This window comes from Dendrobates tinctorius, unplaced genomic scaffold (assembly GCF_039654945.1).
Source record: "Dendrobates tinctorius isolate UK_male_01 unplaced genomic scaffold, ASM3965494v1 ptg000143l, whole genome shotgun sequence".
Classification (NCBI taxonomy): domain Eukaryota; kingdom Metazoa; phylum Chordata; class Amphibia; order Anura; family Dendrobatidae; genus Dendrobates; species Dendrobates tinctorius.
In genome coordinates this window covers 986,020-1,260,914 of record NW_027361810.1, presented here as the reverse complement: position 1 = coordinate 1,260,914, position 274,895 = coordinate 986,020, and the positions used below count along the sequence as shown (strand labels likewise).

The window sequence follows — 274,895 nt, the reverse complement described above, 5'->3', positions numbered from 1 at the left end:
CTGGCTTTTGGTAGAATGGTAAGTCCTTTAGTGGGTGTTACAGACACTAGCGGCCACTTTTGATGTTCTATTTATGACCATAGCCTGTGGTTCGCCACTGCTGTCCTAGATAAAGCCACAGACTGGTGACTCTCTGCCATGTATGCCTTGTGGAGAAGCATTAATTACATTGACTGGGTGTTGAATATGTCTACAAGTTTTCCAACCTTTTATCAAGTTGATCTCATTTGGAAAAACTAAACTGCAGAATGGATGGTTGTCCTTGTGTTGACCAGCTATGACCTACCTAGTGACTTCATCATGGGACCATCCATGCAGGTGAGAGTAATAGGTGTGGGGTTTGGAGCACTGAACTCCTAAGAATCTCTGATGTGCTGGAGACATGGCGTCTATGAAGGAAGTGCAAGGTCAGTATTAAAGTACATACGTATTAAATTCCATTATTAAACTGTTGAAGTTATTTTTTTTATAAGTACAAGTTTATATAGATGTCTTTTCTAGTAAGTTGGGGTTTATTAGTATGTGCTCTTGCCACCAATAAATAAAGTTGATTGTGGAAAAGGTAGGAATGTTTCTTATTGAATCTTACAGAAGCTGCGCCCTTTTTGGAAGTTGAACAAACACTAATCAGAAAAAAATCCATAAAAAATCATTTGAAAGGTAACTCACCAAACCCTGACTGATGCACTGGCAGGACGCAGCAGAACCCCATTGATAAAGGTTTAGGCAGTTGGGAGGGATATCCACGTACTGGTGGGGCCATCGAATAGGTGTCGTAAAATCATTTTAAAGTGTAATCTAGTAAATGTATTAAATGAGAAAATCCAATTGGTTAATAATTTGCCATTTTAATCAGTTTGCAGCAATTAAAGACTTGATATGAAATGTCAAAGCTTCACCTCCGTTGTGGCTCAGAGTGGCCAAAGGTGCTGCTAACCGATGCAGATTGGTCATTTAGGTTTTCAGTGGGATTACGGTATGTGAACTCAGTGTTTAATTCACAGCTATTGCACAACCCTTCTGTAACTGCTATTGTGCCCCAGATAGAATTTTATAATATTACATCCCTCTTGGAGCAGTGCTGCAATTCCCGCTGCTCCCGTGAGGTCGGTGCTGTAGTTCCTGCTGATCATGAGACAAATAGCTACAGCCTTTCGCTAATCAGTGCAGTAGCTTGTGCGGCGTTGGCCTGGAACGTATGTATACTTTAATTTTATGTGGGGCACACTGGCAGTGTTGTCCAATTGTGGATAGTCCCTTTAATAGAAAGAGATGTTATCAACTCCCAAAACTTACCAGATTAGTATTTTCTGTTAACATTAGGCACTGCTAGTGTGATGGGTTTATTAAGTATTTTCCTCGTACATGCATACAACCGATCACAACCATTGAATTTAACTTCACTTAAAGGGAACCTGTCATGTCATTTTTAGCAACTAAACTGTCCCCAATATATAGCCTACAAGAGACATGAAGTGCGACGTCCAAAGTATAGTAAAATAAAAATGACAATTTTATTACAAATCACATAAAACAATAGCAATAGATTTTATACAAAAAGTAGAGGCAATGGCGCACAGTGACAAAAATAATTCACATATCTACAGGAAAAATATATCAGGCATGGGATACAAGATGCAGGAGTAATGAATCCTAGTAATAAAAGAATCTAAGTAACAGACTCAAAACATGCGTTGTTAAATGCCTACAGGTCTGATGACAAAAGTCAAAAGATGGAGGAATACCCCCCCCCCCTCCAGTGAAGAGAATTAATATGCCATGGTATATAGTAAGGCAATCACAGCAGTAATCTTTACAGTTCATAGGGGTAACAAATTATAATCTGGTGAAGACTGACCAAGGTGAACTCAGAGAAAAGGCATCTTGCCCGTGGTAAACCAAGCGCGTGTTTCACGTGGGCTTCCTCTGGGGACCATCCCCAATGTGTTGTTAGTCATGCAATGTACATCAATAAGGCCGGTTTCACACGTCCTTATATCGAAAAAAAAACTACTGGAGATGTCCGTGTGTGTAATACTTGTGCCCGTGACTTGTGCCAGGGAAAAATGGACATGTGCATGGACCCACTCACATGAATGGATCTACATGTGTCAGTTTCTCTGGTACATGTGAAAACTCACCACGTGTACTGGACACACTGACGTGTGTAAAAGGCATAACACGTTTTCAATCAAAACTGCTGTAATCGTGTCCAAACATCACTGCGTATACTTGTATAGCGCCTTCTCTTTCAGTCATCGGAGTGGCGCTTCACTTTCTATCAGTCACGGGTTTGTCATTGTCGACGCTCACGCACTGACATGTTCCGTGTGCGCTGATGTCATGGGAATCTGCTCTAAAATCTCGCATTTGCACAATGTGGAGCCGGTCCCTGCACATGCGCAGTGACAAGGGCTGTTGCCGAACCCATGACACGCAACATCCGCATGCGCACACACTATGAAGCTGTTCACATGCAGTGTGCAAGCGCAGGGAGCCACTCGACACTGCACAATGCTGGATTTTAGAGCGGATTTCCGTGACGTCTGTGCACCCCAGAACATCAGTCAGTGCGTGAGCGTCAACAATATGTCGGATCCGTGACTGAAAGAAGATAAAGCGCCACCTGGAAGAGAAGGTGCTATATAAATATACAAAGTGAACGTGTTAGCGATACACGTTGCATCACTAACAACGCACTGGAGACAGTTTAGTTGCTCAAAATGTGACCGATTCCCTTTTAACATTTTCAACACAATTTTCAAGTCCCATAGAAATAACGCGGTTGGTGTGAAGGAATGCAGTATTGCGCATTAGTGACTGATGGCGGCATTGAGCAGCCCCTTATCTGACTCGCAGAATTACTTTACTTTTCGCGGGTACCTGTATATGGGAGAAGCGGTTTGGTTACATTCTCTACTTCAATTCTGCACAAAATGGGAATTTGATGGTACTGAGCCATGACTTGAGGAGAACTTAATAGGCTAGAAAGCTTTTTAATTTAAAGCTGTAGATGTAATTTGATTTGCTTCTCTGAATTCAAAATGTATATTAAAAAGGAACCGCAGTATGTATGTGATGGATGATGTGAAGGATTTGGAGGGGGATAAATTATTAACTCTTCTCTTGCAGGCAGTATGTTGCGGATGCAATATATTCAGTGAATTTATTCTATTGACATGCTAAATTCTCTTTTGCCAAATCATTAGGTTGTATTCACAAATATCTCAGCAGACATTGAAAATGTTATTGTAGGCACTTACTTTAACCAATAGTAGAAAAAAATGCATTTGAAAAGTTCGCGCCTTTAGCCCATGTGTGTTGTGCAGCACGTTAGAGTTGTGTTCCTTTTTTGCACAAATGAATGTAGACAAATGTACTAATTAAAAGAAATATCTATCTGTGTGACCCACTGAACATTTTTTTTGTAAAACTTCTACCAAAAAAAGTGGCATGGATTTAAAGAAAACATGTTCCAAACTTATAGTTGATGTGTACAAAATAAAAACTGGGCGGTTTTGTTACGTTTTATGCTAATTTTCTGCTGCATTTTACAGTACCAGCTATGCCTGAGATTTCAGAAATCTTACGCAAACATTTATTGTCATCAGTATTTTGTGCTTTGCATGTTTTTTGGACATAGAGCATGTCACTTCTTTCAGCTTTTTTCCACCCACTGAATTGAATGGGAAAAAGCAGCGGTTTTGCTGCAGGAAAAAACTCAGTGTGAACTTATCCTTAAGCTATGTGCACATGTTGGGCTGTGTGCACATGCTGCGGATCCGCAGCGGATTTGGCTGCTGCGGATCCGCAGCAGTTTTTGCTGCGGTGTACAGTAGCATAATTAATATCCTATGGGGAAAAAAAGCTGTGCAGATGCTGCAGAATTTTCCGCACGGATTTGCTGCGGTTTCAAAACCGCAGAAAGAATTGACATGTCAATTCTTTCTGCGGATTCTGCTGCGGTTTGCCATCTCCATTGTGGAGATTGAAAACCGCAGGTCTTTTGACCTGCAGACTTACCTGCGGATTTTACAAAATCTGCGCGGCCAAATCCGCAGAGCATTCCGCAGCGTGTGCACATACCCTTGCAGATTTGCCGCTGCAGATCCACAAGTGATTTACAGCACAATGTTATTCTATGGGGGGGAAAAAAAACTGCACATGCTTCGGAAAAATCCATGTGGAAATGTAGCGGTTTATTTTCCGCAGCATGTCAATTTGTGCCGATTCCACAGCGTTTTACACCCATTCCATTATAGGAATCCGCAGGTGTAAAAACGCAAACGAAATCCGCATAAAAACCACGCAGATTTTGACCTGTGGATTCTGCCAAAAGATGCAAATTACACACAGAAATCAGCAACGTGTGCACATACCCTAAGGCTTAAGTAAGGGAAAGTGTCTAACTTCTGTCACAGCAGCATGAGGGTATGTGCACACGTGGCAGATTAACCTGCGGAATTTTCTGCACAAAATCCGCACCTCTTGGCAGAAAACGCAAGTGCGTTTTTGATGTGGTTTTTCATGCAGATTGTATGTGTTTTTGTAAGCTAAATAAAGATATGTTATTTAACAAAAAAAAAGATTTGTGATGTAATTTCTGTCCAACCTCTTACATTTGTCCAACCCACACTCCATTACACAGACAGATGATAATAGATAGATCGATAGATATTATCTATAGATCTATAGCTGTCTCTCATTCCATCTATATATCTATAGATAGAGAGATGGGAGATAAATAATAGCAAGGCAGATGTTTATATGTTTAATAATAAACTATATGTTTAATTTAAAAAAAAAAAAGGGAAAGAAAATGGCGTGGGCTCCTGTGCAATTTTCTGCGCCAGAGGGGGAAAGCCGATAGCTGGGGGGTCAATATTTGTAGCCTGGGAAGGGGTTAATACCCATAGATCTTCCTAGGCTATGACTATCAGCCCACAGCTGTCTGCATAGCCTTTACTGGCTATTAAAATAGGGAGACCCCCCCCCCCCAAAAAAAAAAAAAAAAAAAAATACGTGAGGTCCCCCTATATTTTATAGCCAGAAAAGCTACGCAGACAGCTGTGGGCTGATATTCACAGCCTAGGAAGGGCCATGGATATTTGCCCCAACCCTCCCTCCCCCGGCTACAAATACCAGCCCACAGCCACCCCAGAAATGGTGCATCTGTACGATGTGCAAATTCTGGCACTTGGCCCCTCTCTTCCCACTGCCGTGTAGCGGTTGCATTTGGGGTAATAAGGGGTTAATGTTACCTTGCTATTTTACGGTGACATTATTACTTAGATTAATAATGGATAGGAGTCTTATTGACGCCTCTCCATTATTAACCGGGCTTAAAAAATGAAAAAACCAAGAATAAAGTATTTTAATTAATAACTTTTTTAAAATTTTTATTACACGCCTATCCATTTGAAGCCCTCAATCACCTGCAAAAAAAATAAACCAACAATATACTCCCTGTCCAACGTAATCCCATTAATATTCATGCTGTAGGGCCGCAAAGTGCCAGGTGAACTCCGGTGACCTGTCGGCCACTGAGTGATACAATGACGGAGATAATCCTCCGCATTGTATCACCGGAGCCCCTGGGGAGCAATTGCATCAGCTGATGGGACCGCTCTCCACGGGAGATCGTCGTGGGACAATCATTGGATTACGTCGGACAGGGAGTATAGTGTTTATTTTTTGTTCAGGTGATCGATGGCTTCGGGGATTAGCAGTATATGGTAAGTATGAACTATGTGTTTTTTTTTCACATTCAACACATTGGCCGGATGATGGGGCTACTACTGTCCCATCATTGGCTAATGTGTCAATCACTGTCACTGTAGCAGGCACAGCCCGATAGGTCTTGTAGTCCCATTGGACGATGCCTGCATACACACACAGATTGATATGTAAGCTGTTTTTTGGTATGCACCTGTTCAGACTAGTTCTAGATGTGCCGTCAGTTTTCTGTAATTTACATACACGCACAGCCCTGGCAGACCCCCGCACACAGTCACTGTCCACACTCTTGCCTCCCGATCTGCAGCGTTTCATCCGCAGCAAAGCCGCAGATTTTTAGACCTGCGGAAATGCCTGACTCAATGCAAGTCAATAGGTGCAGGAACGCTGCAGATCCGCACAAAGAATTGACACGTGTTTTTTTCCACAGCGTTTTTGGATTTCCCACTGATTTACATTGTGTGCACAACGCACTGCGGATTTGATGCAATTCCGCGCAGCGGAAACGCATCAAAAACCACAACGTGTGCACATACCCTGAATGTGATAAATTTGATGTATCGTCTGACTGCCTGAACACAGTCATACTACTAATCTCTTCTAATCTCCATCATCAATGTGGCAGAGTATGCTACACTATATATCTGAGAAGATATAAATCTTTTGAGCAGAGCAGGTGTAGCAAGAATGCGGCAAGGTATGAATTAATAAAAAATAAGTGTTAAAATGCAAATAAATATTTCATAAAAATGAATGTCCAAAAGAGAAATCTAAAAATCAATATTTTGTATGATCTTTCTTTCATCAGTTATTGTAGCTACACTTACACAAATTCTTTGATTTTGTAAGAGATAATGGTCATTTTTCATATGTAGGTTAAAGGAGTAATGCATAAAAACAGCTGTGTAGGAGGCTTCAAACTGGAGGAGCAGCCAAACTTACAAAAGTGGGGTTGTGGAATACAGTTTCATGTTATGGGTCATACAGAAGGGCAAGACGAGCGCAGCAACAAGACACAAGGTAGTTCTATTGTATCAGCACGGTCTTTCTCAGGCAAAAAATTCAAGGGAGACTGAGGTTCAAGATATGTTGGTCAAGCTCTTTTAACACCTTCACAACATGCACCGTACATGTACTACATGTCAGGTCTCCCTCTTTGATGTGGGTGCGGTGCTGAGCCCACATCTTTTTCGGTACATGTCAGCTGATTTGAGCAGCTGGCATGTGCCCCTAACAACTGCGAGTGGAATTGCAATCCCCCCGTGGCTATTAACCTGTTAAATGCCACTTTCAATCTTTGACAGTGATATTTAACATGACTGCGCTGGAAGTGGGTCACTAATCCCACCCATTGTGTCACATGATTGCGGGTCGACTATGGCTTGGCATGTCAACCTGAGGTCTGATAGACATAACGACGGGTGGTTATCAAACATTGATGGAGATGACGAGCGGTCACCAGATACTGATGGGGATGTACATTTCTCTTTTGTTCATTCACTTAGTGTATTTTTATCGTTTAACAAAATGCAATTGTCTTATTTTTTCTAAAGCATTTTTCCCCAACTGTCTAAAATTTAATAAAAAAAAAAAACTGTATAAAACTAATTTCTATAAAATATTCCAAAAACTCCAAAGTATTAATAGGCAGGTATAACAATTATCCTATAGCCAATAGATTTTAAATCTTGCAGAATGAGAATAGAAAGGGTGCAGATGGTTTTTCTTTTACCCTTAAAATGCAGGTGAGTGGATGAATGATAAAATATCCTCATTGCATAATGTCAGCAATCAATTAATTTTCTACCTAGAAAATAACAGGATTTGCTTTCTACGTACATGTTAGAGATACTGGAGAGATTTACTTAGAATTGTGGCACACTTGAATATCTATTCAATGTCATATACAATAAATACCACATTAAAGGGGTTGTCCGGGCTTTTCACATAATCTCTACATATCTGAGCTGCAGAATTATGATAATAATTTACTTTCTGTCACTAGTTTGCATGGTTTTCTAGATATTCTGAACAGAATGTCCAAGGGGGGGTGTGTTATGGCATTGAAATGAGAACTAGTCGTAACCTCCTACTCTACTCCAAACATGCCATCTATAGCAACACTCCCCACCCTCCATAGCTACAGGCCCTCCCTGTCCACATGAAGCAGCCCTCATCACACAGTAGCGAATTCTTCCCCTCCAGTAGCCTCAGTGCAGAGAGCAGCTGCTCCTTCCCCAGACACACACTGAACAGTGATCTATGGAAAGTGAAACTAGTGAGGAGTGAAAATTGTCCTGTATTCTGGGCCACTCCATGATTAAGGTACTGTCACACTTAGCGATGCACCAGCGATCCCGACCAGCGATATGACACTGTCAGGATCGCTGGTGCATCACTAAGTGGTCGCTAGTGAGCTGCCACACAGGTAGATCTCACCAGCGGCATCGCTGGGGACGGGGGTCGCTACTTACCTGTCACACTAGGCGATCCTGCGTCCTCCCGCCCGGCTCCACGCTCGTCTCCACAGGAAGCCCCAGCAGGAAGCTGACTATGAGAAATGGTCCAGCCTGTTCTCGCGGGGGAGCCGGTCGGAGGTATCACACCGCGATATCGCTAGCAATATTGCTTAATGTGACAGGCCCTTTACAATACATAACTCATCAGTAATTCCTTCCCTCACTGTCCCAGGCTGCTCGCAGCAGTGAGAAAAGGCTGTGTGTTGGCCAGTGATGGGGGTCTGCAGCTTCTAATCTGCACAGGGGATGGCAGTCACTGATGTCATCTGCAGTGTGACAAAGCCTCTGCTGTGTGAATGAGACAGCTCTGTGTCACTGATGTCTTCACACAGCAGCAGATTTGGTGCCATGTATGTGTGAGCACTGTCCCTAATGACACAAATACTGATGGGAGCAGCCTGTCCAATAAGCAGCTGTAACAGTGTTATGGGGTTTTTGGGGGTGTATGTATGTATTCTGCTGCTTTCACAAATACAGGATCACTGCTGTGTTCTTTCCAATGCTGGAATGATGATAAAGATGAGTGCTGATGCAGTTTACTGCCAGCCAATTAGTGGGCAGTGGGTGGTGCTGGTCACTGGAGATTGGTGGAGCTTCGCACATACACTGCACCAAATCTGCTGCTGTGTGAAGACATCAGTGACAGAGCTGTCTCATTCACACAGCAGAGGCTTTGTTACACAACAGATTACATCAGTGACTGCCATCCCCTGTGCAGATTAGAAGCTGCAGACCCCCATCACTGGCCATCACACAGTCTGTTCTCACTGCTGCCAGCAGCCAGGGACAGTGAGGGAAGGAATTACGGATAATGAGTTATGTATTGTAATCAAGGAGTGGCCCAGAATACAGGACAATTTTCCCTCCTCACTAGATTCACTTTCCATAGATCACTGTTCAGTGTGTGTCTGGGGAGAAGCAGCTGCTCTCTGCACTGAGGCTGCTAGAGGGGGAGAATTTGTTACTGTGTGATGAGGGCTTTATGTGGACGGGGAGGGCCTTTAGCTATGGAGGGTGGGATTGCTGCTATAGAGGGCATGTTTGGAGTAGAGTAGGAGGTTACGACTATTTCTCATTTCAATGCCATAACGCTCCCCCCAACCCCCCCCTTTGGACGTTCTGTTCAGAATATCTAGAAAACCGTGCAAAATAGTGACAGAAAGTAAATTACTTATTGTCATAATTCTGCAGCTCAGATATGTACTGAGATTATGTGAAAAGTCCGGACAACCCCTTTAAACTTTTTTTTTTCTAAGGCTGGGTTCAGATTGCGTTATGGCAGTCCGTCTAATGGACTGCGTTACACGTGGCATTAATGCGATGTAATGCAGCAGTTAACGCTGCCATAGACTGCTATAATGCGGTGCATCACTAACACATGTCCTAATCTGCATGCATTAGCGATGTGCCGTTATTCTGTGACGGACCATTGGACGCGGTCTGCAGTGCCCGAGGGTCCATCACTGCTAGCGCACATGAAGCATCTGCCCTAGCGGGATCACATAATGCAATCACGTTTGACAGTAGTGTTAACGCAATCCATCAATGCTATGCATTGAACAGACTGCATTAAGCAATGTGAACCTAGCCTTAAAGCCACGTTCACACAATGTGTTCACAATTGTATTTTTTTCCCCTGCAAATTTTTTTTTTTTTTAAAATCAGTAATAGTGATTTTACTGCTTTTGGGAAATTGTGGCGTAAGAATGAATTGTGTGAACACTGCTTTACACACTCTTTAAATCTCCCTTTGTGTGTGTGAATGTGGCCCAGTGGAAAGGGAAACTGGTTTGTTGAAGAAATACAGTCCAAAATATGTCTCTGTGCTCCAAAATTTGGGAGCAAATGACTGGTATAAAGTAACATAACTACTGTGTTGTGGAAAGTGTGACAAATTGATCTAAAGCTGCACCATATTTGTCAGCACCAGTTACTATGATAGAATAGACTGTCTTAAAGGCCGGAGTCAGACTTGCAAGTGTGATGCAAGAAACTCACATCAATACCCGGCACTGCTGCCCGACGGCACTGAGGAACGGAGTGTGTGGCTGCATGGAAATACTTGCAGTTGCACATTCCGGTCCCGAGTCCCGGCGGCTGTGACGGGTATTGATGCGAGAGACTCTGACCCCGACCAATGTGGCAAAATTACTTTGATTAAAAATAAGATGATTTTAATAAATCTTCCCTTTTTTTTACCTCTTAGATAAGGAGCACATAATGACCTATCAAATATACAAGCCAATAAAGAGATAACAATTGTCTTACATTTTCCACTCAGGCAGTATTCACTAGCATCTGTTCGGCTGGGGCTACACGCTAACTTTGACTGCAGCATGGATTATGTGCCCAAAGATCGCTTTGTGCTGATGCTACATTTCAGCATAATGAAGGTAAATGGGGGTGCACTGTGAAGAGAATGATACGGAGACTGCAATAAGCAAGTTGCAAAAAGACAACTAGGTGGCTGTCTTGCAATTTGTTGAAGTGGTAGTATCATGTGTTGCAATGCAACCTCATTAGCATTCAGTATAGTGCTGCAATAGCATAGAATGATCTTTTGGCTACATAGCTCCAGCTTTATAGAAACATTTCAGAATTGCACGAAATGGAAAAAAAATCAAAAGCTTTCTGCTTTATTATGCAATAGTCCTCTGTTCTACTAGGATTACCTGGATATTTGAGATGGTAGGTTTAATTATCCTGTTACTTCCTCTTAAAATTAAGCAACAGCACGTGTGAAAAACACTTGAATATACTAATAGATCACATACTACACAAGAGTCAACAGTGTGATGCAGCAGCAAGAAAGGCACACAGTTCTAGGATGTATTAAGTGAAGCATAGAGTCTAGATCACATGAAGTAATTATCCCCCTCTACTCCTCCTTGGTTAGGCCTCATCTGGATGCTGAGTCCAGTTCTGGGCGTCGCATTGTAAAAAAGATAATGAAAAACGGGAGCTAGTTCAGAGAAGAGCTACCAGGATGGTGAGCGGACTGCAAAGTATGTCCTACAAGAATGGTTAAAGGATCTGGGAATGATTAGCTTGGAAACAAGGAGGCTGAGGATACTTAATAGCTGTCTACAAATATCTGAAGGGTCATCACAGTGTAGAGGGAACATCATTCTTATTTGCACATGGAGCCACAATTGAATTAAACTGAAAGGGAGAAGATACAGATTAGATATTAGAAAAAACATTGACAGTGAGGGTGATCAAGGAGTGTAACAGGTGGCCACAAGAAGTAGTGAGTTCTCCTGCAATGGAAGTCTTCACACAGAGGCTGGACAGACATCTGTCTGACTGTTTAGTGAATCCCTGCATTGAGCAGGGGGTTGGACATGTTGACCCTGGAGGTCTCATCCATCTATATCATTCTAGGATTCTACGAAAATAAGTTTTTACAATCCTCGGGTTGGTCATAGTTCTCCAGCACTGTACAAGCCATATTATCTCAGGTGGAGATGAATCATTGCAGCTACATCAGTGGGGGTTAATCCCAATTGTTCACTCTTTCCATCTTTATAATCAGAATCACTTGTAGCAAGTCTCAGACAATTTCCCTTTAATTAGTGCTGAGCGTTAGATGCAGCAATCAGAAGACAGCGCTGCTCACTACACATGAAATCTGTTGTTTTTCCTGTTAGATTTAACACCTTTTTTGCTTTTCAAAAAATCTCCAATCAAATTGTTGTTACAGCTCTCCAATGTGTATTTACCTGGGCCTGGAGACTGAATATAGGAAATGTAATAGTGGTCAAATATCTGCAGAAGAAATGCATAGACTATGGCTTAGTAACATAGGCATGTCAGTTATCTCCAAAACTCATGCACCTAAAGGGAAAAGATCTTTATTTAAATTAGTATCATTATCGCAAGTTCAGGACTCATCTTGTCAATCTAGCCATGTGTAAAATTCTTAGGAACAGGTAGAAAAATATTCAGAATTGAGAGTCCTCAGTGGTTGATACCTTTTAATGGCTGACTGAAAAATGGTAACAAATTGCAAGCTTTTGAGACTACTCAGGTCTCTTCATCAGGCATTGACTAATACAAAATCTGAAGAATTACATATTTATGCACAACACCACACAGAAAAAATGCAGTCGATAAGACAAGTGACGTGAAGCATAACTATCATTATGGGGGAGAGATAGACAGTTATGGCCATAAATATAGGACCAGTTCATAGATAAGCTGTGAAGGTTTTATTGTCCTGTGACTGCGGTTTCGTAATGTGTTGTGATGTCCCCACAAGGTCCTAAGGCCCCGTTACACATAACGATGTCCCAGCGATCCCACCGATCCGACATGGATGAGATCGCTGGGACATCATTAGGCTGATCGCTGGTGAGCTGCCACATAGACAGCCCCTCCATCGATCAGGACCAGCGAGCAAGCTGGTTTCTAATGTAAAAAAAAATCGGTATCCAGGAGCAGTGTTGCTGATCGCTGGTCTCTCGCTGCCACGCGCAGCGATGCGTGCTGGCCAGCGGGAGACCAGCAATCAAAAAATGGCCCAGGCTGATCGAGAACGATCAGCGATACCCGGCAGGGGGGCCGGTCGCTGATCCCCATCACACACGGCGATCTCGCTGGCGAGATCACTGTGGCGTCACAAAATCAGCGATCTCGCTAGTGAGATCGCTGTGTGTGATGGGGCCTTTAGGAGAAAATTCCTTAATTGATGTTGAAAGACAAATCCATGCGCCACATTCATTCCTGCATTGAAAGTGTCAAAGGTAGTCATGAGCTTGTACTCCCAAACTTTTCGGAGATGAAAGGTAACTTCACAATACAAGAAATTTCATGTCCATGGTGCTGTGATCAGGCATACAAAAATGTTTTGCCACAGGTAGATCCATTCTTTTTTCTTTGTGTGGCGATGAGAATTCATCCTTGTTCTCAGTTTTTGCCCGGTCTCTCCCCCACATACAGACCCCCAGTTGGATATTTAGTACAAATAAGTACACCACATTCGATGTACTTAATGATTTGTACTAAATGTCCAACTGGGGGTCTGTATGTGGGGGAGAGACCGGGCAAAAACTGAGAACAAGGATGAATTCTCATCTCCACACACTAAAAGAAACAAGAATGGATCTACCTGTGGCAAAACATTTTTGTATGCCTGATCACAGCACCATGGACATGAAATTACTGGTATTGAAAGGTAAGGACGGTTTCACATTCGCGCTTTTGAGCGCAGCGACGGCCTGCGCACGGCCGCCGCTAAGCCCCGCCCCGCCTCCACCGGTATCTCCGCCTCCGGGCGCATGACGCTGCATGCGTCGTGCGTCCCCTATCTTCATCACAGAGGGCGCAGGCCGTGCGCAGGCTGCGCACAGTCTGCGTTTGGCGGCACATGCGTCCTTTTGACGGTGCGCCGAGCACAACCAAAATGCAACAGGTTGCGTTTGGCGCTGCTTGGCGCACCGTCAAAAGGACGCATGCGCCGCCAAACGCAGACTGCGCACGGCCTGCGCCCTCTGTGATGAAGATAGGGGACGCATGCAGCGTCATGCGCCCGGAGGCGGAGATACTGGTGGAGGCGGGGCAGGGGGCGGGGCTTAGCGGCGGCCGTGCACAGGCCGTCGCTGCGCTCAAAAGCGCGAATGTGAAACCGGCCTAACTTCACATCTCAGAGAGACAGAAAAGTTTGGGAGTACAAGCTCATGACGACCTTTGACACTTTCAGTGCAGGAATGAATGTGTCGCATGGATTTAGGTCTTTTTACATCAAGGAATTTGCTCCTAAGACCTTGTGGGGGCATCAAAACACATTACCAGACCGGCAATCACAGGACAATAAAACCTTTACTGCTTATCTATGAACTGGTCCAATATTTATGGCCATAACTGTCTATCACTCCCCCATAATGATAGTTATGCTTCACATCACTTGTCTTATCGCATTTTTTCTGTGCTGTGCATAAATATGTAATTCTTCAGATTTTGTAATAGTCAATGCCTGATGCAAAAATGCAATAGATGAGACAAGTAATGTGAAGCAGAATTATGATTATGGGAGAGGGAGAAACAAATATTGGACCAGTTCATAGATAAGGAGTCTATTAGTCTATGCCTGATGAAGAGACCTGAGTAGGCTCAAAAGCTGCAATTTGTTACCATCTTTTCAGTTAGCCATTAAAAGGTATCAATCACTGAAGACTCTCAATTCTGAATATTTTTCTATCTACTGGCTAACACGGTACAAAGATATACATCTTTCCTGTAGGATCAGGTAGTTTTTGAAAACTATATATACCATGGATATATAAAGTTAAAGTGACATAAAAATGGTCTGAGTTTTCTGGATGAAACTGACATATATTAAATATATGTATAATGCTGGTATAGTGTAATGGTTAAGTGCATAGCCTACGACATGGGAGACTGGGGGTTCCCTGTTGGACATAATATACCAGTAGTGGTCTTTGGGCAAGACTACTAACACTATAGTGCCTACCTCAATAAACATGTGTCACAACCAAAGTCATGCCGTCCTGGACATCACCCAGATTAACAAGGTCCGTGTCAGATGTCGAGGAACCAGGACAATCTGATGATAAATGGGCTACTGGAACAAACCATTCATGGACATGGCAAGAGAACCTGGATCTGATAAAATGCTACTATAACAGCAGACCAAATGAGAGGATATATGAAACGTATGAGGAAACTCTGGATGTAAACAAGACCTGCATGTCCACTGACTGAGAAACAACTAGTCACCCAACATTTCAATATCAAAGTTATCACAACTTGAGATGGATCAACTGCCCTGCAGATCCGCCCCACATGAAGACCTGGAAGAATGACGTGCAGCCCCCTGAAAATCCTGACCCAATTAGCTGCAGCTGATCTGAAATGGAAGATCTTAGATAAACTAAATACCATTAATACCAGAGATCGACTGCCAAGGCTCAGCAAAGAAACGCCACCAGACAATTGTGGAAATGCTTGGCTATACAACCAGCAAGAACAACAGAAGTATATGCTTCCTTGGAAAAGAAGACTGGAGAAAAAGATCAAGGTGACACAAAGGGAAGTCAGCCAACTAACAAAAGTAAAGATCAAGATACCAGTTATCGGATACCAAGCTGGACAAGTATAAAAGCCTGACCCCAACTGAAGCCCTAGAGACAGCTAAACAAAGGCTCACAGCACTCGCTGCAAGACTAGGGAGATGCACTAGAGAAGTTGAGGCCAAGAAGATAAATGCCTGATCTCCAGAGAACCATCCAAGGTGTAATCCCAACTACAGAGTAACAGCACAAAGGCAGCAACTCCACCAATAGAGACTGAACAATACTGGAGGAACTTATGGGAGAAGAAAACACACAACACCAGTGCAATGTGGCTGCAAGATCTGAGAATGAAACAGCAACCACCTAGAGCAAGAACCAGTCACCATTATAGATGCAAACATCCAACAGCAGGTCAAGAACATGAAGAGCTGGACAGCACCTGGCCCAGACATGATCCACACCTACTGGCTAAAGAAATTAACAGCAGTACATGAACGCATGGCAAAGCAGATGAACCAACTGCTAGAAGCAGGCTATTACCCAGCCTGGCCAACACAAGCAAGAACAATATTCAGAATTGAGAGTCCTCAGTGGTTGATACCTTTTAATGGCTAACTGAAAAGATGGTAACACATTGCAAGCTTTCGAGACTACTCATGTCTCTTCATCAGGCATAGACTAATACAAAATCTGAAGAGTCACATTTATGCACAATACAGCACAGAAAAAATGCAATAGATGAGACAAGTGACATGAAGCAGAATTATGATTATTGGAGAGGGAGAAACATAAATTTTGGACCAGTTCTTAGATAGGGAGTCTATTAGTCTATTAGTGTATTAGTCTATGCCTGATGAAGAGACCTGAGTAGTCTTGAAAGCTTGCAATGTGTTACCATCTTTTCAGTTAGCTATTAAAAGGTTCAACCACTGAGGACTCTCAATTCTGAATATTTTTCTATCTACTGGCTAACACGGTACAAAGATATACATCTTTCCTGTAACAAGCAAGAACAGTGATGATCATGAAGGATCCTCACTCCTAGCAAAGGAACAGTTCACAATAACCTGCCTTAGAACAGCATGGAAACTCCTGTCAAGCATCATAGCCACCAAGCCACAGAACCATATGAACCAGTACATGAATCTAGCTCAGAAAGGCATTGAGACTGACACCAGAGGCTCTAAACACCAGATCAAGACTCAAGATCCAGACAGACCAATCTCAGCACAACCTGGATTGACTACAGGAAAGCCTATGACTCAATGCCACACACATGGATTTGAGAATGCTTGGCTGTCTACAATGTCAACAGGAAATTAACCTTCTTCAGAAAGGCAATAGAGAACAATATTGGAAGTCAACTCAAGACAACTAGCACAAGTGACCATCAAATGCGGCATATATCAAGGTGATGAACTGTCTCCATTGCTATTTTGCATAGGCTTGAACCCCCCTCAGTCAGATAATTACAGAATCTGGCTATGGATACATGTTCAAGAGTTGAAGCACCATCAGCCACCTCTACATGGATGACATGAAGCTGTATGCAAAAAACGAACGAGGCATCAATTAACTGATCCACCTGACAAGGATTTACAGTGAAGACATTGGGATGTGCTTCAGACTGGGGAAGTGCGGCCGGTTGGTAATAAAGAGAGGCAAGGTAGTCCAGACTGATGGAGTGGAATTACAGCAGGACATATAGCAGATGTAAAGACATCCTACAAGTATCTCAGCATCCCACAGGGATATGGTAACCATGATGAGGAAGCAAGGAAAGCAGTAACCTCCAAACTCCAACAAAGGGTAAGACAGGTCCTTAAGGACCAGCTCAATGGGAAGAATAAAATCCACGCCATCAATATATATGCCCTGCCAGTTAACAGATACCCTGCTAGCATAGTGTGTTGGCCAAAAGAAGAAATGGAAGCTGCAGATGTGAAGACACAAAAGCTCCTCACAAAGCATGGAGGTCTCCACCTTAAGTCTAGCACCTAAAGATTGTATACCATCAGAAAGGAGGGTGGTCGAGGCTTGATAAGTATCCAAGCCACCGTCACGGATGAAACAAGGAGTATCCAGGAATACCTCAGAAAAATGGCACCAAAAGATGAGATGCTGAGAGAAAGCCTAAAGCCGCAACAACAGATCAGGAAGGAAGAACAGGAACATGAAGCGCCATGGCAAGACAAGCCCCTGCCTGGGATGTACCATCGACACATGGCTGACATGGAGAAATCCTACCAATTGCTGGAGAAAGCTGAACTCAAGACAGCACAGAGGCACTAATCATAGCAGCACAAGAGTAAGCACTAAGTACCAGATCTGTAGGAGTGGGAATCTACCACACAAGACAAGACCCAAGGTGCAGACTATGCAAACAAACCTCAGAAACAGTCCAAAACATAGTGGCAAGATACAAAATGCAATCAGGAACAGCATATACCGAATGCCACAAACATGTACTGAGAATTGTATACAGGAACATCTGCACAGTATATGGGCTAAGCTCCCCAAGTCCAGGCGGGAGACCCCAGAAAAAGTAGTGGAGAATGAAAGGGCTAAAATCCTGTGGGACTTCAAGATCCAGATAAGCAGGTGATGGCTAACCAACCAGACATTGTGATAGTAGACAAGGATCAGAAGACAGCAATGATAAAAGATGTGGAAGTGGCAAGTGATAGCAACATCAGAAAGAAGGAATGTGAGAACCTGGAGAAATACCAGGGCCTCAAAGGAGAACTGGAGATGTGGAAGGTGATGGCAACAGTGATTCCAGTGGTGATATGGGTCACTGCTCCAAGTGCTCCTAAGTTGGAAGAATGGCTACAACAGATCCCAGGAGCAACATCTGAGCTCTCTGTCCAGAAAAGCGCAATGCTGGGAACAACTAAGATCCTGCGCAGAACCCGCAAGCTCCCAGGCCTCTAGTAGAGGACCCGAGAATGAGGAAGGACAAAAAAGACCAGTGGGGGGAGAGAAGGAAGGTTTTTTTTTTATGGTTGCATGAGCCTGAGCCTCATTCAGACGTTCATGATCAAATGGTATCGATGTAATCAGTGTTGAGTCGGTGTGTCCGTTTTTACCATTAGTGTTTTTCATCTATTTACATAATTGCCTTGCAATGTTTTCATTTCCAGTTCTATCCAGTTGTCACCGCATCCCAGAATTCCAAGCGGAGGAATTTCACCGACCGCCATATTGGGACACCCAGTTGATGGGTGTCTCAATGTGGAAACTGCTGCTGGTACCAAACTATTGCACGGTACCACCAGCGGAACACCGTCGCATCACACACACTACGCCGTACGTACCTCACACTCAGACTCACGCAGCCTCTTGCGCGGTACCACCAGCGGAACACTGTTGCACTGTGCCTGCGTGAATTTTGCGCAGGCGCAGTTAATCATTCAGCTGATCCCGGCGGCAGAGGCGCAACGTGTCTACAGGCAGAGGAAGCCGGTCACATTAAAGGGGTTTTCCCACGAATGAAAGTTCATTTTAAAAATTGTCTGTGTCTGACTGTACGGAGCAAACCACATCTCCTGAGCAGGGGAGGCAGCAAAAGACTATACTGACATTACAGCAGGAGATCGCAGAGGATACATTTTGTGAGGTAAAATATTTCACTGACTTACCTCACAAAATGTATCCTCTGCGATCTCCTGCTGTAATGTCAGTATTGTCTTTTGCTTCCTCCCCTGCCCAGGAGATGTGGTCTGTTCTGTACACGGTCAGACACAGGGGGTAAGAGACAGCACAGGGGGGAGACAGCTCAAACGGGACAGCACATGAGGGAAGAACACAGCACAGGAAGGAGAGAGACAGCAGACAAGGGGGAGAGCACATGGGGTACACAGGTCAAAGAAGAGAGCGCAGACGGGAGAAGTCAGCACATGGGGAAAGAGAGAGTGGATAGGTGGGTGAGCACATGGGGGGAGATTCTCAACGCTGCAAAGCCAGCCCCCATCGTGACATTACCGCCCTCCTGATGCGATAGCATCCGGCCTCCATCTAGTGGATCAATAAATTACAAAGCTTCTCTTTTCCAATGTTAAGTACGGACAGTACACGGATCCGATCCATGTGTTGTATTTTTCATTGTGAAACTGGCATGTTTCATCTGTGATACAACAAACAGTAGCCAGATTTCTTGACTTGTTTTTTTTTTTGCTTTCCTTTCAAATAAAAAATGAAAAACAATTTAAAAAGAAAGGAACCTGAATTTATTGCCACTGAAAAAAACATCTTTCCCCAGTAAACAACAAGTTCAAGTGAAAACTGTGAAATAAAGTTATGGTTGTTGGAATGTGAAAACAAGTGCCTGAGTGAGTAATAAAAAGTATTAGCATTTGCAAAGCCCTCAAAAATTACAATTTTATCAATTTATCTATGAATTTTTTTCAAACTTCTTTTACTAGAAAACTTATAAAAACTCAGAGCATTGCAAAATATTTGTTTCCTAAACAGATTGCAATATGACACATCATAATGTTTCAGTCCAACTGTGTGATTGCAATCATTTTTAAAGCCTGCCTATCATGCCCATGAGATGAAGCCAGATTTCTATTTTCTTTATTTTGGGGTTGGAGGCTGCTATTGGCTGAAGGAGACTGAAATAAATTGTCAGAGGTCTTCAGAAGTCTTGTACAGTTCGGTTACGGCTCCTGTGGTTCAGGTAATATGTAATAACTGGTTATGACCCAGACACTCAAACAAAAGAAGAATCAGTCATCCCTTTCATAGATTTTGAGTGCTAATGATTTAATGATTGTGAATGAGGATCCAGAAGCCCATGATCTGTTGTGGTTATGAGTCCTTGAACAGCTGCTGTTTTCTTTTATAAGTTTTAATTGGAAATTCTGACTCTTCCAAATAATAATCCTCATTCTCCACAGACGGCAGCCCCTGGTCTAAATAACATTTGTCAGTGGGTGTCAGCAGCAGATAGGGGCTCTTGCCTTGTTAACCAGAGGAACGTGGGTGTTTTGTGCATGGAATACATTTCTGGGGAGGCTAGTAGCAAGGTGCTGCTGTTCAGGTCTCCTGTACGTTGTGTTCACTCCGTGTAATGACATTTCTATGGTTTGCAATGCAGCACAATGTTCCGTTATTTCTTAGGTAAAGTACTTTTACCATCTCATTAAATATTTGAAAATGTTTCCCCTTTCATGTGCGATGATTGTATTCAACTTTTATTCTAAAAAGATGTGCTAAAGGCCTAAGTATTAATAACAATTGTTATTTATCTTAAATTTATTGCTTTGTTAAAAAATTAATCACAGCAGAAAAGATTTGTACAGAGTCATCGCAGTATGAAAAACTCATTATGGCTTTGGATTTTCTATGACACTGAGGTTTGGAATCTTATTATTCCTGGCATGTTCTGTCAGATCTGAATGCACAGAGGTATTCTCCCTATCTATAATATAACGTCATATGCTTTGTTTGTTAAGTGACAAAAAATTAAGGGGGTAAGCTAGTGCTGCACTGGAGTGACTCTGATAATGCTGATCTGCGCACACCTGCTCATTAGAATACAACCAGTGCATGATATCTGCTGACCTTGCATGTGTCCCAACAGGTATGGGCAAATGTAACAATCAGTCCCATGCAACTCCTGGTAGGGAAACCAAGAAAAAAATCCAAGTGCGGTGCGATATATGCTGACACCGGCAGTGGAGGAGATGGAGAAATTACTTACTCCGCCTCCTTTGCAGCTGTGCGAGAGAATCGGAGCACACTCGCAGCAGAGTAGAAGCCAATGGTCAGTAGCATATCGCATCCATACGCTAGTGTTACTTCAGCCATATGTTGACTCACAGTGTCCTTTTACTCCCCAGTACCATAAAAATAAAATCCCAAAATATGGAATTGTGGGTTTTTTTTTTAACTTTATCACTTGTTTTTCAGTATGTTATATGAAATAATGCTATTTAAAAGAAAAAATAAAGACGCTGGTCAAAAGAAGCTGTAACATGGCTGTGTTGCCCAAAAAATGAAGTTATGGCTCTCGAAAGTTAGAAGCGAACAAATGAAAAATGGCTGAAGAGGTTTCCACGTGGCGTAACACATCAGGATTTGCAGCGGATTGAATACTGCGTACAGCCGCGTTTAATCCGCAGCGTCCTGATGTTACAGCATAGTGGAGGGGATTTTATGAAATCCTGTCTCCACTATGCGTGCAAACACGCGGGTGACACATCCACGAAACCAGACATGTGGCGCATCTTTATAGACGGCACAATGTCTATCTTGTGGAGACGCTCCGTCTCTACAATATAAATAGCCCAGTCTATGGATAGGATGCGGTGATTCTGCATGTATTCAATGAACACATGCGTTATCACCGCGCGTAAAAAAAATGGGGCGGCGGAGTGTGCTTTCCGCTGCATCCAAAGCGCTGCTACTACGCAGCGTGGAAACACCCTTAGATTCCAGACCTGCCTTAGATTTGACTTTAGGCAGTGCTCTATGTCTAGAATCCCACAAATGTTTCTAGTCCAAATTTTTAAATGTATGATAAGGCAGAGTATAAAAAAGTCCCATTTTTTCCAGAAAAAATGGATGATTTTTATCCTTGTTGCATCCATTTTTATATATCAACAATTAAAAAGATTTACAAAAACAAAGTTTCCAAAGTTAATTGCAATCTATTAGTAAAAACCAAGTGAAATACACATCATCTATATGGAATTCGTTTTCTTTTGTGCACTCATAGACCTAAATTGTCGAGTCTCATTCTAAGTACTGAAGAAACCAATTCATGCTGTGATTTTTCCTTTACACTCAGTTATCACATCACCCTGTACAATATCATTGGTCTGTGCACTAACCACTTATCACACGGACAACACAAGTATGTAGACTTAGCAATGAAAAGTCACCACAAGCCATTCTTATTCTTTCTGTTCTGGTGTTTTTTCTTAAAACATTTCATTTATTTTTGAAGGCTTGTTTTTACATTGTACAATATATAAAAAATACAGAGTACCAAAAAAAGGAATTCACAGTGTCTAAAGGCAGTGATTACAATCTGTCACATAGTTCTAGAGTACCATGGCAAGTTCAATTGCATAGGAAGGTAATGAGCCTTCAGCACAGAGCCCACTAATTAACAGCAAGCTTTGCATAATGGTGCGAAGCCACCGGCATAAGAGCGTCTGGGAGAGTAAAAACACATCTTTCAATTTCGACTTCTGGTTCCCAAACTGCCCATTTCCCATCCAAACCTTGCTGCAGATTCAGCTGTGTCTGCAGTACACAACACCTGAAACAATGGCACAATTTCAAAAACGGCAACAGAAGTTTTGTCCTTGCCCTCACGAGCGCACAATCTAGTCTGATTCAGTTGATTCACAAAGAGAAAATTCAAGGGTTAAAATATAAGGCATTTAGGACATAGTGATGGGTCATGGAAACACAAGTGCTGCTCTTTCACTGCTAGCCACCAGGAGATACATTGTCGATGCAGTAATTTGGACCCCCCAACTCATCCCTGCCTGGATCAGATGTACAACTCTGGCAAAAATTAAGAGACCCCTGCAAAATGTTCAGTTTGTCTGATTTTTCTCTTTATATTTTTGAGTAAAATGTAAATTGTTCTTTTATTCTATAAACTTCTGACGACGTCTCCGAATTTCCAGAGCAATAAATTTTGTATTTTTTTCTGACAAAGGAAAAATGGTCAAAATTAAAAAAAAAAAATCAACCCCCAGTGCTTTCAGACCTCAAATAATGCTAAGAAAACAAGTTCATAATCATTTAGAAACAACAATACTAATGTTTTACCTCAGGAAGAGTTCAGAGATCAGTATTCTGTGGAATCCCCATGATTGTTAACCCCAGCTTTCCTGCGTCTTGGCTGCTTTCCTCCAGTCTCTCACTCTGCTTTTGGGTGACCTTATGCCGCTCCTGGTACACGTCAGCAGTTCTTCTTTGTCTGATGGCTTGTGACTCTCCATCTTCCTCCTGATTACATTCCAGAGGTTTTCAGTGGGGTTCAGGTCTGGAGATTGGGCGGCCATGACAGGGATTGGATGTGGTGGTCTCTTCATTTTTGCCAGGCTGTATATCTGTACTGATATTGAGCTCAGGATCTCTGGCATGCATGTATAACTTGGCTCAATATCCAAATCCTAAGAACACGTCTACCCATGGCACATGCTACAATTCATGTAAAAGCCTAATTACACAATTAAACCTATGTTGAAGGCTGCAGTCTTGGTTTGTATAAGGCATTTTCAGAGCATATGATAACATTTTCTTTACCGATCAATAAAATTGCTAAACTAGACTTATGGAACTACAAAGCTCGGTGCGCCCCAGAATTCCAAAAGTGAAGATTTTGTTTTTAAACATTGATAACATGAATAACACAATGGGTGTGTATAATCCGCTTTGGTAGGCAAGTCCAGCCATACTGTATGCCATGTGAGAAACCTGCGCAGTGATGAATATTTCCACAGTACTTAAAAGATTCCAGAATTACATTGTCGCCTATCCACACGCTAAACGCCTGATCAATTCACTGACCTGTAATGTCTGATCACTAGTTGGCCCATAACTTGCACCCTCACGGAAAATCAGTTTAAATAAAGCAATCGTCCAATATGCACATTGCCTCCAAATTCTATGGGACTGAAAAGAAATGAACACCCATTTAATACAAACATCAGTCTGCTTAGGGTATGTGCACACGGAGTTTTTCGGATCTGCGGATTTTGTAGTAAAATCCACAGATAAATCCGCAGGACTAAAGTCCTGCGGATTTGCCCTGCAGTTTTACACCTCATAATGGATGCAGTGTGAAACCGCAGCGGTTCTGCACAAAAGAATTGACATGCTGCAGATTATAAACCGCAGCAAAACCGTGCGGAAAAATCCGCAGCATGTGCACAGCGTTTTTTTTCTTTACATAGGAAATAAAGGTACTGTACAACACAGCAAAATCTGCTGCGGACCCGCAGAGCCAAAACCGCTGCGGATCCACAGAATCCGCAGCGTGCGCACATACCCGTAAAGGGGTGTCTCCTTTCACAGAACCTCAGTTTCTGGCTTTACTCACTGAGCCTCCGTTGATGCTCCTGGTGTCTGTTATTGGCTGAAGTCACGTTAATGCCATATCAGCCAATCGGTGAGCTTAGTGGCTCTCGGCAGGACTTTGTCTACACAGGCAGAGCCACTGAGCTCAGTGACTGGCTGATGTGCTGTCTACGTGACAATAGCGCTGCAGCCAATATCAGACACCGTAGCACCAGAGATTCCACAGTGGACACACGGACAGGAAGTAAAACTTTATTTGGATTTTTATAATCCACCTGGGGACCTGGATTTTTTTTTTTTTGGAAAGGGGACAACGCCTTTAATTCATTCGGGTATGTGCACACACTGCGGATTCTGCTGCGGATCCGCAGCGGTTTTGGCTCTGCGAGCCTGCAGCACATTCTGCTGCGTTGTACATTACCTTTATTTCCTATGGAAAAAAAAAACGCAGTGCACATGCTGCGGATTTTCTGCGGGTTACAATCTGCAGCATGTCAATTCTTCGTGCGGTTTCACACCTTATCATTATGAAGTGTAAAACCGCAGGCTAATCCACAGATAAACCGCAGCTAATCCACAGATAAACCGCAGCTAATCCACAGATAAACCGCAGGACTTTTGTCCTGCGGATTTCCCAACAAAATCCGCACGACCTATAAACTACGTGTGCACTTACCCTTAAGGTTGATAGAATTCTGGTTTTGGAAAGACTCGATCTTCAAGTATAAAGTCACCTTCGATTAGATACTTGTGTAGATGTGGCCACTGGTCAGACAGGAAATTCATCATGATGGCCCCTTCTTTCTATAGGCATTCCTAGTATCAGCGCCATATAAGAGCGTGTGGACATGGGGGGGTTAATATTGTACAGATTTCTGATATTTCAATAGGAAAGCAGCAAGTTGGATGAGATTTTGGAAAAATTTAACTACATACTATTGGGAAAAAAACTTTTTGCAATCCATTCATAATTTCATTACCAATGTTAGATCCACATCATGCAGACCGGGGTAAAATCTCCAAGAAAATTCATATGTAAAATATGTAAATGTTGCTGCAAATTCTTATGTCAATTACTTTTTTTCCTTTTGCAATTTTTCCTATTTGATTGTACCCCAGATTCAGAAGTCGTCATAGATTTTAATTAATATGCTTTATCAGGAACATGAAAAAGTGATCTCTTATTCTACATTGAAGGAAAAAATGTATTTTGTACTGTCCCCGATAGTTAAAAGCGAAGAACCTGGATTATCTGTGTGCCATTGCCATTAGCATTGTAAAGCCACTTTTCTGCACATTCATGCCTATTAATATCATGTTTGCCATTGCTGATGGCGGCAGTGTAGCAGGTACCGATCTAGCCACAAACCGAAATGTTACACATCTAGAATGCGGTAACATTAATAATGTCATCTCGGCCATCATTTGTTCGTTTGCATTTGTAAGGTTGAGCATCATTGCCTGAATGTATGTGATCTGCTTTTTAAAGACCCTGTATAATTCACAGCTGTTCTACTTGACTGGAGGATGACAAAATTGTCTTTGGAATGTAAAACCATTATTTTGGCCTAAATTAGTGACAAATTTTACCAGGCCCCTGAAGCATTCATTTAAGGCCTCCTTTGCAACTTTTTTTTTTCCATTTTTAAAGATATTATGAATTTCAAGTGTTCTTTTTAATAGCTAGGTTTATAAGCATTTCTGGTGGTGCTTTTTTTTTATTAAGTTACATGTATAATTCTTTTTTTGATGCCAAAAAAGCCTTTACAAAACCCACCAGAACGCCTGTCATACTGCCCCTTTGGACGCTAATGTTTGTGTGCAAAAAAAAAAAAAAAAGTTTAAAAAGCTATAAAAAAAAAGTGTTTTTTTTCATTGTTTTCTTTTTGGGCCAAATGTTACAATAAAGTCTATAGGGCATTATCAAATGGGCGGCATGCATTGCGACAGGTGTTGTAAGACAAACTGGCACAAAACTGGTGTATATGCCCCTCGCTAGGAAAGAGTTGGGGTTCAGCAACGTCCTGAAATGCAACAAATGTTATGATTGTCAAGATACTGTTCTAGAGTCGGCCAGCTAGGAATTGGTGGAATGTATCAAGATGCACCAAACCACAGCGTGCCGTGCCAATAAACAGAAACAGCCTTAGGCCGCATTCAGACTGAACACGTAACCACAATGATCTACAGAGCTCTATGTCCGTTTTTTATCCCAGTCGCTGATACGAGTCTACAGGTCCGTTAGAATCACAGATTGGATCAGTTTGCTGTCAGCAACAAAAACTGCAATATGTACAGCAGGGTAGCCCAATACTTTATACAAGACAAATGGCAATGGCCTAAGATTAGGGCCTGCCATAATCATGAGTGGTTCTACTCCATAAATATCTGTATAAACCAGGAGAAACGGAGTACTTGAATCCAAAATTGTGTATAAAAATATCAAATTTTATTAACACCAAAATACAGAGAAAAAGCATACAATAGTCATAGCATAGTTGCATGTAAAATATGACACCAAGAACCAGGAAAAGAGACATGTGGGGGTCACACATTGAGCACCATCTCGCTAAGCCCACCCATAATAGATAAGCCCTAAAATTAGTGCAGACAGAATGACACTGCCTATATGAGAAAACATATAATGGTTATAACCATAACAGGCATCAAAATGGCAGGGGCAAGCTGCGCATAGCAGAGAGACAAAATGGGTGGTCGTAGTCCCAGAACCGCCAGCAGTACCATGGTAATAAACCGTAAACTAGCAATGGGAACGTTTGCCTAAAAAAGCTCAAATGCCCCAGGTTGTGAAAAGATCTCCATATGGGAGTCACAAATAGGGTGCCACCGCACTAAGCCCACCTACAATGGGTGAGCCCTAACAGAGTGCGGGCAAACAACTGCTGCCTGCGTATGAAAATGAGAACATCATAACCAGAGTAAATGTCACATGGCAGGAGTATGTAGAGCATAACAGGAAGAAATAAGCAATTTCTCAAGGAGATCTCCTTGAGAAAGCGCTATCTGTAAGCGCGAAACGCGCGTCGGAGATGTTTTCACAGCCTGGGGTACTTGAGCACCATTAGGTAAGTGTCCCTACCGCCAGACCACTCTCTGCGACCATGGCATTGTTAGCGTTTTTGGGACCGTGATTGCTTATTTCTTCCTGTTATGCTCTACATACTCCTGCCATGTGACATTTACTCTGGTTATGATGTTCTCATTTTCATACGCAGGCAGCAGTTGTTTGCCTGCACTCTGTTAGGGCTCACCCATTGTAGGTGGGCTTAGTGCGGTGGCACCCTATTTGTGACTCCCATATGGAGATCTTTTCACAACCTGGGGCATTTGAGCTTTTTTAGGCAAACGTTCCCATTGCTAGTTTACGGTTTATTACCATGGTACTGCTGGCGGTTCTGGGACTACGACCACCCATTTTGTCTCTCTGCTATGCGCAGCTTGCCCCTGCCATTTTGATGCCTGTTATGGTTATAACCATTATATGTTTTCTCATATAGGCAGTGTCATTCTGTCTGCACTAATTTTAGGGCTTATCTATTATGGGTGGGCTTAGCGAGATGGTGCTCAATGTGTGACCCCCACATGTCTCTTTTCCTGGCTCTTGGTGTCATATTTTACATGCAACTATGCTATGACTATTGTATGCTTTTTCTCTGTATTTTGGTGTTAATAAAATTTGATATTTTTATACACAATTTTGGATTCAAGTACTCCGTTTCTCCTGGTTTATACAAAAACTGCAATATGTAGAGAAACTTTGCAATTTACTTATTTTTTTCATATGTGGAAATAACTGATGAAACAAATCAAAAACACAGATGAAACTCTGACCATTTTTTTTTCTCTTTTTTTGAATACCAGAAAATTCAAAGACATCGAAATGAGGCCTTATCCTCCAAATATTTAGTCTGGAAGTGTAAAAATCAAGCAAGTATAATAAACATGATCTCATTAAACTCTGATCTTAATAATGGCCATGGCTCTGACAACCTTACCTATCCACGAAATAGAGCGTTGTCAGATTGCTAAATGGCTTTACACATCCATTTTCATACGGCCGTCTAGGATTTAGTTTTCTGTATCTGTTTTGAAAGCCAAGATAAGGAATTGATGCAAAACAGAGATGTGTAAGGGCTTGTTCACATATAGCACTTTGTTATTTTAAATGTTTTATTATGCAAAAAAGCACAATATTTTACAGTAACAGCCAAATGAATGCATTTCTAAATTTTCATTCATATGGTGCATTTAAAAAAAAAATGCAGTGTATCAATTCTTCAGCATTTACTGCAGTTTTTACCAGCTGAAATAAAAGGGTTTAGCATTCAAAAATAGATATAAAATGCACCAAAAAGTGCTTATTTTCTGCTGCAGTTTTCTGGCTATAGCTTACGTTTCTATGCAGAACAAAATGCATAAAGCTGTGTGTGAACAGACTCTAATGTTTCCCAAGAGCTTTGTGTTTACAATCAAGAACTGTGATTAAGGCCCAATTCTTCATTGCTTTATGGGTTTTGTACAAGTCACTAAATTATGATGTAAGTGCAAAAGATTCTCATGTTCCATAGTGAGAAAATTAAGGCCATGACTCCGTTTTCCCCAGAATTCTACTGTGAAAGTGAATTGGTGCAATGTCTTTGTGTAACTTGTAGTTCACAAAACAATTGTGAGTTTTGGCATTTTGCGTCATCTATGGCAACTTTTTTGAAAGCTTCACAGGGAGGGACAGAGCCAAAATCTGCCCACAAATTCATAACTTATGTCTGAAAAGTGGTGTAAATTACAATAAGAAGGTACAGATGCCGTGGTTTTTTTTTTTGTTTTTTTTTTCAGGTTATAAAATGCTGCACTTTATATATGGCACAGTAAAAAACAAAATTGCGCATATTCTATGCAATGTTTTTCCTGTCAAAACACTGAATTTTGGGGCAGGAAAATCTGCAAATATTCAATGTGTGCACACGTTGCGGATTCACAGCCGATTCTACGCATGAAATCGCTGCAGATCCACAAGTATAACAATATTATTTAAAGAGAAAAAAAAATTGCTGTGCACATGCTGCGGAAAATTCCGCAAGGAATCCACAGCGGTTTATTTTCCGCAGCATGTCAATTTGTGCGGATTCCGAAGCATTTTACACCCAGTGAATTAATGAAATCCGCAGGTGTAAAAACGCATGCCAATCCGCATCAAATCCGCAAAAAAGCACGGGTTTCTATATGTATTTTCTGGCAAGAGATGCAGAATCCTCTCCGGAAATTCCTGAGCCCAATCTGCAACGTGTGCACATACCCTTAAAGTTCTGCTCCAGAAAGCAAATGCTAGTTTACTGCTGTTGGAGAGAATAGTTTCTCAGTGTTTAGACTATTGGCGGTGTAGGGAATCTTGTATGTCTGGTAATACTCTGGGGGTAAAATAATATAATAAAGCCTATACTCTCCTCACGTGCTGGCGCCATTCCTGTGGTGTCGTCACTCGCTCTTCCTGGGGCTGTGATGCGGTGTTGTCACACGTGACGCTGTCATCCAATCAGCACTGGTGTCACTGTCCCCAAACTCTTCATGTTCCTGTTTAATTTGTCTGAAAGCCGGGACAGTGACGCCGGGGCGGATTGGGAGCCGGGGGCACATGTCTCAACATCTGCATGAAAGCCCCTTAACTGCGAGTGCTGACATCTCGGGAATGGTGCCGGCCCGGGAGGTGAGTAGTTTTTTTGTTTTTTTTTTGTATTTTTAATCGGGGCAAAACCTTTAGATGAAGAAGGGGTTGTCCTAGTAGTGGACAACCCCTTTAAGGAAGAAGAATCTCTGTTGCCACCCATTAGAGGTAGCTGCTTTGTGACTGATTTCTGACATTATATAACAGCCTTTTATAGAAGGTCAATACAAGTAACCTTCTTCTAATTAAAAAATAAGTCACTCGCATCAGTTGTCTCCCCAGCTGCCAAGGCGAGGCCTAGTGAAAATCTGCTTAAAAGCATTTTTTAAGGAAAGCAAAGTAACTAGAAAAATAGCAAGCGAGTATGAGATGTGATCAGTCCTGATGTGGCGTCATGGGGCCGACCAGTTCAGACTGACTGAGCTGCAAAAGAATTAAAAGTAGACATCATTCGAAGGAAGAGATTTCATAGTGTGTGGAGGGACATGTTTTTGCAGGTGTGGACAGAACCCTAAGGCCTCATTCACACGTTCGTATGAGTGCTCTCTGCTTTTTCCCGGGCTAGCACTTACCTATGACAGTCTATGGGGTTGTTCACATGCCAGATTTTTTTCTTGGACTGAGTGGTCCATATAAAATCACAGAGATATGTCTGATACTGATCTGAGTGTCTGATCAAAATTGGCAATGAAAGTCTATAGGATGGTGATAAGATCTGACAGCAGTTGGATGACAGAAGCTAGAGAAACGCATTTTCTTTCTCATCAGTAAAAAAAAAAAAAAAAAAATCGATGGAACTCTGATCAAACGCTGATGAAATGAAATGAGCCCATATTTCTTGTACATAAAAAACCCGACATCTGAATGAAGCCTAACAAAAATCGTGCGTGGGCGCCGCTAACTTTAGTATCACAACCTGGTCTCCAGAACAGGGACCAGCAAGTTTCTCAACTCTGGGGACTACGAAAACCTTCAGGAAAATCTTCAAGGGGAAACATTTCTCTGAAACATATTTAACCTGATATTCAAAACTAAAATGAGTCAATGTTTCCCTCGATGCTCCACACATTTGTCTGCAGAAATTAAACTCTCCCTCCCTCCTAAAGGTTATCAGCAATATTTGTGCTGTAGATTTAATGCTTGGTTATCTGTGACCGGCCGCTTGAGTCTCTACCGCGCGTCACACGGAGATGTAAATATACAAAGTGACGGTTTGTTCACAGCTGGAAAATGGAATTTATGTCTGTACAATTTCCTGAATTTAATACATAAAATGGATTTATCAAAGTCATTAGTCTTCCAGGGGTCTAGGAGGAACGTGCTGCAGGGAGGTTACAAGCTTTACTGGGTACTGCTGAGATATTCAGCAAGATGGGGCTACAACCGAACCCATAAAATCCAGCAGATTACTGCAGTACTCGGAGTAAGGCCGGGGTCCGACCTGCGACAGAAATGCATGCAGCCACACACTCCGGTCCCGAGTGCCGGGTATTGATGTGAGAGACTTGCTCGAGTTTCTCGCAAGTGTGACCCCGGCCTAGTAGGATAAGGCTGTGTTCACACGTAGCGGTTTTTTTCACTTTTTTCGAGGTTTTACCAAATAAACCGCGTCAAAAACGCTTAAAAGAAGCTTACCATTCATTTAAATGAATTCCGCAATTTTTGTGCAGCTGTATGCGTTTTTTACCACGAAAAAAAATTTTTCTATGGGTCTGGAACCGCGCGGAAATAAACCGTAAAAAAAGAAAAGAAAAAAAACGCGTGTTTTCTGGGAAGGATTCAGGATTTCATGCAGAAATTTTCTGCATACATGTCACATAGCCCAAGTCTAAGCGTTAGTGCTCATTCAGACTACAGGGATTTTTCATAAGTGTTTATTTGCCAAAACCAGTAGTAAAACAGAGAAAAACCTATAGCTGAAAGATTGGCAACAGACTCCTGATTTTGGCAACAAATACTGCTGAAAAATCACTGATATCTGCTTTTTTTTTTTTTTTTAAGTGCGTTGGTCTACCAAGAAAGAGGATTGTTTTAGATTGTTCGTTCACGTTTCTGAAAATGTGTAATGCACAAAAATATTAGATATATTTTCTAGTAATTTAACAATGAACTAGCTGGAATAAGTATCTGCGCATTAACATTCTGGTATATCCTGTGGCTATGTGATGAATAGTCTAATAGGGAACAGGCGTTAAAAGTCTGCAACCAACGTTATCATAGCGGCATCAAGGATGGAAAGGCTGCAGCTCTCCATCGCAGCGGACAGGAGGTATGTAAAAAGGCTAGATTGGAAGAAATGCCTATCATACATTACATAAATCTGTGGTTGTAATTGAAAAAACCCTTTAATACATACAGAAGAGCAGACACAGGTAGAAAAAGCCACAAGAACAATATATGGGCCCATTGTAGTCCAAATGCTCACTAGAATGTTCAATTCCACATGCTTTGGTGGTAAAGGGCCCCCTGACCTCTTGGGCCCCTGTGCTGCACAAGTTGCACCAATGGTCTGTCTGCCCCTGTATATATGAGATTTATACACGTTCTGAAATTAAGGATAAAGAACATGGATTGTGAGCCAATTGCAGATATGTCATGGGCATGGAGAAAGGTCTGCCCTTCCCCTTATGCATAATGTTCTAGATCTGCTGTGAAGTGTTTTTATATTAGTTTACAGTATTTATATGAAATGAATGCTTTCAATTTGTCTGTCTGGCTAATTATCAAGACAAGTAGAAAAATGGCAAACGTGACAGCCATACTTGCATGTGTTCACTATATCCTTGGAAATTCCACCTCACAAGTGCTGCCTCTGATTTATACTGTATTCTTCATTTCTTGTTCACTGTTGATCTAGAACAGTTTTCTGCATCACAATCACCTTTGCGCATTTATGTAATTATCCACAAATGTAACAGCCTCTCACTAAAGAGACGACTTTAGTAAATGTTGACATCGGGTGACAATTGCTAATATTGAGGGGTGAGTGGACGCGGCTGAAGACACTCGTCACCCATAGAAGCTCGGGTTGTGGGATAGAGCTCCGCGACGTGTCCGCTGCTCCTTACCTCACTGCTTCCTGCAGCATTCATAAGACTCGCCTTCATGTGAACCTGTAACTTGGGTCTTAAAGTTAAATACTATAAAACAGAACAGGCACTGAATGGGTTTGCATGGCAATCACTCTAAACTAAGGCAGAAACTAAACTCCACTTAAAACTACAATCGCTCTGCTAGTCTCCAAATTATTTCCTTTCCACAAAACGTTCTAGATACCAATGCTAAAATCTGCACACACATCAGGCAAAAAGTCTACGAAACCTAATGGCAACTCTCAGAAATCTTCTCAAAAAGACTTCACTTTCAAATATGCCCCTTCCATGGGAGCTGTGATGTCTGCTTTCAGTATCGATGCAGAATTACTTGTGGCTGCCATCTTGCGGTCAAACTGATGTGATCTATCAACTTAATAGATTTTTAAAACCCTTTCACTGCCAACCACAATTTTCTGAAACACTTGTTGGCAGCTAAGACTGATGTATATAACATTTTCTGGACATTGTGGAAGACAAGATGCTTTAGACATTCTTTGTCCTGTTATTTTTATATATAAAAAAACCTAAAAAAACCCCAACATTCTGAGTTGTAGTAACCATGAAAAGAGACAAAATTGTTCACTTATCAGTTTCTTCTTCTGTACATCAAAACGAGTTATTACATCAGAAAGTGCAGCCAACCAATGCGTGAGCTCAAACTGGTCCTGCCTTTTACTAAGAGACTTCGACTGGTCATCATGGACACATCTGATCCACCTCAAAACTTGCAGACTGTTCCATGGTGCAGAGCATGCGAGGACCAGGTCAAGGAAAGTCAACTATAAATCTTCTTGCTTTCTAATAAACCCTGATTTTAACAAATTATAGATCTATGTAACAAAGACCTCAAAACAGAATAAAACCTGTTATTGCGTCTCTGGAGAACACTTTATCACAAAGCTTTTGTAGGTCAGATTAGGAATGATGTGGTCCACAGGGACCTTGAGGTGGACCTGGGTCATCTGTAGACACGATGTGATCGGTCTCGATCCTCGTGTGTTAAAGGATCAACTATATATCAAAAAGAAAAATTTCAACACTTGTTAGAGGCTGAAAAGAATAGTCTATTAGGAAAGCATCCCACTTCTAGCAACATGTCACTTCAAAAAGTTCAGTTGCAATCAGCAGCGTGACTGATGCAAAGGTTTGAGGCGGTTGATACAATCCAAATACTGTCAAACAGGAACTGAGTGAGAGTCACGCTGGGACGATGTAGGAGCCGGTCATGCAAGCGACAAAGCCATTCAGTGTAACGTGGTATTTTCTTTGCTTATAAGAAAAAAAGAGAAATCCCTCGTGAGTGAACACGTCAAACGCTTCCGAAAAACTCCAGGAAATTTTCTTTAAAAATAAAAAACATGTTCAAGGATCTCAACGGAAGTAGCTTGTTCATCTTCAGGTATACGGAAACCTTGGACAAAACATGAAGATACCGCTCTAGCCATGTCAAAAGGGCTAACTCCAGTGTGATGTCCACAATAGTTCACAGGGAAGAATCAGTAGGTCCAGTCTGGCGTTTGCCCAAGTTATATCCGAGAATGAGCTGAGCCACATTTATGGAGCATGACGGGGGAAGGAGATGGAACCTCAGTGTGACGACGTGAATTCCATTCCGGGCTATATCTCAGCTGTTGGTGAAAGTTCTGCCCGGAGAAGAATCTGGTCTGTAGTCGTATTTGCCTAAAGTACTCGGGTAGTAAGTGGTTGTGTACACATTCGTTTGTTGCAAAGGATAAAAGTTGGTTCGGTCATCTGGAAGCAAATTGTTTTTATTGAGTGTCTGTAAAATAAAAAGGATGAAAATAGTTAAAGCATTGAGTCGGACCAAGAATGAATGAATGACAACATTTTTCAGGTGTTATGAAATCTTATCTCATTGATGGAGGTAGAAGACAATGATGTGGCCTGTAAGCAATGTCTGGAGGGAGCGGCGCGCTCTCGGCAGTATTGTACAATCACGAGCGGCATAAACAGGAAGAATAACTCAGTTGGGACGGTTTATCACATTCTGTCTGCTGTGAAACAATGCGCCGTTCATTAAATCCAGATGCAGTCTGAGCTGTGACTTTGATTTGCTGCCAGATGTGAATGATATTTTGGGTCTATGCATCAATCTTTTGGAGATCCAGTGTATCAAAAGTTTTTGTGTCCGGAGTAATTAGGTCAAATATCAGCGGACGACGTTCATTGAAATGTTGCCTCCCAGGGCAGCGAGGATGATCTGCACTGTGAATCTTGGGTTATTTTCTAGCTGAGCGAAGGCGAAGGCGTGCCGTGTTATTCGATTCAGGGTATAATTCGATTGCCGCTTCAGATGCAGAAATGAAATTTTCCCTCACATGAGATAAATTGGAAATTTATATAATGAGTTTATTTTCCTCTTTCCTTCAGTGCACACAGGCTGGGGCCGGGCAGGAGGCTGACACCAGATTTCATGGGACATTATGTTTTATTTCAAGCCAATGACTAAGAAGCTACAGAATTACAGAGAACAGGCGGGAGGAGAGGAGGAACACCGCTGGCACATTTGATGCTGAAGATTTTTTTTTTGTTATGTGCATTTCAGTTTTCCACCTTTTGTGAAAACGAAAAATTACAGTTCAAGCCAAAACCTGACTGACCAAAGAGACTCACTAGGAATAGATTGGGCAGCACAAGCCGCCTTTACAGACCTGTGGGGCAATAACTCACTTTTTTATATTAGTTATAAATTATTTTCCATCATCTTTGCAATTTTATAATTGTTTTGTTTAACGGTTTCAAAGTGTTTATTTCCTTCCTTGTAGGATAATTATATGAAAGGGGGTCCATGATCTACGCCTGATCCATATGCATCAAGTGCCAACTGTGTTATACAGCCGACAACCAACTGCAAATCCTGGGATCAGAGATACCGCTCAGCATCTTACCCTCCATCAACCCTCTTTTTCAATTTCCCAGGATGTCACCTCTGATCTCTAGTGATATCACTGCTGATCTCTGGTGATGGATATGAGACATTCTCATTTGTCACCACTGATCTCTGGTGATGGATAGGAGGCATTCTCAGTGATGTCACCTCTGATCTCTAGTGATGGATAGGAGGCATTCTCAGTGATGTCACCGCTGATCTCTAGTGATGGATAGGAGACATTCTCAGTGATGTCACCGCTGATCTCTAGAGATGGATAGGAGGTATTCTCAGTGATGTCACTTCTGATCTCTGGTGATGGATAGGAGGCATTCTCAGTGATGTCACCGCCGATCTCTGATGATGGATAGGAGGCATTCTCAGTGATGTCACCGCTGATCTCTGGTGATGGATAGGAGGCATTCTCAGTGATGTCACCTCTGATCTCTGGTGATGGATAGGAGACATTCTCAGTGATGTCACCTCTGATCTCTAGTGATGGATAGGAGACATTCTCAGTGATGTCACCTCTGATCTCTGGTGATGGATAGGAGACATTCTCAGTGATGTCACCTCTGATCTCTAGTGATGGATAGGAGACATTCTCAGTGATCTCACCTCTGATCTCTAGTGATGGATAGGAGACATTCTCAGTGATGTCACCTCTGATCTCTGGTGATGGATAGGAGACATTCTCAGTGATGTCACCTCTGATCTCTAGTGATGGATAGGAGGTATTCTCAGTGATGTCACCTCTGATCTCTAGTGATGGATAGGAGACATTCTCAGTGATGTCACCTCTGATCTCTGGTGATGGATAGGAGACATTCTCAGTGATGTCACCTCTGATCTCTGGTGATGGATAGTAGACATTCTCAGTGATGTCACCACTGATCTCTGGTGATGGATAGGAGGAATTCTCAGTGATGTCACCGCTGATCTCTAGTGATGGATAGGAGGCATTCTCAGTGATGTCACCTCTGATCTCTGGTGATGGATAGGAGACATTCTCAGTGATTTCACCTCTGATCTCTGGTGATGGACAGGAGGTATTCTCAGTGATGTCACCTCTGATCTCTGGTGATGGATAGGAGACATTCTCAGTGATGTCACCTCTGATCTCTGGTGATGGATAGGAGACATTCTCAGTGATGTCACCACTGATCTCTGGTGATGGATAGGAGGAATTCTCAGTGATGTCACCTCTGATCTCTGGTGATGGATAGGAGGCATTCTCAGTGATGTCACCTCTGATCTCTGGTGATGGATAGGAGACATTCTCAGTGATTTCACCTCTGATCTCTGGTGATGGACAGGAGGTATTCTCAGTGATGTCACCTCTGACCTCTGGTGATGGATAGGAGACATTCTCAGTGATGTCACCTCTGATCTCTGGTGATGGATAGGAGACATTCTCAGTGATGTCACCTCTGATCTCTAGTGATGGATAGGAGACATTCTCAGTGATGTCACCTCTGATCTCTACACTGTTGTTTATGTAAAATCTCCAAAATGTAACTACTAAATATGTGATCTGTTCAGTTTTATCCAACATCTACAGAGAAATATTTGTGAGGTTATCTTTTTGGGGACAGAGTTTACCTGCTCTCCAGCTCCACTGGCACATCTCAAGGACTGGTGTCCCCGTTATTAAGTGCGTCACCTCTGTCAGCTACAAGCAACATTTCACAGTCACTGTTCTGGGCACTGACTACACAGTGAGATGAGAATTATGTGAGGAGATGATAATGTGACAAGGACATTGGTACAATCAAATTGCACAGATAAACTGCCAGGAACAAAAATTTAAATTTTGTACATAATGTAATGGAGGCAACCAAAATATTCGCGCAAGTTTATCTGTTTCCTCCGGTGACACAAAAACAGCTGCCAGCACATTCATCTCGAGTCATTGAGAGGCTTTCACTTTTAGATTGCCAAACCTGGAGGTGGCACCTTCCCTGCTTCAAACGTACACCTTTAATATTCTGTATCATCAGTAATCCCATTAGTTCAGAATTTGGGAGATCAGTCCATGTGGCTCACAGTGATTGAACCATTAGATAAGTGTGAACCTGGCAGTGTTCTGTGCTGGAGGATAATCTACAATCATGGAGATGCAACGTACTGAACCCGTAACATGCAGCCATGCACAGGCCATGCGAGATGCTGAGACCAGCTCTCCCTAGCACTTAAACGACCCTGGACTAAGGTTCTTTTTTTGTCCAACATAAGCTATATCTATAACTAATATGATCTATCGTATAATGGACACTTGCAGAATTTGATACTTGCAAACTGTAAATTTCGTTACCTGACCTTTATCAAGATTTGTCCTAGAAAGTTACAGGCGGAGATTCATTTACACAAGGCTGGACAAGCCCTTTAAGTTTACATTGATAACATTCTTAAATTGCTTTTTTTGGAATAGAAATCTCTGTTGTAAAAACCCATTCACTTCAATAATCAAAATGTGTCTCCATCTCATGAAGCTTATTCTACGTGTCTATACATCATGTGTTAGTGCCATCGTGTCTCAGTGCTAGACTCTCCCTTTACTCCCAGTTCACAATGGATTAGGCCTTCATCAGATCTGGAACAGTCCGTGTTGGTTTCAGCCTCTGAGGAGTTCAGCTTCACTGTAGAAAGTGGCTTCTTAAACAACAAGACTCCATAAAAATTAATCAATGCCACTCGATCAATACATCTAACAGGAAGCAGTGGGGCTGATTTATTTCTTTAGCAGGTTAGCAAAAACCAAACATTAATTCTTGTCAACTCTTCCAAGAAGTTAAGAGGAGCTGACATTGGAAGCAGAGCGTCACCAGGATGGGATCACAGTCGCCCTCCTTACTACCACTTGGAAGACAAAATCCAGAACAATGCTACAATTCAGAGGATTAATGAGTCAATAATACACAAGACTCTAGTAAGACGACTAACGGAAATGATTGCATTTTCTCGCACATTTAGATGCTTGAGGTGAAAGAGGCTTCATCTTCTAATCCTTGAGCAGCTAACAAGCATATATGAGACATGGATAGATGTTCACAGCAATCAATCATCCAAAATCTCGTTGTGCTACGAGATAGGATGCTTCAGAATGCTCCCACTAGTTCCTTACCCCCACATCAACCTCCATCTCATGTATCATGACATCATGTCCACATCTCATGAGTCGTGACATTATGTCCCCATCTCATGCATTAGGACATCATGTCCCCGTCTCATGCATTAGGACATCACGTCCCCATCTCATGAGTCATGACATCATGTCCCCACCTCATGCATTAGGACATCACGTCCCCATCTCATGAGTCATGACATCATGTCCCCACCTCATGCATTAGGACATCACGTCCCCATCTCATGAGTCATGACATCATGTCCCCACCTCATGCATTAGGACATCACGTCCCCATCTCATGAGTCATGACATCACGTCCCCATCTCATGAGTCATGACATCATGTCCCCACCTCATGCATTAGGACATCATGTCCCCGTCTCATGCATTATGACATACATCTCTTATCCCAACCCATGGCTCCTACCTTAAACTCCATTGGAGTATATTTTTCATTTTTGGGCGTGGAGTTGCCCTTGTAGTGGAGATGGTTAGGGGTTGCAGGGTGAATCACAGTGGACTCCTGGGACTGTCTCTGGCACCGTTGGCAATAAACGTAGATTACAAATGTCAGGAGGCTGGAGCCAAAGAAACAAGACACGCCGGTGGCGATCAGATGAATAAGGCTGAAACCTGTAAAGATTGGAAATTAGATGAAGCTAGTTAGGATCCAACAATGGTGAGAAGCCCATGTGCTACTCTGATATCGCCCAATATGCACCAGCATTAGGCCCTCACACAAGACGACATGATGCCAGCCATTATAAAAGTTCTCGGGTTTCTCTCACCTCCACACTCTTTATTTTCATCAATACTTGATGCCGGCAAAATGACTGTAAATCAAAAGAGGGGAAAACTGCTGTGAATGCATAAAAACACAAGGTCTACAAGAAAAAGATGGGAACTTAAGAGGACAGCTTTTCTTGCATCATGATGGCATCAGAACAGAATGACATTCGACTACTGATCCCAGCAGTGCTCAAATTATGAACAGAGGTGCAGATGTGGGACGGTTTGTCAGGCGTACCAGGAATCTCATTGTAGATACAGTCTCTGTACTGAGTGTTGTTTCCGAGACACTGAGTGGGTCCAGGATTGTGAACATCACAGTAGCGGCTTCGGTATTGTGTTCCATCTTCATGACACATGCTCCACTCTGACCACTCCGCCCAACCACCTGCAGCAAAACATCCAAACAAGTCATTGCATCCCCCGAATTCTACTCCTCTAGAGCAACAACTGTTTATCTCCAGTTCTCAGTTTGATTCACTAAAGTCACTTTGTTTATATCTTGACACAATAGGAGTAGAAGAAAAAATAAAACATTGCAAGTTACCAGCCTGATTAGTTCTTGTTATGGGCACACTATTATTCCCATGTTAAAGGGAACCTGTCACCCCCCCAGGGCGGTTTTCAGTCAGCACCTTCAGCAGCACTAAGGCTGAATACATCATAACACACTGCGGGGCGGGATCTGGGGCAATAGCCTGATGTCGGTTCTCGGGCAGCGCGAACGGCGCATGCCCGAGAACTTTTGTCACAGCGCAGGCGCTGGCATTCAAAACAGGAGGAGGCAGCGACACACAGGGGCATCATGATGGACGGATGGTGGGCGGCGCCGAAACACAGAACAGAGGCATGATGGACGGATGGTAGGCGGCTGATACAGGGGGACACATCATACCTATGGGACGCATTACAGGTATGAGGACCTATTTATAAAAGTCGATATTTCAGCGTTACTAGGGGTCAGACACAGAAGAGCCACCTTCACAGAATGCAGCCTTGGTCCTGCTGACGGTGGCTCTTTACCTGAAAAACGCCCTGGGGGCGTGACAGGTTCCCTTTAAAGGACCCGTCGCCTACGCAGTCAGTGTAAGGCCATAGCTCAAGCTTGTCTTGCCCTCCATCTCTATGGGGCATGGGAAGAATAATCAGAGGGACACCTGACACTTTCCTGTAAGAGATGAGCAAGGAGTCGGGGAGCAGTGATGTGCTGTCTGTGGATGGTGATGCCGGGGTGTCATAGGAATAGATCTCGCAGCAAGAACAGGACTTGGATTTTCGCATTAGAGGCCCTTTTGCTTTACATGCCTCCAACAACGTATCTACAGGCATCTCCATCTGCTTCTCTGGGGACACATCATAACTCAGGAGAGGAAATGCAGATGTCAGGTTAGAGGACGCTTCATTATGCTCCCTGCATGTAAATCACCCTTCTCTCACCCCAGAGACGTCGCCGCAGCTCCCCGACACCCTGAATCCAATTAACAGAACTTGTAGCACTGAGATCATCGCAGAGTCAGGCGCAGGCGAATAATTTAAGCCAATGGCTTCTAAAATCAGAATTTATTACTAACCTGGAAAATAAATAAAAATACATCACATAAAATAAATTACAAATGAAGTTTTGGCCCTCCCTACATTGTGGGTACCGTATATCGGGTAGTCGGCATGGAGGAGAGGACGTTTCTGTCTGGGGGGGGGGAAATATGCTGAGAAATGCAGCGAGCCCAATATATCACAGAAGTGATATAAGACCTGACGTAAGATTCTCACACCCGGTTATGGACCCTTCATGTGGGAGGGAGCAGATTGTCTGTCACCTGGTGTCTTCAGATCCATCTCCAGGTAGTCATGTCTGTGTTACCTCTACGTGGGCTGCAGCTGAATCTCACGGAAACTGACAGTAACCGGCATGTTATTAGGCACTAATCACACGCTGCCGAGCACAGGGCGCTGCGGCACAAACCTCAGCTTTACCAGCACAACGTCACTCGGCCCCAGAGAGAGCATCAATTATTCATGGTCCACGGTCACATTGGGTCTACTCCACATCATTTCACATCCTCATCGACTTCCAAACCAAGTGTTTGCTAACCAAGTTTCTACCCAGTGGAGAAACATCCTCTTTATGCCACAATCTCATGGCTGGTCGCCACGTTAAATATATCCCTTTGTGTGCTTATAGCCTTTCTATGGAAATCAGCACACAGGCAATTACCAGTGACCTGAGCCGTACGCCGAGCTCGCTATTCATGAGCTGGGGAAGGCTTGTTGGCAGCGACGCTCGATTCCAGCGCTTCCTCTATCTCCCTCTCCTCATTAGAAAAATGTTACATTCTCCGCTCTGCATCTTCCCAAAACAGGAATGCAAAAGATCCATAAACTCATCCGCGCAGGGAGCAATCGTGGGGTCCTATAAAAGTTACCGTAGGGCCCGCCACAAAAAATCAGGATAGAACTGGAGTTAATCAAGGCCTGTGATGGCAATTAGGAAGCAACAGCCGAGGCTCAGGGCAGGAGCCGGGGCGCCTGTTACAGTGGAGATGGAAAGGTTGTCAGCCCTCCAGAATGGTCCATATTTCCACATGTACTAAAAGTGGATAAAGAACTAAACCAGAAAAATTAGTAAAAATATTAAATGTTGTCATTTATTTATCAGAGATAATGATAAAAAAAAAATCACAGGCCTGTGAATGGCAAAAGTATGTGCACCTTCAGGGTTAGCAAATAAATGTGTGTGTGTGTGTGTATATATATATATATGTATATATATATATATGTGTAGTCCATCAAGAAAGAAAGCAGCACACCATAGTAGTTTTCAACAGGGCTGTGGAGTCTGAGTCGTGGAGTCGGAGTTGGAGTCGGTATAAAATGGACCGACTCCGACTCCTAAAATAATAAGTTGGGTACAGTAGTTCAATGCCAGGGGAAGAGTCTTGAGGAGATCATTTGCATATTCCCAGTGCCTTCTGGGATAAGTGAAGAGTCTCCGCGAGCTCAACGATCACTGGGTTTTGGCCGTTGCAGCTGAAAAGAGGAAATCGGAGAAACCAGGGGAAGAGTCTTGAGGAGATCATTTGCATATTCCCAGTGCCTTCTGGGATAAGTGAAGAGTCTCCGCGAGCTCAACGATCACTGGGTTTTGGCCGTTGCAGCTGAAAAGAGGAAATCGGAGAAACCAGGGGAAGAGTCTTGAGGAGATCATTTGCATATTCCCAGTGCCTTCTGGGATAAGTGAAGAGTCTCCGCGAGCTCAACGATCACTGGGTTTTGGCCGTGGCAGCTGAAAAGAGGAAATCGGGAGAAACCAGGGGAAGAGTCTTGAGGAGATCATTTGCATATTCCCAGTGCCTTCTGGGATAAGTGAAGAGTCTCCGCGAGCTCAACGATCACTGGGTTTTGGCCGTTGCAGCTGAAAAGAGGAAATCGGAGAAACCAGGGGAAGAGTCTTGAGGAGATCATTTGCATATTCCCAGTGCCTTCTGGGATAAGTGAAGAGTCTCCGCGAGCTCAACGATCACTGGGTTTTGGCCGTTGCAGCTGAAAAGAGGAAATCGGAGAAACCAGGGGAAGAGTCTTGAGGAGATCATTTGCATATTCCCAGTGCCTTCTGGGATAAGTGAAGAGTCTCCGCGAGCTCAACGATCACTGGGTTTTGGCCGTTGCAGCTGAAAAGAGGAAATCGGAGAAACCAGGGGAAGAGTCTTGAGGAGATCATTTGCATATTCCCAGTGCCTTCTGGGATAAGTGAAGAGTCTCCGCGAGCTCAACGATCACTGGGTTTTGGCCGTTGCAGCTGAAAAGAGGAAATCGGAGAAACCGCGCGCCTTTTGGCGTGCGAATTTTGGCTCATCTTTCATCTTTTTAAGAAATCTCAAGATGGAAGAGGCCAGGAGCCATTTGGTGAGCTGCATTTCTTGCTACATGTTCACAGATTTACCAGTGGAAAAGCCAAACTTCACATGCCACAAATGCAAGCTTGTGTCCCTGTTGGAGGAAAAGTTGCAAAATCTCGAAGAGAGGTTGGCTACGTTGAAGATCATTAAGGAAGGTGAAGAGTTCTTAGAGCAGAATTATCTCTTCATGTTACAGAAAGAGAAGAAATTCGAAGTGCACCTGAAGAAACAGAGGAATGGAGACATATGACCCAGAGAAGCAGGAGGATCAGGAGGCAGTCAGCACCCATACTGCTCAGAAACCAGTACCAGGCTCTCATGCAGGAAAACGATGAAGAAATACATCAGGATAAGACTTTGCCAACAAACAGCAACCTTGTACGCCTTCAGAGTCCTCCTGGATGGAGAAAGAAAAATGTTGTGAAGAAGAAACGGAGAGTGGTGGTCATGGGGGATTCCCTGCTGAGAGGAACAGAGGCCGCTATCTGCAGACCGGATATAACTTCAAGAGAAATGTGCTGTCTTCCAGGTGCAAAAATTAAAGATGTGTCTGACAGGATATCAGGACTCTTCAGACCTACAGATGACTACCCATTCCTGCTACTACATGTGGGGACAAATGACACCGCAAGAAACGACCTGGAAACCATCTGCAGAGACTTTGAAGACTTAGGCAAGAAAGTGAAAGAACTGGGAGCGCAGGTGGTCTTCTCTTCCATCCTCCCAGTGGATGGCCATGGAACAAGGAGGTGGAATAAGATTCTGCAGGTGAACAACTGGCTACGTCGATGGTGCCGTCAGCAACGATTTGAATTTCTGGATCACGGAGTGAACTACTTATACGATGGACTACTTGCTAGAGATGGGGTGCACCTTACGAAGACTGGAAAGCAGGTATTTGGAAGTCGCCTTGCTACACTTGTAAGGAGAGCTTTAAACTAGAACAACATGGGAAGGGAAGCAAAAGACCAGAAAAAGCCATACACCTGACAAATGCTACTGAGAACTCTGCTATTAGAAGTGGAAAGGAAGAACAAAGACGAAAGAATCTAATTAAAAATAATATTGGAGAAAGAGAAACCAATCACAAACTAAAATGTTTCTATACTAATGCACAGAGCATGGGCAACAAACAAGGAGAATTGGAACTACTAACACAGGAACAGAAATATGATGTCATTGGAATCACTGAAACTTGGTGGGACAATACACATGATTGGAATACAAGACTAGAAGGATACAACTTATTTGCAAGAAACAGACTTGATAAACGAGGAGGGGGTGTCGTATTGTATGTTAGAAATGCGTATATCTGCACAGAGATTGAAGCTTCAGAGACTGGGAGTTCTGTGGAAACTGTTTGGGTAAGAATACAAGGACAGAACAATGGAAAGGACACCATTGTAGGCATTTACTACAGGCCGCCTGTGCAAGCTGAAGATATGGATGAACTCTATACCAGGAAAGATCTTTGAACAAATTATTAAACAACATGTATGTCAATACCTGGATAAGAATGAAGTGATTAAACAGAGTCAGCATGGGTTTCTAACTAATAAGTCATGTCAGACTAATTTAATTTCCTTCTATGATGGTATTACTGATTGGGTGGATCAAGGAAATGCTGTAGATATAGTATATCTTGACTTCAGCAAAGCATTTGACAAAGTCTCTCATACAATCCTTATTGAAAAAATGACTAAGTATGGAATGGACAAGGCAACTGTTAGGTGGATTCATAACTGGCTTAGTGATCGGACCCAAAGAGTGGTCGTAAATGGCTGCACATCCAGTTGGAAGAATGTCTCAAGTGGGGTACCACAGGGCTCTGTCCTGGGCCCTGTATTGTTCAACATCTTTATCAACGATTTAGATGAAGGAATTGAGGGTAAACTGATTAAATTTGCTGATGACACAAAGCTAGGAGGGATAGCTAATACTAGAGAAGAGAGAGAGAGGATTCAAAAAGATTTAAATAAACTGGAGAAGTGGGCAGCAACTAACAGAATGGTTTTTAACAGGGAGAAATGCAAAGTACTACATCTGGGCAATAAAAATGAAAAAAGCATATATAGAATGGGAGGAATAGGGCTAAGTGACAGCACATGTGAAAAAGACTTGGGTATACTAATAGATCACAGACTGAATATGAGTCAACAGTGTGATGCAGCAGCAAAAAAGGCAAATGCAATTCTAGGATGTATTAACAGAAGCATACAGTCTAGATCACGTGAAGTAATTATTTCCCTCTACTCCTCTTTGGTCAGACCTCATCTGGAATATTGTGTCCAATTTTGGGCACCACATTTTAAAAAAGACATCAACAAACTGGAGCAAGTTCAGAAAAGAGCGACCAGAATGGTGACCGGTCTGCAAACCCTGTCTTATGAGGAAAGGTTGCAGGATTTGGGAATGTTTAGTTTGCAAAAGAGAAGACTGAGAGGAGACTTAATAGCTGTCTACAAATATCTAAAGGGCTGTCACATTGTAGAAGGATCAACTTTATTCTCATTTGCACAAGGAAAGACTAGAAGCAATGGGATGAAGCTGAATAGGAGGAGACACAGATTAGATATTAGAAAAAACTTTTTGACAGTTAGAGTGATCAATGAGTGGAACAAGCTGCCACGAGAAGTGGTGAGTTCTCCTTCAATGGAAGTCTTCAAACAGAGGCTGGACAGACATCTAACTGGGATGATTTAGCGAATCCTGCTTTGAGCAGGGGGTTGGACCAGATGGCCCAGGAGGTCCCTTCCAACTCTACGATTCTATGATTCTATGACTGCAGAATGTGCTGAATATTTTTCCATAGGAATTTGGGAAAGTTATGAAATGTCCTATAAATGGCTGTTCTATTCCTGATCTAAGGCTACATTCACACACAGCGTTTTTCCTGCGTTTTTTGAGGATACGTTTTTCAGCTGCAAAAGCCGATCAGATTTTTAAAAAACCGCATCACCTCAAAGGTTTTTGAGCTCATAGATAATGTTTTCAATAGCAAAAGCAGATTAGAAATCTGCTCTATCTATCCATTTATCCATATCTGTCTATCCATATCGTATCTGTACCAAAAAGAATGAAAGCCGGATAGCACACAGACTAACACTTCCGCCAGGCAAAGGAGGAGGAAAGAGCGTCTCAAACATCATTAACAAGATATTTTGTAAGTGATAAAGTTACTGTAACAATGACAGCAGATATGTCTAACAGACGGCTCCTCCAGCTTGATGTGAAGGACGGTGTACCATTAACATTATTATCTAAGCACACAAATCTCCAAAGGTGCCCAAACTTTAGCATCAGACCATTTTTCTTTTTGTAATTTTTAAAATGTGAAAAAATTACAATGTGTATTACATTTTAGCCTAAAATACAAAACAAATGTGTCATCTTTAACTTTAGGCCTTTTAGAGATCATTTTATCTTCCACTTGCTTAACTGTTCACAATAACAATTATATAAATTATATAATATGCATTATATAATTTTGCGGCGCAAATATATATGTGCTGAATCAGCAGCGAGTATCAACAATCCCCTACCACAATGGGGTATTATTCCTAAAAAATGTGTGAATATATAAATAAATAAATATACTCGCGCTTTGATTCAGTCAACAAAACATTACTGATAGTATTCACCCCAAAAAAATAGTACCTGATTTTTATTTTTGTTTGTTGAAAGATGTTCAATAGTGGATGAAGAGAGAGGTGGCTACTTAGCAAATGCCTGCAATAACCAAATGAATATTAAAAATGGTCTATCCCCCAAGTTTGACTCTAAACCATAAGGATACACTTTTAAATATAGGTTAAAAGTATCTATATGAAAACTCAAAATTTCCTTGATCTACGGTAGAAGTATTTGGGCACTGTTAAGCAGACACGTGCCTAGTTATTGCAAACAAATTTTCTCCCAAATTAGATTCTCATAATGTGAAGGTACATTCTTGAACATATAAAACTAGCGCTATGGATTAAAAAAAGCGTCTTTTTACAAAAGCGCTGTCAGTGCTAGAAGCATACAAACTCAGGAGTTCCTAAGCGGTAGGAGTATTCTGGCACTATTAAGCGGACATGTGCCCAATTAGTTCAAGTGAGTTTACTCACAAATTCAACTCTCATACCATGAGGGTGCATTTCTAGATATACAAAATTGTAGCGCTATAGATTAATATAAACGTCTCTATGTAAAAGCGCTGCAAGTGCTAGGGTTAAATGAACGGGCAGAGTCCGATACATTATCTTATACAGATGACTGGATTCAATGTTTGACTTGTGCTCGCTACTGATGAAGGAATCCGCAGTGATTCTGAAACGCGTAGGAAAAGAACAATTGGCTCCTTTTGCATACCATAGTCTCTGGGTGAAGACCACGTGACATTGCCAGTCACGGTATCTGAACACGTCACACAGGTCCTAACTATAGAACCTGCCGACGCTCAGCTCTCCCTCTGCGGCTATTATTCACTTCAACACTTCACCCAGCAAGCTCATCTTCGGCTGGGACACAACTTCAGGATTTATTGCTCAGTAGCGAGCACAAGACAAACAATAGTGCTTAACAGTGCCAAAATACTGCTACCGTAGATCAAGGAAATTTTGAGTTTTCATATAGATACTTTTAACCTATATTTAGAAGTGTATCCTTATGGTATTAGAGTCAAACTTGGGGGATAGACCATTTTTAATATTCATTTGGTTATTGCAGGCATTTGCTAAATAGCCACGTCTCTCTTCATCCACTATTGAACATCTGTCAACAAACAAAAATAAAAAGCAGGTACTATTTTTTTTTGGGTGAATACTATCAGTAATGTTTTGTTGACTGAATCAAAGCGCGAGTATATTAATATGTTCACAATAACAGTAATCTTGACCAGGGGTGCCTAAACTTTTGCATGCCACTATATATATATATATATATATATATATATATATATATATATATATATATATATATATATAGCAAAACAACACATAGACCAGCTAACCTCCGAGCTCTGGTAATACCTGTTTCCTCTGTGTTGCACGGACCAAGACTGGGAACAAGCCCAACAATGTAGAAATCAAGGCAGAATAGTCCAGCAAGCGGAAACTTCAGGTAGTATAATAAAATCCAAGAATTTTTATTGCAGAAAATTTAAAAAAAAAAATAAAAAAAAAATTATATATACACACACACACACGTAAAAATATATGCGTGTATCGACATATATAGTTATATATAAATACCGTACATACGGTGACATGTGAACGTTTGTGCACCCCTGGTCAAAATTACTGTTATTGTGAACAGTGAAAGATGAAGATGAAATGATCTAAAAGGCCTAAAGTCACAGATGACACATTTGTTTTGCGTTTTAAAAATGATAAAAAAAAAGGGAAAATGACTCCTTTTGGATAAATATTTAGGCTTATCCAAAAGGAGTTATATTGGCGGTCACGGTTGTGAACCTCGGGCGTGCAGCAGGCTGACATTGATTTACATGCTTTTATTCGTTCTGGGAAAGGTGAGTAGATTCCATTTGAATTTATTCTATCTTCCACTCAGATAAGACCCTATTGCGCTCTTTCCTTCCTAGTTTTATCCCAAAAAGGGAAAATGGGAAGATGCAAAAGTTTTGGCACCCTGCATGGTTAATAATTATAAATAAATACCAAGGGCACAAAGTAAATATGCGAATTAGCACAAAAACGTAGACTAAAACCTATAAATGACAAGAGCAAGGCAATAGTATAGGCAATGAAGAATAGGTTTTATTAGATATAGTTAAAAAGTTTAAAACAGGATAATCAAAGCTGGTGAGGATAACAATATGTATATAGCAGTATATAGACACAGACTTAATACCAAGCAATGAATACCATATCTACTATATAATCGTCTAATTCTCTCTGTCTGTAACGGAAATTCCGGCCGGCCGCGACCAATCAGCGACAGGCCGCAGTGCCACATAGTTCCGTCCCGTTAACTGAACAAGTTTTACCTGGAAAATCCGGTGTATTCATTGCATTATTCTTCAATCTTCATAAACTACATACATATTCTAGAATACCTGATGCGTTAGAATCGGCCACCATCAGGAATATACATATAATAATATAAGGTATATGTTGGATAGTGGGGATCAGTGTGCAGATACCGAAAAAAGTAGATACAAATATAAAAGCAAACATAACCCCAGTATTACCAACGGATACCAGTTCAGCATAAAGTAATACAGGTAATAAGCTGACAAAAGTCAGTTTAACAGGGTGTCGCAGGGTTCGGTGATGTAGCTCCCACGGATGGGAATAAGTACAAATGCTCAGTGGCACAGAGGGAACTCACCAGATAATGGGAGAACCACACTTGACGCGCATTTTGCACCTAGCGTCGTCAAGGGGTAGTGGTAGATAGCATAACTTAAAGTAGCATAGACCAATCAGAGATAGATTGTAACACATGTGGAAAAAGGTGTAACGTTACCTAGAGGGCGGAAGTGATGCCAGATGCCATCTGCAGATGGCAGACCCACTTATCAAAGGATACGAAAAGTAGAAAAATGGACAACACAAAGATCATTACTTAAGTATTTAACCCCTTAACGACCAGGGGTATTTTTGGTTTTACATTTTCATTTTTCCCTCCCCTTCTTTCCAGAGCCATAACTTTTTTATTTTTCCGTCTATATGGCCGTGTGAGGGCTTATTTTTTGCGGGACGAGTTGTACTTTTAAATGACATCATTGGTTTTACCATATCGTGTACTCGAAAACGGGAAAAAAATTCAAAGTGCGGTGAAATTGCAAAAAAAGTGCAATCCCACACTTGTTTTTTGCTTGGCTTTTTTGTTAGGTTCACTAGATGCTAAATCTGACCTGCCATTATGATTCTCCAGGTCATTACGAGTTCATAGACACCAAACATGTCTATGTCCTCTTTTATCTAAGTGGTGGAAAAAAATTCCAAAGTTTGCTTAAAAAAAAAAAAAAAAAAAAAAAAAAAAAATTGCGCAATTTTCCGAGACCCGTGGCGTCTCCATTTTTCATGATCTGGGGTCGGGTGAGGGCTTATTTTTTCCGTGCCGGGCTGACGTTTTTAATGTTACCACGTTTGTGCAGATACCTTATTTTGGTCGCCCGTTATTGCATTTTAATGCAATGTCTTGGTGACCAAAAAAACGTAATTCTGGCGTTTTGAATTTTTTTCTCGCTACGCCGTTTAGCGATCGGGTTAATGCTTTCTTTTATTGATAGATCGGGCGATTCTGAACGCGGCGATACCTAATATGTGTATGTGGGATTTTTTTTTTACTGTTTTATTTTGATTGGGGCGAATGGGGGGTGATTTGAACTTTTAGGTTTTTTTAATTTTTTTTATTTGTAAACATTTTTTTTTTTTTTTACTTTTGGCATGCTTCAATAGCCTCCATAGGAGGCTAGAAGCTTGCGCAACCCGATCGGCTCTGCTACATATGGGCGATGAGCAGATCGCCTATATGTAGCCGATTTACTGCTGTGCTTTCAGCGCCGACCACCGGGTGGCGCTGAAAGCCATATGGCTGGAACAACCATAGAGGTCTCATAGAGACCTCTGGTTGTCCAGGCAACATGACGCCGACCCCCGATCACATGACGGGGTCGGCGATGACGTCATTTCCGGCCCGGCGGCCGGAAATGCTATTTAATTGCCCGCTGTCAGCTTTGACAGCGGCATTTAACTAGTTAATAGGCGCAGGCGGACGGCGATTCCGCTCGCGCCTATTGCGGGCACATGTCAGCTGTTCATAACAGCTGACATGTCCTGGCTTTGATGCGGGCTCAGCGCCGGAGCCCTCATCAAAGCAGGGGAAATGTCTGATGACGGACTGTGTCCGTCATTGGAAATTAAAGGGTTAAAGGGAAATGGCATGCGATCATGATGTGATGCATAAATAGTCACAAAAGTGTCAATCACGTTATTACATATATATATATACACACACATGACTGATAGTGAGCCAGCCATGTGACCATGACAGCGGTGATGTGAATAGAATACAGTATGTTTATTGGAAGTTCAGGATTAAGAACACCATGTGACAAATAACGCGCCTGCCACATGGAAGGACGCGAAACAGTCGCATGACTGCAACAAGTAACAGTCATCAGTGCACTTCCTGGATGAAGAGGACATGTGACCAATGATGCAGCCAGTTTAGAGAAGACAAGAGAAAAGGATTCAGAAGGATGTAGATAAGCTGGAACAATGGGCAGCGACTAATAGAATGGTATTTAACAGGGAGAAATGCAAGATTCTACATCTGGGCTAGAAAAACAAAAATTACATCTAGAGAATGGGAGGACTAGAACTAGGCAACAGCAAGTGTGAAAAAGACTTGAGTATACTAATAGATCACAGACTGCATGAGTCACCAGTGTGAAGCAGCAAAAAAAAAAAAAAAAAAGGGCAAACAGTTCTAGGATGTATTAAGAGAAGCATAGAGTCTAGATCACGTGAAGTCATTATCTCCCTCTACTCCTCTTTCGTCAGGCCTCATCTGGAATACTGGGTCCAGTTCTGGGCACCACATTGTAAAAACGACATTAATAAACTGGAGCACGTTCAGAGAAGAGCGGCCAGGATGGTGAGCAGACTGCAAAGTATGTCCTACGAGGAACGGTTAGAGCAGGGGTCCCCAACCGCCGGTCCGCGGCCCAGCACCGGGCCGCTGCAGTGCCCTTGCCGGTCCGCGGACACAAGGGGAGCCAGGGGCGGTCAGTGGCGTAGCGGGGGCTGGGGCGGCGCGCAGCAGTTCTAGCGGCGGCCAGGGAGCGATCCAAGCAGCTCCGCTGCCTGCAAGAGGTAATAGCACGAGCGGAGCTGCAAGGACCCGTCCACTGCGTCCAGCTTCCTGCCCGCCGCCCGCGCTTCCTGTCTCTGACTGACACAGAGAGGAGCGCGGCCGCTGTGTCAGAGCGAGGTAGCGTGGGCGGCGGGCAGGTGAGAGGAGAGAGGTGGTGTCTGTGTGTATGTATAATGTGTGTGTGTGTGTTGTGTATGTCTGTCTGTGTGTGTGTGTGTGTATGTATGTGTGTGTTGGTCTGTGTTTGTGTAGCCTGGCCCTGGAGGAGATGGGGACATGAGGAGAAGGCCATGAGGGGAGTGATGGAGAGACGGCAGTGATGGGGAGAGGGGAGTGATGGGGTGAAGGCAATGATGGAGAGATGGCAGTGATGGGGTGAAGGCAATGATGGGGAGAGGGGAGTGATGGGGTGAAGGCAATGATGGGGAGAAGGGAGTGATGGGGTGAAGGCAATGATGGGGAGAGGGGAGTGATGGGGTGAAGGCAATGATGGGGAGAAGGGAGTGATGGGGTGAAGGCAATGATGGGGAGAAGGGGGTGAAGGCAATGATGGAGAGATGGCAGTGATGGGGTGAAGGCAATGATGGGGAGAAGGGAGTGATGGGGTGAAGGCAATGATGGGGAGAAGGGGGTGAAGGCAATGATGGGGAGAAGGGAGTGATGGAGTGAAGGCAATGATGGGGAGAAGGGAGTGATGGGGTGAAGGCAATGATGGGGAGAAGGGAGTGATGGGGTGAAGGCAATGATGGAGAGATGGCAGTGATGGGGTGAAGGCAATGATGGGGAGAAGGGAGTGATGGGGTGAAGGCAATGATGGGGAGAAGGGAGTGATGGGGTGAAGGCAATGATGGGGAGAAGGGAGTGATGGGGTGAAGGCAATGATGGAGAGATGGCAGTGATGGGGTGAAGGCAATGATGGGGAGAAGGGAGTGATGGGGTCAAGGCAATGATGGGGAGAAGGGAGTGATGGGGTCAAGGCAATGATGGGGAGAAGGGAGTGATGGGGTCAAGGCAATGATGGGGAGAAGGGAGTGATGGGGTGAAGGCAATGATGGGGAGAAGGGAGTGATGGGGTGAAGGCAATGATGGGGAGAAGGGAGTGATGGGGTCAAGGCAATGATGGGGAGAAGGGAGTGATGGGGTGAAGGCAATGATGGGGAGAAGGGAGTGATGGGGTGAAGGCAATGATGGGGAGAAGGGGGTGATGGAGCACTTATTCAAAACCTATGGTGAGTTGAGTCACATTATAAATGTTATTTAATTATAAGTATGCACTGCTACACTACAACCGTGTCCATAGCCCCGCCCCCTTATGACCAAAGCCCCGCCCCTGACACACCTCCATCCCCGCCCTGCTGGGCCATGGAAGAATGGTCTTGCTTGAAACCGGTCCCTGGTGCAAAAAAGGTTGGGGACCACTGGGTTAGAGGATTTGGGAATGTTTAGCTACAAAAAAGAAGACTGAGAGGAGACTTAATAGCTGTCTACAAATATCTGAAGGGCTGTCACAGTGTAGAGAGATTATCATTATTCTCATCTGCACAAAGAAAGACTAGAAGCAATGGGATGAAACTGAATGGGAGAAGATACAGATTAGATATTAGAAAAAACTTTTTGACAGTGAGGATGATCAATGAGTGGAACAGGCTGCCACGAGAGGTGGTGAGTTCTCCTTCAATGGAAGTCATCTATCTGAGATGGTTCAGTGACTCCAGCAATGAGCAGGGGGTTGGACACGATGACCCGGAGATCCCTTGCAACACTAACATTCTAGGATTCTATGTATCTGGACCAGATCGCCTTTCTATCATTGATGGAACAATGAATTTTTTTTCTTTGTCCTTCAGAAACTGTTGATAAAATCTCAGGATATCTGTCCAAGAACTGAAGCCAAAAACTCAAACACACAAAGCTGTTTTACAGCAGAATTGTTAAAGAAGAATAAAGGTAAAGTTTTGGAATGGCCGAGTCACAGTCCTGAACTTTATACTAAAAAAAAAATGTTGTGTAAGAACATGAAAAAGAGAGAAGCTGATAGAAAACAGATTCTCTTTAATGTTGGTGAGTTTTCGCCTAAGGAGGAAGAGTCTAAAATCCTTCATGCGATGTGCAGGACAGATCAGTGCCGGAGATATTTAGATGCAATGATCGCTGCACAAGGCGTCACACCAGATGCTGAGAGCTCACATCTAATTGTCACTAAAAACCGGTGATCATTTTTCCCCTTTAAAAAATGACAGTCTAATATTTTTGACTCGTTTGATTTAGTTCTTTATCTACTTTTAGGACTTGTATGGAAATCTGATGTGCTTATAGGGTAAAATTTACGCAGAAATTTGGAAAATTCTCCAGGGTTCACAAACTTTCAGGTACCACTGTATGCGCTAACCTCTCACAAACAATGACTGATTGGAAGAGAAGACCCAGAGAACAGACAGTCTCAAATATACATGGGGTGGTCTCCTGAAGGAGAGGTCTGGAGAGGAGAGGCGAGTATGTCACCGTCAGTGCTATGTCCAAATTTAGACCTTCTAACCCAATGTATCTCCAGTCCTCAAAACTTACCTTTCGTTCCTTTACATTAAAAATACACAGCAAACAAACGACCGAAGCTATAAGAATATGGCTAACCCGGCTACGCACACCGGTCAGAAAAATGGTTCTGATGGTATAGTAGGGGCCAGGCCTTAACTGATGCACCCCTACCTAAGGCTCGGCTCACACAGCGTTATGGCAGTCCGCTTAACGCATTGTGTTACACCACGGCATTACCGCAATGTAACGCATCTGTTACCGCTGCCACAGACTGCCATAACCTGGCTCATCGCTAACGCATGTCAAAATCGGCATGCGTTGGCGATGTGCCGTCATGCTGTGACCCGGTCTGCAGCGTTCGAGGGTCCGTCACTGCCAGAGTGATCACAACGCCATCAAAAAAATAAGTAGCATTAGCACAGTCCATTTAACGCATGCGCTGAACAGACTGTTCTAATGCAATGTGAACCTAGCCGAACTGCGGAAGTTGGCACCTGCAAATTGGCGCCCCCGCTCAACGGCGGCTAGCCCTAGAGTCACCCTGTTGTTCCCCATCTATATAAGGAGGTACCAATACATTTTTGGGAAAGCCAGAAACAGTGTCTGCTCATTCCCACAGAACAAAATCCACCAGGATGTCTGTATATACCCAGATACAGTGTAAAAAGGGGGACAACTAATAGGGGAACAAGAGGAGGGAGGGTGAAGATAGTAGAGGGTGGGGTTATGTCAAAAGCACTAAGAGACAAAACTCAGAGAGAGGACCTCCGTCCAAAAGTATTTTGGTAAAATTCATCTCCTATAAACCATATGACCAACAGGCAGATCACTGCCAACAAAAGAGATCTACTGAGCAGTAAGGTAAACCGTTCACTCCTGGGATTAGCGGAGGGCGTAACAATTGTCCCGACCTTGCTGCGGAGGTTGGCACCGTAGCTTGTATGCACTGTGGCGCCCCCGCTCAATGTTGGCTCACCCTCGCTTCCCCTATAATCTCTCCCTTTAACTATCCGTGTGTTCCAAGGTTGGGAGTGGGGGAAAGGCCACAGACCGGGGTGAGAGAGACAAAAAGACACGGAATGTGTCTGGGCACGACCCTGGCACACTTCACTTACGGTAGCCATGGGCGTAAGAGCCGACGGTCGGACACCGACCGCATCTCTTGCATTGAGGCCGCTCCTCCCGCCTCTCACCTGTGACCTGGGCACGCACCCCTGGGCTGTCCAGGTCACAGCTGTGTGAGGAGATAGAAGCCATTTTGTTGTAGCCCGCAATGTATGCTGTGGGCTTTAATTTCCCCCGTCATTGCACACACTGCTTAGTGCGTGTGATGACAGCAGCTGCCGGTCAGACCCCCCAGTCAGAGCACTGCGGGATCATGCTGTCCGATGTCTGCGTGACCCTGCAGCTGTGACTGTCACCCAAGGTAACGCTACTGTCAGTCTCAGCACTGTGGGATCATGCTGGCAGATGTCAGCGTGATCCCGAGACCTGCGGTAAAATGGCATCTACCACTCCTACAGACCACCACCCTCCAGACCAATCTGACTCCCTCAATCCCATCGTTCATCCTCCTGACACTGCAGACCCTTTAATCATCCTCTAGATCCCTCTGTATTCCTCCTTTCAGACCCCTCTGATACTCTAAAATCCTTTTGTTCTCCTCCATGGCCCTCAGACGTTCCCGAGATCCCTCTGTTCTTGTCTAAACCTTTCTGACCTCCCAGGTCCTTCTAGATCCAGATCTCGCTGACCTCGTCCCCTCCAGACCCATCTGACTTCCCCAGATCTCGCTGACCACTCAGACCCTCGTGATCTGCTACAGAAAACAGTGTACACCTCCCGCAGACCCCCAGAGTCCCCGGTCCCCCTACAGAACCCTCTGACCCTTGTCCAGACCACTTTGTTCTTCAGATACTTGTCCCCTCCTGACTTCCCTGTCCACGCTCCATACAAGTTGTGAGAGCCCCCTAGATCTCACGCACCCAGTGTGTGTTTATGTCACCGTTACAGAGAAATGATCTGGTGTGACGCCTCCATACCTTCACAGGGGTAAGTGTTACAGAGCGCCTCCTCCGTGTGCAGGCCGATGCAGATGTCACCACCGTTGGAGGGGACAGGGTTGGTGCAGGTGCGTGTGCGCTGGTAATGTCCACCTCCACATGTAGCCGAACACTGTGTCCAAGACGACCAACAGGACCACGAACCTTTCACTTTACCGTAAAAAAGAAAATAGAATAATAAAATCTGAGAATAAAAGTCAATTATCCTTAAAAACTGCCAGAAGAGAAAATGTAAAATGTCAAACTCTCCAGAATTCACAAACAATAGACTGCAGATGTGAAACGTTACTGACAGATACAAGACTCCTCTCTATGTGGAAATGCCACAAGGTTACCAGCAATATAGTGTACATACAAAAGTCTACACACCCCTGCTAAAAGTCCTGTTTTCTATTATGTAAAACAATCATACCAAAAAAAAAAAAAAAATAAAGTAGTAAAATAATGTGGTTGCATAAATCTGCACGCCCCTACACTAATACTTTGTTGCGGTGCCCTGTGAATTTCTGATAGCGTTCAGTCAGAGCAGCACATCTAGAATTGTCAATCTTTGCCGGCTACTCCTTGCAGTAAACTCCATGTCGGTCGACATGACCCAGTCGACGGGTTTCGACTGCACTAAGCAGTCTTACTCATGACAGTATCATGGGCAGTATTATAGTAGTTATATTCTTGTACATAGGGGGCAGTATTATAGTAGTTATATTCTTGTACATAGGGGCAGTATTATAGTAGTTATATTCTTGTACATAGAGGCAGTATTATAGTAGTTATATTCTTGTACATAGGGGCAGTATTATAGTAGTTATATTCCTGTACATAGGAGCAGTATTATAGTAGTTATATTCTTGTACATAGGGAGCAGTATTATAGTAGTTATATTCTTGTACATAGAGGCAGTATTATAGTAGTTATATTCTTGTACATAGGGGCAGTATTATAATAGTTATATTCCTGTACATAGGAGCAGTATTATAGTAGTTATATTCTTGTACATAGGGAGCAGTATTATAGTAGTTATATTCTTGTACATAGGGACAGTATTATAGTAGTTATATTCTTGTACATAGAGGCAGTATTATAGTAGTTATATTCTTGAACATAGGGGCAGTATTATAGTAGTTATATTCTTGAACATAAAGGGCAGTATTATAGTAGTTATATTCTTGAACATAAAGGGCAGTATTATAGTAGTTATATTCTTGTACATAGGGGCAGTATTATAGTAGTTATATTCTTGAACATAAAGGGCAGTATTATAGTAGTTATATTCTTGTACATAGGGGCAGTATTATAGTAGTTATATTCTTGTACATAGGGGCAGCATTATAGTAGTTATATTCTTGTACATAGGGGCAGTATTATAGTAGTTATATTCTTGTACATAGGGGCAGTATTATAGTAGTTATATTCTTGTACATAGGGGGCAGTATTATAGTAGTTATATTCTTGTACATAGGGGGCAGTATTATAGTAGTTATATTCTTGTACATAGGGGCAGTATTATAGTAGTTATATTCTTGTACATAGGGGGCAGTATTATAGTAGTTATATTCTTGTACATAGGGGCAGTATTATAGTAGTTATATTCTTGTACATAGGGGACAGTATTATAGTAGTTATATTCTTGAACATAGAGGGCAGTATTATAGTAGTTATATTCTTGAACATAGAGGGCAGTATTATAGTAGTTATATTCTTGAACATAGAGGGCAGTATTATAGTAGTTATATTCTTGTACATAGGGGCAGTATTATAGTAGTTATATTCTTGTACATAGGGGCAGCATTATAGTAGTTATATTCTTGTACACCGGGGCAGTATTATAGTAGTTATATTCTTGAACATAGAGGGCAGTATTATAGTAGTTATATTCTTGTACATAGGGGCAGTATTATAGTAGTTATATTCTTGTACATAGGGCCAGTATTATAGTAGTTATATTCTTGAACATAGAGGGCAGTATTATAGTAGTTATATTCTTGTACATAGAGGCAGTATTATAGTAGTTATATTCCTGTACATAGGAGCAGTATTATAGTAGTTATATTCTTGTACATAGGGAGCAGTATTATAGTAGTCATATTCTTGTACATAGGGACAGTATTATAGTAGTTATATTCTTGTACATAGAGGCAGTATTATAGTAGTTATATTCTTGTACATAGGGGCAGTATTATAGTAGTTATATTCTTGAACATAGGGGGCAGTATTATAGTAGTTATATTCTTGTACATAGGGGCAGTATTATAGTAGTTATATTCTTGTACATAGAGGCAGTATTATAGTAGTTATATTCTTGTACATAGGAGCAGTATTATAGATAGTAGTTATATTCTTGTACATAGGGAGCAGTATTATAGTAGTTATATTCTTGTACATAGGGAGCAGTATTATAGTAGTTATATTCTTGTACATAGGGACAGTATTATAGTAGTTATATTCTTGTACATAGAGGCAGTATTATAGTAGTTATATTCTTGTACATAGGGGCAGTATTATAGTAGTTATATTCTTGAACATAGAGGGCAGTATTATAGTAGTTATATTCTTGAACATAGAGGGCAGTATTATAGTAGTTATATTCTTGTACATAGGGGCAGTATTATAGTAGTTATATTCTTGTACATAGGGGGCAGTATTATAGTATATTCTTGTACATAGGAGCAGTATTATAGTAGTTATATTCTTGTACATAGGAGCAGTATTATAGTAGTTATATTCTTGTACATAGGAGCAGTATTATAGTAGTTATATTCTTGTACATAGGAGCAGTATTATAGATAGTAGTTATATTCTTGTACATAGGGAGCAGTATTATAGTAGTTATATTCTTGTACATAGGGGGCAGTATTATAGTAGTTATATTCTTGTACATAGGGACAGTATTATAGTAGTTATATTCTTGTACATAGAGGCAGTATTATAGTAGTTATATTCTTGTACATAGGGGCAGTATTATAGTAGTTATATTCTTGAACATAGAGGGCAGTATTATAGTAGTTATATTCTTGAACATAGAGGGCAGTATTATAGTAGTTATATTCTTGTACATAGGGGCAGTATTATAGTAGTTATATTCTTGTACATAGGGGCAGCATTATAGTAGTTATATTCTTGTACATAGGGGCAGTATTATAGTAGTTATATTCTTGTACATAGGGGCAGTATTATAGTAGTTATATTCTTGTACATAGAGGCAGTATTATAGTAGTTATATTCTTGTACATAGGGGCAGTATTATAGTAGTTATATTCTTGAACATAGAGGGCAGTATTATAGTAGTTATATTCTTGTACATAGGGGCAGTATTATAGTAGTTATATTCTTGTACATAGGGGCAGTATTATAGTAGTTATATTCTTGAACATAGAGGGCAGTATTATAGTAGTTATATTCTTGTACATAGAGGCAGTATTATAGTAGTTATATTCTTGTACATAGGGGCAGTATTATAGTAGTTATATTCTTGTACATAGAGGCAGTATTATAGTAGATATATTCTTGTATATAGGGGCAGTATTATAGTAGTTATATTCTTGAACATAGAGGGCAGTATTATATTAGTTATATTCTTGTACATAGGGGCAGTATTATAGTAGTTATATTCTTGTACATAGGGGCAGTATTATAGTAGTTATATTCTTGTACATAGAGGCAGTATTATAGTAGTTATATTCTTGTACATAGGGGCAGTATTATAGTAGTTATATTCTTGTACATAGGGACAGTATTACAGTAGTTATATTCTTGTACATAGAGGCAGTATTATAGTAGTTATATTCTTGTACATAGGGGCAGTATTATAGCAGTTATATTCTTGAACATAGAGGGCAGTATTATAGCAGTTATATTCTTGTACATAGGGGCAGTATTATAGTAGTTATATTCTTGTACATAGAGGCAGTATTATAGTAGTTATATTCTTGTACATAGGGGCAGTATTATAGTAGTTATATTCTTGAACATAGAGGCAGTATTATAGTAGTTATATTCTTGTACATAGGGACAGTATTATAGTAGTTATATTCTTGTACATAGGGACAGTATTATAGTAGTTATATTCTTGTACATAGAGGCAGTATTATAGTAGTTATATTCTTGTACATAGGGGCAGTATTATAGTAGTTATATTCTTGTACATAGGGGCAGTATTATAGTAGTTATATTCTTGTACATAGGGGCAGTATTATAGTAGTTATATTCTTGTACATAGGGGAAGTATTATAGTAGTTATATTCTTGTACATAGAGGCAGTATTATAGTAGTTATATTCTTGAACATAGAGGGCAGTATTATAGTAGTTATATTCTTGTACATAGGAGCAGTATTATAGTAGTTATATTCTTGTACATAGGGGCAGTATTATAGTAGTTATATTCTTGAACATAGAGGGCAGTATTATAGTAGATTCTTGTATATAGGGGCAGTATTATAGTAGTTATATTCTTGTACATAGGGGCAGTATTATAGTAGTTATATTCTTGTACACGGGGGGCAGTATTATAGTAGTTATATTCTTGTACATAGGAGCAGTATTATAGTAGTTATATTCTTGTATATAGGGGGCAGTATTATAGTAGATATATTCTTGTACATAGGAGCAGTATTATAGTAGATATATTCTTGTATATAGGGGGCAGTATTATAGTAGTTATATTCTTGTACATAGGAGCAGTATTATAGTAGTTATATTCTTGTACATAGGGGCAGTATTATAGTAGTTATATTCTTGTACATAGGAGCAGTATTATAGTAGATATATTCTTGTACATAGGGGCAGTATTATAGTAGTTATATTCTTGTACATAGGGGCAGTATTATAGTAGTTATATTCTTGTACATAGGAGCAGTATTATAGTAGATATATTCTTGTATATAGGGGGCAGTATTATAGTAGTTATATTCTTGTACATAGGAGCAGTATTATAGTAGTTATATTCTTGTACATAGGGGCAGTATTATAGTAGTTATATTCTTGTACATAGGAGCAGTATTATAGTAGTTATATTCTTGTACATAGGGGCAGTATTATAGTAGTTATATTCTTGTACATAGGAGCAGTATTATAGTAGATATATTCTTGTATATAGGGGGCAGTATTATAGTAGTTATATTCTTGTACATAGGAGCAGTATTATAGTAGTTATATTCTTGTACATAGGAGCAGTATTATAGTAGTTATATTCTTGTACATAGGGGCAGTATTATAGTAGTTATATTCTTGTACATAGGAGCAGTATTATAGTAGATATATTCTTGTATATAGGGGGCAGTATTATAGTAGTTATATTCTTGTACATAGGAGCAGTATTATAGTAGTTATATTCTTGTACATAGGGGCAGTATTATAGTAGTTATATTCTTGTACATAGGAGCAGTATTATAGTAGTTATATTCTTGTACATAGGGGCAGTATTATAGTAGTTATATTCTTGTACATAGGAGCAGTATTATAGTAGATATATTCTTGTATATAGGGGGCAGTATTATAGTAGTTATATTCTTGTACATAGGAGCAGTATTATAGTAGTTATATTCTTGTACATAGGAGCAGTATTATAGTAGTTATATTCTTGTACATAGGGGCAGTATTATAGTAGTTATATTCTTGTACATAGGAGCAGTATTATAGTAGATATATTCTTGTATATAGGGGGCAGTATTATAGTAGTTATATTCTTGTACATAGGAGCAGTATTATAGTAGTTATATTCTTGTACATAGGGGCAGTATTATAGTAGTTATATTCTTGTACATAGGAGCAGTATTATAGTAGTTATATTCTTGTACATAGGGGCAGTATTATAGTAGTTATATTCTTGTACATAGGGGGCAGTATTATAGTAGTTATATTCTTGTACATAGGAGCAGTATTATGGTAGTTATATTCTTGTACATAGGGGTAGTATTATAGTAGTTATATTCTTGTACATAGGGGCAGTATTATAGTAGTTATATTCTTGTACATAGGAAGCAGTATTATAGTTGTCGTATTTTTGTACATAGGGCACCATACGTACAGTATATTGTAAATGTTTTTCCTGACGTGATCTGTTGGGGGATATTTAGGAACCCCCCCATACTAATATGATACTTAATGGGATGAAGTAGAGTGTTAGTTACTGCTTCTCATGTAAAACAATCTTCTGGTCTCTTGCGACTTTAATCATTTTATTTACAACTACTTAGAGTACAAGCAGGGCTGTAAAATAAAGGTTTATTTATGGAATGCATTTTCGATCCTGTATGAGGATCTTCATCAGGTTCTAGACGCACAGGAGTAGTAGTCCACGTTCTCTGCTTAAACGCAGTTTTGCCGTTGGAAACGGCGCTGTGACCATGAAAATCATCCCCCCCCTCCCTTCCTGTGCTGCTTGTTCACCTGCCATTAAAGATTTTTAGGAACGCTAAGTGACAAGCACCGTAGTGGCAAGAGGACGTGGTGACGGTCACAAGCCACTGGTAATGGGAGATTTTACAATGGAGGATAAGGGAAGGAGGAAACTCTCCATCTAGTTACACATTCCAGGCAATATAGAAAACTCCATTCTGTGAAAATTCACAGAAGTCAAGATTTTTCTTCCAAATCTTCACCAGTAGATGGCGCCTTTCCGCATACATCAGTGAGCGGTCGACCGCGGGCAGCAGCGCGGGGTACGAGGAAGGCGAGATGCTCACTGTACAAGTTAAGTAAACTTTAGCCCAAGCACCTGTATAAAGCGGATTTATTGCGGCCCTGGTGCAGTGTTTATTATTCATTACCGGACCCGGCGTAGTTTACGGAGGAATAAAGCCCAATATTATGACGGCACGAAAGCAATTACCCAATAAAGCCGCCGCCGCCGCGCAGCAGAAAGCACCTTGTTGTTTTCAATTAAGATGTAATTGTGTTTTCCTCACATTCGGGTGGAATCTGACTCCTCGTAAAGATTATACTAGCAGCGACGATGGGAGTCGCCATGATACAAAGCGGAGCCGGGAGAGTTTGTATCCGCTAATGAGCAGAGCGAGAGCGCCGAGCAGCGACAGAGATCAATGTCATGTACAGAACGCAATCATGTCCCCAGAGATGGAGTTCAGCGAGCGCCTCTGCAACCACATCCGTCTGCTACCTGACAAGCCCTTCCCGAAGCTGCTAAGTGATCCAGGGAGCCATAGCCATTAAGCCTTTATTAGCTCCACATGAATTAAATGCCATTTTAGTTTCAGCAGCTTTTAAAGGGTTAATGTGAACTGTAAATTCATGAATAACATGTAAAACCCTGGCAGTCCTGCAGGGGGCGCCACACAGTGACACATAGATCAGGATATATTCATGAGGTTAGAATCAAGCAGCGCCCCCAGTGGACAAATATAAAATGGCATCCATTCCTTTGGCTCCGACCAACAGTTTACCAGAAGACAATCCTACGCCCCCCACTCATCTGGGTAAGGGCGTTGTTCTCACCTGGGCAGAGCTGTGGGTTGCAATCCTGGAACTCCGTGGCAGACCCCATGCAGGGTTGACCGCCATTCCGAGGTTCTGGATTACTGCAAGTTCTTTTCCTGGATCGGAATCCCATTTCACAGTCCCGGGAGCAGGCGGACCACAATCCCCATGGACTCCAGCCCCCGCTGATGATACGAGCTGGCGTCTTACCGCTCCGCATCATGTCATCTACAAGAGCTGTAGAAAAATATGATATTTAGTGCAGGTTATTGTGCATAGAAGTGCCGCCTATCAGCGAACTACAACCGCCAGCATGCAGCCGTACGGAGGAGGATCTATTGCTACAAAGGTCAGACAATAAAACGTCCGCAACCGCTGCATCACTGCAAGGTCTACAACTTTCTGCACACAATCCTCTGTGTGCGAAATACAGCAGCGCAAGACTGTCTCCTGTCCGGAGATTGTAGAAGCAGCAGAGGCCGGACAAAGGATGGACAGAGGCCGCACAGAGGATGGACAGAGGCCGGACAATGGATGGACAGAGGCCGGTCAGAGGCCGGACAAAGGATGGACAGAGGCCGGACAAAGGATGGACAGAGGCCGGACAAAGGATGGACAGAGGCCGGACAAAGGATGGACAGAGGCCGGTCAGAGGCCGGACAAAGCATTGACAGAGGTCGGACAAAGGATGGACAGAGGCCGGACAAAGCATTGACAGAGGTCGGACAAAGGATGGACAGAGGCCGGACAAAGGATGGACAGAGGCCGGACAAAGGATGGACAGAGGCCGGACAAAGGATGGACAGAGGCCGGACAAAGCATGGACAGAGGCCGGACAAAGCATGGACAGAGGCCGGACAAAGCATTGACAGAGGCCGGACAAAGGATGGACAGAGGCCGGACAAAGGATGGACAGAGGCCGGACAAAGGATGGACAGAGGCCGGACAAAGGATGGACAGAGGCCGGACAAAGCATGGACAGAGGCCGGACAAAGCATGGACAGAGGCCGGACAAAGCATGGACAGAGGCCGGACAAAGCATGGACAGAGGCCGGACAAAGCATGGACAGAGGCCGGACAAAGCATGGACAGAGGCCGGACAAAGCATGGACAGAGGCCGGACAAAGCATGGACAGAGGCCGGACAAAGCATGGACAGAGGCCGGACAAAGCATGGACAGAAGCCGGACAAAGCATGGACAGAGGCCGGACAAAGCATGGACAGAGGCCGGACAAAGCATGGACAGAGGCCGGACAAAGGATGGACAGAGGCCGGACAAAGGATGGACAGAGGCCGGACAAAGGATGGACAGAGGCCGGACAAAGCATGGACAGAGGCCGGACAAAGCATTGACAGAGGCCGGACAAAGCATTGACAGAGGCCGGACAAAGCATTGACAGAGGCCGGACAAAGCATTGACAGAGGCCGGACAAAGCATGGACAGAGGCCGGACAAAGGATGGACAGAGGCCGGACAAAGGATGGACAGAGGCTGGACAAAGGATGGACAAAGGCCGAACAGAGGCCGGACAGAGGATGGACAGAGGCCGGACAGAGGATGGACAGAGGATGGACAGAGGATGGACAGAGGCCGGACAGAGGATGGACAGAGGCCGGACAGAGGATGGACAGAGGCCGGACAGAGGCTAGACAGAGCCCAGACAGAGGCTGCACAGAGGATGCACAGAGGCCAGACAAACACTGCACAGAGGAAGGACAGAGGCCACGCAGAGGATGGACAGAGGCCACACAGAGGCTGAACAAAGGGTGGACAGCGGCCGGACAATGGATGGACAGAGGCCGGACAATGGATGGACAGAGGCCGGACAATGGATGGACAGAGGCCGGACAATGGATGGACAGAGGCCGGACAAAGGATGGACGGAGGCCGGACAGAGGCCAGACAAAGGATGGACAGAAGATGGACAGAGGCTGGACAGAAGATGGACAGAGGACGAACACAGGATGGACAGAGGCCGGACAAAGGATGGACAGAGGCTGCACAGAAGATAGACAGAGGATGGACAGAGGCCACACAGTCATCTGTCTGAGATGGTTCAGTGACTCCGGCATGGAGCAAGGATTTGGACACGAGGACCCCGGGGGTCCCTTCCAACTCTAACATTCTAGGATTCTATCAGTGCAGAAAGGATCAGTCTGAAGCTGGAGAATTACCGGGACAAAGTGGGTCTAACCCTGATTTTAAAAATAGTGAAAGATTGAAACAACGTATATTGGAAAGTTGTAGAATTGTTGCTATTGTTCTGACCTTTCTGCCCAGGGCTCTGGATGAGCAGCATGTGAAGTGCTGATACCCGCAGTCAGAGGGATCGTTTATTAGACGCATAGCTGGAGATTATCATGTCACATAATAATGTCGAGTTTTCATGTATGGAAATGTGCACTGATGTCTTCCTATTAGTTCTTCCTTTCTGGGTTCAGTTTTACCTGATTTACTATTTGTTTTGTAGAACACTTCATGTATACAGCGATTGTGCGGTGAGGTTTCGCCTGTCCTGTTACATTCCTACTGGGATGCATCTATACAATCATAGTATGATAATAGATTAATATTTCGTGTACATCGCCCCGGACGCGGCTCTCATCTCGGGCTCCGCAGATCTCCTGCGGTGCGCTATGTGCGGATACTCACAGTCGGTCTCGCAGGCCGCCGATCCGTCATTTGGGCAGAATCGAGTCTCTGTTTTCTTTCTACCAAACTGAAGCTCGTGCGGGTCGGAGAGTTGAGCGCGACAAGTGTAGCGGAACCGCTGCTCCTGGCGAGCTCCGCCCTGTGTGATATTAACGGTCATCCATGGCGTCCAAGGAGTATTTCGGCGCACCTCAGGACACGCCTCCGAGTTACAGATCCGGAATTCCTGCAGGAAGAGGAACAAGGTACTGCGCATGATGTGACTGCGCCCCTCGAGCCACCACGCACCGTCCAGGATGCCGCAGTACAACCTATCGCAGTGCTAGGAACTGGCGCCATCGCTGCACGGAGAATCCTACTAATCCACCACGTCAGAGCTAAGCGAGTTCACTCCGTGACCGCCGCCATTACCTGAGCGCAGCCGGGGCAGGTGTTCCCGTTCTCACAGGTGCGCTGTCTGGAGTGAACACCTCCTCCACAGTCTGCGCTGCATTTGCTCCATGAACCCCATGAAGACCAGAATATTGGGACGGGGCAGGGACTGTTCTCATTGCAGAACCTGAGAGAGGAGACGAGAAGGAGGTGAATCCATGGAACGGAAAGAACAAAAGAAAACGACTCTGCGCTAAACCGATGAGATGGAAAACCGCCACCTGACTCCATCTCTACTGAGCATTATACCACATGCAGCATAACAGCCTGTTCTTAGTGAAATAATACATTTAATGGGTGCCAAGACTCTCCAGACAACGTTCGGCGACTTTCTGATTTATGTTTCACTCCGGCACCATTTGGAAGAACACGGCCTGCTGTAAGTGAATGCAAAAACACGTTCACTATCAGACAGCTGACTTCTTCCTGTTCTCATAGGAGCTCGTTACAATGTATCAGTGTACACTGTGTTCCAAATTATTATGCAAATGATATTTTTCTATGATTTTCCTAAATAGTCAGTACAAATGACAGTCAGTCTAATAAAAGTCATCACCGGTTAGAGTATACATCACATTTTATTGAAGAAACCTCCCAATGATAGCAGTATAATCTCCAAAATGAATAAAAACTCAAATTGCACTGTTCCAAATTATTAGGCACAGTAGAATTTCTAAACATTTGATCTGTTTTAAAGAACTGAAAATGCTCATTTGTGGAATGTGCAGCATTAGGAGGTCACATTCACTGAACAAAAAAGCTATTTAACTCCAAAACATCCTAACAGGCCAAGTTACATGCTATCATAGGAACCCTTCTGTGACATCACCATCACATTTCTTGCATCCATTGAACTTGGGAGTTTTTGGAGAGTTTCTGCTTGTATTTCTTTGCATGAAGTCAGAATCGCCCCCAGAGCTGCTGTTCTGATGTGACCGGCCTCCCACCCTCATAGATCTTTTGCTTGATGATACTCCAAAGGTTCTCTATAGGGTTGAGGTCAGTGGAAGATGGTGGCCACACTATGAGTTTATCTCCTTTTATGCCCATAGCAGTCAATGACTCGGAGGTATTCTTTGCAGCATGAGATAGTGCGTGGTCATGCATGAAGATGATTTTGCTCCTGAAGACACGTTTCTGCTTTTTATACCATGGAAGACAGCTGTCAGTCAGAAACTCTATATACTTTGCAGAGGTCATTTTCACACCTTCAGGAACCTTAAAGAGCCCTACCAGCTGTTTCCCCATGATTCCGGCCCAAAACATGACTCCTCCACCTCCTTGCTGAAGTCGCAGCCTTGTTGGGACATAGTGGCCATCCACCAACCATCCATCTGGACCATCCAGGGTTGCTCGACACTCATCAGTAAACAAGACTGTATGAAAAATAGTCGTCATGTATGTCTGGACCCACTGCTACAATTTCTGCTTGTGAACACTTTTTAGGGGTGGCCGAATAGTAGGTTTATGCACCACAGCAAGCCTCTGAAGGATCCTACACCATGAGGTTCGAGGGACTCCAGAGGCACCAGCAGCTTTAAATATCTGTTTGCTGGTTTGTAATGGCTTTTTAGCAGCTGCTCTCTTAATCCGATGAACTTGCCTGGCAGAAACCTTCCTCATTCTGCCTTTATCAGCACAAACATGTCTGTGCTCAGAATCAACCACAAATCTCTTCAGGGTATGTGCACACATAGTTTTTTGTCTCTGCGGATTTTGTAGAGAAAACCGCAGGAAATCCGCAGGACAAAGTGCTGCGGTTTTTCTGCGGTTTATCTGCGTTTTTTCTGCGGATTTGCCCTGCGGTTTTACACCTCATAATGGATGAGGTGTAAAACTGCAGCGTTTCTGCACCAAACAATTGACATGCTGCGTTTTGAAAACCGCAGCAAAACCGCGCGGAAAAATCCACAGCATGTGCACAGCTTTTTTTTATTTCCATAGGAAATAAAGGTACTGTACAACGCAGCAGAATCTGCTGCATTTCTGCAGAGCCAAAAACGCTGCGGAAACGCAGCAGAAACCGCAAAGTGTGCACATACCCTAACAGTCTGATGGTCACGTTTAAATTTTTGGGAAATATCTAATGTTTTCATCTCTTGACCAAGGCATTGCACTATTTGATGCTTTTCAGCAGCAGAGAGATCCTTTTTCTTTCCTAAATTCCTTGAAACCTGTGCCCTGCTTAATAATGTGGAACATCATTCTTAAGTAGTTTTCTTTTAATTGGGCTCACCTGGTAAACTAATTATCACAGGAATTTGAGATTGATTTCAGTGATCCAAAGAGCCCTGATACACAATACCATCTATGAGTTTATTTGAAAAACAAAAAATTACATCTTTATGACACTTAAATCCAATTTGCATAATAATTTGGAACGCAGTGTAGACAATCCTCTGTGAGCAGCAGTGCAATCTCTTACCTACAGTGGCATGTCAAAGTCTGTGCACCCCTGGTCAAAATTACTGCTGTGCACAATTAAGCAAATTGAAGATGAAATGATGACACATTTCCTTTGTATTTTAGGCAAAATATATATATTTTTTCATCTTTAATGTATTAAAAATTACAAAAAGGAAGATGAGCCAATGCCAAAGTTTTGGCAACCTTAGAGATTTGTGCGCTCAGATAACTTTGACCAAGGTTTCAGACCGTCATTAGCCTGTTAGGGTTATGGTTTGTTCACCGTCATCGTTAGGAAAGGCCAGGGGATGCAAATTTCTCAGCTTTATAAAAACCTCTACCCTGTGCTAAAAACCAGCAGCCATGGGATCTTCAAAGTAGCTGCCAAGCACTCTGAGAATGGTGGAGGCCACAAAGCAGGAGAAGGCCATAAGAAGAGAGCAAAGCATTTTTAAGTTGTCCTTTCCTCAGTTTGAAATATAATTAAGAAATGGCCGTTACCAGGAACAGTGGAGGTCAAAAAAAGGTCTGGAAGACCAAGCAAAATTTCAGTGAGAGCAGTTTGTAGGATTGCTAGATAGGAAAATCAGAACCCCTGTCTGACTGCAAAAGACCTTCAGAAAGATTTGTTAGACTCTGGAGTTGTGGTACATTGTCCAGATACCTGCACAGATAAGGCAACCTCTCCTGCATCCTCACCATAAAATTCAGCAACAGAAGTATGCAAAAGATCATTTAAAGAAGCCTGATGCATTTTGGAAACAAGACCTGTGGACCAATGAGGTTAAAATAGATCTCTGTGGCCACAAAGAACAAAGGTATGTGTGGAGAAAAAGGGCACAGACTTTCAGGAAAAGAACATCTCACCAACCATAAAGCATGGGGGCGGATCACTCACGCTTTGGGTTTGTGTTACAGCTAAATGGCACGGGGAACATTTCACAGGTAGAGGGAAGAATGGATTCAATGAAATTTTCACAAACTGTTGATGCAAACATAACACAATCTGTAAAAACCTGAAGGCAAAAAAAGGGAGAGGAAGAGGATGGCTGCTACAAATGGATAATGATCCTAAACACACGTCACAATCCACAGTAGACGACCGCAAGAAAAAGGTTTTACAATGGCCCTCACAGTCTCCTGATCTGAACATCACTGAAACATGGATTTTTGTGATAACGCACCGTAAAATCCTTTTCTCGGAGACGCTCATTGGGGGACACAGGTACTGTGGGTGTATGCTACTGCTGCCTGGAGGCTGGCACTAAGTGAAAAAAAGAGGTTAGCTCCTCCTCCGCCGTAAACACCCTCGCCCCGATTGCAGGCGGAAACCAGTTTGGTGCAAAAGCAGTAGGAGATCAAACAAAAATCAGACAACATCAACCTTAATGCAGGTAACATGTCTAGAAAATAACCACCCTAATCTCATACAGAGAGCATATTAATTAAATAAACAGAAGCCAATTTGGCTAATAGGGTGGGTGCTGTGTCCCCCAATGAGCGTCTCGGAGAAAGGGATTTTACGGTGAGTTATCACAAAAATCCATGTTTCTCCTTCGCTTCATTGGGGGACACAGATACTCTGGGACGTCCTAAAGCAGTCCCTGGGTGGGAAGTTGACTCACCGATCCAAGCTACATGCACCTCTTGTCTAAAGGTGCGCCACCGCTGCTTGGAGAATCCTCCTACTCAGGCTCACATCCGCTGAAGCCTGAGTATGGATATTGTAATGTTTAGTAAACGTGTGCAGGCTGGACCAGGTTGCTGCCTTGCAAACCTGTTCCGTCGAAGCCTGGTGCCGGAGCGCCCAAGAGGCGCCCACTGCCGAGCAGAGTGTGCTCTGATCCCTGCTGGAATCGGCACGCCTCTGATGCGGTAGGACTCATGAATAGCTAAACGAATCCATCTGGCTATGGTCGATATTGAGGCAGCGATTCCCTTCGTGCGACCTTCAGGGAGCCGTCCGTGACACTTATCTCCTGAGTGCTCTCACCAGGTCTAACGTACGCAAGGCCTTTTCCACATGGTGTACCGGTGCTGGACAAAAAGAGGGCAAGACAATATCCTCATTAATATGAAACGAGGAAACAACTTTTGGCAAAAAAGGAGGAGCTAGTCTAAGAACCACCTTGTCTTTGTGAAAGGTCAGAAACGGGTCTCGGCAAGATAGCGCTGCCAGCTCAGAGACCCACCTGATTGATGTTATAGCTACCAGGAACACCACCTTCCAGGAAAGGTATGACAGAGACATCCTGTAGCGGCTCAAATGGAGCTTCCTGCAGAACATTTAGGACTAGGTTAAGGTCCCAGGCGTCCATAGGTGCCTTATAGGGAGGTACCAAGTTGGTGACCCCCTGGATGAAAGCCTTTACCTGCAAGTTGGTAGCAATCCTGCGCTGAAAAAGTTAAGATAAAGCCGATATCTGTCTCCTGAGAGAACTGGGGGCCAAGCTCGAGTCTATGCCAGACTGGAGAAAAGCCAAGATATTAGGGATGGAGAATCTCAGTGGAGAACAACGGTTACCTCGACACCATGCAAAGAAAACCTTCCAGGTGTGGTGGTAAATTCGTGCTGAGGCAGGCTTCAGGGCGCTAACCATCGTAGCAACCACTTTGCACCCAAACCCCGCCTGCGTCAGAATCAAAGATTCAACGGCCAAGCCATCAAACACAGGGCCCCTGAGTTCGGGTGGCAGATCGGCCCCTGAGAAAGTAGATCTGGGTGCTCTGGCAGTCTCCATGGCACGTCGACGAGCAGCTGCACTAGATCTGCGTACCACGCCCGACGAGGCCAGTCTGGGACCAGCAGAATCACTGGCACCCCTTCTGCCTTGATCTTCTTGATGACCCCCGGAAGGAGTGGCAGCGGGGGAAATAGGTATGGGAGGCGAAAATGATTCCATGGCAGAACCAGCGCATCCATGGCGATTACCTGCGGGTCCCGGGACCGAGCGACAAATACGGACACCTTGGCGTTCACCCTGGAGGCCATCAGATCCACATCCGGTGTTCTCCACCGTTGGCAAATCTGCTGAAAGACCTCTGGATGTAGTGACCATTCCCCGGACGCAAGCCCCTGCCGTCTGAGGAAGTCTGCCGCCCAGTTCTCTACCCCCGGGATGTGGACCGCCGATATCACCGAGTGGTTCCTTTCGGCCCAGCGAAGCACGTGCCCTCCCTCGCGCATGGTTGCCCTGCTGCGGGTGCCCCCTTAGTGATTTATGTAAGCCACCGCCGTGACGTTGTCCGACTGAATCTGGACGGGGCGGCCTGCTAGAAGGTGATGAAATTGCTGCAGAGTCAGCCGGATCACCCGTATCTCCAACAAGTCTGATCTGCAAATAAAGTCCGTGGAGCCTCATTTAAGAGTCTCAAACACGGGACTAGCCAGATCTTCCTCTAGGGAAGGACACAGCCAAGGGGTGGCTCCTTTCGGAAACCACCATTACCACCATATTAAGTGGCCCTTTAAGTCAATATCCAGCTCTTTACGAGTTTACAGATATGACAAGGGAAATACCAAGGCCAGGTATCCATCCACAGACAGCTGTTTCAGGGTGTTGCCCCTCATCAGTGTGGAGTAGGATTCTGGCTAGGTGGGATCAATGCCTAGTACACCAACATCACGAAACAATCACTGACCTCAGGGAGACCAGTCAAAGAAAACACTGCGGTAGCCGGCAAAGGCGCTCAGTGAAATCCTAGGTGCAATGCTCCTTGGGAAATACGCATTGGCGGATTATAATGAGGTCAATTTGGGCAGTTGCCCCGGGCCCAGTGGGGTTAAGGGGCCCACAGCCCAGGCCAGTAAATTGCCCCATTATAATCCGCCACCGCACAGGGCCGGATTATAGGCAGGGCAGGCGGGGCTTCAGCCCCGGGGCCCCCACCACAAGAGCTTCTAAGGGGGCCCCCACCACATTCCTGCTGGCTGCTGCAATGGCACTCCATCTTCTCCCCACCTAAAAGTGAGTGACCGTGGGGGGCGGCATTATGTGCTCTGCTACCAGCAGCATCTACAAGTAGCGTGAACGCTGGTGCTGCTGGTAGCAGAGCAAAGGCTTGTGATGAGATCACAGGAGGTAAGGTGTCAGGGCCCCGATCATGTGACCCCTGTCTCCTCCCCTCCTGTGACCTCTATGTGGAGTGGGGCTCTGCGGGTGGAGGTCGGTGCTGGAGGCCCCATTATTCTCTATGTGGAGTGTGGCTCTGCGGGTGGAGGTCGGTGCTGGAGGCCCCATTATTCTCTATGTGGAGTGCGGCTCTGCGGGTGGAGGTCGGTGCTGGAGGCTCCATTATTCTCTATGTAGAGTGCGGCTCTGCGGGTGGAGGTCGGTGCTGGAGGCCCCATTATTCTCTATGTGGAGTGTGGCTCTGCGGGTGGAGGTCGGTGCTGGAGGCCCCATTATTCTCTATGTGGAGTGCGGCTCTGCGGGTGGAGGTCGGTGCTGGAGGCCCCATTATTCTCTATGTAGAGTGTGGCTCTGCGGGTGGAGGTCGGTGCTGGAGGCTCCATTATTCTCTATGTGGAGTGGGGCTCTGCGGGTGGAGGTCGGTGCTGGAGGCCCCATTATTCTCTATGTAGAGTGTGGCTCTGCGGGTGGAGGTCGGTGCTGGAGGCCCCATTATTCTCTATGTAGAGTGTGGCTCTGCGGGTGGAGGTCGGTGCTGGAGGCCCCATTATTCTCTATGTAGAGTGTGGCTCTGCGGGTGGAGGTCGGTGCTGGAGGCCCCATTATTCTCTATGTAGAGTGTGGCTCTGCGGGTGGAGGTCGGTGCTGGAGGCCCCATTATTCTCTATGTAGAGTGTGGCTCTGCGGGTGGAGGTCGGTGCTGGAGGCCCCATTATTCTCTATGTAGAGTGTGGCTCTACGATTCGTGACCCCCGTCACGTGACGAGGGGGGCCCACAGAGTCTGAACTGCCCCAGGCCCTGGCTACCCTTAATCCACCCCTGGAAATACGAATATGCAAATAATAACAAGTTGATCGGGAGACGTGCCTCCTGTGGTGACCACCGTCCCTGGGTCGTGTGGTGGCGAAAAAACGCTCCCCAGCCGAGGAGGCTGGCGTCTGTTGTGACCAACAGTCACTGATCTGGGGGAAAGGGTTTCCCCTGAAGGGAGGAACTGACCGTCCACCACTCTAGTGACGGTCTGACCTGAGAGGACAATCGGCACCGATGATCGAGCGTGAACGGGTTCTTGTCCCAGGATGACAAGAGGGTGTGCTGCAGGGGGCAAAGATGGAACTGGGCAAACGGGATCGCTTCCATCGAGGCCACCATTTTTCCTAGAATTCTCATGCAGAAACGGATGGTGTGAGGGACTGGTTGGCACAGTACTCGCACTCCCTGCCGGAGGGCCAGGGCATTGTCTCGAGGGAGAATTACCAACCCTCGGCAAGTGTCGAAGGTCATCCCTAAAAAGGAAATTCTCTGAGCTGGAACAAGAGATGACTTCTTTACATTGACCAACCACCCTAAGCAGGCAAGAGTATCTAGCGTGATGCTGACACTTTCCTTGCATGCCCGCCTTGAAAAGCCCTTGATCAAGAGGTCGTCTAAGTAGGGGAATACGACTATGCCCCGGGAGTGCAGAATGGCCATGGGGACTGCCATGACCTTTGTGAACACTCTGGGGGCAGTGGCTAGCCCGAAGGGCAGCGCTGCAAACTGAAAAGGTAGACCGTTGATGGGGAAGCGTAGAAACCTTTGATGCTGAGGGAAAATGGGGATATGTAGATAGGTGTCCTGGAAATCGATAGAGGCCAAGTACTCTCCCTGCCCCACTGCCGAAATGACTGAACGGAGAGACTCCATCCGGAAATGTCTGATCCTGATAAATTTGCTCAGGAGCTTTAGATCCAAAACGGGCCTGACAGTCCCGTCCTTTCTGGGGACTGCAAACAGATTGGAATAGAAGCCCTGAGTCTTCTCGTTTTCCGGTACCAGAATGATGACTCCGTTGTGGCTGAGTGAATCGATGGCTCCTAGTAGAGCCTTTGCCTGGAAATCCACTTTGGGAAGACGGGAAAGAAAAAATCGTCTTGGGGGTACCTGACAAATTCTATCTTGTACCCTGGACACCAGCTCTCTCACCCATGTGTCAAGTGCGACATTGAGCCAGGCGTGGTGAAACCGGAGTAGGCGGCCGCCTACCTTGCTGACACCGCCTGACAAATGCCCCGAGTCATTTGGCTGAAGATCTTTGGGACCTGGATCCTCTTGACCTGGACTGGTTAGTACGCATCCTCCCCAATGGGTTGGCTCTATATGAGATCTGTCGGTCCCTATTCTGGTTGGGGCGCCCTGACGCGGCGGAATTAGCTGCCGTAGTCCACCCGGGGTTGCGAAGCGCCTGAAACCGGTGACGAAACCTTTTGTTGAGGAAGAAAACCGCTCTTGCCTCCTGTGGAGTCGGAGATGAGCTGATCTAACTTCTCTTCGAACAGGCAGCCACAGTGGTATGGTAGCGCTGTCAAGGACTTTTTTGAGGCTGAATCGGCGCGCCATGTCCTTAACCATAGTGCTCTCCTAATGGAGATTGCATTTGCGGCCGCAAGTGTCACGCAGTTGGCCGCATCTAAAGATGCATTGATCAAGTAGTCCCCCGCCATAGCTATCTGATTTGTGATGTCCGATACTTCCGCTGGTAGGTCTATGTCCTGCAAGGCTCTATTCAATGATTCTGACCAAGAGACCATGGCCTTGGCTACCCACGTTGCTGCGAACGAGGGAGAGAGGGCTGATCCTGATGCCTCAAACACTGAGCGAGCCAAGTTCTCTATGAGACGATCAGTGGGATCCTTAATAGAAGAACCACTAGGCACGGATAGTAGACTCTTTGTAGCCAAGCGCGACACAGGTGGATCCACCGTTGGGGATTCCGTCCACTTTTTACGGAGATCCGGGGCAAAGGGATACTTTGCCTCGAGTGCCTTCTGGTCCGAGAAACGCCTGTCCGGCCGTTCTCTGTGTCGTTGCACTATGTCCTCAAATTCAGGGTGAGTGCAAAATACCCTATGGGGACGCTTGACTCACTTAAATGACACCTTATGGCCCAAAGCCAGAGTGGAATCATCCTCAATCCCCAAAGTCTGGTTGACGGCATCTATGAGACTGTCAACCGTTTCCTGACCACCCAGCGTATCTAGGTCAAGGGGTTCATACGAGTCGTAGTTCGAGCCTTGCTCGCTATCGACTGCTGGTGACAGGGAGTGAGAAGCAGAGCTCACGGATGCCAAGGCACAGGATGGACCGGGAGACGCCGTGTGGGTTTGTTTCCCCAGAGTCTGCCTAGAGTGAGCGGGGCCCCTGCAGGCCAGAGGCTCCTGTGAGGTTTGAGGACCCCTCTGAGACAGGCGAGCCACTGTTCCTGCCCCTATCTGGGGACCGAAGGGACTCGATTGCTCTCGTTAGTGACGCCATAGATGGCGACAGTGATAACGCCCATTCCGGGGGACTTCGTACACTGGGCTCGGTCGCAGGGCAGGGCTCCTGAGCGCCTTCAGACTCGCAGACTTCACATACTCGCTTGGTCTGCGCCCGCGGAAAAGCCGACCGGCAGGAGATGCATGCATCCCATAAGAACATATGCGTCTTAGGTTTTCCTGACATGCTGTACCTCAGGCATCCGTGCTGAAAATACCGCCGGGGGAGGGCGCTCTTTGCTTCTGTTAGCGTGGCCTCTCTGTGGGGCTGGGGGGCAGCACTTACTCCAGTCCTGTGTCCCCTGTGTCCTCAGCGTGCGAGGCGTCGCTTCAATCTGTGCGCTACCACTGCGGGCAGGCCCCCGGAAGAAGAAAGGGATCCTGGGAGCGGTACTTCCGTTTGCGGCCTACCTTCGCTTGAAGCCGGGGCCTAAATTTCTTCTGCATCCGCCCAGGTCATGAGGGCGGGGCCGCCGTGACGAGACCCTGGGGACTTCTGGCCGTGGCCTAGCGCCGGCCTTGATTTTAACCACCCGCCCGGGGGGGGGGGGGGAATGTGGAACCGCTGGACCCCAGAACCGCCGCTGCCGGACGCCCGTCTCTGCTGCTGCCCGGGAGAAGCTGAGGGCTCCAGCCCTGCGCCGCTGCAGGAGCCCTCCCTGGCCATCCAACTCCGTCCAGCTCAGGTAGAGGGGGGGGGGGCATATGAAAGAAGGATGGTGCAGGCACCCTAGCTGCAGCTAACCCCTTCAAGGGGTGAGGAGAGGGACCGTCCGCCACCTTGCCCCACCGCAGTCTTTATCATTAGTGGGGCAGTGGGGGCCGCACGGACTACGTTCTTTCAAAACCCTAGGGTGGACAGGGCTAAGTCCGGCATCATGTCCCACGGTGCGGGAGAGGATACATGGAGGGACACTCACACGTGCTCGCCAGTTGTTGGTTTGGGGAGATCGGACCCCTTCAAAAAAAATCAGTCTTGAGACAGACCGATGTGTGCCTCCAACAGACACTAAAGCTGGAGTCACACATAGCGACTTACCAGCGATCCCGACAGCGATATCAATGTGTCAGGATCGCTGGTAAGTCGCTATGTGATCGCTGGGGAGCTGTCACATAGGCAGCTTCACCAACGATCAGCGCGGCGACGCCGAGCACGCGGCGACGCTGTGTTCGTTAGTTACCAGTGCGCTGATGCAGGGAGCGTCCCTTGGATACGTTAGTTACCAGCTGATCGCTGGTCTCCCGCCTGTCACACGCAGCGATGCGTGCTGGCCAGCGGGAGATCAGCGACGAAAGAAATGTCCAGAGGTTTCTTGCAGCGATCAGCGATACCGGCAGGGGGGCTGCTCGCTGTCACACACAGCGATCTTGCTGGTGAGATCGCTGTGGTGTCACAAAACTTGTGACTCAGCAGCGATCTCGCTAGCGAGATCGCTATGTGTGACAGGGCCTTAAGCCAAAAATTGGTTTCCGCCCGCAATCGGGGCGAGGGTGTATACGGCGGAGGAGGAGATAACCTCTTTTTTTCACTTCGTGTCAGCCTCCAGGTGGCAGTAGCATACACCCACAGTATCTGTGTCCCCCAATGAGGCGAAGGAGAAAATCTGTGGCGAGACCTCAAAATAGCAGAGGAAGCGAGACGCCCCAGGAATCTCACAGAACGGGAAGAATTCTCCAAGGAAGAATCGAGGAAAATCCCTCAAACAAGAATTGAAAGACTCTTGTCAAGCTACAAAAAGAGTTTACAAGCTGTGATACTTGCAAAAGGGGAGATACTGGGTACTAGCCAAGCAGGGTGCACAAACTTTTGTATCGGCCCATTTTCATTTTATAATGTTTAAAATGTAATGTAAATAATTAAATAAATTTTTTGCCCTAAAATACAAAGGAAATGTGTCACCTGTAACTAAGGCCCTATTAGATCATTTCATCACAATAACAGTGATTTTGTCCAGGGGTGCACAGACTTTTCCATGCACTCTATACTGATACATTGTAACAAGCCCGTTATCTGGGGGGAGGGGGGGATAATTAAGCAGGAATCGAAGTCTGACCACAGGAACATTCAGGGCCTGGATGGGTCATTGTTCGGCCCGATCAGTGCAGGAGGTAGTAACAAGTGGCACGTCCATCCATAAACCGCGCGTTACTCACAGGTGGCGCCGGACTGAACATCACTGGGATTATAATAATGGGATGTGCGCAACGCCCCAAATAACGGCACGAAGGAGACGCGTCCCGCCATTACCCGCTAATGTAACACGGCTCCAGGACAAGGTCTAATGAGAAAGGGCAGAGAGGAGGCCCCCTGGGAGCAGCCAATTAGCACAATTAACAGAATATTGATGAACCCGACGCTCTCTCTGGTTTCCATGTGAAAAGGTCAGACTGGCTGCACCGCCCGCGCAGGGTTAAACGCCCAGAAAATGTCCAATTAGGAAAATAGATTCAACAGCAGAAGAAAATTAATTGTGTCCATTACCAAATGTGAGGAGCAAGCGGCGGCCAGACGGGGTGACATTAGCATTTTATATCAATATTCCAGGACACCGCGCCAACGTCCTGATCACCACCTGAGCAAGAGCGACACGAACCGCGAGACCGTGTGACAGTCACACATACATCACACAGCGTTACAGTGTACCAGCAGAGGAACGGCCTCGCCACACAGCAGGCAGACCTACCGCCGATACCATGTCTGAACACAGAAATGTCCAGCAGAACAGCGAGTGCAGCTCCGGAGCATAATACAGGAGGAAACTCAGGATCAGTAATGTAATGTATGTACACAGTGACTGCACCAGCAGAATAGTGAGTGCAGCTCTGGAGTATAATACAGGATGTAACTCATGATCAGTAATGTAATGTATGTACACAGTGACTGCACCAGCAGAATAGTGAGTGCAGCTCTGGGGTATAATACAGGATGTAACTCAGGATCAGTAATGTATGTACACAGTGACTGCACCAGCAGAATAGTGAGTGCAGCTGTGGAGTATAATACAGGATGTAACTCAGGATCAGTAATGTAATGTATGTACACAGTGACTGCACCAGCAGAATAGTGAGTGCAGCTGTGGAGTATAATACAGGATGTAACTCAGGATCAGTAATGTAATGTATGTACACAGTGACTGCACCAGCAGAATAGTGAGTGCAGCTCTGGAGTATAATACAGGATGTAACTCAGGATCAGTAATGTAATGTATGTACACAGTGACTGCACCAGCAGAATAGTGAGTGCAGCTCAGGAGTATAATACAGGATGTAACTAAGGATCAGTAATGTAATGTATGTACACAGTGACTGCACCAGCAGAATAGTGAGTGCAGCTCTGGAGTATAATACAGGATGTAACTCAGGATCAGTAATGTAATGTATGTACACAGTGACTGCACCAGCAGAATAGTGAGTGCAGCTCTGGGGTATAAAACAGGATGTAACTCAGGATCAGTAATGTAATGTATGTACATAGTGACTGCACCAGCAGAATAGTGAGTGCAGCTCTGGAGTATAATACAGGATGTAACTCAGGATCAGTAATGTAATGTATGTACATAGTGACTGCACCAGCAGAATAGTGAGTGCAGCTCTGGAGTATAATACAGGATGTAACTCATGATCAGTAATGTATGTACACAGTGACTGCACCAGCAGAATAGTGAGTGCAGCTCTGGGGTATAAAACAGGATGTAACTCAGGATCAGTAATGTAATGTATGTACTGTTGTGAGTTCATTTTTCCCTTCACCATTGAGGTCTGATGAACTCCCTCCTCTGGTGAAGGTAGTGAGACTGATTACCAAACACCTGGGCAGCTAGATGATAACTGGGTGGCTGGAATTGAGGACTGGATATAAGGCTGCCGACGCCCTTCTTCCTGGCTGGTGATTTTCCTGCTGGATTCTTGGAGACCAGTCTGATTCCTGCGTCTCAAAGCTAAGTTTTTCTGCTCTGCATTGTACTCTTCAGTTTTGTTTTGCCTTGTTTTTTGGGAGTTCTGCCATCCCCGGTCGGGGGTGAGCTGAATTCCATTTTTGTCTCTGATCTGTTGATCTCTGGCTCTGTCTTCAGAATATACCTGAGTGCTGATTTAGTCTTTTGAAGCCTAGCGACTTCAGGGCCTGTTTTTCCTATCAGCCGGTTGGCTCATTTTGATAGGGTTTTTGCGGATGGCAGACAGCAGCTTTCCTATCCTGTCCTATCTAGTTAGCTTGGGCCCCATCATTTGCTCAACCTATCTTTCTATCTGTGTTAGTGTTTTCATCTTGCTTCACCGTCATTATATGTTGGGGGCTGCCTATTGCTTTGGGGTCTGCTCTGGGGAAGTTTAGTTTTTCCCCTTTCTGTCTTTAGGCTATGTAGCTCTCCGGCTGTGATCGAGGGGTCTAGGGCACCGTAGGAACCCCCACGGCTACTGCTAGTTGTTGTGGATAGGTTCAGGGGTCTGCAATCCGATAGCTGCCAACCTCTCTGGTTTTTCTGGACTTAGCTGGTATTTTGTTTTTTCCTCCTTCAGTGACTCATTCATAACAATGTACATAGTGACTGCACCAGCAGAACAGTGAGTGCAGCTCTGGGGTATAATACAGGATGTAACTCAGGATCAGTAATGTAATGTATGTACATAGTGACTGCACCAGCAGAATAGTGAGTGCAGCTCTGAGGTATAATACAGGATGTAACTCAGGATCCGTAATGTATGTACACAGTGACTGCACCAGCAGAATAGTGAGCGCAGCTCTGGAGTATATAATACATAAAAATGTGAAGTTAAAATGCCAAACCTGGATCTTTCTCCTAGAAATTAGGCCCAGGGGAGACTTTCTGCTCTATTGTTGCACCTCTTTTGCCAGATTCATGATTAAATACTCTTCCACTATCGATCTGCTATTTCAGGGGGATCATTAATGAAATAAAATATTAATGAACTGCTGCTCGTTTACTAAGTGAAATCCGGGGAGCAGATATGATCTCGTTGCTATAAGAAAACACGGTGAGATGGCGGTAATGATACAATCTCTGCTCGGTGCAGCGGATCCTGAATAATTAATGTTACAGGCCGTTATTTGAGCGGCTGCAGGAGCTACAAAGTGACAGACAATTATTTGAACTGCGCAGATCTCACCCTGGCATTAACCGTCTACCTGCCGCGATCTGGCTCATGATTTAGGGGTACGAGATGATACACGGAGATTCTCACCGTTCCTCTCTGCTCTGTCCCACGCACACTCTTCCTCCAAACCGTGGAGCCGGGTTACTACACGTCCTCTGCCGCACCTGGAAGCCGATCCCACAGGACGTGCTGCACTGCGCCCAGGAAGACCACGGGGTCCAGCCGCCATTCCTGCAGGGAACGAAGCAGATGTCAGTGTCCGTCATGTATGATTGACAGGTCACATGACCAATCCCTGCGCTGCGCACAAACTTCTCTCTCTATATAAAAGAGTTTCAAATTTTATCAATCAGCAAGAAAAACTCCACGAAAAGCGAAACTGGGCAGGAACCCGCCGGCCTCACCGACACCTTCATCCTCCCATCAATTATCTTTTGCAAGGAGAAATCTCGGCTTCTCTTTCAGGAGTTTTTACTCTTTCAACATTTTTTTATAGTAACTTTAATAAGGTGAATATGAAGGGGGAGGAGCCAAAAAAAGCAGAAATGACAATGGGGAGGAGCTTCTTCATATACAGTGCCTTGCGAAAGTATTCGGCCCCCTGGAACTTTTCACCCTTTTCCCACATATCATGCTTCAAACATAAAGATACCAAATGTAAATTTCTGGTGAAGAATCAACAACAAGTGGGACACAATTGTGAAGTTGAACGAAATTTATTGGTTATTTTAAATTTTTGTGGAAATTCAAAAACTGAAAAGTGGGGCGTGCAATATTATTCGGCCCCTGTAACTTAATACTTTGTTGCGCCACCTTTTGCTGTGATTACAGCTGCAGTCTCTTGGGGTATGTCTCTGTCAGTTTTGTACATCGAGAGACTGAAATTCTCGCCAAACCATGAGGTTGGATGGCGATCGTTTGTGAACAGCAGTTTTCAGCTCTTTCCACAGATTCTCGATTGGATTCAGGTCTGGACTGTGACTTGGCCATTCTAACACCTGGATACGTTTATTTGGGAACCATTCCATTGTAGATTTTGCTTTATGTTTGGGATCATTGTCTTGTTGGAAGACAAATCTCCGTCCCAGTCTCAGGTCTTTTGCAGACTCCAACAGGTTTTCTTCAAGAATGGTCCTGTATTTGGCTCCATCCATCTTCCCATCAATTTTAACCATCTTCCCTGTCCCTGCTGAAGAAAAGAAGGCCTAAACCATGATGCTGCCTCCACCATGTTTGACAGTGGGGATGGTGTGTTCAGGGTCATGAGCTGTGTTGCCTTTACGCCAAACATATCGTTTGGCATTGTTGCCAAAAAGTTCGATTTTGGTTTCATCTGACCAGAGCACCTTCTTCCACATGTTTGGTGTCTCCCAGGTGGCTTGTTGCAAACTTTAAACAACACTTTTTATGGATATCTTTGAGAAATCGCTTTCTTCAAACCACTCTTCCATAAAGGCCAGATTTGTGCAGTGTACGACTGATTGTTGTCCTATGGACAGACTGTCCCACCTCAGCTGTAGATCTCTGCAGCTCATCCAGAGTGATCATGGGCCTCTTGGCTGCATCTCTGATCAGTCTTCTCCTTGTTTGAGGTGAAAGTTTAGAGGGACGGCCGCGGTCTTGGTAGATTTGCAGTGGTAAGATACTCCTTCCATTTCAATATGATCGCTTGCACAGTGCTCCTTGGGATGGTTAGTTTTAGAAATCATTTTGTATCCAAATCCGGCTTTAAACTTCTCCACAACAGTATCACAGACCTGCCTGTTGTGTTCCTTGGTCTTCATGATGCTCTCTGTGCTTCAAACAGAACCCTGAGGCTATCACAGAGCAGGTGCATTTATGCGGAGTCTTGATTACACACAGGTGGATTATATTTGTCATCATTAGTCATTTAGGACAACATTGGATCATTCAGAGATCCACAATGAACTTCTGGAGTGAGTTTGCTGCACTGAAAGTAAAGGGGCCGAATAATATTGCACGCCCCACTTTTCAGTTTTTGAATTTCCACAAAAATTTAAAATAACCAATAAATTTCGATCAACTTCACAATTGTGTCCCACTTGTTGTTGATTTTTCACCAAAAATTTACAGTTGGTATCTTTATGTTCGAAGCATGATATGTGGGAAAAGGTTGAATAGTTCCAGAGGGCCGAATACTTTCGCAAGTTACTGTATATCCCATAACAACATTCCTCAATCAAGACTGACATAGACGACACGAGCATCAGCCGTCAAGAAGGAAATGGCGCCAGTGCGTTATACAGAGCGATGTGACGGACGCCTGACAGACGCATTCACTGTCCGGCACGTTCCATCAGCCGTGGATCCGTCTCTGAGCAGAATGTAGAATTGTCGTCACTTTTCTAAATAAACGATTCCCAACTATCGGGGAAAGGTGGAATTCATGCAGCGACAAATGGGGGAGGGGGACGTGAAAAGTTGACGACAGACTCATTAACACTGAATTAGCATGTAATTATCATAACGTGAGCGCAGTAAGCAAACGCGCAGAAGTGACAGCCCCCGACCCCGCGACGGCTCACAGAGCATGTGATGAGCGCCGAACAGCGTTACTATGTGTTACATTATAATTACAGACTGCTAGAAACTGGAGAAATGAAGTTCAGAGTCGGAGCCGGCACCTGTGTGTGGGACGATGATGGCAAAAGGCATCACACCGAGCTGGGTGATGGCAAATAGCATCACACTGAGCTGGATGATGGCAAAAGGCATCACACCGAGCTGGAGGACGGCAAATGGCATCACACCGAGCTGGAGGACGGCAAATGGCATCACACCGAGCTGGAGGATGGCAAATAGCATCACACCGAGCTGGAGGATGGCAAATAGCATCACACCGAGCTGGAGGATGGCAAATAGCATCACACCGAGCTGGAGGATGGCAAATAGCATCACACCGAGCTGGAGGATGGCAAATAGCATCACACCGAGCTGGAGGATGGCAAATAGCATCACACCGAGCTGGAGGATGGCAAATAGCATCACACCGAGCTGGAGGATGGCAAATAGCATCACACCGAGCTGGAGGATGGCAAATAGCATCACACCGAGCTGGATGATGGCAAAAGGCATCACACCGAGCTGGAGGATGGCAAATAGCATCACACCGAGCTGGAGGATGGCAAATAGCATCACACCGAGCTGGAGGATGGCAAATAGCATCACACCGAGCTGGAGGATGGCAAATAGCATCACACTGAGCTGGATGATGGCAAAAGGCATCACACCGAGCTGGAGGATGGCAAATAGCATCACACCGAGCTGGAGGATGGCAAATAGCATCACACCGAGCTGGAGGATGGCAAATAGCATCACACCGAGCTGGAGGATGGCAAATAGCATCAAACTGAGCTGGATGATGGCAAATAGCATCACACCGAGCTGGATGATGGCAAATAGCGTCACACGGAGCTGGATGATGGCAAATAGCATCAAACTGAGCTTGATGATGGCAAATAGCATCACACGGAGCTTGATGATGGCAAATAGCATCACACGGAGCTTGATGATGGCAAATAGCATCACACGGAGCTTGATGATGGCAAATAGCATCAAACTGAGCTGGATGATGGCAAATAGCATCAAACTGAGCTGGATGATGGCAAATAGCATCAAACCGAGCTGGATGATGGCAAATAGCATCAAACCGAGCTGGATGATGGCAAATAGCATCACATTGAGCTGGATGATGGCAAATAGCATCACACTGAGCTGGATGATGGGAAATGGCATCACACCGAGCTGGATGATGGCAAATAGCATCACACCGAGCTGGATGATGGCAAATAGCATCACACCGAGCTGGATGATGGCAAATAGCATCACACGGAGCTGGATGATGGGAGTGCTCCAAGCTGGAAGATGGGATTGTGCAGAGTTGTGTCAGTCATCTGGATGTCCATGTAATTCCCACCACTGCAGCAAGAGGGCGCACCTCTCATGTGGATGAATGCTGGGAAGCAGCAGTCTGCAGCCTCCTCCCGCCACCATCAGCTTCTCCTCCAGTTCAGGGTGTAAAGTCTGTGCATTGTGTATCACTCCTCCTCCTCACACCTGATTATTAGCCATAGCACTGTGTATTCTGCAGTAGGCAGACATGGCCCCCGCCCCGTGCACACAGCTGCGGCAGATTGGGGTGTTACACTGTGCAACACACAGGTTCCCTCAGTGTATCCCCAATAACAAGAGTGTAAGCTCCTGTGCACAAGTCCGAGGAGCACAGCCAGGTCTGCAGGGGCTCTCAGCACCAGATCCAGAGAAGAAAACTCCAGAGGGTCTCTACTGTGAGAAGTCAGAGAACAAACAAGGAAAACTCATTTCCTGAGCCGCAGATTCTAACAACCTCCATATGGAAGAGCAGCCGCCACAGATGTGTACAACCCACTGCACCAGAAACTCAGCAGTGACCGGTCAGGAGACAGAATCCACCATCAGCCGCCCCTCATATAACGCTCCAGTGCTGATATAACCTCCAGACATTACACCATATGTGACTGATATCAGCCCCTCTTATAACGCTCCAGTACTGATATAACCCCCAGACATTACACCATATGTGACTGATATCAGCCCCTCTTATAACGCTCCAGTACGGATATAACCTCCAGACATTACATCATATGTGACTGATATCAGCCCCTCTTATAACGCTCCAGTACTGATATAACCCCCAGACATTACATCATATGTGACTGATATCAGCCCCTCTTATAACGCTCCAGTACTGATATAACCTCCAGATATTACACCATATGTGACTGATATCAGCCCCTCTTATAACGCTCCAGTACTGATATAACCCCCAGACATTACATCATATGTGACTGATATCAGCCCCTCTTATAACGCTCCAGTACTGATATAACCTCCAGACATTACACCATATGTGACTGATATCAGCCCCTCTTATAATGCTCCAGTACTGATATAACCTCCAGACATTACATCATATGTGACTGATATCAGCCCCTCTTATAACGCTCCAGTACTGATATAACCTCCAGATATTACACCATATGTGACTGATATCAGCCCCTCTTATAACGCTCCAGTACTGATATAACCTCCAGACATTACACCATATGTGACTGATATCAGCCTCTCTTATAACGCTCCAGTACTGATATAACCTCCAGATATTACACCATATGTGACTGATATCAGCCCCTCTTATAACGCTCCAGTACGGATATAACCTCCAGACATTACATCATATGTGACTGATATCAGCCCCTCTTATATTGCTCCAGTACTGATATAACCTCCAGACATTACACCATATGTGACTGATAACAGCCCCTCTTATAACGCTCCAGTACGGATATAACCTCCAGACATTACATCATATGTGACTGATATCAGCCCCTCTTATAATGCTCCAGTACTGATATAACCTCCAGACATTACACCATATGTGACTGATAACAGCCCCTCTTATAACGCTCCAGTCCTGATATAACCTCCAGACATTACACCATATGTGACTGATATCAGCCCCTCTTATTACGCTCCAGTACTGATATAACCCCAGACATTACACCATATGTGACTGATAACAGCCCCTCTTATAACGCTCCAGTCCTGATATAACCTCCAGACATTACACCATATGTGACTGATATCAGCCCCTCTTATAACGCTCCAGTCCTGATATAACCCCCAGACATTACACCATATGTGACTGATATCAGCCCCTCTTATAACGCTCCAGTACTGATATAACCCCCAGACATTACACCATATGTGACTGATATCAGCCCCTCTTATAACGCTCCAGTACTGATATAACCCCCAGACATTACACCATATGTGACTGATATCAGCCCCTCTTATAACGCTCCAGTACTGATATAAACCCCAGACATTACACCATATGTGACTGATATCAGCCCCTCTTATAACGCTCCAGTACTGATATAACCCCAGACATTACACCATATGTGACTGATATCAGCCCCTCTTATAACGCTCCAGTACTGATATAATCAGTAATGTAATGTATGTACACAGTGACTGCACCAGCAGAACAGTGAGTGCAGCTCTGGAGTATAATACCGGAGGTAACTCAGGATCAGTAATGTAATGTATGTACACAGTGACTGCACCAGCAGAATAGTGAGTGCAGCTCTGGAGTATAATACAAGATGTAACTCAGGATCAGTAATGTAATGCATGTACACCGTGTCAGCACCAGCAGAATAGTGAGTGCAGCTCTGGAATATAATACAGGATGTAACTCAGTATCAGTAATGTAATGTATGTACACAGTGACTGCACCAGCAGAATAGAGAGTGCAGCTCTGAGGTATAATACAGGATGTAACTCAGGATCAGTAATGTAATGTATGTACACAGTGACTGCGCCAGCAGAATAGTGAGTGCAGCTCTGGAGTATAATACAGGAGGTCACTCAGGATCAGTAATGTAATGTATGTACACAGTGACTGCACCAGCAGAATAGTGAGTGCAGCTCTGGAGTATAATACAGGAGGTCACTCAGGATCAGTAAAGTAATGTATGTACACAGTGACTGCACCAGCAGAATAGTGAGTGCAGCTCTGGGGTACAATACAGGAGGTAACTCAGATTCAGTAATTTAATGTATGTACACAGTGGCTGCACCAGCAGAATAGTGAGTGCAGCTCTGGGGTATAATACAGGAGGTAACTCAGGATCAGTAATGTAATGTATGTACACAGTGACTGCACCAGCAGAATAGTGACTGCAGCTCTGGGGTATAATACAGGATGTAACTCAGGATCAGTAATGTAATGTATGTACACAGTGACTGCACCAGCAGAATAGTGACTGCAGCTCTGGAGTATAATACAGGAGGTCACTCAGGATCAGTAATGTAATGTATGTACACAGTGACTGCACCAGAATAGTGAGTGCAGCTCTGGGGTATAATACAGGATGTAACTCAGGATCAGTAATGTAATGTATGTACACAGTGACTGCACCAGCAGAATAGTGACTGCAGCTCTGGAGTATAATACAGGAGGTCACTCAGGATCAGTAATGTAATGTATGTACACAGTGACTGCACCAGCAGAATAGTGAGTGCAGCTCTGGGGTATAATACAGGAGGTAACTCAGATTCAGTAATGTAATGTATGTACACAGTGGCTGCACCAGCAGAATAGTGAGCGCAGCTCTGGGGTATAATACAGGAGGTAACTCAGGATCAGTAATGTAATGTATGTACACAGTGACTGCACCAGCAGAATAGTGAGTTCAGCTCTGGAGTATAATACAGGAGGTAACTCAGGATCAGTAATGTATGTACACAGTGACTGCACCAGCAGAATAGTGAGTGCAGCTCTGGAGTATAATACAGGATGTAACTCAGAAATCATTATCTGTGATGACAGTTCTATCATGTAAAATAAAGGCCGTATCTCAGCACAATCCAAAAATGGTGCCATGTTCTGCGAGCCAAAGATCATTTGTATTGGACGGAGGAAAACTGGTAAACTGTTTTGTGGTCAGATGAATCAGAACGTGGAGACATTTAAGAAGCCTGGGACACAGTGTTCTTCAGACTCAGGAGGCGAGAGACTATCCACCTTGTTCAGAGCGCACAGTTCACATCTCTGATGTATAGGGAACATTCGTGCCTATAGCAGGGACACATGAAAGGCGCCATCAATACTGAGCATTATGTAGAGGTGATAGAACAGCATCTGCTCCATCCAGACAGCGTCTATTTCAGGGAAGACTTTTTGTATTTTAGCAGGGCAATGGTAAAACCCCAACCTGCGAACACCACACAGCACAGCTCCACAGAAGAAGAGACCAGTGATGAATCAACCGCCTGCAGCCGGACCTTCCACCAATAGAAAACATGTGGAGCAGTATGAAACTAGAAATACAGCAAAGACCCCGAACTGAGGGGCAGCAAGAACCAGACGTCAGACAACAAGGGGCAACGTTCCTCTCCCAAAACACGCACAGGGCAAAGTGGGGGACGGAGCCTAGGCAACATGGGGTATGTGTCGCTGCCATTAATTTATCAAATGAAATAGGAAAGCGTCCAGCGTCTGATCTGTTCTGTGTGATAAACTATATTTTATCATTCTGGCTTCCTTTACATTTTTGCACGGCCTTTTTGGAATTGGAGTTGTATGTAACCTACTCATTCACTACAGACTTTGTGACCTTTGACCTCTGTATTTCGGGCTCTGGGTCCATTATTTTTGTTCAGTCCATGAATTCTTCATGAATAAACTTCTACTCACCGCGAGCAGTTGGCTATCTCTATACGGGACCCCTCACACTCACGGCCCCCGCAGCGCGGAGCGGGATTGTTACAGGCTCTGGAGCGGCACAGACACGTGGAGTCTCCATCCGAGTGCTGACATGGCTGCCAGGCTGCCCACACCCCGAGGCCTCCGTTAATTGTCAAGTTGCGAACCTGCAAGAAGAGTAAGAGTGGCGATAATAACGTGGAGGCGCACGTAGTCTAGGCCTGGGCTGAAGGGTCCACACCTCATCGTATTAAGTGCCCCCCACCCCGCGAGCCGCGGCAGCACCAGAATCAGACATAGAAATCCTCCCCGACACTTCGTATAGGAGCTCAACCTCCAGCTGGGAGCGTGAAAGCCGCACTTTTTACAGTAATAATCCCTGTTAACGTCATCTACCTGCTGACTGATGAGCTGCGGAGAGGATGGAGAGCTGAGCGCCCCAAAAACGCGCTGCGACCAACGCCGATTGTAGAGGGAAATGGAACGTTACAGAGACAGGACGGATGTAAAAGTCGTGGCGCCGTGGGTCCGCGCCTTCACTCTCTGACAATGGCCTGCGTACAGTATCTAAAGATATAGAACTGAGCCGCAATATCCAACACAACCATGGACACGAGGGGCGCTGTGCATGGAAGGAAGCAGCCATGTTTCTCTAATATAACACAACCCCTTTATATTATAAAAGACACTGACGCATTTTGAGACATCGCACGATGATACAATTCCAGCTTTAGAATATAATGACATCGCCAGTCAGCGATAATGAAAACTCCGCTCTTTTACATGGACCCAGGGATCGCACAGAAGAAGGTGTTAGGGAGATGGGATCCTTTCCTCTGATTGGTTAGTGCTGCTCTCCAATCATAGGATGAGATTTAAATTAGGTAATTCCTTTCATGAGCATGTGACTCGCGCACTCCGCCCCCGGCTGTCACGTAGTAGGCGGAGCCAGCGCCACTCACCGGGCAGTCCGTGATGTTCTGGAACCACAGGCTCATGTTGGAGCTGTCCTCCAGGGTGGTGCAGCGCTTCTTCTTACTGTCCCACCCGCAGTACGGGTCCCTGGCGCCAAGACACGTCCTGGAGAGAGAGAAAGGAGCCAAGGGTTAATCTGGACACTAAGCACTGGGGGGGGTTGTGGTAACAGGACAGCGGGAAGGGTCGGGGTAATAAAGAGACAGCGGAGGAGGGTGGAGGTGCAGTAATTACAGGGACAGTGGGGAGGGGTAATAGAGGGCAAGTGCAAGGGGGTCAAGGTAACAGAAGGACAGCGGGAGGGTCGGGTGAATAGACGAATAGGGAGAAAGGCGGGAGTTGGGGGAAATACAGGGACATTGGTGGTTTGGGTTGGGTTAACAGTCGGACAGTCTGGGGGGGCAGAGTAGTGGAAGGACAGCGGGAGGGGTTGGGGTAATAGACGAGCAGTGGGAGGTGGGGTAAATACAGGGACATTAGCGGTTTGGGTTGGTGTAGCAGTCGCAGTCCGGGGGGGGGAGCAGAGTAGCGGAACAACAGCGGGATTGGTCGGGGTAATAGACGAGCAGTGGGGAGGTGGGGTAAATACAGGGACATTAGCGGTTTGGGGTAACAGTTGGACAGTCCGGGGGGGGGGGGGGTCAGGGTAAAGGAACGGCAGCGGGAGGGGTCGGGGTAATAGACGAGCAGTGGGAGGTGGGGTAAATACAGGGACATTGGCGGTTTGGGGTAACAGTTGGACAGTCCGGGGGGGGGGGGGGGTCAGGGTAAAGGAACGGCAGCGGGAGGGGTCGGGGTAATAGACGAGCAGTGGGAGGTGGGGTAAATACAGGGACATTAGCGGTTTGGGGTAACAGTTGGACAGTCCGGGGGGGGGGGGGGTCAGGGTAAAGGAACGGCAGCGGGAGGGGTCGGGGTAATAGACGAGCAGTGGGAGGTGGGGTAAATACAGGGACATTGGCGGGTTGGGTTGTAGTAACAGAAGGACAGCGGGAGGGGCAATAGATGACCATTGGGAGGGTAATTACAGGGACAGTGGGGGGAGGGTTGGGGCAATAGACAATGTCAGGGGAAGGGTGTTAAAGGTAAAATGCGGGTGTTTCACTGTAATGAACTATTGAGGGGTCTGGGTAATAGAAAGACAGTGGAGGGTTGGGGTAACAGTTGGACAGTCCGGGAGGGGCAATAGATGACCATTGGGAGGGTAATTACAGGGACAGTGGAGGGTTGGGGTATTGAAGGGATAGTGAGGTCCTTCGTCTCCTCCTTCCTTTTGCCTGGTCTCGTTCATTTCTCGCATCCTGTACACGGGGGCGCACTGTATATAAGTAATGGCGCCCCACACAGACATCCACACTTCACACTTGAGATTCATCATGTTCAAACTAAGGAGAAGACAGAAAAGCTGCAGAATTCAGGAGAAGCCGATGCAGGCGGGGGGCGAGGGGCCGCGGTGGCCATCACTCCTGCTGTACGGCGACGTCTCACCGCTCACCCGTCTCTGCTGCCCATAGCAACTAATCAGAGTGCGGCTTCCATTCTGCATTCTGCTCTGGTAAAATGAGAGCTGGGCTGTGATTGGTTGCTATGGGCAACAGAGACCTTCAGTGTCATCAATCTGCCCCACGTATCTCCTGCTCACACGGTGTAGGGAGGTTGAACTGAAGGACAGATCCGCCTGTAGCGAGAGGCCGAGGGATAGCGCAGCGTAGTTGTGAAAGCGCCGAGATAAAGAAAAAGGGTGCCGTATTATAGTTTGACCATTAGAGGGCAGTGGAGAGTGTAAGAGTGGGACTGCATAACTGCCATTGGTCAAGGAAACGGTCAGGTGATAGTGGGCGGAGCCACCAGGACTGGGAGTATAAAAGGTTGAGGGAAGGTTCTGGAAGGTCCAGTCAGTGAGAGGAGCACAAGAGGCAGGAAGTTCTGCTGTAGAGAGAGAGACAGTAGAAAGGCTCCAGAGAGGACTGACAGTTGAGGCGGTCACAGGGGGTGACCCAGGGGACGGCAGCCGCAGACGGTCTGGGGGTATTGGACGGACGGTGTACTCAGATGGGCCTAGGGCAGCCACAGTGAGAAGAGCCACAGAGGACGCCACGGTTATAATAACAAAGGAAAGGTACCGGGGCCTGTGCACAGAGGAGTGGAAGCTGCGGTGATGAGCTGCGGTGGTCGTCAGGAGGACGGCCAATAAAACGGACCTGTTGAATACAAACCCTGTCTCAGTCTCGTGTCTGTCTGCGGGTCACCCCCATCCCTGTTGGTTAAACTTCTCCTCCATCCTACAACGGACCCCCAGGTTATGTGACGTCGTGTGACGCTCTGGGCATAACTGTCTGCTGCCACCTGTAGCTGCTGCCATCTAATGTGGCCCCTGAGGTGTCGGGGCCGAGAAGTCACTCCCGTCATGGTGACATAGTGATTTCTGTGTGGCAGTGGGACGAGCAGCGTCTATATGTCACTGAGGTCTCCCCAATGTGACGTGCGCCATATTGTCACCGAGTCCGGTAGCTGCGCCATTTCTACAGACGCAGCTGTTGTGTGAACACGCGCCAGCAGCGGGAGGCGCCGTAGAGTCGGGGTTCCCCCATATCTCCACCACTGACCTAACTGCACAGCAATGTGCGGCGGCCATCACCACGATGGCGGCTTAATCCGACGGGTATTAATAGCTGCTGGATTCTTGGCAGATGGAGGCCTTACTTCATGTCCCTCTCCAACGCCCCGAGCCCACGTTCAAAGGCGGTCTGACATTAAACACGCGGGCGTACACAAAGCGGCGACTCATCCGCCGCACACTGCGACGCTTCACGAGAATCTCTGTGGCCCGGACAACAAAGCGAGAAGACGGGATGCAAATAAACAGCCGGCGCGGCCCCTGTAAATGGAGCATTATGGAAGGGGGGGAACCATTCGCAAAGTTGCGCAGAGATGCCCCCGGGCTTTCCGCTGCGGGTTTATCAGGCCAAATGTTACACAAAGCTTTCCCTGTTCGTGCGCCGCTGTCTGTCTGTCTGTCTACACAGTTTTCACAGGCAGCGGTAGACGGCGGACAAGCGCGGACCGTGTTTTGTTAGAAAACTTGGAACAATGGCCCCTTTCAGAGCGGAGATCCCGGAGCCTGGGCACAGAGGAAGCCGGGCAGGATATTATCCGGGCCCCTCGGGATGTAGGGGAATCTCACCTACACACATGCAACCTGCAACACTTCACCGGGACTACCCAAAATAGCCCGCGGCCGGGGCCACCCAGAATGCAGCAGGGCCCCGAGGCACAAAAGTCACGGAGGTAATTAGTGGCAATGTCACCTGTGGATGTGGAGCTACTGAGGTCACTGTAATGGCTGATGTGTGCCCCTGGGGCACTGAAGGGTTAATCAGGCCTTTGATCTGAGCTGCTCCAGCAGCGGGGGGGTTAATGCCGTGACTGTCACTGCCTTCTTGGTCTGAATGGCGAGCAATCAGCGCGGTCTGAGCGGCGGCGGCCGCCGAGTCTGTGGAGAGCGGCACTTTGCATCTACTTTGTTCTATCGTAATGTGATTTAGCCAAGTGTGAAAAAAACACTCGTGGTAAAGTGGCGCCATTTCTCAGGGTAGAGATTACGCCTCAGATGTGATTAGGAAACAAGAACAGAATGTCAAACACCGGAGCCAAAGAAAAAAAGCAGAGCAGGAAACCGCGCAAGACGACGAGGTGGAAAAATGGAGGACTTCACCAGAGACGAGGGAAAATCCAGCGGCTCCGGCACAACGCGGCGATGAATTCATAATCTGTGGCACAGAAAACTCCGGTGCCCAACACTGCACCTGCGCACATGACCGCTGGAGCAGAATGTGGTGCCAAGCAGTGATGATAGAGGGACGAGACATACACGTGCCGTACGGTGGAACTGTGGCTACAGATATGGCGGCACATGGTAACGGGCACAAGACGGTTCGTGAGTGGTCAAGGAGTAATAGAGACTATATCTAAAGCCCAAAAATGGCCGGTACTATATCCGGCGCCCAGTAATGGCCGGTACTATATCCGGCGCCCAGTAATGGCCGGTACTATATCCGGCGCCCAGTAATGGCCGGTACTATATCCGGCGCCCAGTAATGACCGGTACTATATCCGGCGCCCAGTAATGGCCGGTACTATATCCGGCGCCCAGTAATGGCCGGTACTATATCCGGCGCCCAGTAATGGCCGGTACTATATCCGGCGCCCAGTAATGGCCGGTACTATATCCGGCGCCCAGTAATGGCCGGTACTATATCCGGCGCCCAGTAATGGCCGGTACTATATCCGGCGCCCAGTAAGGACCGGTACTATATCCGGCGCCCAGTAAGGACCGGTACTATATCCGGCGCCCAGTAAGGACCGATACTATATCCGGCTCCCAGTAAGGACCGGTACTATATCCGGCTCCCAGTAAGGACCGGTACTATATCCGGCGCCCAGTAAGGACCGGTACTATATCCGGCTCCCAGTAATGACCGGTACTATATCCGGCTCCCAGTAAGGACCGGTACTATATCCGGCGCCCAGTAATGACCGGTACTATATCCGGCGCCCAGTAATGACCGGTACTATATCCGGCGCCCAGTAATGACCGGTACTATATCCGGCGCCCAGTAATGACCGGTACTATAGTAGCTATTTGCCATGTGGCAATAGGCTAGTGCAGTGACTGTTGGCACCATGGCATTGGCAGACAATGGTATAGTGAGCGCTGATGGCACCATGGCACAGGCAGACACTGGTATAGTGAGCGCTGATGGCACCATGGCATTGGCAGGCACTGGTATAGTGATGGCACCATTGCAGCGGCATGTTGTATGCACACAGTATAATGGCACCCCTATGCAGCATTACTTGTGGCAGACGCCAGGGGGCATTCGGTGGTCACAGACAGTGGATGGAGCATAGGAGGATTATTGATAGATGAAAATACGAGTATCACCCTCACCGTCCCCTGATCCTGATGCTACAGCCTCTGCCTCACGTCCTACAATGGATGTCGCCTGCAGCAGGATGAGGAATAGTTGGCATGCGCCTGAGCAGAAAGCGTCTACTCCACCCTCACAGGTGGCATCGCCCCCGGCTCAGGTGGAATTTCCAAAATTCCAGGGATGATATAAAGTCCATTTATGGAGAAAACTGTGTGGGACAAATAATGGAGATCCTCCAGACAAGAGGTATATCGAGTGTTGTGTGCCAGGAGCAGTCGTACCGCCGGAGCGGGCACCGAGGCTGGCGAGGCGCAGGGGCGAGTCACACAACTAAGTCATCAGCTCGGTGCTCGGCATGGCGGCACGGGCTACAGATATAACTGTATGCTCCATTAACTACAGCAATCCCCACCGTGACAGGCCAATAATCCCAACCACGAGAGCTCGTAACCATAAATTACCCGTGTAAACGCCATAAATAATCGATTACCCCATAAAACATCCATATACAAACACTTTCCTGCCGCCGCCGCGCTCGTAGCTTGTAAGCAGTAGCGAGAAGTGATATAAAGAAGGACTGATGAGGGACACGTGCCCGACAGGAGCATCAGGAGAATCCACACCACCTGGAAACGGCGCGGCGCAATGGCTGTACGGCAACTAATCCAAAACTACTACTACGGCAAATGGTGGGGCATGCTGGAGGTGAAGTGCTGTCAGAGTGGACAAGAGTAGAAAAACCATGGAACCAAATAAGACAAAACTTAGTAGCCAAGCTGCCACCTCCTCGTCAAGGGGCAGCAGCCCATCACTGGAAGATGGCAGCCACCCTGGGAATGGAGAGCAAGGGTTAAAGGCGGCGCTGCGATCGGCTAGAACAATGCAGCTGCACTGATGAGGACCCCGGCTCGGGGCTTTCAGGAGCCCATTTAGCTCAGCTCCGGCGGATCGAGGAGACTCAATCTGCAGAATAACCTTGGATGACTTTCCAAGGTTGGAATCCGTTGTCCTGAGCTGCTCCATAGACAAAACATGGAGGCCTCCAGACAGCCGTGCTGATGTGATTGTCCCCTGGAGAGCTGTATTGTGGCGGCACATAAGTGACAACGCCGCAGTCACGAAATTAAGAGCAAATCCCCCGAATGAGTCCAGGGTGGAGCGAGCGGCAGAGTCAGTCCTATTAGCCTTTAATCAGCGGCTAATTACCAGCCGCTCCCTGACGCTTTCTTCATCGTGCAACCGCCAGGGTCTCATTCATCATAATCTACTAACGTGAACAGTGCCGAACACACCGGGGGATATCGGGATAATCCCACAAACACAGCCAGGAGGGTCCCAGGGTAATCCCATACACATCTTCAGAGGAGCGTGGGGACCTCGGAAAAAGGAGCTGGGACCTCAGAAAAAGGAGCTGGGACCTCAGAAAAAGGAGCTGGGACCTCAGAAAAAGGAGCTGGGACCTCAGAAATAGGAGCTGGGACCTCAGAAATAGGAGCTGGGACCTCAGAAATAGGAGCTGGGACCTCAGAAATAGGAGCTGGGACCTCAGAAAAAGGAGCTGGGACCTCAGAAATAGGAGCTGGGACCTCAGAAATAGGAACTGGGACCTCAGAAATAGGAGCTGGGACCTCAGAAATAGGAGCTGGGACCTCAGAAAAAGGAGCTGGGACCTCAGAAAAAGGAGCTGGGACCTCAGAAATAGGAGCTGGGACCTCAGAAAAAGGAGCTGGGACCTCAGAAAAAGGAGCTGGGACCTCAGAAATAGGAGCTGGGACCTCAGAAATAGGAGCTGGGACCTCAGAAATAGGAGCTGGGACCTCAGAAATAGGAGCTGGGACCTCAGAAATAGGAGCTGGGACCTCAGAAATAGGAGCTGGGACCTCAGAAATAGGAGCTGGGACCTCAGAAAAAGGAGCTGGGACCTCAGAAATAGGAGCTGGGACCTCAGAAAAAGGAGCTGGGACCTCAGAAAAAGGAGCTCGGAGCTCAGACAAAGGAGCTCGAACCTCACAAAAAGGAGCTCGGACCTCAGAATAAAGAGCTCGGACCTCAGAAAAAAAGGAGCTCAGATTAGAATAGTTTTCTTCTAAAAATAAAAAAGGAATAAAAGTAAAATAAGGAGGCTGAGATTAGGTACAGGCCCGGCACTTACACAAAGTATCTACATTTATATATTATTATTATATATCACTTCTATTATGTGGGGTGCAGAGAGCCGCTGACTGCTTGGGTTAGAAGATCCCTCTGATCGCATACAACACGGCTCTGAAGTGCGCAACTCCTGTGCAGCACGGAGCACAGGCACAAACTGTATGGGTGCAAGTACGGCCCCATAGACTTACTTACAACCCGCAGGAGCTGCCACCTAAGAGCGATGAGGACACACACCGCAAAGAATTAGTAACATTTTGCAGCCTTTATGTGTAAAACATTTTGCAAATGCTGGGCAGCCCTACAAAGAGCAGTAACCCTAAAAATAATAGCAAGATAAATGGCAAATGAGCTTTAATGGGGATAAATGTAAGGTCATGCACTTGGGTAGAACGAACAAGTTGTATAATTATGTGCTTAATTGTAAAACACTGGGCAAAACAGTCACTGAAAAAGACCTGGGTGTATGGGTGGACGACAAACTCACATTTAGTGGCCAGTGTCAGGCAGCTGCTGCAAAGGCAAATAAAATAATGGGATGCATTAAAAGAGGCATAGATGCTCATGAGGAGAACATAATTTTACCTCTATATAAGTCACTAGTGCGACCACACTTAGAATACTGTGTACAGTTCTGGTCTCCGGTGTATAAGAAAGACATAGCTGAACTGGAGCGGGTGCAGAGAAGAGCGACCAAGGTTATTAGGGAACTAGGGGGTCTGCAATACCAAGACAGGTTATTACACTTGGGGTTATTTAGTTTGGAGAATCGAAGGCTTAGGGGTGATCTTATTACAATGTATAAATATATGCGGGGACAATACAAAGACCTTTCTAATGATCTTTTTACTCTTAGACCTGTGACGGGGACAAGGGGGCATCCTCTACGTCTGGAGGAAAGAAGGTTTAAGCATACTCACAGACGCGGATTCTTTACTGTAAGAGCAGTGAGACTATGGAACTCTCTGCCATATGATGTTGTAATGAGTGATTCCCTACTAAAATTTAAGAAGGGACTGGATGCCTTTCTTGAAAAGTATAATATTACAGGGTATATACACTAGTCTCCTTAATATTGCGTTGATCCAGGGAGCTAGTCTGATTGCCGTATGTGGAGTCGGGAAGGAATTTTTTTCCCCAATGTGAAGCTTACTGTTTGCCACATGGGGTTTTTTTTTGCCTTCCTCTGGATCAACATGTTAGGGCAAGTTAGGATAGGATATGGGTTGAACTAGATGGACTTAAAGTCTCCCTTCAACCTTAATAACTATGTTATAACTAAGAGGAGCGATGGGTTACAGTCACTTACTGAATATGGAGGCGAGATCCCAAGAAACCTCAATCATTACCACATTTATGGTCTTCCAGCAAGAAGAGCCCAAACCACACAAACCCTGTCTCTGAGCACACACAGTCTCCGCACACAGATTCTGAGCACACAGTGTCTCCGCACTCACACACACAGTGTCCGCACTCACACACACAGTGTCCGCACTCACACACACAGTGTCCGCACTCACACACACAGTGTCCGCACTCACACACACAGTGTCCGCACACAGATTCTGATCACACACACAGTCCACGCGCACACACACACAAAGTATCAACACATAAAACATCAAGAAAAATAAATGAAAATTTGTGTCTTTTGATAAATAGAAGCAAAATCTGAATGTCCATTTCCGGAGGTTTCCATCCTCATTTTGATCTGATATGAGCAGATAAAGTCTCTGACTCTACAGGATAATGACAGAAGAGATGAGGCCAGGAATGGAAGGAACCAATAACCCCCACACTTCGGCTGTTACAGGACTACTAGTCCCAGCATGCTACCTCCTGCAAAAACCATAACTTGCACAGATGTGAACCTGGATCTTATTAAGCAGAAGATCTTCTGTCCACAGTCCTCTGCAGGGTGACAGCAGAGCTAGAAGCACAACGTCACCTTCCACGGCTGTAGCGATGTACAGAATATCTCATGAGATTCCTGCAGGATGCGACGCTGCATGTGATGAATCCATGTGTGATGCCGAATGCGGGGATACGGCCATCACCAGAGACTGCAGAACTCTGTTGTACCCCCAAAGATCCCAGACCCCCCGGTACCTCCGCACCGCAGGTGGCACCGTCTGTGACCATAAATACAGAGCGCAATCACCCAGCACCGCAGCCATTACCGTGGGTGACAAATAATGCAATCCAGGCGGAGGACGACGCATTCACTAACCGGCCAGGTAATTGCTTTGTTCTCTACTCGGCGGCACAAAGAGGAACATTACGGCTGAGAAATAGCGAGTGCGGGATTATATGGCGCCACGTTCCAGTGACTTCACATTCACCCCAAAATAGTCCTAAGGCCAAGATAGTAAATTGTCTCAATGTTCCCAATTATCTCACAGACCCGGGTCGCTCCTGAGACGGATCGGACATTTTCATGACTAATTTGGGTTTTGCAACCAATGAAAAGGCATCTGCGGAACCACGGACCAGGAAATGGCAAGGAAGGACCTGGCCTGACCCGGACCCCCGGTTCTGTACACGCTGCCAGCAGACTGTGGACGGGCGGGACCCTAAAGATTCTATCACTTATGAGGATCCCAGGATCAGGTGAAGCCACATCAATCCTTGCACTAAAATCCTCCCCGGGCCCGACAATCGATGGCCCAGGACTAGCTGCTTACTGTCAGGGCATGCTGAGACTTGTGGTTCCACAATAGCTAATGAGAAACGGACCAACATAAGTGAAAGAAAAATCGCGGCGCCGCATCCTAAATGTCAGGATTGTGGCGGACGGCAGGAAAGTATTAACAGCGGAGAACGGACACAGGCGGCGATCAGGTGAGGATTATATGACGCGTGCGGTGTGAAATCTGTACTAGATCTTTATAATCCCGCCGTAGGCAGAGAGCGGTCACTTACAATCAGCTCGTATTTTCCTGTAATGAGGGTACGGCGCGGCGGGGGAAGGGTGGGCGCCTCGTACACATTTTCAGGTTTTAATTGCGGCAGGTTCGTCTCAGCGGCAAATAAAATAACTGTAAAAGCTCCGGAGAGCCGAGGACGAGTCACAGCGATTCAGAGTAACGTGCGCTCTAGGGGGCAAAACAGACAAAGTGGGCATCCGCATCCCTCCGATCCATCGATCGCATCCCTCCGGCCCATCCCCTCCCTGTACAGGCAATGGCGGCTTCTTGCTTCACCCTTACATTTCCGCAGATCTCTCATGAAGCTGCGGACAGTTCCCTGCAGAGATGAGCGCAGCTCCGGGGTCTTAACGAGCTCATGTAACAAGGACTGGGGTCTATAGCAGCTTTGAAGATGAAATCAGAGGAGACGGCGACCTGTAGACTCCAAGTACCGCAATGAGGAGAGTCACAGACAGAGACTGCCGGGGAGATGAGCGCGCGAATTACCGGAGAGTGCGGAGCGCTCCTGCCGCTCATCACTGATACGGATCCATGGCAGCTGCAGCGAGGCGAACGGTGGAACGAAACGGGGAGAGGAACAGCCAAGTATCCGACCTGACCGGGGCCAGTGGAGCCAGAGGGATAAACTCTACATATGGCGGTGAAACTGAAAAGATGGCTCCGAAAACTGAAGCTATTAATGCTGCCAAACTGTGCAAAATAATACCACCGAGCAATGCCTACAAACAGCCAATGCAGACATAATACTGCCATAAAATGCTCAACGTCCAAATAATACCACCAAACAGTGCAGAAATAATACCACCATACTGTGTGCTAACAGTAACACCACTAATGCACTAATAATGCTGCCATACCGCGCTCAAATAATGGTGCTTCACAGTGATAATCACAACCAAAGGAGGCGTCTGATCGGCTCCAGATTTATTCTACAGCCGGAAGATGACCCCCAACACCCAGCCAGTGTCAGATAAGCCCCCTTTACATTTAGCGATGCACCAAATGGGGTACAATTGCTGTGATTATATTAATGTAGCATTTTTATGGATAATTTTAAATGAAATAAATAAAAAATAAGTTTTATATAATATGGTTCTCATCTTTTGGTAATGGTGTTTTATAGCCATGTATTGTAAATGTTTGTAACAATGTAACAAGTTTTGGTCTCCAGTTTCCTGTTCCATGTCTCGGCTGCCGAGGTTGCACTCAATGCCAGGCTGCGGACACGTGGCATGTAGCCGGGCACCCAGGCTGGCATTAGGGGCCAGTGTACCTGGCAGCCGCAGACCACCACACGTTCCCAGGCAGATTTCTCCATGGTAACAAGACCCCAACATTATGGGTCCCAGCCAGGACCACTCACTCCCCCGGCATCGCTGCCAATGCCACTCATTGAGCGCCAGTGACGGGTAAATGATACCACACAATGTGCCACAGGGTGAGGGCAGGCGTTCCCGAGACGGGTGGGTGACACAGGAACACTGTGACGCAAACTGCAGCAGCGCAACATACAGCACAACGACATCACAGGGAGCAGGTATGAGAAGGGTTAATGGGCTGCCGCCTGCTCTCCTCCAGAGACAGCGCCACTCCTGTCCACAGGATGTGTCTGCTACTGCAGGTATGGGGGGTTTTATGCAGCTTTGGAGGTGACTAGAGTATGAGATGAAATGAGGCCTAGATCAGAGTATTAGACGCGGACCCTCACACTGCGCCCCCTTTACAGCTTCACAATGGATTTTTGCTCCTTACAGAAATTGCACCTATATAAATGAGGAATAACGTGTAGACGTGAGCGCTGCTGTGAAGCTGCTTAATGCTGCTCCCGGTGCCCCTGCCCTCTCACCCATGTCAGCAATGGAAGGATCTCATTAATCAAAATTCAGCACTTGACAAAGATCGTTATCTGGGGACAGCGAGGTCTCGCAGGGCGAGAAATGGATTTTCACCTCTCGAAGTCATCATGAGCCGTAATAAGACAGTCAGGACTCGAGAGGTGACAAGCGGCACAAGCTGCAGCCAATCCCAGCGCCCGCTGCTCCGCACGCGCCACTTACTACAATGTCTAGGACCATCGCTGTCCGATGACCAGAGAGGCCCCCGCTCTGCCAAAAGCGGGAAGAAAAGACATGAAAACGCTGAAAAAAAAAAATCACATCCTTCATCTAATGGCACAAAAGAGCAAAAGAACGGATTTAACCCATTGCCAACTGTCAAATCCATAAGTGTATGTGGATCTGGAGCCGAAAAACAGACAGTCCCTCACGCCTTATATCGAGTCCCTATGTGCACTCACTGTGTGCGTGCGGTGTGAAATCTGTACTAGATCTTTATAATCCCGCCGTAGGCAGAGAGCGGTCACTTACAATCAGCTCGTATTTTCCTGTAATGAGGGTACGGCGCGGCGGGGGAAGGGTGGGCGCCTCGTACACATTTTCAGGTTTTAATTGCGGCAGGTTCGTCTCAGCGGCAAATAAAATAACTGTAAAAGCTCCGGAGAGCCGAGGACGAGTCACAGCGATTCAGAGTAACGTGCGCTCTAGGGGGCAAAACAGACAAAGTGGGCATCCGCATCCCTCCGATCCATCGATCGCATCCCTCCGGCCCATCCCCTCCCTGTACAGGCAATGGTGGCTTCTTGCTTCACCCTTACATTTCCGCAGATCTCTCATGAAGCTGCGGACAGTTCCCTGCAGAGATGAGCGCAGCTCCGGGGTCTTAACGAGCTCATGTAACAAGGACTGGGGTCTATAGCAGCTTTGAAGATGAAATCAGAGGAGACGGCGACCTGTAGACTCCAAGTACCGCAATGAGGAGAGTCACAGACAGAGACTGCCGGGGAGATGAGCGCGCGAATTACCGGAGAGTGCGGAGCACTCCTGCCGCTCATCACTGATACGGATCCATGGCAGCTGCAGCGAGGCGAACGGTGGAACGAAACGGGGAGAGGAACAGCCAAGTATCCGACCTGACCGGGGCCAGTGGAGCCAGAGGGATAAACTCTACATATGGCGGTGAAACTGAAAAGATGGCTCCGAAAACTGAAGCTATTAATGCTGCCAAACTGTGCAAAATAATACCACCGAGCAATGCCTACAAACAGCCAATGCAGACATAATACTGCCATAAAATGCTCAACGTCCAAATAATACCACCAAACAGTGCAGAAATAATACCACCATACTGTGTGCTAACAGTAACACCACTAATGCACTAATAATGCTGCCATACCGCGCTCAAATAATGGTGCTTCACAGTGATAATCACAACCAAAGGAGGCGTCTGATCGGCTCCAGATTTATTCTACAGCCGGAAGATGACCCCCAACACCCAGCCAGTGTCAGATAAGCCCCCTTTACATTTAGCGATGCACCAAATGGGGTACAATTGCTGTGATTATATTAATGTAGCATTTTTATGGATAATTTTAAATGAAATAAATAAAAAATAAGTTTTATATAATATGGTTCTCATCTTTTGGTAATGGTGTTTTATAGCCATGTATTGTAAATGTTTGTAACAATGTAACAAGTTTTGGTCTCCAGTTTCCTGTTCCATGTCTCGGCTGCCGAGGTTGCACTCAATGCCAGGCTGCGGACACGAGGCTGTGTGCAGCCTCTTTCTCCTCTGCGGTCACTGTGCGCAGCCTCTTTCTCCTCTGCGGTCACTGTGCGCAGCCTCTTTCTCCTCTGCGGTCACTGTGCGCAGCCTCTTTCTCCTCTGCGGTCACTGTGCGCAGCCTCTTTCTCCTCTGCGGTCACTGTGCGCAGCCTCTTTCTCCTCTGCGGTCACTGTGCGCAGCCTCTTTCTCCTCTGCGGTCACTGTGCGCAGCCTCTTTCTCCTCTGCGGTCACTGTGCGCAGCCTCTTTCTCCTCTGCGGTCACTGTGCGCAGCCTCTTTCTCCTCTGCGGTCACTGTGCGCAGCCTCTTTCTCCTCTGCGGTCACTGTGCGCAGCCTCTTTCTCCTCTGCGGTCACTGTGCGCAGCCTCTTTCTCCTCTGCGGTCACTGTGCGCAGCCTCTTTCTCCTCTGCGGTCACTGTGCGCAGCCTCTTTCTCCTCTGCGGTCACTGTGCGCAGCCTCTTTCTCCTCTGCGGTCACTGTGCGCAGCCTCTTTCTCCTCTGCGGTCACTGTGCGCAGCCTCTTTCTCCTCTGCGGTCACTGTGCGCAGCCTCTTTCTCCTCTGCGGTCACTGTGCGCAGCCTCTTTCTCCTCTGCGGTCACTGTGCGCAGCCTCTTTCTCCTCTGCGGTCACTGTGCGCAGCCTCTTTCTTCTCTGCGGTCACTGTGTGCAGCCTCTTTCTTCTCTGCGGTCACTGTGTGCAGCCTCTTTCTTCTCTGCGGTCACTGTGTGCAGCCTCTTTCCTCTCTGCGGTCACTGTGTGCAGCCTCTTTCTCCTCTGCGGTCACTGTGTGCAGCCTCTTTCTCCTCTGCGGTCACTGTGTGCAGCCTCTTTGTCCTCTGCGGTCACTGTGTGCAGGCTCTTTGTCCTCTGTGGTCACTGTGTGCAGCCTCTTCTCTGCGGTCACTGTGTGCAGCCTCTTTCTTCTCTGCGGTCACTGTGTGCAGCCTCTTTCTTCTCTGCGGTCACTGTGTGCAGCCTCTTTCTCCTCTGCGGTCACTGTGTGCAGTCTCTTCTATGCGGTAACTGTGTGCAACCTCAATGTCCTCTGCGGTGACTGTGTGCAGCCTCTTTCTTCTCTGCGGTCAGTGTGTGCAGCCTCTTTCTCCTCTGCAGTCTATGTGCAGCCTCTTTCTCCTCTGCGGTCACTGTGTGCAGCCTCTTTCTCCTCTGCGGTTACTGTGTGCAGCCTCTTTCTCCTCTGCGGTCACTGTGTGCAGCCTCTTCTATGCGGTAACTGTGTGCAACCTCAATGTCCTCTGCGGTGACTGTGTGCAGCCTCTTTCTTCTCTGCGGTCAGTGTGTGCAGCCTCTTTCTCCTCTGCAGTCTATGTGCAGCCTCTTTCTCCTCTGCGGTCACTGTGTGCAGCCTCTTTCTCCTCTGCGGTTACTGTGTGCAGCCTCTTTCTCCTCTGCGGTCACTGTGTGCAGCCTCTTCTATGCGGTCACTGTGTGCAGCCTCTTCTATGCGGTCACTGTGTGCAGCCTCTTCTATGCGGTCACTGTGTGCAGCCTCTTCTATGCGGTCACTGTGTGCAGCCTCTTCTATGCGGTCACTGTGTGCAGCCTCTTCTATGCGGTCACTGTGTGCAGCCTCTTTCTTCTCTGCGGTCAGTGTGTGCAGCCTCTTTCTCCTCAGCGGTCAGTGTGTGCAGCCTCTTTCTCCTCTGCGGTCAGTGTGTGAAGCCTCTTTCTCCTCTGCGGTCAGTGTGCAGCCTCTTTCTCCTCTGCGGTCAGTGTGCAGCCTCTTTCTTCTCTGCGGTCACTGTTTGCAGCCTCTTTCTCCTCTGCGGTCACTGTGTGCAGCCTCTTTCTCCTCTGCGGTCACTGTGTGCAGCCTCTTTCTCCTCTGCGGTCAGTGTGCAGCCTCTTTCTCCTCTGCGGTCAGTGTGCAGCCTCTTTCTTCTCTGCGGTCACTGTTTGCAGCCTCTTTCTTCTCTGCGTTTACTGTGTGCAGCCTCTTTCTCCTCTGCGGTCACTGTGTGCAGCCTCTTTCTCCTCTGCGGTGACTGGGTGCAGTGGATGCCGCAGTAACAGTGCGCAATGTCAGCCATGTTTGGCCCCTGCAGCCGGCGCTCTGCCTCCATGGTTCCCCAGGAATGTGTTAATCCTCCGGCATCATGGTAATATGCAGCGCAAACCAGGCGGCGCAATAAAGCAGAATGTTGTCACTCTCCAGCGGAGCGTCGCTCGTTGGTCCTGCACCAACTTCACCAGCACCCCCTCCTCCGTGACGAGTGCGCCGTTTGCCGGTTGATGGACTGATGCATTAAGTGCTTCTCACAGAAGAGGCCATTTTATCACTTTAATGACACGAGAGAAAACATCCCGAGACTGCGAGCGCTCCACAAAACTGCGTCCGTAAATCAGGGCGCGACGTCTCCCTGCTGCGCGGTACAAAGTGCCAGGACGGCCAGGGATGGAAACGCCAAAATATCATAAACCAGGGAGCGGCCGCTTTATATCCGCCGTCAAACGTTTACAAGCAGAAGTGATGGCAATATAAAGACAATGCCGAGAGCAAGGTCAGCGGCGTCAGCCCGAGAGCAGCGGCATCCGCCGGGACAGCACCCTACAAATCATACTACATGTACAAGGAAGCACAATGACCCCCATCACCCAGCGGGCAGAACAACACCACCGGATCCACCAAAGAATCATCAGACACCACTAAGTCTGCGACAATTCTTCTCTGCACCTTCATTGCGGTGATTTGCGGCTTCACTGCGCAGTTCGAGATTTATACAGAAAATTTACACTACCATTCAAAAGTTTAGGGTCACTTAGAAATTTCCTTATTTTTGAAAGAAAAGCAGTTTTTTTCCAATGAAGTTAACAATAAATGATTCAGAAATACACTCTATACATTGTGAATGGGGTAAATGACTATTCTAGCTGCAAACGTCTGGTTTGTAATGCAATACCTTCATAGGTGTATAGAGGCCCATTTCCAACAACCATCACTCAAGTATTCTTATGTTACTTTGTGTTTGCTAACTGTGTGAGAAGGCTAATGGATGGTTAGATACCCTTGAAAACCATTGTGCAAGTATGTTAGCACAGCTGAAAACAGTTTGGCTGATTAGAGAAGCTATAAACCTGACCTTCCTTTGAGCTAGTTGAGAATCTGGAACATTACATTTGTTGGTTCCATTAAACTCTCAAAATGGCCAGAAAACAAGAACTTTCATGTGAAACTCGACAGTCCATTCTTCTTCTTAGAAATTAAGGCTATTCCATGTGAGAAATTGCCAAGAAACTGAAGATTTCCTACAACGGTGCGAACTACTCCCTTCAGAGGAGAGCACAAACAGGCTCTAACCAGAGTAGAAAAAGAAGTGTGAGGCCGCGCTGCACAACTGAGCAACAAGACAAGGACATTAGAGTCTGTAGTTTGAGAAATCAATGCCTCACAGGTCCTCAACTGGCAGCTTCATTAAATAGTACACGCAAAACACCAGTGTCAATGTCTAGAGTGAAGAGGCGACTCCGGGATGCTGGCCTTCAGGGCAGAGTGGTAAAGAAAAAGCCATATCTGAGACTGGCTAATAAAAGGAAAAGATTAATATGGGCAAAAGAACACAGACATTGGGCAGAGGAAGATTGGAAGAAACTGTTATGGACAGACGAATCCAAGTCTGAGGTGTTTGGATCACACAGAAGAACATTTGTGAGACACAGAACAACTGAAAAGATGCTGGAAGAGTGCCTGACGCCATCTGTCAAGCATGGTGGAGGTAATGTGATGGCCTGGGGTTGCTTTGGTGCTGGTAAAGTGGGAGATTTGTACAAGGTAAAAGGGATTTTGAATAAGGAAGGCTATAACTCCATTTTGCATCGCCATGCCGTACCCTGTGGACAGCGCTTGATTGGAGCCAATTTCATCCTACAACAGGACAATGACCCAAAGCACACCTCCAAATTATGCCAGAACTATTTAGGGAAGAAGCCGGCAGCAGGTATTCTATCTGTAATGGAGTGGCCAGCGCAGTCACCAGATCTCAACCCCCATTGAGCTGTAGTGGGAGCAGCTTGACCGTACAGTACGCAAAAAGTGCCACCAAGCCAAACCGACATGTGGGAGGGGCTTCTGGAAGCATGGGGGGAAAGTTCTCCAGATTACCTCAGCAAATTAACTGCTAGAATGCCAAAGGTCTGCAATGCTGGAATTGCTGCAAAGGAGCATTCTGTGCCGAAAGCAAAGTCTGAAGGAGAAAATTATTATTTCACATAAAAATCTTTTTTTCGAACCTTGTCAATGTCTGGACGAGATTTTACACTCATTTGGCAACTCATCTGATTAATAAAATTATGAGATTTCATGGAAAACGCTAAATTGTCTGGGTGACCCCAAACTCTGGAACGGTAGTGTACATATTTGTACATCCAAAAAGGAAATGAAAAATCTCCCAGTAAATCCGGATCCCTGCGACGCCGCAGAGCAGCCCCCAATATTGGGGGACATCGTGTGCCGCTATGATGAGTAATGACCCCTGTCCGCAGAACACTCAGTGTGACCCTGCCGCAGCCTGAGGGTACAGCGGGCACTACCACGCGCTGTCACTGGCAGGCTCTCAGCTCCGGGCAGTTCCTACACTACAGTCATCTTCTCCCCGGCCTGAAATGGCTGATAACAGGGAGCAACGGACACAAGTGTACCAGGAGGGAGAGGACGCGAAGTTCAATGCTTGACGTCGGAGCCGACGATCTCAGCTTTTCCCTCCATTTTTGCTTTTATATTCATCTGTGTGTCTGTTTTGGTGTCCATTAAGTATCTTTTCATGGTTTGGACATTTCTACTGATATCGCCAGATATACAGACACCCAGCACCCATCCTCCCCCATTACAAGCCCTCAGGCTCAGACCGGACTACAGGGTAGTAGGGGAATCCCCCGGCGGGCCCCTGTGCGGATCTGGGACCCCAACACCACTGGACGGGCAGCACTCGGCATAATTCACTTTGCACAGAAAAAAGCCGCATCTCCTCATTCAGTAACCAAACTGCCCAGTGTCTTATTATAGAGAGTATAGAGGTAAATTTGTGACCGAGGGTCGGGTAATAATTGTGTACAGGTGAAAAGTGGACCCTCTCCCCCAAACCTTATCTGAGGGACTGCCAGGAAAGGATTTTAATAACGTGATTGTGTTACACTGCCACCTGCAGGGATCTGACAGTGCTACTGGCCCCCACCCATCCCTCCTGGCCCCCACCCATCCCTCCAGGCCTCCATCCGCTCCTCCTGATCCCCGTCCGCCCTCCCCTCCTGGCCCCCATCCGCTTCTAATTCCCGTCCACCCCTCCTGGCCCCCACCTGCTCCTCCTGATCCCCATCCGCCCCTCCTGGTCCTGTATCACCAGGTGACAGCGCCGTATCTCTCGCTGCCTGTATGTGGCGCTCTGCACGAAGTGTCGCTCCCTGTAAGTCGCTGTGGACTGGCCGTCTCGGACTCGGCAGCGCCACACTTTGCACCAGAGATGGATTGTCGATAGCTGCAGAAAAGGTGATAAAATTCTCTGAAATCTGAGGAGACAAAGGAGGATTCATACTCTGCGGTGCGGGGTGGAGGTAACACACATTGCGACTGACCGCTGCCATGGGGACACTGATGTCAGATGAGGGGAGTAATGAAGCAGCGGACCCCCGCAACCAGGGTAATGCAGGGTGAACGCTCTCATCCGCTGCGCCCTCCTGCAACCTGCGCAGCACTCCTTACACCGAACAGCCGACGCCTGCTGTGCACCCGCCTCAAGTAGACCCACATTACACCCAACGCGGCTCCGCTGTGCCCATGTGGCGCAGTACAACCAGCCCAGGCGGCATCCACACCGTCAGCAATGGCTGCATAGTCACCCAGCGGGGCAGGAAAAAGAGATCATCACTCACACAACTGCCCCCAGAAGACACTCCTACCCCCCCAGCAGACACTCCTACCCCCCCAGCAGACACATTCACCCCATCACTTACCCCTCGGCCCGGTACATGGAGCATCGCTCCAGGGGAACCTTCAGGACGCCATTGTTCAGTCCCACGAATAGGGAGCGGTTACTGTGCAGGATCTGCAGGTTGAGGATCGGCTGCTGTTGGCCACTCGGGAGGATGTGCATCTCCTCCAGGTAACAGCTCCGCAGGCTGCGATTGGCGGTGGACAGCGCCTTGAGGATGGTGCCGCGTTCTGCCGAGCAAAAGGAGACACTCAACAAATCAACAGAGGCCAAAGGAACCCAGAAATAAGACAGTAGCCCCACATACCTGACACCAGTACTGTAATCTGCAGCACTCCAGACCCATATATCTGATGGTAGCCTGTAATCTGCAGCACTCCAGACCCACATATCTGACAGTAGCCTGTAATCTGCAGCACTCCAGACCAACATATCTGACAGTAGCCTGTAATCTACAGTACTCTAGACCAACATACCTGATGGCAGCCTGCACTCTGCAGCACTCTAGACCCATATACCTGACGCCAGCCTGTAATCTGAAGCACTCGAGACCCACATACCTGACACCAGTCTGTAATCTGCAGCACTCCAGACCCACATATCTGATGGTAGCCTGTAATCTACGGTACTCTAGACCAACATACCTGATGGCAGCCTGCACTCTGCAGCACTCTAGACCCATATACCTGACGCCAGCCTGTAATCTGAAGCACTCGAGACCCACATACCTGACACCAGTCTGTAATCTGCAGCACTCCAGACCCACATATCTGATGGTAGCCTGTAATCTGCAGTGCTCTGTGCACATATATTTACCCTCCCTCTTACTTTGGGGGTGTTACTAGATGAGCCGTTATGATCATCAGCAGTGACGTACCGGTCCCAATATACATGACGTGATACAGCGTGTCCTTCCCCTGCACAATATCCACCACCAGCTTAGAGAAGCGCACGCTGTCCTGCGTCACCAGAGGGTCCACGGAGACCGGCTGCACCACGTCGTTCATCAGGAAGAGGCGCTGAGCGTCCTGCAGGCTGCGCTCCGTCAGGTTCTCATTGGGGCTGTCATCATTCAGGATCCCACACTACGAGACACGGAGGATTAGATACATGGCTCAGCAGTCAGTATCACACAGAATAGGATTAGATACACGGCTCAGCAGTCAGTATCACACAGGAGGGGATTAGATACAAGGCTCAGCAGTCAGTATAACACAGGATAGGATTAGATACACGGCTCAGCAGTCAGTATTACACAGGATAGGATTAGATACACAGCTCAGCAGTCAGTATCACACAGGATAGGATTAGATACACGGCTCAGCAGTCAGTATTACACAGGATAGGATTAGATACTCAGCTCAGCAGTCAGTATCACACAGGATAGGATTAGATACACGGCTCAGCAGTCACTATCACACAGGATAGGATTAGATACACGGCTCAGCAGTCAGTATCACACAGGATGGGATTAGATATACGGCTCAGCAGAAGGTATCACACAGGATAGGATTAGATACACAGCTCAGCAGTCAGTATCACACAGAATAGGATTAGATACACGGCTCAGCAGTCAGTATCACACAGGAGAGGATTAGATACACGACTCAGCAGTCAGTATCACACAGGACAGGGTTAGATACCCAGCTCAGAAGTCAGTATCACACAGGATAGGATTAGATACACGGCTCAGCAGACAGTATCACACAGGATAGGATTAAATAAACGACTCAGCAGTCAGTATCACACAGGATAGGATTAGATACACGGCTCAGCAGACAGTATCACACAGGATAGGATTAGATACACAGCTCAGCAGACAGTATCACACAGGATAGGGTTAGATACACAGCTCAGCAGTCAATATCACACAGGATAGGATTAGATACACAGCTCAGCAGACAGTATCACACAGGATAGGATTAGATACACAGCTCAGCAGTCAGTATTACACAGGATAGGATTAGACACACAGCTCAGCAGTCAGTATCACACAGGATAGGATTAGATACACGGCTCAGCAGTCAGTATCACAGGATAGGATTAGATACACGGCTCAGCAGACAGTATCACACATGATAGGATTAGATACGTGGCTCAGCAGACAGTATCACACAGGAGAGGATTAGATACACAGCTCAGCAGTCAGTATCACACACGGCTTAGATACACAGCTCCGGAGTCGGTATCACACACGGATTAGATACACAGCTCCGGAGTCAGTATCACACACGGCTTAGATACACGGCTCCACAGTCAGTATCACACATGGCTTAGATACACAGCTTTGCAGTCATTATCACACATGGCTTAGATACATGCCATCTGGGGCACATCACGTCTGATTGGACGGGATCATCGAGTCTCTAGGCTCCGCCCACTGGCTCACCTGGAAGTTGGGTATGGGGTTGAGTGTCGGCAGCCAGGCAGAGCGCGGGTTCTCCTGGTACCTGAAGGGGCCGTTGAAGGCCTGAGTGATGGCGCTGAGGTTGAAGGCGCACACCGCGGAGGCTGCAATGCTGTTTCTGGAAACCGAGAGAAAATAAAACTGCAATCACTGGAAATAATTCTGCTCCGATCATCACCGGTAGTGAACAGGTAATGGCAGCGACCGAAGGAATCCCAGCAGCATCCAGCAGAATTAAGAGTGCAGCTCTGGCTGTGACTGGAGCGTAACACAAGGTGAGTCGGGATTACGGCCTCGTACCGCAGTTTATGTCCTTTGAGCTTCACTTTGAGTGGTCTCCTGAGCTGAAGATCAAGAACGAAGGACGACTCTCGGACTGAGCAGAAAATGGAGGATTTATTGGCCGCTACAACCGCGACGTGGCAGCCGACCTCGTGCAACACCAAGCTCAGGGGGATGAGCGACAGCTCTGAGGCTTCGTGATCACCCCTGCAGCAGACACTGCACAAAGTGTCGCTCGCTGCCTGCATCATGTGACTGCGCCAGCGAAAAACGTACAATACAATGTGAACGCGGGCGAGGAGGATGACGGTGCGGTCACTGTACACCAGGGCAGGGCGCACAAACTTATCTACAAGTGGACAACCCCTGACTGGATGAGCGGCACCAACAACGGACAGATCGGCGGTGCAGCCTAATGAGCGCCGCTCCACACCGTAAACCTTTACGCATCCATTACAGCCCCTGGCACAATCTGGATCACTTTCTTGTGCCGCTCGGAATAAGTTTCCAGCTCGGGATTCTCAGATTTACATTCACAGAACAGAGAAGACGCAACCGTGGAGCGAAACCGCGAGAAACGCCGGAGAAACCACAGTCCCGGCATCGAAAGCGAGAGCAACACTGTGTCCACTGTAACACGGCTGCCATTACAAAGCATCTCAGACTCATCCCATCACTCCCTGCAGGATATCCTGGGACTTGTAGTGCGCAGCGGCCATTACTCACACATTGGTGGTGAAGACCCCGTAGATGAGGTCCTGCTCCTGGAGGAGGAAGGTGCTCTGCAGCTCGTTGTAGTAGAAGGGGACCTCTCCGGAGCGCGAGCAGTTCAGTCTCGCCTTCATGAACGTCGTCCATGTGTCCTCCAGTAAAAAGCGGCCCCCAAAGTCGTTCTTGCAGACCCGCGCCACTCGCGAGTACACCGTCTTCCCGCACTCGTGCTCCACCGCGTTCTCCCGGAAGAAGAAAAACGTAAACAGGCCAATGTCATAGGCAGCCACAAAATTGGGTTCTGGGAAAGAAGAAAGACCCGGTTGCGAGAGTGACTGACACATTGTAACAAAACTGCTGCAGTGTTTTATAAGAGCACATACAACATATCATACACAGATGTGGCAGAGCCCAGTTCTGTTACATAGGACTGCATGTATCATCTACTTTATCTGCACTGACATGTGACAACCTCAGCTCTGCTACATCTGTGCTGTGTGCTACACACTGCACCAAACCCGCTCCGCTGCTCACCGTTCAGCCACTTGGAGTTGTACTGTGCGGTGCGGAGAGGAGGGATACTGCCCAGGCTCCGGTAGATGGCCGGGTCACGACCGGAGAAGTCTATGACGGTGGCAGCATACAGTTCGCCGCGGGCGGTAATGACGGCGGTGGAGTTGTGACGCGGGTCGTAGGGGCAGCGAGCGACTCCATTGATCTTCTCGATGACTCGGCTGATGTTCCCCACCTGAAATACAAAGTGAATAACTCCTCAGACAAGGATGGTGCTACAGCAGCAGTGAAGAGGTTAAATAGATCGGAGGCTGCGCAGCGAGATCCCGGGGACCTCCGACCATCGCCCATAGGGCCGTGCAGTCGTATGAAGCCCGGGGGACTCTGCGACTAAACGCTGCACGTGCCCCCCCGGCCACGGAGCTCTTCTGATCCGGGGTCCGAGATTTCACAGTCAATGTCCTGAATGATTGACACAAGTCATCGCCCCCTCACATTGACCCATCAGTGCCCCCCGGGGTCAGCGCCACAAGGCCAGGACAACAATAAAAATAATCCCCTTCATTAAGAACCTGAGACCTGCACACACTGTGGGGGGCTCCTGAGGACTCGGGTGTCTCAGAGGGTCTCATCTCTGCTGCCGCCTCATTACTGATCTGTTTATAGAACACGAAGAGAATAAATGGAAGCAGATGTGAGGGGGTTCCACAGATATCACTGGTCCCAGTGCTGGGGGCTCCGCAGACGTCACTGGTCACAGTGCTGGGGGCTCCGCAGACGTCACTGGTCACAGTGCTGGGGGCTCCGCAGACGTCACTGGTCACAGTGCTGGGGGCTCCGCAGACGTCACTGGTCACAGTGCTGGGGGGCTCCGCAGACGTCACTGGTCACAGTGCTGGGGGGCTTCGCAGACGTCACTGGTCACAGTGCTGGGGGCTCCGCAGACGTCACTGGTCACAGTGCTGGGGGCTCCGCAGACGTCCCAGTGCTGGGGGCTCCGCAGACGTCACTGGTCCCAGTGCTGGTGGCTCCACAGACGTCACTGGTCCCAGTGCTGGCGGCTCCACAGACGTCACTGGTCCCAGTGCTGGGAGCTCCGCAGACGTCACTGGTCACAGTGCTAAGGGTTCCGCAGACGTCACTGATCCCATGGCTGGGGGCTCCGCAGACTTGAATGGTCCCAGTGCTGGGGGGCTCCGCAGACTTGACTGGTCACAGTGCTGGGAGCTCCGCAGACTTGACTGGTCCCAGTGCTGGGAGCTCCGCAGACTTGACTGGTCCCAGTGCTGGGGGGCCCGCAGACTTGACTGGTCCCAGTGCTGGGGGGCTCCGCAGACTTCACTGGTCCCAGTGCTGGGGGCTCCGCAGACGTCACTGGTCACAGTGCTGGGGGCTCCGCAGACGTCCCAGTGCTGGGGGCTCCACAGACGTCACTGGTCCCAGTGCTGGGGGCTCCGCAGACGTCACTGGTCCCAGTGCTGGGGGCTCCGCAGACGTCACTGGTCCCAGTGCTGGGGGCTCCGCAGACGTCACTGGTCCCAGTGCTGGGAGCTCCGCAGACTTCAATGGTCCCAATGCTGGATGCTGCGCAGACTTCACTGGTCCCAATGCTGGGTGCTCCGCAGACTTCACTGGTCCCAGTGCTGGGTGCTCCGCAGACTTGACTGGTCCCAGTGCTGGGGGGCCCGCAGACTTCACTGGTCCCAGTGCTGGGAGCTCCGCAGACTTCACTGGTCCCAGTGCTAAGGGTTCCGCAGACGTCACTGATCCCAGGGCTGGGGGCTCCGCAGACTTCACTGGTCCAAGTGCTGGGGGCTCCACAGACGTCACTGGTCCCAGTGCTGGGAGCTCCGCAGACTTCACTGGTCCCAGTGCTGGGAGCTCCGCAGACGTCACTGGTCCCAGTGCTGGGAGCTCCGCAGACTTCACTGGTCACAGTGCTAAGGGTTCCGCAGACGTCACTGATCCCAGGGCTGGGGGCTCCGCAGACTTGACTGGTCCCAGTGCTGGGGAGCTCCACAGACTTGACTGGTCCCAGTGCTGGGAGCTCCACAGACTTCACTGGTCCCAGGGCTGGGAGCTCCACAGACTTCACTGGTCCCAGTGCTGGCGGCTCTCCGCAGACGTCACTGGTCCCAGTGCTGGGAGCTCCGCAGACGTCACTGGTCCCAGTGCTGGGAGCTCCGCAGACTTCACTGGTCCCAGTGCTGGCGGCTCCGCAGACTTCACCGGTCCCAGTGCTGGCGGCTCTCCGCAGACTTCACCGGTCCCAGTGCTGGCGGCTATCCGCAGACTTCACCGGTCCCAGTGCTGGCGGCTCTGCAGACTTCACTGGTCCCAGTGCTGGTGGCTCTGCAGACTTCACTGGTCCCAGGGCTGGGAGCTCCGCAGACTTCACTGGTCCCAACGTTTCGGCATAAAGCCTTTCTCAAGGTAGTTGCATTACTGGTTAGAGCAGGAAAACGCGGGTCTCACAGGACAACCGGGTATTTTCAAATAGAGGTAAGGTTCCATACATTTCGCAGAGTGTGCCTGTTCCGGACCTCTACTGCAGGCGTCCATCCACCATCCACCCACCTAGCATAGTGACCTGATCACTCTTCCCCCCTCGCACACTCTGCGAAATGTATGGAACCTTACCTCTATTTGAAAATACCCGGTTGTCCTATGAGACCCGCGTTTTCCTGCTCTAACCAGTAATGCAACTACCTTGAGAAAGGCTTTATGCCGAAACGTTGGTGCTGTTGCTCTGGTTAGGTTCCCTTTGCAGTGTGTCAATAAATTCACTTTGCTTTATTACTTGTATATAGTTTTTTACCCCCAGAGCACCTTCAACGGGTGGTAGAGCCTGGAATTTCTATACTCTTTCACTGGTCCCAAGGCTGGGGAGCTCCGCAGACGTCACTGGTCCCAGGGCTGGGAGCTCCGCACACTTCACTGGTCCCAATGCTGGGGGCTCCGCAGACTTCACTGGTCCCAGTGCACAGTGAACTCAGTGCTGGAGTTTTGCCCCAGATGGGCCGCAGGGAGAAGAAGAGTCAGCACAAGTGAAGTAAAACACGTAAGATCCCTGTGTGATTTGTATTGGGGGCCACACGGGGGGGGGGGGGGGGGGGTCACCGGCCATCACAGTGCACATATCACCTACCTGGCGGCTCGTGCAGACGGGGGAAAAGGCGTTAGTCCCACAGGTGAAAACACGTTTCCCGGTGACAATCAGGACACGGACGTAATTCTGGCATTCCTCCTGCAACACAAAGACCCCGAACGTGAGACGGTGAGAAGAGTGGTACGTCAACGGGGGACCCTTAGCACCCGCCTCACGTGACTGATATCAGCCCCTCTTATAATGCTCCAGTACTGATATAACCCCCAGACATTACACCATATGTGACTGATATCAGCCCCTCTTATAACACTCCAGTACTGATATAACCCAGACATTACACCATATGTGACTGATATCAGCCCCTCTTATAACGCTCCAGTACTGATATAACCTCCAGACATTACATCATATGTGACTGATATCAGCCCCTCTTATAACGCTCCAGTACTGATATAACCCAGACATTACACCATATGTGACTGATATCAGCCCCTCTTATAACGCTCCAGTACTGATATAACCCCCAGACATTACACCATATGTGACTGATATCAGCCCCTCTTATAACGCTCCAGTACTGATATAACCCAGACATTACACCATATGTGACTGATATCAGCCCCTCTTATAACGCTCCAGTACTGATATAACCCCCAGACATTACACCATATGTGACTGATATCAGCCCCTCTTATAACACTCCAGTACTGATATAACCCAGACATTACACCATATGTGACTGATATCAGCCCCTCTTATAACACTCCAGTACTGATATAACCCAGACATTACACCATATGTGGCTGATATCAGCCCCTCTTATAACGCTCCAGTACTGATATAACCCCCAGACATTGCACCATATGTGACTGATATCAGCCCCTCTTATAACGCTCCAGTACTGATATAACCCCCAGACATTACACCATATGTGACTGATATCAGCCCCTCTTATAACACTCCAGTACTGATATAACCCAGACATTACACCATATGTGACTGATATCAGCCCCTCTTATAACACTCCAGTACTGATATAACCCAGACATTACACCATATGTGGCTGATATCATCCCCTCTTATAACGCTCCAGTACTGATATAACCCCCAGACATTGCACCATATGTGACTGATATCAGCGCCTCTTATAACGCTCCAGTACTGATATAACCTCCAGACATTACACCATATGTGAGTGATATCAGCCCTCTTATAACGCTCCAGTACTGATATAACCTCCAGACATTACACCATATGTGACTGATATCAGCCCCTCTTATAACGCTCCAGTACTGATATAACCTCCACATAGTGCCGAGTGTCAGCTGTGATAATCCGCTGACACCCGGGCGCAATCAGCGGTGCTCCCCCCGTGAGCGCCGCTGATCGCGCTGACGTACTATCCAGTCATTGGTCATACGGGCCCGGGTACCGTGGATGGGATAGTATGTCAGATGGCAGAAAAGGGTTAAACTGATAGGACTTGATTTGTAAAGGCGCACACCTGTCTATATAAGACCTCACAGCTCACATTGCATGTCAGACCAAATGAGAATCATGAGGCCAAAGGAACCGGCCAAGGAGCTCAGAGACAGAATTGTGGCAAGGCATAGAGCTTTGTAAAACCCAAAACCCAGATAAACTATGACAAGAAGTGAAAATCACTGATCACAAACGTCGTCATTCAATGTCACTGAGCGAGAGCGAGTGTGCAAAGAAGGGGCAAAATGTCACCTCTAGATGTGCAAAGCTGGATAGATGGACCCCAAAAGACTGCATAGAAAGCTGGAGAGACAGACCCCAAAAGACTACAGAGAAAGGTGGGAGAGACAGACCCCAAAAGACTGCAGAGAAAGGTGGAGGCAGACCCCAAAAGACTGCAGAGAAAGGTGGGAGACACAGACCCCAAAAGACTGCAGAGAAAGGTGGGAGACACAGACCCCAAAAGACTGCAGAGAAAGCTGGGAGACACAGACCCCAAAAGACTGCAGAGAAAGCTGGGAGACACAGACCCCAAAAGACTGCAGAGAAAGGTGGGAGACACAGACCCCAAAAGACTGCAGAGAAAGGTGGGAGAGACAGACCCCAAAAGACTGAATAGAAAGGTGGGAGAGACAGACCCCAAAAGACTGCATAGAAAGGTGGGAGAGACAGACCACAAAAGACTGCAGAGAAAGGTGGGAGAGACAGACCCCAAAAGACTGCATAGAAAGGTGGGAGAGACAGACCCCAAAAGACTGCAGAGAAAGGTGGGAGAAACAGACCCCAAAAGACTGCAGAGAAAGGTGGGAGAGACAGACCCCAAAAGACTGCATAGAAAGGTGGGAGAAACAGACCCCAAAAGACTGCAGAGAAAGGTGGGAGAAACAGACCCCAAAAGACTGCAGAGAAAGGTGGGACAGACAGACCCCAAAAGACTGCATAGAAAGGTGGGAGAGACAGACCCCAAAAGACTGCAGAGAAAGGTGGGAGAAACAGACCCCAAAAGACTGCAGAGAAAGGTGGGAGAAACAGACCCCAAAAGACTGCAGAGAAAGGTGGGAGAAACAGACCCCAAAAGACTGCAGAGAAAGGTGGGAGAGACAGACCCCAAAAGACTGCATAGAAAGGTGGGAGAGACAGACCCCAAAAGCCTGCAGAGAAAGGTGGGAGAGACAGACCCTAAAGGACTGCAGCAGGAATTACAAAGAAAGGTGGTCCTACAAGGTACTGACTCAGGGGGGCTGAATACTAATGCTCGTCACAATGTAGAGATTTATGCTTGTAACATATTTAGTAAACATCGTATCATTTCCTTTTCTCGTCTCAGACGTTTGTTACTTTGTGTTTGTATCACAGAAAAGCCCAATAAAATACAAGAGTCCCACGGATTCGCTTCGTTTCTCTAATACATGGGTTGCGAGATTCCCCCTTTCCCCCTCGTGTGTGGGGTTCCTGCATCTCTGCTGCCCCCTTTTTGGTACACTTTCTATCATTCTTATTTTAATCGCTTGCTTTTTATTATTAGTCACTTTGTTGTCTCTGTGTATACAGATACTGACACTCATCTCGGCCTTCGTCACTCAGGACTCTCAGTTCTGATCGGACCCCTCCTCGGATGCCACTCACTCTCATCGCCATGTACTCGTCACAGGACTTGATTCGTCATGCTTTCTCTTGTGTGATCAGGGGGGGTTTTCTCCTTGTTATTAACATTGTAATAATTATGTATTTATGTAATGATTATTTTTTTTCTAGTACGGCAATGCACACAGGATGATGTTAACATTATACTAATATTGATTCGACATGTAAAATTTTGGAATTCGTGCATTTATTGATGTTTTGGATGGTGGTTCATTGGCATCCAATGGTTGGATAAACACGCAATCATTAGCAACATTTTCCAATTACTTTCCCTTATGGGGTTTATTCAACATTTTGTAATTGGGTCCGTGCAGCGCACCTTGTTTATTTTAGTGCGCTTTTTGACATCTATTGGCCATGCATTGCGCATTGCAGTGTTTACCTGTGCTCCTTCGCTGTTTTCCCCCTTCCCCATTTGGACGGATCGCGATGACAGCTTGGCGCCGGCCAGTCACATGTGTCCGCTCCACTGCGATGTGTGGTTGACAGGGACGCGTTGCTTGGGGCACACTGCGCATGCGCTGCCACCTTTTGCCGGCCTGGCTGTGCGTGTTCTGCCCATTTACTTTGGTAGGCATGATGTTGCGCCTGAGGCAAATTGCACAGGCGCCGCCATGCCTCCCGCTGATAGGGAGATCTAGGTCATGTTACGGCAGGTCCTTTTTGTATTTAGGAGACACCTTGGATTTGATTAGCCACGCCCCCTGAGGAAGCCAATACCACTTATGTGAAACGTACGTCGGGGTGCAATCAGCACAATGGGTAACTCACTACTTTGCTAAGATTATTTGATGTTATTTTCCTTGTGGGTGGTGTGGCTTAGCCTCTTCCCTTATTAAGAAATTTTCCTATATTGGCTTCTTGTGCTGAGGCTTTTCCGCCCCATTTTACATGTTACATGGTGTGCCCTCTCTTTGGGCTATCCGTTTATTATTATGTGCTCGGCTTGGTCTGTTTCTGTGCTTTGGTGGTGTATACATACTTGATGAGCAGGGAATTTCTTCCCTAACACATGTTGCTAATTCCCATTGTGGGTCACATATCGCCAGTTTTCCTGCTGTCTGACGAGCCCCAGCACTTTGTACCCAGTGATTTTTGCCGCAGGGTTACACCGGCCCTTTTTGCTCCAGGCAATGATCATTATGTTCCCATCATCCCATATACACTATGTGACTATTTTATGAAATTTGTCTTGTCCCATGTAATCTTTGCAGCATTTTGTGACTCCGTTTTCCTCCTTTTTCTCTCAATGTTCATGGGTCGGTTTGGCTTGTACGTTTATGGGTATATTCGGCACACTGGGGCTTGATAATAATAATAATCTTTATATAGCGCCAACATATTCTGCAGCACTTTACAGTTTAACAGTTTCAAAACACAAGTCATAAGTAACAATGTTGACAATACAATAATTAAAGTAAAATAAGACGAAATAAGCCGCCCCTGCTGGTGAGAGCTTACAATCTACAATGAGGTGGGGGAGGTACAGAGTACAGGTGTGTATATACAGTGGTGTATTTACAGTGAAGGTCCAGCCGTCTTGAGGGAGTGAGGGACAGAGATAGTGAATGGGCTACACACGCACACTTGCACATAAAATGACTGATTAGTGAACGTGATAGGCCGCTCTGAATATATGTGTTTTGAGGGAGCGCCTAAAACTGTGCAAATTGTGGATAGTCCTAATTTCTTGGGGTAGAGCATTCCAGGGGATTGGAGCAGCGCGGGAGAAGCCTTGGAGTCGGGAGTGGGAGGTGCGGATTAGTGCAGAGGTTAATCGAAAGTTGTTTGCAGAGCGCAGTGGTCAGCTAGGCCGATAGACGTAAATGAGGGAGGAGATGTAGGGGGTGCCGCACTGTGGAGAGCTTTGTGGGTGAGAACAAGTACTTTGAATTGGATCCTATAATGAATGGGCAGCCAATGTAAGGACTGGCGAAGAGCGGACACGTCCCGAGTACTGATTAGCCAGGTAGATGACCCTGGCCGCTGCATTCAGTATGGACTGGAGAGGGGAAAGTCGAGTAACAGGGAGGCCAATTAATAGAGTGTTGCAGTAGTCCAGGCGGGAGTGGATCAGTGCTACAGTGAGGGTTTTTGTTGTTTCCATGGTGAGAAACGGGTGGATTCTAGAGATGTTCTTTAGGTGTAGAAGGCAAGAGTGGGCAAGACATTGTATATGGGATGTGAAGGAGAGGTTGGTGTCAAACATAACGCCCAGACAGCGCGCCTGCTGTAGGGGTGTTATTATGGTGCCACCCACGGAGAGGGAAATGTCAGATTTAGGGAGGTTAGTAGACTGCGGGAGCAGAAGAAGTTCAGTTTTTGAGAGGTTAAGTTTTAGATAGAGAGCGGACATGATATTGGAGACTGCGGACAGACAGTCACTGGCGTTCTGTAGTACAGCGGGGGTAAGGTCGGGGGAAGACGTATATAGTTGTGTGTCATTAGCATAAAGATGGTACTGAAAGCCAAATCTGCTGATGGTCTGTCCAATTGGGGCCGTGTAGAGAGCGAAGAGAAGGGGGCCAAGAACTGAGCCCTGAGGAACCCCGACAGCGAGAGGAAGAGGAGATGATGTGGAGCCAGAGAACAAAACACTGAAGGAGCGGTCAGAGAGATAGGAGGAGAACCAGGAGAGAGCAGTGTCCTTAATGCCTAGTGACTGGAGCCTAGAGAGTAAGAGACGGTGGCCAACAGTGTCGAAAGCTGCAGATAGGTCGAGAAGAATGAGCAGAGAGTGGTCACCGTTACGTTTTGCTGTCAGAAGGTCACTGGTCACTTTGATGAGTGCAGTTTCAGTCGAATGTAGGGGTCGGAAGCTGGACTGTGAAGGGTCTAGAAGGGAGTGAATGGAGAGGTAACGGGTAAGGCGGGAGTAAACTAGGCGCTCCAAGAGTTTAGAGATGAAGGGGAGATTGGAGACTGGTCTGTAGTTGTTTGTGCAGGATGGGTCGAGAGCCGGTTTCTTTAGTAATGGAGTAACGATGGCGTGTTTGAAGGAGGATGGGAAAATGCCCAAGGAGAGGGAGAGATTAAAGACTGTAGTTAGGTGAGTTGTGATGACTGGAGAGAGACTGGAGGAGATGTGAGGGAATGGGGTCGGTAGTGCATGTAGTTGGGCGAGAAGAAGAGAGGAGTCTGGAGACTACTTATTCTGTGATGGGATCAAATATGGAAAGTGAGCCAGAGGAGATGCAGGAAGGGATGGGAGTCACAGCACTTGGTGGTTGGGAGCGGATTTCCTGACGGATATTATCTATTTTCTCTTGATGTTGATGTGAGTCTTTTTGGAGTATCGTTGATGTAAGTTTGTGGGTGTAACGTGACAAAATTCGGAAAACTTGCCGGGGTATGAAGATTTTTTCACGGCATTGTAACCTCTAGACATTACACCATATGTGGCAGTTATCAGCAGCGTTACCCCCTTCCGGGCTGTATATTGGGGGTGCAGTGATTGGTTACCGGTGTTTATTCCGTGCCGCGCCAGGGGCCTTATATGGAGCAGGGGGAGAGGAGAGGACGGCGGATCCTGCAGAGGCCGAACAGGGAACCTCCACACCAGCTGTGATCCCTGAATAACCAACATTCTGTAACATCTGTTTGCTGTCAGTGAATGGGAACTTTCTCATTAAAGTTTAAGCTGAAAACATCAGTTACAAATCTCTTCTCTGTAACCTGCACTGATACTTTGTGACAAACCCTCAGCACCGGATAATATGGGCAGACTTGTGATGACGATCCAGTCTGCTCACAAAGGATCATCTACAGTTGTACAGCTACTTAAAGAATAGCCACAATTCACTGACAGCAAGCAGAGATGTTAGAAGTTCTACTGACATTGAAGGAGAGCAGCTCGGGGGGACATTTTTTTTTTTTTTTTTTACACTTTTTTTTTTTGCCATTCCTGGAAAATGAATCGTGGCCACACAAAGGCCGAAAACGGCGGAGGTTTCTTCCAGATGTGCGCACTGGTTTGCTGCAGCATAACCGCACAGATAGACGCCAGCCGCAAGGAAGAGAGAAGCATCCGACCCCCAGACAGGTCCCTGCGCATGGGGACAGGAGCGGCGGCTTGATGAACGCGCCTCGTCTGCGCCGTCCTGTCCCGGGGTCGCCGCCTCCGTTGTTTTCTGCAGCATTTCTCGCTCTTCGCACTTCACAAAGCGAGAATTTATTTTTACTTTATTTCTCGCCACTTTCCAGGGAGCGCGACAATTAAACGGTTCACCGACGCCTAAACTGTAGTCAGGCAGAACAATTAATTACCGCTTCACCGCCGCGCCGTGGGTTTATAGCTAGGATGTGAGGATGCTGGATACAGGTGAAGGGATGAACGCCGGGCGCCACCGCACACAATAAACCGCCCCAAATTTGTGAACCTTATTAGATGTTAAAGGCCCAAATCTCTGCCACCGGAAGAAAATATCAGAAAATTGAAATTAATCCCTGATTCGTCTTTTTCTAACAGTCCCAGCTGCTGGGTGGTCACCATCACTGCGCCCGCTGAGGCTACACGGCCACCATCACTGCGCCCGCTGAGCTACAGGGCCACCATCACTGCGCCCGCTGAGGCTACAGGACCACCATCACTGCGCCCGCTGAGCTACAGGGTCACCATCACTGCGCCCGCTGAGGCTACAGGGCCTCCATCACTGCGCCCGCTGAGGCTACAGGGCCACCATCACTGCGCCCGCTGAGGCTACAGGGCCACCATCACTGCGCCCGCTGAGGCTACAGGGCCACCATCACTGCGCCCGCTGAGGCTACAGGGCCACCATCACTGCGCCCGCTGAGGCTACAGGGCCAACATCACTGCGCCCGCTGAGGCTACAGGGTCACCATAACTGCACCCGCTGAGCTACAGGGAAACCATCACTGCGCCCGCTGAGGCTACATGGCCACCATCACTGCGCCCGCTGAGGCTACAGGGCCACCATCACTGCGCCCACTGAGGATACAGGGCCACCATCACTGCGCCCGCTGAGCTACAGGGAAACCATCACTGCGCCCGCTGAGCTACAGGGAAACCATCACTGCGCCCGCTGAGGCTACAGGGAAACCATCACTGCGCCCGCTGAGGCTACAGGGAAACAAGATCATCAGTAATCTAGTAATTCACACACCTCCCCAACCCAGGCACAGGACTGAATGGGACTGACTGTAACAATACTAAAACTGGGTGGGACGAACCAAAAAGACACAATCATGTAGTCCATAGGTACAAAACACAATAACTTTATTGGTCATATGAACAGGTGAAGGTAGACGAGATAAAAGGTGGGAAAACAAACAGCCATGCAGTGTGGGGGGCGGGCAAGACCAAAGTAATCAGGCAATCAAAACTATTATTCTATGTACCATAATAACATCCAGATCCACTGTCAATCATGTAACACAGTAAATGCTATATATATATATATATATATATATATATATATATATATATATATATATATATATATATATATATATACACACACACACATACACACACACTGTATATACATATACACAGAGACAATAGTGCAGAATAAAAATCTGCAGCGCACCTAATAGTAGAATGTACTTGGCACATCCATATAATGATCTGGAAATGTGCTGCCGGAGCTGCCTGATGGCAATACCATGTGCCCTTAAATATTGTGGTCGAAAGATAGTATATAGATCATGGCTGCTAAATTACCTGGCAGAGCGCAGCAGTGGGATCTCCTGGTCAGCCAGCCCAACCCATATACATATATGTAATACCAAGCCCGAGGTTTAGTAATGAACAGGTGTCAGCCAGACACCCTCATTAATAAAACGGTACATAAAGAGTTAAATAAAGACACACACACACACGAAATCTGCATGAAACGCAATATCTGTTTATTATTCAAAATATAAAAAAAAAAAAAAAATACTAATAATTGTGCGGGCTCCCACATAACTTTCATAACCAGCAGGGGGAAAGCTGACAGCTGAGGGCATAAATGTTCCCAGGCTATCAATATTAGCTCACAGATGCTTAGCCTTTACTGGTTAGTTTACAGGGGAACCCCAGAAAAAAATTGACATGGGGTGCCTCTATAAAATCGAACCAGCAAAGGCTAGGCAGAGAGTTGCGGGCTGATATTAATAGCCTGTGAAGGGGCCATGGCTATTGGCACCTCCCCAGGCTAAAAGCTCTCAGCCACCCCAGAAATGGCGCATCTTATAGATTCACCAATTCTGGCACTCAGCCTCGCTCTTCCCACTTGCTCTGGAGCGGTGGCAAGTGGGGTTCATATTTGTGGGGTTGATGTCACCTTTGTATTGTCAGGTGACATCAAGCCCACAGGTTAGTAATGGAGAGGAGTCTAAAAGACACTTATCCATTACTAGTCCTATAATTTTATGGTAAATAAAGACACAGCCAGAATAAAGTCCTTTATTTGAAATAATCACACAGACTCCTTTATTGAATCTTAATTAACCATACTTACTGACCACCTAATCCCTGACTCCCTCGTCTCCTGCAACAAAAATAAAATAAACATATAATACTATCCTGTCCAACGTAATCCATTTACCAAGTGTCGAACAGTCACATCGGGAGATGTGACCACTCTACCCGGCCTCCGGTGATACACTGCGGGAGAAATTACCTCCTCTCAGTGTATCACTGCACTGCAGTGAGAGTTCACCGTAGTTCTTCAGTTCCGGTGTTCTCACTTATGGCACTACCCCTGTGGGAGAACTTTCCCACGCAGTGGTGCTGTAAGTAACAGCAGTGAGCTCGATCAGCTGATGTACCCAGTAATACACTGTGGGAATGATTACCTCCTGTCAGTTTATTACCGGCGACCGGGTAGAGAGGTCGTGACTGTTCTACAAGCGAGATCGCCGTGGGACACTCGGATTACCTGGACTACAGCAGACAGGGAGTATATGTTGATTTATTATTTTACATTATTTCTAGGAGACGAGGGCATCAGGGATTTGGTGTGTTGTGAGTATAATGGGTTTTTACTTTTATGTGAATATGTATGTAATTTTATTTTATTTTTTTAAACTGTGAGCACAGGCGCCAGCAGATGATACTACTCTCCCATCAGCGGGAGACGTAGCCCAATGGGAGAAGTAGTCTCATCAGCCCATGCCTGTTTTTTTACCGCAGGTCACCGCTGCGGGTCACAGTCAAGTGCGGAATCATGCTGACATCTGCCAGCATGATAAAGCAGCGTTGTGAGCAACAGTACCTGCGGTAGCGGCAGCACAAAGCGGTTCACACACGCACACAGCTGCACACACAGACATCCGCACACAGCGGCACACAAACACACCCGCACACAGCGGTACACACACACAGCCATCTGCACACAGCAGTACACACACAAACATCCGCACACACAGTGGTACACACAGACACCCTCACACAGCGGGACACACATGTACACACAACACCTGCAGACAAGCACATATTCTCCGCTCACACACCCTTCTCCTTCTGACATTTCCTTTTCTGCAGCATTTTTGGCAGCAAATCTGCAAACCTTTTTACACCTGCGGTTTTGCTGCGGAATTGACAGGCTCAATGGAAGTCAATGGGCGCAGAAACGCTGCAGATCAGCAAAAAGAATTGACATGCTGTGGAAAATAAAACGCTGCAAATAAGTATGGAAATATCCGCAGCATGTGCACAAAAAATCAGGAATGCCATTGATTGAGTAATCACTTGCGTTTTGGAGCATTTCAGTGTTGGAAAACTCTGCAGAAACGCAACAAATCCGCAACGCGTGCATATAGCCTCAATATTTGCACAGACCGAACACTTCTCACAGGTTTATCACAGTTGTATCCAGCCGCGACCGACCTCCGTGAGGAAAGGAGCCCGGAGACTGACACGTTACTGCACTGATACATTGTAACAAACTGTCAGCACATCATGATTCATCTCACATAAGATTAGAGGGATACACTGTAACGAAACCTCAGCATCATGAACACAAAGGGGGAAAGTATCCAGACATTTTCGACAGCTCGCTGTCTTACAAAAGTCGCATTATTTAACCCCTTGATGACGCTCCGGCGACGTTTAACAAGTGGGAGAGGTTTGTTATGCCAATAAGGTGATGGCCAAATATGGGAATCATCTGCAGACGGAGGCGCCAAATCCACCAATCGACACAATGGAGGCAGCAGCACAGCCACAAGCAAAGCGGACGACTAAGCCCCCCTCGTTATGAATCCCCCAAAAGTTTGTTAGAAAGTTGCAGGACTTTTATTGCACTTTACTGGGCTCCAGAAACGTCTCCGCTTCTCTCCTGGGATCCCACCATTGTGATTGGTCTGTAGGGAGTCACAACTGCGGCTTCGTGTCCGGGGATGAGGGGGGCGCTATAGAGAACAGCGGACATTACAGGAGGGGTCCGAAATCACAAAGAAGCTTCTGTATTCTCCACGAGCAGCGCCACCATTGTCTGTGGCCACGTCCGGTATTACTAGAGCAGCAGAGATCAGAGGATCGGACGAATCGCTTTGTCTTTATCTGCGGCTAATACTTTATAATGCGGCGATAATGGGGCCAAACACAAGAAAACGACGAGAGGACGCGGCAGAATAAACACCAATATCAGAGGCAGGGAGTTAATAAAGCCTCTAATGCTGATGTATGAGCACTGCAGGCGCGGCGCCGAGGGGAGCGGACACAAGGTGGCGCTCCAGAGCTCCGTGCACCAGAGATCTGGTCAGCGCTTCCTCCGCTCCTTTGTTTTAACTCAATAAAAGATCTGGTGAGAATCATCGGCTGCAAATGGGTCAACGCTGGTTTCTTAAAGGAGAACGACCGACAAAAAGAAAAAAGGAAAATTCCTAAACTGGCACTTACGAATCTGAGTGCGAGACGAGACTCCTTCTCCGGACATCACTGACCAAAGAGACGAAGAACTGATACATTGTAACAAATCACGACTGAGGGGTTTGTGCTGCTGCTGTTACACATATTGTCTGCACTGAAACACTGCAACAAATGCTCAGCTGTGAGGGGAATCCCTAGGCTAGACCGGCTACATAAACACAGACTGGTCATCCCACCAATCCGCTGATGGCAGGGGGCACCGCTCGGCTCTTTGGGCGGTGCCCATGATGGCGCTGCGCCACCTCCGCTAATGTAAAATACTGCGCAATACGCGGTCTACGTGAGTATTATCTAGAAGGTTCCCAGTCACTGACAGAAAGCAGAGATTGTAACAGTGGAAACAACGTATAACCCTGTGACCCTTGCATCAGATATAAATAGGCCGCTGTATCGTGGATGTGATGGATCCGCAGGTGACAGCTCGCAGAGACCCCCGTACCCGCCCCTGCCCCCGACCCTGCAGACGAGCTCCATTATTAAAGTGATTAATGCAACAGTTGCTCTTCTCTGCAATTACATCGCACAACAAAGCAGAGGTGGCTGCGGTCCAGAAACGTCAGAAACAATGTCACGAAGCCTCAAATTATAGATCTCAGCCTGCAGCTTCTCAGGACCCCGGTGATAAGCGGCACTGAGGGGGCTGCACCCGAGAGCTGGAGCACGTCCAACACAGCCATTAACTCCTCTGCTGCTGCGCAGCGCTCTGCAGACGCTGATCGCTCTGCGTGTAGGGGGGTCAGATATCTGCAGCACAGGGTATAGTGCAATGCTCTGCAGACGCTGATCGCTCTGCGTGTAGGGGGGTCAGATATCTGCAGCACAGGGTATAGTGCAATGCTCTGCAGACGCTGATCGCTCTGCGTGTAGGGGGGTCAGATATCTGCAGCACAGGGTATAGTGCAATGCTCTGCAGACGCTGATCGCTCTGCGTGTAGGGGGGTCAGATATCTGCAGCACAGGTTATAGTGCAATGCTCTGCAGACGCTGATCGCTCTGCGTGTAGGGGGGTCAGATATCTGCAGCACAGGGTATAGTGCAATGCTCTGCAGACACTGATCGCTTTGCGTAGGGAGGTCTGATATCTGCAGCACAGGGTATAGAGCAATGCTCTGCAGACACTGATCGCTCCACGTGTACTGAGGTCAGATATCTGCAGCGCAGTGTATAGTGCAATGCTCTGCAGACACTGATCGCTCCGCGTGTAGGGAGGTCACATATCTGCAGCACAGGGTATAGTGCAATGCTCTGCAGACGCTGATCGCTCCGCGTGTAGGGAGGTCACATATCTGCAGCACAGGGTATAGTGCAATGCTCTGCAGACGCTGATCGCTCTGCGTGTAGGGGGGTCAGATATCTGCAGCACAGGGTATAGTGCAATGCTCTGCAGACACTGATCGCTTTGCGTAGGGAGGTCTGATATCTGCAGCACAGGGTATAGAGCAATGCTCTGCAGACACTGATCGCTCCACGTGTACTGAGGTCAGATATCTGCAGCGCAGTGTATAGTGCAATGCTCTGCAGACACTGATCGCTCCGCGTGTAGGGAGGTCACATATCTGCAGCACAGGGTATAGTGCAATGCTCTGCAGACGCTGATCGCTCCGCGTGTAGGGAGGTCACATATCTGCAGCACAGGGTATAGTGCAATGCTCTGCAGACGCTGATCGCTCTGCGTGTAGGGGGGTCAGATATCTGCAGCACAGGGTATAGAGCAATGCTCTGCAGACGCTGATCGCTCTGCGTGTAGGGGGGTCAGATATCTGCAGCACAGGGTATAGTGCAATGCTCTGCAGACACTGATCTCTTTGCGTAGGGAGGTCTGATATCTGCAGCACAGGGTATAGTGCAATGCTCTGCAGACACTGATCGCTCCACGTGTACTGAGGTCAGATATCTGCAGCGCAGTGTATAGTGCAATGCTCTGCAGACACTGATCGCTCCGCTGTAGGGAGGTCAGATATCTGCAGCACAGGGTATAGTGCAATGCTCTGCAGACACTGATCGCTCCACGTGTACGGAAGTCAGATATCTGCAGCACAGTGTATAGTGCAATGCTCTGCAGACACTGATCGCTCCGCGTGTAGGGAGGTCAGATGTCTGCAGCACAGGGTATAGAGCAATGCTCTGCAGACACTGACAGCTCCGCGTGTAGGGAGGTCAGATATCTGCAGCACAGGGTATAGAGCAATGCTCTGCAGACACTGATCGCTCCGCGTGTAGGGAGGTCAGATGTCTGCAGCACAGGGTATAGAGCAATGCTCTGCAGACACTGACAGCTCCGCGTGTAGGGAGGTCAGATATCTGCAGCACAGGGTATAGAGCAATGCTCTGCAGACACTGATCGCTCCGCGTGTAGGGAGGTCAGATGTCTGCAGCACAGGGTATAGAGCAATGCTCTGCAGACACTGACAGCTCCGCGTGTAGGGAGGTCAGATATCTGCAGCACAGGGTATAGAGCAATGCTCTGCAGACGCTGATCGCTCCGCGTGTAGGGAGGTCAGATATCTGCAGCACAGGGTATAGAGCAATGCTCTGCAGACACTGATCGCTCCGCGTGTAGGGAGGTCAGATGTCTGCAGCACAGGGTATAGAGCAATGCTCTGCAGACACTGACAGCTCCGCGTGTAGGGAGGTCAGATGTCTGCAGCACAGGGTATAGAGCAATGCTCTGCAGACACTGACAGCTCCGCGTGTAGGGAGGTCAGATGTCTGCAGCACAGGGTATAGAGCAATGCTCTGCAGACACTGACAGCTCCGCGTGTAGGGAGGTCAGATATCTGCAGCACAGGGTATAGAGCAATGCTCTGCAGACACTGATCGCTCCGCGTGTAGGGAGGTCAGATATCTGCAGCACAGGGTATAGAGCAATGCTCTGCAGACACTGACAGCTCCACGTGTAGGGAGGTCAGATATCTGCAGCACAGGGTATAGAGCAATGCTCTGCAGACACTGATCGCTCCGCGTGTAGGGAGGTCAGATGTCTGCAGCACAGGGTATAGAGCAATGCTCTGCAGACACTGACAGCTCCGCGTGTAGGGAGGTCAGATGTCTGCAGCACAGGGTATAGAGCAATGCTCTGCAGACACTGATCGCTCCGCGTGTAGGGAGGTCAGATATCTGCAGCACAGGGTATAGAGCAATGCTCTGCAGACACTGACAGCTCCGCGTGTAGGGAGGTCAGATATCTGCAGCACAGGGTATAGAGCAATGCTCTGCAGACACTGACAGCTCCACGTGTAGGGAGGTCAGATATCTGCAGCACAGGGTATAGAGCAATGCTCTGCAGACACTGACAGCTCCACGTGTAGGGAGGTCAGATATCTGCAGCACAGGGTATAGAGCAATGCTCTGCAGACGCTGATCGCTCCGCGTGTAGGGAGGTCAGATATCTGCAGCACAGGGTATAGAGCAATGCTCTGCAGACACTGACAGCTCTGCGTGTAAAGGTCAGATATCTGCAGCACAGGGTATAGAGCAATGCTCTGCAGACACTGATCGGGGCGAGGTGTTGCTGCGGATCCTGCTGCACAGTGTGACGACACTGCTGCTGATACAGGATGTCTCACTAAGTGCATCTTTACCTCAGACTGTTAGCGCGTGATCCCATCGCCCATGTGCCATGTACAGCGCTGCCCCCAGCTGGCAGGTGCAGTACGTGGGGCCTCCCGGGTTATCCCCCTGTACAGCGATTGCCCCCCGGGGCCACCGTCACGTCAGCATTTGTCCACGGCGCCCGATTCGCTGCAGAAACTGTTACATGTTCATCAAACTCTGCACCAAACCCAGAACAATGTGTTACTGCGCGGAGTCTGGGGGCGACAGGATCAAGGAGATTCCACAGAGGGGTCCGTCAGTAACGCTGCGGCCTCCAAGACCCCTCTCCTGAGATTGGATGGAGTGTCCCTTTAAGTGCAGCCCCTGCAGGAGAAGTCCATGATAAAGAGGGTAAAGCCGCCGCTGTGATGTGTAACCGCTCATCTCCACTGTATCCGGACTACTGGGGGTCCGCCAGCTGTCCCATGTATTCGGGGGGCTCTTACCTCGGTCTTCCCCTTGCTCTGACACGATCTGCGGGTGTCTTCATCAGAACTCCACTCTGCCGCCTGAAACACACAAAATAATTGTAAACCAAAAAGTGACAACATGGAAGTCTGATAGTCTGATTATTAGGACTCCTCCATACTTTACACTGCAGGTTGTATCCAAAGAAAATATAAAAGATGAAGGTTAGAAACAAAGTAACAAATGAGAACAAAGCGTCATTCACAAGCCATAAATATCATAGAAGAACATCACACGGGGAGAAAACACAGCAGCACAAACCCCACAAGTCCATGTACCCCTGGCGGAGCACGTGGCGGTCGTGGTCCTCTCTCTGGCACGAGTATTTGGCTACAGCCAGGGGAGGCTGGGACACATTTGGTGGATGATAATGGAAGCATATCTGTGCCCAGCAGCCGCCTCCAGATGGCACGGGCAGAGGACCGGATTCCAGAACAGAGATTAAGTGAGCTGCCCGGTCACAACGGGCGGATGGGAAGAGAACAGGGCAGCCCACATTACTATCCACCCCCCCCAACACTGCCTTCCCCATAGAGAACAGGGCAGCCCCCATTACTATCCGCCCCCCACACTGCCTTCCCCATAGAGAACAGGGCAGCCCCCATTACTATCCGCCCCCTACACTGCCTTCCCCATAGAGAACAGGGCAGCCCCCATTACTATCCGCCCCCCACACTGCCTTCCCCATAGAGAACAGGGCAGCCCCCATTACTATCCGCCCCCCACACTGCCTTCCCCATAGAGAACAGGGCAGCTCCCATTACTATCCGCCCCCCACACTGCCTTCCCCATAGAGAACAGGGCAGCCCCCATTACTATCCGCCCCCCACACTGCCTTCCCCATAGAGAACAGGGCAGCCCCCATTACTATCCGCCCCGCACACTGCCTTCCCCATAGAGAACAGGGCTGCCCCCATTACTATCCGCCCCCCACACTGCCTTCCAAATAGAGAACAGGCCAGCCCCCATTACTATCCGCCCCCCACACTGCCTTCCAAATAGAGAACAGGCCAGCCCCCATTACTATCCGCCCACCACACTGCCTTCCCCATAGAGAACAGGGCAGCTCCCATTACTATCCGCCCCCCCACACTGCCTTCCCCATAGAGAACAGGGCAGCCCCCATTACTATCCGCCCACCACACTGCCTTCCCCATAGAGAACAGGGCAGCTCCCATTACTATGCGCCCCCCCACACTGCCTTCCCCATAGAGAACAGGGCAGCCCCCATTACTATCCGCCCCCCACACTGCCTTCCCCATAGAGAACAGGGCAGCTCCCATTACTATCCGCCCCCCACACTGCCTTCCCCATAGAGAACAGGGCAGCCCCCATTACTATCCGCCCCCCACACTGCCTTCCCCATAGAGAACAGGGAAGCCCCCATTACTATCCGCCCCCCACACTGCCTTCCCCATAGAGAACAGGGAAGCCCCCATTACTATCCGCCCCCCACAGTGCCTTCCCCATAGAGAACAGGGCAGCCCCCATTACTATCCGCCCCGCACACTGCCTTCCCCATAGAGAACAGGGCAGCTCCCATTACTATCCGCCCCCCCACACTGCCTTCCCCATAGAGAACAGGGCAGCCCCCATTACTATCCGCCCCCCACACTGCCTTCCCCATAGAGAACAGGGCAGCTCCCATTACTATCCGCCCCCCACACTGCCTTCCCCATAGAGAACAGGGCAGCTCCCATTACTATCCGCCCCCCACACTGCCTTCCCCATAGAGAACAGGGCAGCCCCCATTACTATCCGCCCCCCACACTGCCTTCCCCATAGAGAACAGGGAAGCCCCCATTACTATCCGCCCCCCACACTGCCTTCCCCATAGAGAACAGGGAAGCCCCCATTACTATCCGCCCCCCACAGTGCCTTCCCCATAGAGAACAGGGCAGCCCCCATTACTATCCGCCCCGCACACTGCCTTCCCCATAGAGAACAGGGCAGCTCCCATTACTATCCGCCCCCCCACACTGCCTTCCCCATAGAGAACAGGGCAGCCCCCATTACTATCCGCCCCCCACACTGCCTTCCCCATAGAGAACAGGGCAGCTCCCATTACTATCCGCCCCCCACACTGCCTTCCCCATAGAGAACAGGGCAGCCCCCATTACTATCTGCCCCCCACACTGCCTTCCCCATTCCATCTGTATCCATCAGTAGTAAACCCCTGAGGATCAGACAGTAAGAGGTTAATGGCATCATTGTAGTTTAGGGGCCATAATTCCCACACCCAAATTATGAAATCACAAACACCGCAGACCCCAAAGCAGAGACCCCTGATCATTGCAAAGAAAAGGTCCTGCCCTAAAGAAACGTTGGGGGGAAATTATCCACAAAATGTGGGCAGCAGTGATTCACCACGCCATCGAAAAGTCAAAGTCTGGGAAGATTCCCGCCGTCACTGACAACACGACCGACTCCTGAAAAGGCAGAAAATCTAAAAAACGCAAGAGAAAAGACCAAAAATAATGAGCAGAAACATCCGGGCCTGGAGTCTATTACTAGAGTCTCATCCCTGGAAACCCGGCCCCCGCTGCAGCTGTGCCCGGTCCCCCACTAGAAGCGGGGGGCACCCGAATGTGCAAAGCTGCTGTGCCCACCGGCAATACAAGAAGATAGATAGATAGATAAATAGATAGGTGATAGATAAAAGATAGATAATATAGATAGAGATAATATATAGATAGATAGATAAGATAGATAGATAAATAGATAGATAAATAGATAGATGATAGATAGATAAAAGATAGATAATATAGAGATAATATATAGATAGATAGATAATATAGATAGATAAGATATATAGATAAGATAGATAGATAGATAGATAGATAAAGGAGGGATGGGCACATTTTCTTTTTAGAGGGCAGCTCTATTATTGAGGGATGAAACCTCTGAGTTCCCATATAATAAAGGAGGAATGTGAATAGAAATGAGAGAAGAAACCGATGGACAGTATAGTCCTCACACAATATAACAACATGAGAGACACAGGAACTCCAGAGCTGAACTCCGACTTCAGCTGCAGTGAGTCAGTGCGCTCTGCTGCCCCCAGTGGTATCAGGATCCAGAGCTGCAGATTTGGATTAAAAAAAACAAACAAACCATGAAATCCCATTTATGGGGCTGACTGTTCACATTATCTATGGCGCGATCCTGTCCACGGCTCCGGCTCCTATTGTGTTACACAAACCTCGTGCTCTTTGCCATTCCCGGGATGTCAACCCCTAGTTTGTGATGTCGTAGATGGACTTCACATCTTACATCCTGCTCAGGCAATCTGTGCGATCACCCGGCTGCAGAGCGCTCCGCACTGATCTGACAGGTATTCCAGGTGAGGGGCGGCGGGGTCCGCAGTTAAGACGTGCCCCAGCCTGCCGTCACTAGACATCACTCAGGAGACGAGTATGAAAAGCCGCCATCTCATTACCTGACCACCGATGACTCCATGTACCGAGTCACAACCAAAAATGTCGGCACAGTAATAATTATCAATATTCTACAAAGTCTCATCACCCCCGAAACCAATCATAAAAGACACAACCGGGAACAGAAAAAAGGTCTACATCACTGCATGGTTATATGTCACCGGCATCCGACCCACACATGTGACTGTGACCAACATACAAGAACTGACAGGAATCACTCCAGGTGTGCGAGACCGCAAACATTCCCCAATGCACACAGAAGAGCAACCACTATAATACTGCCCCTATGTACAAGAACATAACTACTATAATACTGCCCCTATACACAAGAACATAACTACTATAATACTGCCCCTATACACAAGAACATAACTACTATAATACTGCCCCTATGTACAAGAACATAACTACTATAATACTGCCCCTATGTACAAGAACATAACTACTATAATACTGCCCCTATACACAAGAACATAACTACTATAATACTGCCCCTATACACAAGAACATAACTACTATAATACTGCCCCTATGTACAGGAATATAACTACTATAATACTGCCCCTATGTACAAGAACATAGCTACTATAATACTGCCCCTATGTACAAGAACATAACTACTATAATACTGCCCCTATGTACAAGAATATAACTACTATAATACTGCCCCTATATACAAGAATATAATTACTATAATACTGCCCCTATGTACAAGAATATAACTACTATAATACTGCCCCCTATGTACAAGAATTACTATAATACTGCCCCCTATGTACAAGAATATAACTACTATAATACTGCCCCTATATACAAGAATATAACTACTATAATACTGCCCCCTATGTACAAGAATATAATTACTATAATACTGCCCCCTATGTACAAGAATATAACTACTATAATACTGCCCCTATATACAAGAATATAACTACTATAATACTGCTCCTATATACAAGAATATAACTACTATAATACTGCCCCTATATACAAGAATATAACTACTATAATACTGCCCCTATATACAAGAATATAACTACTATAATACTGCCCCTATATACAAGAATATAACTACTATAATACTGCCCCTATGTACAAGAATATAACTACTATAATACTGCCCCCTATGTACAAGAATATAACTACTATAATACTGCTCCTATATACAAGAATATAACTACTATAATACTGCCCCTATATACAAGAATATAACTACTATCTATAATGCTGCCCCTATATACAAGAATATAACTACTATAATACTGCCCCTATATACAAGAATATAACTACTATAATACTGCCCCTATATACAAGAATATAACTACTATAATACTGCTCCTATATACAAGAAAATAACTACTATAATACTGCCCCTATATACAAGAATATAACTACTATAATACTGCCCCCTATGTACAAGAATATAACTACTATAATACTGCCCCTATGTACAAGAATATAACTACTATAATACTGCCCCCTATGTACAAGAATATAACTACTATAATACTGCCCCTATGTACAAGAATATAACTACTATAATACTGCCCCCTATGTACAAGAATATAACTACTATAATACTGCCCCTATATACAAGAATATAACTACTATAATACTGCCCCTATATACAAGAATATAACTACTATAATACTGCCCCTATATACAAGAATATAACTACTATAATACTGCCCCCTATGTACAAGAATATAACTACTATAATACTGCCCCCTATGTACAAGAATATAACTACTATAATACTGCCCCTATGTACAAGAATATAACTACTATAATACTGCCCCCTATGTGCAAGAATATAACTACTATAATACTGCCCCTATATACAAGAATATAACTACTATAATACTGCCCCCTATGTACAAGAATATAACTACTATAATACTGCCCCTATATACAAGAATATAACTACTATAATACTGCCCCTATATACAAGAATATAACTACTATAATACTGCCCCTATATACAAGAATATAACTACTATAATACTGCCCCTATATACAAGAATATAACTACTATAATATTGCCCCTATATACAAGAATATAACTACTATAATACTGCCCCCTATGTACAAGAATATAACTACTATAATACTGCCCCCTATGTACAAGAATATAACTACTATAATACTGCCCCTATATACAAGAATATAACTACTATAATACTGCCCCCTATGTACAAGAATATAACTACTATAATACTGCCCCTATATACAAGAATATAACTACTATAATACAGCCCCTATATACAAGAATATAACTACTATAATACTGCCCCTATATACAAGAATATAACTACTATAATACTGCCCCCTATGTACAAGAATATAACTACTATAATACTGCTCCTATATACAAGAATATAACTACTATAATACTGCCCCTATATACAAGAATATAACTACTATCTATAATGCTGCCCCTATATACAAGAATATAACTACTATAATACTGCCCCTATATACAAGAATATAACTACTATAATACTGCCCCTATATACAAGAATATAACTACTATAATACTGCTCCTATATACAAGAAAATAACTACTATAATACTGCCCCTATATACAAGAATATAACTACTATAATACTGCCCCCTATGTACAAGAATATAACTACTATAATACTGCCCCTATGTACAAGAATATAACTACTATAATACTGCCCCCTATGTACAAGAATATAACTACTATAATACTGCCCCTATGTACAAGAATATAACTACTATAATACTGCCCCCTATGTACAAGAATATAACTACTATAATACTGCCCCTATATACAAGAATATAACTACTATAATACTGCCCCTATATACAAGAATATAACTACTATAATACTGCCCCTATATACAAGAATATAACTACTATAATACTGCCCCCTATGTACAAGAATATAACTACTATAATACTGCCCCCTATGTACAAGAATATAACTACTATAATACTGCCCCTATGTACAAGAATATAACTACTATAATACTGCCCCCTATGTGCAAGAATATAACTACTATAATACTGCCCCTATATACAAGAATATAACTACTATAATACTGCCCCTATGTACAAGAATATAACTACTATAATACTGCCCCTATATACAAGAATATAACTACTATAATACTGCCCCTATATACAAGAATATAACTACTATAATACTGCCCCTATATACAAGAATATAACTACTATAATACTGCCCCTATATACAAGAATATAACTACTATAATATTGCCCCTATATACAAGAATATAACTACTATAATACTGCCCCCTATGTACAAGAATATAACTACTATAATACTGCCCCCTATGTACAAGAATATAACTACTATAATACTGCCCCTATATACAAGAATATAACTACTATAATACTGCCCCCTATGTACAAGAATATAACTACTATAATACTGCCCCTATATACAAGAATATAACTACTATAATACAGCCCCTATATACAAGAATATAACTACTATAATACTGCCCCTATATACAAGAATATAACTACTATAATACTGCCCCTATATACAAGAATATAACTACTATAATACTGCCCCTATATACAAGAATATAACTACTATAATACTGCCCCTATGTACAAGAATATAACTACTAGAATATAACTACTAGAATATAACTACTATAATACTGCTCCTATGTACAAGAATATAACTACTATAATACTGCCCCTATGTACAAGAATATAACTACTAGAATATAACTACTATAATACTGCTCATACAGTATGTACAAGAATATAACTACTATAATACTGCCCCCTATGTACAAGAACATAACTACTATAATACTGCCCCTATATACAAGAACATAACTACTATAATACTGCCCCCTATACACAAGAACATAACTACTATAATACTGCCCCTATGTACAAGAATATAACTACTATAATACTGCCCCTATGTACAAGAATATAACTACTATAATACTGCCCCTATGTACAGGAATATAACTACTATAATACTGCCCCTATGTACAGGAATATAACTACTATAATACTGCCCCTATGTACAAGAACATAACTACTATAATACTGCCCCTATGTACAAGAATATAACTACTATAATACTGCCCCTATGTACAAGAATATAACTACTATAATACTGCCCCTATATACAAGAATATAATTACTATAATACTGCCCCTATATACAAGAATATAATTACTATAATACTGCCCCCTATGTACAAGAATATAACTACTATAATACTGCCCCCTATGTACAAGAATATAACTACTATAATACTGCCCCTATATACAAGAATATAACTACTATAATACTGCCCCCTATGTACAAGAATATAATTACTATAATACTGCCCCCTATGTACAAGAATATAACTACTATAATACTGCCCCTATATACAAGAATATAACTACTATAATACTGCTCCTATATACAAGAATATAACTACTATAATACTGCCCCTATATACAAGAATATAACTACTATAATACTGCCCCTATGTACAAGAATATAACTACTATAATACTGCCCCCTATGTACAAGAATATAACTACTATAATACTGCCCCCTATGTACAAGAATATAACTACTATAATACTGCTCCTATATACACAAGAATATAACTACTATAATACTGCCCCTATATACAAGAATATAACTACTATCTATAATACTGCCCCTATATACAAGAATATAACTACTATAATACTGCCCCTATATACAAGAATATAACTACTATAATACTGCCCCTATATACAAGAATATAACTACTATAATACTGCTCCTATATACAAGAAAATAACTACTATAATACTGCCCCTATATACAAGAATATAACTTCTATAATACTGCCCCTATGTACAAGAATATAACTACTATAATACTGCCCCCTATGTACAAGAATATAACTACTATAATACTGCCCCTATGTACAAGAATATAACTACTATAATACTGCCCCCTATGTACAAGAATATAACTACTATAATACTGCTCCTATATACAAGAATATAACTACTATAATACTGCCCCTATATACAAGAATATAACTACTATAATACTGCCCCTATATACAAGAATATAACTACTATAATACTGCCCCTATATACAAGAATATAACTACTATAATACTGCCCCTATATACAAGAATATAACTACTATAATACTGCCCCTATATACAAGAATATAACTACTATAATACTGCCCCTATGTACAAGAATATAACTACTAGAATATAACTACTATAATACTGCTCATATGTACAAGAATATAACTACTATAATACTGCCCCCTATGTACAAGAATATAACTACTATAATACTGCTCCTATATACAAGAATATAACTACTATAATACTGCCCCTATATACAAGAATATAACTACTATAATACTGCCCCTATATACAAGAATATAACTACTATAATACTGCCCCTATGTACAAGAATATAACTACTAGAATATAACTACTATAATACTGCCCCCTATGTACAAGAATATAACTACTATAATACTGCTCCTATGTACAAGAGTATAACTACTATAATACTGCTCCCTATGTACAAGAGTATAACTACTATAATACTGCTCCTATGTACAAGAATATAACTACTATAATACTGCTCCTATGTACAAGAATATAACTACTATAATACTGCCCCTATATACAAGAATATAACTACTATAATACTGCCCCATGTACAAGAATATAACTACTATAATACTGCCCCTATGTACAAGAATATAACTACTATAATACTGCCCCCTATGTACAAGAATATAACTACTATAATACTGCCCCTATGTACAGGAATATAACTACTATAATACTGCCCCCTATGTACAAGAATATAACTACTATAATACTGCTCCCTATGTACAAGAGTATAACTACTATAATACTGCTCCTATGTACAAGAATATAACTACTATAATACTGCTCCTATGTACAAGAATATAACTACTATAATACTGCCCCTATATACAAGAATATAACTACTATAATACTGCCCCTATGTACAAGAGTATAACTACTATAATACTGCCCCTATGTACAAGAATATAACTACTATAATACTGCCCCCTATGTACAAGAGTATAACTACTATAATACTGCCCCTATGTACAAGAATATAACTACTATAATACTGCCCCTATATACAAGAATATAACTACTATAATACTGCTCCTATGTACAAGAATATAACTACTATAATACTGCTCCCTATGTACAAGAATATAACTACTATAATACTGCTCCTATGTACAAGAATATAACTACTATAATACTGCTCCTATGTACAAGAATATAACTACTATAATACTGCTCCTATGTACAAGAATATAACTACTATAATACTGCCCCTATATACAAGAATATAACTACTATAATACTGCCCCTATGTACAAGAATATAACTACTAGAATATAACTACTATAATACTGCTCCCTATGTACAAGAGTATAACTACTATAATACTGCTCCTATGTACAAGAATATAACTACTATAATACGGCCCCTATATACAAGAATATAACTACTATAATACTGCCCCTATGTACAAGAATATAACTACTAGAATATAACTACTATAATACTGCCCCCTATGTACAAGAGTATAACTACTATAATACTGCTCCTATGTACAAGAATATAACTACTATAATACTGCCCCTATATGCAAGAATATAACTACTATAATACTGCCCCTATGTACAAGAGTATAACTACTATAATACTGCCCCTATGTACAAGAATATAACTACTATAATACTGCCCCCTATGTACAAGAGTATAACTACTATAATACTGCTCCTATGTACAAGAATATAACTACTATAATACTGCCCCTATGTACAAGAGTATAACTACTATAATACTGCCCCTATGTACAAGAATATAACTACTATAATACTGCCCCTATGTACAATAGTATAACTACTATAATACTGCTCCTATGTACAAGAATATAACTACTATAATACTGCCCCTATATGCAAGAATATAACTACTATAATACTGCCCCTATGTACAAGAATATAACTACTATAATACTGCCCCTATGTACAAGAATATAACTACTATAATACTGCTCCTATATACAAGAATATAACTACTATAATACTGCTCCTATGTACAAGAATATAACTACTATAATACTGCTCCTATGTACAAGAATATAACTACTATAATACTGCTCCCTATGTACAAGAATATAACTACTATAATACTGCCCCTATATACAAAGATATAACTACTATAATACTGCTCCTATGTACAAGAATATAACTACTATAATACAGCCCCTATGTACAGGAATATAACTGTAACTACTACTATAATACTGCTGCTTCTACGGCACCTGGTTATACAGATATAGGGGACAGGTCTCAGTATTGCACTGGTATATATGGGACAGTTGGATTTTGGGTGCGGGGTGGTGATAAGCGCCCTTCAGTCTCTTCTATATGGACATGCTATGTGTGCTGTGCACAGAGCGCAGGATTTGCTGCATTCCTCTGCGCTGCTCCCACAGTCCTCCTCTCTGTTTACATGTCAGGCTGCTGCTCTGGGAAGATCTATGGGGCTTCATGGCAGAACAGCGGGGTCAGCAAGTGCTTGAAATGTAAAGTGAAGCCCCCGGGAGCTCTGTGTCCATATCTGGGATGCATGTGTGCGGGCTCGCAGCGCCGGGGCCCAGGAGGTGCTCGCTGCTGGAACTGCCTTATTTCTGCAGTCTTTTCATTGTGACATTTTAGCTTGTGTGGATAATTCCAAAGGCTCCAGAAACAAAAGAACCAGTCAATGTATTAAACTGCTCCCAGTATCTGTGCAGCACAGTGGACTTGCAGTGTATTTATGAGGCCGCCGCTCCGTCCCTTAATCTTCCTGGGCCAATTAGTAGCGAGTCCATTATATAAACCCCCCAGGTGGTCGGTGTGTTACGGATTATCGGCTGTAGGAAAACAATCACATACGTGAAGCACAGCAGGAGGACAATGGATGACGATCAGCGAGCGCGGATGATCCGGCAGTGGATGAAGCCGCGGACATTACAGGGGTTTATGGAGAAGAGGTTTCGCCCCGTTTACGATGCATTGATCACCGTTTTCAATATCTCTGCTTCTTGTCAGTGAATAGAGAATATTCTACACAGCTGAGGGCTTGTTAGGCTAAATTCATACAACGGTATAAAAACCTGTACAACTTCCCCCCATTAGAAAGAGATGATTCCTCATCTGTATTGTCATTGTGTGACATTAGTTTATCGGCAATTTACAAGACCAAACAGTTTGCTATGGGAATAATGACAATGCATCCGTAAAGGCTGGACACCACGCTGGTGATCTGGGATACATGGATTTTTGTGATAAAATCACCGTAAAATCCTTTTCTCCGAGGCGCTCATTGGGGGACACAGCACAGTACCTGTGTCCCCCAATGAGGCGAAGGAGAAACAAGGTTTTTGTTCCCATAGAGTTGAATAGGAAAGGGTCATCCGAAATATGGAGAACATTAAAGGAGGCTGCGATTTCTTTTCACAAACATTTTTGGCTTGGTATAAAGTAGCAGTCAATATTCTGAGCAGCCGGTGGAATAACATCGGCCCGAGACTCGTTAGACGGATGTCAGGAGCATTTTTTTCACAGATCTGAATGGACATTTGTTTGATCGCACCGTTACAATGTATCCAGTCAGACACTCCTCTGTGAGAAACATCAGCAGCACAAAACGCTCTGTGAGAAACATCAGCAGCACAAAACGCTCCGGACCAGTTTGTTACAATGTGTCAGAGCAGCTGTGGCATCATCTCCAGAGAGGATGGAGCAGCCTGGACACAACTGCAGCAAAACAAGTTACTGTTCATTGGCAGCAAGCAGAGATATGGAGATATGTACAATGGTGAGACGTCCGGCTCATGAGAGCTGCAGAGCTTTCCACTACATCCTGAGAGGCCTGTACCGCCACCGAGCCGACACTGCAGCGCCCACATCTGCATTATGCAAAGCTCTATTTTCTCCACTTCGAACCTTCACCCTGCAAAGTGATGATTTTAACATCTCGCTCGTCAGGAATCATGCACAAACATTTTTTTCCTTTAAGTTTGGTTATTTGGGGCATAGAATCGGCTGTTCGGCAACAGGAAGATGTGGGGAAGTGGGGGACGGGCGCCGTACCTGGATGAGGGAGACGTTGTACAGGCTGAGCCGGAAGAGATGATTCCTGCGACGGAGAAAGAGAAAAACGAATGAAACTCAGAAATGAACGCAAAGCGTCACAGATTGTATCGGAGATGATCGCTATCACTGATTCCTGCCATCATATCCCGAGCCAGTCATTGCATCCATTACTCTTCATTACATCACAAACTGAACAGAAAATGACACGACGCTGCAGTTTACGCCGTGGAGACTCGGCCCAAATTGTTCCGTGATGTTCCGGGAATCGGCCTCGGTTATTATTCTGCAATTATGGGTTGTAAATCACAACATCCGTCACATTGCCGGGTCAGGACTACAGGGTCACGGCTCATGATATATAGGGGACATTATAGGACCCCCTCACAAAGGTCACATGATGGAGGAGACAGAAGACCCCTGGGCAAGGATTGCCTCTGCTAGATTCAGACAGACCACCCTCCGTTCAGAAGTCCCCTTTACAGTGTAATATTGGGTGGTCGGCCGTAGAGCATTCCCTTTAATATACACGATCCCACGGCAATCATCACAACTTTCCACTATTGTTACATCGCACGAGGACGTCTGCCGGACGGAAATCCAGGACATTTACAGATCGGACTCTTCGCCCTCTGGGCTTTAGCTTTTCGCCTTTCCATGCGCCATGACCGCAGGTAACGATCATTATACTTGGAGCCATTTTCAGATCTCGTCCCTGTGCGGTAATTGAAGCGGTTTCGTGGGATCTTTATCACAGTTTTTTTTAGACTTCAGTTGTTCCGGATTTCGTACCCATGTGTTATATGGTGTCACGATCTATACATGGGTGTGCGGCTGCATAGTTATCTGTCCATTTTATCATATACAACAATGGCCATAGAAGAATGATATTCACTTTTCCATAATTTAACCCTATGTGAGACAGGTATAAAATCGCCTACATAATCATGCATGTAATGATGTCTGGAACGTGTGTTGGGGTGTTAGTGCTCGTCTTGATTCTGTTTTTGGACACTATTGTTTTCTATGTAACACTATGGTGGTGACCTCGATGGGTTCACACGTCTGATTAGTCGGTGACACACTGATAGAATGTTGTAATATCTGTGTCCCCTCCTGCTGCTTCTTGTTCTCCGTATTTTATAAACAGCCTGATTGTGGGGCAGGTGATAAAGTAACACCTGGAAAATGTCACCAAGGTCGGGGCGTCCCCCAGTCTGATCTCCAGACACAGCCCACCCTCAGCCGTCCCACAGGGCGCCCGGGCCGCGGCCTGTCAACCGCGCAGATGATCATCCATTACGACGCAGCGTTTAACGGGATGTATAATAAAGCAGGAACAAGCCCCGCGGGAACATGAATATTTCACAGAGCAATTTCCCCGCTCTGATCTTCTGTCTCCACGTGAGGTGTCGGCAATAATCAGACTGAAGCCGCGAAAGGGGAATCCGCTCAGACAAACCGCCAGCGCCCAATCATCGACCCCAACTGAGAGTTACACAGTGCAAATATATACACACCCCTTGACCTGCTATATACTCTGCTGACGGGGGAAGATTACCCCTCAAGCACCGGAAGAGTTATCAGCGTTTATCTGCGGTGTTACTTGGGACTGCAGGTGTCCACTACTACATTATCTGTACTCAGAGCGTTACCATTGTTTTATCTGCGGTGTTACTTGGGACTGCAGGTGTCCACTACTACATTATCTGTACTCAGAGCGTTACCACTGTGTTATCTGTGGTGTTACATAGGACTGCAGGTGACATCTACTACATTATCTGTACTCAGAGGTATCACTGTTATCTGTGGTGTTACATAGGACTGCAAGTGACATCTACTACATTATCTGTGGTGTTACACAGGACTGCAGGCGACATCTACTACATTATCTGTACTCAGAGCATTATCACTGTGTTATCTGTGGTGTTACATAGGTCTGCAGGTGACATCTACTACATATCTGCACTGTATAATCTGTGGTGTTACACAGGACTGCTGGTAAAGTCACTCTCCAGTACGGTAGAGTTGAGATGGATCTGCAGCTCACTGAGTGATCACGTTACAGCTGCTGCCATTATAACTCTATGGTATGGGAGGAGGCAGCTGCAGACACTTTCTGCTGCTTGTAGTGCATGTCCTTGTGTTCCCCCAGTGCAGGATTCACAGCCACACTGCTCTTTCTTGCTGTGCGGATGTGAGAGAGCGATAGGGGTGCAGGACCTCCTCTTCTCCCCATCTGCTCTGTCTAGGAGACATCATGGCAGCGACTCTCCTGAATGATTAGTGTGGGAGAGACAAAGACATTTTTCTCTAACATGATACAAAGTTTTTTCTATGGGAGTTTCTTTAGGATCGGAGTTGAACTTTCAGGACAGACAGGGACATTTCTACTGATTGACCCAGGGGCCGCTGCAGTCCTTTTATTTCCGCAGCTCCACAGATTACCCTAACGCACCGGCACAGAAAGTCACATACCCCTGAGCTGTCCGGGCCGGGGGTGCCTCGTACCTCTCTGTGCCTGGATTCAGCATCATAGGGAAGATTAGGAGATTACGCCCCAGTCACATGAGACCCGAGCTCCACTCTTCATGACATCCGGGGTAATCTGCGGCGGCTCGGCAGCGCCAGCACACGCAGCACCCACCTTACTATTACATAGGACGATGATAGGTGGTCCCACCGGTGGGGTCTCCTGAAATCAGTGGCTACCATTGTAGAAAGTGTAATGTGCACCAGGTGTTACATGGTGTCACTGAACCCATTCAGCTCTGCTTCATCTGCTCGTACATAGAAACCTCATAAATTACCTGGCGCCTACGATCAGCTGATTCCTGTTGACGTCGAGAGTGAGCTGCGAGAAATCCTGCACGTCGCCATACGAAAAGTTAGACAACCAAGGCTTCAGGTCTGGGGAGGAAAAGATAAAAATATATTAATTGCATCTGTAATTAGCCCTCTCCCTGCTGTAAGTGGTTACATGCTGAGCAGACATGGGCAAACCCAAACAGTAAAGTTCGGTGTCCGTACTGAACACCTACTGCTCAGGCACGGACACCGTACACGGACTTCACCAGGAAGTCTGTGTTACTGTTCGGGTTCGGCTGCACAAACAATGGGTGTTTGTCACACTGTCATGTGTATGACAGCTAGCGACTGTCACGGTGCTAGCGGGGATGTCACTGAGGCTATCGCAGTTCAGCCCAGCTGGGAACGGAGCCTCAGTGATGGGAGGCAGCCTCTATGTCGTCACCACCGGTCTCTGACGCTGCGCTCGCAGCCGCTCAGTCACCTGTGGTTCTCAGCCGGGGCGGTCGCATCTTGGCACTGTCCAGGTTGAAAACGGTTTATCCCCCAGACATGGATTATGGCGTGAGACGGAACAACGGGCAGGTATGGTATATTGTTGTTCTTTTATTTTAATTTTATTACAGGAGATCGAGGGCTTCGCTGGGATTAGGCGCTTAAATAAAAATAGAAAACTGTGCTTAGTCTTAATTGAAATTATGGACTTTATTCTGGCTGTGTCTTTATTTACCATACAGCTATAGAATTAGTAATGGACAGGTGTCTTATAGACGCCCCTCCATTACTGAGCCGTGGGCTCGAGGTCACCAGACAACAGAAAGGTGACATCAACCCCACAAATATGAACCACACTTATTACCACCACAGGGCAAGAGGGAAGAGCCGGACAAAGCGCCAGAATTGGTGCATCAATAGATGCGCCTTTTCTAGGCGGCTGCGGGCTGCTATTTTTAGGTTGGGGGTCAATATCCATGGTCCCTTACAAGCCTGAGAATACCAGCCCCCAGCTGTCTGCTTTAGCAAGGTTGGTTGTCAAAAATGGGGGGAACCCACTCGTTTTTTTTTTTTTAATTTATTTAAATAATTTTTTAAAAAAAACTGTGGGACGGCTCTATTCTTGATACAAGCCTTGCTGATGCTGACAGCTGAGGGTTGCAGCCCCGAGCTGTGTCTGGCTGGTTATCAGGTACCCACGCCGCTTTTTTCTGTTATTTATTTACTCCCATCAGCCGCTCCTGCTCTCACTGTAATTAGCGGCTGCAGGTGTTGGATGATGGGATCAGTAGTCCCATCAGCTGACACCAGTGACGGAAGGTAAACTTTATACCTGGGATCAGAGCTGAGCACTGTCTTTTCACAGCGTGGGAACTGCGGCTCTCTGACCGGCGGGGAGGATTTCCCCGCTGATCAGAAGCGGTGTTTGCCGCACTGTCATGCACATTACAGCACAGCAAACACTGGATGTTCAAGCCCTCTATTCAAGTGAATGGGATGTGGGTTCGGGTCTGGGTATTGTTCTGGTACCTGAATCTGAACTTTTGTAACTGTTCGGCTGAACCCGAACATCCAGGTAACCGCCCATTACTAATGCCGAGTGCCTGCTTCTGATGCCAGCATGCTGGGACTTGTACTGTCGAAGCTGCACTGATTGACCTGATTATCTCTGTACCATACAGGACTCCCAGGGGAGCAGCATATAGAAGGGAGATTGGCCAAAGAGGTCATGGAAAGGATAAGACCCCAGACCCTCCGGCCTAGATTACGACTTTGTGCCCCATAAAGGGGTCCCTGTCCCTTCTGTTTCCTCTGATGTCTGCTGCACCTTGGGTCTTCTGTCCTTCCCACCATTGCACAAGGTTACACATAGGAGGCTTCAGGCCTCGTGCAATCAGTCACCCTTCCCTGTACATGGCGCTGCAGGAAGACGATCATTTTGGAAAGCAGCTATTAAATGCAATATTTCTAAGGAAATACAGGAGTGAGAGCCGCAGTAAAGAGTCTGCCAGGTGGAAGCCGGAGCCACAGTAAAGAGTCTGCCAGGTGGAAGCCGGAGCCACAGTAAAGAGTCTGCCAGGTGGAAGCCGGAGCCACAGTAAAGAGTCTGCCAGGTGGAAGCCAGAGCCCCAGTAAAGAGCTGACAAGGGGAAAGCCAAAGCCTCAGAAAAGAGCCGACCGGGGGTAAGCCAGGGCCCCAGTAAAGAGCCGGCCGGGGGAAAGCCAGAGCCCCAGTAAAGAGCCGGCCGGGGGGAAGCCAGAGCCCCAGTAAAGAGCCGGCCGGGGGAAAGCCAGAGCCCCAGTAAAGATTCCGGAGACCACTCATGTGCAGAGGCTTCTAATCCATGGAGGGGGCCACTCAATGCGCAAAGACTTCTCATTCATGGATGGCATCACTCTGGAGAATAAGGGGGCAGGAGCGCAGAGAATAAGGGGGCAGGAGCGCGGAGAATAAGGGGGCAGGAGCGCGGAGAATAAGGGGGCAGGAGCGCGGAGAATAAGGGGGCAGGAGCGCGGAGAATAAGGGGGCAGGAGCGCGGAGAATAAGGGGGCAGGAGCGCGGAGAATAAGGGGGCAGGAGCGCGGAGAATAAGGGGGCAGGAGAGCGGAGAATAAGGGGGCAGGAGAGCGGAGAATAAGGGGCAGGAGCGCGGGGAATAAGGGGCAGGAGCGTGGAGAATAAGGGGGCAGGAGCGTGGGGAATAAGGGGCAGGAGCGCGGAGAATAAGGGGCAGGAGCGCGGAGAATAAGGGGGCAGGAGCGCGGAGAATAAGGGGGCAGGAGCGCGGAGAATAAGGGGGCAGGAGCGCGGAGAATAAGGGGGCAGGAGCGCGGAGAATAAGGGGGCAGGAGCGCGGAGAATAAGGGGGCAGGAGCGCGGAGAATAAGGGGGCAGGAGCGCGGAGAATAAGGGGGCAGGAGCGCGGAGAATAAGGGGGCAGGAGCGCGGAGAATAAGGGGGCAGGAGCGTGGGAAATAAGGGGCAGGAGAGCGGAGAATAAGGGGCAGGAGCGCGGAGAATAAGGGGCAGGAGCGCGGAGAATAAGGGGCAGGAGCGCGGAGAATAAGGGGCAGGAGCGCGGAGAATAAGGGGCAGGAGCGCGGAGAATAAGGGGCAGGAGCGTGGAGAATAAGGGGCAGGAGCGTGGGGAATAAGGGGCAGGAGCGTGGGGAATAAGGGGCAGGAGCGTGGGGAATAAGGGGCAGGAGCGTGGAGAATAAGGGGGCAGGAGCGTGGAGAATAAGGGGGCAGGAGCGTGGAGAATAAGGGGGCAGGAGCGCGGAGAATAAGGGGGCAGGAGCGCGGAGAATAAGGGGGCAGGAGCGCGGAGAATAAGGGGGCAGGAGCGCGGAGAATAAGGGGCAGGAGCGCGGAGAATAAGGGGCAGGAGCGCGGAGAATAAGGGGCAGGAGCGCGGAGAATAAGGGGCAGGAGCGCGGAGAATAAGGGGCAGGAGCGCGGGGAATAAGGGGCAGGAGCGTGGAGAATAAGGGGCAGGAGCGTGGAGAATAAGGGGGCAGGAGCGTGGAGAATAAGGGGCAGGAGCGTGGAGAATAAGGGGCAGGAGCGTGGAGAATAAGGGGCAGGAGCGTGGAGAATAAGGGGGCAGGAGCGTGGAGAATAAGGGGGCAGGAGCGCGGAGAATAAGGGGGCAGGAGCGCGGAGAATAAGGGGCACGAGCGTGGAGAATAAGGGGCAGGAGCGTGGAGAATAAGGGGCAGGAGTGTGGGGAATAAGGGGCACGAACGCGGAGAATAAGGGGCAGGAACGCGGAGAATAAGGGGCAGGAACGCGGAGAATAAGGGGCAGGAGCGCGGAGAATAAGGGGCAGCGCTGGGGATATTGAGGCGTCACAGACACTTAATGGATTTGTCAATAAAAGGGTAAAAACTGATGGAATATTTATTAATGTTCGTTAGTAACCATAGAAACCAATGACTTAAAGAAAAAATAACACTAAAGAGAAAACTTTTGCCGGATACTATACAATATTGGATGCACCTCAGGATCAGTACAGGTTAAGTAATGTAATACAGTCATGGCTTGAAACTGTTCCGGACAATGAAGCTTTTCTCCCAGAACATTATTACAATTCCCCTAGTTTCACATTAGCGTTTACGGCCTCAGCGTCGGGCTGCGCACGGCCGCCGCTAAGCCCCGCCTCCGCCGGTAGTTCCGCCTATAGACGCATGACGCTGCATGCGTCCTGCGTCCCCTATCTTTAGCACTGGGGATGCAGGCCGTGCGCAGGTATGCCAAACGCAACAGGTTGCAATTTGGTGCGCTCGGCGCAGTGTCAAAAGGACGCATGCGCCGCCAAACGCATACCTGCGCACGGCCTGCATCCCCAGTGCTAAAGATAGGGGACGCATGTAGCGTCATGCGTCCATAGGCGGAGCTACCGGCGGAGGCGCGGCAGGGGGCGGGGCTTAGCTGCGGCCGTGCACAGCCCGACGCTGCGTCCGTAAACGCTAATGTGAAACTAGCCTTATATACATGTTTAATTCCTTTGTGTAAACTGGAAGGACCAAAAAAAAAAAAAGGGCAAATTAGCCATAACTTCATACAAAATTCCAGAAATAGGCCAGATAAAATTGTTGGCACCCTTCTTAATATTTGTGTGCACCTTGTGGAATAAAGAACTGCAGCCAATCGCTCCCTAGAACCATCCACAAGCTTCTTCCTCCTCTCAGACGGGATCTTGGACTCTTCTTACAATCTGCTCTCGATCTCATATTTCACCTTCTCCCATCAGCAATTGTTCAATGGGATTTACATCCGGACTCATTGCTGCCATTTCAGATTCCATCCATTTCTGGGGGCTTCTCGAAGTATGTTTGGGGTCACTGTCCTGCTGGGAGACCCATGACCTAGGACGCAATCCCAGCTTTCTGACACAGGGCACTACATTGCCACCTAAAATCCTTTGGTAATCTTAAGATGTTGTTGCAGACAGTCAGGGCACCCAGTGCCAGAGGCAGCAAAACCCTCAAAATATCTGTGACCCTCCACTATATTTGACTGTAGGTACTGTGTTATTTATTTGTAGCCTTATTCCATTTTCAGTACACAGTAGACTGATGTGTTTCACCAAAAAGCTCTAGCTTGGTCTCATCAATCCACAACATGCTTTCACAGAAGGATTTTGGTTTAATCACAAACATTTTGGGAAATTGCAATCTAGCTTTTTGAGGTCCATGTGTCAGCAGTGGGGTCCCTACTGCGTCTCCTGCCATAGCATTTCATTCACATGTGGATGGATAGTTCACTCTGACACTGATGACCCCCTGAGCTGGCAAGACAGCTTGGATTTCTTTGGAACCTTGATTGGGGCTGCTTATCCACCATTACAACCTTTCATCAATTTTTCTCTACCGTCCATGTCCAGGGAGATTAGCTACAGTGCAATGGGTTGTAAACTTCTTAATTAGGTTCTGCACCATGGACAAAGGAACATCAAGGTCTCTGGAGATGGACTTGTTACCATGAGATTGTTGATATTTTCAACAATTTTGGTTCTCCAGTAATCAGACAGTTTTCTTCTCATTCCGTTCTCCATGCTTACTGTGGCACATACAGACACACAATGCAAAGCCTGAGGCAACTTCTCCCCTTTGATCTAGTTTCAGGTGTGAATTTCATAATGCCCACACCTGTTACTTGCCATAGGTGAGTGTGAACAAGCATCAACAATTTTGTCTGGCCCATTTTGGGGGTTTTGTGTGAAATTATGTCCAATTTGCCTTTTGTTTCTGTTTTTTTGTGTTGTTCCAATTCACACATAGGAAATATACATGTGTATAACAAAATATGGGGAATTGTAATAATTTATTTGAAGGATTAGTACATATTCTGGAACAATTTCAAGTGTGCCAACACTATGACCATAGTTTTATGTACAAAGACTGTACAGGATGTAACTCAGGATCAGTAATGTAATGTATATACACAGTGACTGCACCAGCAGAATAGTGAGTGCAGCTCTGGGGTATAATACAGGATGTAACTCAGGATCAGTAATGTAATGTATGTACACAGTGACTGCACCAGCAGAATAGTGAGTGCAGCTGTGGAGTATAATACAGGATGTAACTCAGGATCAGTAATGTATGTACACAGTGACTGCACCAGCAGAATAGTGAGTGCAGCTCTGGAGTATAATACAGGATGTAACTCAGGATCAGTAATGTAATGTATGTACACAGTGACTGCACCAGCAGAATAGTGAGTGCAGCTCTGGGGTATAATACAGGATGTAACTCAGGATCAGTAATGTAATGTATGTACACAGTGACTGCACCAGCAGAATAGTGAGTGCAGCTCTGGGGTATAATACAGGAGGTAACTCAGGATCAGTAATGTAATGTATGTACACAGTGACTGCACCAGCAGAATAGTGAGTGCAGCTCTGGGGTATAATACAGGATGTAACTCAGGATCAGTAATGTAATGTATGTACACAGTGACTGCACCAGCAGAATAGTGAGTGCAGCTCTGGGGTATAATACAGGATGTAACTCAGGATCAGTAATGTATGTACACAGTGACTGCACCAGCAGAATAGTGAGTGCAGCTCTGGGGTATAATACAGGATGTAACTCAGGATCAGTAATGTATGTACACAGTGACTGCACCAGCAGAATAGTGAGTGCAGCTCTGGGGTATAATACAGCAGGTAACTCAGGATCAGTAATGTATGTAATATTGGATCATTACCTGAAAGTTCTTCATGGTTGCTATGACTGGTAATTAATGAGTATCTGCTAATAAGGGTGATAATTGTTGCTCCTTCTTTCCAGGTGAGAAAGTATCAATTACTGGAAAATTGTCTTATGTCCAGTTGGGTCCAGATTGTTATGGAGGAACCCAATCCTTTCCATTGATTTGCTTTCGCGTCATACTGCACATCTGGAGGGAACATTGCCCGCTCCCTGTTCCGCAGGATGAGCAGCGCCGGCGCGGTCAGGGCATGGTGAGGAGCGCCCCTCCATGTTATATACCGTTAGTTAGATGTTCTTTTGACGCACAAGGAGGAATAATCAATGCTCAGATGCAGGAATCTCATTCCACTCGGTTACATCGCCAAAGGTGAAAATCACAAACAGCCAATCCCTGCAGAGAAGACCGTAACCGCGGCCTCCATTGTGCGCCGGAGCCTCGCAGGCAGGGAGGCCCCAGCCGACCCATGATGGATGTGTAATATTTCACCAGTACAGACCAGAGGAGCTGATGGGTGAAATGTCAGCAAAATAAATCACAAAGTATCACCAGGAGCCAGAAAATACATCAGCCGATGTGTCAGCGCTTAACCCCTCGCCTGACGCCGGAATAACGGGGGAGGGAATCGCAGCACGAAATTCACGCTCTGCCGAACATTACATTACACCAACTCCTCAAGATAGACAGCCGCCATATTGTATCCCCACCCCAATATTCACGGTGAACTGAGGGCTGCGACATCCGTGACACCCCCAAAATAAGAGACACCGAGAAGAACATCAAAATTCATAGAAAACATCAATCACAAAGAAAAGAGCAAAAAACGTCGCGAAACTCCACAGTGCAAAAGATAAAAGAAACAGCGGATGTCAACTATGACGAGAATCACTGTCCTGTACCCCGAGTACCAGCGTCACCCTGTACCCCGAGTATCAGCGTCATCCTGTACCCCGAGTACCAGCGTCACCCTGTACCCCGAGTATCAGCGTCATCCTGTACCCCGAGTATCAGCGTCATCCTGTACCCCGAGTATCAGCGTCACCCTGTACCCCGGGTATCAGCGTCACCCTGTACCCCGAGTATCAGCGTCATCCTGTACCCCGAGTATCAGCGTCATCCTGTACCCCGAGTATCAGCGTCATCCTGTATCCCCGGGTATCAGCGTCACCCTGTACCCCGAGTATCAGCGTCATCCTGTACCCCGAGTATCAGCGTCATCCTGTACCCCGAGTATCAGCGTCATCCTGTACCCCGAGTATCAGCGTCATCCTGTACCCCAAGTATCAGCGTCACCCTGTACCCCAAGTATCAGCGTCATTCAGTACCCCGAGTATCAGCGTCACCCTGTACCACGAATATCAGCGTTATCCTGTACCCCAAGTATCAGCGTCACCCTGTACCCCAAGTATCAGCGTCATTCAGTACCCCGAGTATCAGCGTCACCCTGTACCCCAAGTATCAGCGTCATTCAGTACCCCGAGTATCAGCGTCACCCTGTACCCCAAGTATCAGCGTCACCCTGTACCCCGAGTATCAGCGTCACCCTGTACCCCGAGTATCAGCGTCATCCTGTACCCCGAGTACCAGCGTCATCCTGTACCCCGAGTACCAGCGTCATCCTGTACCCCGAGTACCAGCGTCATCCTGTACCACGAGTATCAGCGTCACCCTGTACCACGAATATCAGCGTTATCCAGTACCCCGGGTATCAGCGTCATCCTGTACCCCAAGTATCAGCGTCATTCAGTACCCCGAGTATCAGCGTCACCCTGTACCCCGAGTATCAGCGTCATCCTGTACCCCGAGTATCAGCGTCATCCTGTACCCCGAGTATCAGCGTCATCCTGTACCCCGAGTATCAGCGTCATCCTGTACCCCGAGTACCAGCGTCATCCTGTACCCCGAGTACCAGCGTCACCCTGTACCACGAATATCAGCGTTATCCTGTACCCCAAGTATCAGCGTCACCCTGTACCCCAAGTATCAGCGTCATTCAGTACCCCGAGTATCAGCGTCACCCTGTACCCCAAGTATCAGCGTCATTCAGTACCCCGAGTATCAGCGTCACCCTGTACCCCAAGTATCAGCGTCACCCTGTACCCCGAGTATCAGCGTCACCCTGTACCCCGAGTATCAGCGTCATCCTGTACCCCGAGTATCAGCGTCATCCTGTACCCCGAGTACCAGCGTCATCCTGTACCACGAGTATCAGCGTCACCCTGTACCACGAATATCAGCGTTATCCAGTACCCCGGGTATCAGCGTCATCCTGTACCCCAAGTATCAGCGTCATTCAGTACCCCGAGTATCAGCGTCACCCTGTACCCCAAGTATCAGCGTCATTCAGTACCCCGAGTATCAGCGTCACCCTGTACACCGAGTATCAGCGTCATCCAGCAGCCCGAGTATCAGCGTCACCCAGTACACCGAGTATCAGCGTCCTATCAGAGAGTATCACACAGGATAGGATTAGATACACAGCTCAACAGTCAGTATCACACAAGATAGGATTAGATACACGGCTCAGCAGACAGTATCACACAGGAGAGGATTAGATACACGGCTCAGCAGTCAGTATAACATAGGAGAGGATTAGATACACGGCTCAGCAGTCAGTATAACACGAGAGGATTAGATACACAGCTCAGCAGTCAGTATCACACAGGAGAGGATTAGATACACAGCTCAGCAGACAGTATTACACAGGAGAGGATTAGATACACGGCTCAGCACAGTATCACACAGGAGAGGATTAGATACACGGCTCAGCAGACAGTATCACACAGGATAGGATTAGATACACGGCTCAGCAGTCAGTATCACACAGGATAGGATTAGATACACGGCTCAGCAGACAGTATCACACAGGATAGGATTAGATACACGGCTCAGCAGTCAGTATCACACAGGATAGGATTAGATACACGGCTCAGCAGACAGTATCACACAGGATAGGATTAGATACACGGCTCAGCAGTCAGTATCACACAGGATAGGATTAGATACACGGCTCAGCAGTCAGTATCACACAGGATAGGATTAGATACACGGCTCAGCAGTCAGTATCACACAGGATAGGATTAGATACACGGCTCAGCAGACAGTATCACACAGGATAGGATTAGATACACGGCTCAGCAGACAGTATCATACAGGATAGGATTAGATACACGGCTCAGAAGTCAGTATCACACAGGATAGGATTAGATACACGGCTCAGCAGACAGTATCACACAGGATAGGATTAGATACACGGCTCAGCAGTCAGTATCACACAGGATAGGATTAGATACACAGCTCAGCAGTCAGTATCACACAGGATAGGATTAGATACACAGCTCAGCAGACAGTATCACACAGGATAGGATTAGATACACGGCTCAGCAGACAGTATCACACAGGATAGGATTAGATACACGGGCTCCACTGACCGCACAGAATAGGATTAGATGCTCCATGGCCCCCAGCTCCATACCACATCCAGTGCTGCCTGGTCCAGGAAAGAAACTGTCAATCAAGCACGAGACAGCGATGGGAAGAGAGCAAAAGCTTGGGAAGTGCTTCCACGTGTTGAAGCACTTAAGCCTCATTTCAATCTCTGATTTCTCAGTAACAGAGGAGCGCATCCACCAAAAAGAGGATGATGGGAGTAGTGAGAAGAGGCTTCATACATCAGGAGCAGGCACTAGTGCAGCCGGACTCCTGGGAGGGCCGACACTAACACATGGCGAGTGACAACCAGCAGTGCCACCATTACAGAGGTTGTCACCCCGTATTCAGTGCAGCGGGCACCCCACACCCAGTGAACTCCTACAACTTCTCAGGAGACTCAATAATTCACCTCCAAAATCTCTTCTTGATGTCAGTGAATAGAGACCAATGTGATTACCTGCCGAGGCTGGAAACCCGCATGGAGCCGGCAGATGTCACAGAGGAGAATCCGCTGAAGATGTCATCAGTGATAGTTTGTTACAATGTATCAGTCCAGGCTCACAGAGGATTGTTCAGACTGGATACAATTGTTACCAACTCTCAGCTGTGACAAGTATAAGTTGTGGGATGTGATCACAGAGTTCATGGTAATGTAAAAGCAGAAAGAATCCACCGGCCCCGGAGCAGAAGAATCCGAGGCGGAAAACCTCACAGGGGCCAGAAATACGATTCTCCTAATGAGGAGACCTGGGGCGGCTGCACCCCACAATCCACATAGCGAATCTATCAGGAGAACATCCAGTCCTCCACACAAAGCCGAAACGCACAGACACTTCCCTTTTTTGTGTCAGTGTCTGTATATCCGGGGCCCCTTGTGTCAGGGTCTCTATATCCGGGGCCCCCTGCTATCAGGGTCTCTATATCCGGGCCCCCTGCTATCAGGGTCTCTATAGCCGGGCCCCCTGCTATCAGGGTCTCTATAGCCGGGCCCCCTGCTGTCAGGGTCTCTATAGCCGGGCCCCCTGCTGTCAGGGTCTCTATAGCCGGGCCCCCTGCTGTCAGGGTCTCTATAGCCGGGCCCCCTGCTGTCAGGGTCTCTATAGCCGGGCCCCCTGCTGTCAGGGTCTCTATAGCCGGGCCCCCTGCTATCAGGGTCTCTATACCCGGGCCCCCTGCTATCAGGGTCTCTATACCCGGGCCCCCTGCTATCAGGGTCTCTATACCCGGACCCCCTGCTATCAGGGTCTCTATATCCGGGCCCCCTGCTATCAGGGTCTCTATATCCGGGCCCCCTGCTATCAGGGTCTCTATATCCGGGCCCCCTGCTATCAGGGTCTCTATACCCGGGCCCCCTGCTATCAGGGTCTCTATACCCGGGCCCCCTGCTATCAGGGTCTCTATACCCGGGCCCCCTGCTATCAGGGTCTCTATACCCGGGCCCCCTGCTATCAGGGTCTCTATACCCGGGCCCCCTGCTATCAGGGTCTCTATACCCGGGCCCCCTGCTATCAGGGTCTCTATATCCGGGCCCCCTGCTATCAGGGTCTCTATATCTGGGCCCCCTGCTATCAGGGTCTCTATATCCGGGCCCCCTGCTATCAGGGTCTTTATATCCGGGCCCCCTGCTATCAGGGTCTCTATATCCGGGCCACCTGCTATCAGGGTCTCTATATCCGGGCCCCCTGCTATCAGGGTCTCTATATCCGGGCCCCCTGCTATCAGGGTCTCTATATCCGGGCCCCCTGCTATCAGGGTCTCTATTTCCAGGCCCCCTGGTAGGTATAACCCTTAAAATCTGCACGTTTCTTGTCTGCGGTTCTCTGTAATATTCATTATCGGGCTTCAGACTCCGCGTCCCGTCTCGCTGTCGCTTCCTGCGCCGTTTGCCATAAATAAAGAGATATAGTTTCTGTCTCCCATTGATTGGCCTCATAGTCGGGGCTGGAATATTAATGGTCGCCGCCTCCAGTTTTGATGAATTAATTTGTAATCGAGATCTCGGAGAACTCATCAAATTGATTAAATAAATTAGTTAAGCTAATAATCCGCATCGGAGGTTGATTAGCATAAACTCGGATCAGACAGCTACATTCATCGTGCACCGCGGACACGCCACCACCATTAGCGACTGCTGGGATGAGATGGCTCCGCTCCGGGAGCGATGGCTGGACGCCGACACCGCCATGATCCTCACCTGAGATTCTCTCCGAGCTCCAAATCTCATTGTCATGTTACAGGTTCAGTCCACTTGTCACGATGGGTCACCGCAGATACATTGATTTAATTATCTGCAAGAATATCTTATACTCTAGTCACATCTGGAGATGCATTCACAATTCTGCTCAGTATTGGTGAAAACTCACATTAGTAAGTAACTGAAATGCCGTGGTGCCGCAACTCATCATGGCAGATGAAGTATTGTTCAGATTTATGATTGCAGCTCTGGATGAAATGGAGAATAAACCATAAAGAAATAGCAGAATTCTGAGTACAGCTCTGGATGAAATGGAGAATAAAGCATAAAGAAACAGCCGAACTATGATTGCAGCTCTGGATGAAATGGAGAATAAAGCATAAAGAAATAGCAGAATTCTGAGTACAGCTCTGGATGAAATGGAGAATAAAGCATAAAGAAACAGCTGAACTATGATTGCAGCTCTGGATGAAATGGAGAATAAAGCATAAAGAAATAGCAGAATTCTGAGTACAGCTCTGGATGAAATGGAGAATAAAGCATAAAGAAACAGCCGAACTATGATTGCATCTCTGGATGAAATGGAGAATAAAGCATAAAGAAACAGCCGAACTATGATTGCAGCTCTGGATGAAATGGAGAATAAAGCATAAAGAAATAGCAGAATTCTGAGTACAGCTGTGGATGAAATGGAGAATAAAGCATAAAGAAACAGCCGAACTATGATTGCAGCTCTGGATGAAACGGACAATAAAGCATAAAGAAATAGCACAATTCTGAGTACAGCTCTGGATGAAATGGAGAATAAAGCGTAAAGAAACAGCCGAACTATGATTGCAGCTCTGGATGAAATGGAGAATAAAGCATAAAGAAACAGCCGAACTATGATTGCAGCTCTGGATGAAATAGAGAATAAAGCATAAAGAAACAGCTGAACTGAATCCAGAGAGTGCAGCTCTGTAGGTAACTCGGCTGTAACTCAGGGTTAGTAAAAAAAAGGCAAAGCATTTGTAATGCTCCATAAAGACGATCTTACAGTGTAACTGCACATGTCGGCATCTACACCCAGCGCTGGCAGTGATTACACTACAATGCTCCGTGTACCATCAGCGCTCACCCTGGAAAGTCAGGACCGGGTGCTCCCTCTGCAAGCATCGCTCGTCCATCTCTGGAAAATCTGCCCTGACTGTAGAGAGGTGAAGCAGGAGAACAGAGACGGTCGGCAGCGACAAGAAGAGCGTCCATTGCCTGGTCATGATGGAGGAATGCCACACGTCTCTCATCCTAGGGAAGCTCCAGGGCAAGTCCTAGAAAAACAAGAAGGGATCAGTGAAATAGGAGATTTACCTATGTCACCGAGTGACAGACAGGAAACAATGTAACAGAGGAAAAAGAGAAAACGATGTAAGAAACAATGATACAAGGAAGAAACAGAGCATAAATATATATACATAAACAAAGTTGAAACCAGAAGTTTCCATCCACTATATATAAAGACACATCTGCAGGTTTTTCTTAATATCTGACATGAAATCAGAATAAACTTTTCCCGTTTTAGGTCACTTAGGATTACAATCATTATTAATATTTGCCAAGTGCCAGAATAATGAGAGAATGTTTTAAGGCATTTTTATTCCTTACTGCACAGTCACAAGTTTCCATCTAACATGATTCTGTTTTTACACAATTCTGGCTGGCTCATATGATATATATGGTGTTTGGAATCTTCTTAATTAGAGACACACCTGTGGATGTATTTTAATGCACACCTGAAACACACATGGCTTAAAACATTCTTTCTATCTCTCTCATTATGTTGGCATTTGGCAAATAACAATAATGATGGTAATCCTAAGTGACCTAAACCAGGAAAGGTTTATTCTGATTTCATGTCAGATATTGAGGATGTGTCTTTATATACAGTGGATGGAAACTTTCTGTTACAACTGTATATACAGAGAGAGAGGAACAAAGAAGCACATAAAAAAAGATAGAAAACAACGTAACAAAGTTGAATATGGAGAAAATAATGGAACAGAGATATATATATATATATATATATATATATATATATATATATATATATATATATATATATATATAGGAAACAATGTAACAGAATGATAAATGGCAGAGAGCGAGAGAAAGGTGAATCATGTAACAGCAAAATAAGAAAGAAAACAATGTAACAGAAATAAATACATAGGCCCTGATTCATCAAAGCTTCCACGATAGAATTCTGGCTTAAAACCTTTGAAAAGTCGTAAAATTTACGTGCAACTTGGAGATGCGCCTACATTTTGCAGATTTTAATGTTTTTACTCCAGTAAACGCTGTGACGCTCCTCACGCCGTACCTTCTGGTGTAGCGCACGGAGGCGAAACGCCACCCATCAGACGCTCCAGATTCATGGAGAGGCCTGCACATGTGACTCCAGTGCGCCCCCACATGAACAACAATGGTCTTGATTAATCGGACCCATAGTCTGCACAACTGAGCAGCCAAAAAAATAAGGAGATCACAACTGGATCCAGTTTCTTTTCCCCTGTGAAGTCTATGGGAGACGGTCTACAGTAATACAGGCTCAAAGGGAACAACAATCGATGCAAAACGCAAACCTAAGTGCGAAACCGGCTTTGCTCCATCTGTAACGGATCCCGGTATTATTTATTCTGAGTCGGTTACAGATGAAGACTGGACGTGTGAACAGAGCCCGAGTGGGGGAATCTGAACAGAAAGCAGAATACCGGAGAGCGGGTTATGCAGGACACAAAGAAACAAGGAACAAGAAATGAAGAAAGCCATTTATTATGGAGATGAAACAATGTAACAGATTGTACGAGGCTGGCAATAATATATGGCAGAGGAAAACGAGCGGTGACCATGCCACACAACAATGCAGCAGATTACAGCAAGGAACGACCGCGAGAGGCAACAAAGTCACATACGGAAAAGACAGCTGTAACAAAGTATCAAAAAACTACAAAACCAGAGAAGGTGAAGCAAAGAAAACAATGGATGGAAAGACGCAATGTGACACCGTCTGTGAGCGTGCAACATGTGGCGATGTATTCACGGCAGACACATGTCAGTTTAACAGGAGATCGGCGACACACTGTAGTCAGGACAGCAAGGGTTAATCACAAAAAATACTCAAGAACCAAAGAAACTCAAAATCTAAGGCGTTACACTCCTCTGACCGTGGGGAACACAGGGCCACCCATCACATGCGGACAGCATCACCCCGTCTGGTACAGCAACCACTGCTACACGGCCAGTGACACCACAGGGATACAGGGTGCAGATACAAGGTGCGGATACAGGGTGCAGATACAGGGTAAAGATAAAGGGTGCAGATACAAGGTGCGGATACAGGGTGCGGATAGAGGTTGTAGATACAGAGATACAGGGTGCAGACACAGGGTGTAGATACAGGGTGCGGATACAGGGTGCGGATACAGGGTGCGGATAGAGGTTGTAGATACAGAGATACAGGGTGCAGACACAGGGTGTAGATACAGGGTGCGGATACAGGGTGCGGATACAGGGTGCGGATAGAGGTTGTAGATACAGAGATACAGGATGGATACAGGGTGCAGATACAGGGTGCAGATACAGGGTAAAGATAAAGGGTGCAGATAAAGGTTGTGGATACAGAGATACAGGATGGATACAGGGTGCGGATAAAGGTTATGGATAAAGGTTGCAGATACTCAGATACAGAATGGAGACAGGGTGTGGATGCAGTGTGGATACAGGGTGTAGATACAGGGTGGATACTGTGTGTGGATACAGGGTGTGGATACAGGGTGTGGGTACAGGGTGTAGATACAGGGTGGATACTGTGTGTGGATACAGTGTGGGTATAGGGTGTGGATGCAGTGTAGATACAGGGTGTAGATACAGGGTGTAGATACAGGGTGGATACTGTGTGTGGATACTGTGTGTGGATACAGGGTGTGGGTACAGGGTGGATACTGTGTGTGGATACTGTGTGTGGATACTGTGTGTGGATACAGCGTGCCTGGGTGTGGATACAGCGTCGATGTCCCTACAATCTGCTCATTTCAGCACAGCGGTGGTCTTGTAGGAGACATCAGGGGCCCAATTGTTTGCAGCTCTGCTCTTGGCTTGTAGCGCAGGGGACCCCGTGAGTCCAGTGTCAGGGGCCGCTCCAGCTCAGGGGTCTCACAGAAGGAATCGTCCACCTTCCATCTGCACATCAGGTGAGAATAGAAAATTTACAGACAAGATCCGGGAGCTGTCAGGATCTGTCCTTCATAGAAAAAGGAAAGTGCAGCTCAAGGAGTAAAATCCAGAATTTTCTTTATTTCATTGAAATACAAGCCTGGCTGCTATAGACATCATTCCGGTTTTCACCCTGACATGGGAGAGCCGCACAGAGAGTGCCCAGGAGGTCTGTCCGCGTTTCGAGCAGTATACGCTCTTAGACTCATGCTTGTATTTTAATGAAATAAAGAAAATTCTGGATTTTACTCCTTGAGCTGCACTTTCCTTTTTCTATGAAGTATTCCAAGACGTCCAAGTGGAGACGTGTCCTTGCTGTAGCATCAATGAGCGGTGAGCTGAACTAAACCCCTTTTTCTCCACAGGATCTGTCCTTACAGGAACCTGTGCACTAGGGAGGGATTCCTGCTCTGATCCCTACGGTGATATTCCACAGGTATGTGATAATGAGCCGGGGGTCACACACTGCAGGAGACGGGGGAGTCACACACTGCAGGAGACGGGGGGGGGGGGGGGGGGAGTCACACACTGCAGGAGACGGGGGGGGGGGGGGGTCACACACTGCAGGAGACGGGGGGGGGGGTCACACTGCAGGAGACGGGGGGGGGGAGGGGGGGGGGGGAGTCACACACTGCAGGAGACGGGGGGGGGGTCACACACTGCAGGAGACGGGGGGGTCACACACTGCAGGAGACGGGGGGGTCACACACTGCAGGAGACGGGGGGTCACACACTGCAGGAGACGGGGGGGGGTCACACACTGCAGGAGACGGGGGGGGGGGGGGAGTCACACACTGCAGGAGACGGGGGGGGTCACACACTGCAGGAGACGGGGGGGTCACACACTGCAGGAGACGGGGGGTCACACACTGCAGGAGACGGGGGGGTCACACACTGCAGGAGACGGGGGGGTCACACACTGCAGGAGACGGGGGGGTCACACACTGCAGGAGACGGGGGGGTCACACACTGCAGGAGACGGGGGGGTCACACACTGCAGGAGACGGGGGGGTCACACACTGCAGGAGACGGGGGGGTCACACACTGCAGGAGACGGGGGGGTCACACACTGCAGGAGACGGGGGGGTCACACACTGCAGGAGACGGGGGGGTCACACACTGCAGGAGACGGGGGGGTCACACACTGCAGGAGACGGGGGGGTCACACACTGCAGGAGACGGGGGGGTCACACACTGCAGGAGACGGGGGGGTCACACACTGCAGGAGACGGGGGGGTCACACACTGCAGGAGACGGGGGGGTCACACACTGCAGGAGACGGGGGGGTCACACACTGCAGGAGACGGGGGGGTCACACACTGCAGGAGACGGGGGGGTCACACACTGCAGGAGACGGGGGGGTCACACACTGCAGGAGACGGGGGGGTCACACACTGCAGGAGACGGGGGGGTCACACACTGCAGGAGACGGGGGGGGTCACACACTGCAGGAGACGGGGGGGGTCACACACTGCAGGAGACGGGGGGGTCACACACTGCAGGAGACGGGGGGGTCACACACTGCAGGAGACGGGGGGGGTCACACACTGCAGGAGACGGGGGGGTCACACACTGCAGGAGACGGGGGGGGTCACACTGCAGGAGACGGGGGGGTCACACTGCAGGAGACGGGGGGGGTCACACTGCAGGAGACGGGGGGGTCACACACTGCAGGAGACGGGGGGGGTCACACACTGCAGGAGACGGGGGGGGGGTCACACACTGCAGGAGACGGGGGGGGTCACACACTGCAGGAGACGGGGGGGGTCACACTGCAGGAGACGGGGGGGTCACACTGCAGGAGACGGGGGGTCACACTGCAGGAGACGGGGGGTCACACTGCAGGAGACGGGGGGTCACACTGCAGGAGACGGGGGGGTCACACTGCAGGAGACGGGGGGGTCACACACTGCAGGAGACGGGGGGGTCACACACTGCAGGAGACGGGGGGGGTCACACACTGCAGGAGACGGGGGGCCACACTGCAGGAGACGGGGGGGGTCACACTGCAGGAGACGGGGGGTCACACACTGCAGGAGACGGGGGGGGTCACACTGCAGGAGACGGGGGTCACAGACGGCAGGAGACGGGGAGGGGGGTCACAGATGGCAGGAGACGGGGGTAACATTCTTCTCCTGGGCTAAAATTTACAGTAAGAGCAAAAGTCATCATCTTGGTAATTGTCGCTCTCACAACAGATTTTCTACCCCTTCAGACCTGACCAGAACAGATCTAGCCACCTCGGATCTGACCACAAATGATCCAATCCCTCCAGACCTGACCAGAACCAATCCCATCTCCCCAGAATCAGCCAGAACAGATCCCATTCTCCAACCAAAACAGATTTAATCTACCCAGAACACAGTCAAGCAAATCCATCTACCCAGACCTGACAAAAGAAAAAGATTCCAGCCCCCTAAAACCAATCACAAGAGATCTAAGCCCACCAGATCTGACCGGAACAGATCCCATCCCCATAGACCTGAGAAGAACAGATCTAATCCCACCGAAGTGACCAGAACAAATATAATAAACTCAGATCTGACAAGAACAGATCTACTTCCCCAGATCCCACCAGAACAGATCTAATAACCTCAGATCTGACTAGAAGAGATCCCATCCCTTCAGTCGTGACCAGAAAAGACCCCATCCTCACAGACACGACCAAAAAAGATCCCATCCTCCCAGAGTAGATCTCAAGACCTGAACAGAACAAATCCCTTCACACCAGATCCAATCAGAACAGATCCCACACCCGTAACTGCGGTCTCTTATTTTATGGGTTAATGTTTATACCGATCAGACTCGTCAGGTTGTGAGTCGGACGGACCGGATTTCCGTGGAGAGAATATAAATTGCTTCCACTGGGCTCTTTACTTACTGCTATAAATCCAATATCGCCGGCGGCGGCCTCCTCGCTGCGCCCCGCGCCGGTCCGCGCCTCCCACTCCCCAAATCAGAGCTGTACTTTTAAGGCCAATTAATCTGCTGTTTAGCTCAGGGCTTATCAATAAAGCCGCCAGTGCACGGAGAGTAACCCTGAGCGGAATATAGACGGGGTCCTCCGCTGCCCGGACTGGATATGATCAGTATTCGGCCCGCAGCCCCCTGGCCACACACATCGCAGCAGAAAGCAGTGGACTCGGTGCCTCCAGAGCAGTTCTCAGCTCTGCGGTCTCCTCACCTCCCGGTTTCTGGGGGAGGCTCTCCTCCTTGAGTGGCAGATCTGGTGAGTAGAAGAGATCTAGTGTCAGGAGAACTATAAAGCTCAGCACAAGTTCTGCTGTCACACGTTCAGATATCAGTCTACAGTGCCATCACTGGACTGACACAGAGATAACGGGATTACAACAAGCAACAGCTCAGCAAAGCGAGAGGCGGGATTAGGAGATCTGATCTGGGAGAAGCTGATGCTGTCTGCTGGTGATTTTGCAAGATTTATACCAGCATCTTGTCAGGAGCTGAAGGAGAGCAGATAACAGCTATATAGAGATCAATTGGCTGCAGAGCCTTGGCTGGGATGTTAGGAGTTAACTCCCTCCAAAGGAATATAACTACTGCACACACACAGGCTAGGCAGGCAGAGCAACAATGTGTCAATGATGAGAGATGGATTTCAGAATACTCTGAGCTCCTACAGACAATCCAGCTAAGCTGCAGTCATTCATCACAGCTGTGCTCTCTAAGAGCAGAACTGTAGTGTAAAGTATGGAGAAGAGAGCATTCAGCAGCCTAATCCTCAGAGGATATCAAAGATGGAATTATGACTCTCAGACGCCCATAGAAAATAGGGCTAATGATAATGTGAAGGCAACAATTATAGCTGTGCTGTAGGGGAGAAGAGCTGCAGTGTAAATCATAGGGGAAAACAAGGATGGAAAAGCCAGATGATGCAGTCAGTACAAACACAACATCCTGGCCATACAGTCACCATATGTTTCTCTGACGTAGCTAATCAGAATTTTTATCATATCTTATACTCCACTCACATCCAAAGCTGCACTCATCACATATCAGCTGGCTGCCATCATCTCCAACAATAATAAAAATCTGCAGCAGATACACAACCATCGAAAAGGAAAAATGAGACCTCATCAGAAAAGTGGCTGCAGCTTTGGATGTGACTACAGCATACATCATACTGCAGCCGAGGATCAGTACAGCAGATGGCAGAGGATGTGAACATTATAGGAATGCCGGCCCGGCAGCGATGAGGCGCAGGATGCCGGCGGCTCTCTTTGCTTTTCCGTGACTTTGCCCGTGTATCCTGGTGGCGGCATCTGCTCTGCAGGGCACAATGAATGGTCTCAGGTGCTGCCATGTTCTCCAGCTCTCCCGGGAGCCGCCTGGCACAGGGACGCTTTGTTCTGCTTTGATGCTGAGGACATTTCTCACGTTAATAAGGACAAATTCCCAGAGCAGCAATCACACAATGTGGAGGAATCCGGGGGGCTCGGGGCACTCACATATCACCCACAATGCACCGCAGCTGGTGGCAAACAGCGACCACAGAGCCCCGCCACAGATGAAAAATTATTGCTGCCATGGTCACAGGGTGTCAGGACTAATGCAACTGCATCCTCATTATTCCTCCAGATGAAATGCATCTAAGGAATGTGCTGTGTAACAAAAGACAAAGCTCCCGGCACAAATCAGTACCCCATTATAAAAGTATAATGCACCAGGAGCACGATCAAAGCCATCTACAAGGAAGAGGATTATTATCAGCAATCACTGACTGCTCAGAGGACAAACATTCAATCAGATCCACGATCGCCTCACCGTCCGATCATTACTGATCAATTACTGGCACACAGAATCACAGCAAAGAGACTCATGGTGTACATACATTACATCCCCTATTATCCTCCAGAGCTGCACTCACTATTCTGCTGGAGCAGTCACTGTGTACATACATTTCATTACTGATCCTAAATTACATCCCCTATTATCCTCCAGAGCTGCACTCACTATTCTGCTGGAGCAGTCACTGTGTACATACATTACTGATCCTGAGTTACATCCTGTATTATACTCCAGAGCTGCACTCACTATTCTGCTGGTGCAGTCACTGTGTACATACATTACATTACTGATCCTGAGTTACATCCTGTATTATACTCCACAGCTGCACTCACTATTCTGCTGGTGCAGTCACTGTGTACTTACATTACATTACTGATCCTGTTACATCCTGTATTATACTCCAGAGCTGCACTCACGATTCTGCTGGAGCAGTCACTGTGTACATACATTACTGATCCTGAGTTACATCCTGTATTATACTCCAGAGCTGCACTCACTATTCTGCTGGTGCAGTCACTGTGTACTTACATTACATTACTGATCCTGTTACATCCTGTATTATACTCCAGAGCTGCACTCACGATTCTGCTGGAGCAGTCACTGTGTACATACATTACATTACTGATTCTGAGTTACATCCTGTATTATACCCCAGAGCTGCACTCACTATTCTGCTGGTGCAGTCACTGTGTACATACATTACTGATCCTGAGTTACCTCCTGTATTATACTCCAGAGCTGCACTCACTATTCTGCTGGTGCAGTCACTGTGTACATACATTACATTACTGATCCTAAGTTACATCCTGTATTATACTCCAGAGCTGCACTCAATATTCTGCTGGTGGAGTCACTGTGTACATACATTACATTACTGATTCTGAGTTACATCCTGTATTATACCCCAGAGCTGCACTCACTATTCTGCTGGTGCAGTCACTGTGTACATACATTACATTACTGATCCTTAGTTACCTCCTGTATTATACCCCAGAGCTGCACTCACTATTCTGCTGGTGGAGTCACTGTGTACATACATCACATTATTGATCCTGCGTTACATCCTGTATTATACCCCAGAGCTGCACTCACTATTCTGCTGGTGGAGTCACTGTGTACATACATCACATTACTTACCCTGAATTACATCCTGTATTACACCCCAGAGCTGCACTCACTATTCTGCTGGTGGAGTCACTGTGTACATACATTACTGATCCTGAGTTACGTCCTGTATTATACGCCAGAGCTGTACTCACTATTCTGCTGATGCAGTCACTGTGTACATACATTACATTACTGATCATGAGTTACCTCCTGTATTATACCCCAGAGCTGCACTCACTATTCTGCTGGTGCAGTCACTGTGTACATACATTACTGATCCTGAGTTACATCCTGTATTATACCCCAGAGCTGCACTCACGATTCTGCTGGTGCAGTCACTGTGTACATACATTACTGATCCTGAGTTACGTCCTGTATTATACGCCAGAGCTGTACTCACTATTCTGCTGATGCAGTCACTGTGTACATACATTACATTACTGATCATGAGTTACCTCCTGTATTATACCCCAGAGCTGCACTCACTATTCTGCTGGTGCAGTCACTGTGTACATACATTACTGATCCTGAGTTACATCCTGTATTATACCCCAGAGCTGCACTCACTATTCTGCAGGTGCAGTCACTGTGTGCATACATTACATTACTGATCATGAGTTACATCCTGTATTATACTCCAGAGCTGCACTCACTATTCTGCTGGTGCAGTCACTGTGTACATACATTACATTACTGATCCTGAGTTACATCCTGTATTATCCTCCAGAGCTGCACTCACTATTCTGCTGGTGCAGTCACTGTGTACATACATTACATTACTGATCCTGAGTTACATTCTGTATTATACCCCAGAGCTGCACTCACTATTCTGCTGGTGCAGTCACTGTGTAGTTACATGATTGTCTTCTGTCACATTTGCAGCTACAGTCCGTGTTGATTTTAACAGGTGTCTGCTTTGTGTGTACAGCTCCTATGCAGAGCGAAAGTTTCCATGGTCCTTCAGGCCACAGATAACCCTTTGTATTCTGGTCTTGTAGCCTTCTGCCTCATGTTTTTCGGTCTGTCCGATACCTAGAGGACTAGGACGTGTAAATCCTAATTGGAGATCAGAATACACAGGATTTATTTTGGTTTGTTGCCTGTATCCATGGAAACACATAGCTCTGCATATGAGCTGCATACATTAAACGGACAGAGATTTTCTGTCCATTTCCTGATTGGAGCGCTGCTAACGGCTGACAGCAGGTAATGAATCGCACTCCGCAGCATTGACGATTCACGAATCATCGATCGGCACGAATCCCCGGCTGTAGATCACATTGGATTCATGAATCTGAGATACTTGTCGCTTTTGCCAAATTGAAGAAAATAATTGTTGAATCGATTCAACCCCCGTATTTTATGGGCCGGCAAATCATTGGATCGATGGTCTCGTCCACTCCTGTGGATTGATTGGCCGTCATTTCTCGGGTGACAGGCGCACTTAATGTAATGCGATCGCCTGCAGAAAGCAAACGCTAAAGACCGACAGTGCAAACGAAGCAAACACGCCTGATCGTGCGCGGCCGCCTGTGCAGGTGCTGGCGGTGGGCACGTGTGCAGCTGAGCGGAGGCTGCGCGGCCGCAGGTGACTGACAGTCTCAGTTATTCGGGCTGGAGCCGTCCCTCAGGGTCATTATCTGCAGTATAGATCCTATGGAGACCGCACAGTGCGCAGCGCTCCACGTGAGAGATATTGACGGCTCGTATCATCCCGCGCCTCTTCACACCGCGACAACCGTTCATTTACTTCTTCTCCCGTCTCTTTAATCTCCGGATTTATTGAAGGAATGGATTAATGGAGACGGACGGACATAGAGGCAGAAATCGACATTTATCGACAGCGCGTTACTGGGACATAAAAGTGAAAAACTGCGGCCAGACAACAATGGCGGCAGGAGCGGAACAACGGCGGAGCCGCGATCGTATCGCCGAATTCATATACAAAGCGACACAATGTAACGGAACTCACATGACGCCTGTGTGGAGGAATCATCCACAACATTCTGCTAAAAACTCTGCGTCTTTCCAAGATCTCAGCTGAAAATCCCAACAAAACTGATACATCTCACATCTGATGGTTTGTTACAATTGCATCTAATCCTCTGTGAGCCAAAGGGCCAGGACTCCACTGTGAAACAATGTTACAAAGTGTCAGGACAGAAGAGTTCTGCTGTTGGAGAACTTATCCCTGGAGGCTTGTCTGGACTGGATACAATTGTAACAAGTCCTCAGCTGTGAAAAGAGGGAGCCCTGTAAAGATGGTCAGAATGTAAACTACAGTGCCTTGTGAAAGTATTCAGCCCCCTGGAACTTTTCAACCTTTTCCCACATATCATGCTTCAAACATAAAGATACCAAATGTAAATTTTTGGTGAAGAATCAACAAGTGGGACACAATTGTGAAGTTGAACGAAATTTATTGGTTATTTTAAATTTTTGTGGAAATTCAAAAACTGAAAAGTGGGGCGTGCAATATTATTCGGCCCCTGTAACTTAATACTTTGTTGCGCCACCTTTTGCTGTGATTACAGCTGCAGTCGCTTGGGGTTTGTCTCTATCAGTTTTGTACATCGAGAGACTGAAATTCTCGCCCATTCTTCCTTGGCAAACAGCTCGAGCTCAGTGAGGTTGGATGGAGGTCGTTTGTGAACAGCAGTTTTCAGCTCTTTCCACAGATTCTCGATTGGATTCAGCTCTGGACTGTGACTTGGCCATTCTAACACCTGGAGATGTTTATTTGTGAACCATTCCATTGTGGATTTTGCTTTATGTTTGGGATCATTGTCTTGTTGGAAGACAAATCTCCGTCCCAGTCTCAGGTCTTTTGCAGACTCCAACAGGTTTTCTTCTAGAATGGTCCTTTATTTGGCTCCATCCATCTTCCCATCAATTTTAACCCTCTTCCCTGTCCCTGCTGAAGAAAAGCAGGCCCAAACCATGATGCTGCCTCCACCATGTTTGACAGTGGGGATGGTGTGGTCAGGGTGATGAGCTGTGTTGCCTTTACGCCAAACATATCGTTTGGCATTGTTGCCAAAAAGTTTGATTTTGGTTTAATCTGACCAAAGCACCTTCTTCCACATGTTTAGTGTCTCCCAGGTGGCTTCTTGCAAACTTTAAATGACACTTTTTATGGATATCTTTGAGAAATGGCTTTCTTCTTGCCACTCTTCCATAAAGGCCAGATTTGTGCAGTGTACAACTGATTGTTGTCCTGTGGACAGACTGTCCCACCTCAGCTGTAGATCTCTGCAGTTCATCCAGAGTGATCATGGGCCTCTTGGCTGCATCTCTGATCAGTCTTCTCCTTGTTTGAGGTGAAAGTTTAGAGGGACGGCCGGGTCTTGGTAGATTTGCAGTGGTATGATACTCCTTCCATTTCAATATGATCGCTTGCACAGTGCTCTTGGGATGGTTAAAGTTTTGGAAATTATTTTGTATCCAAAGCCGGCTTTAAACTTCTCTGCAACAGTATCACGGACCCGCCTGTTGTGTTCCTTGGTCTTCGTGATGCTCTCTGTGCTTCACACAGAACCCTGAGACTATCACAGAGCAGATGCATTTATACGGAGACTTGATTACACACAGGTGGATTATATTTATCATCATTAGTCATTTAGGACAACATTGGATCATTCAGAGATCCACAATGAACTTCTGGAGTGAGTTTGCTGCACTGAAAGCAAAGGGGACGAATAATATTGCACGCCCCACTTTTCAGTTTTGGTATTTCAAAAAAAATATAAAATAACCAATACATTTCGTTCAACTTCACAATTGTGTCCCACTTGTTGTTGATTCTTCACCAAAAACTTAGATTTGGTATCTTTATGTTTGAAGCATGATATGTGGGAAAAGTTCCAGGGGGCCGAATACTTTCGCAAGGCACTGTAGAAAGATCCCATTCACTGACTGCAAGCAAAGACCTTGCAATTGTTTCATTATCCATTCATTACAACTTTATGTGCAGTAATCCAGACGGTTCCTATAAAAGTCAACAGTTTTTCCAATACTTCCAGATACTGCGCCGTGCGTGTTAACCCATCGTTCCCCAGTTTTTAGTCTCCTCAGTCCTCACATTAAGAACAAAGAGCAGAGTGCTCTATGAAGTGAGCGCTCAGGGTAGGAAGAGGACGATCTCTGCGAATACCTGCAGGAGCAACAGCGAGTGCACAGGGCCAGAGGGGGAATGTCAGAAATACTAGAATCCCCATCATCCTCCGGCCTGAAGTCATCTTCTGTCAGCGGATAAGAACTTACAGCTTATCCAGAAGTCGTCCACAGGCTCCTCAGTGCGTAACATCTGGGGGAATAGTGAGTGCAGCTCTGGAGTATAATACAGGATGTAACTCAGGATCAGTAATGTATGTACACAGTGACTGCACCAGCAGAATAGTGAGTGCAGCTCTGGGGTATAATACAGGATGTAACTCAGGATCAGTAATGTAATGTATGTACACAGTGACTGCACCAGCAGAATAGTGAGTGCAGCTCTCTAGTATAATACAGGAGGTAACTCAGGATCAGTAATGTGATGTATGTACACAGTGACTGCACCAGCAGAATAGTGAGTGCAGCTCTGGGGTATAATACAGGATGTAACTCAGGATCAGTAATGTAATGTATGTACACAGTGACTGCACCAGCAGAATAGTGAGTGCAGCTCTGGAGTATAATACAGGATGTAACTCAGGATCAGTAATATAATGTATGTACACAGTGACTGCACCAGCAGAATAGTGAGCGCAGCTCTGGGGTATAATACAGGATGTAACTCAGGATCAGTAAGGTAATGTATGTACACAGTGACTGCACCAGCAGAATAGTGAGTGCAGCTCTGGAGTATAATACAGGATGTAACTCAGGATCAGTAATGTAATGTATTTACACAGTGACTGCACCAGCAGAATAGTGAGTGCAGCTCTGGAGTATAATACAGGATGTAACTCAGGATCAGTAATGTAATGTATGTACACAGTGACTGCACCAGCAGAATAGTGAGTGCAGCTCTGGGGTATAATACAGGATGTAACTCAGGATCAGTAATGTAATGTATGTACACAGTGACTGCACCAGCAGAATAGTGAGTGCAGCTCTGGAGTATAATACAGGATGTAACTCAGGATCAGTATTGTAATGTATACAGCTCTGGCAAAAATGAAGAGCCCACTGCACAGTTGTATAAAAATCCGCTTCTCTCCATGTCTGACAGCCATTCCTCCATTTCAGTGTCAGCTGAATTCCATCCAGAGTCCACCTCATTCTTCTTAATGTGTTTCTGATTAAGTGATCACCTGAACCAAATTTTACCTAACAAAGGAAAGTATAAAATACCCTGCTGTGGTGTTCATAATCCTCCTACAATAGGACAAGCTGGATGGCAAAACAAGTGCTAGTAATATCCCAAAAGTAATAGGAATGAAAAAAATAACTTTTAGGCTGAGTTCACACGTCGCGGTTTTTTCGCGGCGGTTATAAACGCACGATTTTGCTGCAAAAACGTGAAAAATAAGCATCCCATGCATTCCTATGGGATTCCACAATGCTGTGCTAATGCTGCGGTTTTTATCGCGGCGGAATCGCTTAGCGGTAAAAACCGCAGCATGCTCATTAATTTCGCGGAATCGCGGCGATCCCGCACCGATAGGAATGCATTGTTCTGCTTCCTTTCCGCATGTGGCTGTGCACACCATGCGAAAAGTAAGCAGAACATTTGCGGATGGTACCCACGGTCCGGAGGAGAGGAGACTGTCCTCCGGGCACCAGATCCCTGTAAAAAATAGAATTAAAATAAAAAATATTGTTATTCTCACCTTCCGGCGTCCCACGCAGCCTTCCCGCCTCTCACCACGCTCCCGGTCCCAGTAATCCTTTGCAAGAACGACCGCGATGACGTCCGTTCTCGCGGTCCCGGGATACAGTGAGCGTCATGTTGCCTCCATCCTTAAAATTTCTAAGACGGCAGTCTGTTACAACAAGGTCAAGCAGCAGAGATTGAGGACAACAAACCTACAGAGTGGCAGAGAGCGAAAACGACTCCACTGACCGGGATGACGTCATCTTATTCGAATGTCACTCAGCAACCGCAGGATGACATCAAGTGACCTAAAAAAGGGATGGCAACTGGGGTGAAGTGCACGGCAAGAACAGTTCATAACAGGCTCCTAGAGGCAGGGCTCATGTCATGTAAAGCTAGAAAAAAGCCTTTCATCAATGAGAAGCAAAGGAGAGACAGACTGAAGTTTGCCAAACACCATAAGGATTGGACCATAGAGGACTGGAGTAAGGTAATCTTCTCTGCTGAGTCTAATTTTCAGCTTTGCCCAACACCTGGGCGTCTAATGGTTAGATGGAGACCTGGAGAGGCGTACAAGCCCCAGTGTCTTGCACCCAGTGTGAAATTAGGTGGAGGATCGGTGATGATCTGGGGAGGCTTCAGCAAGGCTGGAATTGGGCAGGCTAATCTTTGCGAAGGACATATGAATCAAGACGCAGACAAGGTTATCCTGGAAAAACAGTTGATTCCTTCTGCTCAGGCAATGTTTCCCAACTCTGAGGACAATGCGCCATGCCACACAGCTAGGCAGGGGTGGATTAAGGGTAGCCAGGGCCCGGGGCAGTTCAGACTCTGTGGGCCCCCCTCGTCACGTGACGGGGGTCACGAATCGTAGAGCCACACTCTACATAGAGAATAATGGGGCCTCCAGCACCGACCTCCACCCGCAGAGCCGCACTCCACATAGAGAATAATGGGGCCTCCAGCACCGACCTCCACCCGCAGAGCCGCACTCCACATAGAGAATAATGGAGCCTCCAGCACCGACCTCCACCCGCAGAGCCACACTCCACATAGAGAATAATGGGGCCTCCAGCACCGACCTCCACCCACAGAGCCGCACTCCACATAGAGAATAATGGGGCCTCCAGCACGGACCTCCACCCGCAGAGCCACACTCCACATAGAGAATAATGGGGCCTCCAGCACCGACCTCCACCCGCAGAGCCGCACTACACATAGAGAATAATGGGGCCTCCAGCACGGACCTCCACCCGCAGAGCCGCACTCCACATAGAGAATAATGGGGCCTCCAGCACGGACCTCCACCCGCAGAGCCACACTCCACATAGAGAATAATGGGGCCTCCAGCACCGACCTCCACCTGCAGAGCCCCACTCCACATAGAGAATAATGGAGCCTCCAGCACCGACCTCCACCCGCAGAGCCACACTCCACATAGAGAATAATGGGGCCTCCAGCACCGACCTCCACCCGCAGAGCCCCACTCCACATAGAGAATAATGGAGCCTCCAGCACCGACCTCCACCCGCAGAGCCACACTCCACATAGAGAATAATGGGGCCTCCAGCACCGACCTCCACCTGCAGAGCCCCACTCCACATAGAGAATAATGGAGCCTCCAGCACCGACCTCCACCTGCAGAGCCGCACTCCACATAGAGAATAATGGAGCCTCCAGCACCGACCTCCACCTGCAGAGCCCCACTCCACATAGAGAATAATGGAGCCTCCAGCACCGACCTCCACCCGCAGAGCCACACTCCACATAGAGAATAATGGGGCCTCCAGCACCGACCTCCACCTGCAGAGCCCCACTCCACATAGAGAATAATGGAGCCTCCAGCACCGACCTCCACCCACAGAGCCGCACTCCACATAGAGAATAATGGAGCCTCCAGCACCGACCTCCACCCGCAGAGCCGCACTCCACATAGAGAATAATGGAGCCTCCAGCACTGACCTCCACCCGCAGAGCCGACTCCACATACATGGCTGCTCTCAGTGCTGTGCGCACAGGACCTGTGATGAGGTCACAGGAGGGGAGGAGACAGGGGTCACATGATCGGGGGTCCTGACACCTTCCCTCCTGTGATCTCATCACAATCCTTTGCTCGCTACCAGCAGTATCAGCGTTCACGCTACTTGTAGATGCCGCTGGTAGCAGAGCACATAATGCCGCCCCCACGGTCACTCACTTTTAGGTGGGGAGAAGATGGAGTGCCATTGCAGCAGCCAGCAGGAATGTGGTTGGGGCCCCCTTAGAAGCTCTTGTGGTGGGGGCCCCGGGGCTGAAGCCCCTCCTGCCCTGCCTATAATCCGGCCCTGCGCGGTGGCGGATTATAATGGGGCAATTTACTGGCCTGGGCTGTGGGCCCCTTAACCCCACTGGGCCCGGGGCAACTGCCCAAATTGACCTCATTATAATCCGCCACTGCAGCTAGGTCAATCGATGTGTGGATGAAAAGACCACCACATTAAATCCCTGTCATGGCCGCCCAATCTCCAGACCTGAACCCCACTGAAAACCTCTGGAATGTAATCAGGAGGAAGATGGAGAGTCACAAGCCATCAGACAAAGAAGAACTGCTGACGTGTACCAGTAGTGGCATAAGGTCACCCAAAATCAGAGTGAGAGACTGGAGGAAAGCAGCCAAGACGCAGGAAAGCTGGGCTTAACAATCATGGGGATTCCACAGAATACTGATCTCTGAACTCTTCCTGAGGTAAAACATTAGTATTGTTTTTTCTACATGATTATGAACTTGTTTTCTTTGCATTATTCTTTGCATTATAAACTGTAAATCGCTGCGGAATATGTTAGCGCTATATAAAAATAAAGATTATTATTATTATTGGACGTCTGCATTTTTTTGTTCTTTTGACCATTTCTCATTTCTGAAAATAAATACAAAATTTAGTGCTTGGAAATTCAGAGACATCATGTCAGTAGTTTATAGAATAAAAGAGCAATTTACATTTTAGTCAGAAATATAAAGAGGAAAATCAGACAAACTGAACATTGTGCAGCGGTCTCCTTTTTGCCAGAGCTGTATGTGCGGTGGCTGTTCTGTGTGATTGTGGACATACCCTTTAACTGGAACATTATGACTTTCTCTGGATTCCAGCTCATTATCTGGTAGAAGTAAAAAGGAAATGCAGATCTTTCAATGTCAGGGATCGTCTGCGTATCATCAGCCGTGATCTAGTGAAGCGTTTCCAGCTCTGCTGCCTCCAGATGACGCGTTTGGGCACCGGCGGCTACATATGGTGAACACGTGTCAGTGAGTTTGCTCCCATCATGCTCTACTGCAGGCGCGGTGTCGGTGGTCCTGATCTCGCCCTATAACATTATTAGGTTTGTGCCCCTCTCCCTCTGTCTTCCCTGTAGATTGGTGGGGACAAGACTGAAAAATTAAACAGTGAAGAGGACGGCAATAAAAACAAAAACTCACGCTTTCCAGAAATATTCACGCCCCACCCCGGCCACGGGGCCAAACCAGCGGATATGGAATAATTAAAGGAAGAATTTAGGGAGGTGGGTGCCGCGTGTAACACATGAGAAAGCAGCATTGATTGCACTGATCTGCCTGCGTCCCTATGACAACCCTTCCTGTACATATACCGTGCTGCAGCTTGTGTGACCCGGCGCGGCCATGATGGTGGTCACTCAGGTTTTCCAGGAACATATAAAACGCAGGGGATGGCAAAGGACTGAGATGTTCAGATGTTCGGGGTTTTGCCCTTTAAGCCGCTGGCCCCATTTGCTGAGATTTATGATATATTCTCGCTCGGCGCCCCGTGACCCAGGAAACAAGCGCGTCTTAAATAATTCATCACGGAGGATGCTGGGAAAGCACGCTGTAAATAAATGCAGCCAGATATCGGAGCGCTGTGGCGGGGCGCTGCAGAAATCATTCATAACAATCCGCTTTGGCGCAGAACACATACAGCGAGTGACGGGGCGCTGCGGACGACCGCTGCACAGAAGTAAATGATTCACATCTGCAGGTCTCCGAAACCATCACCCAGGATGGAGCGTAACGGGGCGAGAAATCAGGACAAGGCGAGGGGTCGGGGCCACCAGCTGATATTTAAAGGCGCAGGACATATAGAGCAGTCCGGAGCGATATTCTCTATGTGCAGTGCAGGCATCGCGGAGTTAACATACTTGATTGACAGTAAATTGATAATATGCTAATTTTATTCCTTGTAATTTGTTTATCGGCAATACAATAAAGTTACCGGCACATCAACACCAAAAACAGCCCGAGGGTAAAAGGAAGATAATGGCGTTACTCATTACAGGCGAGACGAGGATGCCGGCGGCCGCGCCGTCATCTCATTCATCCGCAGCAAGTCATCAGTGTGACGCGAGACGGGACCACACGGGACCACTGACCCCTGCAGACCCGGGGTCACCCGGTTGCTTAGTGATGAGGTCATAATAAACTGATAAAAGTTCTGGGAGGAAAATCACCGGAAATTAAGGTTTTTATTCCACAGCAGCAAGAAGAGATCCTGAAAACCACAAAACCCAAAAGGAAGTTACAATTATAAAATGAAGTGGAAATATCCCTATAAAGAGGCCTCGCAGGTTAAGATGACACCTCCCCCCTTCCCCCGCCTGAAAACGGTAGAAAAACTATGAACGATTTTCCCATGATGCATCATTTCTGACCGCTGACCTCTAAACCTCCTCCACTCAGGGCGGAGCCCAGATGTCACATGACAGCAAATAATACAAAGAGGTGGAGACTGACGACCATTTACTGGAATGCAAAAATGGGTGTCAGAAAGGAACCAAAACATTGGGGGGGAGGGGAGAAGAGTCAGTGCTCAGAGGAGGAGCTCACTTATGCAGGGGCGGAAGTCAGTGTAAAAGGGAGGGGGGGTCATTCTTTTAGGGAGGGGTTCACACTATTCAGAGGAGGGGCTAGGTACAGTTAGAAAAGGAAAATCATTGTGCGGGGGAATCATAGTTATGTGGGGGAGGAGCTCACACGGCTGTGCGGGGGATGGAGCTCACACGGCTGTGCGTGGGATGGAGCTCACACGGCCGTGCGTGGGGGGGGGAGGAGCTCACACGGCTGTGCGGGGGATGGAGCTCACACGGCTGTGCGTGGGATGGAGCTCACACGGCCGTGCGTGGGGGGGAGGAGCTCACACGGCTGTGCGGGGGATGGAGCTCACACGGCTGTGCGTGGGATGGAGCTCACACGGCCGTGCGTGGGGGGGAGGGAGGAGCTCACACGGCCGTGCGTGGGGGGGAGGAGCTCACACGGCCGTGCGTGGGGGGGGAGGAGCTCACACGGCCGTGCGTGGGGGGGAGGAGCTCACACGGCCGTGCGTGGGGGGGAGGGAGGAGCTCACACGGCCGTGCGTGGGGGGGAGGGAGGAGCTCACACGGCCGTGCGTGGGGGGGAGGAGCTCACACGGCCGTGCGTGGGGGGGGAGGAGCTCACACGGCCGTGCGTGGGGGGGGGGGGAGGAGCTCACACGGCCGTGCGTGGGGGGAGGAGCTCACACGGCCGTGCGTGGGGGGGGAGGAGCTCACACGGCCGTGCGTGGGGGGGGAGGAGCTCACACGGCCGTGCGTGGGGGGAGGAGCTCACACGGCCGTGCCCGGGGGAGGAGCTCACACGGCCGTGCACGGGGGAGGAGCTCACACGGCCGCATGGGCGGCGCTCACACCCTTGGGTGGGGGAGGGAGCTGAGATACTATGGTGGAGGAGGAGGAGTGCTGGCAGCGCAGAGTTGCGCAGATCTGGGCTCCTCTGCAGACCTGTCGCAGTCACGTGACACCACAGCTTCTGCACTTCTCTCCTTCCAGCAGTCATTCGCAGGCTGATTTCGGAGGCTTCAGGGTAAGTGCACACGTAGATTTTAGGTTGTGCGGATTTTGTTTGAAAATCTGCAGGTAAATCCGCAGGAAAAAAGTCCTGCAGTTTATCTGCGGATTAGCTGCGGTTTCACACTTCATAATGATAAGGTGTGAAACCGCAGCAGAAACCACACAAAGAATTGACATGCTGCGGATTGTAACCCGCGGAAAAATCCGCAGCATGTGCACTGCGTTTTTTTTCTCCATAGGAAATAAAGGTACTGTACAACGCAGCAGAATCCGCAGCGTCTGCACATAGCCTTAGGAGCCGTGATCGTAACTTATACGACATCTTTACCGCCAGGTTTATTCTCACTTTTGTGAGGCCGTAAATTTTTATTACATTTGATTTTCCATTTTTTTGCAAACAAAGCAAAGGACGCTGCGGCTCCTCCCCGACCGCAGAATCCGGAGATCAGGACAGAGGGGATGCGAGGGGTTAAAAGTCAACAGAGAAACAAACGCCAGAAAATAAAGGAGATGTGAAAACATCCGTCTGTGGCGGGGAGGGGCGGCTAATCCAGGATTACCAATCACATATGGCAACCAGTCCGCAAATATCACCAAACCCATCTGGTAGAAGAAACGAGAAACAGCAGAATGGGGCGAGCGGCCGGGGTCACCGGCTACGGCTCCGCACTAGTGATTACTGTACAGGAAAAAATGGTGCCGTGAGATCCATGTGCTGTCCTTATGTGACATCCATGTCCCGTCCACATGTACGTATGTGACATCCGTGTCTCCGTGTAACACATACTGACGCCGGAGAACAGCCGTACAGTTGGCACTGATCCCTTGAGCCGGCTGCTGACGGCAGCTCTCATCATTGCGGCCTGGTCTCCCTGACATCAGAGCTACCAGGAGTCAATCATGGGAGTTGTATTCAGCACCCGATGTGCACATCCTGTGTAAAATAATGAATTAATTTAATAAAATGGAGAGGGCTCAGTGAGGTCACCGCAGTTCATCATGACAGTGAACTGAGCATGTGAACGCAGCTTCAGTTACCGGCGGTGACCTCTGACATCACCTCTATGGTGTCACCGCTCGCAGCAGCTCAGTGTCTCCTGGTTTTCATCCAGAGTGGTCGCATCATGGTGCCGTCCAGTGTGAATACCAGATGTAACAGGTGGATTGCGGCGTGGGACAGTACAGATTATCTTCATATCAGACAGGTGAGGGATAGAGTTGTTAATTATTTTTTTTTCTTTTACAGAGGATGAGGGCTTCAATGGATTTTAGGCGTAAAGGTGAGTATAAATTTGTATTTTATTTTTTAATAAATGAGTAAAACAGGGTGCTGAGTTTAATTTAACTTTAAGGATTTTATTCTTGCTGTGTGTTTATTTCACAACTTACTCACCCGGTTCTGCTGCGTGACCCGGGGGCTGAATCCCTCGTGGCGCCGGGTGCAGCTGCTGTAGATCATCTGCGGGATCAGGACAAAGAGAATTCAAATTCCCACTGAGGCCGATCACTTAACCCCCTGGATGCTGGCGTGATCTGCAGGGCATGGTCAGAGATGCGTTTCGCCGTCCGGTGAGTGATCATGAAGGGTTTAAGAACGCCCGTCTCACAAGCCATTAATGTCGTGTGGAGCGTGTTCACACAGCAGAATGGGGCCGGCGGCCTTCATTAACACCCTCTGCATAATTCCATTCTCTGCCCGGACCGCGGCAGCCTGGGACAACGGCAGCGGATGGTGGGGGGATGATGGCAGGGGCTGCAAGCTGAGGACGCGGGGGGCACAGGCGAGGCTTTGTGTGGAGCCCGGCGGGGGGACTGGGTAATTTGTAGGGTCTGATTGATGCCCACTATATAAATCACAGCAGTAATGAGCGGATGGAGCCCCGCACACCCTCGGGGGGCCGGTTGTGGGACAGAGGGGCTATATGGAATTTTCCAGCCCCGGGACCCCCTCTCACCTGTGGCGCTATATATGTAAGCGCCTTCTCAATCACCACGGGTGCATCCGACCGCGCCAAATATCTTCACACCCCTCCATGGTGCATTTACATCGGCTTTTATGTGGATTTTAAATATAAACATGAGATTGTAGCCTGGTAAAGAGGAATTGGATTACCTCTCACTGACAACTGCAAGAGGTCGCCCCGAAGATGGTCATTCCTGACGCATTGCTCCGAACCCTCTGCTCTCTTCACACGGTCATCGATACACCCCAATGTTGTCTTCCAGCTGTCACCACTAGAGGGAGCCGATGAAGCAGAATTCCATCAGTAGGAGGCGGCTGTGCTCCCCCTAGTGGGGAATGCAGGAAGCTAGAATCTGGTTATTTCGCTGGACCCCTAAGGGCAATTCCCCCATAGTGGGGGCCCCACACGCAGATGCATGCTACCCCCACTAACAGTAAATAGGAGGTTTATGTTTAGATTTCTGCTCTGGAGGAAGAATGTAATAAAGTCTTCTGTAGACATCGTCTCCGGCCTCCAGCAGTGGAGCAGATGAGAGTGATTCTCCTGCGCAGGATGAGGATCACGTACCGCGAGGATGGAAGCGGCGCCGATCCCATCAAACGTGTCGGTTCTCACAGATACAAAGTGATCCGAGCAGAATCCTGCGCTCTTCACACCTGACAGCTCTTCTCTGAGGTTTCCGTGCTTTTCCTTAAAAACATCTTCATAAGCGAAAAGAAAGAAAATGTCTGAAGACGTCTCCAAAAGCCGAGGAGGTGTAATCAGGAAAAGGCCAAAGAGATCAACCAAAATGCCCTGTTCCCCCAGACTCCCCCGCTCCCTCAAATGCCTCATTACCCCATACACTCCAATCCCCCAGACGCCTTGTTACCCCATACACCCCAATCCCCCAGATGCCTTGTTAACCCAGACGTCCCGTTACCCCATCCACCCATTACCCCATCCACCCAATCCCCCAGACGTCAGTGAATGGAATCATTCCTCATTGTCGCCTGTCGCTGTGAACCAATGGCAGCCGGCAGCAGTTCCGGACCCTCAGACATGGCAGCCGGCAGCAGTTCCGGACCCTCAGACATGGCAGCCGGCAGCAGTTCCGGACCCTCAGACATGGCAGCCGGCAGCAGTTCCGGACCCTCAGACATGGCAGCGGGCAGTTTGTGTCCAGTGTAGACAATGCTCTGTGAGCCTGCACTGCAGACTGATCCACTGTAGCTGTACGGTGAGAGACTGGCGCTGACGTTCAGCTCACAGAGCATGGTCTACTCTGAATGCAGGCGCAGCTCCGGAGGGGGCAGGGTTACAGATTTAGTAAGAATATACATGTCCCAATTCACTGATGGCAAGCAGAGGGAAGGATGGAAGCCTTTTTATTGTGAGGCTTTGTCCGCCTTCTCCTGGAGATCCTTTTAAGCCTCCCCGGCTGCTGACGATCAGCGGTTACAGAGAAGCGATGGCGGTGTGCGGCCCGGGGCGCGCTCCTGATGTCGGATGTGTCCATTGTCCGCTCCCCGAGGTTCCATCCAACCTCTAATGTGCGACATCCAGAAGATCAACGAGTCTGTGCTCCGCGCCCAGGAGACGCATCCTTCTTCCACACGACGCCCGTCTGTCACCCGCGCCCCTGCCCAGCGCTCCGCACAATACGCCCAGAGGTTTTTTTTCCTGCGAAAACCAATGAATTGCCTTTTATATCCTTCACGGCCAAAGGAAGGTCAGGGCAGCCATCACCGTCCGCTGACAAGAAGCGGCCATTACCGCGGGAGTAATGAGCCATCATTCAGCCAGCTCAGTACACGGATAATACCGCGTCAGGACAAAGCGCGCAGCCATCCTCCATGTTATAAGCTGCAACAATCACTGACAGCAAGCAGCGGTACCGAACAGTGGATCAGAGAGGCCGGACTGACACTGCGGAGGGCGGCAGCGATTGTGCAGCTGACACAGAGGAAGGTCAATGTCAGGCAGGCGCTCCGTCAGCCACAACACGTCCAGCGATATCGGATTTACAGATACTGAGAAGTATGGAGGCGATCCAGTTACTGAGACCCTTCTGATCTGGAGATGAGGGGGTCGCCGGAAGGAGACAGGAATAGGAAAAAGTGAAGGATAGGGCACAACCCCCCAGCTGTGGGGGGACTCCTCACTATGGATTATGGGGGTCCTGCTGCTGGACTCCATCCAGGTAGTGGGAAGGTTTTAGCATCAGTATCTCTGCTGATGAGTCGCCCAGTCCTCAGGATGTGGGTCTCCGAGTCTCTATCCGGGTAATGGATCTGGGTCTTTTTGGGGGATGTGACTGTTTCGGGGGGCTCCGAGCTCAGGGTTTCAGTGATGCTCCCAACGCTTGTCAGGTTAGTGGGGGATGAGACTGTTCCGGGCGGCTCTTAGCTCAGGGTTTCGGTGATGCTCCAGGCGCTCGTCAGGTTAGTGGGGGATGTGACTGTTCCGGGCGGCTCCGAGCTCAGGGTTTTGGTGATGCTCCCAACGCTCGTCAGGTTAGTGGGGGATGAGACTGTTCCGGGCGGCTCCGAGCTCAGGGTATCGGTGATGCTCCCGACACTCGTCAGGTTAGTGGGGGATGAGACTGTTCCGGGCGGCTCCGAGCTCAGGGTTTCGGTGATGCTCCCGACACTCGTCAGGTTAGTGGGGGATGAGACTGTTCCGGGCGGCTCCGAGCTCAGGGTTTCGGTGATGCTCCCGACACTCGTCAGGTTAGTGGGGGATGTGACTGTTCCGGGCGGCTCTTAGCTCAGGGTTTCGGTGATGCTCCAGGCGCTCGTCAGGTTAGTGGGGGGATGAGACTGTTCCGGGCGGCTCCGAGCTCAGGGTTTCGGTGATGCTCCCGACACTCGTCAGGTTAGTGGGGGATGAGACTGTTCCGGGCGGCTCCGAGCTCAGGGTTTCGGTGATGCTCCCGACACTCGTCAGGTTAGTGGGGGATGTGACTGTTCCGGGCGGCTCCGAGCTCAGGGTTTCGGTGATGCTCCCGACGCTCGTCAGGTTAGTGGGGGATGAGACTGTTCCGGGCGGCTCCGAGCTCAGGGTTTTGGTGATGCTCCCGACACTCGTCAGGTTAGTGGGGGATGAGACTTTTCCGGGCGGCTCCGAGCTCAGGGTTTCGGTGATGCTTCCGCCGCTCGTCAGGTTAGTGGGGGATGAGACTGTTCCGGGCGGCTCCGAGCTCAGGGTTTCGGTGATGCTCCCGACACTCGTCAGGTTAGTGGAGGGATGAGACTGTTCCGGGCGGCTCCGAGCTCAGGGTTTCGGTGATGCTCCCGACACTCGTCAGGTTAGTGGGGGGATGAGACTGTTCCGGGCGGCTCCGAGCTCAGGGTTTCGGTGATGCTCCCGACACTCGTCAGGTTAGTGGGGGGATGAGACTGTTCCGGGCGGCTCCGAGCTCAGGGTTTCGGTGATGCTCCCGACGCTCGTCAGGTTAGTGGGGGATGAGACTGTTCCGGGCGGCTCCGAGCTCAGGGTTTCGGTGATGCTCCCGACGCTCGTCAGGTTAGTGGGGGATGAGACTGTTCCGGGCGGCTCCGAGCTCAGGGTTTCGGTGATGCTCCCGACGCTCGTCAGGTTAGTGGGGGATGAGACTGCTCCGGGCGGCTCCGAGTTCAGGGTTTCGGTGATGCTCCCGACACTCGTCAGGTTAGTGGGGGATGAGACTGTTCCGGGCGGCTCCGAGCTCAGGGTATCGGTGATGCTCCCGACGCTCGTTAGTTTTTCAGATGTTAGAGACTGCAGTCTGTTTGCCGTCGTTTCTTTGGTCCCGGTGATGATCCGCTCAGTGTTTGTCCTGTGAAGGCCGTAAGATTTACCATCTGCCGCTCGCTCCTTTTCGCTCTGTTGTCAGCATTGCAGCTGTAATACGATCGTTATCATTCCGCACGTTGCAGTTTCTCCCCTAAAACTTCAGGCCCCGACGTTACTATCTGCTAATTAAAGAAATCAAATGTCAGAGGAAACGCCGGAGTGAAGGGATTTATCATCTCGAAGCCGGAACGCAGGAACCCGGGAGGCTGCAACCACAAGGGCCGACACAGATGGAAAGCAGATGAGCCCCGACCTCCAGGGCGGAGGGCCTCCAAACGAGCAGAGCGTGGAGCGAGGCCCATACACACGGTGCACAGCACGGAGCGAGGCCCATACACACGGTGCACAGCACGGAGCGAGGCCCATACACACGGTGCACAGCACGGAGCGAGGCCCATACACACTGTGCACAGCACGGAGCGAGGCCCATACACACTGTGCACAGCACGGAGCGAGGCCCATACACACTGTGCACAGCACGGAGCGAGGCCCATACACACTGTGCACAGCACGGAGCGCGCCCCATACACACTGTGCACAGCACGGAGCGCGCCCCATACACACTGTGCACAGCACGGAGCGCGCCCCATACACACGGTGCACAGCACGGAGCGCGCCCCATACACACGGTGCACAGCACGGAGCGCGCCCCATACACACGGTGCACAGCACGGAGCGCGCCCCATACACACGGTGCACAGCACGGAGCGCGCCCCATACACACGGTGCACAGCACGGAGCGCGCCCCATACACACGGTGCACAGCACGGAGCGCGCCCCATACACACGGTGCACAGCACGGAGCGCGCCCCATACACACGGTGCACAGCACGGAGCGCGCCCCATACACACGGTGCACAGCACGGAGCGCGCCCCATACACACGGTGCACAGCACGGAGCGCGCCCCATACACACGGTGCACAGCACGGAGCGCGCCCCATACACACGGTGCACAGCACGGAGCGCGCCCCATACACACGGTGCACAGCACGGAGCGCGCCCCATACACACGGTGCACAGCACGGAGCGCGCCCCATACACACGGTGCACAGCACGGAGCGCGCCCCATACACACGGTGCACAGCACGGAGCGCGCCCCATACACACGGTGCACAGCACGGAGCGCGCCCCATACACACGGTGCACAGCACGGAGCGCGCCCCATACACACGGTGCACAGCACGGAGCGCGCCCCATACACACGGTGCACAGCACGGAGCGCGCCCCATACACACGGTGCACAGCACGGAGCGCGCCCCATACACACGGTGCACAGCACGGAGCGCGCCCCATACACACGGTGCACAGCACGGAGCGCGCCCCATACACACGGTGCACAGCACGGAGCGCGCCCCATACACACGGTGCACAGCACGGAGCGCGCCCCATACACACGGTGCACAGCACGGAGCGCGCCCCATACACACGGTGCACAGCACGGAGCGCGCCCCATACACACGGTGCACAGCACGGAGCGCGCCCCATACACACGGTGCACAGCACGGAGCGCGCCCCATACACACGGTGCACAGCACGGAGCGCGCCCCATACACACGGTGCACAGCACGGAGCGCGCCCCATACACACGGTGCACAGCACGGAGCGCGCCCCATACACACGGTGCACAGCACGGAGCGCGCCCCATACACACGGTGCACAGCACGGAGCGCGCCCCATACACACGGTGCACAGCACGGAGCGCGCCCCATACACACGGTGCACAGCACGGAGCGCGCCCCATACACACGGTGCACAGCACGGAGCGCGCCCCATACACACGGTGCACAGCACGGAGCGCGCCCCATACACACGGTGCACAGCACGGAGCGCGCCCCATACACACTGTGCACAGCACGGAGCGCGCCCCATACACACTGTGCACAGCACGGAGCGCGCCCCATACACACTGTGCACAGCACGGAGCGCGCCCCATACACACTGTGCACAGCACGGAGCGCGCCCCATACACACTGTGCACAGCACGGAGCGCGCCCCATACACACTGTGCACAGCACGGAGCGCGCCCCATACACACTGTGCACAGCACGGAGCGCGCCCCATACACACTGTGCACAGCACGGAGCGCGCCCCATACACACTGTGCACAGCACGGAGCGCGCCCCATACACACTGTGCACAGCACGGAGCGAGGCCCATACACACTGTGCACAGCACGGAGCGAGGCCCATACACACTGTGCACAGCACGGAGCGAGGCCCATACACACTGTGCACAGCACGGAGCGAGGCCCATACACACTGTGCACAGCACGGAGCGAGGCCCATACACACTGTGCACAGCACGGAGCGAGGCCCATACACACTGTGCACAGCACGGAGCGCTCCCCATACACACGGTGCACAGCACGGAGCGCTCCCCATACACACTGTGCACAGCACGGAGCGAGGCCCATACACACTGTGCACAGCACGGAGCGAGGCCCATACACACTGTGCACAGCACGGAGCGCTCCCCATACACACGGTGCACAGCACGGAGCGAGGCCCATACACACTGTGCACAGCACGGAGCGAGGCCCATACACACTGTGCACAGCACGGAGCGAGGCCCATACACACTGTGCACAGCACGGAGCGAGGCCCATACACACTGTGCACAGCACGGAGCGAGGCCCATACACACTGTGCACAGCACGGAGCGAGGCCCATACACACTGTGCACAGCACGGAGCGCTCCCCATACACACTGTGCACAGCACGGAGCGCGCCCCATACACACTGTGCACAGCACGGAGCGCGCCCCATACACACGGTGCACAGCACGGAGCGCGCCCCATACACACGGTGCACAGCACGGAGCGAGGCCCATACACACTGTGCACAGCACGGAGCGAGGCCCATACACACTGTGCACAGCACGGAGCGAGGCCCATACACACTGTGCACAGCACGGAGCGAGGCCCATACACACTGTGCACAGCACGGAGCGAGGCCCATACACACTGTGCACAGCACGGAGCGAGGCCCATACACACTGTGCACAGCACGGAGCGAGGCCCATACACACTGTGCACAGCACGGAGCGAGGCCCATACACACTGTGCACAGCACGGAGCGAGGCCCATACACACTGTGCACAGCACGGAGCGCTCCCCATACACACTGTGCACAGCACGGAGCGCGCCCCATACACACTGTGCACAGCACGGAGCGCGCCCCATACACACGGTGCACAGCACGGAGCGCGCCCCATACACACGGTGCACAGCACGGAGCGAGGCCCATACACACTGTGCACAGCACGGAGCGAGGCCCATACACACTGTGCACAGCACGGAGCGAGGCCCATACACACTGTGCACAGCACGGAGCGAGGCCCATACACACTGTGCACAGCACGGAGCGCTCCCCATACACACTGTGCACAGCACGGAGCGAGGCCCATACACACTGTGCACAGCACGGAGCGAGGCCCATACACACTGTGCACAGCACGGAGCGAGGCCCATACACACTGTGCACAGCACGGAGCGCGCCCCATACACACTGTGCACAGCACGGAGCGAGGCCCATACACACGGTGCACAGCACGGAGCGAGGCCCATACACACTGTGCACAGCACGGAGCGAGGCCCATACACACTGTGCACAGCACGGAGCGAGGCCCATACACACTGTGCACAGCACGGAGCGCGCCCCATACACACTGTGCACAGCACGGAGCGAGGCCCATACACACTGTGCACAGCACGGAGCGAGGCCCATACACACGGTGCACAGCACGGAGCGAGGCCCATACACACTGTGCACAGCACGGAGCGAGGCCCATACACACTGTGCACAGCACGGAGCGAGGCCCATACACACTGTGCACAGCACGGAGCGAGGCCCATACACACTGTGCACAGCACGGAGCGAGGCCCATACACACTGTGCACAGCACGGAGCGAGGCCCATACACACTGTGCACAGCACGGAGCGCTCCCCATACACACTGTGCACAGCACGGAGCGAGGCCCATACACACTGTGCACAGCACGGAGCGAGGCCCATACACACTGTGCACAGCACGGAGCGAGGCCCATACACACTGTGCACAGCACGGAGCGAGGCCCATACACACGGTGCACAGCACGGAGCGAGGCCCATACACACGGTGCACAGCACGGAGCGCGCCCCATACACACTGTGCACAGCACGGAGCGAGGCCCATACCACAGGGAAGCGCCGTCGTCACAGGTCTATACAATCCTTTATACCAACTTTCTCACCAGTTACACAGTAAGACTTTTGGATTCTCCGACAATCTTTTGGGATTTCTGTACCTCCATCACATGCAGGAAAGTTTCCAAGTGGATTTTTGAAGAAAAAAAAAAAATGCAGAAATCTCCCGCAATGAATCAGGTAACAAGTGTGAGACTGAGACTGGATGAAAGAGTAACGGACCCTCAGCTGTGAGAAGTATCAGGCCAAGATGCGTTTGTAGCTGTGTAAGAAAAATCTGTTCTTCTCAGACAGCAAAGACATGAGAAAGTCCAACATAAGTATAAACTGGGGGTCAGGGACGGTCTGTGGGCTGCTGGGAGGAGGGGGACGAGCGGCTTAAAACTTCCCACAAGTATGGGTATATCCCGACCAGCGCCCCTCTGGGGTCACTGATTCTATATGAGGTCTCCAAATAACCAGGCTTTAGGCTCATCCCCTTGATAGTCATGTGACAAATATGCCCCACCCCCTTGATACAGTCATGTGACAAACAGGTCCCACCCCTTTATAAAAGTCATAGAAACCTTAAGGCTAAGTGCACACGCTGCGGATCTGCAGCAGAAATGCAGGTGATGTACAGTACCATTATAGCCTATGTAAAAAATAAAAAAACCCGCTGTGCACATATGCTGCGGTTTTTTCCGCACAGTTTTTGTGCAGAAAAAAAAAGCAGCATGTGACTTCTTTTGTGCGGTTTTGCTGCAGTTTTCCACCTGCTCCATTCTAGAAATCCGCAGGTGGAAAACCGCACAAAAAACGCAGTAAAACCGCAAAAAAAAGGGAAGAAATCCGCAGGAAAAATGCAGGTCATTTGACCTGCGGATTTAGTAAAATCCGCGGGAGGATCCGCACTGTGTGCACATAGCCTAAAGCCACCGTGGCTAGAGAGAGCGCCGTTACTCCGCACGGAGGCCGCAGCGTCCTAACAGCGGGCGAGAGATCCTCCAATCACAGCCCCCGAGGATCAGGTTCATCCACAGGGTATGGACCCTCCGCCCCGACAGGTGAATGGTTACTAATCCCCGAGGCAGAGCGGCCGCCGCTTGTGATCAGAAGCGATTTATGCAGCATCTGCTACTGACAATTAGGAAGAAGTCAGCGGCAAAGCAGAACGCCGGCGCCGCCCGGTACACAGACACCGCTATTACGGATGAGGTCGGAGACTACAGCGAGTGAACAGCATGGTGGACAGGTGACGGGGGCTCGGTGCGTCCTGCTCGAAGCAGAGAGCAGATTGGGCCAGAATCTGGTGTCGTGGGGTTCACCCCAGGACCCCCAGATGGTGAAGTACCTCGTGTCCTGCGCCTACACCCTCGCTGTGACCATCGCCAAGAGGCCCCAACTACCAAGGCTCTTTAATTGTATCGTCTTCTCACATGGGCCAAAAGGGTCTCATTGTGTCCCCCCCCCCCCCGCCGCTATGAGCGCCGCTTCAGCGGAGACGATTGCAGGAAGATGAGCGGCGTTGTGGATGAGAGGTCGGGCTCCATCGCAACAATGTGGAGCCAGGAGCGTCTCATTGAGGGGCACAAAAGCAGGCGATGCAAGCTCTGCAGCTCAGACGCCTGGGTTTACCCTGCCCCTTACACCTCCACGCCCGGGGTTACCCAGTGCCCCTTGCAGCTCCACGCCCGGGGTTACCTGCGCCCCTTGCACCTCCACGCCTGGGGTTACCCAGTGCCCCCCTTGCACCTCCACGCCCGGGGTTACCCAGTGCCCCCCCTTGCACCTCCACGCCCGGGGTTACCCAGTGCCCCCCCTTGCACCTCCACGCCCGGGGTTACCTGCGCCCCTTGCACCTCCACGCCCGGGGTTACCCTGTGCCCCTTTCCACCCTCCACGTCCAGGGTTACCCTGTGCCCCTTAAACCGCCACGCCTGGGGTTACCCTGTGTCCCTTAAACCGCCACGCCCGGGGTTACCCTGCCCTTTACACCGCCACCCCCGAGGTTACCCTGTGCCTCCCTTACACCTCCACGGCCGGGTTACTTAGCTCCACGACCCATGTTGCCTCGCTATTCCCCACTGACTGCCCAGTTACTCTACTGTACCCCCACTCCCCACCACACACCCCTTTGACACCCAGGTTATCCTGCTGTTCCTCCTGACCCCCACATTGCCCCTTACCTGCCCCGGAGACCCCCGCTCCCCAGTTTAGACCACGCCATACCCTCTTGTGCAGTCATTTGTCTCCCGCCTGCTCCGCTCCATCCGATTTCCTTTTCCCCAAACTGGAGATAAATCACGCTGTGTGACAGAGCCGCTATTTTTAGGATAATTGCACATTCATCAAAACCCACACGAAGCTTCACCGGCATTTTATAGAGATCTTAAAATGATGCTGTTAATGAGGAAAAATGTATTCTAGATGTGCAACTCTGCAGCTCGCAGGAAAGCATGAGAAGACGCGCGCCAGCACCGCCTCCTCTCCGCAAGAGGGGAAACGTGCCGTCCCCAGCCTCACCACCATCTACCGGCTGCGACCAAGTCAGGACGGGCGACCCCAAAATCAGGACGCTCCTGCAAAACGTCTCAATGTTGCGTTAGTCCCACCATAGACGACGTGTGGATAGAACGCGCTGCCGCTGATCTCTGCGAGGCGGAACACAAGTCGGCTCTGGTCATCCACAACCATGTCACCGACAAACACACCATACAAGGGAAGCACCAAAATGTGACCCCGGACCCCTGGAGAGGACCCCGAACTTCCTGCCCACCCTCCCGATGAACTGGAGACACCAGATAAGAGCGGCACGGCCCGCCATCTCCGAATACGACTCCTCCGCCTCGGATATTCTGCACATTAAACGTTACATTAAAACAGCAATTACTTGCGGGCGGCGGGCACAGCGGGGGGCGGCGGGCACAGCGGGGGGCAGCAGTGCAGAGGACGGCGGCCGGGAGCCACAGACCATAATGAGGAAGGGAAGATCTGCCAGACCTCGCACCCCACTACCGTTCACAGGACACCAGAAGAGCGGAAAGCATCAGCATCCGTCACAGCGGCAAACAATTAAATGGGAACCGGTTCTTGTGCCGCTGAAAAGTCGCAGCAGCTGTGAAGAGGGGGCCGCGGCGGTGTCACAGCTGCGGGGTAACGCCACTTATTAAGGTCTCAGGACTACATGACACAAGCGTTAGCTTACAAGAAATCGCCACCAAGTGTCCGTCCGTCGGGGCACCTGTCTGGGGGCGCAGGGCCCCCCGCACTGTCCATGGTGTATTGCGCGGGAAACCGCCGTATACAATGTGCATAAACCTCGATTAACGAGCGCACGCCTTACTGAGCAGCCAATTATAGCGGGAATAAAAGGGAGCGCGGCACAATCCTCCGGGCCGGCGCCAGCTAATATTTACACGCAGCCGCTCGGCTTTTATGGAGTTCTGCAGAACCAATTTGTCTCATTAACCTGAAAATATAGAACGAGGAGTGAAAGCCTCCGCCGCGCCATTCTGGAAGGAGACGCCTTCACCACACAAGAAAAGCACAAGAGCCACAGTGATAACGGGCAAAAGCCACGGAGCAGGAGAGGAAGGCGCCAAAACACACCCCACAGAGTTATACAAGGAAGTCGGCCGGTCACGGGAAACGGGAAGTCGGATGGAAACTAAGTCGACTGGTCACGGGAAACATGAAGTCAGATCATAGCGTCACGGGAAACGAGAAGTCGGCCGGTCACGGGAAACAGAAAGTCAGCCAGTCTCAGGAAGTCAGCAGATCGCAGCAACATAGGAAACGGGAAGTCAGATGGAAACGGGAAGTCAGCAGATCGCAGCAACATAGGAAACGGGAAGCCGGATGATCACGGGAAGTCAGCAGATCGCAGCAACATAGGAAACGGGAAGTCAGATGGAAACGGGAAGTCAGCAGATCGCAGCAACATAGGAAACGGGAAGTCAGATGGAAACGGGAAGTCAGCAGATCGCAGCAACATAGGAAACGGGAAGTCAGATGGAAACGGGAAGTCAGCAGATCGCAGCAACATAGGAAACGGGAAGTCAGATGGAGACGGGAAGTCAGCAGATCGCAGCAACATAGGAAACGGGAAGTCAAATGGAAACGGGAAGTCAGATGGAAACGGGAAGTCAGCAGATCGCAGCAACATAGGAAACGTGAAGTCAGCAGATCGCAGCAACATAGGAAATGGGAAGTCAGATGGAAACGGGAAGTCAGCAGATCGCAGCAACATAGGAAACGGGAAGTCAGCTGGAAACGGGAAGTCAGCAGATCGCAGCAACATAGGAAACGTGAAGTCAGATGGAAACGGGAAGTCAGCAGATCACAGCAACATAGGAAACGGGAAGTCAGCTGGAAACGGGAAGTCAGCAGATCGCAGCAACATAGGAAACGGGAAGTCAGCAGATCGCAGCAACATAGGAAACGGGAAGTCAGCTGGAAACGGGAAGTCAGCAGATCACAGCAACATAGGAAACAGGAAGTCAGATGGAAACGGGAAGTCAGCAGATCACAGCAACATAGGAAACGGGAAGCCGGATGATCACGGGAAGTAAGCAGATCGCAGCAACATAGGAAACGGGAAGTCAGATGGAAACGGGAAGTCAGCAGATCACAGCAACATAGGAAACGGGAAGTCAAATGGAAACGGGAAGTCAGCAGATGGCAGCAACATAGGAAACGGGAAGTCTGATGGAAACGGGAAGTCAGCAGATCGCAGCAACATAGGAAATGGGAAGCCGGATGATCACAGGAAACGGGAAGTCAGCAGATCGCAGCAACATAGGAAACGGGAAGCCAGATGGAAACGGGAAGTCAGCAGATCACAGCAACATAGGAAACGGGAAGTCAGCTGGAAACGGGAAGTCAGCAGATCGCAGCAACATAGGAAACGGGAAGTCAGATGGAGACGGGAAGTCAGCAGATCACAGCAACATAGGAAACGGGAAGTCAAATGGAAACGGGAAGTCAGATGGAAATGGGAAGTCAGCAGATCGCAGCAACATAGGAAACGTGAAGTCAGCAGATCGCAGCAACATAGGAAATGGGAAGTCAGATGGAAACGGGAAGTCAGCAGATCGCAGCAACATAGGAAACGGGAAGTCAGCTGGAAACGGGAAGTCAGCAGATCGCAGCAACATAGGAAATGGGAAGCCGGATGATCACGGGAAACGGGAAGTCAGCAGATCGCAGCAACATAGGAAACGGGAAGTCAGATGGAAACGGGAAGTCAGCAGATCGCAGCAACATAGGAAACGGGAAGTCAGCTGGAAACGGGAAGTCAGCAGATCGCAGCAACATAGGAAATGGGAAGCCGGATGATCACGGGAAACGTGAAGTCAGCAGATCGCAGCAACATAGGAAATGGGAAGTCAGATGGAAACGGGAAGTCAGCAGATCGCAGCAACATAGGAAACGGGAAGTCAGCTGGAAACGGGAAGTCAGCAGATCGCAGCAACATAGGAAACGTGAAGTCAGATGGAAACGGGAAGTCAGCAGATCACAGCAACATAGGAAACGGGAAGTCAGCTGGAAACGGGAAGTCAGCAGATCGCAGCAACATAGGAAACGGGAAGTCAGCAGATCGCAGCAACACAGGAAACGGGAAGTCAGCAGATCGCAGCAACATAGGAAACGGGAAGTCAGCTGGAAACGGGAAGTCAGCAGATCACAGCAACATAGGAAACAGGAAGTCAGATGGAAACGGGAAGTCAGCAGATCGCAGCAACATAGGAAACGGGAAGCCGGATGATCACGGGAAGTCAGCAGATCGCAGCAACATAGGAAACGGGAAGTCAGATGGAAACGGGAAGTCAGCAGATCGCAGCAACATAGGAAACGGGAAGTCAGATGGAAACGGGAAGTCAGCAGATCACAGCAACATAGGAAACGGGAAGTCAGATGGAAACGGGAAGTCAGCAGATCGCAGCAACATAGGAAACGGGAAGTCAGCAGATCGCAGCAACACAGGAAACGGGAAGTCAGCAGATCGCAGCAACATAGGAAACGGGAAGTCAGCTGGAAACGGGAAGTCAGCAGATCACAGCAACATAGGAAACGGGAAGTCAGATGGAAACGGGAAGTCAGCAGATCACAGCAACATAGGAAACGGGAAGTCAAATGGAAACGGGAAGTCAGCAGATGGCAGCAACATAGGAAACGGGAAGTCTGATGGAAACGGGAAGTCAGCAGATCGCAGCAACATAGGAAACGGGAAGCCGGATAATCACGGGAAACGGGAAGTCAGCAGATCGCAGCAACATAGGAAACGGGAAGTCAGATGGAAACGGGAAGTCAGCAGATCGCAGCAACATAGGAAACGGGAAGTCAGATGGAAACGGGAAGTCAGCAGATCGCAGCAACATAGGAAACGGGAAGTCAGATGGAAACGGGAAGTCAGCAGATCGCAGCAACATAGGAAACGGGAAGTCAGATGGAAACGGGAAGTCAGCAGATCGCAGCAACATAGGAAATGGGAAGCCGGATGATCACGGGAAACGGGAAGTCAGATCGCAGCAACATAGGAAACGGGAAGTCAGCAGATCGCAGCAACATAGGAAACGGGAAGTCAGCAGATCGCAGCAACATAGGAAACAGGAAGTCGGATGATCACAGGAAACGGGAAGTCGACTGGTCATGGGAAGTCCGCAGGTTGCAGCAACACAGGAAATGGGAAGTCGGCCGGTCACAGGAAACAAAGTCAGCCAGTCATGGGAAACAGGAAGTCAGCAGATCGCTGCAACATAGGAAACGGGAAGTCAGATGGAAACGGGAAGTCAGCAGATCGCAGCAACATAGGAAACGGGAAGTCAGATGGAAACGGGAAGTCAGCAGATCGCAGCAACATAGGAAATGGGAAGCCGGATGATCACGGGAAACGGGAAGTCAGATCGCAGCAACATAGGAAACGGGAAGTCAGCAGATCGCAGCAACATAGGAAACGGGAAGTCAGCAGATCGCAGCAACATAGGAAACAGGAAGTCGGATGATCACAGGAAACGGGAAGTCGACTGGTCATGGGAAGTCCGCAGGTTGCAGCAACACAGGAAATGGGAAGTCGGCCGGTCACAGGAAACAAAGTCAGCCAGTCATGGGAAACAGGAAGTCAGCAGATCGCTGCAACATAGGAAACGGGAAGTCAGATGGAAACGGGAAGTCAGCAGATCGCAGCAACATAGGAAACGGGAAGCCGGATGGAAACGGGAAGTCAGCAGATCGCAGCAACATAGGAAACGGGAAGTCAGATGGAAACGGGAAGTCAGCAGATCGCAGCAACATAGGAAACGGGAAGTCAGATGGAAACGGGAAGTCAGCAGATCGCAGCAACATAGGAAACGGGAAGTCAGATGATCACGGGAAACGGGAAGTCGACAGGTCGCAGCCACACAGGAAATGGGAAGTCAGCCGGTCATGGAAAACAAGAAGTCAGCACACTTAACATGGACAAAACAGAATTCATCATCTTTCCCCCATCTCACGTGACCCCCCCAACGAACCTATCCATTACAGTAAATGGCTGCCCACTCTCCCCAGTCCCACAAGCTCGCTGCCTCTGGGTAATCCTTGATGCTGATCTCTCCTTCAAACCACATATCCAAGCCCTTTCCACTTCCTGCCGACTTCAACTCAAAAATATTTCACGAATCCGTTCATTCCTCAACCAAGAATCTGCAAAAACCCTAGTCCATGCCCTCATCATCTCCCGCCTTGACTACTGCAACCTCCTGCTCTGTGGCCTCCCCTCGAACACTCTCGCACCCCTCCAATCTATTCTAAACTCCGCTGCCCGACTAATCCACCTGTCCCCCCGCTATTCCCCAGCTTCTCTCCTGTCAATCCCTTCACTGGCTCCCCATTGCCCAGAGACTCCAGTACAAAACCCTAACCATGACATACAAAGCCATCCACAACCTGTCTCCTCCATACATCTGTGACCTTGTCTCCCGGTACTTTCCTGCACGCAACCTCCGATCCTCACAAGATCTCCTTCTCTACTCCCCTCTTATCTCCTCTTCCCACAATCGCATACAAGATTTCTCTCGCGCATCACCCCTACTCTGGAACTCTCTACCACAACATATCAGACTCTCACCTACCATCGAAACCTTCAAAAAGAGCCTGAAGACCCACCTCTTCCGACAAGCCTACAACCTGCAGTAACCACCGATCGACCAAACCGCTGCACGACCAGCTCTACCCTCACCCATCCCTTGTAGATTGTGAGCCCTCGCGGGCAGGGTCCTCTCTCCTCCTGTACCAGTTATGACTTGTATTCAACATTATTGTACTTGCTTTTATGTATACCCCTCCCTACATGTAAAGCGCCATGGAATAAATGGCGCTATAACAATAAATAATAATAATAATAAGTCGGCAGATTGCAGCAACATAGGAAACGGGAAGTCGGCCGGTCACGGGAAACGGGAAGTCGGCAGATCGCAGCAATATAGGAAACGGGAAGTCGGCCGGTCACGGGAAACGGGAAGTCGGCAGATCGCAGCAACATAGGAAACGGGACGTCAGATGAAAACTAAGTCAGCTGGTCACGGGAAACAGGAAGTCAGATTGCAGTGTCACGGGAAACAGGAAGTCAGATCGCAGTGTCACGGGAAACGAGAAGTCGGCCGGTCACGGGAAACGAGAAGTCGGCCGGTCACGGGAAACGAGAAGTCGGCCGGTCACGGGAAACGAGAAGTCGGCCGGTCACGGGAAACGAGAAGTCGGCCGGTCACGGGAAACGAGAAGTCGGCCGGTCACGGGAAACGAGAAGTCGGCCGGTCACGGGAAACGAGAAGTCGGCCGGTCACGGGAAACGAGAAGTCGGCCGGTCACGGGAAACGAGAAGTCGGCCGGTCACGGGAAACGAGCAGTCGGCCGGTCACGGGAAACGAGCAGTCGGCCGGTCACGGGAAACGAGCAGTCGGCCGGTCACGGGAAACGAGAAGTCGGCCAATAGCAGCAAAACAGGAAGTCGGATAATCGCAGCGACACAGGAAACAGGAAGCCGGACAATCGCAGCAATACAGGAAACAGGAAGTCGGATAATCGCAGCGATACAGGAAACGGGAAGTCGGATAATCGCAGCGACACAGGAAACAGGAAGTCGGATAATCGCAGCGACACGGGAAGTCGGATAATCGCAGCGACACAGGAAACGGGAAGTCGACCTCTTCTAATAATTTAGAGAACAGGAAATCTGCGGCTTCTGCTAATAATGGAAACAGAGGCCCCATACACCACAGTAATGTCCGGCGGCAGCTCAGTCAGAGGACACGGCTGCATTTACTGCACCGTCACCTGCAGATGTTTCGGCATCTTACCCACAGGAGAGTCCAGAATTCCTAATCTTGCTGAGACTTTGCCGTGTATCTCTTGCTGTGGCCTCGCCGTATCATTAACCATTGCACCCCCGCAGGCCAATCATTACCTTCTGAGACTTTCAGAAGCAAATGAGCCAAGTATTTTTAGAAAAGCAATCTGAGCCAAAATCCTGAGCGGTGTCAGTCCATCAGCCCCTCCTGCCCGGCAGCGAGTCAAGAGGCTGCAAACAAGCCCAGCATCAGCCCTATTAACCCTTCTCTGGCTGCAGGTGTCGGTGTGACCCCAGGAACGGTATATATACACAGACATACAAAATCATCGAACAGGACAGATCTGCTGCCTTTACCCCTCAATCCTCCCCTATAATACCTTCCTTTAATGGTCAGTAATATTAAAGGGCCGGATCCGTCTTCTGCTCACAAATGCCAACCATTAAAAAATCATTGACCTTATCACTTGCTTTGCATCTCAATTTCTCACCATTTTCAGGCTCTCTGCTTGCAGTCAGTGAACAGAAACACCTGCTGTATGCAGTCTACACAAACTGGATCAGCACTGATACATTGTTACAGACTATCCAGACAGAAGTTTGTGCTGCTCCAGACTCCCCACACTGTTACAAACCCTCAGCAGTGAGGAGCATCGGTGGGAAAAGGTTTTCAGCCTTGGGGTGGTTGACAATAAATGTTTCCATTCATGGAGAGCAAGCAGAGGGTTTGGACAAAGTAGCAGCTGTCAGTCCGGATCGGTTCTAGGTTCCGGCACGTTGTGAAATCATCACGTGAAGTCCCAAAGTTTCCGGAACATTCAGAGTCGGTGTCTCGCATCATCACCTTGGATTATACATGGAAAGCCGGCGGTGAATTCTCGGACGTTATAAAAGACACAGGAAGCCGTAGATTTTGTAATGAACGTAATCATTTATTCTAATGGCCGCATCACCGCAGCCAAACACGACTTCCACAAATTGATTGGAAATTAATTTCCCTTTATGTGATCGGAAACGTTTCATTTAGACACTATATAATCTTTATGGAAACATCACAGGATCGTCCCTCAGCGATGAAAAGTCCTGAAAGCGGCAACGTGACGGCACAAAAGAACAGAAACTGTTACAAAGGAAAGAAAACTATTAGAGAATCAAAAAGAAGTCATTTATAAAATATAAATGAAAATGATACAAAACTGAAAAAAATGTAATAAACTAAACATCAAAATAAAATAAAAACTAATAAATAAAACGTCAAATAATCTGAAGATAACAAAACTTAAAACAACATCAAGAACTACAGAAAGAACTAGAGATTAGAAAAAAAAAATCATTAAGAAAATCTATAAATCTAAAAGTCAAACTAAAATAATGTAATAATAAAGGCCACATAAGCGAGAACGCCATCACTGCCGGAGCCCGAGGCCGGAGTCGTCCCCATAACGCAGAAAGCTGCGCGATGTTCCGGAGGACGGAGAATCCCGGCCCCGATTCCCATCGTCACCCCGAGTGATGTCACCTCGCAGGAATCTGCGTGCAGCTGGTCGCCTCTGAAAGGAGCGGATCACAGGGCGAATAGACCCGGCCTTGTGCATTCTGCGCGCGTCTCCGCTCTGCACACAAACATTTATCTTCTGCTTAATTTCAGAATTTCCTTTTCTTTTTTTTTTTTCAAACTATTCCTGTGAGAACAAAACCCGTGTCGAGCGTCCAACAATCCCGGGAATAATGGGAGCAAAACAAAAAGGAACTTTACCAAGTTGTGAGCGTGCGACAGGCCGGGGGGGGGCACGGTATTTACCGCCGCCCCACTTTCTCAGGCCGCCATATTAATGAACAAAAGCAGAAGAATGGAAGTGATTATGAGGTTAGAACGGCTCGCCTCGGCTCTGCGCTTTATTATGTGCGCTCCATAATCTTTTCCTTTATTCCCGGAGTCTTTAGAAGGGACCAGACCCCGTCACTGCGGAGACAAAGGACGTGGATATACAAACCATATGCGGCCCCCACCCCTTATAGATGAAAGCGGCAGACACGCCGCGTCCTCGTACGGTGCATTATACCTGTATTACGGGGTGGGTCTGAGATCACAGCACTGGTTCTAGGGGGAATTTAGCGCAGTCTCCGGCCATCACTCCCATCTGTTGTCAGGCTCTTCAATATGTCGCTGAAATCCAGGGCAAATTAGAATTTCCTTATGATTTCCAGAAGGCAAAGTTATTTATATATGAAAGTGGCCGGGAGTCGTCGTGAGCTGCCGGGGTCACTCTGATGGGATAAATGGGCTGCAACCTGCGGAGCGGCCGGGCTGTGGCCACATTCACATAGCGTTTAGTCCTACAGGACCCACCTAACCCAGACAGAGACCCACCAGAGACAGAGAGACCCACCAGAGACAGAGAGACCCACCAGAGACAGAGAGACCCACCAGAGACAGAGAGACCCACCAGAGACAGAGAGACCCACCAGAGACAGAGAGACCCACCAGAGACAGAGAGACCCACCAGAGACAGAGAGACCAACCTGAGCCAGACAGAGACCTGCCAGAGACAGAGACCCGCCAGAGACAGAGACCCACCAGAGACAGAGACCCACCAGAGACAGAGACCCACCAGAGACAGAGACCCACCAGAGACAGAGACCCACCAGAGACAGAGACCCGCCAGAGACAGAGACCCGCCAGAGACAGAGACCCGCCAGAGACAGAGACCCGCCAGAGCCAGAGAGACCCGCCAGAGCCAGACAGAGACCCACCAGAGACAGACAGAGACCCGCCAGAGCCAGACAGAGACCCACCAGAGACAGAGAGACCCGCCAGAGCCAGACAGAGACCCACCAGAGACAGAGAGACCCGCCAGAGCCAGACAGAGACCCACCAGAGACAGAGAGACCCGCCAGAGCCAGACAGAGACCCACCAGAGACAGAGAGACCCGCCAGAGCCAGACAGAGACCCACCAGAGACAGAGAGACCCGCCAGAGCCAGACAGAGACCCACCAGAGACAGAGACCCGCCAGAGCCAGACAGAGACCCACCAGAGACAGAGAGACCCGCCAGAGCCAGACAGAGACCCACCAGAGACAGAGACCCGCCAGAGCCAGACAGAGACCCACCAGAGACAGAGACCCGCCAGAGCCAGACAGAGACCCACCTGGGCCAGACAGAGACCTGCCAGAGACAGAGACCCAACAGAGCCAGGCAGAGGCCCGCCAGAGACAGACAGAGACCCACCAAAGCCAGAAACCCGCCAGAGACAGCCAGAGTCCCACTTAAGCCAGAGACCCGCTAGAGCCAGAGAGCCACAGCCCCGTCAGAGACAGAGGCCCACCAGAGACAGACACAGCCCCGCCAGAGACCCAACAGAGCCAGGCACAGCCCCGCCAGAGACCCAACAGAGCCAGGCACAGCCCCGCCAGAGTCAGAAGCCCCCCAGAGCCAGAGACCCTCAGAAATATGAAAGTGTCCAGGAGTCGTCGCGAGCAGCCGGAGTCGCTCTGATGGGATAAATGGACTGCAACCTGTGGAGCAGCCGGGCTGTGACAACATTCACGTAGAGTGCAGTTCTACAGGACCCACCTGCGCCAGACAGAGACCCACCAGAGCCAGAAACCCAACACAGAGCCCTATGCGACCCAGTAGCCTCTGGCCATGTGCTGGAATAGCAGGATATCAAACGGCAGAGTTATTGAACTTTGCTACCAACTTACATTAATGGGAAACCGTAATGAGCCCTGACCCAATAAACAGGGGCGACCTCCCCAACTTGCAGGACTCCTTCCAAAAAGCTGCGCCTCCCAGTGACATCCGGATGCAGAGTAATGCGGCTCAGTCACATCCGGGGGGCTGCACATAAGACCCGGGCGCAGACTTTGCAAGCCGCAGTCACAATCCTAGAAATCTGTAAAATGGGCCTGGAGCCAGGATGTAGAATGGGGGTCACACAAAAGCCGCAGCCGCATGCAGACCCCATGGCCGCACTGATTTATCTACTGTCCCTTTAAGAAACTTTCCCCTCACTGTCGGATCCCGGGATGATGGGAACACGACTCTCCCAAGAGTTTGGGAGGTCACAGAGCGGAGACCACACGACCCAGAGAGACTACACCGATCTCAGGGGGTCACATTCGTGAAGGACGGATTTCATTGGTTGAGCTGGGTGCGGCGTTCTCATGGATATCACCCTCTCCCCCCCACATCCGCAAACAAAGAGGAATCCATCATCTGACGGGGCACGGCGCGTCAGATCATTTGTCTGGGGTCGTTTTTTTTAATGTAAAATTTCCATAGATTTAAAGTGACAGATTTGGGATTTACTGCGATGGGGACCTGGGACGACATCAGTAAGTTCAGGGTTACGGAGGAATCTCGCCGGTCTTCGGCACACAATCGCCCGTGCATGGTGCGGAGCGCGGATCTCCCCGGAGGATGGCGGCCGCTCCGTGCATTCACCAGTCTGGTTTCCGCTGCACGCCCGACTTATCCTCGTTCTTGTCTCCATCAGTGAGATCGTCTGCAGCCGCCGGACAGAGGCTTTCCCGAAAGACGCCATAAATCCCGCGCAGCAGACAGACTCTGAAAGGCATCGGCTTCAATTTATAACGTCAATTTGTTGCAAATGATATTTTATGGGTGTTATCCACGTGCTGCCCAGGAGAAGAAAACTAAATTAAAACGTATTACAGCATCCAGCTATTGGCAAAACAATCCTGCCAGGCCGCGTAACGAGTGTAATGCGGCTGGTAGAGCAATCGCTCCCCTCCCCCGCTCCTGCAGCTCCGGATCCGAAACCTCCAGCGTCTCCGATACAGACAAGAAAGCGTCTCCGGACCGGCTAACCGGATTATTCCACAGGCGGAAGAGGTGGTAAAAACACAGAAAATTGCTGCAAAATCTGCTCTGGGGAAACGAGAACGAAGCAAAACTTACACCGGAGGTCTCAAACTGCTTTCCTCAAGGGCCGCAAACAGGTCATGTTTTCAGGATTTCCTTGTATTTCACAGGTGATAATTTAATCACCTGCACAGATAATGATTCCAGCACCTTGTGCAATGCTAAGGAAATCTCAAGAACACGCATGGTTTGCGGCCCTCGAGGAATGCAGTTTGAGACCCATGACTTACACGTTATTATACAGAGGATGATCGCTGGGTCTGACCACTGCGATGTGGACCAATCACAAGGATGGCCGCTGGGTCTGACCACTGCGATGTGGACCAATCACAAGGATGGCCGCTGGGTCTGACCATTAGGATGTGGACCAATCACAAGGATGGCCGCTGGGTCTGACCACTGCGATGTGGACCAATCACAAGGATGGCCGCTGGGTCTGACCATTAGGATGTGGACCAATCACAAGGATGGCCGCTGGGTCTGACCACTGCGATGTGGACCAATCACAAGGATGGCCGCTGGGTCTGACCATTAGGATGTGGACCAATCACAAGGATGATCACTGGGTCTGACCACTGCGATGTGGACCAATCACAAGGATGGCCGCTGGGTCTGACCACTGCGATGTGGACCAATCAATCACAAGGATGATCACTGGGTCTGACCACTGCGATGTGGACCAATCACAAGGATGATCGCTGGATCTGACCACTGTGATGTGGACCAATCAATCACAAGTATGATCGCTGGGTCTGACCATTGTGATGTGGACCAATCACAAGGATGATCGCTGGGTCTGACATTAGGATGTGGACCAATCAATCACAAGGATGATCACTGGGTCTGACCACTGCGATGTGGACCAATCACAAGGATGATCGCTGGATCTGACCACTGTGATGTGGACCAATCAATCACAAGTATGATCGCTGGGTCTGACCATTGTGATGTGGACCAATCACAAGGATGATCGCTGGGTCTGACATTAGGATGTGGACCAATCACAAGGATGATCACTGGGTCTGACCACTGCGATTTGGAACCAATTACAAGGATGATCACTGGGTCTGACCACTGGGATGTATACCATCACAATGCTGGGTCTGACCACAGAGGTCGACCACTGCGATGTGGACCAAACACAAGGATAACCGCTGGGTCTGACCACTGCGATGTGGACCAATCAATCACAAGGATGATCACTGGGTCTGACCACTGCGATGTGGACCAATCACAAGGATGATCGCTGGGTCTGACCACTGCGATGTGGACCAATCAATCACAAGTATGATCGCTGGGTCTGACCATTGTGATGTGGACCAATCACAAGGATGATCGCTGGGTCTGACCACTGGGATGTAAACCATCACAATGCTGGGTCTGACCACAGAGGTCGACCACTGGAATGTGAGCCAATCACAAGGATAATCACTGGGTCTGACCACTGCGATGTGGACCAATCACAAGGATGATCGCTGGGTCTGACCACTGCGATGTGGACCAATCAATCACAAGGATGATCACTGGGTCTGACCACTGCGATGTGGACCAATCACAAGGATGATCGCTGGATCTGACCACTGTGATGTGGACCAATCAATCACAAGTATGATCGCTGGGTCTGACCATTGTGATGTGGACCAATCACAAGGATGATCGCTGGGTCTGACATTAGGATGTGGACCAATCAATCACAAGGATGATCACTGGGTCTGACCACTGCGATGTGGACCAATCACAAGGATGATCGCTGGATCTGACCACTGTGATGTGGACCAATCAATCACAAGTATGATCGCTGGGTCTGACCATTGTGATGTGGACCAATCACAAGGATGATCGCTGGGTCTGACATTAGGATGTGGACCAATCACAAGGATGATCACTGGGTCTGACCACTGCGATTTGGAACCAATTACAAGGATGATCACTGGGTCTGACCACTGGGATGTATACCATCACAATGCTGGGTCTGACCACAGAGGTCGACCACTGCGATGTGGACCAAACACAAGGATAACCGCTGGGTCTGACCACTGCGATGTGGACCAATCAATCACAAGGATGATCACTGGGTCTGACCACTGCGATGTGGACCAATCACAAGGATGATCGCTGGGTCTGACCACTGCGATATGGACCAATCAATCACAAGTATGATCGCTGGGTCTGACCATTGTGATGTGGACCAATCACAAGGATGATCGCTGGGTCTGACCACTGGGATGTAAACCATCACAATGCTGGGTCTGACCACAGAGGTCGACCACTGGAATGTGAGCCAATCACAAGGATAATCACTGGGTCTGACCACTGCGATGTGGACCAATCACAAGGATGATCGCTGGGTCTGACCACTGCGATGTGGACCAATCAATCACAAGGATGATCGCTGGGTCTGACCACTGTGATGTGGACCAATCACAAGGATGATCGCTGGGTCTGACCACTGCGATGTGGACCAATCACAAGGATGATCACTGGGTCTGACCACTTGCGATGTAGACCAATCACAAGGATGTTTGCTGGGTCTGACCACTGCAATGTGGACCAATCAATCACAAGGATGATCGCTGGGTCTGACCATTAGGATGTGGACCAATCACAAGGATGATCGCTGGGTCTGACCACTGCGATGTGGAACCAATCACAAGGATGATCACTGGGTCTGACCACTGCAATGTGGAACCAATCACAAGGTTGATCGCCGATTCTGACCACTGGGATGTAAACCATCACAATGCTGGGTCTGACCACAGAGGTCGACCACTGGAATGTCAGCCAATCACAAGGATAATCACTAGGTCTGACCACTGCGATGTGGACCAATCACAAGGATAACCGCTGGGACTGCCAATGAGATGTCAACCAAACACAAGGATGATCTCTGGGCCTGCCAATGAGATGTCAATCACAAGGCTGGGTCTGACCACTGGGATATTGGCCAATCATAAGAACGATCGCTGTGTGTGACCACTGGGATGTCGACCACACATGAACTTGACAGCCTTATAGCCTATGTAGATCTATGTAGCTGTGGACAGTGACACACGGATGTGTGAATACGGCATTAATCAGGTGAATCAGGTTCTGTGAAGGAACAGTAGAGCCAGTGGTGACCCACGCTCCATCCACTTCCATGGGCCGATGGGGCTGATGTCACGCATGAGCACTATCACTTTATTCTCACGGGGGAGACATGGACGTTGCTCTCCTCATTGTGGGGATCGCAGCGGTTCCGTTACCAGTGATCCACAGTTAACACAGGTCGTTCATGTGATGACCCGTCCATCGGTTAAGGTGAGGGCCCACCAGTGGTCATGTAGTGACTGTGCCGGCCTTTCCCCCTCGGATACAATGTATCCAGTCCCGGGACGGCAGGACCGTTTGTTCCAGGACGCCGCTCCGCTTTCCTTCTCACCCGTAATAACCGGTAATAAAGCGCAGAGATGATTTGCAGAGATTGCACTTCTCGCGGACATGGCGAGCGGTGAAGCGAGTGGAGGCTTTGCGTCCTGCCCTCTCCGCGCACCGCCTGCTGCAATGTTAATTTTTATAATACACTTTGCTATATTTATGGCTTCAATTACAGAGATAATCCCAGAAACACAATTTGGCGATAATCCGGTGCCATTTCCATAGTAATTGATCTTTTATTTATTACGTGGTGGGAGCCGCTATTATTTCAGATTGCTACTTACATAGCGGCATTAAGTAAAGCCTCCGGAATTACAGGAGATAATCGCGGCGTCTTCGAGGTGCAGGAATCCAATCTGAGCCGCAGTCAGGCCGCCGCGCAAAAGAGAAGAAATTCAGAGTGGGACAAGGCCGCCCCGACCTCAGCACTACAACCCTCATCATTCCTGCGCCATCTCCGCGCCTCCGTCATCGCTCCCTATACATTGTATCCGCGGCGCTTCCAAACCCTGCGAACGAGGGCCGACCCTCAATCCTGCACCTCTGTTCTGGACCCCCTACCCATGATGCAGTGCGGGCATAGGTGACCCACCCCGTCCTTCAACACCGCCAGTGTTTGACATGACAAAGAATTGCCAATGAGGCCCCAATCTGCAGCACAATGGGCCGTGTTGTCGCAGAGGATCCGCGTCCATAATGCGCCATGCAGGCCCCATACAGAAACTCCATAATGTGCCTGTTAATTATTCACAGGGAGGGGGCGCCGCGCCTTTAACTCCTCCTGTGCCAAGCTCGTCTCTAGTGTGTGTAAACATTAGACTGGGTCAATCCCGGACAGAACGCAGCGCGGCAGAACCTGTAAGTGGCCCCCGCTGTCTGACGGACTATCACCACCAATTTACTCTAGGACCGGAGGATGAGGACAGTCACACTTCCTCCAGAGGTTGTAGAGCCGTCCTCACTCAGTCCCTACTCACCCAAACAGCTGTCACCATGGACCGCTGCAGACAATCCTCTGTGAGCCTCCAGGACTCCGGGCTGATAGCACCTGCCTGATACATAGTAACAAACCCATCAGCAGTGAGCGCCGGACCAGGACAGCGCCAGACGCAGACATCTTGTGGGAAGTGACGGTTACTGGGGTGTCCAGGATTCATATACAGAATTGGGCGACTTCAGAAACAATCTGCCACAATCCAGAGACAACGATTTCCGTCCGTTACATCTCACCGCGTGTCACAACACAGAGACATTGTGTGGCCTCCAGGACGGAGCGTGTAACAACCTGCAGGACGCTGCTCTCCTACCGACACCTCAGAGATACGACCACTGCGCCGATCAGCAGACGTCAGACGACCAAACACAAACATAAAAGTCTCCGACACTGGGTGAGCGGCATGTAACGCTACAAGATACAAACAGGAAAAAAAAGAATCAAAAAGTGTCTAATGCTCCCATGCTCTGCCCATAACGCCGCGCATCCTCCGCCCATAACGCCGCGCATCCTCCGCCCATAACGCCGCGCATCCTCCGCCCATAACGCCGCGCATCCTCCGCCCATAACGCCGCGCATCCTCTGCCCATAACGCCGCGCATCCTCTGCCCATAACGCCGCGCATCCTCTGCCCACTTCATGAAGCCGCGGCCCCGTGTGGATGGAGCCCTGGGCTTATAACCCTCTCACACCGCCCCGCTCACATCCCTTTATCTCCAGTCATCAATGACACAAACAGAAGTAAATATCAAATAGAGAAAAAGCGCAACAAACATCTGAGAGCACAGAGCTGACAATCACCGGCCACAAGGCGGAACAATAACTGCAGAGGAAGAGGATGAGCAGCAACGAAGGAAGCACAAAGCATCACCTACCAACATAGCATCACTGGGGGGCGCTCATCATCACTGCCAGGACCGGGGGTGATCCACAGCAACCTGAGGAGAGAGGAAAGCGAAGTATTAATGTCTATCACATATACAGACTTGTTATCAATATTCCATGCCCGGGTTATACCAGCTGTACATATATAATTATATACAGGAGATGCCCAGGTTATTCCAGCTGTACATACATAGTTATATACAGGAGATGCCCAGGTTATACCAGCTGTACATATATAGTTATATACAGGAGATACCCAGGTTATACCAGCTGTACATATATAATTATATACAGGAGATACCCAGGTTATACCAGCTGTACATACATAGTTATATACAGGAGATGCCCAGGTTATACCAGCTGTACATATATAGTTATATACAGGAGATACCCAGGTTATACCAGCTGTACATATATAATTATATACAGGAGAAGCCCAGGTTATACCAGCAGTACATATATAGTTATATACAGGAGATGTCCAGGTTATACCAGCTGTACATATATAATTATATACAGGAGATGCCCAGGTTATACCAGCTGTACATATATAGTTATATACAGGAGATACCCAGGTTATACCAGCTGTACATATATAATTATATACAGGAGATGCCCAGGTTATACCAGCTGTACATATATAGTTATATACAGGAGATGCCCAGGTTATACCAGCTGTACATATATAGTTATATACAGGAGATACCCAGGTTATACCAGCTGTACATATATAATTATATACAGGAGATACCCAGGTTATACCAGCTGTACATACATAGTTATATACAAGAGATGCCCAGGTTATACCAGCTGTACATATATAGTTATATACAGGAGATACCCAGGTTATACCAGCTGTACATATATAATTATATACAGGAGAAGCCCAGGTTATACCAGCAGTACATATATAGTTATATACAGGAGATGTCCAGGTTATACCAGCTGTACATATATAATTATATACAGGAGATGCCCAGGTTATACCAGCTGTACATATATAGTTATATACAGGAGATACCCAGGTTATACCAGCTGTACATATATAATTATATACAGGAGATGCCCAGGTTATACCAGCTGTACATATATAGTTATATACAGGAGATGCCCAGGTTATACCAGCTGTACACATATAATTATATACAGGAGATGCCCAGGTTATACCGGCTGTACATATATAGTTATATACAGGAGATGCTCAGGTTATACCGGCTGTACATATATAATTATATACAGGAGATGTCCAGGTTATACCAGCTGTACATATATAATTATATACAGGAGATGCCCAGGTTATACCGGCTGTACATATATAATTATATACAGGAGATGCCCGGGTTATACCAGCTGTACATATATAATTATATACAGGAGATGCCCAGGTTATTCCAGCTGTACATACATAGTTATATACAGGAGATGCCCAGGTTATACCAGCTGTACATATATAGTTATATACAGGAGATACCCAGGTTATACCAGCTGTACATATATAATTATATACAGGAGAAGCCCAGGTTATACCAGCTGTACATATATAATTATATACAGGAGATAGCCAGGTTATACCGGCTGTACATATATAGTTATATACAGGAGATGCCCAGGTTATACCAGCTGTACATATATAGTTTTATACAGGAGATAGCCAGGTTATATCAGCTGTACATATATAATTATACACAGGAGATGCCCAGATTATACCAGCTGTACATATATAGTTATATACAGGAGATAGCCAGGTTATACCGGCTGTACATATATAATTATATACAGGAGATGCCCAGGTTATACCAGCTGTACATATATAGTTATATACAGGAGATAGCCACGTTATGCCGGCTGTACATATATAGTTATATACAGGAGATGCCCAGGTTATACCAGCTGTACATATATAGTTTTATACAGGAGATAGCCAGGTTATATCAGCTGTACATATATAATTATATACAGGAGATGCCCAGATTATACCAGCTGTACATATATAGTTATATACAGGAGATAGCCAGGTTATACCGGCTGTACATATATAATTATATACAGGAGATGCCCAGGTTATACCAGCTGTACATATATAGTTTTATACAGGAGATAGCCAGGTTATATCAGCTGTACATATATAGTTATATACAGGAGATGCCCAGGTTATACCAGCTGTACATATATAGTTATATACAGGAGATAGCCAGGTTATACCGGCTGTACATATATAATTATATACAGGAGATGCCCAGGTTATACCAGCTGTACATATATAGTTATATACAGGAGATAGCCACGTTATGCCGGCTGTACATATATAGTTATATACAGGAGATGCCCAGGTTATACCAGCTGTACATATATAGTTATATACAGGAGATAGCCAGGTTATACCGGCTGTACATATATAATTATATACAGGAGATGCCCAGGTTATACCAGCTGTACATATATAGTTATATACAGGAGATGCCCAGGTTATACCAGCTGTACATATATAGTTATATACAGGAGATAGCCAGGTTATACCGGCTGTACATATATAATTATATACAGGAGATGCCCAGGTTATACCAGCTGTACATATATAGTTATATACAGGAGATAGCCAGGTTATGCCGGCTGTACATATATAGTTATATACAGGAGATGCCCAGGTTATACCAGCTGTACATATATAGTTATATACAGGAGATGTCCAGGCTATACCAGCTGTACATATAGAATTATAGACAGGAGATGCCCAGGTTATACCGGCTGTACATATGTAGTTATATACAGGAGATGCCCAGGTTATACCAGCCTGGTCTACATTAGGTGAGCTATAGCTGTGCATCAGCTCTCGCCTCCATCATATGAGCACTCAGTATAAATTCCATGATTTTCCTCTTATTCTTCCCACGATCCCCGGCTGTTTATTTTGGGCTCATACTGAGACTTTCTTGGAAGTTTCCACGTTTTGGACAATTCCCTATGGGAAATTCTCTCTTTACAAGGACAGCGCAGCCTGAGTGGAAGAAGGGTTAACAGTCCTGATACACGAGAGACTTGGATGCATCCATCAGGGTCCAAAATCATCACCTCCATATACAATATATCAAATAACAAGTGTGACCTGCACTGGTACCTGCTCATCCTGAGCTTACTGCTTCATTATCTGAGCGCCAGATGAGAAGGCGGCGGTCGGAAGAGTTATTCTGTCTAACATGTAAAAAAAAAAGGAACCCCCTCCTGCAGGAGCAGCCCCATCCTGGCAGAGTGGCCCCTTCCCGTGCCCTTTATCATTCAAATACGTGTTAGATGCAAGTCCGGAAAACAGGCATAATGCAAAAAAAAAGGGAAAAAAAAAACCAATGATATAACGATGTGACGAGCGGGAGACAGCCGGGGGAAAGGAAAGCTGAATGTAGTGGGGGCAAAGATTCACGATGGCTGTTCCCAAACCGTACTGCGAGCTGCGGAGCCCATCTGGCCAGGATGGCGATTTGCAATGAGAGAGTTATAGATTGGGATCGGGATTCCCCCAAAATGTCCCTCTAGATACACCGAGGGAGCCTGAAGCTGTAAGACGCTCAATAACTGGGAGGAAAGCAAAAAAAAAAAAAAAAATCTAATCTCCTGGTATCTAACTACACCGCCGTCCTGTGTAGTCAGAGTCCCTATTCTCAATAAACAGTGGTATGTTCCACAATAATGGAGCCAGCTGGAGAGGACCAGGACCGGGCCACTGCAGGCAGGACGGGGGTTCTGACTACACTAGGATATTATTCTTATTTCGTCCCCACATGACCTAACAGACAAGCGCCCCAAGCGCTCAGCGCATTTACCCAATATTCTGAAAGACAAGATTCTACATGGGACTTGTGGTACTACAATGCTTAGTACTTGGCACAGACTGTGGTTCCCCAGAGTCCAATGATGAAGGGACAGAGATAGTTCCCTGGAGGACATATCAGTCTGCTCATCCAGTACCTCCTGGTTCATAAACAGATTGCCAGAACTAAAGAGATGACTGGAACAGCAGAACAGCAAAGTGCAACAGCGCGACAACCTCTGCGCAGCGCCGCCGCCAAGGACAGACGAGCATCAGAGGCGAGCAGCGACCGCCAGACATCTCGGGAACCACTTCGCTCAGAGCGATCAGTAGGTTCAGGCTGGAGACATCCATCTCCGAGCCATTAATGTACTGCAATACGGAGGCCGCCAGGGCTACAAATCATCCCCATCAATTACCCCGGATCTACGGAGCCGCCATCACCAGGTTACGCCAAAACCAGCGGAAAAAAGAAATAAATCAGATGGTCAGAATATTGAAGGGACAGAGAAGTTCTGGCTTCGCCCCTCGAGGAGGAGGAGAGTCCGGTGTTACAGCGTCTGAGGGTGCGCCCCGGCTCGCACAGCGCCATTTACAGCAGTCTGTCCCGCGGTCCTTCGTGCGTGCGACTTATAGGACGTCGTCCGGACACATTATTTATGGGGATACATTGCTCGCCGTCTGCGGTGACAGCACATCTGCTGCGAGCCGTGGCGATGCCGCGAGGAATAACGATCCCAGATAAGGCAGTACTTCTGATTAACAAGGTTTTTATTTTATCTGACGAAGCCTCAGGCACAAAATTAACCGAGAAAATCAAACTGTTTGTTTTCCTCAATACTCGGAGACAATTGATTTGGCAGCCGGCGAGAGTTAACCCATCGTGTGCGGCAGAACATTCAGCCCGAGCGACCGGGAAGAGGTTTGAGCACTAAATTCTGCAAAAAATACTCAATGTAAGAAAAGGAGACAAACGTTCCAAGGGGCCGCAGCAGTCCTATGTAACGTTCCAAAGGGTCGCAGCAGTCCTATGTAACGTTCCAAGGGGCCGCAGCAGTCCTATGTAGCGTTCCAAGGGGCCACAGCAGTCCTATGTAACGTTCAAAGGGGTCGCAGCAGTCCTATGTAAGAACATTCAGCCCTGGTTACATGGGCGTCCTGCGAGTTTCTGGTGGGCCTCATTCATTGTTGTGCTTTCTCCTGTTTTGTGTCGCTCTCTTTCACGCACCGCAGATCTTCTTTCCAAGCCGCCTATTGTGGAGTCCAGTTGCTACTTGTTCGTCTGTTTCTTTGTTCTTCGCGGTGAGAGCGGATTTTATTATCCAGGTTTGCAGCCGATTCCATTTTGAAAAGTCGCAACATTTTAGAAAACTAAACTCCAGTCTCGCCCCGCACACATCCCACGGATTGTCCCTCTCGTGCAGAAATGTTTGCACATGTTAAGATTTGTGTGAGAGAGGGATACGGGATAAATAAATCCTTGCTTTTCTGCAAAATCCATCGTGTCTGCGCCATTGTTGAAGTATTTAATAAAAAAATTAAAAAAAAACATTCCAGTTACCGGCAGAAGCTGAAGACCCATCCTGACCTCTAACTTCTCACACCTGAGGGTTTGTTACAATTGCTTTCAGTCTAAACAGTTTTAAGGGGTTGGACAACAGGGGAAATAAACCTCCCAGACTCCAGACTGATGCACTTTAACAGGTTGTCAGGACAGGAGGGAGAGTTGCTGATGCCATTTGGTCTACACTGGATACATTGTAAAATCTAAAAAGGGAATCAGTCAGCAGAATTTGTCACCTAAGCAGAGGGCTGTATAATGTAGGGGCAGAGACCCTGATTCCAGCAATGTGTCACTTACTGGGCTACTTGCTGCAGTTTTGATAAAATCAGCTTTATTAGCAAAAGATTATCACTAGACAATCTATAAATTTGCAGCCATGTCTCCTCCATATTCATGAGCTCTGTGTAACCCTGCCCCAGCACTGATTGGCAGCTTTCTGCCTATGCACAATGTATAGAGAGCAGTCAGTCAGTGGTGTGGGCGGGGTTAGGCACAGCTCCGCATTTAGGGAACTGCTAAATCTGCAGCAGAGAAAACAGGGACTGCAGTAAGAAGCCCAATAGGTGACACAGCTGGAATCAGGGTCTCTTCCCCTACATTCTGCTGCTCTTAAATGGAGGAGAAAAAATATCTAGTGAGATTCCCACTAAAAAGGTTTAGGTCAGAGCAAGATTTCAGCGTTTGGATGTAAATGAGAATATTCCCATTTCCTCACTACAAGCAGAGATAATGAAAATGGCACAAAATTAAGACAAAAATAAAGCTGCTTCCATAAGTGCAGAGCAGCGGCAGCAGGAATGGCTGATAACAGAGAGCAATAGATTGTGTTCCCCCACGCAGCAAGGGATGAGGAGCCGCAGCCGGATGCAGGGATGTGATAATCTGTACACGGCACATCAGGAGTCATTATTCCAGGTTACAGGGGGCACGTTCCAGTCCTCGGACCGCGGGGATCATCGCTCCACGGGCGGCTGGTGGACACTTGGACTCGCCGAATTCCTAAGAGTTTTACGTATAATCAGCTACAAACCAAATCCGTCCTATTAATGGCCGCCAACTACAGGGAGTGATAATCCCACCACAAAGCTGCAGCCCGACGGGGAGATCCGAGCCCCCCACACTGCAGCCTGGGAGGGGGACACAATATCTGATGGTCTCACGGTCGGGAGCTGCAGGGGCGACGCATGGCACTTGATCGCACCTACCCCTGGGGGTCAGTATAGGGGGCACCGGCTGGGCTCTTTCTGTACATCAATAGAGGAAGTAAATATGGCAGCTCGGAACCTACAAAACGGGCACCGAGACCACCGGCCTGCCCCACTCTAGGGGTGCAGCTCCTATCAGGCACTTATGGCAAACCCCTGATCTCTAAGGATCGGCCAACTGCACCCAGATATTTCTGTGGCTACGGTTCCAGAAGCGTTGTGGGGGCACTATGGCCCCGATTCACCATTTTCATTATTTTCGTCTTGTTATATTTACTGATGTTTATTTTTTACGCCAAATTCTTCAAATTGTACACAATTCCGGAATGTTCCAGAAGGTAAAAAAAAAAAAATCTTTATTATCATTTTTGTGGTTTAGCCTTTTGTGCCTAAAAAGTGTCACGATTCACAAAGTATCAATAGATGTCAAGGTGCTCACATACCCGGTGCAGCCGAGGCCGCGTACACAAGAGCAGGGAGAGGGGAGCGCAGCAAAAGTCGCATCCGATGAATCCGTCTAAAACATCTGGAAAAGACGCAGAGACTGAAAGATCAGAAAACGAACCACAAAAGACACCGGGAAAGAAGGCCGAGTGTCGCAAATGAAAGTCGCAGATTACGAATTATACGAGGCCAAAAACCAATGGAGAGCTCCGCGTCCCCGCTCCGCATCCCCGCGCCCTGTCCTCGCTCCGCGTCCCCGTGCCCTGTCCCAGCTCCGTGTACTCGCTCCGCGTCCCCGCTCCGCGTCCTCTGAGGATCATACCTGGTTTATTCTCGCCGTTTTCTCTTTTGACGTCCAACAGACGGAGCAGTAACTAAACATGTGAGGAGAATCCCCGGGAGAGGAAGGTTCAGATCTAAATTACAAAATCCACTGAAAGGAGAAATTACCTCCGTGCATTGGGAACCGCGGCTTTGTTTTCTAAAAATATTACGAGAAGCAGAGGAGCAGATTAATTCTGTAAAGACTGAAAGAACCTGAGTGATCCGACCCCCGTCCGTCACAGGACGCTCTTCATCCATGATCTATGTAAAGATCAAACACCGGCAGCTCCGACTGCTGGAGGATGAAAGAGGCCGCACCACAATGTGATAGGCAGAGACGGCACCGAACACACAGAAACTGCAGCAGCGCAAGGGGCAAGCGTCTGCAGGATGCGGCACCGCACAGGGGTTCAGTGCAGGACGCAAGAGGCCACAGCATGTCCAGCCACAGACATGAGAGAGTGCAGAATTGTGAATTTCACTCTGGATGTGGCTGAATAAAGCACATAATAAAAATATATATTAATGCAAGAATATATCCGCCATTATATCCAGAGCTGTACTCACTATTCTGCTGGTTCAGTCACTGCGTACATACATTACTGATCCTGAGTTACATCCTGTATTATACTCCAGAGCTGCACTCACTATTCCGCTGGTGCAGTCACTGTGTACACACATTACATTACTGATCCTGAGTTACATCCTGTATTATACTCCAGAGCTGCACTCACTATTCTGCTGGTGCAGTCACTGTGTACATACATTACATTACTGATCCTGAGTTACATCCTGTATTATACTCCAGAGCTGCACTCACTATTCTGCTGGTGCAGTCACTGTGTACACACATTACATTACTGATCCTGAGTTACATCCTGTATTATACTCCAGAGCTGCACTCACTATTCTGCTGGTGCAGTCACTGTGTACATACATTACTGATCCTGAGTTACCTCCTGTATTATACCCCAGAGCTGCACTCGGTATTCTGCTGGTGCAGTCACTGTGTACACACATTACATTAATGATCCTGAGTTACATCCTGTATTATACTCCAGAGCTGCACTCACTATTCTGCTGGTGCAGTCACTGTGTACATACATTACTGATCCTGAGTTACATCCTGTATTATACTCCAGAGCTGCACTCACTATTCTGCTGGTGCAGTCACTGTGTACATTCATTACATTACTGATCCTGAGTTACATCCTGTATTATACTCCAGAGCTGCACTCACTATTCTGCTGGTGCAGTCACTGTGTACATACATTACATTACTGATCCTGAGTTACATCCTGTATTATACTCCAGAGCTGCACTCACTATTCTGCTGGTGCAGTCACTGTGTACATACATTACATTACTGATCCTGAGTTACCTCCTGTATTATACTCCAGAGCTGCACTCACTATTCTGCTGGTGCAGTCACTGTGTACATACATTACTGATCCAGCCAGTAACTGTCAGAGGTTTTCCTACGTTACTTTCCATGTGGGGTTTTCACCAGCGGCATGATAGAAACGTGGAACTGGAAGACACTGAATATGAGCACTGGGTGGCAACATTAATATGGTCATATCGTACGAGCGTCACTGGGTAGTATTATGGGGTCGCCACTGGGTAGTATTGTAGGGGCACTGCTGCGTAGAATGGCGAGAGATCCGCCGGGTAGAATCATGGGGACGCCGCTGGGTAGAATCATGGGGACGCCGCTGGGTAGAATCATGGGGACGCCGCTGGGTAGAATCATGGGGACGCCGCTGGGTAGAATCATGGGGACGCCGCTGGGTAGCATCGTGCCATCGCCGTATGGTAACATTATAATGTAGCATTATCTGAGTATCAGAGTTGGTGTTAATCTATACACAGGACTGGGCCCATCAGCCATGTCAGTGAGACCCATTTCCTACCTGACTGCATCAGCAGCTCTTCTGGAGTGACATTACATGTCCGTCACACAGCACAATGCCTTCACGTAAGGAGCGGTGTCTCAGGGCTGCCGTCCAGCTGCCACAGATGACCGACATGACTGATGGGCCCGGTCTGGTTAATAAGCTTTCACAAACTGCACAAAATGCAAGAAAAGACACGTCCACCTAGAAGCAATCGCCAGATTCACGCATCTTCCAGTCTTCTTCCGACAAGTTATTGGTTTAGTGGTCGCTCGATTACGAGACCATGCACCCGGCCTGCCAGATCCATTATGCCAGTGCTCGGCAGTCACTGGATCCAGGTCTGCGGCCCGATCATGGAGGAAGCTGTGATACAATGTAGCAGAACATCCTGTGCACAGAGCCGGATGGAATCCACGGCTCCAGGAACAGATGGGCGGCCGTGGGACACTGCGACTCCTCCGTACTCCTCCTGGCACAGTCCTCCATTCTCTGCACTTGTTTTGAAGGAAAGTCTCTGCTCCTATGATTATTCTCATAAAAGGAGGGAAAAAAAAAACCTCCCTTAAAGGGCCAGTAACCTTCAAACAGCACAGGAGCATTATAAAATCATCACACGCCTGAGAAGATCCATCAATTAAAATCCTTCCATCATGGGCTAATTTATTTATTTTTTACGCAAAGAAACTGATGAGCGGATTGATCGGCAGCTGCAGGTTCTGCTGGTCGACTCGTCCTCCGGACACGGTCAGGTTCCATGGGGCTCATTGATTTCCCGTGTTTGTGATTCAAAGTCAGAACATGTAAGTGAAAAGTAACAAAGCTGCATTCTGCGGCCGGTGGCGGGACGTCGCCTCACCTCCGCGCGGTGTGTGCGCGCAGGGGCTGGGGGGCACAGGGGGATTAGGACCTCGTCTCTTTTATGAGCGCCCGGCACCCGTCGTTATCCCGCACAATAACTCAGCACCAGACAAAAAGCAAACAAAAAATCCAGGCAGCAAATGAAGAATTAGCCGTAACGTCCACCGCGCCCGCTGAGACCCAATAAAACGGATTATCCAAGTCATTCTGGTCAGAGCGATTATTAGAGGGTCCCCTGATTGGCCACCATTGACCCTCTCTGCGCCGGAGAACGTCGTCTACTACATGATAGGAGCATAATGAGAACTCAGCACAGAAAGGGTTAAAGAATGACGAAAAATGGCAAAGACGGAGCAACAAATGCAAGACTCCGTGTGCTGGGGGCAACAACAGCCCCCCATGTTCTCCCTGGGAACAGAACGCCACACTTGGTAACGTAGTGGGGGTAGTCATCCAACTTTCCTGGGAGCGGACAGGATTAGGAACCTCTATAGTCATAAGGGGAAAAAGGCGGAAGGAGGGGAAAAAGGCGGAAGAGAAAGGGAAAAAGGCGGAAGGAAGGGAAAAAAGGCGGAAGGGGGGGAAAAAAGGCGGAAGGAGGGGAAAAAAGGCGGAAGGAGGGGAAAAAAGGCGGAAGGAGGGGAAAAAAGCAGAAGGGGGGAAAAAAGGCGGAAGGAGGGGAAAAAAGGCGGAAGGAGGGGAAAAAAGGCGGAAGGAGGGGAAAAAAGGCGGAAGGAAGGGAAAAAAGGCGGAAGGAAGGGAGAAATGCAGAAGGAAGGGAGAAAAGCAGAAGAAGAGAAAAAGGGAAAAAGGCGGAAAAACAAGAAAGGACAAAGGAAGAAGGAGGAAGAGGAAGGGGAATAAGAAGATAGAAGCTGAGGAAGAAGAATAGGAGAAAAAAAGAGGAAGAAGGACAATAATAATTCTTCACAGACGAGCTCCTGGATCAATGCGATCAGCAGGAAATATCGGTGATTGATCAGTCGGATTGGTTGCTGTCTGGGTTCCCCGATGCTGCAGCAGTTGAAGGATCGGTGTTGATCCCAGTGATCAGCGGGGACAGGACATAATCCGCGCTCAGGGATCCTGTGAATTGTTCGAGGTCATAAAGTGAAATCTCTTCAGCTCGTTCTCATCATTTCTGGGAAAATCTAATCTGCTGGAAGTGACACAAGACAAATGCCAGGAGCGGCAGGCTGGTGTCAGGGGGAGATTGGCAGCCGGAGACCGATCCAGAAGTGGCACAAAGTACAACCTGCAAAATGCAAACCACAGAGGCCGCATCAGAGAATCGCACGGATCATGGAGAAATTACCGGGTGCGGCCAATTCATCAGCTCATCCTGAGCCTGCTGGTTCACGGCCAGCATGCCAGACGTACAGCACACGGATCACATTGCCTCCATGTACAACAGAGTATAGAGATCAGTAGTCGCCTTCAAGAATGTCTACGGGCAACCACTGCAGGAAAGGAAAGTGACACTACAGCTCGCAGTTATCAGCCAGATCTTCACTGCAGCCAGAAGGGATACTACAAGTCTGTGCAGGCTCTGCGGCTGGGGGAGGGGAGGAAGACCTGAAGGATGGGGGGCAGATGCGTCTCAGAGAAGGTGCTGGTACATGGGGTCACCGAACACGCTGCAAACACGGCACGACTTCTGACACGTCAGTCACTGCCATGGACCGCAGTCTTTGTGCTTTTCACCCGTTTTCCATTATTTTCCTTTCATGTGCGCCTTTTGTAAAGTCTATTTTACGTGTTCGCCTGTTTATTCTTATTTTTACCATTGTGCAGGGGATTTGGGTTTCCAGATGTTTTCGGACGATTCATATATTGTGACTTTTCAGAAACTCACTAAGGTTTTGTGCCAGAATCCTCCCGTCCTGGGGTTGTACAGTCTGAAATGTTTTCGTGGAACATGAACTTCTCGCTGTAAAAAGGTGCAAAAAAAAGTGTCAACACATACCACAAGACAAAAAAAGAAAAAGGGTCTTCAAAAAACCCTGAAAATGATGAACGGGCCCGTTATCTGACGGCGTCTGGCTCCTTAGCTGTATGTAGAGCAGGATTTGTTACAATGTGTCAGTGCAGGAAAGCTCGAACCGACAGCAGAGCGATCTGCAGTTGTGCTCAGCTCACAGAGGATCAGCGGTTTATTCCCATGTTCAGGTTATGCTACGTTTCCGGCTGCAAATTTCCAAAATTTCACAATAAATTTGGTGATTTTTTTTCCAATAATTTCAGAAAAAAAGTCAAAAACCTCAATGTGTGAATAATTCCCCCAACTGTTTGGTGATGGCAGACTTTATATTGCTTCAATTCACTGATGGCTAGCCGATACACTGAGACACAATAGCAGCATTTATAAGGGAGGTTGTGTATCGGTGCAAGGTCCGGACTCCTGGCGTCGACGGACGACCCAACCAAGGTCCGGACTCCTGGCGTCGACGGACGACCCAACCAAGGTCCGGACTCCTGGCGTCGACGGACGACCCAACCAAGGTCCGGACTCCTGGCGTCGACGGACGACCCAACCAAGGTCCGGACTCCTGGCGTCGACGGACGACCCAACCAAGGTCCGGACTCCTGGCGTCGACGGACGACCCAACCAAGGTCCGGACTCCTGGCGTCGACGGACGACCCAACCAAGGTCCGGACTCCTGGCGTCGACGGACGACCCAACCAAGGTCCGGACTCCTGGCGTCGAAGGACGACCCAACCAAGGTCCGGACTCCTGGCGTCGAAGGACGACCCAACCAAGGTCCGGACTCCTGGCGTCGACGGACGACCCAACCAAGGTCCGGACTCCTGGGGTCACTGTTGATCCATCCAAGGTCCGGAATCCTGGGGTCACCGATGAGCCGTCCACCCATGTTAGGCGCCATGTTCGTGTTCGCTCTCCGCTCAGACGGGCTGCAGAATCCAGGCAGCGACATGTTGGCGTCCAATACATCAGGGCGCTGCCAAATGCTGATAAATCAGCGGCTTCTGCTTTTATTAACTCCTTGTGAAGTAACGCCGGCAGCGCTGACTGGCACCACGGCAAAGGGTTAAGAATCTCGAGATGAACTTCAGCAGAGTTGTTTTCCTCCTTATTACTTAGCGTCCACACGACAGCCCTCACATTTCATCAGCTGTTAGTGGGTCGGTAAATCTCGGTAATGGCTCTCGTCACGGACGTCCGCCATCTCTCAGCCGCGCTCAGTAACGCAGGATGTGTGACGGGACGGAAGTGGCTCCAGTGATTTGCACACTTTCCATTTTCTACGAGACTCGTCCCTTCTTGCTGACGCCAGGAGATTGCTCTCATTTACTGACGCACAGAATCTTCCACAAGGTCCAACTTAATTGACTCCTGACTCCGGCTCTGGAGATCATAAAAATTTCATTTCTGTGTACACAGAGCAGGATGGAGATGACGGCGACACCGCGGCTCTGCAGAGCGACCCGGGGACGGGATGATATCCGCAGACCAATCTGCCCTCCAGCTCCGAACCCCTCGATATAGAGATGGACCAAAGATGTGCTGACCTCGATTTACACCAAGTCTAATCCTCTAGTCACATCCAAAGCTGCATTCAAAATGTCGTCAGTCTTCTGTGCGCTCGATGATCTGATGGTTCACTCACACTAGACTATAAAGCGATAAAAAAAAGTGATTGCGCTGGGACCAATGTTCCTCCACGAGGCCGCGCAGATCTGCGGATTCTCTCTGCTGTTTGCAGCATGTTGTGATTTCACTCCGAAATCGGCACAGTGCAAAAAATAATAATCGGATGTCACACGGACCATCAGAGCGGCGGCAGATTTTTACGGATGCACTGACATTCTGTAAGAAGAAAACTGAAGGGTTAATAGCTGCAGAGCAAAAAACAAAAAAAAAAAAAAAATTTCATATGGATGACAAGCGGAAAAAAATATCGTCCCACTCTTCTGGATGAGAACGGGACGGATTATTTTATACGCTCCTGTGACCCCGGCTGGACATGTCAGAGTGGCATTCATCTTTAGTAACATTGCGTCTTATGCAGTCACCTTCAGAGCTGCACTCATCATTCTGCCACTTTCCTATAGCCCCCACTGATCCCTCTGTATCCATGGTTGCCGTCCTCTATATACCACCCTACAGGCAGGTCTCCCCCCGCACTGGGGCTGCACAGATCCCGATTTCTGGCATGTCTCAACTAGTCACATCCGGAGCTGCATTCACAATGTGGCAGCGCTTTGCTACGTTTAGAATTCTCCGGTCAGACCTGGGATTGCGGCTCTGATATCGAGCACAGATTCTCTGATCATTCCTCTACAGTTTATTAGAGGCAGAAACAAAGGATTCCGTTTTGTCAAAAGAAACTCCCCGCTGATTCCCGTCTGATATCGCGGCTGTCGCTTCACGCTTCACATCTGCCGCACTCGTACAAGGCGATGCATAAGAGCAGCGCTCCCTACAGCTGCGCAGGACTGAGTGTGCACGCGTCATAGGACACAAAGTCACATCACTAAACTGCCCAGACTGTGGACTGATACATTGTAACAGAAGAGCCACCAGTGGGGACACATCCAGCCCTGTCTGAAGGGTCAGGAGGGCGGAGCTCATATCCTCTGCACCTTGGGGGGCTCTGGATGGAGCAGATTCATCAGCTCTGAAACTACGGTGTTTGTACAATTTCAAGGATTTCTTTAGATTCCTTTTGCTTGTCCTCTATAGTACATTAGTGAGGTCAGACCCTGATGTTGGGGGTAGGGCGCACAATCTAGGTTTATATAGGAGTGCGATCCGTCACTGCACAGAACACGTCTCCTCCAGAGTCCAGTGGTGGCGGCACTACACCACTCCATCCGACGCTCGGCATTGTGCTTGGTGATGTACGGCTGCAGGTGGCTGCTCGGCCATGAAGCTCCTGGTGGGGGCGCAGTGTTTGTGCTGATACCAGAGGAGGTCTGGACTCGACAGTTATGGGGTCAGCAGAGCGATGGTGACTTATCTGCAGCACTCGGCCCCCCTGCTCTGTAACGTTAATGGATCTCCTCTTCGTGGCTGAGTTGCAGCGGTTCCTTCCACTTCTCAGTAATATCACTCACAGGTCATGGGTGAAGATTCAGGAGGAAGAAATGTCATGAACGGACTTGTTACCCCGGCGGCTCCTATTACAGGACCGCGCTGGTATCAGGAGCTCTGCACCGCCGGCCGCTCTGTCACATGGTAGTAATGGCGACATGGGGGGGTGGGGGGCCTGTGTTTATACACCGGAGGTTATACCCTGGGGGGGTGTGGGGCCTGTGTTTATACACCGGAGGTTATACCCTGGGGGGGTGTGGGGCCTGTGTTTATACACTGGAGGTTATACCCTGGGGGGGTGTGGGGCCTGTGTTTATACACTGGAGGTTATACCCTGGGGGGGTGGGGGGCCTGTGTTTATACACCGGAGGTTATACCCTGGGGGGGTGTGGGGCCTGTGTTTATACACCGGAGGTTATACCCTGGGGGGGTGTGGGGCCTGTGTTTATACACCGGAGGTTATACCCTGGGGGGGTGGGGGGCCTGTGTTTATACACCGGAGGTTATACCCTGGGGGGGTGGGGGGCCTGTGTTTATACACCGGAGGTTATACCCTGGGGGGGCTTCTATCCTGGGGGCATCAGGGCACTTTCCTCGCATCACTGCTCTCCGTACGTTGTCATACACAGTGATCGCAGAATATGGGTGCGGTGATGCATCACATCTTCATGGCTTCACGCTGCGCCATCTCCTCTTCGTTAGATCTTATAGTAATTAATGAGGTTAATTGGTTTTTCATAGAACGTTTCCTCTTCTGGCACAAGCACGATAAAACAATCACTCAGGAATCATGGGTTCTGGCCGCAGCGCTCGGACCGTTATCATTCCGAGAACCAATCACTGGCGGAAGGAGAAAATCCGATAAAAAAGTGACAGACAGGAGAAACATGGATGAGAGCACTGAACATTATCTGCAAGCTGTCAGTGCAGCTCTAGAGGTGACTGGAGGATAAGACACGATGTAACAGCAGAATAGTGAATACAGCTCTGGAGGTGACTGGAGGATAAGACACAATGTAACAGCAGAATAGTGAGTGCAGCTCTGGAGGTGACTGGAGGATAAGACACAATGTAACAGCAGAATAGTGAGTGCAGCTCTGGAGGTGACTGGAGGATAGAGCACGCCCAGGAAGAGGAGGAGCATCTGTGCTGAGCATCTGCAGGCTAGGGCCTTGCTAAGCTCCTGGGAAGGGAGGTTTTTTCCTGCAAGGACTTTCCATCTGCCCCCTTCCCAGGAAAGAGGACTTTCCCTGGGACTGAGCGCCGGGGCTGTGCCCCTGGCTCCCACCCTCTGGCAAGCCAGCTGGGGGTGGGGGGCCTCAGCACCATCCAGAGGCCAGGGTGCAGCCAGCCAGTCCCAGGGAGATGGGGAAGAGACGGAGCCAAGAGAGAGGGGGTCGCAGGACCCAGGAGCCCCGGGACACCGGGCCCCCCGAAGCTGGTACCGTGGCGGCTCCTCCTCCCGGAGGAGTGGCGGCCCAGAGCAGAGGTGCAGTGGCAGAGCCCCCCAACATCTGGGGCTCCAGAGCTGAGGGAGAGCCATCCACCATCTACGCCTCCCGCATCCATGCGCACCTCTGCGAATATGAGGAGGCCGCCAAACAGCTGAGAAAACTCCGGGAGGAGTTAAGGGGAGCACGAGCGGTGGCTAAGAACCGGCTCCCCGCCTCGAGACGAGCTGAGGTCTCCGCCACGGTGGAGAGGCTGAAGGGGGCTATCAGGGCCTTGGAGGAGATACGGGCGGCTATCCTGAGTGGGAGCGGCCCCTTGGCAGAGAAACTGAAAAACGATGACCGGTTTAGAGCCATGACCGGAGGGTCTCCTGGGGGGTCGGGAGGCCCCTGCCAGGTGGAGCACGAAGAGGAGGATGGCGGAACATCTACGCCTGCCCCACCTGAAGGCCTGGTGAGCAACAACACCCAGGTAACATGCAGCGGGGTGGCCCCTGAGCAAGTGGCTCTCCCACCGGACTCCAGTTACTCGGAGGAAAGTGGGGGCGAGGGGGAGGCTGGTGGGAGTGGGGACAGTAGTAGTGAGGGGGGCTGCCTCGTCCTACAACAGGTGAGGCAGATCGAGTCCCCAGAGCGGTTTGGCACACTGCTCTTTGGGGATGAGGTCTGCCCTGAGGACGAGGCAACCGGAAAGAGGAAAAAGAAAAAAAACAAGCGCAAGCCAAAAAACACCGTGGCTGACAAACTTATGTTTGTCCCTCTTTCCGGGGCCCCTCTGTCCCGCTGTATGGAACCCGCTGCCCACCCCGGCTCGGGCCCTGTGGTGGGTCCGCAGCGGGGGCGCGGGGAGAGTGATGTGTGCCTGGACCTTACCGTCACATCTGGTGGTGGCGGTGAGGGTTCAGGCAGCGACATGGAGGTCGGTGCTGGTGCCAGTGGTGTAACAGCCGCTGGCGGTATTGGCAGTAGTGGTGTCCGGGCTCAGTCCCCGGTGGCAGGGGGGGCTGGCCTGGCGCTCAGCACGGGTACAGCCAGGACCGCACCTCCGGCGGTGAGTGCTGGGGTCTCTGGATCCCCCACGCACGGGTCCGTTAAGTCTGGTCCACTTATGGGGGTCCAGAGACCTAGAAAGGGCGTGGAGGCTGCTGTGAAGCAGCAGCTAAAGAGATGCAAGGGGCTGGTAGCTCCTCTGACGGCGCCCGTGGCAAGAGCGGGGTCCCCGGCGCGTAGACCCAAAAAGGGGTCCGTGCTGGGGGCACCGCCGCCGCTGGGCGACGAGGGGGAGTGGCCAGCCCTGCCAACATCAAGTGGTGGGTTCAGGGGCGCAGTGACAGTCCGTGAGGGGGGTGTGGCCTCCCCGAGTGTTGCCCAGCCTGCAAAGGCTGCGGCATGCGGGGGGGGCGTGTCCTCCTCGGCCGCTGTCCCGCCCGCTGTGCCCGCGTCACCTGGGGAGGGCGTGGCCTCGCAAGGGGTCACTGCTCTGCCCGGGGTGGCTGCGGCCGGCGGGGGGGGCGTGGCCTTGGCGGGCCCACTGCCTCCTGTCCCGCCTACCCCCTCAAGCAGCATAGTGCCCCCAAAAGTCGGTAGGGAGTTGTCGGGGTCCCCAGCCCGCTTACCTCCATCTGGTGGTGCGGGGGCTCTGGCGCTCCTTGGGAAGCCGGCAGGGGCGAACAGCAGAGGGCAGGGTGCGGTGGCAGTGGCCGTCCCTGCCCTCAGTGCAAAGATACCGCAAAAAGAAAAAAATGTGGAGCCAGAGAACCCAGGAGCTGCTGCTGCTCCCAGGCTCGGGCAGGGCGTACTGAGTGCGCTCTGCTCGGAGGTATTTAAAGGGGCAGCGGCACTCTTGGACAAGAGTTGGAGCAGTGCCAGCAGCTCCAAGGAGCAGAGCACTGGCCAGTCAGGGCCCCCAGCAGGCAGGCAGGGGTACTGCAACACCAAGTCTGCTAATGTAAATAGTGGTCTATCTGGAAGTGAGAGTGGGAGTGAGATAGGAGATATTTTTGAAGAGCTGTTTGAGGACATAAATGGTGATGTGAGCGATATGGATGAGGGAGTGAGTGCGAGTGTGAATGTGGCAGTAAATGCTGGAGTGAGTGCCGGAGCGAGTGGAAATAATAAAAGAGTGAACGGGAGAATGAATGAGGGTGCTGGCACAAGTGGTGGTAGTGGTGGGAGGGCTGGCCCGTCTGCCCCCCCATCCGCGAGGCCCCAACGTAATTATGCGGGGGTCGCGGCTGGGGGTCGGGGTGGTTCCGGGGGGGTCTCCTCGCCTCCGGGCTCCGGGGACGGCGGTTTGCACCGCCGTTTCCTGGAGGCCCTCCAAAGGGGAGAAAGATCGATCATGGTAGAGGGGAGGACAGTGGACCTGTCTTTCTGGATAGAGAGACATGGCCTAGCAGCCTTCCAAAATCAAAGGGAGGGAGGGACTGTTTGGTCTCTCCCCACAGCCGGGCAGGGGCCGCCAAGAAGGAATGTGGTCCGTCTTAGGTGGGGGGGCAGTGAAGCTTGTCCACCTAGGAGCAAGGTGGTGGAGCTCCTCCTTAAGATGGGCTTCGGGGCGAATGACATCTTTGCCCTGATACACCCTTCGGCGTCCCGCTTCTTCGACGTCAGCTTCGTGCGGCCAGAGGGGCTTGAGCTCTTCTGGTCAAACTACGAGCTGGTGCGAGAAGAGCCCGGATGGCGAGACTTCGTGGCTCAAGCGGTGTCTCGACAAAATTCCGTCAAGCGAGTGACCGTGGTTACATGTAACGAGTCACTCGCAGGCGTGGACATCATGACGTGGCTTTCCCGTTACGGGGAGGTCACCGAGGTCCCAAAAAAGAACAGGGACGAGTTTGGCATCTGGTCGGGGGGCTGGACCTTCATGGTCAAATTGAAGGTTTCCGGCGGCACGGTCACCCACATCCCTTCCTCGGCGTTCCTGGGAAGGGACAGGATCCTGGTCTTCTACCAGGGGCAACCGAAGGTCTGCCACAAGTGCGGCGACCCCACTCACTTCAGCGCCAACTGCAAGGTGCAGAAGTGCGCGTTGTGTGGTGGGGTAGGTCACCTGGCTGCCTTGTGCAAAGACATTCGGTGCCACCTGTGTGGTGACCTGGGTCACCCTCTCAGCCGCTGCCCTCGCTCTTTCTCTAATGCCGCCACAGGCCCGGTGGGGGGAGACCGCGGGGGGGCAACCCCCGGTGGCGCTGCTTCTGCTGTGGCAGGTGGTGGCGAAGGGGGAAGGGCTGAGGGGCCAGTGAGGAAGGGCAATGCTGCAAGGGGCCCCGCGTACCAGCGGAGGCAGGAAAAACGCCAGGGAGGTAAGGGACAGGTGGAGCCTCGGGCAACCGGGGTGATGCCTGCTCCTCCCTCCAGGCCCGTGGCCAAAGCCTCTGAGGCCCTGGGGGAGAGTGCGGTGAGTGAGGAGATCAGGAGGATGGAGAGAGAGGAGAAAGCGGCTGACTCGGACAATTCCTCTCAGTATGAAAGTGTTGATGAGGATGTCCAAGAGCAGCCTACAGCACCAGGTGGCAAAACCAGGCGTGCCAAGCGCAAAGCGGTGGGGAGGAAGGCTGACAAGCCTTCAAAGTCCCCCCCGCCCCCGACCACAAGGGTGCATACGGAAGGGCCCGCTGACCCCCCTCTGATCAGACTCTCCAACCGGTTCAGCGCCCTCGGGGGTTCAGATGATGAACCGCAAGACGAGGGTACTGGGCCGGGGGTAACACCGGAGGGTCCTTCGGGGGATGGCGGAGTCCGTTCCTCAGGGGGCATTGCTCCTCCTGAGGGGGGGACAGACCTGGAACCCGGGGGCGAGGACACCGGGGGGGGTGGGATGGACACGTCGGGAGCTTCCCTGAAAAGGAAGGTGTCTGACCCCTCCCCAGGAGGAGGTAATAGCGGGGTAGGGAAGAAATTGGCCATCCAACTCGATCACCCATGATGGCTGAACTCGCCCCGTTGACGCTGGCGTCTATTAATGTCGCCAGCATTAAGTCAGATGCGGCTCGCTTCACGGCCTTTGATTTTTTCTCCCGGATTGAGGCAGAAATTTTATTCTTGCAAGAGACCAGACTAACAGACATGGGGGCCATCTATAAATCACGGAGGGAGTGGAGGTGCGGGCCCTCATACTGGTCTCTTGCGGCCGAGCCGTATAGCGGGGTGGCAGTCCTTTTTAAGACTGCAGCAGTTGAATGCCGACGGGTTACTGAGTTGGAAATGGGGAGGTGCCTGATCCTAGATGTCTTCATGAGGGGACAAGAGCTCCGGCTCATCAACATCTACGGCCCGCAGTCCAAGTGGGACCGCAAATGTCTCTTCCTGAGGATCAAGCCCTTTCTTTTTACGAGCCGACAGGTGGTCTTCGGTGGGGACTTCAACACCATTACGAGGTCCCGTGACCGGGGGGGTCCCGGAGATCGCCTGGCTTATGATAGCGTCGCGTTGAATAGCATAGCCAGTGAAGCTCGCCTGGTGGATGCCCACATCCGGCACACCCCAGGTCACGGAGGTTTCACCTACCATAGGGGTAGCTGTAGGTCTAGAATAGACAGGTTTTTTTTGAAGGAGGACGCCATCTTTTCTGCTGTGTCCGCCGTTGAGGTGGAGTTCTCCGATCACTGTTTAATTTTCTTTTCTCTGAATGTTGCAGAGACTCCTCGGATGGGAAGAGGGCTGTGGAAGCTCAATTCGTCCCTGCTGGAAGAAGCGGAGGTGAGACAATCCTTCGAGGATTTTCTTCAGAGCCAGGTACCGCTGTTGGATCTCTGTAGTAGTAAGTCAGAGTGGTGGGAGATCTTCAAAAAGCGGGTGGCGGGGTTCTTCCGTCAGCTCTCGAGCCTCAGGAGTCTGAACAGGCACCGCTTGTACCAGGCTCTGGGGAGGAAACTCGAGCAGCTTGTCTCGACTGGAGGTGACCGAGAGGAAATCTCCAGAGTGAAATCTTTGCTCAAGAGGTGTCAGTATGATAGGCACACATCTTTGGTTTTTGAGAGGGACTTCGGGAAGTACCGCTCGCCCGACCCTTACAGAAACTGTAAGATGTCAGTGAATTGTAAGATGGTGACAGGACTGATCGACAGTACGGGGTCCCTGAACAGATCCAAATCAGGGATCCTGGAGGTGGTCAGATCCTTCTACTCACACCTCTTGGAAAAGAAGGATCTGGATCGGGACAGGATGTCGGCTTTCCTGGCTGAAGCCATCCCTGAGCCAGGGGGTGACCCCTCTCTTGGTGTTTTGGCAGAAGAAATCAGGGAAGAGGAAGTGAGACTGGCCATTGATGGGCTTCGGCTCAAGAAATCGCCAGGTCCGGATGGCTTAACATCTGAGTTCTATAAGACTTTTAGGGACTCCTTGGTCCCCCTCTTGACAGGGGTCTTTAATGAGTGTCTCTCCTCGGGCACTCTTCCCGGCTCAATGAGGAAGTCAGCCCTCATTATTCTGTCAAAGGGTAAGGATCCGTCCCGAATCGAGAACTGGCGTCCCATAGCGCTTCTCGATACGGACCGGAAGGTTCTGGCCAAGGTGCTGTTTAATCGGCTGGTGAAGTTTGCACCCCGGCTCCTTTCAGGGGCCCAGCATTGCTCTGTTCCAGGCCGCAGTACTTTTAGTGCTGTGCTCGGTGTCCGAGAGGCAGTGGAGCAGGGTAGGGCAGGTCACTGGAAGGGGTACTTGCTGTCATTAGATCAAGCGAAAGCCTTTGACCGGGTCAACCACGAGTACCTCTGGTCCGTCCTTTTGAGGTATGGTCTGCCTGGGAGGTTTGTAAAATGGTTAGAGATCTTGTACCAAGGGGCTGAGACTTTTCCGCTGGTGAATGGTTGGTCAGGTCGTCCTTTTGAGGTGGGTTCTGGGGTCCGTCAGGGCTGTCCGCTGAGCCCGCTTTTATACGTGTTCGCGATCGATCCCTTCTTAAGGAGGGTAGATCGTGGACCGTTGGCGGGAGTCGGGATGGACCGGGCGGGCTCTGGCTCCTCTCTGAGGGTGGTGGCGTATGCCGATGATGTTTCCCTGTTCGTATCCTCGAGAGGGGAGGCGGACTGGGTCATGTCGGAGGTATTGCGCTACTCGGAGGCATCCGGGTCCATGATCAACCGGGATAAGTGTGAAAGTCTCTGGCTGGGAGGGGGAGATCCTAGTTTTGATCTCCCGGACACCCTTCCAGGGCCCCAGGCCACCGCCAAAATTCTAGGCATCGAATTTGGCCCCGGGGACTACCCCCAGCAAAATTGGGAGGGCAGACTTAAGATCGCCGCCCAAAAGGTGGACCAATGGAAGGGTTGGTCTTTAACCCTGAGGGAAAGGGTTGCCCTGGCTAAAGGCTATCTGCTACCTTTATTGATATACCTGGGCAGTGTGTGCATCTTGCCGGAACCTCTCTGGACGCGGGTCTATAGCCTGTTCTTCCAATTGTTATGGGGGAATAGGCTTAACCTAATCAAGAGGGAGGTTACATACCGTACGAGGAGACTAGGCGGGTTGGGTATGGTAAACCCGGTGGTGTTTCTAGTAAACACCTTTCTTAAGACTAACATCTCCAACCTCTGGCTAGAGAGGGCTCCTCCGTGGGTAGTCTCCTGCAAGGGTTGGCTTTGGCCTTTCTTCCAGGAATGGGAGACAGGAGGGCGGGTGAAGGACCTACGCACACCTCATGGGCATCTTCCGGCTTACGCTACCCCGGTTCTGAAGGTGATCCGCCGGTGGGGTCTGGGAATGTGGGAAATCAGGACCATGTCGAGGCAGTGCCTTGACAGGAGGGTCCTGTTGACCCATTTCCAGAAGCCCCTGGCCCTTAAGGATTGCCCAGGCCGGGATCTGGAGGTCGGGCTGGGGCTTTTAAATTCTAAGCGGATCCCCATGAAGTTTTGGGACTTGACCTGGCGTTGCTTCCACGGGAGGCTGTATGTAAGGGACAACTTGAAGTGCAGGAACTCCGATGACCGGGGTTGCCCTCGTGAGGAGTGTGGCGACGTGCTGGAAAGCATGGAGCACTTCCTGCTTCATTGTCCCTTTAATGCAGAGGTTTACAACAGGGTGGGTGCCTCCATACGTTGGCCGCGGCTGGCGTCCCTCTCCTACACTGAATGGGCCTATGGAGCGTTCAGATCCCTGGGTGGCCGGGACCCGTGCACTTTATTCCTAGTCAGTGCAGCGGTTAGGTTCCACACTTGGAATGCACGGTGCCTAGTTACGACGCGGAAAAAAACCCTCCCAAGGGATGAGGTGGTAGGAAACATCTTGGGTGACCTGGTGAAGGTCCGTTCTTTGGAGTTCGAAAGGTTGGGTGTGAGGAAGGCCTCTTGGCTTTGGAGAGGCCTCTCCTTTTAAAAACGCACTCAAGGGAGAGCTAGCTCCGTGTGAATGAGGGTAGGGATAGCATAAGTTTCACTGGGTGTGTTAGGGACAGAAGTAGGGGCAGATAGGGACAGGGAGGGACAGGCACTGAGGGACAGATAGAGAGTTAGTTATGATAAGTTAGGTAGAGTAGGGGCAGGTAGGGACAGATAGGGACAGGTTTCTTTTTTTAGGGACAGAAGTAGGGACAGTCTTAGTTCTTGAGGGATAGGATGAATGTGTTAGTGAGGGATGGAGCCTCTAGAACCCCGTTTTCCTGGTGGTGGGCTGGTGCATGCCACCTTAGCTTTTTGTTTTAAAAACAGGACATATAATGGATATTGGGCTTACAGGTGCCAAACTTGGGCCTTGGGTATGTAAATGCTGTGTTTAGTTTGTATATTAATGCGTAAGTAGATGGGATGGTATTGAGAGTTTTGGAAAATGTCTTTTGGTTGTGCTTTGGTAAAAGGAAAAACATATAACACACGTTTTTTTTGTTTTTTTTAGTTAGAATGTGTGGATGGGATGTAGTCAGGTTGGGAGGGGGGTGCATGGGGGGTGGTGGATGGATGACCGGATGCCAAGAGCAACATGAAGGAGCAGAGGAGCAGGGCAGGAGAAGTAGACTCTGCGGACCCTGGAAATAGTTTTCGTGTGGAATCAAAAGGCCATAAACTTTCGTGGACCAGATTTTGCAGTGACAAGGCTACAAACTTGTAGGACCTGCGGTGCAAGGTGGTGGGAAAAAAAAGGCTGCGAACTTGTTGCCATGTGTGGGAGAGGAAAAAAAAAAAAAAAAAAAAAAAAAAAAAATCTTTGCTGTGTAATAGGAGGTAAGGTTTGTCGGCCAAAGTGGCAGAGTTCTTGTTTTTTTTCAAGGCGGAGGGCCAGGAAAGGGTTATTTTCGTTTGGTTTTTGTAAATAGTAAAATTGTAAATAGTAAACTAGTAAAATCGGTGAGGTGTGAATGGGGGTGAATGGAGTGAGAGTGGGGAGTGGGGTTTATGTTTCTTTGTATTCTCTTTTCAGTGGATTCCTGCTGGGGGACCCTAAGCTGCCGAGCTCAGTGGGGGACAAGGAAAGGATTTGGACTTTCAGTTGTTTGCGCATGTTTTGCACATTTTATGTCTGTCTATGTTGGTTTTCTTTAGTTTATGTATTGTGGTTTGTTTCTGAGTGTAATTTTGATAATTTTGTAAAATAAAAGAGTTGGAGGATAAGACACAATGTAACAGCAGAATAGTGACTGCAGCTCTGGAGGTGACTGGAGGATAAGACACGATGTAACAGCAGAATAGTGAGTGCAGCTCTGGAGGTGACTGGAGGATAAGACACAATGTAACAGCAGAATAGTGAGTGCAGCTCTGGAGGTGACTGGAGGATAAGACACAATGTAACAGCAGAATAGTGAGTGCAGCTCTGGAGGTGTAATGACAGAAGCTGGATGTGTCCATGTGACGCCCGTTTCTCGCCCCGTTCACAGCGCTCTCCTCATCTCTCCGGCCTTCCACAGCTTTAATGACAGTTTGGACAATCCCAATTTTCGGTCATCGTTCCTGTATCGCCGGTGACGTATAAATCTTTGTTTTATGATTCTCCCAAGAATCCACAGAGCCAGTAAATAAACACACAACGCGTCGTAGATTTCCGCTCGATCCTTCGCGTCTCGCTGAAACGTATATTTTTGAGCGACTGCGGTAATCGGTGATAAATAAGATGGCGGCAGATAAACGGCGAATGTGTTTTCCGAGCTCCGGCATCGCTCACCGCGCTGGAAATTAAGTGTCTTTTCCATAAATTGTACACCGCTCCGTCCTATAACCACATCTGTACACAGAACGCACCCTTCACGTAACCTCTGCCGGCTGATTAATGGCTCCTGGCGAGCTCGCAGCAATCTGATGCCAGAACTTCACAATCCAAACTTTTTCACAAGTCCCGGGGGCCAAAACATGCACATAAAAATGCCTCTCTGTAGCGGCGAGGAGAGAAATATGCAAGCTTGCAAGCTCCGCCGTATATTCTACTTTTACACGTTCCTGAATTTCTCTCGCCGCGATTAACCGTTATGTGCTGCGAATGAGACGGGATCGGCTAATGAGCCATTATCCATCAGCGGGCAGGCAGCGAGGGGTTAACAGAAGAGGCGGCAGAGGAGGAAGGTTCTGTAACTCGCCCGGGTCCGGTCCGCAACACCGGGGACGACCCATAATATCGGTGATCTGTAACCGGATTAGCGCAGGAAAGGCACCTGCCGAGCCTGTATCTAATCCCATCATCATGTGTGATACTGACTGCTGAGCTGTGTATCTAATCCTATCCTGTGTGATACTGACTGCTGAGCCGTGTATCTAATCCTCTCCTGTGTGATACTGACTGCTGAGCTGTGTATCTAATCCCATCATGTGTAATACTCTGCTGAGCCGTCTATCTAATCCTATCCTGTGTGATGCTGACTGCTGAGCCGTGTATCTAATCCTATCCTGTGTGATGCTGACTGCTGAGCTGTGTATCTAATCCTATCCTGTGTGATACTGACTGCTGAGCTGTGTATCTAATCCTATCCTGTGTGATACTGACTGCTGAGCTGTGTATCTAATCCTCTCCTGTGTGATACTGACTGCTGAGCCGTGTATCTAATCCTCTCCTGTGCGATACTGACTGCCGAGCCTGTATCTAATCCCATCATGTGTGATACTGACTGCTGAGCTGTGTATCTAATCCCATCATCATGTGTGATACTGACTGCTGAGCTGTGTATCCAATCCTCTCCTGTGATACTGACTGCTGAGCTGTGTATCCAATCCTCTCCTGTGTGATACTGACTGCTGAGCCGTGTATCTAATCCTCTCCTGTGTGATACTGACTGCTGAGCTGTGTATCTAATCCCATCATGTGTAATACTCTGCTGAGCCGTGTATCTAATCCTATTCTGTGTGATGCTGACTGCTGAGCCGTGTATCTAATCCTATCCTGTGTGATACTGACTGCTGAGCTGTGTATCTAATCCTATCCTGTGTGATACTGTCTGCTGAGCTGTGTATCTAATCATATCCTGTGTGATACTGACTGCTGAGCTGTGTATCTAATCCTCTCCTGTGTGATACTGACTGCTGAGCCGTGTATCTAATCCTATCCTGTGTGATACTGACTGCTGAGCCGTGTATCTAATCCTATCCTGTGTGATACTGACTGCTGAGCCGTGTATCAAATCCTATCCTGTGTGATACTGACTGCTGAGCCGTGTATCTAATCCTCTCCTGTGTGATACTGACTGCTGAGCCGTGTATCTAATCCTCTCCTGTGTGATACTGACTGCTGAGCCGTGTATCTAATCCCATCGTGTGATACTGACTGCTGAGCAGTGTATCTAATCCCATCATGTGTGATACTGACTACTGAGCCGTGTATCTAATCCTATCCTGTGTGATACTGACTGCTGAGCCGTGTATCTAATCCTATCCTGTGTGATACTGACTGCTGAGCCGTGTATCAAATCCTATCCTGTGTGATACTGACTGCTGAGCCGTGTATCTAATCCTCTCCTGTGTGATACTGACTGCTGAGCCGCGTATCTAATCCTCTCCTGTGTGATACTGACTGCTGAGCCGTGTATCTAATCCCATCGTGTGATACTGACTGCTGAGCAGTGTATCTAATCCCATCATGTGTGATACTGACTGCTGAGCCGTGTATCTAATCCCATCATGTGTGATACTGACTGCTGAGCCGTGTATCTAATGTGCGATTCTAATAACCCATCATTCTTGATACGTTTTGTGCAATCTTTGTACAGCGCCATGAAGTATGTTGGTGACAGTTAAGGAACAGACGTGTCACAATGTGACGACTCGGGAGGATTCCGCTCGGGGACAAGTTATGAAGAGGAGAACAGCAGACAGGCCGTAAGGGGTTAATGGCCCAGAACTCCGCAAGAAGCCGTCAGAATCCGCTGTAACCGACCACAGACTCCGCCGGTCACTTGTGGTCACCGCCATAAAGCAACACAGGGATGCTGAAAACTTGTGCAGAGCGAACGTCTCACAGCTGAGGGTCTGCTACAATTGTATCCAGTCAGGACAATGCTGTGATGTAAACAGGCCTGTCTCCAGGCTGATACATTGTAGCAAACAGCACAGGAGGTGCTAACACTGTGGGGGTCCCGGGCTGCAGTGCTGCCCTCCGCTCCTCCTGTCTCCCTGCAGGGCTGAGGTGTGGAGACTGCAGCTTCAGCTCCCTCCTCCCCAGGCTTCTCCTCAGAGTCTTCAGGGTCATTCTGTTACTTTTTATTAGTACCTTGCTGCTCCTCCCATATATTTGCTCGCTGCCATATTTCAATCTGGAGACATGATTTGTTTTTCCTCCAGAGCTGCATTCTCAATTCTGCTAGCTGCTCCCAGACACAATGCACTGCTCTCACACCGGGAAACCAGCACTACATGTGACAGGAGCATAAGATCCAAATTCTAGCCCCTGCTCCATGCTATACCTGGATCTGCCATCACAGTAGATCCCAATATGCAAATAAAGTCCGTGGAGCCTCATTTAAGAGTCTCAAACACGGGACTAGCCAGATCTTCCTCCAGAGAAGGACCCAGCCAAGGAGCGGCTCCTTCCGGAAACCACCATTACCACCATATTAAGTGGCCCTTTAAGTCAATATCCAGCTCTTTACGAGTTTACAGATATGACAAGGGAAATGCCAAGGCCAGGTATCCATCCACAGACAGCTGTTTCGGGGTGTTGCCCCTCATCAGTGTGGAGTAGGATTCTGGCTAGGTGGGAGCAATGCCTAGTAGACCAACATCACGAAACAATCACTGATCTCAGGGAGACCAGTCAAAGAAAACACTGCGGCAGCCGGCAAGGGTGCTCAATCAGTGAGATCCTAGGTGCAGTGCTCCCAAGCTCACAGTAGATCCCAGCACTGTATCGCTCAGGCTTTCCCCACAGCCTCCTGACATTGAGCAGGCAGATCAGGTCCCGGCTGATTCCAGTCTTTGGGAGGTGGAGGCCTCCTTTACAATCCGCCATGAAGTGAGCGGAGCACGGGGCCAGCAGAGCAGATGAATGGACCCCGTGAGGTCGGGCGGACATATGGACGGATTCTTGCCCATGACTTGAGCTTGTGCCCGAATGTTGAGATTCTGCAGCTCGTGGCGTGGATTGACTCATTAATCTGATGTCGCTGGCGGGTGCAGAGTGGAGGCCAAATACCCATAAAGGATCATTAGCTCCTCATCTAGGGCGAGAAGTGGCGCGAACAGGTAACCTCAATCAGCAAGAGGTGACCGCCATCACCGGGCCGCGGCGGGGTCGTCAGCAAGTTACAAGAGACAGAACAAAGGAAATAAGGGACTGTGAACCCACAGGTCGAGCAAGGGGGCAATGGGGGCACAGACCGAAAGTGCCCCCCCCCCCCTGGGGGCACAGACCGCAAGGTGCCTCCCACCCCCCGGGGGCACAGACCGCAAGGTGTCACTGACTGAAAGTGCCTCCCCCCCGGTGCAAAGGCCACAAGGTGTCACCTCCACCAGAACACAAGGTGTCATCCTCCCAATGGCATATATAAGAAGGAAAGAAATCCGGCTTTCAGGATCGCGCTGTTCCAATCCAAAGTTCACAAAGAGTTAATCCAAGGACCAAGCAGTGATTATAACTTCCTTTTAATTCCATAAACTCTACGCGTTTCGTGTACATACTGTACACTTCCTCAGGAGCACTTTTGCTCCTGAGGAAGTGTACAGTGTGTACACGAAACGCGTAGAGTTTATGGAATTAAAAGGAAGTTATAATCACTGCTTGGTCCTTGGATTAACTCTTTGTGAACTTTGGATTGGAACAGCGCAATCCTGAAAGCCGGATTTCTTTCCTTCTTATATATGCAATTCTAGTGACCGGCTGATTGCTGCAGTTCATCGGATCCTACCCATTTGTGCTTATGGTTGTTGTGTTTCACACAACTGAACCAGGTGAGTGGATCCATATCTGTGAAACGTTTATATCACTGGATAAGACCCTATTGTGCGCTTCTGTCTCCCCCTTTTTTATCCTCCCAATGGGGCACAGGTCACAAGGTGCCACCCACCCCCCTTCCTGGGGAACAACAGACCACAAGGCATAGACTGAAAGTGCCTCCCCCTCACCCCACCAGGGAACAGACCACATGGTGCCATTCCACCCCCCTCAGACAAGGTACTCCCCAGGAGTAATGGCCCCACAGGTCCCAGTGCTTGTGTCCAGAGCTACCATGGGCTCAGATACCCAATGTCCCCAACTTAATGGACACCCCCCTATAGTCCTGTCCATCATCTCCCCCGTGTCCAATACTTTATTATTCCACCTTTCTAAACTGAAGAATCAGGGACTGATACTGGAAGCCGCGATTCAGCAGCACAGAGGAATAAGCAAAGAATACAGCAATGAGGGGGGAGAGAGCTCGGCCGCTCCGCACCACGATCCCGCAGCGCCGTCCGTCACACTCATTCCCCAATAATCGGGGACATTCCGGGCAATGGCCGTCATCAGATCCGCTCTACTTATATATACACGCGTGTCATCATCGCCTGAGAACAGCGCTGACCTGAGCGATCGCCTCGGATTATACGGCGACCCGATCCAGATGTGCAGGAGAATGTCACAGACTCCCCGGGGCCCATCTCATGGGGGTCTGTACGCTCCCCGGGGCCCATCTCATGGGGGTCTGTACGCTCCCCGGGGCCCATCTCATGGGGGTCTGTACGCTCCCCATCTCATGGGGGTCTGTACACTCCCCGGGGCCCATCTCATGGGGGTCTGTACGCTCCCCGGGGCCCATCTCATGGGGGTCTGTACGCTCCCCGAGGCCCATCTCATGGGGGTCTGTACGCTCCCCGGGGCCCATCTCATGGGGGTCTGTACGCTCCCCGGGGCCCATCTCATGGGGGTCTGTACGCTCCCCAGGGCCCATCTCATGGGGGTCTGTACGCTCCCCGGGGCCCATCTCATGGGGGTCTGTACGCTCCCCGGGGCCCATCTCATGGGGGTCTGTACGCTCCCCGGGGCCCATCTCATGGGGGTCTGTACGCTCCCCGGGGCCCATCTCATGGGGGTCTGTACGCTCCCCGGGGCCCATCTCATGGGGGTCTGTACGCTCCCCGGGGCCCATCTCATGGGGGTCTGTACGCTCCCCGGGGCCCATCTCATGGGGGTCTGTACACTCCCCGGGGCCCATCTCATGGGGGTCTGTACGCTCCCCGGGGCCCATCTCATGGGGGTCTGTACGCTCCCCGGGGCCCATCTCATGGGGGTCTGTACGCTCCCCGGGGCCCATCTCATGGGGGTCTGTACGCTCCCCGGGGCCCATCTCATGGGGGTCTGTACGCTCCCCGGGGCCCATCTCATGGGGGTCTGTACGCTCCCCGGGGCCCATCTCATGGGGGTCTGTACACTCCCCGGGGCCCATCTCATGGGGGTCTGTACGCTCCCCGGGGCCCATCTCATGGGGGTCTGTACACTCCCCGGGGCCCATCTCATGGGGGTCTGTACACTCCCCGGGTTACCTGGGTCCTAATCAGAGTGCAAAACTTCTCCCACAATCACAACAAATAACAGAAAAAAGTATTTATCATTTGTTTCTGGAAAAAGTGGAGCGACAAATGACAACCAATTAATTCTGCATCGCAGCCCCCAGAATCTGGAGCGGACCACTGTACGTGGTCTCATGGTGGCCAAATTGGTAGTCAGTGGCCATACTGGTCACTGGAGATCATATAAGATGTCAGTAGTTATAATGATTCTTAGGGGTCAGTGGTTGGTTGTCAGGTACCATACTGGTTGTCAGGGACTGTAGCAGTTGTGGCTATGCTGGTTGTCAGGTACCATACTGGTTGTCAGGGACTGTAGCAGTTGTGGCTATGCTGGTTGTCAGGTACCATACTGGTTGTCAGGGACTGTAGCAGTTGTGGCTATGCTGGTTGTCAGGTACCATACTGGTTGTCAGGGACTGTAGCAGTTGTGGCTATGCTGGTTGTCAGGTACCATACTGGTTGTCAGGGACTGTAGCAGTTGTGGCTATGCTGGTTGTCAGGTACCATACTGGTTGTCAGGGACTGTAGCAGTTGTGGCTATGCTGGTTGTCAGGTACCATACTGGTTGTCAGGGACTGTAGCAGTTGTGGCTATGCTGGTTGTCAGGTACCATACTGGTTGTCAGGGACTGTAGCAGTTGTGGCTATGCTGGTTGTCAGGTACCATACTGGTTGTCAGGGACTGTAGCAGTTGTGGCTATGCTGGTTGTCAGGTACCATACTGGTTGTCAGGGACTGTAGCAGTTGTGACTATGCTGGTTGTCAGGTACCATACTGGTTGTCAGGGACTGTAGCAGTTGTGGCTATGCTGGTTGTCAGGTACCATACTGGTTGTCGGAAACTGTAGCAGTTGTGGTTGTCAGGGACCATACTGGTTGTTGGGGACTGTAGTAGTTGTGGCTATGCTGGTTGTCAGGTACCATACTGGTTGTCGGGAACTGTAGCAGTTGTGGCTATGCTGGTTGTCAGGTACCATACTAGTTGTCAGGGACTGTAGCAGTTGTGGCTATGCTGGTTGTCAGGTACCATACTAGTTGTCAGGGACTGTAGCAGTTGTGGCTATGCTGGTTGTCAGGTACCATACTGGTTGTCAGGGACTGTAGCAGTTGTGGCTATGCTGGTTGTCAGGTACCATACTGGTTGTCAGGGACTGTAGCAGTTGTGGCTATGCTGGTTGTCAGGTACCATACTGGTTGTCAGGGACTGTAGCAGTTGTGACTATGCTGGTTGTCAGGTACCATACTGGTTGTCAGGGACTGTAGCAGTTGTGGCTATGCTGGTTGTCAGGTACCATACTGGTTGTCGGAAACTGTAGCAGTTGTGGTTATGTTGTCAGGGACCATACTGGTTGTTGGGGACTGTAGCAGTTGTGGCTATGCTGGTTGTCAGGTACCATACTGGTTGTCGGGAACTGTAGCAGTTGTGGCTATGCTGGTTGTCAGGTACCATACTGGTTGTCAGGGACTGTAGCAGTTGTGGCTATGCTGGTTGTCAGGTACCATACTGGTTGTCAGGGACTGTAGCAGTTGTGGCTATGCTGGTTGTCAGGTACCATACTGGTTGTTGGAAACTGTAGCAGTTGTGGTTATGTTGTCAGGGACCATACTGGTTGTTGGGGACTGTAGCAGTTGTGGCTATGCTGGTTGTCAGGTACCATACTGGTTGTCGGGAACTGTAGCGGTTATGGCTATGCTGGTTGTCAGGTACCATACTGGTTGTCGGGACTGTAGCAGTTGTGGTTATGTTGTCAGGGACCATACTGGTTGTTGGGGACTGTAGTAGTTGTGGCTATGCTGGTTGTCAGGTACCATACTGGTTGTCGGGACTGTAGCAGTTGTGGTTATGTTGTCAGGTACCATACTGGTTGTCAGGGACTGTAGCAGTTGTGGCTATGCTGGTTGTCAGGTACCATACTGGTTGTTGGGGACTGTAGCAGTTGTGGCTATGCTGGTTGTCAGGTACCATACTGGTTGTCGGGACTGTAGCAGTTGTGGTTATGTTGTCAGGGACCATACTGGTTGTTGTTGACTGTAGCAGTTGTGGCTATGCTGGTTGTCAGGTACCTTACTGGTTGTTGGGGACTGTAGCAGTTGTGGCTATGCTGGTTGTCAGGTACCATACTGGTTGTCAGAGAAAGTGATGCAACCTAGAAATGTCGTCACTGAACCAGAGAGAAGAGGAAGTCGATTTCCGGGGATTTCGGGTGGGAATGTTCTCGGCTTGCCCCCGTTGCCGCGCTCCCCGGGTGTCACCCGCTCCAGTCTGGGATCCAGCACTGGAGATGTTGGGAGTTGTCCTCGCCCTGAATGGCCGTCCAGTGTAATGTGTTCTGACAGCGCTCCTGGAACGGAGAAGAGCTGATTCAGAGCTAAATAAATAAATCCTCTCTCCCCGTCAGCACTGAGGTCTCTGCTGAGCGCTCGCCACATTCCTGCGCTCTGCCAAGAATACAGCGCTCGCTCCCATGCAGCTCAGGCCTTTGTGCATGAGAAACAGCAAAACTCACTGGACTTTGTCCTGAAAAGGCCTCAAAACGCAGGTGATTGGGCTCCCCCACTGACTCCATGTACCCGAGACCACGGGGGGCTGCGGCGCTGAATGGACGGAGACCTACAAAGGAGAAGAGGGAGGGAGAGAGGGAGAAAAGGAGCGCTGGGCACACAATCTAGAGAACGAGACGCACGATGAGCGGCAGATACAGTGAGGTCCACAAATATATGGACGGTGACACAAGATTTGACATTTTATCTGTTCACCAAAACATATTCCAGATCCAGTCCTATAAACTATCAGGGCAGAAAGTGCCGACTTGCAGGTTAAATCTGAGGGGATTCACATCCTGATTGGGGGAAGGGTTTGGGAATTACAGATCTTTACTATGGAGCAGACTCTTATTAAAGAGACGGAAAGTAATTGAACAATCATCTCAGAAGCTCTTTAATGGGCTTCATGGGTTTTCCCTTGTTAACCCATGATCAATTAAGCAGGTAAAAGGCCTGGAGACAATTCCAGGTGCGGCATTTGCATTTGGAAGCTGTTGCTGTGAACCCACAACATGCAGTCCAAGAAATAGAAACAGACTATCATTAGGCTGAAAAAAAGAAGAAATTCCTTGGACAGCGTAGAAACGTTAGGAGCGGCCAAACAGTTTGGTACATTCTGCAAAACAGAGCGAACTGGTGAGTTGGGAACTGAAAAGGTCTGGACGTCCCCAGAAGGTAACAGTGGTGGAGAATCGTAGAATCCTTCCCATGCTGAAGAAAAACTATTTCACAACATCCACCCAAGTGAAGAGCACACTCTAGGACGTCGGTGTCTCAGTATCAAGTCCACCACAACGAGAAGCAAACACCGAGGGGTCACCACAAGGTGCAAACCATTAATCAGCCGGAAATAGAAAGACCGGATTAGAATTTACCAAAAAACATCTAAAGAAGCCGCTAGTTCTGGAAAAAACAAACTAAGATCAACCTGTACCAGAATCATAGGAACAAGAAAGTCTGGAGAAGACTTGGAGCAGCTCCTGATCCTCAGCACATCCTGTGTAACCCATGGCGGAGGCAGAGCCACTGATGGTTATTGACGATGTCACTGAATCCTGTGTGTCCAGGGCGAAACTTTCTGCACAGATTCACCCAAATGGATGACACTTAACAGGACAGACGGACAACGACTCAAAACATCCTGCGAAAGCAAATATTCTGCAATGGCCGAGCCCTGACCAGATCTCAGACCATCGAGCCGCATTTCACAAAAACGAAAGACAAAAGTTAAAAGGGAACCTGTCGTGTCCTCCATTCCCTCCAAGCCAGCAGCAGCCACACCTGCATCACTCCATTCCCTGCTCACCTGCCCCGCATACTGCTCCTCAGTTACATCCCATGAGCAGAACTATTCACTCCCCCCTTCCTGCGCTAATTAGGCCTCTGACTAGTCGATGGGGCCCCTCTGGGACTGACGACACAATCTCCAAGAGCCAATGTCACTCTGGCGCCCGCCCGCGGCTTTATTCAGCAGCGTCATTGACTCTCTGAAGCCGGGTGACGGGGAGAAGAGAATCCACAGATCCTGATCGATCTCAAGGATCAAAGATCACGCTTACTTATCACAATGAACCTGACGTGACCTCAAACTGGAGAGGAGGAGGGGGAACGACAGAAAGCAGTCCAAAACTTCTACAGTACAGCGCACCACAGTGTCACCGCTCTTATAATTGAGAATCCACCGTGCGAGCGCTCTTACAGTAGAGAATCCACCGTGCGAGCGCTCTTACAGTAGAGAATCCACCGTGCGAGCGCTCTTACAGTAGAGAATCCACCGTGCGAGCGCTCTTACAGTAGAGAAACCACCGTGCGAGCGCTCTTACAGTAGAGAATCCACCGTGCGAGCGCTCTTACAGTAGAAAGTCCACAATGTGACCGCTCTTACAGTAAAGAATCCACCGTGCGAGCGCTCTTACAATTGAGAATCCACTGTGCGAGTGTGCTCTCTTACAATTGAGAATCCACCGTGCGAGTGAGCGCTCTTACAATTGACAATCCACCGTCCGAGTGAGCGCTCTTACAGTAGGGAATCCACCGTGCGACCGCTCTTACAGTAGAAAATCCACCATGTGACCACTCACAGTAGAGAATCCACCGTGCGAGCGCTCTTACAGTAGAGAATCCACAATGTGACCGCTCTTACAGTAAAGAATCCACCGTGCGAGCGCTCTTACAATTGAGAATCCACCGTGCGAGTGAGCGCGCTTACAATTGAGAATCCACCGTGCGAGTGAGCGCTCTTACAGTAGGGAATCCACCATGCGACCGCTCTTACAGTAGAGAATCCACCATGTGACCACTCACAGTAGAGAATCCGTGCGAGCACTCTTACAGTAGAGAATCCACCGTGCGAGCGCTCTCACAATTGAGAATCCACCGTGCGAGCGCTCTCATAATTGAGAATCCACCGTGCGAGCGCTCTCATAATTGAGAATCCACCGTGCGAGCGCTCACAATGGAGAATCCACCGTGCGAGCGCTCACAATGGAGAATCCACCGTGCGAGCGCTCTTACAGTAGAGAATCCACCGTGCGAGCGCTCTTACAGTAGAGAATCCACCGTGCGAGCGCTCTTACAGTAGAGAATCCACCGTGCGAGCGCTCTTACAGTAGAGAATCCACCGTGCGAGCGCTCTTACAGTAGAGAATCCACCGTGCGAGCGCTCTTACAGTAGAGAATCCACCGTGCGAGCGCTCTTACAGTAGAGAATCCACAATGTGACCGCTCTTACAGTAAAGAATCCACCGTGCGAGCGCTCTTACAATTGAGAATCCACTGTGCGAGTGTGCTCTCTTACAATTCAGAATCCACCGTGCGAGTGAGTGCTCTTACAATTGAGAATCCACCGTGCGAGTGAGCACTCTTACAGTAGGGAATCCACCGTGCGACCGCTCTTACAGTAGAAAATCCACCATGTGACCACTCACAGTAGAGAATCCACCGTGCGAGCGCTCTTACAGTAGAGAATCTACAATGTGACCGCTCTTACAGTAAAGAATCCACCGTGCGAGCGCTCTTACAATTGAGAATCCACGGTGCGAGTGAGCGCGCTTACAATTGAGAATCCACCGTGCGAGTGAGCGCTCTTACAGTAGGGAATCCACCATGCGACCGCTCTTACAGTAGAGAATCCACCATGTGACCACTCACAGTAGAGAATCCGTGCGAGCGCTCTTACAGTAGAGAATCCAACGTGCGAGCGCTCTCACAATTGAGAATCCACCGTGCGAGCGCTCTCACAATTGAGAATCCACCGTGCGAGCGCTCTTTCAATTGAGAATCCACCGTGCGAGCGCTCTTTCAATTGAGAATCCACCGTGCGAGCGCTCTTTCAATTGAGAAACCACCGTGCGAGCGCTCTTACAGTGGAGAAACCACCGTGCGAGCGCTCTTACAGTGGAGAAACCACCGTGCGAGCGCTCTTACAGTGGAGAATCCACCGTGCGAGCGCTCTTACAATTGAGAATCCACCGTGCAAGCGCTCTTACAATTGAGAATCCACCGTGCAAGCGCTCTTACAATTGAGAATCCACCGTGCAAGCGCTCTTACAATTGAGAATCCACCGTGCAAGCGCTCTTACAATTGAGAATCCACCGTGCAAGCGCTCTTACAATTGAGAATCCACCGTGCAAGCGCTCTTACAATTGAGAATCCACCGTGCGAGTGCTCTTACAGTAGAGAATCCACCGTGCAAGCGCTCTTACAGTAGAGAATCCACCGTGTGAGGCATCTGATGGACGTCTGTGAATAAGCATCTCCTCTCCTTTACCTCCTCGACTTAAAATTTTGCTGTTTGTATCCCAAAAAATGACTCAGCCGCGATGACAAAAGTCGCGTCACCTGCGCAGGGCGGCGCCGCAGTCAGGACCGGACAGGTTCCGCTCCATGGGATCCAGTGCTGACATTCTGCCATTTCCATCCCAGTAAATTCCAAGCGCCGTCGCCTCGTAGTTTCATTACATTTATGGAAACGCTGGACGACAACTAACGGAGCCTCCATTCCAGCTGACACAGGGTTGTCAGGAAATACGCAGGTGCAGGGGATGAATCACAGCGGAATCGGATACATGGCAGAAGATGAAAACGGCAGAACGGAGACGAGATTTACAGCGCAAATAAAGAAGTCAAAGGTCAGAGGTCGCCACCTGCAGCGCGATCCCCGACGATCTCAATCCGCGGACCCCATCCCCGCCCTGATCGCTGGGTACGATCCGCGCACGCCGACCGCCGCTAATTAAACCATTAAGGAAAAACTATCACGAGGTTTATTCATTACGGAAAATCTGCAGCAACAGTAAATATAATATATTCAGCATGAGCTAAATGGGAGCAGCGGCGAACGCGCGACGCTTAATGTTCATGCATCTTACATTTAATTTTTAAATTGCTTTACCAGTTGGAAAAAAAAAACAAACACGAGACAGGGAGATGGATGCCCGCGCCGCCCGATGCTTCATTACAGCTCCAGATTAAATGCAATTTAAAACAGGCTGGGAAATGGCAACAAGGGGCCGAGGGAGGGAGAAGGCGACAAGTCATAGGCCGCGGAGCACGCTGACGGCGGGAGGGGACACCATGCTTACTCCTGTTTATTTTAAGTTTCCATTTTTAATTATTTGATAAATCCAGAAAAATAAAGCGTCATTCGCTCTACACTGTGAGGAGGTGAACGAGAACTCAAGGAGGAACAGAGGCCGAGCACCGGGGCCCAATAAACATCTGAACTAAAATGTCCAAAACATGATGCCATTCTATTTATTTCTTCAGCAAAAAGAATGAGAAAACCTCACAAAGGTGACAGGTCAGGGATCTTTCCCAGAGAAGGTCAGCCCTTCACCTAGCACAAGGTCATTTTAAATCTTGTTCATAACAAATAAGAAAAGATCCTGTCTGCAGTTACCACTAGAGGGAGCTCCCTGTATAGAGAGATACATGATAAGATCCTGTCTGCAGCCACCACTAGGGGGAGCTCCCTGTATACAGAGATACATGATAAGATCCTGTCTGCAGCCACCACTAGGGGGAGCTCCCTGTATACAGAGATACATGATAAGATCCTGTCCGCAGTCACCACTAGGGGGAGTTCCCTGTATACAGAGATACATGATAAGATTCTGTCCGCAGTCACCACTAGGGGGAGCTCCATGTATACAGAGATACATGATAAGATTCTGTCTACAGTTACCACTAGGGGAAGCTCCCTGTACAGAGATACATGATAAGATCCTGTCTGCAGCCACCACTAGGGGGAGCTCCCTGTATACAGAGATACATGATAAGATCCTGTCTGCAGCCACCACTAGGGGGAGCTCCATGTATACAGAGATACATGATAAGATCCTGTCTGCAGTCACCACTAGGGGGATCTCTCTGTATACAGAGATACATGATAAGATCCTGTCTGCAGCGACCACTAGGGGGAGCTCCCTGTATACAGAGATACATGATAAGATCCTGTCTGCAGCCACCACTAGGGGGAGCTCCCTGTATACTGAGATACATGATAAGGTCCTCTATCAGCAGAAGAGATAAGTCTGCTATGAAGATAGACTTGGACTTGCTCTGGATGTCCGCGTCGCCCTCCACAGAATTGGTAACTGCGTGGTTATATCTCAAGTTAATGTTACACAGATGTTCTGGGGCGGTGCGGAGAATGAGGGGAGCCGCGTCCGTCCTCTCTCACATCTGGGACAATGCCGCTACTAACACTGAAGTAGGGGATGAAACATTTTCGGGAAAGTTTCCAATCTAAGTTTTATTCACTGGACACTGGCCTGTAATAAGCTTATAATGTACAGCTGGGGGTCCATACAGACCTGCAGGTGGATGATGGGGCTCCTGGTTGTCACTCGGCCTCTGTGCCAGTCATGTCTGATTGTAGCGGAGCCGGGTGGCACGCGGCGCTGATGGAGGAGCTCGCTCTGCCCACTGCTTAATGGGCTTCTGCCGCGGGGACCCACCAGAAGTGATTTCGCTGGCAGCGTCGCCCCTGAGAGCAGCAGCTTGCCTGGCACAATCCGCCCGGCGCAGCGCACAATCCCAGAGATGACAGATGAAGCCGGCAAATTACTAACTCCGGCAACCTGCGCGGTTATTACTCATCGCCCTGAGTGTGGAGCGGCCGACTGCCGTGACGCCTCAATAATCCGGAAACTGGAAAAGAGAATCAAATAAAGTCCAGAGACTGATGGCGAAGACTCGAGACCCCCGAACGATAACGTCAGGGGGACACCTCGCCCTAACGATGTGATTGTACATAAGTGAGCCCCAACTTACATGCCATGGGAGAAAGGGTCCTCAAACACCCGGCATGTAATACAATAGGTGGGATCTTACAGGGGCCCCCGAGATGGGCCCAGACGGGGCCAATACGATGCAAAATGGGCATCAAATTAAGGCGCTCCCCCAAATTATCAAGGATGCTCAAAGATCTCACATCCGGCACAAGCTGGCACCGGCATGGAAGCACGGGGGGCACCGTACAGTGGTCAACAACCAAGGGCGCCACGGCTGGCACTGTAGCTGACCACGAGGCGCCACGGCTGGCACTGTAGCTGACCACGAGGCGCCACGGCTGGCACTGTAGCTGACCACGAGGCGCCACGGCTGGCACTGTAGCTGACCACGAGGCGCCACGGCTGGCACTGTAGCTGACCACGAGGCGCCACGGGCAGGCACTGTAGCGGACCACGAGGCGCCACGGGCAGGCACTGTAGCGGACCACGAGGCGCCACGGGCAGGCACTGTAGCTGACCACGAGGCGCCACGGCTAGGCACTGTAGCTGACCACGAGGCGCCACGGCTGGCACTGTAGCTGACCACGAGGCGCCACGGCTGGCACTGTAGCTGACCACGAGGCGCCACGGCTGGCACTGTAGCTGACCACGAGGCGCCACGGCTGGCACTGTAGCTGACCACGAGGCGCCAAGGCTGGCACTGTAGCTGACCACGAGGCGCCAAGGCTGGCACTGTAGCTGACCACGAGGCGCCAAGGCTGGCACTGTAGCTGACCACGAGGCGCCAAGGCTGGCACTGTAGCTGACCACGAGGCGCCAAGGCTGGCACTGTAGCTGACCACGAGGCGCCAAGGCTGGCACTGTAGCTGACCACGAGGCGCCAAGGCTGGCACTGTAGCTGACCACGAGGCGCCAAGGCTGGCACTGTAGCCCACCACAGGGTGCACTGGGAAGCATAGCAGTGACATGGTTGACAATGGGGTCCTCCGGCTGGCCCCGCATCCTATAATAAGCAGTAGGGCTGACAATGAGGGCATCCAGGCTGGCACTGGCAACATGTGACAAATACAAACCCATGACTGAAAACATTGTTGGCAGCTTGGACCGCGCTCTGCAGCCACCGGACGATCTTGAACACTGACCCCCAACCTGTAGCTCTGGAGCCACACGTGGCTCGCGGTCCTATGAGTTGTGGCTCGCGACCGTCTGCCCGCTTGGGGCGTCAGCGCCAGGTCTAGCAAACAGGTGACTTGTGTGAGTATCCCTGCACAGAAGAGCAGATCTGAGTGCACATATAATGCTGGCAAAAAGGAAGAGACCGCTGCACAATGTTCAGCTTGTCGGATTTTTCTCTTTATATTTCTGAGTAAAATGTAAATTGCTCTTTTATTCTATAAACTTCTGACATGTCGTCTCTGAATTTCCAAGCACTAAATTTTGTATTTATTATCAGAAAATGAGAAATGGTCAAAATAACAAAAAATGCAGACCTCAAATAATGCAAAGAAAACAAGTTCATAATCATGTAGAAACAACAATACTAATGCTTTACCTCAGGAAGAGTTCAGAAATCAATATTCTGTGGGATCCCCATGATTGTTAACCCCAGCTTTCCTGCATCTTGCCTGCTTTCCTCCAGTCTCTCACACGGCTTCTGGGTGACCTTATGCCGCTCCTGGTACACACATGTCAGCGGTTCTTCTTTGTGTGATGGCTTGTGACTCTCCATCTTCCTCCTGATTATATTCCAGAGGTTTTCAGTGGGGTTCAGGTCTGGAGATTGGGCGGCCATGACAGGGATTGGATGTGGTGGTCTCTTCATTTTTGCCAGAGCTGTATACTGTCTTGGGGTTTAGAGAGGTTTTAGGTCTGGTACCCTGGAGGATGGTGCTACCTGTTGGAGGAGGTGCCTGAAGCTGGAGGTGACAGTGTGCTGGGAGTCCTTGATGGGAGGATACTGAATGGGGGATTATGGGAACCCCTGGATCTCAGTGTACTGCTTTGGAGTGATTTCTGTGGAAAAGCTTTGGTTGTCACTATACCTGTAATGGGGGCTTTGGTTGACACTGCTTTGAGGGGGGTGGGAGCCGGATGTGGCTCGCGCCCCTCTCTCAGAGCCGGATGTGGCTCGCGCCCCTCTCTCAGAGCCGGATGTGGCTCGCGCCCCTCTCTCAGAGCCGGATGTGGCTCGCGCCCCTCTCTCAGAGCCGGATGTGGCTCACGCCCCTCTCTCAGAGCCGGATGTGGCTCGCGCCCCTCTCTCAGAGCCGGATGTGGCTCGCGCCCCTCTCTCAGAGCCGGATGTGGCTCGCGCCCCTCTCTCAGAGCCGGATGTGGCTCGCGCCCCTCTCTCAGAGCCGGATGTGGCTCTCAAGGTCAGAGAGGTTGGGGACCGCTGCTGGAGAATCTCATACAAGGTTTTATGCTCCAGTATTAAAGTCTCGTCAATCGTAGAAATCATGGAGGCGTCCAACGGCAGCGGCAGAAAATGACCGCGGATGCGGAATAAACGCTGGACTGCCGTGTACACAGCCGGGCGCACCTCCATTACTACATGACCGCCATGCCTCATGTGCGGCGGTGCTGCCAGCTCAGACAGCCGCCGTTTACTCAAGATTGTCAGCGCCATCTGTGCCCGGCGGCACGGAACTGATTAATACACGGCGCCGTGAAAAGTAACCACTCCACAAAATGAAAGGGCAAGTCCCAGATCGGAGCAATCCCCGAATCATCTTGTTTTTCATTTCGGGAGGTGACGACCCCTCGGCCCTTCTCTCATCCCGTACAGGACGGAGACCGGTAACCATCCATTGTCCACAAAGAAAAACAAGCCCAAGGTCCGTGTGCAGGAGAGGAAGCCACCCTGGTGGTCCCGGGGGACCAGAATCCTCAGGATGTCACCTGGACAGCACCAAGGGTGGAGAAGCACCAGGCCGGGTGTCCGGGGCGTGGGCACAGCCGGTCTTACTGACTGTTTCCAGCTCGTCAACACCTGAGATGAGACAGAGGAGCAGGAAAAGGAAATGACCTTGAGATTCTGGGCTCAGGCAGCGAGCAGATGAGCGGGCAGAGCACCAGCGCCATAATCTGCGGGTCACACGGCAAACGGCACCGGGAACAGTACCGGAAGCAGAGGAAAGGCAGGACGACACCTGGAAACCAACCCTGAACCTGCTGGGGCCGAGCCCTATATGCAGCACTGACCACTGGCCTTATTAACCCCAAACCTGCTGGGGCCGAGCCCTATATGCAGCACTGACCACTGGCCATATTAACCCCAAACCTGCTGGGGCTGAGCCCTATATGCAGCACTGGCCATATTAACCCTGAACCTGCTGTAACCGAGCCATATATGCAGTACTGATCACTGGCCATATTAACCCTGAACCTGCTGTAACCGAGCCCTATATGCAGTACTGAGCCCTGGCCATATTAACCCCAAACCTACTGGGGTCGAGCCCTGTATGCAGTACTGAGCCCTGGCCATATTAACCCAAAACCTACTGGGGTCAAGCCCGGTATGCAGTACTGAGCACTGGCCATATTAACCCCAAACCTGCTGGGGTCGAGCCCTATATGCAGTACTGAGCCCTGGCCATGTTAACCCCAAACCTACTGGGGTCGAGCCCTGTATGCAGTTTGGGACTTATTAACCCCAAACCTGCTGGGGCTGAGCACTATATGCAGTACTGAGCCTTGGCCATATTAACCCCAAACCTGCTGGAGCCGATCCCTAGCCCTGGCCATATTAACCCTAAACCTGCTGGAGCCAAGCCCTATATGCAGTACTGACCACTGGTCTTAACCCCAAACCTGCTGGGGCCAAGCCCTATATGAAGCCCTATATGAAGTACTGATCACTGGCCTTGTTAACCCTGATCCTGCTGGGGCCGAGCCCTGTATGCCGTACTGATCACTGGCCTTATTAACCCCAAAACTGATGGGACCGAGCCCTGTATGCAGTATTGACCCCTGTCCTTATTAACCCTGAACCTGCTGTAACCGAGCCCTATATGCAGTACTGACCACAGGCCTTATTAACCCTGAACCTGCTGGGGCTGAGCCCTATATGCAGTGCTGACCACTGGCTGCCACTTGGACATAGCACAGAGAACAATACCCCCACGGGTTCACAAGCAGCAATGTGGCAGCTGGCCTCAGAAAAGTAAGGGAGGCCGCTGCTGCTCTGGATGTGAGTGGAGTGTAGCAGGACTGGAGACGTGTGGAGTCTTCCATACAGAAGCTGTGGGAATCTCCCATTAACCCTCTCAGCGCCAGGTTGGAGCGTGGCACTGAGGTTAGTGGATGTGGCTGCCAGTTATTAGAGGTTTTGCGCCTGTGAGTTTTGGCGCAGGTTACAACCACAAGTCGATGTGAGCGAGCGCTGATCCGCCGGCGAGTCCCAGCTGAGCGCTTCTGGAACGGCTGCGGAGCTCAGTGATTCTGGCAGCGCTCGTTCCGGCAGCTGCAAAACGACACTATCCGACCAAGACATTCAGAAGTCCGCTCATTCCGAGCCCATCTTCGTCTATTCCCTACTGAACACATCGCACCACGTGCTGCCAGAATCTGCAGCCTCCGGGCAGGACCGGGCTGAAAGACAAAAATCCGCCCAAATCCGGAAATAGAGTGAAAAACCCGTAATCTGATAATCCAGCAGCCCCAGGAATAATCCAGCACTGAGGCTCCCCCAGGACCCCCGGATTAGCGGTGATCACCATCCTTCTACCAACAGCTATCAGCAGCCACAGAACTGCTCATCCTGTGCCTCCTGGTTCATGAACCAAGATGAGTACAGTCACCGGCCCCCGGACAGCCACTTCTCGGCCGTACGATGCGCCGCGCTCCCCACAGGCTCCGAGCATCGCACATTAATAAATTTAGACGACAGCGAAAGAAAATTCCAATTTACAAAAGTCGAGTGACACCGGCGCCGGCCGCGGGGTCGTCATGCAGATTTCTGCCACGCAGGTGATGATTAAACCCTCTGGTCACCTCCATTAATGTCGCCTCAGCTGAGTCACCATCAACGAAGGTGCAGAAAAACTAAAAAGCACCGAGCAATGGACAGGATATCTCAGGAACTATAGAAAGCAGAGGATCTGGAGCAATGTATCAGGGAAACACAGAATATAGAACCAATCGGATCCCTGCTATTTACAAACAGATCTATAGAGTTTCCCCTCTTTGTATAATGCAAGGGGTGGGGAACCTCTGACTCACGATGTCATATTCTAAGGCTCCCGAGCAGATTCCCAGGAACCAGAGTTCTTCAGCCACCAGTCCATATACTGCAGGAGCAACTGCACACAGGATTTACTACTCAACGCTGTGGCGCATGCAATGAAGGATGATGTCCTGACGCTCGCCAGGTTCTTTGTTGATAGAGTTAATGCACGCTGCACTCCCGATCCTCTGACGATGAATCCAACAGTCCTGATGTCTCCTATGTGATGTACATACAGCAGAATAATGTCTCCTATGTGATGTACATACAGCAGAATCATGCATCCTATGATGTACATACAGCAGAATCATGCCTCCTATGTGATGTACATACAGCAGAATCATGCCTCCTATGTGATGTACATACAGCAGAATCATGCATCCTATGTGATGTACATACAGCAGAATCATGTCTCCTACGTGATGTACATAGAGCAGAATCATGTCTCCTACGTGATGTACATAGAGCAGAATCATGTCTCCTACGTGATGTACATAGAGCAGAATCATGTCTCCTACGTGATGTACATAGAGCAGAATGTCTCCTACGTGATGTACATACAGCAGAATCATGTCTCCTACGTGATGTACATACAGCAGAATCATGTCTCCTACGTGATGTACATACAGCAGAATCATGTCTCCTACGTGATGTACATACAGCAGAATCATGTCTCCTACGTGATGTACATACAACAGAATCATGTCTCCTACGTGATGTACATACAGCAGAATCATGTCTCCTATGTGATGTACATACAGCAGAATCATGTCTCCTATGTGATGTACATACAGCAGAATCATGTCTCCTATGTGATGTACATACAGCAGAATCATGTCTCCTATGTGATGTACATACAGCAGAATCATGCATCCTATGTGATGTATATACAGCAGAATCATGTCTCCTACGTCATGTACATACAGCAGAATCATGTCTCCTACGTGATGTACATACAGCAAAATCATGTCTCCTACGTGATGTACATACAGCAGAATCATGTCTCCTATGTGATGTACATACAACAGAATCATGTATCCTATGTGATGTATATACAGCAGTCTCATCTTTTGTGATGCATATAGTCTCATGTATCCTATGTGATGTACGTACAGCAGTCTTGATGTCTCCTATGTGATGTACATATAGGAATCTCATGTATCCTATGTGATGTATATTCAACAGTGTCACACCACCTCCTCACCACGCCCCCTGTCTGTGTCCCCCAAGGTTCAGTCCTAGGGCCCCTGCTCTTCTCCACTTACACCTTCGGCCTCGGACAGCTCATAGAATCTCCCGGCTTTCAGTATCATCTCTATGCTGATGACACAGATATACACCTTTGGACCAGATATCACCTCCCTACTAACCAGAATCCCACAATATCTGTCCGCTATTTCATCCTTCTCCGCTAGATTTCTAAAACTTAATATGGACAAAACAGAATTCATCATCTTTCCCCATCTCACGTGACCCCCCCAACGGACCTATCCATTAAAGTAAATGGCTGCCCGCTCTCTCCAGTCCTACAAGCTCGCTGCCTAAGGGTTATCCTGGACTCTGATCTCGCATACAAACCTCATATCCGAGCCCTTTCCACTTTCTGCAGACTTTGACACAAAAACATTTCCCAGATCCGTACATTCCTCATCCAAGAATCTGCAAAAACCCTAGTCCATGCCCTCATCATCTCCCACATTGACTACTGCAACCTCCTGCTCTGAGGCCTCTCCTCTAACACTCTCGCCCCTCCAATCTATCCTAAACTCTGCTACACGACTAATACACCTGTTCCCCCGCTATTCCCTGGCCTCTCCCCTCTGTCAATCCCTGCACTGGCTCCCCATTACCCAAAGACTCCAGTTGAAAACCCTAACCATGGCATACAAAGCCATCCACAACCTGTGTCCTCCATACATCTGTGACCTCGTCTCCTGGTACTTACCTGCACGAAACCTCCGATCCTCACAAGATCTCCTTCTCTACTCCCCTCTTATCTCCTCTTCCCACAATCTCATACAAGACTTCTCCCGCGCATCACCCCTACTCTGGAACTCTCTACCCCAACACATGAGACTCTTGCCTACCATGGAAACCTTCAAAAAGAACCTGAAGACTGACCTCTTCTGACAAGACAACATCCTGCAGTAACTACCGATCCACCAAACCGCTGCACGACCAGCTCTACCCTCGCTTACTGTATCCTCTCCCATCCCTTGTAGATTGTGAGCCTTCGCGGGCAGGGTCCTCTCTCCTCCTGGACTAGTCGTGACTTGTATTGTTTAAAATGATTCTCCTTAGTTTCTATAATGTATACCCTTTTCACGTGTAAAGCGCCATGGAATAAATGGTGCTAGAATAAATAATGGATCCTATGTGATGAATATACAGCAGTCTGTGTCCCCTATGTGACATATAGACAGCAGTCTCAGTGTCTCCTCTGTTATGTATATAAAGCAGTCTCATGTATCCTATGCGAGATATATACGGCGGTCTCCTATGTGATGTATATACAGCAGCCTGTCTCCTATGTGATGTATATACAGCAGTCTCATGTATCCTATGCGAGATATATACGGTGGTCACCATGTCACTTAAGTGATGTGTACACAGCAGACGTCCTACTGCTTGATAAGTGCACAGTGATGATGTATCCCTCTGAGGACATGTGCAGCGTAATATACATCAGTCATCAGTACGACTTACTGCTGCGAGTTCTTTAAAAAGTCAACACAAAACGTTGCCTGTGCTCCAGACCGACGTAAGTCTGGAAAAGCAGCATCATCAATTCTGCCTATCATCACACGGCACCAATCAAGCCGCTCCATCGTCACATTGAGGGGAGGAAATTCATTGTTTCACCACATATTGCGGGATCATTGTCAAGTTGATAATTTTGTACGGCTCCCGAAGGATGAAGAAATATCCAATGATCCCTGGCAAAAAAAAGGTTCATTACCCCTGGTATACAAGATATATACGGTGTTGACTCTGTAGACGAGATATACATTGGGTACGGAAAGTATTCAGACCCCTGTAAATTTTTCACTCTGTTTCATTGGAGCCATTTGGTAAATTCAGAAAACTTGCTTTTTTTTCTCATTAATGTGCACTCTGCACCCCATCTTGATTGAAAAAAAAAAAAAAAAAAACAAATGTAGAAATTTTTACAAATTTATTAAAGAAAAAACTGAAATCTCCCATGGTCATAAGTATTCAGCCCCTTTTGCTCAGACACTCATATGCAAGTCACATGCTGTCCATTTCCTTGTGATCTTCTTTGAGATGGTTCTACTCCTTCATTGGAGCCCAGCTGTGTGTAATTACACTGATAGGACTTGATTTGTAAAGGCGCACACCTGTCTATATAAGACCTCACAGCTCACAGTGCATGTCAGACCAAATGAAAATCATGAGGCCAAAGGAACCGGCCAAGGAGCTCAGAGACAGAATTGTGGCAAGGCACAGATCTGGCCAAGGTTACAAAAGAATTTCTGCAGTACTCAAGGTTCCTAAGAGCACAGTGGCCTCCATAATCCTTAAATGGAATAAGTTTGGGACCACCAGAAGTCTTCCTAGACCTGGCCGTCCATCCAAACTGAGCAATCGTGGGAGAAGAGCCTTGGTGAGAGACGTAAAGAAGAACCCCAAGATCCCTGTGACTGAGTTCCACAGATGCAGTATGGAGATAGGAGAAAGTTCCACAAAGTCAACTATCACTGCAGCCCTCCACCAGTTGGGCCTTGATGGCAGAGTGGCCCGGGGAAAGCCTCTCCTCAGTGCCAGACATATGAAAGCCTGCATAGAGTTTGCAAAAAAAAAACATATGAAGGGCTCCCAGACTATGAGAGATAAGATTCTCTGGTCTGATGAGACGACGATAGAACTTTTTAGTGAAAATTCTAAGCGGTATGTGTGGAGAATACCAGGCACTGCTCATTACCTGCCCAATACAATCCCAACAGTGAAACATGGTGGTGGCAGCATCATGCTATGGGGGTGTTTTTCGGCTGCAGGGACAGGACGACTGGTTGCCATTGAAGGAAACATGAATGTGGCCAAGTACAGAGATATCCTGGATGAAAACCTCTTCCACAGTGCTCTGGACCTCAGACTTGGCTGAAGGTTCACCTTCCAACAAGACAGTGACCCTAAGCACACAGCTAAAATAACAAAGGAGTGGCTTCAGAACAACTCTGTGACCATTCTTGATTGGCCCAGCCAGAGCCCTGACCTAAACCCAACAGAGCATCTCTGGAGAGACCTGAAGATGGCTGTCCACCAACACTCACCATCCAACCTGACGGAACTGGAGAGGATCTGCAAGGAAGAATGGCCGAGGATCCCCAAATCCAGGGGTGAAAACCTTGTGGCCTCATTCCCAAGAAGACTCATGGCTGTACTAGCTCAAAAGGTGCGTCTACTCAATAATGAACGAAGGGTCTGAATACTTATGACCATGTGAGATTTCAGTTTTTCTTTTTTTAACAAACTGGCAAGAATTTCTACATTTCTGTTTTTTCCAGTGAAGATGGGGTGCAGAGTGGACAGTAATGAGGAAAATGAACTTTTCTGAATTTACCAAATGGCTGCAATGAAACAGTGAAAAATGTAAAGGGGTGTGAATACTTTCCGTATACAGTGACACGGCGTCCGCTCGCCGCAGACGGGATATGCACGACCTCCGCTCGCCGCAGACGGGATATGCACGGCCTCCGCGCCCCGCAGACGGGATATGCACGGCCTCCGCGCCCCGCAGACGGGATATGCACGGCCTCCGCGCCCCGCAGACGGGATATGCACGGCCTCCGCGCCCCGCAGACGGGATATGCACGGCCTCCGCGCCCCGCAGACGGGATATGCACGGCCCCCGCGCCCCGCAGACGGGATATGCACGGCCCCCGCGCCCCGCAGACGGGATATGCACGGCCCCCGCGCCCCGCAGACGGGATATGCACGGCCCCCGCGCCCCGCAGACGGGATATGCACGGCCCCCGCGCCCCGCAGACGGGATATGCACGGCCCCCGCGCCCCGCAGACGGGATATGCACGGCCTCCGCGCCCCGCAGACGGGATATGCACGGCCTCCGCGCCCCGCAGACGGGATATGCACGGCCTCCGCGCCCCGCAGACGGGATATGCACGGCCTCCGCGCCCCGCAGACGGGATATGCACGGCCTCCGCGCCCCGCAGACGGGATATGCACGGCCTCCGCGCCCCGCAGACGGGATATGCACGGCCTCCGCGCCCCGCAGACGGGATATGCACGGCCCCCGCGCCCCGCAGACGGGATATGCACGGCCCCCGCGCCCCGCAGACGGGATATGCACGGCCCCCGCGCCCCGCAGACGGGATATGCACGGCCTCCGCGCCCCGCAGACGGGATATGCACGGCCTCCGCGGTGCCGCCGTGATTCCTACAAGTTATATTTGAGCCTCTTTTTGCTGCGATTTCTCATCTCTAAGAACAAAACAGACTTGAGAGTTTTAATTATCCACCTGGAGAGAAGGCGGCAATTACCGGGAGCGGCGGATCCTCAGCGCATCTGAATGAGCCGCTCACGCCGGCGGCTGGTCGCTCAATTCCCTGTGAAATCTCCATGTTCTGCTTTCCGTCCATTATCATAAATCACAGCAACACAAGAGGCCGCGACCGCAAGAACAATGCGAGGAGAAACGTCAGGGACCGCGAGGAGGGCTGAGGGGGCCGAAACCAGGGGGACCGCGAGGAGGGCTGAGGGGGCCGAAACCAGGGGGACCGCGAGGAGGGCTGAGGGGGCCGAAACCAGGGGGACCGCGAGGAGGGCTGAGGGGGCCGAAACCAGGGGGACCGCGAGGAGGACTGAGGGGGCCGAAACCAGGGGGACCGCGAGGAGGACTGAGGGGGCCGAAACCAGGGGGACCGCGAGGAGGACTGAGGGGGCCGAAACCAGGGGGACCGCGAGGAGGGCTGAGGGGGCCGAAACCAGGGGGACCGCGAGGAGGGCTGAGGGGGCCGAAACCAGGGGGACCGCGAGGAGGGCTGAGGGGGCCGAAACCAGGGGGACCGCGAGGAGGACTGAGGGGGCCGAAACCAGGGGGACCGCGAGGAGGACTGAGGGGGCCGAAACCAGGGGGACCGCGAGGAGGACTGAGGGGGCCGAAACCAGGGGGACCGCGAGGAGGACTGAGGGGGCCGAAACCAGGGGGACCGCGAGGAGGACTGAGGGGGCCGAAACCAGGGGGACCGCGAGGAGGACTGAGGGGGCCGAAACCAGGGGGACCGCGAGGAGGACTGAGGGGGCCGAAACCAGGGGGACCGCGAGGAGGACTGAGGGGGCCGAAACCAGGGGGACCGCGAGGACTGAGGAGGCACATATCTCCTCATTGTACAGCACAGTGGAATATGCCGGTGAAATATGCATTATAAATACAATCTAAACCCCAGTCACATCACATCTTTGCAGGGGAATGGAGTTTGTAGAATTTCACTCCTGGGATAGATAAGAGGAAGAGCTATGGTATATGCTGGCGACATGAAGTCCTACAAGATTTTCACAGTATCCACTGCTGTATGTTCACATAATGTGGATCCCACACAGTGTAACCATCGGCAGCAGAGCCCCCTCCACATCCTCAGTATTGGGGGCTCAGCCTTTTCCCGGGTGAGAGACGGCTCCAGTATAAAGGATGACAAATCCCTCTCCCAGGTGGGCACAGCTATTGATGGGACGACCTGAGTGCAGCCAGATCTACACAGCGACCTCCGCTCCACTCACAGAACACCCCCTGCACAAAGATCCATAACGTACCCGAACTGCCATCATATACTCTATACTCCAGTCACCTCCAGAGCTGCAGTCAATATTCTGCTGTTACATCGTGTCTTAGGGTGTGTGCACACACTGCGGATTCATCCGCGCGGATTTTGCAAAATCTGCAGGTCAAAAGATCTGCGGTTTATCTGCGGATTAGGCTGCGGTTTTGCCCTGCGGTTTATCACCTCTACAATGGAGGAGATGGTAAACCGCAGCGGAATCCGCAGACAGAATTGACATGTCAATTCTTTCTGCGGATTAGAAATCGCAGCAAATCCAAGCAGAAAAATCCGCACCGTCTGCACAGCGGTCTCCATTTCCCATAGGATATTATGGTGCTGTACAACACAGCAGGAAGTGCTGCAGATCCGCAGCGTGTGCACCAGGGCTGTGGAGTCGGTAAGCCAAACCTGCGACTCCGACTCCTCAATTTCCCTTACACCGACTCCACGACTCCGACTCCCACATATATTGCTTATATTTAAGTGAAACATTTATTGTAGTACAATGTGAACATCAGACATTTAATCATTTCTATGATCCAATAATCAAGATATTTAGATAGAACATAATATCTATTTATTGGAATACAACTTTAGACCACAAAAAACTGTAATAAATTGTAAATATGTAATACACTGTATACATGTATACGGTACAGACCAAAGTTTGGACACACCTTCTCATTCAAAGAGATTTCTTTATTTTCATGACTATGAAAATTGTAGATTCATTCTAAAGGCATCAAAACTATGAATTATCACATGTGGAATTATATAATTAAAGTGTGAAACAACTGAAAATATGTCTTATATTCTAGGTTCTTCAAAGTAGCCACCTTTTGCTTTGATTACTGCTTTGCACACTCTTGTAATTCTCTTGATGAGCTTCAAGAGGTAGTCACCAGAAATGGTCTTCCAACAGTCTTGAAGGAGTTCCCAGAGATGCTTAGCACTTGTTGGCCCTTTTGCCTTCACTCTGCGGTCCAGCTCATCCCAAACCATCTCGATTGGGTTCAGGTCTGGTGACTGTGGAGGCCAGGTCATCTGGCGTAGCACCCCATCACTCTCCTTCTTGGTCACATAGCCCTTACACAGCCTGGAGGTGTTTGGGGTCATTGTCCTGTTGAAAAATAAATGATGGTCCAACTAAACACAAACCGGATGGAATAGCATGCCGCTGCAAGACGCTGTGGTAGCCATGCTGGTTCAGTATGCCTTCAATTTTGAATAAATCCCCAACAGTGTCACCAGCAAAGCCCCCCCCCACCATCACACCTCCTCCTCCATGCTTCACGGTGGGAACCAGGCATGTAGAGTCCATCCGTTCACCTTTTCTGCGTCGCACAAAGACACGGTGGTTGGAACCAAAGATCTCAAATTTGGACTCATCAGACCAAAGCACAGATTTCCACTGGTCTAAAGTCCATTCCTTGTCTTCATTAGCCCAAACAAGTCTCTTCTGCTTGTTGCCTGTCCTTAGCAGTGGTTTCCTAGCAGCTATTTTACCATGAAGGCCTGCTGCACAGTCTCCTCTTCACAGTTGTTGTAGAGATGTGTCTGCTGCTAGAACTCTGTGTGGCATTGACCTGGTCTCTAATCTAAGCTGCTGTTAACCTGCGATTTCTGAGGCTGGTGACTCGGATGAACTTATCCTCCGCAGCAGAGGTGACTCTTGGTCTTCCTTTCCTGGGGCGGTCTCATGTGAGCCAGTTTCTTTGTAGCGCTTGATGGTTTTTGCCACTGCACTTGGGGACACTTTCAAGGTTTTCCCAATTTTTCGGACTGACTGACCTTCATTTCTTAAAGTAATGATGGCCACTCGTTTTTCTTTACTTAGCTGCTTTTTTCTTGCCATAATACAAATTCTAACAGTCTATTCAGTAGGACTATCAGCTGTGTATCCACCAGACTTCTGCACAACACAACTGGTGGTCCCAACCCCATTTATAAGGCAAGAAATCCCACTTATTAAACCTGACAGGGCACACCTGTGAAGTGAAAGCCATTTCCGGTGACTACCTCTTGAAGCTCATCAAGAGAATGCCAAGTGTGCGCAGAGCAGAAATCAAAGCAAAATGTGGCTACTTTGAAGAACCTAGAATATAAGACATACAGTATTTTCAGTTGTTTCACACTTTTGTTAATTATATAATTCCACATGTGGTAATTCATAGTTTTGATGCCTTCAGAGTGAATCTACAATTTTCATAGTCATGAAAATAAAGAAAACACTTTGATTGAGAAGGTGTGTCCAAACTTTTGGTCTGTGATATATATATATACACACACACACACTCTGATAGCAACGTTGCAACGGTGACCCGTCTTTGGCTTGACAGACGGGTCACCGTTGAAACGTTGCCATCTGAGGATCAGTAAAGTATCCACTTTTTTCACATTTAATTTGAGTGCTGCCTATTTTTTTTCCTTTTGTCATTTTGGCTGTTTGGACACTGCTGAATAGGTTTTGCACCTGTTGTATTATTTTGGTAGTGCTGCCCTTTTTTCTTGATAATAAATATACACACACACTATGACTTATCTCGGCTAAGACAAAGCCTAGATCCTCAGGCTACATTCACACTATGGGCGTAGCCAGGATCAAACCTGGGGGGGGGCAGAACCTCATACTGCACACCTCAGCTGCTGCAGAACCTCATACTGCACACCCCTACACTTGAAAATAAAGCCTGCACCTTAAGAAGATGTGGTGATGAATGCAGTCTATTTATTCCAACTATCAGTTGATGTTGATGTTACTGAAGACGAGCAATGCCTGTCCTGGGCGTCCTTTTGGGCAGCTATGAGGTGTACCTGACTGGTGCTAAATAATAGGAGTGTTAGTCTCTGTGCTATCCGGCTTTCCTTCTTTTTGGTGCAGATATGATATGGATAGACAGATATGGATAAATGGATATATAGATAGAGCAGATTTCTAATCTGCTTTTGCTATTGAAAACATTATCTATGAGCTCAAAAACCTTTCAGGTGATGCGGTTTTTTTAAAAGCTGATCTGCTGCTTTTGCAACTGAAAAACGTATCCTCAAAAAACGCAGGAAAAACGCTGTGTGTGAATGTAGCCTTAGATCAGGAATAGAACAGTCATTTATAGGACATTTCATAACTTTCCCAAATTCCTATGAAAAAAATATTCAGCACATTCTGCATTGAACTACTGTACCCAATTTATTATATATTTTAGGAGTCGGAGTCGGTCCATTTTATACCGACTCCACCAAAATGAGCACAGACTCAGACTCCACAGCCCTGGTGTGCACACACCCTTATCCTCCAGTGACCTCCAGAGCTGCAGTCACTATTCTGCTGTTACATCGTGTCTTATCCTCCGGTCACCTCCAGAGCTGCAGTCACAGTACATCAGTAGCTGGAGTCCACAGACATAAGTTTTGTATCTGTACATTGTAATTTTCACCTTTCTGCTGCTCTCAGTTATGACGTTGCACTTGTCACAGCTGAGGGTTTGTGCCTTTCTACCCAGTGCAGACAATATTAACCACGCGGCATCAATCAGATCCTCGTCTTATCTGATATTTCTCCGGTTTCTGGTTATCGTGGATTTCGGGATCCGCTCTGATCATTACTGTACATTATGGTCTCGACATCTCATGATCCTAACAGTGGAAACAGTCAGTGGAACTTCAAGTCCCAGCAGGTTCTGGCAGCTTATATCATCCCCTCACATGTCAGGCCGCTCTGTCAGCACCACCTTCTCCTCAGCACTGACTGGTGCTGCCCCCTATTGGTGTCCAGCTGAACCACAAGGCTCACAATCAACTGTTCAGACAAAGCCTCTTTACAGCGGAGAGCTCTCATCCTCACAGCACCGGCGTATACCGCAGCGCTGTACAACGAGGAGCAATGTGCATTATAACCTGCAGACAACGACACGACGGACGAGCTGACAATCTAAACCCAGTCACATCACATTTTTGCAGGGGAATGGAGTTTGCAGAATTTCACTCCTGGGATAGATAAGGGGAAGAGCTATGGTATATGCTGGTGACATGAAGTCCTACAGGATGTCACAGTATCCACTGCTGAATGCTCACACAATGTGGACTGATCCCACCGTGTAACCATCGGCAGCAGAGCCCCCTCCACATCCCCGGTATTGGGGGCTCAGCCTTGTGCCGGGTGACAGACGGCTCCAGCATACAAGAGGCTGCACTGGATGACAAACCCCTCTCCCAGGTGGGCACAGCTATTGATGGGACCACCTGAGTTCAGCCAGATCTACACGGAGACCACTGCTTCCCCCAGCCCCCATAGTGTGACTGAGGTCAGCCCGGCCACTGCTGTCAATCTCCAGCCTCTCTCCTGCACTGCCAGGAACAAAGGCAATGACACCCACCTGGGGTTAGGGGTCTGCCCTCACCTCCTCCCAGTGCACAGCCCTCCACTCCCTGCCCAATGCCACACACAAGCAATGTTTACACATCAGTGCCCCCCAATGAAAACCACACCAGCCACCGGCAAGCACAAAGCCCATTACAGAACGTAGAGCAATGAGAAAAGCAGCAGCACAATGCAACGGTCAATACCCCCATCCCCAGGTCCAACAGGACGCAGAGTCCGAGACTGGCAATACAAGGCACAGCGCAAACTGCCATCGCCGGGCACAGGGCGCCACCGTCACATTGGTACAGGGCAGACTGGCATCACAGGTACCTGGCACGTCCCCAACGGCGGCAGGTACGCGACCCGTCCCCAACGGCGGCAGGTACGCGACCCGTCCCCAACGGCGGCAGGTACGCGACCCGTCCCCAACGTCGGGATAGGTGACACCAGGCAATACAACCATAAGTATAACACCGGACGAGAGAATCTAAATATCTCATCATCAGCACTTAATAAAGCCGATCTGCAGAACAGAGAAGGGGCGACATCCCTGCACCCCGTATTTATTCCGGTCCTCACACAGGAAGCCCCGGATCTAAAAATGACAATTCAGCAGATTTGGGTCCAATTTTTTCCAGCCCTACATAATTTTACATGGTCTGTAAACGGCCACAGATCTCATCTACCAGAAAGCTGATCAGAGGTGCTGAGAAGCCCGCCAGCATGAACCCCACGTCCCCCAGACCAGTGCAGCATCTGGCGGACTGCTCATCCAGGGCCTGCTGCTGCTGCTCTCTGCAGATTCCGGAGCTCCTTCAGACATTGTGGCATCAGTGGACGAGGCTGGAGGAGAATTCTGTGTGTAGAAACCATCAGCTGGACGAGACACAACGTATAGAAATGCGCAGAGAACGCAGACAGCCGCCGTGTAATGAAGAACATGAGCCGATCCAGTGTACAGACAGGATACACACATGCCCAAAGCAGAAGATTGGACCCCCAAAGCCCCAAGAAGACCCCCATCAGCAGCACTGCCACTCATCAAGCCTGAAGCCAATCAGCCTTCACCTGGTCCGGGCACACAGGGGTTAACCTCAGCTCCCTGAGGTGCGGGGTGCTGGCCGGGCAACCCCAAGAATGGAAGCAGCCGAAAAGGGTGAGGGGTTGTGAATTTTGTTGTGGCATCAGGAGCCAATTAACCCATTCTTCTCAGCGCTCAAATAACAAACCGCAGATTGTCATGTGCAACTATTCCAGGATGGGGCGAGAGCGTCCTCCCCTAATATTAGAGTGTCAGCTCCTCAGTCCAGGACGAGGCGTCAAGTCACAAACTCCGGAGGAAACCGAGAAACTTTCTGTTACCGTTAAAGCTGATTCAGTCGTGTCCTGAGATTTGTGGAAGGATTGGAGGAGACACGATGAGGGTGCAAGGGGTACACACAGGGAGCGGGGGCACAAGGGGAGGGGGCCAGGGGTACACACAGGGAGCGGGCAAGGGGGTACATACAGGGAGCGGGTCACAAGGTGAGGGGGCAAGGAGTACACACAGGGAGCGGGTGCACAAGGGGAGGGGGCCAGGGGTACACACAGGGAGCGGGGGCACAAGGGGAGGGGGCAAGGGGGTACATACAGGGAGCGGGTCACAAGGTGAGTGGGCAAGGGGGTACACACAGGGAGCAGGGGCACAAGGGGAGGGGGCCAGGGGTACATACAGGGAGCGGGGGCACAAGGGGAGGGGGCACATACAGGGAGCGGGGGCACAAGGGGAGGGGGCCAGGGGTACACACAGGGAGCGGGGGCACAAGGGGAGGGGGCCAGGGGTACACACAGGGAGCGGGGGCACAAGGGGAGGGGGCAAGGGGGTACATACAGGGAGCGGGTCACAAGGGGAGGGGGCCAGGGGTACACACAGGGAGCAGGGGCACAAGGGGAGGGGGCCAGGGGTACACAGGGAGCAGGAGCACAAGGGGAGGGGGCAAGGGGGTACATACAGGGAGCAGGAGCACAAGGGGAGAGGGGAGGGGGCAAGGGGGTACATACAGGGAGCGGGTCACAAGGGGAGGGGGCAGGGGTACACACAGGGAGCAGGGGCACAAGGGGAGGGGGCCAGGGGTACACAGGGAGCAGGAGCACAAGGGGAGGGGGCAAGGGGGTACATACAGGGAGCAGGAGCACAAGGGGAGAGGGGAGGGGGCAAGGGGGTACATACAGGGAGCGGGTCACAAGGGGAGGGGGCAAGGGGAGGGGGCCAGGGGTACACACAGGGAGCAGGGGCACAAGGGGAGGGGGCCAGGGGTACACAGGGAGCAGGAGCACAAGGGGAGGGGGCCAGGGGGTACATACAGGGAGCAGGAGCACAAGGGGAGAGGGGAGGGGGCAAGGGGGTACATACAGGGAGCGGGTCACAAGGGGAGGGGGCAAGGGGGTACATACAGGGAGCGGGTCACAAGGGGAGGGGGCAAGGGGGTACATACAGGGAGCGGGTCACAAGGGGAGGGGGCAAGGGGGTACATACAGGGAGCGGGTCACAAGAGGAGGGGGCAAGGGGGTACATACAGGGAGCGGGTCTGCGGGGTCTGGAAAAGGAGGAGGTCAGGGGATATATACAAGTAGCGGGTACACAAGGGGAGGAGGTCAGGGGGTGCACAGGGAGCGGGTGCACAAGGGGAGGGGGTGTGTGGGGTCCGGAGTCTGCGGGGTCCAGACAAGGAGGAGGTCAGGGGATATATACAAGGAGCGGGTGCACTCGGGGAGGGGGTCTATGGGGTACATGCAGGGAGCGGGGGCACTCGGGGACGGGTCTGTGGGTTCGCTCACAGAGGGGGACGGGGGGGACACACAGGGGGTGCAGGCTTTTTGTCCAGTCTCCTCCGTTCTCCCTTCTGAGGTTCTGGGAGACGTGATGTGCAGGTTAATGACACAACCCCCCGCCACAAAGACACCAATTACCATGTGAAATAAAGCGCCAGAGCGCGGGACCCCGGGCAGCGACCCCGACCCAGCGCCGTGGGGTAAGAGCCGGGGGCTGTCCGGTGTCCTGCGGAGAGGAGCCCCCCATCCTCCCGCTGTGTCCGGAGCGCCCCCCCTGCGCTGGGCATTCACCCCTCACCCGCACGGGGCTTTGTTCTGTGACCCCAAATGTGAGTGGAACTTCCCGAGGAGACGGCGGAGGACGGGGCGGAGGACGGGGCTGGTGGTGCCGGGGGGCACAGGGCAGAGACCCCGGGGGTGAGGGGCACAGCCGGGGCAGCCCGGACTTTGGGCTGAATTCTCTCCCGCAGGAGATGAGCTGCATCGGGCGAAGAGTGCAGGAACCACAGCGGGGTACTCACTGCGCTCACAGGCCGGGGGGCTGCGCCGGGCATCGGTCTGGGGGTCCGGAGGAGTCCGCGGGGGGCGCAGCCGGGAGCGGGGGGCGCAGGGTCCGCGCAGCATGGAGCTCCGGGAGCACTGAGCACGGGCGGGGGCGGGGCCGGCCGTGACGTCACCTAATGTATGCAGCAGGAGGCGGGGCCAGCGCAGGCTGAGCGCGGAGGGTTAATGCTCTGCAGGGGGCGGCGGGGCGCGGAGGGTTAATGCTCTGCACTTTTCTCAGGCAGAGGCGGCAGCTCCTCTCTACAAGATGCTCCAGAGGGCAACACAGCGAGCTGCAATGTGACGATATAACGCTCCGTCCTGTGACCAGGGGTAGATTAAGGGTAGCCAGGGCCCGGGGCAGTTCACACTCTGTGGGCCCCCCTCGTCACGTGACGGGGTCACGAATCGTAGAGCCACACTCCACATAGAGAATAATGGAGCCTCCAGCACCGACCTCCACCCGCAGAGCCGCACTCCACATAGAGAATAATGGAGCCTCCAGCACCGACCTCCACCCGCAGAGCCGCACTCCACATAGAGAATAATGGAGCCTCCAGCACCGACCTCCACCCGCAGAGCCACACTCCACATAGAGAATAATGGGGCCTCCAGCACCGACCTCCACCCGCAGAGCCACACTCCACATAGAGAATAATGGGGCCTCCAGCACCGACCTCCACCCGCAGAGCCGCACTCCACATAGAGAATAATGGGGCCTCCAGCACCGACCTCCACCCGCAGAGCCACACTCCACATAGAGAATAATGGGGCCTCCAGCACCGACCTCCACCCGCAGAGCCGCACTCCACATAGAGAATAATGAAGCCTCCAGCACCGACCTCCACCCGCAGAGCCACACTCCACATAGAGAATAATGGAGCCTCCAGCACCGACCTCCACCCACAGAGCCACACTCCACATAGAGAATAATGGAGCCTCCAGCACCGACCTCCACCCGCAGAGCCACACTCCACATAGAGAATAATGAAGCCTCCAGCACCGACCTCCACCCACAGAGCCACACTCCACATAGAGAATAATGGAGCCTCCAGCACCGACCTCCACCCGCAGAGCCACACTCCACATAGAGAATAATGGGGCCTCCAGCACCGACCTCCACCCGCAGAGCCGCACTCCACATAGAGAATAATGAAGCCTCCAGCACCGACCTCCACCCGCAGAGCCACACTCCACATAGAGAATAATGGAGCCTCCAGCA

At 48.7% G+C, this 274,895-nt stretch overlaps 1 protein-coding gene across 5 annotated transcripts; it reads right to left on the bottom strand.

The window, feature by feature from the left end:
• Nucleotides 1-32,343: 32,343 nt before the first annotated feature.
• On the bottom strand, nucleotides 32,344-273,803 carry SEMA5B (semaphorin 5B). 5 transcript variants are annotated; one of them, XM_073545279.1, is made up of 25 exons: nucleotides 273,652-273,802; nucleotides 247,660-247,763; nucleotides 247,217-247,494; nucleotides 213,649-213,711; nucleotides 163,505-163,694; nucleotides 150,049-150,148; nucleotides 147,239-147,284; nucleotides 134,606-134,668; nucleotides 118,601-118,699; nucleotides 115,474-115,687; nucleotides 114,955-115,240; nucleotides 113,929-114,064; nucleotides 112,417-112,624; nucleotides 111,562-111,769; nucleotides 91,942-92,059; nucleotides 90,971-91,146; nucleotides 82,795-82,938; nucleotides 67,736-67,883; nucleotides 67,325-67,550; nucleotides 64,691-64,909; nucleotides 57,220-57,390; nucleotides 40,156-40,305; nucleotides 39,917-39,961; nucleotides 39,556-39,761; nucleotides 32,344-34,892 (listed from the first exon to the last, which is right to left on the bottom strand). In XM_073545279.1, the coding sequence occupies exons 4-25, from the start codon at nucleotides 213,652-213,654 to the stop codon at nucleotides 34,737-34,739; spliced, it is 3,315 nt and encodes a 1,104-aa protein (XP_073401380.1). In that variant the 5' UTR covers nucleotides 213,655-213,711; nucleotides 247,217-247,494; nucleotides 247,660-247,763; nucleotides 273,652-273,802; the 3' UTR covers nucleotides 32,344-34,736. The 5 variants fall into 5 exon arrangements, with proteins under 5 accessions (XP_073401380.1, XP_073401381.1, XP_073401379.1 ...); XM_073545280.1 differs by having other exon boundaries at nucleotides 247,300-247,494; XM_073545282.1 differs by lacking the exons at nucleotides 247,217-247,494; nucleotides 247,660-247,763 and adding an exon at nucleotides 37,605-37,674 and having other exon boundaries at nucleotides 34,750-34,892; nucleotides 273,652-273,803.
• Between the last annotated feature and the right edge of the window lie 1,092 nt (nucleotides 273,804-274,895).

What these genes read in the sequence shown, in the direction of transcription:
- SEMA5B (XM_073545278.1), bottom strand. An exon ending in TCCATGTACCGGGCCGAGGG is followed by an intron (nt 92,060 to 111,561) that starts GTAAGTGATGGG and finishes CTCTCTCTCCAG; the next exon opens with GACGTGTCTTGGCGCCAGGG. An exon ending in CCTGCCCCGGCTGCGCTCAG is followed by an intron (nt 67,551 to 67,735) that starts GTAATGGCGGCG and finishes CTCTTCCTGCAG; the next exon opens with GAATTCCGGATCTGTAACTC.